The sequence below is a fragment of the Dermacentor albipictus genome, chromosome 4 (assembly GCF_038994185.2).
Source record: "Dermacentor albipictus isolate Rhodes 1998 colony chromosome 4, USDA_Dalb.pri_finalv2, whole genome shotgun sequence".
Lineage (NCBI taxonomy): Eukaryota > Metazoa > Arthropoda > Arachnida > Ixodida > Ixodidae > Dermacentor > Dermacentor albipictus.
Genome location: NC_091824.1, coordinates 84134011 through 84390134, shown reverse-complemented (window position 1 = coordinate 84390134; position 256124 = coordinate 84134011). Strand labels below are relative to the sequence as shown.

At 45.1% G+C, this 256124-nt stretch overlaps 4 protein-coding genes across 10 annotated transcripts; 2 read left to right on the top strand and 2 right to left on the bottom strand.

The window, feature by feature from the left end:
* The first annotated feature begins 38899 nt into the window (after positions 1-38899).
* On the top strand, positions 38900-72602 carry LOC135901171 (fibrinogen- and Ig-binding protein-like). Its single transcript, XM_065430846.1, has 14 exons — positions 38900-38964; positions 40244-40575; positions 43479-43648; positions 45265-45411; positions 46590-46727; positions 48043-48162; positions 51522-51602; positions 53716-53769; positions 58136-58300; positions 61617-61656; positions 62877-62962; positions 63576-64071; positions 66604-66694; positions 69067-72602. Exons 2-14 carry the CDS (start codon positions 40266-40268, stop codon positions 69245-69247), a joined length of 2079 nt encoding a protein of 692 aa, XP_065286918.1. The 5' UTR covers positions 38900-38964; positions 40244-40265; the 3' UTR covers positions 69248-72602.
* A 2574-nt stretch (positions 72603-75176) lies between these two features.
* zetaCOP (COPI coat complex subunit zeta) lies at positions 75177-81700 on the bottom strand. Of its 2 annotated transcripts, none has more exons than XM_065430856.1 (7): positions 81616-81700; positions 81291-81359; positions 81104-81185; positions 80919-81010; positions 79077-79210; positions 77253-77343; positions 75177-75301 (listed from the first exon to the last, which is right to left on the bottom strand). In XM_065430856.1, the coding sequence occupies exons 1-7, from the start codon at positions 81631-81633 to the stop codon at positions 75254-75256; spliced, it is 534 nt and encodes a 177-aa protein (XP_065286928.1). In that variant the 5' UTR covers positions 81634-81700; the 3' UTR covers positions 75177-75253. The 2 variants fall into 2 exon arrangements, with proteins under 2 accessions (XP_065286928.1, XP_065286927.1); XM_065430855.1 differs by lacking the exon at positions 81616-81700 and adding an exon at positions 81443-81502.
* A 185-nt stretch (positions 81701-81885) lies between these two features.
* Positions 81886-155455, top strand: mor (SWI/SNF- related protein mor). Of its 5 annotated transcripts, none has more exons than XM_065430848.1 (25): positions 81886-82045; positions 82585-82704; positions 89413-89498; positions 90207-90330; positions 91511-91634; positions 97113-97182; positions 99159-99234; positions 103303-103386; positions 104223-104264; positions 109379-109473; positions 111703-111827; positions 114676-114767; positions 118261-118403; positions 119154-119225; positions 119470-119583; positions 120984-121140; positions 123248-123635; positions 126532-126654; positions 133007-133180; positions 134384-134481; positions 134954-135223; positions 136112-136246; positions 140368-140956; positions 152609-152752; positions 154884-155455. In XM_065430848.1, exons 1-25 carry the CDS (start codon positions 81929-81931, stop codon positions 154955-154957), a joined length of 3636 nt encoding a protein of 1211 aa, XP_065286920.1. In that variant the 5' UTR covers positions 81886-81928; the 3' UTR covers positions 154958-155455. The 5 variants fall into 5 exon arrangements, with proteins under 5 accessions (XP_065286920.1, XP_065286919.1, XP_065286922.1 ...); XM_065430847.1 differs by having other exon boundaries at positions 154854-155455; XM_065430850.1 differs by lacking the exon at positions 152609-152752.
* A 4654-nt stretch (positions 155456-160109) lies between these two features.
* On the bottom strand, positions 160110-171219 carry Ostgamma (oligosaccharide transferase gamma subunit). 2 transcript variants are annotated; one of them, XM_065430854.2, is made up of 11 exons: positions 170999-171219; positions 170214-170386; positions 170025-170142; positions 169641-169723; positions 169431-169488; positions 169078-169218; positions 167855-167938; positions 167656-167719; positions 166339-166413; positions 165395-165485; positions 160110-160250 (listed from the first exon to the last, which is right to left on the bottom strand). In XM_065430854.2, the coding sequence occupies exons 1-11, from the start codon at positions 171086-171088 to the stop codon at positions 160238-160240; spliced, it is 990 nt and encodes a 329-aa protein (XP_065286926.1). In that variant the 5' UTR covers positions 171089-171219; the 3' UTR covers positions 160110-160237. The 2 variants fall into 2 exon arrangements, with proteins under 2 accessions (XP_065286926.1, XP_065286925.1); XM_065430853.2 differs by lacking the exon at positions 160110-160250 and adding an exon at positions 163534-163776.
* Positions 171220-256124: the final 84905 nt, after the last annotated feature.

Here is a 256124-nt window from a genome sequence, read left to right as displayed (position 1 = left end):
TACCTCTCCTTTCTGCAGTGCCTTGGAGCCCGGAAAGTATGTGAATAAGTTAATAAACGAGTAAATGAACAAAAATATTTATTTATTTATTTATTTATTTATTTATTTATTTATTTATTTATTTAGTAAGTAAGTACAGTGTTCTGAGGTTGGTGTACTTTAAGGGCAAGCGTAAAAGCCAAGAATGAAAACAATATTGTGGCGGGGTGTCGAAGCAGGCAGACGGAAAACACAGGAAAGGCGATGCTTGCGTCGTGCCTTTTCTTTTCTTTCTTTTTTGTTAGTCTCGAGGCCTTTAGAAGGTGATTTAACCAATGGACGAAGTACACAGCGAGCGGTCACGCAAAGGAAAGAAAAAGAGACAGTGCATTTCTTTATCCTCTCTCTCTTTTAAGTCTTACTTTCCGCGTGCGCTGCAGCGCGTCTTTCCTCTCACGCTCGCGTCGCTGACTTCCTGCACCTGCTTCGACGGCCGCATGGAGGCTCCATCGCTACATCTGCACTTTGAGCAGCAATATCGCGCGTAGTGCGCATAGTAAGGTCAATATTGCCCCCCTTTAAAGCTATGCGGTCACGCAGTCGGACCAATTATTAAGCGCAATTCAACAATAGCTCTCTGAGTACCTCAGCACTATAACGAGCAGCCAAAGCTGTCAAAGTTCGTTCTTTGATCTTGTTTTGTCCTGCTTTGAGATAAAGTTTGAGGTATAGCTTGCAAATAAATGGAAATTCAAGACTGTCCTCAAACCACTGCTGTGCTGAAGGCATGGCCCATATCTTATGTACCCCATTTATGCGAAACTAGAGGTAAAATTAATAATAAATAAATAGTAATATGCTAATAGAAACCACGCAACGTGCAGGCCTGTGGGCGCGAGAGCCGAGGCGCTATATGTACTCTTTCACCCCTAGCTCCCAGTTGGGGGCTCGCCACTTCCGGCTATAGGGCTTGAAGAAGAAAGATGCTGCCTATGTACAAAACCGCGGAGGCGACATCCTGGAACTACAACCCCCGAGGTCGACGACCTTCTAGCCAAAGGGCTATAAACACTGAGGGCCCCACGTGCTGGTCACTAAGGTCAGAGCTGGACACGTAGTAACGGACGACATCTCTTCCTTGCGGACTACAGCGGCGACGACCACGCAGCGACCTTCGACGATCCGAATCTACAGCGCCGCGAGTGAGATGTTACGCGTGCTCCAACGAAGTGACCCCAAATTTCTGTAATTCTACCACCTCGCGTAGGCATGCGCGAGAGAGCAGATATTCCGCGATAAGCAGCGGACCAAGGCCGCGTGGGCACCGGCGTCCTTCTACGTGACCGGCGACGTCCACTGAATAACGCTATGAGGAAACACTCAACTCATTACACGAACTTAAAAATTCTAGGCTTTTACATGCCAAAACCACGATCTGATTATGAGGAACGCCATAGCGTGGGACTATATGTGGATGGATTTTTGGCCGCCTTGCGTTCTCTGTAACGTGCACCTAAGCCTAAGTGCGTAAGTGCTTTTGCATTTCACCCACTCGGAAAGCGGCCGCGACTGATGGGACCGAACCCGTGACCTCGAGCTCGACAGTGCAACGCCATAGCCACTGGACCATCGCGTCACGGACTTCGCACGTGAGGCTCTCATAGTGATCCTTATCCCCCTTTCTCGCTCCATTTCCCCAATGAAGCCGATGAGACATCTCTTTTCGATAATTCCTCTGATCTAATCACATGCTGTGGTACTGAGGCCGCATTCTCAGTCAGTCATCCTTGAGGATGCTGCTTTTAGGGCTCTCTGATGGGCAAGCGAGCGGATGTTATTAAAAAAGAATGTACGGAAAAAGAAGAAAAGAAGAACAGATATCAGCAACATTACTTTCGTGTCGCATGGTTCTCGAGCGCATTGAAAGCAAGCCCGTCGCACCGGTGTGACATTCCGATCGACGCTACGTCAAGCAAAGGAGAAAGTACCCACAAGAATGAGGGTCGTGCATCGCGGTCCCAAAATGTTGCAGTCATCGTGCAATGTTTGTATATCCCTCTGCAGGGGCACACAACCTCTATGGCCAATTTCTTATACGACGCGGTCGTTATGTTCTTTTTGTCTACGAAACCATACTCGACATTCTAGCGAGTGGAGTTCCGAGCTCAGTATCAACGGGACCCACGTACGAACCTTGCTAATAGGCCCCTTTATATACTTATTCATTCGCATCGATATTGCCGTTGTGGCGACAACGTTCTCGGCAACGCGTCTGAACACGTTGACAAATATGCAACTTACTCCGCTCCATGTTGCTATCGTCTACCTATAGTCGTCCTCGGGCCGTCATCGTCCTTCTCGTCGCTATTGCCGCCAGGCAAGCCATCGCTAAGTGCTACGCAATACTTTCGTTTAGTCGCCGTTCAAAACATATTTACTTCCTAATTAGCGGATACCCGAACGAACTAGTGCTTGTAACACAAGCGCCTTTATATTCAGAGATTTCAAAATTTTGCGATATAGGATCGCGAAAAGAAAGCCAGTTTGCTTGGAATGGTGGAGCTGAGCTGACATATCATACTCTAGTTCGTAACAGTGCGCAAGTCGTTGACGAGACAAGGACGGGGTCCACTCCGCCTCCACTAAGCTGCCTCGCTGTTTTGTTTTGTTCTTCTTTCTCCTTCGTCGTTCGGTGCTCGTCAACTGGGCAGCTTTGATCAAGGAACTCGCTTTCGTGATGAGCAATTACGAACGATATTCCGAGAGCAACCCCCCCCCTCCCCCCCCCCCCCCCTACGCCGCGTCCTTGCCACTCCACCTTCGCTGCGCGCGCGACGTTTGCGGTCGAGTCCTGGTTTAGAAGAAAAAATCGCTCGGCAACCTTGGACGGGGACCCGTCTGGCCGCCCAGCGCGCACATACCCCCCTTCTTGCTAGAACGATACACATTTATACAACGGCACTCACGCTCACCGCGGAGCGAGCGAGTTTTCGCGGCCAGCGGGCGGCGTATCTCGCGGTTTGATTGCCGAATTGCGTCGTGTATGCGTCCGCTCCGATCAGCTGCATACACGTTTAACCGCTGCCCGCCTGCCTGCTTGTACCGCATGCCTGCCTGCCTGACACCGAGAAGCTGTCTGCGAAGTGAAGACTTTCGGCTTAACACTTTGTCTCTTGTTTGTTTCTTCGGTGCTTTTAACTTTCCTGCTCCTTCTCTTCTTACGTGTTTCATCGACCAAGCGACCGGTTCCGTCGCACCGGGGGCCCTTATCTGACCCATTTCCAAGTTTGAACATTAATTGGACTCCTATCGAGTGTGTCGACTTTTGTGTGTGTGTGTACAATCTGTGTGAAGAACGAGGCCTAGATCTGCTGAGTCGCGTTTGACCTCAAGCTCACCGAAGCACACTTGACCTTCCTTCAACCTCCGGCGTTTTCCCGCATATACGGGCGGAGTGACGATAGGAAGCCGATGAAGGTGTACGGCTAAGTCCTGCCAGTGTGCCGCTCAACATTGATGAAGTCATTGACTACTTCGCAAACAAACGCAACTTCGCGCTGAGAGAATCGCGAGTGAATGAGCGAGGCGCTGTAGTTTTATAACACTGTGGTTATACAAAGAAACGCAAAATGGTGACGTAAGTAAGATTGGTAGAGAACACTCCTAGCAAATTCTCTCTAGTGCTAGCCTGAGTCCAGGCTGTATATCAGAAGCAGCGTAGAAGGTTGAACGGCTAGCGACGCCACCGTGAAATGCCGGAACAAGATTACCGTGACGTCATAGATTATAGCAGTACCTCACGCATCCCATAGTTATTTCGTTATTAATAAAGAAGGCTCGCGTTGCGTTCTAAATTAGACGAAGAACTGAAAAGGACAACCTTGATGCGGTTTTGTTGCACGAAAGGTAATCACATGAGCAAATTTCGTGCAGTGAAATCATGACTCGATAGTGCTATGGTTCGCGCGTGAGATTTAAAAAGTAAATTTTGATCTTTGATTTTTCCACTAATATTGTCGTTTTCTGCAGAAGAAACGTGGACAGGAGGAGGAGAAAGGAGACGTAGAAATAAGAAGAAAGGGAAAGAAATATAGCCACTTATATAGAGCCAGACGTTATATAGCCAGTGCATAGACCGGCTTAACCTAGTGCTGACGTTTAGAGAATAAATTGAATTAGTGATGACAGAAAGAATTATAGGCAAAGTTCTGAACACAATAATCTGGCAGTCCAGACTTACGAGGTATTTTGACCTCTACTTTTATTAAAGGAAGCAAATGAATCGCGTTGTATACATGTCAATATTATGTCTTCGTGAAAACTTTGTCTAATACAGTTGTGAATATACGCATCTAGAAAAAGTTATCCGGTAAAGCTAGTGCCATTTCCTGTAAGTGGATAAAAAAACTGGCGGTGAAACTTTGATTTGAGAACGGTCACTCAAAGCAAATAGTACACGTAGTAGTTCAACCACGTTAAGTGTAAAGGCAAAAGCCTTCATGTCATGTCGAGCGAAAAGAAGGAAAGAGACACGCAACTGAAGGAGCCACACAAACGAGGCTGGTTACTTTCCTTGCATGATTCCTTTCGGCATATTTTGTCTTTTCTCACCACATTCAAATCACGAACGTCAACCAACATTCGCTCATTCACTGATTAATCTATACTATGTACATGTAGCAATATATTGAGGCCTCCTTGCATTCCCCTTCAGTACCTGAATTCCACCAGTTTCACTACCCCCCACCTTAGCTCGATTTCCTACACATATCATCATCAGCAGCAGCAGCAGCAGGCGGCGGCGGCGGCGGCGGCGGCTTATTTTTTATGTCCACTGCAGGACGAAGGCCTAGCTCTCCCAGTGTTCTCCAATTACCACTAACTTGCGCCTGCAAATTTTCTCATTTCATACCCCTGCCTAATTTTCTGCCGTCCACGACTGCGCTTCCCTTCCCTTGGCAACCATTCTGTAATGGTCCACCGGTTATCTGCCCTACGCATTATACATTGTCTGCCCAGTTCCATTTTGATGCGAAAACGTCAAATGGCTCATTGAGCGTAAAACGCGGCGTGCCGCGTCTGTAGCAGTGAAACGGCACCTAAATTCCCATTGGCTGGGACGGAGTGGTGGTCGGAGTAGTGATCTAAAGAAGGAGATGCTCGATTCTGCAACCCCTGAGGGAGCACGGCGAAGCGCCGAAAAGGAGTAAAGAGGGTGAAAGGAAAGACCTGCTGCCGCAGTAGTAAGGTGTTGCGTCAGGGAAGAAAGCATCACCGCGACGCCACGTCACCCTCACTCTCGAAAGTTTGCGTTATCCGCGCGTTCTTTGTCCGCGCAAGCTCTCGTCTGCGTGGGGGCGCGAGCGTCGCTCCTGTCCGAGCATACGTGCCTTCGCATCGCTCCACAGGAAAGACCCGAATGCCAACTTATTCGACAAGGACCAGTCCTCAGACTCGGCTCGGCTCCTCTAGAACATCATCCGAACATTCTGGCCAACTTCTGCTGTGATCGGGCAAACGTACTGTGAGTTTCTGTGCTTTTGTCACGGACCTGGCAGGGCGCCCAGCTAGCCCTAACGGGTGGGAGAGTAGCCTACCGTCAAGTACGCCAAAGGCCCGCACTCCTGCAGCAGCAATGGCCCCGAAATTCGTCACCGACGCTGATGGATGGACCACCCGAGTATCAAAACATTCCCAAAGTACGCAGCACGTTGCAACGCTCATTTTGCGTCCGCCAACTGGCCTTTTCCTACCTCAGTGGAGCCCACGAACGCTCCACGACGCGCTAAGCGTCTCAGCAGCCCTGACTGCTGCAGAGGCTCGCGCCGCTACAGTAGACATCAAAAAAGAAAAGAACTTGGCCATCAGGCACGTACCCAGGGGGGGGCCCGGGGGGGCCCGGGCCCCCCCCCGAAATCATGTGGCATACCCCCCCCCCTCCCCACCCACGCCACCACTCCTCACACATTCCTGAAGCGCCGCCAGATCAATGTTGAGACTTGGCAGCTGTTCATCGGTCAGCATTATGCTGCCTTTTTCACTCCTTTTAGGTGGCGGTAGTTATCGGCATCTCTTCTAATGTGAAGGAAAGTTTTCTCATAGATTCCGCACCCACGCGATGAACTCGAGATGCGTTCACTTGTCACCATCTATTCAACCGTCACGCGCATAGCTGTTGCTTTTGTTAGTTCAACCTTCTTTGTTTAGGCTGATCCTGGGACCAGGAGAGGGATGCGACTGTTACTCAGCTGGCCTGTACTCTCATGGAACGAGTTGCGGCTGGAGAAAACGCCAATTGCGTTTAACTTTTGCCTTTGCTTCATTATTTCCTTGAATTACGGCTCGCCGCGACGCTGGCAGATGCCCGGAACCATATACACGTGATATGGGTTAGATAAGGTGGGAAATAAAATAATGTGAAAGAGCGTCCATCATGAAACCCTGCAATAACCCTTAAACCCATAAGCAAGATGACTGTCGCCCGTTACCTTGTCTGTTTTTCCCTAATTGTATAGCACTTTTTGTGAAAAATTGGCAACTGGAAACAAAAATCGCAAGGAGTTGAGAAATTAAGCGATCTACTAAGGGAGAGAACCAAGGCAACAACCAAACTGCAAGCAAAAGCGAATAATAAAAAAGTTAACCGTTGTTTATGAGAATATTTATGGATCAACATCTTTTTATTTAAAAAGTAAGTAGAGAAAACGCCGCCGGAAGTGGAGAGCAATTACTTGTTTTGAATGACGCTTCTACAGTTATCGGTCGAACCGCCTCACGTAGCCACTTCTCTGCTGTGCTTATGTGGGTGTTTTTATAACCTTCCGCGGTGAGCGCAGTACGTCCAGAATTGCAGAGTCCTGCGCTCCACGCAGTTGTATGGGACTGGCGGCCGCACAGCGTTACGCAATTCGCGGAACTGTCAAAACTGATCCACAAGGCGAAAATAACTGATATTCGAAACTATAACATGAGAAAGACTGAAGAAGCCGTAAAAAATGAACGCAGCCTGAAATCAGTAAATAAGAAGCCTGGCATAGGACAAACCATGATGTATTCACTAAAATATAACAAGGATAATATCATAAGCAATCTCGAAGATATAGTAAAAGCAGCGGAAAAATTCTAAGCTGACCTGTATACACTACCTGGAGGAGTCACGATACCTTACTTAGAAACAGTAATGAACAGGATACAGAAACTCTCCTATAACTAGCGATGAGGTCAGAAGGGCCCTGCAAGACATGAAACGATGAAGAGCGAGAGGAGAAGGTGGAATAACAGTCAGCGGCGTAGCTAGGTCGTCTGGCACCCGGGGCCCGTAAGTCTTCTGTCACCTCCCCCCCCCCCCCCCCGGGGTGTAGCCGGCAGTAAGAGGGGTGTCTTCAGACGTATATGACACCCGCCCCCTCCCCCCCCCTTTGGCCCCTTGCACCCGGGGCCCACGGCCCCCCTGCCCCCCCTGTTGCTACGCCACTGATAACAGTCGATTTAATCAAAGATGGAGGAGACATAATGCTTGGAAAACTGGCGGCTCTTTATACGAAATGTCTATCGACTGCAAGGGTCCCAGAAAACTGGAAGAATGCAGACATTATACTAATTCACAAAAAAGGAGACGTCAAAGAATTGAAAAATTATAGGACCATTAGCTTGCTCCCAGTATTATATAAAATATTTACCGAAATAATCTTCAATAAAATAAGGGCAGCACTGGATTTTGTCAACCAAGGGAACAGGCTGGCTTCAGGAAGAGATACCTTACAATGGATCACATCCATGTCATCAATCAGATTATTGCGAAATCTGCAGAGTACAATAAGCCTCTGTATGTGGCTTATATAGATTACGAAAATGCATTTGATTCAGTAGAGATACCAGTAGTCATAGAAGCACTACGTAATCAAGGACTACAAAACGCTTACGTAAAAAGCTTGAAAAATATTGCTACATGCGTGTGATATTTGTTTGTTTGAATGAATGAGGTACGTGGGCGCCATCACTCCAGAAAAGAGGAGGAAGAACGAACTGGGCTCGCGCTGTGAATCTAACCGGTCTGCGCTGCAACCGCTGTTGTAAATATAATCTGTATATAGTTTCTCGTCTTACTGACTCGTCCTTCGCGTAAGAATATCTACAGAGGTTCTACAGCTACCTTAATTCTACACAAGAAAAGCAGGGACATACCTATAGAGAAAGGGGTCAGATAGGAAGACACAATTTCTCCAAAGCTATTCACTGCGTGCTTAGAAGAATTCAAGCTATTAAACTGGGAAGGCTTAGGAGTAAAGATCGACGGCAAATATCTCAGCAACCTTCGGTTTGCCGATGACGTTGTTCCATTCAACAACAATGCAGACGAGTTACAACATATGATTGGAGACCTTAACAGAGGGAGTGTAAGAGTGGGGTTGAATATTAATATGCAGAAGATGAAGATAATGATAAATAGCAGGGAAAAGGAACAAGAGATCAGGATCGCCAGTCGGCCACTAGAGACTGTGAAGGAGTACGTTTACCTAGGTCTATTAATCACAGGGAACCCTGATCATGAGAAGGAAATTCACAGAAGAATAAAAATAGTTTGGATCGCATACGGCAGACATTGCCAGCTCCTGACTGGAAGCGTACCATTATTATTGAAAAGTAAGGTGTGCAATCAGTGCATTTTGCCAGTGCTGACGTATGGGGCAGAGACTTGAGAACAAGTTAAGGACCGCGCAAAGAGCGATCGAACGAAGATTGCTAGACATAACGTTAAGAGAGGGAAAGAAAGCGGTTTGGATCAGAGAGCGAACGGGTATAGACGATATTCTAATTGACATCAAGAGGAAAAAATGTAGCTGGGCAGGTCATGTAATGCGCCGGAGAAGGAAAGCGCAATCGAGGACGACAAAACACTAAGTGGACCAATGAAATCAGGAAATTCACGGGCGCTAGTTGGAATCGGTTGGCGCAGGACAGGGGTAAATGGAGATCGCAGGGAGAGGCCTTCGTCCTGCAGTGGACGTAAAACATGATGATGATGATGATGGAGGCGGTGGGCCCCCCCCGAAAAAATATCCTGGGTACGTGCCTGTTGGCCATAATAACCAGTGATGACTCCTCGGCGACAGAAAAGCTCCAACGCATTAACGAAACCACTCTTAATGGCAAAACTTACCCTGTCCACATCTATATCGCTTCGCCCCACAACTCGTGTAGAGGTGTGATCCACAACGTGGAATTGAACACCCCCACCGAAGAATTGATGCGTGAACTCAGAGCCCCAAATTATGAAATTATTGCGGCTCGTATGATGGGTAAAACAGCCACTGCCATCATAACTTTCAAGAGCTCGCATGTACCTCGCCAGGTCATCTTCGGCGGAGGTATATACCGCTGCGTCCCTCACCGACCCAAGGCGCAATTTTGCTCAACATGCTTTGCTATAGGACACCGATCAGATGTTTGTCGCGACAATGGAAAACAAAGGTGCAGAACATGTGGAAAGTCTGTCGGAGATCCTGTAGGGGATCATGACTGCAAACCAGGCTGTCCTAATTGTGGCAAGGACCACAAGGCCGATGACCCGACTTGTGAAGTGAGACGAGCCGCTGATAAAGCGGTCAGAGAAGCGGCCTACCTGAAGCGTTTGAAACAACGAAAGGACAACAAGCAAATGAAAACAGTCACCATCGCAAGCCGAAGCCCAAGCCCAAAACGCAACTCCGACAACACATCGAGAGACAGAAGTAGCTCCAGAAGCCGTCAGCCGTCCAGGGGCCGCAGCCACTCCAGAGGCAGGAGCCGATCCAGGGGCCGCAGCCGATGACGCGGCCATTCCTGGGGCCGGGACCACTTCGGGGCCAAAGCCAGACCGGCAGCAGCGGCCGTTCCGGGAGCGGCGGCCAGTCCGGGGACTGCAACCGGCCCAGAGGTGGCAGCCCGTCTCCGGATCACAACCATTCCCGAGGTCAACAAGACGAGCAACCCGCCAACCAGCGAAACGTGAATCAGTCACCCGGCACCTCCCCTTTCCCCCCCGCGACCTATGCATATCAAGTTCAAACACGAGCTCAAAAAGTAGCCAAAGATTATAAGAACGCTTTACTTCAAACCCGCAGACCTAATCAAATGTCAATACTATCGTCACAATCACTAGAGCCTACCGAAGACATGGACATGCAAGCAGAGGCACACGCCCCTGAAGCTACACCATTGGGTGATATAGTGCAACCCTTAGTACAGGAAGTAGAACCAGCGTCATTGCAACCGGCAGTGAAAAAGGCAAGATACCACACAACAGCCTTACAACACCTTGAAGCAGATTTTAAACAACTAAGGGACGAAATGAAAGAAATGCAAACCAGTCTAGAGGCCAAGATAGCTCAACAGGTTGCTGCTCAAGTTGAGGAGGCGCTAAAAACATACACTCAACAAATAATGAGCCAAATGCGCTCCCTGTTCAACGAGCTCCTCAGCAGCCAGGCAGAGGCGATGGTCTCTACACAAGTGCAGGCTGCGATGGTCGCATTACCGCGCCAGGAAGAGTGCGAACGACCCAAAGCACGTCGATCTACCAGCGTAACGCGACCCACTCCTTACCCTACAGCGGGCACCCCGCAAAATCATCAGTAGAACAATGGCGACTAATCTGGTGGTGTGGCAGTGGAACTGTAGAGGGATTGCTCGAAAACGGGGCCTTCTCACGCAGTACATTGCCGCTCAAAATCGTCGACCCGACATCCTCCTACTCCAGGAAACTAACCAAACACCTCATCTTGCAGGCTATACGACGTATAGCCATAATTCGACACTGGCCATTCTCATTCGTAAAGATATAGCGGCAGATGTTGTCCACAGCACGGAACAGAGCCTCACTGTACGCGTCTTTCCAACTAAAATTGTCAAGAGCAAGGCACAGCCCCACTTATTCATCACGAATGTTTATAGCCCACCAAAACAGAAAGTAGACTTCTTCAAGGAGGTTGCGAATCTGCGGCCAACGAAGTATTTTGATCATCTAATAGCAGGCGACTTCAACGCGCCACACACTTCATGGGGATACACAAAAAACTCCTCCAAAGGATCCGCCCTACTATGCCATATGCAACAGGCCCAGCTAACTCTCCTTAACGAGGCCGACTCCCCGACGCGGCACGGAAACTCCGTCGAAAGGGATACCACGCCCGATCTCGCCTTCATTAAAGGACGACTGTCAGCGCAATGGGTTAACACGCACGATACTTTAACAAGTGACCACACTGTCATACAGATATTTCTGCAAATCAAAGGATTCCCAAAACGCCAGCGCAAGCATCGCCTCACGGATTGGATTGAGTTCCGCAAGACACATGTAGGAGACTTCCAAAACATGCACTTGAAAGATTGGGTAGAGATGGTCAGGCAACGAATCCAGTCACACACGAAGGAAATAATAGAGAAGTGGGAGCAACCAAGCACGGACAAGCATCTTCTTCATCTCTGGGAGGCACGACATGCCCTCATTAAGAGATGGAAAAGAAATAAGCTCAATCGAAAACTACGCTCACGCATCAACACGCTCAACGAGCAGATCATCCACTACACTGAACATCTCACTCGTGAGCAGTGGTACGATACGTGCAACAAGCTCAATGACACATTGAATATGAGCTCCACGTGGAATCTCATCCGATCACTCATTGACCCAATCCAGACAAAGACGGAAACGTCCCACAAGATGCGAAAGCTGCTCGAAACATTTGAGCACACCGACGACCTATTCAACGAGCTTATAACAACACACATGGCGGATCCAGCGCAACCACAGTATGCCGACTACACAAGCGCAGAGCCAGAAAATGACGGTCTCACCGGCCCAATCACATTAGCGGAACTACAGCGTGCCTTAGCAGAAGCAAAGCCGAATAAAGCGCCAGGACCAGACCAAATTACGACAACACAGCTCCGCAACCTTACAGAAGCCGATCATGCATTCTTACTTCAGCAAATTAACAATGTGTGGGACACGGGCAGCTTGCCAGAAGAGTGGAAGACAGCCAGCATAATTTTCATTACGAAGCCTGGCAAGCCCCAAGCCATATCCAATCTGCGTCCAATATCGCTAACATCATGCGTGGGTAAGCTAATGGAGCGCATCGTGCTTAACAGACTTCTTAGTCATCTGGAACAATCACAACACCTACCCCATAATTTGATTGGATACAGACATCACTTATCTACTCAAGACGTTCTGATGCAGCTACACGAAGAAATCACGAAGGAAACAAGCAGCGCTCAACTTAAAGCTATTCTTGCCATAGACCTCAAGAAAGCTTTTGACTATGTTGACCACGATGCTATGCTGCAAGAGCTCGAAGCTACTGGCTGCGGAACCAAGCTTTATAACTATATTAGGGACTTCTTACGGAGTCGCACGTACACGCTACGAGTAGGCGACATCATCTCACAACAGTATCCCCATCCGCAGAGAGGTATCCCGCAGGGTTCCGTGATCTCGCCCACTCTCTTTAATCTTGCCATGTGCGTAGTCCATAGAGCACTACGAGACATCCCTGACATCAAATATGCGATCTACGCAGATGACATCACCATCTGGATCAGCACGGGTTCGCCAGGGCATATCCAAGAAACTCTCCAACAGGCTATGAACAGGGTGCATGAGTCTGCTCAAACTATTGGCCTTAGATGTGCGCCGGAAAAATCTGAGTTGCTACTGGTCCATCACAAAAGATGGAGACCGCCCACCATACAAATTGTAAACGAAGGCGTGCCGATTTCCCAACCAAAATGTATTAAGATCCTCGGTCTCCATATCCAGAAAGATGGAGGTCCCGCTGCGACGGTGCATCACCTGCTCAGGCAAGGAGAACAGGTGCTGCACATGATGCGTAGGGTCTCCAACCGAGCAAATGGAGTTAAAGAGGCAGATATGCTTCAACTAAGAAACGCACTAATTATGTCGCGCCTGCGCTATCACCTGCCCTATACCAATCTCCGTCAGCAAGATATCAATCGCCTTGATGCGCTCATCCGCAAGGCGACAAAGCTGGCCATCGGCATCCCGTTTAATACCAGCACTAAGCTCCTCCTTGACATCGGTTGCCATAACACGGTGGCGGAACTAATCAGCATTCATCGTCGTCGCCAAGAACTGCGTTTGCAGCGCACGTGTCAAGGCACGCACATCCTCCATAGTATCGGTCATCATCCAGAAGCTGCGCCCCTTCTGAACACGCGCCCACTACCACCGAAACAACGCGAACTCCTAACCATAGCTCCACTGCCACGCCATATGAATCCAGAACGAGGCAAGGAGAGGCGACGACAGCGAGTTGCCTACTTCAAGAGGTACACGGCAAGACACCCTGACGGCATATACTTCTACACTGATGCTAGCGTTGGTGCACGGGGCTCCGCTATAGCAGTCGTGAATAACGACCTGCAAACTGTACATACTGAATTACTCCCAGAGACAGATCCGACCTTAGCGGAACTGACAGCCATCGCAACCGCGATCAAACACATGCCCCCTAGTAGCTCAGCCTACCCAAGAATCATATTTACCGACTCCATGGCGGCTTGCAGGAAATTGTTGCACAACGATCTCCCGGCCCACATTTCGACATTTATTCAAGAGCACCTTCAGGGTCCTCTGGAAATCATCTGGATACCTGGTCATGATGGACTGCCGGGAAATGAAAGAGCTAATCAGCTCGCCTGCGAAACTTTGAACCAGGCACCCTGCATTCCGCGACCAGCCCAGACGAAAAGGTGGGCTCCCCTGCTTCTGCGGCCATATCAAGAGGCAAGACGCAAGTTCCCCAAGCTCAGCAAAGTGCTCACCCGTGAACAGGGTGTACTGATTCGTCAGGCCCAGACAGAAACACTCCCTACACCAGCGCGAATGCACCTCCTCCGCGGCCTCTTACCTGAAGATCCCCCACCCTGCCGATATTGTGGAGAACACCCGAAACACATCCCATATCCTCTGGTCCTGTGGACCACCCCCACCTCCCCTTCCTGCCCCCACAAATCTTTCCCCTAAACCCCATGCCGGGTGGCTGACAGAAGCAGCCAGCGCCGACGACCAACGGTACCTTGTGGCGTTTATCAGTGCTGCACTGAAGAATGCCGCAAGCGAGGCTCTTGACTGAGGGCCTTTCCACCATACCAACCAACATGAAAACAAAGTTTTTTTTCTCTCTCTCTCGTCTGCGTTCTAATTGCGCCTCGGTAAGGCCAAATCAAAACGCGCCAAGCGTCTCAACGCGCTCGCTTGGCCCGCGAGTTCATAACTCGAAAGACCGCTCAACGGAGTTCAATTAGATCTTGATGCTTTCGCATTTACACCTCACAAGAAGGGCTCAGGCCTCCTAGGATATTTTTACCGCGACAGCTCTTCTAATCCGGGTAAAGACCCAGAAAACGCCCGGTACCACAAATCTGACCTTCAAGCTCAGCCAAGGTCAAATTGGAACGCGCCGACAGCGCCGACCAGCGTGTGTTCTCTGTTAATCCCACCTCTTGCGCCATCGAGAGGCGACACCTGCAACGCCATTGGCACGCTCATCACGCCAGCCTCCTGAAGCGCCTTCGGTGCAACGCTAAACCATGCTGTCACTTTCAATGCTTCGCCTTCGGCTAAAACTGGCAATTGTTACTCTTCAACTAGATTTATATGGTCCACTAGAATCTCGGCTATCCCTGTTTGCTATCTGATCCGCACCGCTATCTTCCTGTCTCTTAACGTTACATCTATCATTTCTCGCTCCTTCGCGCTTTGCGTGATGCTAAGCTTGTTCTCAGGCTTCTTCGTTAATCTCCAAGTCTCTGCTCCGTATGTTATAGCACTGGTGGAATGCACTAATTGTACACTTTTCAACGACAGCGGTAAGGTAGATTTTATACCGGCTCCTTATTGAGCTATGGCTATTTGTATTTCTCACTTCGTTCCGTAGTGATACCGCGCGAACTATAACATAGGCGACGCCTTTTCTAAGCGAGCGAACCACTTCGTACTTGGCCGAACGCGTGTTCGTGACCGATGTCATCGCAGCATTCGTAAATATATCGCGGCTATAAAACGCTCTGATTATTTGAGAATTGAGAGAATTCATTTGCGGGCTTAGGTTTACGAGTACTGTCTCATCCTCGAAACCGTCGATGGATGCCGTTTCGCCAATTCCCCTTCTGGCTAAAATAAATGTTTGCTCCCACCGGCGCGCCAGCCCAACTCACTTCGCTCTTATCGGATCCTGCATGAAGGAGCTTCTGCACATTCAAAGATACCGCGCTAGCTATTTCTCTCGATGCTAATTCTACTCGAGTAGCTTTTCGCATTAATATGAGAAACCGACGCTTTTATTTTACCTCCAGCTGACACATCCTTATCTGCTCTCCTCTTGTTCCCTCGCGGAAGGCATTGTCGCAATGCATACCGAAGGAAAAGTCAACGCACGTTTCCGTATCTCGCGTATGCCCTTGTTTCGCCCCGACATGTGTGCCAATGTTTCACTGCGCGCGTGCCATATCGAAAGGGACGTCTTCGGCTATCTCCTTTCCACCAACCAACAATGGAACCGCGCGGCCGCTGCAGGTTTACGTGCCTTCTCGAGCAGATTGTCGGTGCGCGTTTACCGCATAGCGTACTTCCGACGCGCTGATAACCGTCTCTCACCTTGGCTTCATGCCGCCACTCGCACACAGAACGCGCGGCGCGCATTAAGAGGGAAGTAGAGGATGAAGCGAAGATTCGGCGTCGCGTCCCATAAAACGCGGCAGCGCAGACAGACGGCTGGCGAAACGAGGTAAAGTGGCTACGAAGGACAACACACATTGCACAGGGAGAAAGCGCCCGGAGATGCATTGTATATCGGGAGGCCGGAACTGGTTGCTTGCCTTCGCACGGCGGCGGCGAGGAGAACGATGCGCTCTTCTCGCGGCCGATGTCTTCGCAAATGTCGTCTTGATGACGCGATTTCTCGGCTCGCAGTCCTCCCACCTGGTGCGGTTGATTATCTTCAGTTTGTTCGTGAGACGTCGCCAATGTGTACTTGTGTGTGCATTGGCTTTTATTTTTTTCCACAGTCACTGATGTATTGCACTAACCTGCTGCCGACCCTCTTTTTTTCTCTCTTATCTTTCATTTCTTCCTTAGCTCCTAGGTCATATTCCTGAAAGTAATTTCCAGGCTTTGTATTCGGGTTTACTTATTTTGCGATCAGCGCGAGAGCGTTCGAGCTCGGTCGAACTGGTAATTCGTGTGCACAGTAAGAAGAGAACGCAAGACGACCATAATAGAAGGAGCCACAAGTCTCAGCATGGTGAATGTTGAAGTGCGCCTTTGTGCATGACCTCATCAAAATGAGAAATTGACTATTCTTTTAAGTCTTGACGTGGTGCTGGCAAGAACATACACGCTTGAAAGCGAAATCGATTGCCAGATCCAAGTGCTGAATTCATTTTCTTTTCTTTTCTTTTTTTTTTCTCGCGCAAGCGTACATGCTCCGTTTGGGAAATCGGCGAGATTATGTGTGTCGCCGCGAGGGAAGTGAGCGCCGGAGGAAGAGAGAGATAGTGATCTAAGGGAAGGAAGGACGCTTGGTTCTGCAACCGGAGGAAGAATAAGGCACCTGGAGGTGGAGAAGAAAATCGCGCGCCGGGAAAGGTACGGAAGAGCGCGCTGAGGATAGATGGATGGACGGATGGATGCTATGAGCGTCCCCGTTGAAACGGGGCGGTGGTTGGTGCCACAGAGCTCTCGTTATTTTGCCTAATGTCCTACCTATATTTTTGAGAATACACACACGCAATGAACTCCCAGCATCAAACGTTTTGATTCATCACTGGGGACTTCTATTTTTGTACGCTTCTGTTGTTTGTGGTCTACCTATTTTTCTGCCACCAAGCCTCCAATCGCCTCTTACTAATCTCTTTTACGGACATCATTACTTTATCCCTGCTATACTATAACCCGAGGGCTTGAAGGATGCCAGAGGAGCCTAAACCGGCAACTGGGTCGATATCTTCACACTCTAATAAAATGTGTTCCACCGTTTCCCTAAATTTACCGTAGCAAGCACATGTTTATTCATCTTTGGTGCACCTCCATTTATAACTACGCGTTCTAAAGGCATATTGGGTGTCCTGTAAGAGTCCACCTAGTGGAGTGTCCATTTCGGCTGCGGCTGATGTGCTGATTGGAAGGAGCTGTGCGAGCGACGAGGAGAGGAGTGGCCCCAGCCAATCAGCGGGGGTTGAAATGGACCGTCCACTAAGTGGACTCTCACAGAATACCCCCCCCCCCCCCCGATCTCATTTCGGAAAGTATGAAGCTTCCCTCACGCGGCAAAGCAACGCCACCTAGAGGAAAGTCTAGGTGGCGTTGAGCACAGCGGGGAAGAAGAAAGGAGGCGAAGCGTCGCGGAGGAGGAGGGTAGACGGAGGTGCGCTGGGTTGACTTCCTCTGGCAGTTGCTACGGGTTCTGTATGCGCTAGGGACGTACCAGCTTCTTCTCGCGATCGTGAGGTCGAGTGCCGAGTGAGAAGGATAGAACAACGGCGCAAGCGGTGGTAGGCCGAGCGTGATTGGACCAACCCCGAAATCGTCGCCAAGCACCGGGCACTATCTGAACAAGACTGGCAAAAGGCGCGGGCTTGTCGTGCCCAGGAGACTCCAGAATAGGAAGAAGGAGAAGTAGAGGGAAGTGAACAGTGTGAATAGTACATTCCTAAATTATTTCAAATAATTTTATAGTAAATAATAAAGGCTGCACATTTCCTTACAGTACGTGTCTGGCCATCTTTCCTAATGGCACTTTACACATTATAAAAAACGAAAAACGGACATAAAACATACAAAATAAAAAATAAGCCTTGGAATATCCTGCACACATACACACAATCAAAGCATTTTTATAACATGCTAGTGCAGTGCACAAAAAGGGAATAGCACCCATACTCTTGCGCGTAACCCGCGTTCACGAAGTAAAACGTCGCTGTAACTTTTTCTATTATTACGGCGTGTATATTCGCGTTAACGTCGATCAATATAGTTGGAGTTACTGCAGCGCTGTTTTTGTGCTCCTTCTTCTCCCCCTAACCTCGCGCGCTGTTCTTAACAATTACGATCGATCAGTTTTTTAAAAATCAGCTATGACACGGCAATCGAGCATTTGCAACATTCCTGCTCCTTCCTTTGTGTGTGTGCGCGCTTTCAGTGAAATAAAGGGACGTGCGGCCTTACTGACGAATGCAAACTCCCCGATCTCACTCGCTAAACACATGGAAGAATACCGATGTTTTTATGTGGGCACACCATGCCAAACAAAACTAATGAAGTATGTCGTATAGGGGAACTGGAACGCCAATGCATTTCTACGCAAAGTTCGAGAATTGATATCTCGAAACAGTGTCATCCTGAGAATTCGTTCCCTTGCGAACTCCGAGGCTAGAATTTGTAAATTTCAAATGGGGCATAAGAAAATTAGCTAAAGACCTAATTAGATATTTTTGTTAATTAGTTGACTGCGCATTTCATTTTTTTTTATCCAAGTAATGTCCGCCTCTTCAAGTAGACCGGCTCATGCACTAAAACTGTGCTATCTTCCACAGGCAATCTTTAAAAAAGTTTGAAAGCGTTCGCTGAAGCACCCTGTATAATGTACTTGGGGTAATTGGCTGGTTTGCACAGAGCATATCGTCGACATCACCAAATATTTTGACGCTTACTATATGCAAGAACTCAAGTTTTCTTGAAATCATCGCCATTGCTAGGTTATATATACCGAGTGTGCTCTCATGTTCACGCCTCGCAGTGAACTGCCGCTGGCATCCATCGCGATTGAGACATCGGTATGCAATTCGCTCTAAGTATGCGGGAAAACAATCCAGCCCTTAGTTCTCTCGACAACCTGACTGCCAGTAACGGAAAAATATTGGCAGACGTCTTCACTGTTCTTGGGTATGCTACTTCCTAATAGGCTTCTTAATGCTAATATACTCCTTGATGTAATTCCCACTCGATTTAGTTTTCTCTCTTTATCACTCTCTCTTGATGCATCACGCAAGCGGGCCATTTTTTCAGAGGCTCCGACCGAAAAGTAGATCGCCGACCTTCCAACTCCTACTGACGTCTCCAAGGGCACACTTGGAATTCAAGGGACTATAGTGCCAGTCCCCACGAGAAGGCCGTGGGGCTACCTGTACTACGGACTCAGTAATTAATATGTTGCGAAAATCTGGCATGCGGCATCGGAGGAAAGTGCAGTGACCCTTCCCAGCTCCCGAAATACACCGCCATTTGTTCTGAGTCACTTAGATACCGACATTTTTAGCTGGAATATGGTCGGGATAGATGGATGCGCGTACGTACATACACACATTCATACATACATACATACATACATACATACATACATACATACATACATACATACATACATACATACATACATACATACATACATACATACATACATACATACATACATACATACATACATACATACATACATACATACATACATACATACATACATACATACATACATACATACATACATACATACATACATACATACATACATACATACTGTCAGGATTGGGGGCTCAATCCCATGGTCCGTGGTCCTTTGCCAAGATTGGAGTACGGCATGAATTCGAAGGTAGCTGGCCCATGCCGTCGTCCAACTTAATTACGCTGAGATCGTTGAAGAAGTGAAGAACTGCTTCTCATCGAGAACGGGGAAAAGGGTTTATTTACAGAAGTTAACTCAGTCTAACATGACTGCTTGAGAAAAAGAGTATTTAGTCCAACAGGACTGCATGAGAGGAGTGAACCAGTCTAACATGACTGCTCAAGAGAAGTGTGTCCAACAATCGCACAACCACAGTTTTTATACACTCGATCCGCTGGTCCTACGACGCGGCGGCTGTTCGTTTACACATCACCAACTCGCAGCTGCTCTGAAGACCAGTTTACAGACACAAAGGCACACACATTCCGAAGCCCAAGCGACGGCGTTGAAGGTGGTGCCGTTCCGGAAAATCGACGCCGCTCGAGGGACGCTCGTTGTTTTGCAACATGCGGAACCGTGAGAGCGCAAAAATAAGACGTTCCCGCGGTAGCTTCTTCAGGCGTGTCAGATCAGCGCCGCGTTGAGGAACTCTGGAATCATTGTCCACACACCAAACTCGTCTTGTCACAATGTCGAAGCGGGCTGGAGGAAGGCGGCGGATTCCAGCGCAAAGGTCGCTTCTTTGAACGCCTCGCAGCTGCAGCGGCGGAGAGCGGGAGGTGCTCGTCTTGCACCCCTTGTCGTAATCGGGTGGCAAGGTGACAATCTTGTTGTGCAACCCGCCGTTCTTTACAATACATACATACATACATACATACATACATACATACATACATACATACATACATACATACATACATACATACATACATACATACATACATACATACATACATACATACATGCATGCATGCATGCATACATACATACATACATACATACATACATACATACATACATACATACATACATACATACATACATACATACATACATACATACATACATACATACATACATACATACATACATACATACATACATACATACATACAATTCTCAATCTGCCGAGACGAGTTGAACGTTTTGACAGTGGAGTGCTCAACAGACAATAATGAAGGGACAATAACAAAACTCTGAAAAACAAGAAGGGAATAACCGATAATCAAAGAGCACACAGAAGGAGTCCTTAAAATTCGGGTGAGACCGAACCCTGCGATGAACCATTGAGAGCCCCGCTGTCAGGCTGGGCTGTCTCAGCAATACCTCTGGTTCGACCCGCTCGACCCAACTTTATGCAAACGAAGCTAATCATGATCGAAAGCGTCAGGGACAAAGAAAGTGTAGCATCGGCCAAAGTAATCTCTCGGTGCACATAAAGAAAACGCTAGCAGTTGTTTACGCTCCAACCTTTTACTAGGAGATGAACTGCACGGCGTCCTTTTTGCCTGTAACTCAGTGCCAGCGGTGCGGCGAAAAGCCGCGTGTCCTCCACGAAGAATTCTGGCACACACACACACACTCGGAACGCCTCTGCGGATTACGCCTCGCTCTCTGTCAACGCGCGGCGCCGTGCCAGGCTGCCGATGAAATAGATGGACGATGGCACGCACTGTTCGCCCGAAGCGTCCATCGCCTATCTCGCAGCCGCGCCGCTGCCGCCGCAGGCCTTGAACCCAATTCGCGCATCCGCCCGGCGCGTCCGCGGGCAAACATTTCCGAAAGGAGGCCGGCCCACCGCTGGCCCCGTGTACACACGAGTCACGTAGGAAGGGACGCACGGAAAGCGCGCGAGATAGAGGCACACACACACCACGCCCAAATCTAAAGGATTCGCGCCTGCAGACACGAACTAATAGGAGGCGCCGAGCATGAAAGCAGCCGCCCCGTCATCCAAAGCGCACATGTGGGATACACGTTGTCTGCGTCGTCAGGAGTACGGACTCCCCAGAAGGCGTGAACTGTGACAACGGTGTAACCCATTTCTCGCACGCGCACATTACAATGGCGTAATGACAGGGGCCAGTTTCGCAACCCTCCTACTGCGCTGGCGTTCTCCTTACTAATCGGACACCGCTGAGCATCACAATCGCGTGCCCGCGTATGTGTGTGTCAGAGAGGGAGTGGGGTGGGGGGGGCGGGGGGAGGTTACGGGCGTGTATGCGTTTCCACAGCAAACATTCAATCGACCTGTATCAATTTGGCACAAAATACAGTTCGGCGCGCGTTGAAGATGGGCCCATCGTACACATTACCTCAATGCGATTAGGAGGTTGCGTAATTTTGTAACGGGCAAGTCTCAACCGGATGAAAGGCATGCCTAATTTTTTCAGGTACCCGTATCTCTCGTAATACGGCATCGTTATTTCCCCAACTCTGATTTTCCCATTGTCTCAGCGCATCATTGCTACAGATACACCTGTGAAAACTTAAATTTTCTGAGCACGTGCGCGTTTGATCTCATGCGGTATTTTAGCAACTACCTTGTTACCCACGATGTATTTGCATGTATACCCTACACGGCACACAGAAACCCCCGTTGTGTAAGTGGCTTTTGGAGAGAAAGCAAATGCATAGATTCCCGTCACCTATAAGCCGCCTGATACAATTCCTTGTAACCCTGTTCACTGGTGACTTAACCAAGTCGTTCTGTTATGCTATTTTTTTATTGTAAAGCAACTTGCTTCACGTTGCAACTTCGCTTTTACTTTGCACAATATAGTCAGTTCTTTTATTTTCACCTTTAAAGCTTGTTTATGAGGTTGCTTTAAGCAACGCTTGCATGCTACATAGCATGCAATGCTATGTATTATGCAGCACGATATGCATGCGCGTTCTGTAATTCACAGACAGTGTATATGAAAGTGCAGTTGCACTGTAATGCAGACGACGCTCAGCTGTATCAAGCCCATCATCGACGCTTCGCTACCGCCAAATTTCCCTTACTTTCCTCCTTTCTTTCTGTCTTGCCGCAGATTTTTCGTGGCGTGTGTACAAGCACGGCCAGAATTTTAAGGATGTGGAGAGAAAACTTACGGCAGAACTCATCTCACGTGACTGCCGATGGTAATGCGGTTAGCATTCAAGCAATGTAGCGACACGTACTATTTCTGAAGTCAAGTTTGTTTACCATCTGTAGTTATCACTCTGATACTTAGGTTGCTTCGGTTACATCAGAATGCTTCAAACAAACACGTACCCCACGCAGAACAGGCTACATCACTACATGCCTGACCTATAGAAAACATTATATTGCGAAAATTGCCATAGCACACTCGACGTACATCACTTGCTCTGGACGTGTGGTCGGACCCACGCAAACAAAGATCAAGACTCCGCCAGGCTACAAGACGCATTACGCAAACCGGACCTGGCGGAGCAGCTCTGGACCGTCCAGCAAGCCCACGATGCGTCCAGGCAGTTACAACTCCCGGTCCCAACGTGGGAGTAGCCCGCTCTATGGGACCTTGCGCCCCGTAGCTCGCAGGACCTTTCTATAAAGTTACTCCATCCATCCATGTGGCATAATCCGGTGTCCACCCATATTGCTATGGCATTCGCTTGCCATAGTAACGCTTGAGCATGGCTGAATGACGACGACTGTATAACGCCAAAGAACTAACAACTATGGAGTGACAAAGAAGGAATGACGTCGATGAAACGAAAAAGGCGGTATGACAAAGGCGGTTGGTGACGAATGCGTGATGACGCCGGCATGAGAGGACGATTGAATGACGCGACGAGTGCATGATGACGATGGCAGCGTAAAGACGACGGTATATGACAACGGACGCATGATAGCAACTGTCTGGAGACGACGCCATGAGGAAGGTGCTACGATAACGACGGCTTAATCACGATTGAATGACGACAGCACAATTACGATAGAATGACGTCGAAGGAACGACGAAGGCAGTATGACGACCACAGCAGGATGACAATGGGATGACGTCACGAAGTAAGAGCAAAACGACAGCGTGACGACGACAGCATGGCAAGAGTTGGGTGACGAAACTAGAATGACAATAACAGAACGACTGCGAAGGAACTACGACCACAGTATGACCGCGAATGCATGACGGTGGCTATATGACGTCGACACAATGACTACGATGGCATGACGACGGTATGATAACAATCGGATGACAGCGAGTGTATGCCGACAATGGGGGGCGCAACGACGACTGTATCACGAAGCCTGTATGACGACTATGGCGTCCCGTCGACGGGGTGAAGGCGACGCGGTATGACGAGATGCGATATTAACGAAGCTAGAATAAGGGTGTTCATACAAGCAGGACAGCATCACCACCACCAGCACATACCTAGTGTGTGTGAAAACATTTATTGTAATGAGGTCCGGAGGCTCGGCTTCTTAAGCCAAGGCGGGCCGCTCCCACGTTGGCACTGTCAGGCGAAGCCTTTCAGCGACATCATGGGCCCTCTGGACTGCCCTTAGTTGGTCCTGAAACAATGGGCTTTGAATCCTTTTCTCCCACTGTGTCCATTCTTCAACGAGGTTGGGGAGAGTCGCGGGACACCCCGCCAGCATGTACCTAGTGCTTGGGCCACATACCTAGTGGCCCAAGCTGTTAGACAACCTGCCCCACTGGGCTGGCGTAGAAGGTGCGACGACGACGACATGACGCGAGTCGGATGAATAAAGCTGGAATAACGACAATGGACCTCCTAGGAGTCTACGGCGCTAACTTTACAATGTTTTTATATCTGCGATGCAAGCAAACAGGATCAAAAGCTTGCACTACTTAAAGAATCGAATGTTCGGTGGAATTAACAGCATCAGTGTCACGATATGTGAACTCCGAGAGTATCGCAATTCACCACCACCACCACCACCACAGTTTCGCAACTCCGTGTGTTCTTTTCCTGACGTATAGTCAGGCAATAAACATTTGCAGGAGACATTGAAATTAAATTCTTGGATATTGGGTGCCATAACCACGATCTGATTATGAGGCACGCCGTAGGGGCGAAACTCCGGATTAATTTTGACCAACTGGGGTTCTTTAACGTGCACCCGATTCACGCTACACGATCCTTTTTATTTTTTTTTGGTATTCCGCCCCTATTGGAGTGTGACCGCCGCGGTGGGGATCGTACCCGCGACCTCGTGCTCGGAAGCGCAGCGTCATAGCCACTGGGGAAGGTTTGGGGGAAAAGATTCACGATCACACGTTGGCAATCGCAGTACTTCTATAAGCTCGGCATTTCTAAATGGTTTTAATATTCAACAAGGTTTTTTTTTTTGTAACTGCAATGCAGTTGTTTTCAATGCGGATCTTCGATCGGGCGTTTCGATAACAGATCTCTTCTTTTTTAGTTCTATATAACGCAGAAAAACGGCGTAGCAGCTGTCAAAGGAGAGCAGTCGCGCGTTCCCCGCGAATCAAGATACAGAAAAAAGAACGACGGGAGTTGTGTATACAGCGATGGAAATAAAGCCCGCACGCAAGCCCGATCGCGGCTTCCGCGCGCGATCCACGTCTCCTCGACCGATCGAGGCCGCGCCTTCAAGGATCATGGGATTTGTGGCGCTCGGCGAGCTGATGAGAAACGCCGCCATGTGCAGTTAGAATGTAACGACAGGAAGGCGCCAAGGCGCGTGTATGCGTGCCGAAGCGTGTCTGTGTAGGTATACGACGCCCGCCGTTTATTATAGGCGGGTGTGCGTGAGCGCGCGCGTTGAGCGAAGTCCTGTCGAAACGGGCCGTTCTAAAACTCATACCCGGAATCGTAGTTCGCCAAGATTGAAAAAAAAAAAAAAACGCCGCCCTTCTTTTCTTTTTTTTCTCTCCCTCCTCCTGGCTTTGGTGCGAAGGTTGCAGTGCAAGGAAACGTCTCGCCTTGAGATAACCGCGCTCAATACATAAACATTAACAATCAACAAACCGTTAATGGTGGGGCGGCTGGTTGTTTCCGGTGGGGGTTGGAGCCGCCCGCGCTTTTATAGGAATACAGGCACCTGTGCCAAATGACCCTTTCTTCTTTTTTGTCTATTTCTATTCTCGTCTCGAATGCGGGTGTAACGCTGGCGAGATTTAGAAATATTGCGCTAAGCGCGGAATATTAAATACCGTATGGCGTCTTCGGAACTGCGCGAAGAACGGGACTATAGACAATCGGAAAGCACGAACTCAGACTACAGACATGTATTTATTTGAAAGACACATAGATATTGCTACGGAACAGTATTTACAATGACGAAGATGTGAGCAGTGAGAAGACGACGACGACGATTGGAGGCTATAGCGCGTGCTGTTGCCTCTTGGCCAAGTGCCCTGTTTACACCCGGTTTTCATCTGATTATTTCCTTTTTTCTCCAAACACAAAACGTTTACTTTTAAACTCACACGCTCAAATTGTTAACTCCCTTGTTATCATTATTATTTTTATGCACCTAATTAAACCACCCGATTCTTATCCAATCCCCCACTGTGGGTATGTGCCACGGCCACTCAGGACAACAACAAGTGCGGCCTATTCCCTTGTAAATATACTTGTATATAGCTGTTCGTCTGGTACGTCTTTATGTTACGTATGTTACGTCTTTTCCACGTAACATATCTGGTGGAGGTGCACGTTCCTTGTACCTCGTCACGGAGCTTCGCAGTGGACGGTACGTCGAGCCTTCCTTCATGGTTCCCGGCGACAACTCGACTCCGCCGGCTCCGACTCCTGCTGCCACTTCGACGACCTACATCACTCTCCCCGCTCCCCGTGATCCTGGCGTATTCTCGGGCAAAGATGGGGAAGAAGTCGATGACTGGATCAGCCTGTACGAACACGTCAGCCGCAAAAACCAGTGGGATCCTACTATCATGCTCGCCAACGTAGTCTTTTACCTCGGTGGCACACCTCGAGTTTGGTTTCGGACGCACGAAGATGAGCTCATCAGTTGGGATTCGCTTAAGCAAAAGCTCCGAGACTTGTTCGGTAACCCATACGGTCACCAACTTGCCGCGCAGGAGGCGTTATCCGGCCGCGTGCAGACGTCAACGGAGCCCTACGTCACGTACATTCAGGACGTCTTGGCTCTGTGCCGCAAAGTTAACGCACACATGACTGAGTCCGACAAAGTCTCCCACATCCTCAAAGGCATTGCCGATGACGCCTTCCACTTGCTCGTTTGCAACAACGTAGCGACGGTGGATGCTGTTACCAAAGAGTGCCGCCGCCTGGAACTCGCTAAAAGCCGACGTCTTGACCAGCAGTTTGCCCGTCTATCCAACACCCCAGCGACATCTTCCTGTGCCGACGCTCCTCGTCCCACCAACACTGGCGATGTTACCCGGATTGTCCGGCGTGAGATCGAGGCCGCCTATCCGGCTGCCTTCGACTCCAGCTCCTCCAACGCACCTGCAGTCACGGTTTCCCTGATCGAGGCAGTTGTCCGCCAGGAATTCGCGAACATGGGTCGTCACACCATCTGCTAAACGAACAGTGTCGCACGAACGCTCGTGTTTGCACAGTCTGGTCCCGGTCTTCCTGCGGTCCCCAAGAAATCACGCAATATGCACCGACAAGCTCGGTTTTGAACCATTCTTCAGTATATATACTATGGGCTTGCATGTATGAAGTGTACTTCTAGGGTGCAGTTGCAATAATAGAGCCACACAATGCCCTGGCGGGCAGCTGTATCATTGTCTTCTTCTTATTCTTCTTTTCTTTTTTTGGTTGCTGCATCGAATCCCGGCCGCGGCGGCCATGTTTCGATGGGGGCAAAATGCAAAAACGCCCGCGTATCGTGTATTGGGTGCCCGTTAGAGAACCCCAGGTGGTCGAAATTGGGAGTCCCGAGTCCCCCAGTACGGCTTGCCACGTAATCAACTCGGGGTTTTGGTACGTCAAAACCCACAAACTAATCTAATCTAATCTACCATTGTCTTTTGTCTGTTGGACAGCACACCGAACGCGAATAGAAGTCGACGTGCTCGAAAGTTTGCGGCTGTGAGCTAACAAATATTTAGGAGCGTGCGAATATCCGAAACTTTGCAATAACGAATACAGCTCCGCTCAAATTTCTTATCAAGATCGTCGGATATTTTTTCCCCGTCGTTTTTTTACAATATAATATCTTTTATACTTTTTCATACATTTCAGTTAGAAGAACAGATACGTTTCTTTATGATTTCCTCGGTTTCATATTATCTGTCGGCCTAAGGTGGAATTGCGACAAAGACTCAAATCCCTCCGCGGTTCCCGCTTTCCTTTTTCGTTTTTGTTTTTTCCCCTCTTTCAAGTTTATTTCGACAAGTAAAGGATTTGTGCAATTTCTTTCCGTCGAAAGACAGAGCGCGAAACCTCGCTCGTCAAAGCTCTACAGATTGTGCCATGCAGAAAAGATACTGTTACGATAAAACACCCCGTGTATATCCTCGAAAGTTGGCCGTATGAATTGGACGCTTGATATATCTATAGTCACGGAGCGGGCCAGCTCTGTAGGACGCGGAGGAGGCGTGTTCGATGCCCCCACGCTGGATGATAAACACGACACTGCGCGCGGGCGTCCTGAATCCCAATGGCGATAAAGGGGCCCGGCCGCTCGCGATCGTGTGATGCCAAGCACGTTTCCAGGACGCCGTCCCTGTCGAAGTATCGTGCGCGCACGTCCGTGCATGGCGGATGCCCTGCACGAGCTTGCGTGTGTGTGTGTGTGTGTGTGTTTTTTGCGTTCGTAAACCCAGGATGCGTATATGCATTGCCTGCGTTTTCGGTAGTCGGAACGGCAAACGACGGGAAGGATCGAGAAGCAGCGAGACCGGGAAGGTTTTGCCACTTCACCGCGGAGTCGCCGAGATTCTACTTTGTCAGTCACGACACGTCTTGAACGGGACAGAAAGCAACGGTACTGGCTTGTTCTTGTTGCTTGGTTCACGGCGCGTGCGTCATATACTCAGTTCCCTTTGACTGTCGCCGTGTCAGTATGGTATACAGGTTTGTGAACAAAAAAAAGATGATTAACTGTGCTCCGTAAATGTTTAACTTCTATGTTCGCGTCGTTTTTCTCGCCTCGACATCACACGCGAGCACGCGCACTTGCGCACGCGCGAACATGCATCTCATTTCTCTGCGGAGTGAATAGGGCAACCTTCATTCGGTGAGCTGCGGTAACACGTGAGTTACGAGGTGGTGCCGGTCGAAGTGAAGACATGCGAGAGGCGGAGCTCGCCAGGTTCACAGCCCTTGCGACTTCTGACTGTCCTATAGCGTGGAAACGCGCCATACATGAGTAGGGTTGCCAATCGTGCCGAATTTAGTGAGGAACTCCCGAATTTCGAGCAAAAGTTCCAAGTTTCGACTTGACCCAGCCAGGATGGTCAAATGTACCAACTCTTGCTCGTTTGCAAGTGGATGGCAATTAATAAACCAGATTTCCTTTTGCTAACGCCGTACAATTTTAAAGTGCACGCGTTCTTGTCTTTTCGTATTCTGTTGTATCGTCATAAACATAAAGGTGGATTTTGTCGTGGTTGTAGTTATGTTGTGTATAGGGAACCATTTACAGTCTCGCCCCTTAATGTAAATCTCGACATGAACTTTCCGCGCCTTCCCTCCAACGCACGCGGAGAGTCCAGGCCGGCCGTGGCTGCACATAGACAAGCGGCTGCTGGCACTCACTGGCAGTGTTGCCATATTTTTTTGCCGCGCGTCGCTAAACTGAGACAGGAAAGTCAATAAATTTCGGCCAAAATTTACAGAAAGGTCGCAAAAATTATCACTAGAACTTTTGAAGAAACTTTAAATAACGAAAGTGTTTCGGAACACTATGTAACGTTAGCTAATGTGGCATAAATCGTCTACCGAAGTGTTTCCCGTTTTTCTATAGTCTCCGCACAGGAAGGAATAAACAGCCAATTTACCTGCAAACTGTAGAGGGCTTTTTTATTTACTAATATATTTACATAACAACGGAAGAAGGAAGCTGGACTGGCGCACGCTTACCTTCATATTGTAAGGTTATAAATAAACACGGGTAACATGTTTTAATTGCTTAAAACGAAAATTAAGGCACATGGATCATACTATTCCTGCAGATTTTGTTGTTCTTGATTCTCGGGATAAGCGAACGATACTATACGACACGCGCTTAGTCTATAGCAATGTGCTGTTAATGCAGCGATGACAATTTCGTGATCCTTATACGTAGGTCAAATACTATACGATTCTGCCCCACGATTCACATATGTTTGCCCGAAAGCTGTGAAAAACGAAAGCGGCGCGTTCAGATTTGCGTGGTCGAGCCCAGCAGCTCCGACATCGGCGTGTTTCTGCAATCTATCTGTGTGATTATGCACCTGCTGCGTTCTGATGTCACCACACACTTTCTCACAGTTATTTATGGTAAATTATTTACTGAAACGTACAGTTGAGAATGTTCTCCAACCAAGCGTATATACTGAAACGACGGTCTCTGCAGCGCTATAGGTTATTTCAAATTGGCGTTGCAAAAAAATAGAATAAGGAACGCGCATCTTGATAGCACAATGCGAAGCCTGTTAGGATCACCGTGCGGTGAAGCACAAGCACAAATCGAACACCTTCAGTCCGAAGACAAGCGTTGCTTCATCATGGTCACAGAGCCCATGCGCCGCACCATCAATTTGGGTCACTTACTTGTAGTTTCTTTAGTAATAAAGTGCGTCCTGAAAGCAGTTTCCGCAGCGACTTTTCTAACTTCGAAGTCGCTAAAATGTCGCCATTTATTCTGTCATGTCGCTAAAATAGTGTCGCCCGTCGGTAAATTGTAAAATTTGTCGCTAAACAGACCGGAAAGTCGCGAAAATATCTAGCGAAAATATCGCTAAAATGGCAATACTGCTGAGAGGATCGGCCGTTGCCAGGCACTTTTCATATGCAATTATCGTCGATGGTCTTGCAGAATTTCTTTTTTTCTCTGCAAAGTTGTCGCAACCTCCACGTCATGCATTTTAGGCATTTCTGTTTGGAATTCAATACCATCTGATATGAAGATATCTACATTATTATCATTCAAGCGTAGAACGACGGAGCATTTCATGAACACTTTATCTGACGCGTAGTATAATTTAACGAACATGGAATTAATTAGATTTTGTTCACTTTATCATTACGCAATGTACTGTTCAATTACCGAGTTACTGAATTTTGCCTATAATTGATACTTCTTGTTGTTAGCTTTAGGTGCCATTTATCCTCATTTGAATTGTTGCATGTTATTTTTAAGATTTCTTCAAATATTTTTCTTCTTTTAACTGTGTGAATATATTTGTGATATTTTTAATAGATTTCTTTCTCTCTTACCGTTTATTTCCGATGATGATGTAGAAATTGTATAATGTATGACATGACTCACTTTTTGCCACCATCCTACTATCCTTTGTTCATGTGTTGTTAGGAGGTCCCCCCGACAGTTGTTACTTCGGGACCTCCGAAGGTGTACTTATACCCATCATGTATTTGATTTCATCCAAAATAAAGATTGATCGATCGATCGATCGATCGATCGATCGATCGATCGATTGATTGATTGATTGATTGATTGATTGATTGATTGATTGATTGATTGATTGATTGATTGATTGATTGATTGCACCATTTCTTGTATCTCTTAGTAACCATCCTTAAGCATCGCAGTTCCATGGTGTGTATTGCCTAGTATTCGGAAATGTTTAATCAAAAGGTACAAAGGAAACTTTTAAAAAATGCTTCCTCTGGATGTTTCATTTTATTCCATGTATTTGCTCTCAAGGCCGGAGCATTACAGAAAGGAGTGCGGGTTACAAGAATACGTAAATATATATAAAAGAATGTCACAGGCTTGCTTGCCCGACACACGCAGCCCAGTCACAGCGTAAGCTGGGTGAGCGCCCCCATAGGAGCTCGTAATGCTAATTACGGGCTCTAATGCTAGGAGCCTGTATGCAGATATGCTGATGAAATCTGTGGACTATCCAGAACAAGCACTGAGGATTTTCATGTTTGGGTATATATGAGAAGCTGCTGCATACATTCGGCCTTACTGATAGTGGGTCTGCGTGTAGTATAGCCCATTTACCGTTGCGGCAACAAAGCCATGCTATGGAAACGAAAAGAAAGCGATGGATTCTTTCCGCGTTGCCTCAATCGCTCGCTCGCGAACTTAACTCCGGCGTTGCCCCTCGACATGCGGCTTCCGAGCAACGTCGTAGCCAATGAGGAAATATGAGAACAATGGATCGCTAAAAAGAATCGTTGCGGAGTACTGCCCCTGAATATTTACCATAAATAACAAACATGTTCACATACACTGTGACCCCCCCCCCCCCCCCTGTTTTTAATGGGAGAGCCTTATAGGCGGACATGCAACCACTTTGTGGGTATCCGCCTGACGAAAAACGTGGACCGATCCCGAAGGCATGCAGTGCGGTCTAACACAGCTTCTCAAAGTGCTAGCTGTCGCTATAGGGAACAATGCGAGAAACTGCTCGTGGCGCATGCACCAGATCGTTCCAAGGGCCACTTTGGCACGGCGGAAGCATGCGTGCGATCGGGACTTATAGGTCAGGGCAAGGGGCTGCTGTGCTGGAAGACACAGGATCAGAGCGCTGAAGGGCGCGAATAGCTTTATCAATCACTTTATCGTTTACAATTCACTCGGTAATGATGCTGCTCATTTTCAATGTGCCTTCACTGTAGATAACTGCTGAAGATCTGCTTACTGCAGTGATGCGCATCACTCTATTGAAGATATATTTGTCTCTGTGCAATGCGCTTTTAACATAACTTTGGACCTTGACACAAAAAGAGTTGCGGACCAGATGAGATTCTCAATAATTTTCTGCATCGTTACTCCCTTTGGTGCAGTCGCTATTTAACGCTTATACTCCAGAAATCCCTATCGACTTGTATGGTTGTCACGGAAAACAGCACCCGCCGTGGTTGCTCAGTGGCTATGGTGTTGGGCTGCTGAGCACGAGGTCGCGGGATCGAATCCCGACCACGGCGGCCGCATTTCGATGGGGGCGAAATTCGAAATACACCCGTGTGCTTAGATTTAGGTGCACGTTAAAGAACCCCAGGTGGTCGAATTTTCCGGAGTCCTCCACTATACGGCATGCCTCATGATCAGAAAGTGGTTTGGGCACGTAAAACCCCATAATTAAATTATTACGGAAAACAGCAACACGTAATTCCTTTATATAAGTATGGCGACAAACAAATAACCTCTAATAAATTATAGGCCAATCTCTCTAGCATCCTACTCTTGCAAAATTCTGGACGGCTTAATACACGCGCATATTACAGAGTACCTTGACAGTAATAATATTTGGTCAGAATCTCGACATTGTTTTATCGCGGTTATAGGACTGCCGATAAATAGTTGGAATTTAGTCACGACGTCATTTCTGCACTTGATTTAGGTTACCAAGTTGGTGACACCTTTGTCGACTTCTCCAAAGCATTCTACACAGTCCCTCGCTCTAAGCATTTATGCAAGCTTGACTCATTATTGAATAATAGTTCTCATGTTAATGGGATTGCATGCTTTCTTGCCAGCCTTTCACCGTGCGTAAACACTAACTCTCCTGCCGTTGACGTATATTCCCGCGCGCCGCAGGGATCCGTCCTGGGGTCATTACTCTTCTTGCTGTATATTAATTGCCTACATACTAACATACCTGTCAATATACGCTTATATATACGGACGATTGCACACTTTACCAAATGATAAACTCACAAAATGGTCAAGTTCTTCTTAATGATGCTTTCTGATAAATTTTTCTCAGTGGTGAGGAACCGGGCAAATGACCATGAATTTTTAACAAAACCATATACGTCATTCTCCAACGTTTGCTTCCATCCATGTTTCCTTGTGAATTTAACGGTTGCGCACTAGAAAATGGGCCCGGATATAAATACCTATAGATCTTTATCTTGCCAGCAATATGTCATGGCCTCGTCACATAAGTTGTATCTGCATCAAAGCACTGAGAAAGCTGGGTTACTAACTGCATACTCTGCGCTCAGCTCGACTCTAAATACTAAATTAGACACTTTCAAATCACTTATCCGGCCAATCCTGGAGTGTCCCTGTGTGTTATGGAATCCATGTTAAGAAGAAAAAAAGGCATTCAGAAGCTGGAAATTATTCAGAAAAAAGCTATCAGGTTCAGCTGTATACCGCTGTTATGATAACAACATTTTCCCTGTCTTCTAAACTTTCTGCGTTAAATCCAACTACTCTCAGCACCCGTCGCTACACATAATTCCTAAAGCTTTTGTACACCTTTGTTAGTTAGCCTAACTTCTCTTCTCCTATAGCTCTTAGCCCATACATAAAATTCGCGCTACCATCCTCATCTTGTACGCATCACCGTCTTAATATTGCACCCTATTCGTCACGAACTGACGCTTTTAAATCGAGTTTTTTTTTTTTTCCCTGTAACTTGGAAGTCACTACCTGGAGCAATTAATTCTCTTCCGTTGTGCAATTTATTGCTCAACTAGAGTCTTATTGATCCTTCTTGTTTATGGTTTGCTCTGTATAGTGCTTGTATATTCATACCGTTTGAGTGCTGCACAATTGTATATTTCCTCACTCCTGTCACAGCCCTAAAAGGGCTGCAGTATTGGAAAATAAATAAATAAAGATTATAAAAATACAAACCTCCGTCACCGTTTTATGCATTGAATCGCAAAAGTAACTAAAGTGCCCGCGCATTTTGTCGCACACTTTGGGTATGAGTGTGTCGAAAATGGTGAAATCCTAAAAATTCGTTCCAAATGGATGCGCCTAAACTTCGTAAATAACAATATGTCTCGTAAAGTAACTAATTAAAAAGATAATTTATGAATTATATTAATCGATCGATTATGCATTTCAATTTGTTGTGCAAGTAATGTCCGGCTCTGAGTAAGCCAGCCCAGTGATTACAATTAAGTTGTCCGCCACAGGATTTACAAACCCGCTTATAAACCATAGTCATGATGAAGAAATTGCGGTCACTAACCAAGTCAAGGTGAAAATAACACAGTGACCTCAGTGACCAATAACACAGTGACTGTGTTATTTTCACCTTGACTTGGTCAGTGACCGCAATTTCTTCATCATCGGGTTACCTGACCAGACGAACTTTCGTCGAACTCTTGACTATACACCATAGACCTTCCATGTTTTTGGAAAGACTATGGTATTACTCACAAGTGGATAGACCCACGTGAACCTTTAAGTCGCGTTCTCCTCGTTCCCTGCCCACAAACATGGCGGCGCCTTCGCATACTGCGCGGACTATGATCGTTTCCACCGAAGAGGTTCTTCACCCGCTGGCCCTGTTCCGTCGGCGGATCCTTGCTCGGACGCTTACGTCACGTCTGCTGCACAGCGGAACCACGCTTCGACGTGCGTGCCTTCCTGTTTCCACCCTCCACGCCCTCTGTTTCTGTTCGCTTTGCACTCCGGGCTCATTTAATTCGCAGTTGTGCTATTGCGCTTGTGTGTACGCGTGCGTGTTCAAGTGCCTATTTACGTATGTATGTATGTATGTATGTATGTATGTATGTATGTATGTATGTATGTATGTATGTATGTATGTATGTATGTATGTATGTATGTATGTATGTATGTATGTATGTATGTATGTATGTATGTATGTATGTATGTATGTATGTATGTATGTATGTATGTATGTATGTATGTATGTATGTATGTATGTATGTATGTATGTATGTATGTATGTATGTATGTATGTATGTATGTATGTATGTATGTATGTATGTATGTATGTATGTATGTATGTATGTATGGACGTACGTCTCTCAGTTTTTCTTTCTTTTTTGTTTTCAGTCGCCGCACGCGAGCTCCGTGCCCGCCACAGTGAGCTGTTCACTTGAGACGCGACTGAAAAATTGTGTAAGCACTTGTGAGGCTTTCATGAGTGCTAGGATCGTCAATGTGTTTGTCAATGTGGATTGTCAAGTCTGATATATATAATTCAAGGAAAAGTTCTGTAGGTCCGGTGCATAGGTAGTTGAAGAAAGGAAGGGGCACACTTAGGTAAATTGCATGTTTAATGGTATAACGTTCCGGCATTCTAAGTTTCTGACAAAGTCCGTGCCACGGCGGAAACGTTAAACCCTTGGACATGCAATTTTCGTAAGTGTGCCCCTTCGTTTCTTCAAATATATATATATATATATATATATATATATATATATATATATATATATATATATATATATATATATATATATATATATATATATATATATATATATATATATATATATATATATATGTATATAGACCCACCACTGATCCACAGTTGCTTAGTGGCTGTATGGCGTTGGGCTGCCAAGCACGAGGTGGGATCGAATTCCTTCCGGCCACGTCGGCCGCATTTCGAAGGGGTTGGAATGCGCAAACACCCGTGTGCTTAGATTTAGGTGCACGCTAAAGAACACCAGGTGGTCCAAATTATTCCGAGTCCCCCACTTAGACGTGCCTCATAATCAGATACTTGTTTTGGCACGTAAAACCCCATAGTTTAACTTTTTAGACCGACCTTCCTTGAGAGAGGTCGGTCTCAGGCCGGAACGTCAGCAATAAATGGTTGTTTTTCAAGAAGTTTATCAAATAATTTTTTTTCAATTATACCCTTGTGGCAAGCATAGATACTTCTACCTTAAGACACACACACACACACACACACACACACACACACACACACACACACACACACACACACACACACACACACACACACACACATATATATATATATATATATATATATATATATATATATATATATATATATATATATTGTATATATATATTGTATATATATGTATATATATATTACAGGGCGTGTGTCGACTGAGCTCCTGAACAACACTTCGCATTGTGGTGAACGCAGTATAAATCGCGGATCCGGCACATCGAACAGGTGGGATGCAATGCTCACGCATTTGTCTCGCATTTACAGCTAAATCACCACCGCATTTTTTTACTAATTGCTTAATTTGTTTTTCACTGATTTCGGTTCCTACTTTCATTTATTTTATTCCTATTAAGTCTTCTTGTTTTTACTTCTCTAAGAATCATGCAGAAATACGTTTGAGAGGGGAGGGGGGAGGGTTGCTTAGTATTTGTCAGTTTCAAGAGCAGTGTGAGGAGTGCAAGAGGAAACGGGGCACAAAGATGGGTAGTTTTTACGCAGCGTATCACGAAGGCACATATTACCTACGTCGGCACTGTACATGTTGCATTACACCACGTACATTACACACCACCATCCCCTGCAGGAAAAAAAGAACAATATCATCATAACCGTTGAGAAATATATATGGTGCCTCCAGTGGAACAGGCGGGGATACTGACCACTATGTACTTACGAGAAATGTATTACTTTAAAGAAATGTATATATTTGGCGTCCGTTGCAGCGACCCCGCTGCCGGAGTGATTATAAGCAGCGCACAAGCAGCGCACGACGGTTGTTTGACAGTGACAGTTTCCAACGGCCGTTCAATGACTCGAAATGACACACAGCGTTTACCGAAACCGTCCGGGCCAGCGCACAAATGAAATGGTGTCACGAGGCCTACGCAGTTGATCGCAAAGTCGTCACACTGTCATCATAAAGTCGTGGGAGGTTAACTACACACTCTGGATACAAATTCATGATATACCGTACGTAAAACCATATGCACAACTTATCGACGTAAACCTGCAGTCTTTCCTTAAGAGCGAAACTCGATAAGAAAAAAATAAAAGCTAGGCTGCCATACATTTAATTCCACAATATCAGCCACTCAGAAAAACGCAGTGTTTTAATACCGTTCGCTTGGCCCGATAGAGCGAGGGCGCGCGACAGGAGATTTGGCATGAGGGCTTCCTGTGTGTGCGGTGGCATGGGTGCGCGTCATGAACAGCACTAGAGCAACTCTAAAGAAAAAAGAAAAAAAAAACACATTTTCTGATAGTCTTCGCACTCTTTCAAGATGATCTGATTCAAGATGACCCCAGAAAAAAAATTCTGGCTGCGCCACTGTACAGGACACACAGTACACGTACAGAATCGATTTGCTGCCACAAAGGCGTAGGAAGCAGCTGTCATTGGCGTATGGTGGACTTATTATTTTTGTCCATTGTGACATAACAACGACAAAAAAAAAAACTTCTTTTTAAGGCGTTGTGGTTGAACGCGTGGTTTATTAAAGCGTGGTAGGACTGCCTTACCAGCAATGCTGTGGCCGTCGACGTCTCAGGTCTTCCGGTAATTAGTAAACTGTATATGTTTACGAGTAGGAAAAAGCTATAACTATAGCGGCTTGTTGAAAGCGCACTCTGGTAATGACTAATGCAGTGAATGCTGCAGCAAACTGCGTGGTTCAGGTATTCGTTGCCTGAAGGGATTTTCAAATATTTTCGCCTCCTGTTTAATTTTACAACACTTATTTCATGGAAGAGTAGCGTGGACAACTCAACAGCCCACCCGCCTCCTTAAATAAGCGTAACGCTAAACCCATACATACCATCGCCCAGAAACAAGATATTTGCGTCTGCAGGGGGTACATGTGCTCTACATCTGCGACCAGAAAGGACAAATAAACGATTAAAGAACTGCCTAGTCTAAGGTACATATATTTAGACGATGCTTTCCATTTTGCATTCTTTTTGACGTTCGGCATTAGTTTTGACAACCACTCCGCCGTTATGTTGACGACGAGGCGAATGATGTGGTATCAACCATCAATTCATACAAAATATTCATACAAATGTCCCCTTTGTAATGATTTATATCACACCACATGGGCGTGCCCCAACGTGAAAGCGGCCCCGCAAATACCCAACCCCACACCCGAGCAGTGGGAGGCCGTGCTGACTAGTTCGGACCCTCGTAACCAGCAGCAACTGGTGCGGCGGGCCCGGGAGACAGCAAGTGCCGCAGGAGCCCTGGACTAAGGGCACCTCCCGCACAAGCAAAAAGACACCTGCTTGTCCTTTTTTTTTTAAATAGATGTTTCTCCTCCTCCTCACCACACCAAATTTATACCTAACGTCCAGGCTCTTTCTGCAAGCTTGGCTGTGGTATTTCTTGTCGCCAGTTTGGGTTTCATACATTGGCTGGGCAGTTAAAAATATGTATATATTTTCGATTACATTGCGGCCATTCATTTCAAACCAATCCAAACTTCGCGCCTCACACGCATGCGTCACAAGGACGTCACCAGTAATGTTTAGCTCACGTAAGGGTAAATGAAATATTACAATTGGTAAAAAAGGTTGCAATGCAGGGCACAGTAATCTTTTATAGCTGTTTTTTAACGATCTGCATTATAAATAGTAAAATCTTAGAAAAAGAAATTGTCACGTGATGTTGTGACTGGTGGATTCGTCATTCCATTCCGTGCATCGCTGTTTCGTATCGTACCTTGCGTCTGGTAAGATGTTTTCGCTTTTTATCGCTTTTTCCTGCCAAACATTGCAACGATGACTCACCCTTAGTGACTAAGGATTTGCCGAGCTTTCTGTGGTTCTTTATTATTTAACAGGAAAGCGATAAGCACTGTCGCCCAACGTTGCATAGACATATTCCACTCTCACTGTTTGTAATCTACGTGACGTCGTTTGCTTCCACATTGAAAAATGAATTGCTTGAGAAACACAAATAATTACACGCGCTCTGCTTTGCGAATTGAATATTTGTTTACCTGAGCCAAAATGCGCTCGTGTCATGGAGGGCTTGTGATAACCTTGCCTACTTGCGCGCTGATGGTTGTGTTACCTGGAGCGAGGGGAGACCTCCGTGAGGACTCAATAAGCTGAAGTCGATAAGATAATTGCGTCTTGCGAGACGTCATTGGCAAATTGTATCTGCGCAGATGTCCGTCTGTTGGGGAGCTTACGATTTGGAGAACGACCCTTGACAAACGAGGCACGCTCAGTGCTGCTACAGGTGATCTTAGCAGCGCATTTTGCGTCGGGAACTAGGTCGTGGATTGGTAAACTTTCATTGTCTTTCATCTAAACAGCGTTGAGGTTATTTCTCAAGCTGAAAGACAGACAGTGCGTCTTGATTATTTTTACGCTTGTGCTTGCGCGTTCGCAAATAAGGGGCCAGAGAGGCGTCTTTATCAGATCTGTCATGCCTAGTCGCGCTGCGGTTTACTTCCTGTTGCACCTTTTTTGTCGGAGAACTTGCTCTCGCATGGTATGCGCTGCACACTTCGCCTACTGAGTGACGTTTATATAAACCCTTATCATGCGCGAGAGAGTGCGACGTGATAAGTTGGCTATGTCGGCTGTCGACAGCAGATCCCGTAGACACCTTGCGCTGAAGCTTACCGCAGTCAGATCGCCGGATTAATTTGCTTTATCGCGATAACTTTTTGCACAGTGTGCAACAGCGCCCGAGCAGGCGCCATAGCGAGCGGAGAAAGTAAAATTGGAAAGACGCAATGTCGATTTGCGATGACGCATCGGAAAGCTCGTCGCGACTCAAGGAACGCGCTCGAGCGCTAAGCACGACCATACCCTAGCTTGGGCTTTTTGACTGGGCGAAGCTCGGTCTGAAGCCGTCTGTTGACATAAATGAGAGTCGCAGCATCCTTAGGCCGGCGCATGGTGCCTGTTTGACGATCGAGTCACATGTTTACCTGAGCCCTTTCCTTTCACTTTGCCCGAGTTTACCCCTGTTTGCAAACGCAATATTTGTTTCAGTGTTTGCAGGCAATCCAAAGAAATGGAAACTCCGACCGCGGAGACCGCCGTCGACCAAAACAGCAGCAACCAGCAAACACAGAGCAGTTACGGTGGGACGGATGGATTTTCACTGGCAGACATCGGAGCTTACTTTAGCGCTCCTGCTAGACGTACCTTTGCCACCTGGGAGGAACTGGAGCTTGAATTGCACATCTCGGGTCCCTACGTACCAAGCAGCTGTTTCATCGAGGTTTGCACGGCAGAGTCAATGAAACAAGCCACACTGATCCCTTTTGACAAGTGGGTCCAGCAAGCTGTTCCTGACACCTTTAACATATTCATCTCTCAAGGTGAGATTCCTTTTAAACAAGGCTGCTACAGACACTACACTCAACATATTTACTTGATTGTAACCGGCACATTTTTGTGTTGAAATTTAAAATTACGTGCATGATAGAATCAAGTATGAAACAAAAAGTACTATAGTGACAACCTGTTATGATTTGCATTAAAAATTGCTGTGTAATCTAACACGCATGTCACTTAAGTTGGAACTGCGGAATTGTTTGTGTCCAGTTAGTAACTTGGTTAGGCTATATGATCCAGAACCCGTTTAAGAAATGCAATATCTGAGCTTCCACTTAGAGCACTGAAGATGAGGTGCTGTAACCTGTTGTGTCTCAGAAGCTATAAATGCACTTTTCCAATAGAGAATAAATCGCTATTTCTCTTACCATGGAAATCTGGTAACTGCACAATTAGATATTATTTTTCATTTTCCTAATTGTGAAAACTGACTGCATGTTACAATTCCTGACATTGCATTCTTCATTTGTGTCTGAGAAGTGTGCGTAAAAATTGACGGTGCCTTAGAATCGTGTAACTACAGTAAGTGCTGTAGCTGTGAAACTTGCTATCATATTATGGCTAGTGCGGCTTTGATACTGATAGTTTTAAACAGACAGGTACTCTGTTGCTCTGTCTTATACCACCACTACCTCTCGTTACACAAGGCCTGTGCACTTTGAGTGGTGATGTTACAAAGCAGGGCTGAAGACTCTTGAAAGCGATAATGTATAAGAGGGAAGGAAATTCTGGGGATACAGAAGTGGTGCCGAACTGCATTGTTCTGCTGTTTGTCAATGATGCACTTGCATTGCAAAATGTTGTACTGTGCGCATACATCCTTTATTACCTACAAGTGTGCTCTATTGCTCACTTTAACTTCACACACACACACACTGGAACGATTGAGAGAATGCGTGACATGTTTACTGCTTGGAAAAGACCAGGACAATGAATGAAGCATGAAGAATAACACGGGTAGTACACTCAACTATTTTATTCGTTTCAGGTGTGCAGCTATATATACACAAATATTTTATGCATGCAGAGTGCTACGATAAGTTGACATGTCTACGACGCCCAAAAGCTGTATTCACATGATGGAGTAAATCGCGATTTGAGCTCTCGGATTGCGTATCACATAATCATGCATCACCCATTCCTGTGGTGCTCCCTCAACGTGCTTGACGGCTTCACGATACTGCAGAAAGCCAAATCACTGTTGGCATTTTCGGCCATGTTGTGTTTGTGCTGTTGGTGCGAGAATAGAGCTGCTTGTACACACTGTGATTGTCTGTTGTGAGTGTTATTTGCAAAATGAACCGATGCACGTTGCATGACAAGTTACTGATTTATCCGCGATCACATCCGTTAGTGAGCTTAGCTTAATGTTGCAGCGACTTGTCAAAGAGTGCAGAGATGGAGAGAGAGTGCCGAGCAGTGTTTCGGTAGTCACGGTGCACGCATTGACAAAGCTTTTGAAGCACGTGCTGCATTCTGCGCACTTTTGCTAGACACTCTCTGGCATTCGAAAAATTTCTTGTGGCTTTAGGTCAAAATTAACTCTCTGATAAGCACAGCCAGCAACATTGTTCATTGCCTGCTAACATGGGATTTTATGGGTAATCTAATGACTTGGCTAAGCAGTTGTATGGGATTCTGCAAAGTGGAGGAACATTTATGAAAGAAAAAATTGTCATCCGCTCAAATGTAGCACGAAGCTGCAAAAAACCCATCCGGGTTTCTCTGAAAGAAAACTTTGCAGTTGAGGAACAATTCGTCGTGGGCTGGGATTAAAACCTAGGACAAATGCCTCTTCGGGGTAGTCGCTCTAGCACTAATGCAGATGATATTCATTGCCTGTGCAAAATAAATAAATAAAAAAGATCTTTTCTTGCCCTTTTGGTTTGAAGTGGGTGATTCCTATTGCCTCTTGTTTCTTCCAGTCATCTAGTTTTACTAATATCTTTATTGCTTGCATTCTATGAAACTTGTGCAGCTTGGCATCCACCAGCCATCTGGAAACATTTCTAGAGTGCAACATGTTTTTTTTTAAAGAAAATCGCTGTTCTAAAATACCTTCTGCTGTTTTTAGGGTTCACGTAGGCCCGCACACTATTTATTTCAGCAAAATTGTGCCTGTAAGACCGAGTAACTGGTCACCATGATAATTCTGGAGCTTGTGACATGTAGCGCTACATTGAGCACTACATTGTGTACAACCTGAATAAAGACAGCCTTGTCTTGAAGAGGCTGCCACAATAATTATTTAGGAAAGACTTGATGCTGCAAGAATGCCTTGCACAAAACAGGAGTGTGCAGTTGTGATGCAAGAAGATCTTATGCTGCAAGAATGTCTCCCAAAAGAATGGGAACATAATTGTACTGAATAAACTGGAAAGTTCAAAGGAAAACAAAATGCTTATGGCACTAGCTCTGGCAAGCTGCTCTCAGGTCCTCACCACATAATTTTCAGTCAATCAAGCTTTATTGTAAGTGCAACAGTAGTGATACATGGTAGAATATGCAGAAAGAGGTCCCTGGTATGCAAACTGCAGGCAAGACTTCCTATAGTAAGACAGTTAAAAATTAATATAAAGAACAAATAGCAAATACTAAAATCAAAATGTTGGCAATAAGAGCATAAGAGTATTTCAGTGGCTAGCTTTAGAATCAATGTGAAACACTCAGTGAAAATAATTTAATAGAATGCAGCAGTTAACTATATAATAAAAATAATTTTAGATTTTGCTTTAATACATGTACATGAATAGGCATTATTTCCTTCATTTGTGGTGTTAGTATGAAAATGAAGAAAAAAAGATGACACTATTTTTTCCATAATTCATATGTACTTTAGAAATTTGTTTGAGCAGTGGACAGTGATGCTCTCCCTTCGTTCCTGCAGATCACAGACTCAAGCCCGAGAGCGATTATGTGGCACGTTTTCTGCATGAAGGAATTGCTGTTGCTGTTAGTGAGAGCTTCTCTTTCACTGAATGTGACAATACTGACGAGCTGTTTGTGCTGAGCGTGAAAGAACTTCGTGATCTCACTGCCTACCGGAAGCACTTTCGGGTAAGTAATGATTCCACTGGTACTCCGTTTCATAGATAGCGGGCAATGTTACTAAGGCTAGAGAGACTTTTCTCACTGCTCTTGTTCCCTACAAAAGAGTAGTGCATTGCACATGAAAGAAAGACATAGGTATGCGTCACGTAATGTCATTTAACATAGAGTCTCATATTTTTGTCTCTCAAAATATGACCTAATTAACACATAGCCATGGCGCACCAATTGCACTCTTAAACACAAAGTATGTCGCATTATGGCTGGAGGACAAATATGTACAAATGTGGTTTGATCTAATCTTACGGCCACAAGTTGTAATTGCAATATGTGAAGCAGTTCCGTAAAAAGCTTTACGGGTCATAAACAGTTGCACTGCGAAATGCACCAAGGAGTAGCTTCTATAGTGCTGTGTGCTAATTATGAAATGGAGTATACATATACTTACAGTGCACTGCGACTTTGAGTGCATGCTTCGTCCCTGGACAGAGTATAAGGCTGCCACAGAAAACCCTCGATTAGTATTTCGAGCACTTATAGCACCTTAGATTTGAAGTGAAAGTCTGAGCGTCAACATTTTATTTATACATGTCCGTGTTAAGCATCATGTCAGCCATTTTTTCTCGTAGGGCTGAAGAAGTGCTGATATTGTACATTGTTAAGGGGGAGCTGGTTCTTAGAGCAATTTATGTTATGATGCTAAAAGTTCCAAATACTATATAAGGTTTTCTTTTCTATACGCCAATTGGTTCTAATTCTATGCAATTCCCTTATTGCATTTTACGGAGATATTTACAAAAAACATCACTTCCTCAGATTTTACTAAACAATTAATCCATGGCTTGTGCATGATTCAAAGAATCCAATAAGACCAGCCTCATTACTCTATCTACCCTTAGAACAGGAATTGTGAAACTTTGAAGTTGACATCCAGAAAAAGAGTCCTCCAAGGGTTTTTGAATTATGCAGGAGTCATTGATATTACTAAACAAAAAATCTGAGACACTGATTTTTTGCAGATTGCATCCTAAATTAAACTGAAGATGTTCACATAAATTTTCAGCCAATGGATAGCTTTAGAAAAGTCAGTGCCGACTGTGATGCCAAGGGCATTATGGGAATTTTGAGGGTCAATTCCGGTCTTGGAGGCCGTGCGCTGCGCAGCTAGATGCCGCAGCTGGCATGGGGTGCTGCGACAAGTCCGCTCGCCAAGCTCAGCATTGAAGCACTCGGAAAACTGTATGCTCTCCTTGGTGTCTGTGGGTGAGCATGGCGATGCAAGCCGGGCCAAGATCGCGCCGCTGGCACTTTGACGGGCACAAAATGTTTCTTGCTCTCTGTGGGATCAGAGCTGTTGCTTTTTTTTTGCAGGCTCTTCGGCTACACTTGCAGACATTTCTCTATGCACATCGCTTCCAAATCAGACAGTGGCAGCACAGAACATATTGGGCAGCAGTGGGTAGAGCCTTGGTTTTTCGGGGATGTTCACACTGTCGCAGTTGATGACCCGCAGATTCATTGTAAATTACAGCTCTGCAAAGCTTTTTTGACAATTTTTTTTAGCTTCATCCTTATCGGTCACCTGCTTCTGCCACTTAGAATGCAAATTTTGTGTTGGCTTCCAGGGATGCCAGGCCAAGCTGAGCCAAGCTGAGAAGCAACTCCGAGAAGAGAGGCGGGAGAGGGCTAAGGAACGCGAGGTCAACCAGCTAAATGAGGCTCTTGTCTGGGAGCTCAAGCAAGGCATAGCAGCCAAGAATGCAGAGTACATGGTAAGATGGTACCATTGCTGGATGAACTAACATTACCAATGCAGTTCTTGAAAGGTCCTCAAAGCACTGTCCTTTCCCTTTTAACTAGGGGTGTAGGAATATTAATGTTTGGGACAGGATTGAATAGGAACTGTTTTGTGCCAGCTGTAAATTGAATCGTATATCAGATAGTTTTCAAATAAAACACAGCCACATTCACCATTTATATAGGGTGCGATTCATATCCTATAAGTGTTATATCCACAATGTTCATAAATTTTGGTCATTACTGTGCATTAGTTTCTTTTTTTGGCAACATTTTCGAGATCCTGTTGGCTCGCCATTGTTAGTCATTGTGTATCTGTGAATGGAGCACTTCACAATTGCTCCAGTAAAAGTGATGGTATAAAAGGTGAAGCATAGTTACAGACAGCCACTCTGCTGCAGACCCTTTTTAAGTGTGGAAGTGAGCTTCTTCTTCTCTTCATTGCACTTTTGTCCAACTGGTGTCAGCTCTTGTGGTATTTTAAACCAAGAGTCCATGCAAAATGTTTGTTTTAGTAGTTTCACAGTCCCATGTGATATTGCCACTATTACCACATTAACATTTTTCACCTAAGGTAACTGTGGGCGTAACTGTTAAATTGAACATTGTCCAACTGCATTGTGGGAAAGATGGATGAACAGTAAGAAAGTCCTCTGCATAAAGAAAGAAAACTGCTAACACCCTCAGCAAAATCTACACCAAAAAGTGAATGTGTAAAGAAACTTGCTACTTAACAATGCTTAAACTGCTTAACAATTTGATTCGAACGAAAAATTTCTCCAGGTTGTGCAAGCGAGCTGTGAACAATTCTGCCATAGTCTTGGCCTCCTACATTGTGCAACTTTTTAAAAACTTGGCCCACTTAGCTGGGATACCCTGTCTATCTTTATCACATTCATTTTTCATCTTCAGAAGTGCTCAGGATAAACATGCAACGCCTTTCACAGGAGGTGGGTACATGCTGCATTTGGGCTTGTGTGAAAGCTGAATTCTATTTTCTGTGCCACTATCTCGCATCAGTGTCCAAAATTAAAATCGCTCATCAAAACGGAGGTGTAGGTGATTGACAAATTGGGATTCTTGCAGAAATGTTGAACACTCTGAATATTGAATGGGTGCATTCTCAGATTTACGCTTGTGTTGGTTCTTGCAGAGAGCTCTCAGTGAGGTGAAAGCAAAGCACAAGCAAGACATGGAAGTGAAAGAAACAGCACTGTCTTGTACGAGAAAGCTGTTGGACGCATCTGCCAAGAATCTGACTACCCTCAGAGCAGAGCATGAGGCACTTATGGTATGAGCTGCTAACTTCCTGCTTTCACAAATATGCCCCGGCGTCCTACCTACTTCTTGAATATGCCTAGTGAAGGATAGAGCTACTCCTTAATCGAGATAATGCTTCTACAAAACTTCTTTTTACAAAGGTCGAAATTCTTCCATTGTCCTGTTTATATAATTATAGGCTGATGTTGTGTTTTAAAGCTTTTGTAAAGTATGTTACCGATACCATAATTAATCTTGCTAAGTTAAAAGCAAATGCAAGGGTTCGTCCAACCAGGCACAAAGAAATGTGGACCGTACACACCCCTACAACTACTTATGATGAACAATCTTTGTCCTGCGAGCTACCTTCCCTTCTAAACTTATTAAACCATGAAGATCTTGATCCTTCGTGTAATGAACAAGCTAAATATTAATACACCTAACATAGATGGAGCCACCTGTCATTATTACCACGGGGTGACAGGCGCATAGGAACACAATTTTCTGATGCGCTCCATCCTGATTGGCTAAGCGGCCCCTACCTTTCACAATGCTGCAAACAGCTTGTCAAACGAAGTATAGCTGAGGCCGATGAAAGACATTATCTTTTTGGGCGAGAATGGAGTGCATGAACCGTATAATTCAAGGTCTGTTTCATTCAGCAATATTTTTTCGGGCGCAGCATGGCACTGCGAAGGCGAGTAGCAAGTGCGTGCTGTTCTCATTCCGTGCCGCTTCCCCGATCTACTGAAATTTCCTTGGTGCTAAGTCCTGAAGGTGGAGTGACCGTGCACAACACTGCCGCATTAGGGTAGTCTGTCTGACTTCTGTTGCCCTCCCCGCTTGTAACCTGATCAAGCACATGCTAGCAGGTGTAGGCAGAGAGAGGGGGGGAGGGAGTGCGCGATAACATGGTCTACGAAAGAAGCTGGAAACAGACATATCTGATATGGAAAATTGGCAGTAACTCGCCAAAGAAGACATTGTCTTCAAAATTAACGGGAGTGTTGCACAGATTTATTATGACTGTGCTAGCACCTGGCAGCTGCGGCAATTGCTGGAGCAGAGCAAGCCAGTGTATCATAATGTCGGGATCATTTACCTCCTTGGTACTGAAACTTAAACTGTTTCATAGAAACAAGTACTATAGTAAATTATCTAGGGCGCTCTGACAGTCGCCAGTATATTTTATAGTGCATGGAGAGCTTGAACTTTCATTGGCAGAAAAGAATTGATTGATATAAAAGTGAAACAAAATATTCTCTGAGTGCTTTCCTTGAAGCTTATTTTGCTTTTTAACAGATTGCTCTATGTAAAACATCACCATTGACTGTTGTCTTGCATAGGGTGACTACAAGCTGCAACAAGAGGCACTGGATAATGTTCAGGAACAGCTCTGTGCACAGGAAAGCACAAAAACCTTGCTTCGCAGTGAAATCAAGAGCTTGCAGGAAAGCAGAGCTAAGGTGAGACGAAGGGTGTACATGTACACTTGAATCTCTATGCAACAGAGTTGCAACCGAACCTGCTATGGTGATGTAGTGACTGTGGTGTTGTGTCGCTACGTCTGAGGGTGCGGGATCAAAATCCGACTGCAGTGGTCGCATTTCTATGGGGGCGAAATGCAAAAATGCCCGTGTGTCATGCAGTGGGTGCCTGTTAAAAGAACCTCAGATACCATCACCATCATCAGTCCCAATAAGTCTCTTAGCACAGTTGTGGTTCTTGCTGGTTTTCTAATGTCAGCTTCGCCGCTATACGGCTGTGTTATGTAGTAAAGCATGTGCAAATTATTGCAGTGAAGCATATGAAGAGTAGGAAGGAGTCACTGACGTGGAACATATACATAGTATGTGTTCCTTAATTATACATGTGTGTATGCGCCGGCTCCAGTCACAGTACAAGTGCCTATGTCTCGCATGAAAGCTGTACTGGCAGCCATTCAAAACTGTTTCTGACATTGCTGTGGTGATGTGCCTTCCGCGCTTTTACGCTGTTTTTCTGTGGTTTCTTCAAAAATGTATCAACGGGGTTCTGCTGTAATTAAAAATGTAGAATCCTAAACAAGGGAAGTGGTAGGAAGGAATTACAATGTAGAACACTTTGCAAGTAATTACTTCAGATCACACTCTTAGACCACTAATTATCCAGTCACCAGAGATGGTGTGGATGTCACAGCCCAAGCATAGAAGGAGAATTATGCTGATGTTGCATGTATTGACAAAAGCAGAAATGAAAGAATGCATTCTAGTCAGCCCCACCATTATTGTATTTTCATCGTCCGTGACGGTACCTGTGTGCAGGCATTCACTTTGTTTTTCAACATTGGTGTTATTCGGAGTTGCAGCTGAAATGCTTAAGGTATGGCATGTTTAACCACAGGCTATGCAGCTATGCTACAACCAAGCACAATGTTTTGCACAGAAGCAGTCACCACATTATTTCTTTCCCTTTTATTTGTCAATTTATGTCGATAGTTGTGATAATCACAATTAGAGGAACAACACAAAATGTCTTTGTGTAAAGTTCACTTTTGTGTTTTCCTGTTGTTTTGGATAGCAGTGCCTTATGAAGGGTTGATGAAGAGGCTGGTCTAGTCTTTCATATTCACTGATATGAGATGCAGGAGTGAGAACTTAATACAGTGGAACCCCGGTTATACGTCCCCTGGTTTTGCGACGACCCGGGTTTTACGACGGATTAGCGCAGCCCTGGCAAAGTCCTCATAGAAGCAATGCATTAAAAACCTCGGTTATCCGACGCAATTTTATGCCTGACCTGTGTTATATGACGACCCTCGTGACGACCTTTGCGAAGCGTGTTCGTTTCTGTCTCCCCCACCAGCAGCTGCCTGCGACGCTCGCTGTGCTGAAATAGCACCTTTTCTTCTCCACAATCACTTTCTCCCTATCTTGGCAGCGTCGCCTCTCGTCGCACTGGGGAAGCATTTCTCTCCTTCCAGTTTGCCAGCAGCAGATCGCCAACAAGGTAGCGTGGAGAGGTCTAGGTTTATTGCACGTGTTTGTCGTAATTCTAGCGAGCAGCGCTCAGCAGAAATTTTGAGTTGTGTGGAGCAACGCGACGCACAATGTCTCGAAAGCGGACAGTTCTGTCGCTCGTCAATAAGCTGAATATTATCGAGGAAGCGGGAAAGTGGCATGGAGCCACGAAGCCAGCATTGCCCGGGATCGTAAGATACCCAAATCTTCAGCATCATTAAGTGCGTCAAGCAAGGGTACTGGAAGCAGTTAGTGCAGCGTTGGCTGGCGACTATGGAGCACAGCGAGTCTGAAAAAAATATCACTGTGCTCGACACTATGCATTTTATTGCCAATTTGTGGAACGCAATGTCGCAAAGCACAATCCCTAACTCGTTCAAGCACTGTGGCTTTAAGCGAGAGACTGCCTCCTCTGCTGGGGACGCAACAACCTTGATGCTGCTCGAGGCCAATGCAGGCTTCAGCGACGATAATTTCAAGCGTTTAAACCTCACCACGCCCTTCACCGAGTACGTGGAGGCCGACGACAATGTTGCGATCTGCGGCGAGGTGAGCTGGATAACGCCATTGAGGAGGCTTTGCCTAGTGCCGATACCGCTGCAACATCGGACGTGGACAACGACGACGCCACAGATGCCGTGCCTGTGCCTACCAGGTTCGCTGAGGTGCTACGGCACGTAGACGGCATCCGGAACTTCATCTGTTCACGCGACGCTGTTCACGCGACACGTATTCCACTACAAAAAATTTAAGTGCAAGCACTACAGTTTGGCTTGCCAGGCTATGGCCATCGATGTTCCGGGCTGGCTTGCGTCGTTGTCAGACTTTGACTCTGAGACCGACGAAAAGGTAGCATCCTCAGGCTCGCTGCTGCTAGATCCATGCATACAGTCAGCCACAAATGCAGCGGAATTGCGAGATCTGCATTCTTTTGAAGCACACGCACCGCTCCCGGAAGTGGCCATTTTTGATTTCTGCTTTGACGATCGCCAAAGTTTGGAGTACATTCAAAAATTAACACCTGGTAGGGAAAAAGTGAACTGCTTAGAAAACAAAAGTATAGTTCTCCTCCTTCACATCCTATGGTGCAGAGTGCCCGTGAACAGCGCAGAAAGTCTCAAAAGCCGCGTTTGAGATCATCTATAGCTGGCGGCCATTTTTGCTTTCTACTTCAACGAGCGCGAAAACTTCGGAGTGCGATCAAAAATCACTGCCTGAGAGAAAAAGACGAACTGCTTAGGAAACAAAAAAATAGTTCTCCTTCTTCATGTCCGATAGCGCAGCGTGTCCGTGAGTGGCGCGGAAAATCTCGAAACCGGCGTTCCAAACCATAGTTAGCGGGCTAACGATGCCCTATGGGCACAGTACAGAAAGAGTTCCTTTCTTTGAAATTCAATTCGTGTTCCTTTGACATGAGAATTGTGTTCCTTTTATTAATAAAGGAAATCAAACACAAAGTTCTCTTTAATTTCCCTGCCAAGCTTTTGTGTCGGTGATGCCCGTGTGACGCCAGTGATCTTATAGTGCTTTAGCATTTTCTGGCCATTTTAGTGGAATGAGCGTTCCAAGAAATGCTCAGGTTAAGTTGTTGCTTTTGGATGCAATGTAATAGCACTTCATTGATTGACGATTAACTAGTCTGCGCAAAGTTCACTCAACTGATCTAGTTGGATATTCCTTACTATTGCCTCCTTGAAACAATGTGAAACAGAAACCCGTTTTTCACTGCTAAAAATGTGATTGAAAATTGATGTGCAGTGTGTAATGCCTGGGGGGTCTATGGTGAAATGTGCTGAAGGTGTTGTTTTATTTCTTCTCCCCCCTAGTTTGCCCTGAGGGTAGTGAATGTGATGACAGAAAATGATAGCCTGAAGGAGACCATCCAAAAGTTGTCCCAAAAGCCTGCTGTGAGTTCTCCTTTGTGTTCATTAATGGCCAATTAGTGTTTCCATGTTTTTAGTGGTTTATGCACCCATCATGGTGATACCAGTTATACCATGTGCCACTGACAAACATCTGGCCTTAGCTGGTATAGGTCTTGTAGATGTATGTTTGTCATTAATGATTAGTATACGGCAAGTTTCTTAAATGCTAAACTGTCGTCTGGGTGCACTATAATTGAAAGAGGGGATTCTATTCTTTGCTCAAAATATTTGGGGGCTTATATGTGAAGTTGTAAGCTATAGACATGATAAAACTTGCAGAAAAAATTTTGGTATTTACTGTTTTGCTGTCATTTTCCAATATGTTGATGACGTGAAGGCAAACTCAATGAAAATGGAGGGAGGAGCCTTTGGCAAATATCTGACAAAATTAATGTGACTATAAGTTTATAACAAACTAATGGGAATTGCAACTGTAACTGTGAGCTTAATGGGGCCTTTTAGCATAGTGCAATCTGCAATTATTACAATACACACCCAAGTGGAGCTAACACTGCTTGCAGTGAGGCCCTGATGCGCTTGCATTGTGTTAGCAGATTGCCTGCCATGCTATGCTAAAACATCCTAAAAGCATGCAGTGGGCTTCACTGAGGAGCAAGATGAACATGTAGCTCGGTTTGGGCTGTGAGGCTGCAGGAATGCACATTGCAGCAAAGGATTAGGCCATTAGCTCATAGATTACCATCATCATCGTATATTTAGTAGTTCTTGGTGTTGAGCTAGTTGGTGCATGTAGAACAGTAATCATTTTAGTGCCAAAAACACTTTAACAGAAAGAGGTAGTCCTTTCTTTGTGTTTTTGTTATTGTAGTTTTAGCCTTAATATCGTTACTGTTCACATATTTAGGCTCACTTTAGGACCAAGACCTCTTCTAGCAGTTTCTAGTTACAACCTTGTGCTGCTTCAATCAACTCAAGGGGCGGGTGGACAATCGGGAACGGTGGGTGATATTTTCCCCGCCGCTAACCATGGGGAGAACTCGCACATGGATTTGCCTTAACTTCATCTTTCTGGCTTCAAACGACTTTGTGACTTTGCAAATTGGTCATATTCAACAAAATATTGCGCCACAAGCTCAACAATTCACAATGACTATGTATGTGGACAGTCTTATTTGCCTTCATGAATTTAGGAAAATATGATTGTTTGGAAATAAATGCAAATAAAGGCAGGTAAAGGTAAAGGTAAAGGTAAAGTGTAACAAATAAAGCCGCAAGATGGTTTGGAGCCACAGGCATGAACAGACAAATTCATGTAACAAAACCAATCATTGCCAATGTATCTGAACGATCACAACGCCATGATTTCTTCTAGTAATTTGAGTAGGATGCTCTATGCCTACGACTAGTTGGCCTTGTTAAGCAGTTTCCTTCACTGCTGAAGTCTGATGACACACATTTTAGGTCATTTGGTGCAGATTGTGCGACGCAACAGCTCTTTGGCTGATCATCTTTATGTGTTACAGGATGTGTGCCTTGTAATTTTGTCAGTCAGTGGTGCGGTAATGATGGTTGCAGCTGCTTCCGTTTCACTTGTTAACCAAATCCTTATGCCTGTACAGGGCAACAGCTTCCTCATGCTAATAAGCACAGAAAAAAAAAAAAAGGATGAAACGTGGAAATGAACTGTCCAATTACATTGTCTGTGAGAACAAAGATCGCATGATGGGAATGGAAAAAGTTGAAATTGGGTAAAAATCTCATCTGTACTATAATGACGGTGATGAGGTCTCATTTTGTGCAAAGAATAGCACTTTAGTGTATTGATTGCCATAACCTGGGACCCATAGATTAACTGCGTATTATTGTACCAAACTGTGTTTTTGTCTTCTGTCCTGGCAGCCCAAATTTTTATTGCTACATTTTTGAAAAAAAGGAGAGAGGTCCCAAATGCATTCTTGTGTGTTTTTGTATCTAGCTTACAGCTTACTTATGTTGTGACCAAGATTTAGCACTTATCCTCCCCAAGGCACAATTCACTGTTGTAGTTTCAATCATAGTGTACTTGTGCCAGTAATGCTATGCTTGTTCTTTGATACTGTACGGCACTGAAGCCTTGCCTTGCAACACATTCCAGATGTCTGATAGTGGCATGAGCACTGAGGATGATGACGAGACACTTGACAATGAGGTGGGTTTCTGGTGCAAATGGTGCGGCTCAATATGCCATGTTCTTTTTGTAAATACTTGTACATGTGCACTTTACAGTTTTACTGCGCTAGCAATTATACTGATGCTTGAGGTGCATTCACACGGTTGGCACCACTGGTGTCTCTGTCGGACTTTTCGCTGATTGCAAATGCGTGGCTCGTGTGTGAAGGTTTAGAGCGGGGGTTCTCAAACTTTCTAGTATTGGAGAAAACCACCAGCTTTCCTAGAATGGTGCAGAACCCTTTCCAATTTCCCCCCGCAGTGCTTATACACGTACTCGTCATAAGGGCCCTTTAAAGCATAAAGAGAATGCAATAAGAGGGAGAGGATGGGGGGAAGGAGAGCAAGGCCCAATTTTCTCTGGATCACCTAACCAAAGTAGCACGGCCACCATGTCTGATTGTGGTCTCTGTTATATTTTGGCTTTGCATGTATCCTTTAATCTTGAAGGCCATCACTTCTCATGAGGCGCTCGTGACATGTACAAGCGATATCTTTATGCGCTGCTTCCCGCATTGTAAGGCATTCAAGACATTAACAGGCCCCTCACCAGTCCACTTAGCAAATTTTGGTTATATGGTGGAAGTTGTTACGTGCCCTCTACCAAGGGATCATTCTACCGAAATAATTTTTCAAATTGGTTCAATAATAGCCAAGATAGAAATATTTCAGTGACATAGTTTCACTCTCTGCGCATGCAGCTGCGTGACATGGGAACAAGCAGACGAAATGGGAGTACATCTCTCTTGCTATGGTACGAAGTAATACAAAGACCCTCATACATTCAGTTTGCAGGTTTTATTATTTTCCTGAACTTTAATTCTTCTGTTGAAGCAATGGATTAAACAAATAACTGATGTTGCCTGGAATGCTTCTTGAAGCCACATGTCACATGGCGTACGGTTTGAAATTTAAGCTCTTTTCACGGCGCGTACAGATGTAATGCTTAGCAGGCACAATTGTTAGCATGTATTGTATGCACTGTACTTGTCGGCTCAATGTGGCCAGAGCTGTTGAGGGGCCTTTCAAGTTGGGCGAGTTGGTTACTACTGTTATGAATCGTGGTTCACGGCATAATTCTAGACAGGACACAGCGAGATACACAGGACAAAGGTCGAACTTCAACTGATCTTTACTGCACAATGATGCAGAAGCAGCAATTGTTGCACAAGGGTGAACGGAAAACATTGCCACTGCACTCATTGTCTAACACATTCTCACACTTTGCACATACACAGTTCACGTTTGGTGTTTGTCCTGTGTATCTCACTGTGTCCTGCATAAGATTGCGCCGCAAACATGTTTAATAAAGTTTTTGCAGCATGTCACACTCTTGTAACATGTGAAGGCGAAAGCCTGCTGCACACGGGATAATACATTCAGTTATACGATCGGAGGGGTCAGACTTATTGCGAGACATAACGAGCCGTGGTGTGAAGTGAATGTATGGCGCTGTAGGTTGGCCTTTTCAACGACGCATGTGAGCACCTAATGCGCTACCTAAAGATTCTTTCGTTCTCACTTTCTTGCTGTCTTTCTTTCTTTGGTTCTTTATTTTTTCTTTCTTTGTAGCTTTTCCTTCTTTTTTCTTCGTTCTTTCATTCTTTCTTTCCTAACTTCTTTCTTTCGTTTCTTCGTTGATATTCAACTATTGCATGTTTGCTTACTTAGGGGGTATGAGCTATTCCTGATGATATTCCTGATGACTCGTTAAATTGTAGTTTGCCGGCACTTTATTAAAGTTATCCCTATCCTATCCTATCCTTTGCATCACTGTACTAGACGCCCCTTTTTTGGGTATGAGCGATTGCAACGAGCCACTTAAGGCTTTCACCTTAATAATTTTAATGCAGCGTGCAGCCACCATACAATTACTGCTGAAGGCACTGTGCATCTGTAAACAGTTTCTTCACTCCAACAAAGTGTCAGACACACAAAAGTTTATTTTATTGTTCTTAAACGAATGCCACATGTCACCCGTGCAGCCTGGAATGGTCTTATATAAACCAATCTCAACGCTAAGCCTAAATTCCCACATCGCTCGGCATGCCCCTTTCGCACACTGGATTGGTTGTCGTGTGTTTTATTGCAATTGCAAATATACGGAAACTGCAGGCAAACTTTCGCCATCGCCATAATGTCCCAAATATACACTAAACCCTCTTTCATGTTATGGTTAGGGGTGTGTGAATGTTTGAAAAGTTCAGATATTATTAAATATTATGTTTTAGTATCCATATTCGATTCAGAAAATAGGTATCTGAAATTTTCGAATATACAAATCGAATTGTATATATTGCTGGCTGTGTGGGAGCAAACACGGCTCTTAGCATTTGTTTCTGTGTAATCTAACAATATTGGGGTCATCTTGGGCTGAATTTTGTGATTTCGTGCTGCTAGTAAAATTTTGCCTGTAAAGCACACTTTGCCACTAATTGTGCTCACCCGTAATTCCGTACGTGTAATTTGTGTGGGAAAGCCCACCTCTCAGTAGCGAGGGGCACAGGTTTGCGGATATCAAGGGTGGACTTTTCTTTTTAAGCATCAAATGCTTTTAGCTGCCGTTGTCAGCGACCTTCAAGTGTCCTTGAGTCAAAAGCCAGAGTCGTTATCTGGGCAAGTTGCGAGAACGAAACGAGATCATCCGGGAAATCAATCAAGGCTACATTACATAGGCTAGTTACATCCCTACGGAGTTTTTCCAAATGTTGTTTACAATATCACTCAAGCTGTATGTCCAGTATGCTGAAGTTTCATTTGTCATTTCCAATAGGGCAACGTTCAAAAGGCAGATATAGTGTACTATACACTTGATTGACATCTTTTGGCACTGAAACACAGTTGCCTGTGCTCTTTTAATGCCAGCAGTCCGTCAGGCCCGCGGCGCGTCTGGCGCGCAAGCAGTGCTGCTGGTAGCATCCGGGAGCGTCCAGGCAGGTAGCCTCTGGCCACTATGTTCGTCCGGCGTACTGCAGATGGCTGTTTGACCGAGGCGAGACTTGCAATGAGGTTCTGTCTGTGGCTGGAAACTATTGCGTCGATATGTACCAGTGCACAGTATGGCACGGTGTGGTGTGGTGTGGTGTGGTGGGGTGGGGTGGGGTGTGCTGTTGCAATCATGCACTACGCCCACTTTTAGATTGTGGCTACTATCATCTCCTACCAATCTGCTTTGCCGGTAGCCATTTTATGCCTAGATATACTCTTGATTATGGGAGAGCCAGCATTCTCTTTTTTTTTTCGGCCCCCAATACTTCCCCAATTCTGAGCTTATTTCTTGACAGCAAGTGCGATGAGTGATGTCTGGCGCAGGGTCAAATGTCTCCGATTTTATGGGCATTTGATGTGGTATAACAGTGCACAGAGTGGTGAGGACAGCTAGTGAGAATGACTGAATTCTCCAAGTTAACATGAGCCAAATACACAGTGCTTTAGTGTAATGACCTACTAGTCTAGTTTTTTAGCATTATGTAATTGCAATGTTGCAAAATAACAAATTAACATAACTTGCTAATAAATGCATTTGCATATGATGATTTACTATTCGGTTTGATATTCAAAGTTAAGTATTCGTATTCGATTCGTATTCAATAATTTTGATAGTTGCACACCCCTAGTTATGAAAAAAAGGCATACGGACTGGGAACACGTACGGTCCAAATTTACAAAAAAAAAAAGAGTTACATGAAGCATTGCATGAATCGCTGCAGTATGAGACGCCGACACACTGGTGGAGCTCGAGTGGCCCCAGAACCACTTAGTTGTTATTGCCACTTGGTCATATTCGTTATCGCAGTTTGGTGATGCACTGAATGTTGGTGCCAAAAAATCACGTTTTCTGGGCACATATTAACTGGGAAAAAAGAAGCCCAATTTTTCGTTAATTTCTTGTGTTCGAACTTGGCACTTGGAAATCGTATGAAATTAGATTGTACCAACGAGGTTCTACTTACTTACTATGAGTTTTTACTTACTACTTAATATACTAAATTAGAACTTGAACTAGTGTCTGATTATTGCTCAGTTTTGACACTGAGGCTTTGGCAATAATTTCTTAGTCACCAAAGGTCTACTTAACGAATTACACGAAACAATTTTTTTATTGGGAAATTTATGATTCATTGAGGTTATCTTGAATAATACTAATTAGATGTTTCCTTTAAGAGTAGACCGTACCACATTCATGTGTGAGTGCACATTGAATATTCAAGGAAGTTAGAATTGCTTTGTGCTTCGGCCACGGCACTCATTTAGCCGGGGGTGCTGCTGCGGGAAGTTAAACGTTGTCATTTAATCACTGTAGCGGTGATTACTATTCACTTGTTATTTATTCTCCCACTTGTCAGGTGAACAACAACGTCATCCTCACTTCGTCAGCTGCAAAGGAGCTTGAAGACAAAGTCAGGGAGATGATGGCTCGGCTCAATGCTGCTGCTGACGAATACGCCAAGCTGTACCGAAAGTTTAAGAAGCAAGAGATGCTGCTGGCATACTGCCGTTGTGCGACAACAGTGAGGCACCTGTCTCTTTTCTCTCACTTCTATATCACCCATTGCCCTCTATAGGCAAAGTGGTTGGCATGTCATTCGTGTCGCAGCAGCTAGACGTGGAAGAAATCTTGGATAACCTCCAACTTTGCTTAATTTGGTTAACCTCAATCTGTTGCTATTTTGTTAGTGGTTTTGTCATCCCGAGGAAGTGCCCACGCATTTTTGGGTGAGGTAAAGCTTGTAACAACAGAGTTCCTTGACACTGAACCCTGTGAAAGTAAACCTTTTTTTTGATGGGGGGGAGGTAGGGCGCTTCAGTGCACTGAGCTTCAGGTAAGACAAACATTCAGTAAAGCGAGTTCTTGGGCGAGTTGGTCGCTTATTGAAGGCTTAACAGCAGTGCCAAAAAACACACACGAAAGAAACACTGACTGACACGGACAAACATGTTTCCTTTATCTGTTATTTGCACCCAAGTTTCTTGACTTTTACACGTGTGCTAAACACAACATATTAAATTAGGCTTGATAAGTAGATCACTCACCTTTAGTGCCAAATCGGTCAATCTCACCGTGAGTGGAGGCTTATTAAGCTACGCTGATCACTTGAGATTCTTGCGCCAGCTCTACATTGTGTCATGGAGTTGACAGTACCCACTTGCTGCTCCATAATTGCTTATTGGTGAAGTAAGGTTAGATTGCATTCAGAAGTTAACAAAGAGTCCACCTGTTGCCTTTTAGGAACATCTACTGCTCAAAGGTGAACTAAACAGGTGAAGATACAGTGAAATTTGAGATATATCTTGCTTGTGTCAACACCACTGGAGAAGTTCAAACACAAAATTCAGAAAAGGAGAGCTTTGTCATCATCTAAGCAAATAGAGTTATAAAAGGCTACTGTACTGAGTGAAAACTGGTTTAGTGTTGGCCTTTAGTGTCCCTTCAGGCAATACACGTGGTGCTGTAGCCATGAGCATGTTGCACAAACAATACCTTCGCGCTGCCTGCTTTGTCTCTTTTACACTTGTTTTATTGCGATAGCAATTGTAGGGACAGTCCAGGGGAAATATTGCCATCATTGTAAATGTTCACCAGAAAGTCTAACTGTGATAAGATTCTATTGCTCACCAAGCGCTCTATGCTGTGGCTGCGATGGTGAACTGAGGATGGTGGCTTGACGCACGCCGTTCTTCTGCCTGCCTGGTGTTATAGGCCATGTGATCGAATGTACACAAGGGGGGTGCACGCTTTCACTCCCATCTAAGGCATACAATGCATTAGGGGCAATGGCATCTTATTGCACTTGGATTTAATGCGGAACATAGCGCTGCTCCGCTTCGGTGGCTCTGGTCATGCGGCATGTGATTTGAGAGGTGCGTTCGCAATCAGCCGCTTGTAATTCTACCATTTGACCATCTGCATTGATGGAAGTTGCCAATTTATTGCCTCGGTATTCTTTTGCAGTGGCTATTAAACTTTGTTGTCCAGTTGAACCTCGCAATAATGAAATCGGTGGGAAACGCAAATAAATTCACTTTTGCAAGAATTTCGTTGTTACGAAATGAGACAGCACAGATAGTGATGCATCGCAGAACGAGACTTTACTGTCAAAATTTCATTAGCCTACTTGGCAAGCTTGCTCGAGGATATAGAACCGCATTACCGGCAGAACAAAGCGCAACCTCATGCGTCGATCAGAAGTGGCAGCACTGCCGTGGAGCAGTATTCTCGGTCAATTGCGTTCGGAAATGCAATCACTTTTGCGAGATTTTGTGTAATTCGGCACCAGACGCAGAGCAACAGCGCTCCACGCATGCAGCAACATTTCTCCAGCGCATGCTGTCACCAGTAGGTTACGCGTCTGGTGCCGAGTGCGAAAGTATCTTGTATACCCAAAGGAAGTCGATTGAGATTACGGTTTCTTCTTGCAAATCTATGTCCAGCGCCGAATCCGCACGTGATGCCTGTCAGGTGGAACCAAAATCAGCGTTCTTGAAGCGAGGAGTGCGTATTCCCAGGCAATCGCTTTATCACAGCCTAATGCGTGGCACTCCATGCTGCGACCACTGTCTCAAGCGCCATAAACGATTCCACTTAGGTGGGTCGTGCATTTTCTTGTTTTTGCGGTATTTTTCTCACTGAGATGCACATTATGCACTGCACTAGGTGTGCGAAAACCATTGTCCCATGTCGGTAGCAACATCTGTGCCGCTTCAAATGGACGTTTCAACAAACAAGATGGTGGCCACAACCTGTTTCTGGCACGATTGCTTCCGGCACTTGGTTGTTTTTGTAAACAAAGATCGTGGCACCCACGCAAGTGTAGTGTGGTGGTATTTTACACAATTTTAGTTCAAAGCAATCTCATTTGAGCACATTTTTGAGCCTGCTAGCCTTGCGCGAGTAGGTAATTCGCGGGGGTAATGTTCCGGTGATTTTTTTTTTCGCAGTACAGTGACATTTCGTTGTCAAGACGTATGCATTGAATCCTATGGACATTTGCCAGGAATACGACAATATTTTATTGTCACAAGAATTTCGTAGTCATGGGATTTTGTTATTGCTGGTTTCAACTGTATTGAAATTATGTATAAGCAGACTTATTTATATTAAGGTTCTAAATACATGGTGTTCTATCGACAAGAAGTTATAAATAGTTAGGTACTTCGTTATATTGAAGTTTCTTTTATCAAAGCTTACTCGTACTGGAAAAATAATATCAGAGCTTCTTAATCTTGCAAGTACACATACTGTTCTTATTTTCGAGTGTGAATGCTCACCATTATCAAGAATTGCCTAAAGGTGCTTGTTGACTAGCATTTCAAACAATTGACTCAACTGAATGATTTGAGTGAATTCGACTTCTTTGAATCTTTAGCAAAGTTCAAAGTAAGAGAAGTTGAGTTTCAGCAATACTTTTATGTATATTGCCAATTTCTTTTGCTGCGTAATTAATTTGTTTAGTGGTTATCGCTGTGTTTTCCAGATCGTGATTTACAGGGGAAGTTTCCTGAACTCTTTTACAAGAAATGCAGCATGAAGCAAATGACTGCTGGAACAAATGCTTCTGTGCCTGAAGTGTGATTTTCCTGCTTCACACTAAACTTAATGTAGGCAGCGCACCAGCCAGCCGAACTAGTTTTGCTCAAGGATATTTCTTGAACCCGTGTCTGACCGTACTTTGAGTTGTAAAGTTCAGTGTGGCTGCTACATGCTAGCATTCTTCTAGATGATTGTTATTTGTTCCCTCTCCCGTGTTGAGCCTCAACCTTGTGCTGTTTACTTGACGGTAGTTTTGCTGTTTGATTGTAGTTTTGCTCTTTGGCCTGTCGTTTCAGAATGACCAGCACACTGCCCGATTCTCGGCATCTAACCCACGTATGCTGCTTTCCACTTCCTTACTGTGCGCATTATACTGCATTTACCCGATTGTAATGTGCATCCAGTTTTTAAGTCCAGAAGTAAAAAATGCCTTTAACAATCACCCCGATGCTCTCACTTCAAGAAAAGAAATGTAATGTCCGTGACTGTTCTCTTACCACCATTTCATTCGAACAGTGAGATAGAGTAATGGCTTTTCATCTTTGCTGTTGTATACGTATATCATTTGAGATAGCACATTTCTAGATACCTTGCCGACCATGACAACCTAATGAACTTTAAGAACAGGCACAAACAATGTCACTCACAGCTGCAGCTGGCTTGTGAATTTCATTGCAGCAACTTTTACTGCCAATGATAATAGTTTGTTACTATTGTAGTTTTGGTTTTGTTCTAATACACACTTTTCTGTCAGCAAATATTTCTTGAACAATAAGTGCTGTTTAGAATCAAATAAATGCGATAATTTTCATTGTGTGAGTGCAAAACTTTGAGGAGCACAGGCACATTGCAGTTGACTACTGTCACACCGGTTACACAAACACTGATTCTATTAATCTTTTGTGCAGTCAGTGTAAAGGCCAACTGCAACAATATCTTATTTGGCTAAACTGGTTATAAATGAGTAGTATGTATTAGTGATACAATCTTGAGAAATCTGCAGGGCTGGTAATTGTCTCATTTTCTTATTAACAGCCTTTAAATGGGACCTAAGCATAGTGTGGACGCCTGGTTGTTAGAGGATATGATGCAAATCCCAGATTGCTTTCAAGGCTTTTAGCCCGCTGCGGGTGCCGCCTGATCTTAGAGCTTGTGGAGAGGCACTGCTGTGCTGGTTCTCAGCATGCCGTATTCTGCATAATTTTTGGTGAGCAGTAATGGCATGTTTTATTTTTGTTTGTGCCTTGTTTTTATTAAAGTTTTGCTTTAAATAGGTATTATTCTTGAAAATTTTTCACAACACATTTATACTTGTATTTCAAAAGGAAAACTGCATTGAGGCTACGTGATGTGTGCTATATACTGCGCGGAACCAGGCTTTTTACGGGATCCAAAATTTTGTTGCAGTTGGCCTTTAACACACTCTGCGCAGTGCAATTGCATCAATGCCGAGTGCTTTGCTCCTCATAGTTTTTCCTTGCATCTATGTGTTGTGTGCACCTTTGTCTCTACTGCATGCAAGGTGGTGTTGATGTAATCCCTTCGCTGCATTTCAGAGATCACATCTTGCAGAGCAGCCGCAGCTGCGTCTAAGGAACTTGCGACAAAGAAGGTTTCAGTCAGTGTGCCAGCCATTGCTGAGGTAATAACTGTTATATATAATATTTTTCAAAACTACATCAGTAAATGTTCTAGAGCTCTCCTCCACTTTAGGCATATTGGCTATCATATTTACAAGTGTGGGACCTCTGCTTTTTACTTCTTTTATGCCTACATGCTGACACATCATACTGCTCTGCAATTACTCCGCAGGCTGTGAAACCACTGACAACTTGACATACCTTTATTCAATGTTCAATTTTTATTGTTGCTGAAATTTGCTTCTGATGCAGGTGTCAATGCTAATGCCTTTTGGTGGAACTTTTTTTTTCTAATTTTTTTTTATTGAATGAGGTCCAAAGGGGGCTGTGGGCGTTACACGAGAGCAGGCTTTGCTTGAAGAAGAATCATAAGCAGCAGCTAAGGTCAAGTGTTCCTGTACAAATTGAAATCTGGGTTCATGTCGAGTTGAAATATGAGCATGTTCTTGCTTTTACATATAATGAGTTTGAATTGACACACTTTATAACTGTACACCCATTTTATTGCTTGCAAATAAGCTGTATTCGTGTAAAAATTTTATGTCTGCCTGTGTGGTGGTAATTGTAGGTGAACGTCTGCTGTATTATACACATATATATATATTTTTTTTTCAGTTGAAAGAGGTTGATATGGCACGTTTTCCAACCCTGGTGGACCTGTCCTGCAGCCTTCCTGGCACTTCAAATCTGACCTGCCAGGAGTGCCCTCCCACAATGGGAGTCGCTGCCACCAAGACCTCTAGCGTTGCAATGGCAGACTCATCTTTTCACATTGGTGCTCGGCCCAAGACAACAAACCTTTCCGTGATCTTCGACAGCCAGCATGGTGACGTCACTCCGGCATGTACCAAGTCACGCAAGGTCACTGCGCCGGCTTGGAGGAGGACTCCTCGAGCATCACCGCTGTCCAGGAGTAGCCGACTGGCCACGCAAAGTAGCAGGCATGGCTGGAACTTGCCGTGCGGATTGCCACCTTACGGATTTGGTGGGCCGACAACATCCCACAGAGACCTGTGCCTGCAAGACGCAGCCGCGCAGACGGATGGGACCACAACTACAGACAGTGCAGCACAAGTTGGAGCCTCTGTGCAACCAATTCCTGGAACATCTGGTATGGTGCTGGTTGATGGTAGCTATATTGGTCATTTTCTGGAATGCAGAAGTACCTCGCCGCTTAAGCTATACACAAAATATGGCAAGCAGTCAAAATCTGTCGAGAGTGACTTAGTACGGAGTCTGTTGTAGCCCTGCTGTTACTGTACTCCCATACATAGCAGGCAAAGCTGTGAAGGCTAGAGGGACTTCTCTTGCCGTCTGTGTTCACAACCAAAAACATAGTACGTTACGTATTAAAGAAATATATAAAGTACGCGCCATGTAATAGACGATGTGTAAAACCTGCGAGTGTGCTTCTCCACATGCCTTCATTGATGTAACCTAGATGGCGGACCTCGGGCTAGAATCGCGAACATGCAGGTCATTGTCATCATTCCTGCCACCGTTCGTTCTCCAAGCCGTCTGTTTCAAAATGTGTCTCAGCTTTAATAGTGCTTATAGCAGGAATGTGGCCATCTTGGTTAGGGAAAGTTAGCTATGTGGGAAAGCTGTTTAAGAACTTCTACATATTGTCTCTTGGATGTAAAGTTAAGTGTTGTATTTTTACATAGCAGAATATGACGTGCAGCTCAGACCACTTATAATTTAACCGCTTATAGTGCAGGACTGGATATAATGCGGTCTTTACTGGCTCCCGTTTATCTTCCCGTAAAACTTGGTATGTACGCATACCGCTTATAGTGCAGTGGTGCAATACAAAATACAGTCGCTGACTGATTTTTCGGACTTGATGGATATTTGGGACTTCTTAAATACACTGTCAGGGTTCTCGTAGAGCTAATGCATTCTTGTGACCGATTTGTCGGACAAACTTAGGCCCCAACGTTATAATTATCAGGCTACATTGCTGATTCCGAGCTACACTTCGCGAATCTTAGGTGCCGGCATGTTGGATTTTCCTCTGGCTTGGCTTCTAGTGGCCCGCTCTATATCCTTCAAGATTGGGAGGTGCACGCTTTCAATAGAGAGTGGACGACATAGAGTTTCTCACTGTAATACCTGGAAGGAAATCTGGCGCCACCATTGATGGGAGTTTCCTAAGGGGCACTGTGCCGTCATGGGAATGAAGGTATATGTGTATGCGAGGCTTTTGTTGGCTGGTATTGTAAGAGGCCTCGTCTAAAACGTGGATATGGCTACACAAATAATGCGTTCTTAAAGTAAAATCTTCATAAAATATTTCCATTCACGAATATTACATCTCCCAGTAAAGTTTACTCTCCTATAACGCATAACCAAGCAAAGAAAAGCAAAAACAGATGACAAACTGTTCCAAAGCAAGCGCAAATCTTGTCGTCTGTTCTGAAATTTTAGTGGCCTGCTGATACTGCTTATGTTTCATATAATTGTGCATGCAAATAACAAGTTCTCATAGTTAAACAAAACATGTTTTTCTGTAATAATAAAGTTAAAACTACTTCTTACATCCTGTTTTAGTAGAGAATGAATTATTGTGACAGACAGAATGGTGCTTGCCAGGCACGTCTTCAAGGTGTCCTTGCTCTCCGAGAACGATGCCAATCCGAAGTCATAATATACCGGCATTCCCATGCATACCACAGTGCAGCAGCGCCAGATTTCCCTCTAGGTAATATAGTGAGAAACTATGGTGGGCGACATCCTCCCATCTCGGAGTCCGTGCCCACTGTTCCTTGGCTCACAAAAATGTTCCAGGAGATGCCACTTTCTCTTTTTTCGGTCAGCACTATCGTCATAATCACTCGCTGCATGCGCAGAATGTCCGCACCGTTTGCCGACCCCGAGCCAAAGAGGAAGTGCCTTCTCCTTTTTGCGCCCAAGTAACCCCGCCGTCAGGTGGCGTTAGCACAGCAACACTCGCGCCATCTCTCATACTACCCTGGAAGCATACCGACCACCGCAGTAAAGCCATGCAGCGAAGCCAGATTGCAGGAGATGGGAGCTATGCGAGAAAACAACGTATCAGGGGATGCGTGAGAGTCGCGCATCCCCACAACTAGGAAGATTCAAGATCACTTCCTCTGCTAAAGTGGCCCATGTGCACGTGAATAGTACTTCTAAATATATATGATGTCACACTGATGCACGAGCACTGCAGTTTGAGCGTAAGATTTCAAAGAGTAGAAGTTTGGCATTAGCTTCCTAACGCTATGAATATACAGTTTTGAAAGAATACTTGGTTCCTTAATAGAATGAATGAATGGATAAATGAACCAGTCAGGCAATCTCTTGTACCAGCATTTTGTGCTTAAAGTCTTAATGTCTACTAGTGAGTCCAGATAAGCCACAGATTAAAGTTTAGCCCAACATTCACCATCAGAGTTAGTGCGTCAGCTGAGCTGCCAAAGGCTGAGCTGCCTAAGCCAAGAACTGTCTCAGGCAGCATGTGATGCCTCATGTCTATTACATTGTAGCTTTGAAAGGTAATTGTTTGCAAACTGTAGAATTTGTGTTTATTTGAAATGGTCTGTGGAAAGGCACTGCTATGTTCAGCAATTTTCCTTTTTTGATTTTCTTTTGTGCCATCTCCATTTTCTTTATATGCTAGAAGAGGAAGCAGCTGCAGATCTTGACAGTACGTATGTGGCAATTGAGATGCCTGATGCAAACAGTGAGTCTACCCAGACAACCAGTACAGAGTAAGTATTTTTCACTTGCCTGCACAATTAATACAGTCGATTGCCTGAAAAACTTCAGTGATGCAGTGTTATAGGCATGAAAATTTGTGCGCTCAGAAAATGTGATGAAGCTTATTGGCATTGATCTTTTCGCTGTGCTTAATGCTGAGAAACCATGATTAACAATTTAATTTTATATACAATTTTTTGCACAACTATAATAAAAGGCCTGCAGCACCTCATTGTATAGTGCTTTGAACCATTAGCTCCAAATAAAATGATATTGCCTCTGCACACAACCACATTTGCAAAAATGTGCCAAGCTCAGCCACTAGACACTGCATCATTGTGGCAAAGCCATGCTCTTTTCTCGGCTTGATGCTGTAAAATGGAAATGGGCAGTGGCACAAAAATGTCTAAACAAAGTTTATTTGTAAGGGAATAATTTCTGTAGAAATCCACAAGGTGGAGGAGGCTTAATGATAAGGAAAATAATCATCCACCCAAAATGTAGGTTTTGTAAAGTTCCTTGCTTGTCTGAGGACTCGAGGTGTGTTCACTGACTACTGACAGAGGGCCACAAATAACGACCAGGGGAGGTATTCTGTAAGAGTCCACCTAGTGGACTTGTCCATTTTGTCTGCTGTTGAAGTTCTGATTGGCTGGGCTGGGCTGCGCATCCGCAGACGTGAGGTGCCACAGCTAATCAGCACTTCAACAGCAGACAAAATGGACAGTCCACTAGGTGGACTGTTGCAGAATACCTCCCCAGGGAGTGAGTGACTCATGAGTGCAGATAGATGTTCGCACCAGCAAGTGTTGTGACCTGTTAGTTGCCAGCTTGAAATCTCTTGTGCTGTTTGCATGCACTTCACACCTGATTTCGCATAGAAAGAGTTCTGATTGTTCTAATTATTCAAAGGAAAGCACACAAGGCAGGGACCTGTCTGCTTGTTGCCTGCTTAGCTCAATAAATTTAAAACGTTGGGTTTAGTAAATTCTTGGAGACATCAGTAACTTTGTAATTAGCTCACCCGGGTTCTGTGGGAACCTTTAGCATCCAACTAAGATTTCAGTTACATTTCACATGCACGGTAAATTTTCTTGTGCAACATTTAATGAAAATGCTCTTTTTTCCACCTAAGCTTTTGCTATAATTACACTTTGCGTTTTCTGTTTTCTAACGCTTCTTTTTATCAAAAGCCTATAGCATGCAAGTGTAATGTACTTTTGCCATTTCTTTTTGCCACGCTTGTATCAAGCTGTACAATTCCAGATATGCAGTAGAGCCTCGTTCGTACATGTTGGGAAAAAAAATGAGAAAAAGCTTACTAACCGGGAGAACATACAATCTAGTCACAGAAAAACTTGGCATACTCAATTATAGTTGGCATCTTAATGCAAAGTGTTGCATGAAATGTTGAGGCAGGAGACATGAGTTGGCCTTCTTTTTGTGCGGCTTCGGCAAGCCTACATTAGTGCTCCTCAAATTTGACCTGGGTCAGCAGCTTCTCCGAGTGGGGCATTTTGCCGGAAAGTTTCACACGACCACTTGGAGTGAATTGTTGCGCCGCAATGATCGGCGCGAGACGCTAATGCACGTCGTGCAAGTGGGGACCGACTAGCCCGAGATGTATGTCATCATTCTACTATTGTGTAGTGCTCAAACTCGCTGATGGGCAACTAAAATGAAATCTGCTGGGTGATGCTGGAATAGGGTGCCACCAGAGTGAAACATGATGTTCACATCGTGTCGCCTGTAGCTGGGAACAGTGGCTCGTTTGAGTTGTTGCCTCTAAAAGCGTGCAGCATGCTTCCACTAGCACTACGCCACGCACGCAGAGACACAGATAGGCAAAGCTGCTTATCTCAATATGGTTGGTGACGACAGTTGTGAACGCGGTGTGCGACGACCGGCGAGGAGATATGCTGGTGTTGGAATAGGAAACTGAGTGTGCACCGGCATTTTCATGTGATACAGGTAGGCGGGTACTTCGGTGAAGCTGCTGCAGCAGGCAGCTGCTGTCCTTGATCGCACGTGCCTCACACTTCTTTCATGTGTTCGTGGGATCTAGCAGCTGGAAAACGTGTCATACGATTGCCGTTTGGTTTATTGCTGAACATTGCTGCCGAAAGATTTTTGGGAATGTATCAACTTGTACTAAAGAAGTACAACTGTGTTGGGTCATTTTCTTGTGTTTTCGATTGCTAACGTTGGTGTCGAGAAATCGTACGAAATGGGATCATATCATATCATAGCAAGAACATTGCATGGTTTCACATGGAAGCTAATGACAACAGGAATGGATTAGCAATACAGTCAAACCTGGATGCGACTTTGTGTTGATCCGACTACAAGTCAGACCCCATATTGTGTTTTGTTTTCTCTCAAGGCCTGCAATGGAGATTTGCGTCCTTTGTACCGAAGAGGTGTGGGACCTAGAGAACCACATGAGGGATGTTCATAAGCAACAGCCCTGCCCGGTCTGCAGTTGCCTGTTTGACATCACACTGCCCACCACCTATCTCGAGAATCACATTGATGAACATTTCACTCCCATGTCATTTCACTAGAGCCAGCATTGGTCACTCAGCATGCGTTGATCACACTGGTGGTGGCGACAAGATGTCAAAGCAAAATCTTATCAGTGCAGTTCAGGCATCCTTCAGTATTGGTGGTGTGCCATTCAAATTGTTTTGCATTCATTGTCATTTTTAGCCGTTGCAAAATACGGCGTAAGTAATATTGCGCATACTAAATTGCTGAAAAACGATTCTCGTTCTTAACTAGATGGTGATAAGAAGCTAATGCAGAAGTGATCCCGGATTTGGTCAGGTTACTGTTACGACATTTGATAACTTGGAGCTGGCAGTAGTTACCTGCGCTGCGACATGTCAGACAGCATTATGTGCCCTGTTTATTTACGAATTGAAATACTGCATAGCATGTGGTTAATTTCACCACTGTACTTATCAGTTTACTGCATAAATAAAAGCCTGTTTGGACTTTTTATTATGCATATTAGCATTGTCTTCCCATGGATGTTGTGATTTGCACTTGTCTATCTGTCAAAATTCTCTCTAAAAATATCAGTGCACAGACTTTTGTGGAACTTTGTGGTGACTTGTGTGTACATGTGTTTGCTTAGTAAGTACTGCATCGTTTATTATGCACATGCCTCTTTTTACTATTTTGTACTTGGCAATCACATATGTATGCCTTTTATCTCAATATTCACTGTTTTTCTTTATTTACAAGCTGTTGTGGCTCTTCACCTTTGGGGGAAACTTGTCTTTCCACATTTTTACTCTAAAAGTATGTCTGCATTAGTTCTGTGCTATGTTGAAGCCGTTGTATTTGACAGTCAATGTTATGTGAAGCCATAGATGTCTATCTTGCTACAAAGAAAATATGAAAGCATTTCGTACGAACATCAACACTTGTGTGTTGCTTTGTTTGGCATGGCCTTCACTGTGCAACAAGTATTTTCAACATTGAACACTACCAGGTATTCTCTGGAAGGCCTTAACCTTCAATAAGCTACATGTAGATGACTGGTTGAGAGTGTACAGCTGGCTACAAGTTTGTTGGGACACAGGTTACATAACAAATGTGAACCAAAACTTTGAATTAAAGGCTGCGCGCCAGGGGCGGTATTCTCAGGCGATCCACTTTCGGAGATACTTTTAGTCTCGAGATTTCATGTGGCTAGCGTCGCATGTGTTTGCTGATTACAGCCAACCGTGCTGAGACTAGAGTGCCTTGCATTGTGCCAGTAACACTGTCGCTTGTAGATGCCGATATGTCTGGCACCAGTGACCTGAAGTCTCATGGAAGTGAAAGTATCTAGGAAAATGATTGGCCAAGAATACGACCCCAGGCTTTGCAGAAATTCAGCTTTTTCTTTCAACATGTGTGTCCTGTAAACTTTTGTGGCCACAACTGTATGTCTCGTCGCTGGGCTGTCTTCCTCCCTCGTGACAACTGCATTTATGTGCACAGTTTTGGTAACAAATAATTTTTTATGCTTACAGAGCCAAGCTCAAGTTACTATTGAGCATGTTTAGTTATTTGGAAAGTCACCGGCTGGTAATATGGTTACGGAGAATGGCATGTGGTTTTTAAGTTTCGAGACTGTTGTATGGCACCCATGATTCTGTCACAATATTTTTGAGCACCTGCTTATTTAATCAGTTAACCAGCTTGTTCCTAGTCTGAGCTATTGAAACTAGAGACCATGAACCGTACACCTTTCATTCCATTTTGTACACTAATATCCCTGTGCTTCTGCAGCCTCGCTTGGTAGCCCTTACTTCTGACGCTCTTGCAAAATATCTGTAGCTAATGTGTTAGACCCGACATGGTTTGCAATAAGCTGTCGAATAGACACTTGAAACAAATGCCAAGCCAAGCTAGAGATGTAGACAGATTACTGTGTTTGCAAGAATATGAGAGCTCCGCAATTCAAAGCCTTGTGCTGCTGTTTAGAATTGTGCTAAATATATAATGTGTGTGTAATTTAACAGTTGGCCGTTGCCTAGCCGTAGTCAATAGGCGCTCCGTTTGCGGCCAACTGATTGATTTTTCAACTTTTCGTCGTTTTCTTGTATGCAAAACATATTCTTGGCAAAGATGACTTATTTGTTATTACTGATATTGATGCATGTAATCTACCAAACTGGCTTAATTTGATATTTATCCATGGTGTCCTTTTAAGGGTGGTAGCTTACTCCCCCAGAGCTTTGCTCCGTGTTTCATTCCGCAGCCGACTTTCTTACGCTAGTTCTTTGTTGTACCCAGAACATTAGCGTGTATGTGTTGGAACATGGTTAGCTTTATGACTAGCTTGTGTTGTAGACCGATCACTTCCTATGTGCTTTACTATTTGGTTGGAGTGGTGGAACTGGATTTGGCAAATTAAAATTTCGTGGCCACACTTGTAATCTTAAGCTAGGAAACATACCGTAGTGAACTAAAAGATATATTTTTGCTGTGTTAAGAATGCGTGCAATGAAGTGCGTTGCACTATAAACGGTGATTTCAGTGAATGCTGTTTCCACTGCGTCGCGATATCTTGACAGACATTGAGTCATCGAAAACTGCAAGCCAAGCAGGAAGTTGTCGTTGTGAATGCTAATCTTAGCACCCCAAGTTTACAATTTCTGTTATTCTTTGACAAAAATGTAGCACTGGAATGGAAGCTATAGCAGTATGGTAACGTGAATGCACGTGGTCCCTACGCTGTGTGCCCCTTAACGTTAGTGCATCAGATGCCGTCTTGAGAATAAGGGCACGTCTTGTAGCATCACCTTCCGTACAACATTTACGAAAAGTGGAATATAGACTCCTTATGAAATACTGATAATATGTTGCGGTGTTGTATCTAGAACACCTATTTGCACAGTGAAGTTTTCTTGCTGAATTGTTGCTGTTGCTTTGGTCATTATTTTGGCGATTCCACGGTCAGGAAATAAGCAGGATTGAGTTATTTGGAGAACACACTGCTAGTACAAAAATTGTTCTTGTTTCATTTTTAGAGGTTTGAGAAAGTGGAGTGCAAGCTCTCGCTACAAAGCTTCAGTAACGCAAGTCCTACCCATGTGTAGCAGCTACACATGTAGTGTGCAGTTACAAAAGATTTGTGAAGTTTTGATAGGTTTGGGGCACAATGACTGTGCAGAGTGTTCCCACTGAAATGTGCTTCCAATCAGGCTCCAGCAGAGTGCACGTTCGTAAAAACATTGAAATTCAGGGGAGATGTCTTAAATGTGCAGTCTTGAAGATTTCATCACTCATTACTTACATGTGTGTGCAATAAACAGTCAAGGAAGTAGCAGTGCTAAAAGTGAATTGTAGTGCATAACAATGGGCCTTTTATTATTGTTGTAGGCCATTTTCCCAGAAAAATAAAATAAAATGTCACCACTACTCAACTGTCTTGATGCTTTTTGATGCTGAGTTGGCTGTTTCTGACTTTATGGCCACAAATGATTTAGTTTGGCAAGTAGCAGTGTACATTTTGTCACTGCGGTTGACTTAAGTGTTTAAAATTTTTTTCTAGCTGTAATTGGACACAAATTTCATGCCACAACGTGTACTCAGCTCATGCAAATTTGGCGACAAGTCGCGCAGGACTAATCGGGTGCTGAAGTGGGAGCATCCATCAATTTTCGCGACCTCATACCACCTTAGACATTGTAATCTGCTAAGCAGGGCATGTGGAATGCTGACAGTCAGTAGACAAGAATCGCCTACTGCCATTCTTTAAATGCTTGGAATGTGCAGAAAGTTTTACTGTGACCCATAAATTCGTTCCCCCTTGCTCACTGTAGCTTTCAGTGGGTCCTCTTCACTGATACGTTTCAAGCTTTAAACTACCGTGTTTATTCAAATATAGGTAGACTTCTTTTTTGTTTTATGTGTTACCTTAAATGAGCTTTGGCACTATATTCATGACCAAGGAATCTCGGCCTATATTGTGAAAAGAAGCTAGCGAAAGTACCGAGCAAGCTGCGTTCCTCCGTCGCGCCCGTTGTAAAGCCAGTCTGGAGATTACCTCGATTCTTTAAAAAAATGCATATCTAACGCACTAGACCTCAAGGACAATGACTTCTCTGGAAGTTTCGACAGGGATGCAGCTTGTGGCATCGACTAGCGAGATTCAATAGCCGAGTTACTACCATACCATTCGACCAATATTCTAATTGTAATTCTTTTAATTTCTTGGCAGGTTCAATATATAGGAATTGACCTATATTCAGGTTTAACCTATTTTCGAGTAAATACGGTAGTTTTCGCATAAAAGCATTGTTTCTTAAGGTCATTCATAATGACCAACACATACTTAAGCAGAGCTTTACAAAAATTAAATGTATAGGAAAATTCAGCTACCCATGCCAGAATATGCAGAGTAACTTGCAATGAAGGTATTTTTCTGTCATGTGCAACTACATTGTGAGATTTGAATGCACTTAATGAAAGTGGGGTGGGGGGAGGGGGGCGGCATATAGTGGCTCAGCTGTGAACCGCTCGAGAGGCGTCATTTTTGACATGTAATTTGACACCTCGAATCACTGAATTAAGCGTAGGAAAGTTAATGCAAAGCTCATATTAGCATTCTTTATATGCTGGATCAAGTTTTCAGTTGTACATAGTTAAGGAAACCAAAATACTAAGCAACTAATCATCATTATGCACCTTAAGATTTACTAAAAATACATTTTTTTTTTGTAGGAACGTAGAGTGCTCAGTGATTAAAACGTGATACTCTCAGCATACGGCAGCCGGCGCTTTTTGTGCTGCCGGTGAACGCTGTGCAATACTGAGGGTGCCAAATACTACAGACAAAATGCATCACAAAGGCTCTCGCTTTTATCATGTACCGCAATGCGTCGTATTGTTGTCCCCAGAGCAAGCCGGTGGCACAAAAAGTGCTGGCAGCCATGCACTCTGAGTACAGCATTTGAATCGCTGAGCACTGTACCTTCTATGACCAGAAGTAAGCGTAAACAAGTTCTATTTTTTTTTCATAGCAAAGCTGTTTATGGCTAGGGTTCCGCGGATTGTTTTTTGTTTGTCAACAAATCTACATGTGCAAAACCTCAGCAGCTCCAGAATTTGGTGCAGAATTGCTGCATTCTGTGCAAAAGCTTGTACGTCTCATCACTTGGATATGCATTTTCAGTAGATTAGTTATCAATAGGCACCATTTTCAAGATAAGTAGATTCTGTTACATAATCAGATCATTCTTTTTGCTTGCTTACGGGGGTGAGCCATTGCTTAAGGGGGTACGAGCCATTCATTGCCTTATGTGACGGACAAATTTCTCGTTGGGCGGGCACAGAAATGCTTACGCATTTAATAACAGAGGTGATACGAGAACGTGTGTGCATACCTATCATCACAATGACCACCGATCAGGACAATAAATGTGTCTGTACTTTCACTCAAAATTCTGTGTCGCCTATGAGTCGTGTGCTAAATGGGGGGCTTTCCGCGATACTATCGCCTCGGCCACGCCTTCGCCATCGGCACGTGCCGATTCCCTGATTGAGCACTACGTCATCAGATTTTGCTCAAACAGTCAATCGGCACGTGCTGGATGGCGATAGTATTGTCGAAATGAATCGTTTCAGAATACGTCCCCAGCTTCGCTGGTCATCCAACTTCACAGATTGCAGTGGCTCACGATTCTTTTCATGTGCGATGGTATTTGGCCTTTCTCGCGTTAAGCAGAGCAGCTTGTCTACAAAAGATTTTGGCATGTGTCCTATTTTAATGTTGAAGTTCAGCATCCATCAACGCTGCACTGTGGGCTGAGGGGCTCTTGGTGTTATTTTTGTGCCTTAATCCAAGTACGTAGTACGAATGTCTTGACGTTCATCCCTCTGGAGTAAGCACTGCAACCGTGGCTAAGGCTCAATTGTATGGCTTCGTAGCACATTGCCACAACTGCTGCCCAGATATGGAGCCACTAATGCATCCATTAAAAGGACTTCACATTCTTTCCATGAAAAAATTTATTATACACGCAGCTTCTGTTTATAAATGTACAGTGTGAAAAGAAAACGAGACAAATCTACTTCAGTAGTGACCACTTCAGTTGCTCCTTGGCAGATTGGAACACCTGAAAACCAAGACAAAATATTGAGTCGGTACATGTTCATCACCACTGTACAATTGATAGCCAAGGACTCTTGCTTGTGCCTCAAATTGGCCTTGTCCATTACTTGCTCTCAAAGAAACTTGTGTTCAATCATGTAATTTTCTGCCTTGTACAGAATGATCCAATGTTAAGAGAACACAAAGTTGGTAATCTGCCATCGCTTATCACTGAGATATGGCATCAAGGCCCACTAAATTTTAATGTATAAATGCATGCCCAATTGATTATATCCAGGCACTTTGTTCTTATAAAAGCAAAACTGTTTTCCAGGTATATTTGTCTTATTACTGCTTAGGTGTTTGTTTCAACAGTTAATTGTTCTGTACATTAAATTCACTTTACCTATAACCTATAAATTCACTTTTCTAATATATTGTTCCATTGATATATATATATGTATATATCAATTAGGCGAATTAGATGGTTTATAAACTTGGTTTATAAAAATGGTTTATAACCTATAATCACTGAGGCCAAGGAAGATTTTCACATTTGTTTGACCAGGCCAAAAATTACTGATGATCCACCTCCAAACCATTACAATGCGACTGTGATATTTGCAAGGGTGGGAATGCCCAAAGTCATTTTGTAGTAATTTTTGGAGCAAAGAATATTTCATTCTAGAGCAGATTAGAGCAGACAAATTGTGATTTTGCAGCAGTCTGGGGCAGCGGCCCTTCCATTGATGACCGGCCCAGACTGACGCACAGGCGGGCCATTGTATTGTAAAAGCAATCTTACGAACACTCAAGGCGTTTTTCTGTCGGCATGAGGTTCTGTTGAATATTCAAGTGCCACAAGACTGCGCCTCACACGCCGTTTGCTGTGGGTGCCAGGGAAAGCATGCAAGGATGAGCAGAGAACGGTGGCAATTTTTGGAGCAGATAAAATTTCATTCTGGAGCAGATCAGAGCAAGCAAAGATTTTGGAGGGATCTGGGGCATGTGCATTTTAGTTTAGCGCATTGTTATATTTAAGTTTGGTAATACAATTCACAAAACCTTGCATTCTGCAGCATTAAAGTGTTGAAGAGCTGCCCAAAGGCATTTTTCACACTAGCTTGTATTAAGTGCTGGTGAAGTGACTGGAGGTGTTCTTCCAAAATAATTTGTGCAGAAGCTAGGATCAAAGCACACTGCAGTGTTTGTTTTGTTTCACATAAGTGATGTGACAGTACAAACTCAAACCAAGATTTTGCTTTGCCACTTACTACACTCACACTAGAAGCAGCTAAACATGTTAAGTTTACATTGCGCAATTGGGTGTAAGCCGCCTGAATGAGCTAGAGTTTCTTGGCCTCTCCTTTTTTTGAGTCCGCTTGCCATCTCAGTTTGCAATTTTTGATCAGGGCGATGCTGCTGCACAGTAATGCGATGCAACTGTTGTGACATTGGTGCGAGTAAAAAAAAAAAAAAAAAAAAAAAAAAAAGAAAGTCGCTACGCTTTCGTGGGAAGGGCGCCGGCACAACAACGTGACTCGGCTCCAACAAAAGTGATATGCGAATCAGCCCAAGTCCTCCTGGCCTGCCCTTGCTCGCGGCTCGGGTGGCAAGATGAAAGAATATTGATGCCTTTAGGTTTATTCAGGGGCCTTAATTGGGTACGGCTGTACGTATCCACTGGAAAACAGAATACGAAAGTTATCTTTGCATGCACTCTGAGACCAATGACACAACGCACTGCACAGTGCTGGTGCTTGCCAAAGCCAAAGCCAAAGCTGGCAATCTGGCACAGCATGGTGCAATTTCGGTCGTTTTTCCACTTTCGGCACAATTTGACACATCAATATGCGGGAGCATCAGAATGGCCTAATTGGCACAGAATTTCCACCCCTGCATGTGCACATATCTTTTCTTAATTAGAATTTCACATTGCTTTCAATTCCTAATGCAAATAATGAGTACCTACTAACCTGTGCAACAGTTTGTTCCCCGAGTGGAATGTCATCAGTTCTCAATGCGACCTTCTGAAGAATTGAGGTGGGGTCTGCTTCCAGAATGATGCTAAAAGTAACAACATTTTTTTCTCTTAGTGTATATGGTTAATGAAAACTGCAAGAATAAACAAACTTGACTGGTGCACGCAGATTAAAGAACAAGCACGCACAAAACCATAGTTAAATGACAAAAGTAAACATGAACTTTCAGATACATTTAATCTAGGTGGCTCATGCCAAAGAGTTCAACAAGGCATGCACAGGAACTGATAAAATGGTTACGAATTATGTTCCATTATTACGAGCACACATTTTTTAAAACAGCTTACACAACCTGCAATTTATATGCCAGAGGCTACGCTACTAGCAGTATTAACTCACAGCAGGGTTATTTTGTAACCGACAAATAAATGTAGTTATTACTGAACTTTAAAGGCCTTGGTAGGCTAGTTTGTACTTCCTGAAAGACATAATTGCTGCCACAAGCCACCCGTCTCATCGTCAGTTATTAGTAAAGGTAATGTTTCAGAAGGAACCGGAAAGGCCCTCAGCATCATATGAAGCATTCGTTGGCATAAAGCAAGCATTTCCCAAAAACTTGAAAGCATATTCCAGTACTTATTTGATGGACTCAAAATTCAGTAACACTTACAGTGGCAAAATTGTGCCACGTACGCTACATATGCAAGAATACAGTGGGGCCAAAAACATAATGCAAGGAAATAATGAATCGTACAAATTTTTATAATTCTAGTAGTGACTAATAGAGTAGAAAGAAACAGTAGTCACTGGTTTAACATGAAACGCTGTAGTGTGCCGTGATGTCTGCCTATGAGAGATCTGCCTATGAAGAAATTATGGGGCTTTACGTGCCAAGACCACTTTCTGATTATGAGGGACTCTGTAGTGGAGGACTCAAGAAATTTCGAACACCTGGGGTTCTTTAACATGCACTTAAATCTAAGTACATGGGTGTTTTAGCATTTTTCCCCCATCAAAATGTGGCCGCCATGGCCGGGATTCGATCACATGACCCCGTGCTCAGCAGCCCAACACCATAGCCACTAAGCAACCACGGCGGGCGATACAACGAAGGAAAGTGCAGATTTTACGGACTTCGTTATATCGAGGTTACACTGTATTATGTTCGCAGCATTGCTCTGAAAACAGCACGGGGTCTCTTCTCAAGTCAGTACTGACACACAGGAGTTCGCGTCATCATCATCATCATCATCAGCCTGGTTACGCCCACTGCAGGGCAAAGGCTTCTCCCATACTTCTCCAACAACCCCGGTCATGTACTAATTGTGGCCATGCCGTGCCTGCAAACTTCTTAATCTCATCCGCCCACCTAACCTTCTGCCGCCCCCTGCTACGCTTCCCTTCCCTTGGGATCCAGTCCGTAACCCTTAATGACCATTGGTTATCTTCCCTCCTCATTACATGTCCTGCCCATGCCCATTTCTTTTTCTTGATTTCAACTAAGATGTCATTAACTCGCGTTTGTTCCCTCACCCAATCTGCTCTTTTCTTATCCCTTAACGTTACACCTATCATTCTTCTTTCCATAGCTCGTTGCGTCGTCCTCGTTGCGTCGTTCGCGTCATATTCCTTCAAATAGCGGCTGCCACTTAAAAGGACCGTTCTCGCGCTTGAATGAGTATGGACTGCAACATTAAATACAGGAAAGACAATTAGTTTCTCGTCTTTCTTTGCGATTACTTATGTGCTGCTTTACATGTTCTTAAGTATGAATTCAATTTGTAGCAGTATGAAGCTAGAATTAGTGTTGCAACTTACCCGCCATCACAGATCTCATCAACAGCAAGCATGATGATGTCAAGGTTGTCGAGAAGAACTTTCTTTTCCACGTTTTTTCTCAAAATCTGGTTGATGGAGTCGTACAAGCAGTTCAAAGCACTGCACAGGATCAGCTGTTGGAGGGGAAAAACAACACTGATTATTGTGAAGATTTCAAAGCCATCTAGTTACAGCCGTGCTTGTTTGTTAGGCACACATGTAGACAGCCAGAGAGGGAAAGAGAGAAAGGAAAAGGCAGGCAAATGCCAATGGAAGGGGCACAATGTCTGTCCACACATTAGAAGGAAGGAATAGAAAGACTGGTTGAAGAGAGGAGAGAAGACAAGAAAAGACATGTCACAGTGGCAAAAGCAAATAAAGATCAAAGGACACAATGCAACAGGAACAAAGACTGGCTGGGGCAATGTAACAATTCTATTCGAATGCTATTCTTTTTCACACTTTGCCAATGGTTTGGGGCAGCATCTTGCTCATGTCATCACCAGGATCAGCTGACCATGAACATTGGAATAGAATTGAGCGCAAGGAGTCCTTAAATTATACTGGCCATAGTGGTGGCATGAGACAGGTTAATTCAAAGCAGAACATGGTATAAAATTAACAAGGTAGTCCAACGTCTATTTATACGGCACACAAATGGTACACATATGGAAACGTGAATTCCCAAAGCAGCAAGTGCAGGAAAGGTACAGAATTTGTTCCTTTGGAAAAAAATTTTAATAACAGCAGACATTGGTAAGTGTGGCTTAATCATGGTTAGCTAGTTAGTATTTAATGCCTATTAATCAACATTACAGACAATGAATGTACCACATATATGAGAATTGCAAAACTGAAGCCAGCCAATGCTCAAGCCACATCCCCTTAGTTTGAGTTCTTAGGATTAAATTGTGAAATAGGATGTAGGTGGCTGGTGAAAGAGAAGAATAAATGGATATCACTGGGAGATGCCCGTGTCCTGCAATGGACATAAATTAGGCTGATCATGAAATGCACTTGAGTTCCACATAGCCTTTAAGGTACAGGAAACTTTCTAGGAATATGATATGCAGAACACCAGTGCCTTCTCTTTCAGCAAGTTTGGCAAAGGATATCTCGGAATCGTTACCAATCCCAAGCTTCCTACTAAACGAACATGCTTTGAGTGTCTAACATCTTCACCTTTCATAGAGGCAAATTTTATGCAAATTTTCAGAGCAAACTGGTCAGGTGCACACAATCAAACCTAAACCAGCAGACACACAATACGGCCCATGTTATTACTGCCATTTTAAACTTCAGTATTAGAAGACGGCAAATGCACAGAGGCTATCATTAATACAGAGAATGACCTTACTGGAGGACAGCAATGTCTTCTTTTCTCAACTTCACATTGCTTCGAAAAACATGTGCAACAACAAGCTGAGCTATGCACTATACTGCTCCAATATACATAAGTACTACTTCACACTTAAGTTGTCGACGCAATAAAACAGAAAAAAAATGTGTTCTTAGCGCAATAGTTTGCTTGCTTGCTGGTTCCTTCACTTGTAGCACTTAATCAGCATGGGGAAGAGGCCAAGAAGCCAGTGGTTAAACGTAAAAGGTAGGGGTAGACAGCAAAACTTGAACGAAAAAGGTAAGTCAGGGTGAGGTAGGACTTCTATGATAATTCGGAAACAGATTTACTTGGCAGATACAGAAATAAAATTAACTGTAATTATACATAAACAGCAAATTTGTGTTATTTTTGGTGGTAGTACGCGTCGCGCTACTTTTGTCTGAAATTTCTAACGAAATACAAGCAAAATATCAAAAGAAAGCCGATAACGTAAAACACACCTCATTCTCATGACTGCTTCCCATTACGTAGAAGAACAGGTCCACGTTACTCCGGTAGACGCACGTCAGTCCATCTAGCATTATGATTTCAGCTGAAACAAGCACCATTCGAAATTATTAAATTTTGAAGGTAAAAAGTAATAACCAAGAGCTAAACAAACTGTCACGTTTCCTTCCTGTCTTACCGTTTGCCCGATGTGTCTTGTTGAAGAGGTTCTTCTCAAATGCTTTTTGCTCTTTGGCTGACGGAAAGGTATTGTCATAGTACTGAAATAAACAGAGCACACACGCATGATCATTTCTTTAAAAAAACGAAACGAAGTGCTGCAGATTATAAAAACACTAAGCACGTCCCGCAGTTGACCACCGTACCTTGGCCAAAATTCTGTTTCCATCGTTGTCAAGGATGGCGATTGCTTTCACCGTGTACAGTGTAGGTTCCTGGAAGACAAAAGCACATCTTCTGTGACTAATAGACATGAAACAAAACACGAAAGAGCTTTTGCGGCCACGAAACAGGATACCGGCTGGGAAAGCAAGACGAACTTTTGCCTGCCACAGGCTACCATGAGTTAACGATTGCAGTAGACTACTTTTCAAAAGATAGCTATAGACTTAGTTCACCAAAGAAAATGTTTACACAGCGTTCACGACTCGGAAATAATCAGATTTACTTTCGGCATTGAATTTGACTTACCAGCAACATAGACTCCATTTTGAGTGACGTGTAGTGAAACAGTCTTGTCTTGACGCGGCCGAATAAGTGATGATCAAGCCAACTTGTGATTAAAGCAATAGATGTAGAGTTTAATATTACCAAATTATCTAATATTTTTTAAGTATTTAAATTTTCTCCCTCTTTTAACTAAGATTAGTTTTATTATGCCGTTATTTCTCTGTCACAGCGTCCGTACGCATATTGCGGCATCACGGCTTCCTTGGGAAACGTACCAGCCGCGGCTGAAGTACGACTCAAGCCTGAAATCGCCGATCGAGCATTATTGTTAAATATGGCGGTCGTTCAAAGAAAAAGGGACGGTGGGCCAAACTTAAAATTTTATGAATCCTCGGAAACGATCGCGCTGTTTGACGCTGTTAGGCAATGGCTCCACAAAAACTGCAAAAAGGTACGATGCTCATATCTTTCTATGCCCTGTGTATTGTCGGAACGAGTTTATTTTGACAAGAATAGGGGAACCGGTGTTTGAGTCGAGATCACCACCGCGTCCCCGCGTTCTGACAAGTGGGGTAGCGTGCGCACTGTGCGCGCCGGCTCGGAAGTGATCCATGAAGCGTAGTCTACGCTGGCACACAAGGAGGGCCACGAAAATAAATAGATTTCGCTGCCTGCATCTGTTAAGAGTTTGTTGTTTTATTAGGCCTAAGTGTGGGAGCTACTGCAAACTTGGCAAACAGAGAAGTGCAGCTGCCCGATAGGCGAACGAAGCCTCCACACCTATCAGTAAATTGTTAATAGTAAGGCTACGATTTGAGTGGTGTGCGATATTGTTTCTAACACTATTTGGCTTTATATATAAAGGTTTACGTTGTGCTTGAATGCTTTCACCTTCGTAGGGCCAGGAGCGCTCCATCGTGAACAGCAGAAAAAAAAAGTCAAATAACACTAGGCCCGTGCAAATGTTTGTCTTTCTTTTTCTGGGTGCAGTACACGCAAGCCGAACCACCTACGAACAAGGGGTTGTCAAGCTTGGTCATTCAGCTGATTCAGTTTCAAGAAGACGCGTTCGGGAGAAGTGTGAGCAAACCGCCGCTGACACGGCTCCCGGTGAGTAATCCCACCAATGTCGCCCCGTGCGCGTCGGTGTGCGTTTTCATTCAAAGTGATCGCTGACACAGTCAAAACGTATAAAAGGAAGATAGTTCAGCACAATGCGTTGGCGGGCTAGTTGGTGCGAATCCATGAATACTTTGTTTAGCGCAAAACGACAGAGACAAGAAAGACGACAGGAGTAGCGCCTTGTCCTGTCGTCTTTCTTGTCTCTGTCGTTTTGCGCTAAACAAAGTATTCATGTATAAAAGGAACGCGATCTAGTTTCGCAAGCGAAAGTGACTGTCTCATGAGCACCTTCACAAATGATTGTTACGCACATAAAGCGTAATCTTTATCGCAATTCTATTCTAATAGCTGCGGAAGCCTTATAAGCGCCTTTAAATAGCTGCGGATGCCTTATAAGCGCCTTTAAGGTTTAACTACATCGAACTCCAGCATAAAACCAGACAGATGTGCAACACGAAACTAAATGCACACTTGGCCCGTGCCTCATTCTGCATTTCTTGGTTTTTCAGTTTGTGTTTGTAGTAGCTGTAGTTGCAATGTGCCAACGCACTGAGCTCACAGAACAGAGCTCGCTGGTTTACCTTATGTTTACCATATGTTATATTTTATGGCATTAGTTACCATCGGATGTCGTCGTTTTTTTGTTTTGCATGGAAATTAAAATATGGATAGGCAGATTCAGTAGTGCTCTTAAAAAGACCCTGAAATGATTTTGAAGATTTTGTACAAATGTGCTGAATCATTAGGGTAGGACCTTCTGATCATAAAGTGATGCATTTAAGCACTCTGCATAAAGCATTTTAAGTTATTATAAGGTTTTAAAAACGTGCTTTGCTATCAATCGCAGTGGCACCGCTCCCGTTTTCAACCACCGCCTGCCAATTGACGTCAGTTTGGCGAGTTATTCGATTGGCTACCCAGGATGCGTTATCGATGATTTTTCCAACTTTATGACATATGTTTGTTACAGTTGGAATGTTGTTCAATTTGTCTCTATAAAAAAAGCAACAGAAAGAGGATGCATGACGACAATTTACCACTACACTCAAGCTCTTCCTGCACACGGCAACTGTCGTCTGCTTGTGTTACAAGATTCTCCGTGTTGACACAAGCTACGCGGTCAGTGCTGGTTTCGAGCTTTCTCTTCGTGAGCACCATGGATCACCCTTGTTACGTTGTAGGCTACAAATCTAGCAATCGGCAACATGTCAAGCTGCAATGTTGTGTCCCTCTGCAAGGCAACATGCGAGCGGTATAGCTGCAGCGCATCAGGCTGCCTATGTCCGATCAGCGGCAGCATCTATGCGTTTGTGGCTATCACTTCACGCGGGAGGATTACTACCACAAGAGAGAGGTTTAGTGTGTGTGGTATTCGGGTAAATGCGAGTGCAAGTGGACTGGGCCTGGGCGTTTTACTGAATGAGCAGAGGCGATGTATTCCTGCCAAAAATGTCAGCAGCAAAGTAGGCTACACTTCGTTACTGCTATATTAGTTCTGTATTTGGTTGAGCTCTGTGCTTGGTTGAACTCTGCCACCAGGTGGCTCCACCATGCAGACCATTCACATATATGCCTCTGTTCATCCTGTGAAACAGCCAGTCCCAGTCCGCTTGTGCTCGTGTTTACCCGAATGCCAGACACGCGAAGCACTATTGTGGTAGCAATCCTCCATCATAAAGTGATGGCTGCAAACACACAAATCCTGGTGCCGATTATATACCAACAGTCCGATGCAGTGCAGCCACTCCGCTCGTCTGCTGCCTTGCAGAAGGACACGATGTCGCAGGTTGATATACCGTCAGTTGGAATGTTTGCAGTCCACAACAAGGGTGAACCATGGTGTTCGCGAAAAGAAAGTTTGAGACCTACACCGACCGCAGAGCTCTCGTCAACACGGAGCATGTTGTAGCACAAGCAGACGACACTTACTGCGTGCCGGAAGCCTTGAGTGTAGTGATAAATTGTCCTTGTGCATTCTCTTTCAGTTACTTTCTTTTTTGTAGAAGCAAAGTAACTAACGTTCCAACTATTACGAACAACATTTGTTTCAGGGTATCGAACCTGAATCAAACTGAAAACCGGAACCGAACCGAACCTGTATCTTGTCCGCCATATTGGAACTGAACCAGAACAAATCGAAGGAATCTTTCCGAACTGGTTCCGAGAGCAGAGACTTTAAACAGGGCTGTCTGGTAAAGAGAGAACTTGCTTAAATCATTGTTGAGAAAAACGGGAGCTGCTGCCGAGAGATAATGCGGCAACGTTGTCCATCCACGCTCTGCACATCCTAATAGAACCATAAGTCGTAATAAACAAGTTGATTTTGATCAAGTTATCAGCTTCTTATGGTCACTGTTGTCATAAGAAATCTGTGCACATATGAAAAAGCCTATGTGGCTCGAATAAACACCCTGGCGTGTGCCGTAGAAGGCTCCAGAACGGTGGAGAGAAATTGACTCGCAGCCTGTGGAGAGCCTATAGCCTTTTAAACAGTGTTAAATAGACCCATCTCCATTCTTCCTCGTGGGCGGTGGCGCTGCAGGAGAGAGAACCGACTCGAATGTTCTGGAGCTTGATTACGTGCCTGACCAATAGCGATGCTTACCCCGGTGGGAGAGTGAGAACGCTGTATCTTGTACTCATCCAAGGGTTTTCAAAGCAAGTACTAATAGGAGGTAAGACTGTAGGAAGCAACTGAAAGAAAAAAATGAGGGGCAATGAACTGGTTTGATGCAAAGGAAATGCAATAGCATTCTCCAATACCTTCTCTTCCTTTGTGCTACTGTTCTGCTGCCTTCGAGTACCAGCGACCATTGCCACTGCTTGTGACTTCACTAAGCTACTATCTTTACTAGAACCTAATCGCTCTTACCTGTTGCTGAAGTGGCATTAGCAAGTTGCTATCGCTAGTTCTCCCTGTAGTCAGTGAGTTATTATAGCCATTACTTCCTTCTAGCCGGTCTGTTTGCAGGTGGAAACCCGTCCGAACGCCACCTCTTGACAGGTGGAGGCTGATGCCAACACCGAACAGTTTTCGACTTCTAACACTGCTAGTGCTCTCGCTTTAAAGCTAAAATGCCACTGAAACTATAGGTACATGAAAAGCATATCAGACCAATCAAAATTTTTTTTTCAATGTGAAATCATTACTTGCCACATTGAGCAAAAATGTGTGTGCGTGTGTGTGGGGGAGGGGGGCAGCATTTGATAGTACCAAGAAAGACGGCGGATGGGCAGGTTCTCTGCTGCCCAGAGAAGTTGCCTGCCCACCAAAGAGGTTGCTCGGTTGCCAGTGGGCTGCTTGCCTGCCATCCAGAAGATTCAGACGAGGATGCATGATTTCGAGAATGGCCGTTTGCTGGTTGGGCAGAGGGGGGGGGGGGGAAGGGTCGTTGTGGTCGGTGGAACTGGGGCACTACCTACTGGCCAGGAGGCTAAATGCCTACCTGGCAGAAGATTGCGGTGAGGATGCATTATTTGGAGACGAGGTGCGGGCCTGTCACTGGTCGGCGAGGGGACTGGAGCACAAGGCCGCACCGCAGCGGCTACGTAGAGCCGGTGTTGTTGTTTTCCTCAAGAACACAACTGCGGGGTATGAAACTACGGGTTTATGAACAAAGAATAAAATTTAATTTAATTTTAATAATGAACTAAAATAAATTAATAAAAATGTGCTTGCGGCTATAAAGAGTAATGCTTTCACATTCACACACGTAAGCAGCCTTAAGTGTCCCTGCGAACCTTTTATTTTGCTTCAGTTGTGTTGTAATCGTTGGCCTACCATGGAAAACATTATGCAGTTTATTGTACAGTTAAGTTGGCCAAGTCTCATCATTTACAAAAACAAACCTACATTATGAATTCGTTTTTATACCGATGTGACAGGGAAATGAAAATGCAGCACTCAAAGAGTAAAACAAAGAAGGAAAAAAAACACTTTTCTTAAGAACCGGTTCGAACCGAAACGGAATGGTGCTCAGGAACCGAACCCGAAAAGCTTGAACCCCAACCCGAACTGAACCAGAAAAAAAATCCGGTTCAACACCCTGCTTTGCCATAAAGTTTGAAAAATTATAGATGATGTGCCCTGGGCAACCAATCAAATAGCTCGCCCTACTGGTGTCATACGGTCACCTCACGTCACCTGCTCAGGGGTGGCTGAAAACTCAGCCAAGTGGCATTTATTTATTTGCAGCATACTGCAGACCCTAAATGGGTCCTAGCAGGAGGGGCAAAACAAAAAGACAACGACAATAACAACTGCAAAAAGCACAGCAAATTACATTGCAGTAAAGAGAATATATAAACAATGACACATAGCAGGAACAGAAAACAATAACTCTGCAACTGTCAATAAGTAATTTTGTCAAAGGCATCAATACTGGTTAGTGGATCAGTCGGGAGTCAATTCCATTAAGTTATTGTGTGCCGAAAGAAAGAGTATTTAAAAACATTGACTCTAGCATTGTACGGTGTTAGGGGTTTCGCATGATGATTTCTTGTTAGGCGTGTTGTGGTGGATTTAATAAATGGACAAGGACTCATGGAGAGCTTGTTATTTTTGATTAAGAAAAGTAAAGTGCTTGCTGCAATCGGTAGCGATGCACTGTTTTGAAAACCTTATAATAAATTACGCACTTTACATGGAGCACGTAGATGTGTCAACTAATGATTAGAAGGATTTACCCTAACGACCGAGTACATTTGTACAAAATTGTTTCAGGGTCCCTTTCACAACTTTTAGAAGATGGGAGCTGAGGTCACTCACCAGCTGTAATTGTAGCTTGAACACTGGTTAAGTGTTTTCTACGTCGGTGGAGGTCACAGGATCAATCTCGGCCTTGGCAGCTTCATTCCTCTGGCAGTGTAATGCAATAATGCTCATGTGCCAATGAAATGGTGCACTTTAAAGAACCAAAGGTGTTGAAAACTGTTCGATGGTGTTAGCCCTATGACGTTAGCCCTGTATGGGCTGCAGTATATAAAACTGACCTTTTGCAGCCATGGGGTTGGTTTTGAACATTAAGCCCTTTCATTCAATCTTTCGTATTGGATCATCTTGGAAGTTCATATTAGTTTGACTGTGAGAAATTGCCGTTGGCCATATGTGTCACTGGTGTATGGTTGTCTGCATGACGGTTTCTAAGGAACAGTGCAGAGTGATGAATTAGCCTTGTACAGTAGCTGCTGCTTTTCAACATGTTTCGCATCCTAAGCTCATATACCATGTGATGCCAGCAGTTTAAGGTATATTCCACATCTGCTGCCCTGGCTCTCAGTGGCTGTGGCTAACACTCCCAGCCCCAATCTTGTATGCATATGAAATCGCACCAGAAAGTAGACAGGGGGTTGGCGGCCACAGTAGGTTTTCACACATTCACTGCGACATGGATTGCGGGCAGTTGTTTCCCCTGTGCCGCTGTGCAGGGTTTTCGTGTAGTGTGCAAGTTATGTTTTTGCTAAAAAGCAATAAAAAACAAAAATTATTGTTGCTTCTGATTTGATGTGCCATGGCGTCTTCTCCCTGCACCTTGACGAAGTTTTAAAGGAGACCCATCGGTAGGTCATCGTGCACTGGAACCTGGATTGGTAAAGCACTGCATGTGTGTAATTCGGAAGATGTTGGTTGAGCTATGATCTGCGACAAGTTGTCTTTCATTTCCCTTTACTTTATTATTTCTAGATGTCAAACATAATTGATTTCCCATATGCATTTTCTGGCTGCACTGTATGTTTCTTCGTGTGGTTGTCGAGCCCCTCAGGTCCCTTTATTCATTTCTCCCATCCGCTAAGCCTTACTTAGGGATTGGGATAGTCACTGGACTATCTATCTGCCTGCCTTGCTTATTTTGAAAGGTAGACATCGTAGACATTCGCTTGTACTATTGGCTTTATCATGCTTACAGCTTATCAGTTTTAAAAATGCATTATCAAAAGCATATAAAGACACATCGAAATAGAGTGATCAAGGGAGGTTTGCACTTGTGACCCAGTAGAAGGGACAACTTTGTGCAGAAGGCAGTTTCTCAGTACTACTCGCACGTGCGTCCTGTGTATGGTCAAAATATGGAACAAATAAAGGTAGTCAATTTGTCTACTTGTCTTATGCAGTTTACACATGGGATAGTAATTTCTATATACATACATGGCAATTGTGGGCCTTCTGGAGTCACGTTATAGTACCAAGAACGGTGTTTAGCTGTTTTTGCAAAGCACCCAGAACTGATGGTAGTGTCAGCATTCTGCAAAACTATGTGCTGACGTCCAAGTGCTGAAGCAATTTTGTATAAAGGACATCTAGAAGGAATTGTTTCTCTTATTTAGCTGAAAAAGAATCTTAATTTTAATATCCGTAAGGATGGATTTATGTTGAAAAAAAAAAAAAAGCTGTACTTGTGACACCGAAAGCCACTCCTGCTCTGCTTGGGTTGCTTTCAGACTGCTCTAGAAATGCACGTTGCACTTGGTCTGCCTTAGAAACCTGTGAATTTCAAGAGATGCTCATTGTGGTCTGTGCTGATTGACGAGTGTGTTGGCACTCATTCAGTGTACGGTTTCATTTTCATCCCAAAATAATGCTATTCACATTACCTGGATAATCACTGCAGATGAGCTTTGGTACCATAGCACAAAGTAGTAGCATGCTTGTGCTGACCACCTCTTGACTGTACTAATGCTGAATGTAATCTCTTTCAGATGAAATGCTTTATGGACTTTAAGCCTGGAGGTGCACTTTGCCACATCTTCGCTGCTGTCTACAAATTCAAGAGCGAGCAGGGATGGTGAGTTGACATAGAGGTAGTCTTGTTATGGCAAAAGAGCACATGGCAAACAAGCAAGATGGCAGACTGCACTTGTCTTCTTTTACTCCAAATGGTGAGATGCACCATGCATTTGCAGCAAATACAGGGCAATATATACTGAAATAAATTCAGATGTTCCGTGCCATTGTGTAGTATTTTACAGTACTGGGTCATGCATGCGTTCCTATTTTACGTGAGCGGGCACATTCTTGTGATTACTGCCCTTTGGTCTTCAGTCATTAAGATTTATTTAGTCTAGACTTAACAGTTCTTGAAACCTGGTTGTGCGCAAAGACCTCGCAAATGTTGCATTTATATACAGAGGCATTTATATATTCTGTAATGAACATAAATAGGCTGATGCCTATTTATGCAATATGTGCACATCAATATGCTCACTGGGATGATGTTGTTTTAGCGTCAGTTATACAAGAATGGAGTAGGTTCGTTCACAACACCAACGTAGTTGTGCATGCTGGTATCTAAAGAACACTTGACTAGATACACTGTGTGGAAGATTTCTATGCATGTACAGCATTCTCGGTTTTGAAACTGAGCAGCACAGCACAAGTGAACAGGGTTGAGTACTTGCTTTTGCCACCTTAGGTCCTGAAGGTATCAGATGCCCATGTTCAGAAAGCGGTAAGCATTCGTTTTTTTCCCCACTGCTTGGTTTTGTTGTTCCAGGCGCAGGTTTGACTTCCAGTCCCCGTCACGCATGGACCGCAATGTGGAGATGTTCATGACAGTGGAGAAGACCCTGGTGCAGAACAAGTGCTTGTCTCTGCCTCACATTTACATATCCTCCGAGGTAAATCCTTTTGTGCCCTCTCAGAAGCTTTTAGCACACACGCACAAAAAAAGGGGGGCTTGGTTTATATAGTAGAACCTCAATGATAAGATGCCATTTCATACGATTTCCCCGTGCCAACTTTTGTGATTGAAAACCAAAATATAACCCAACACAATTGCAGCTTCCCCACAGTAATTGTCTGCTCATGTCATGTGAATCAGTATGCACTCAGTTTCCTCTTCAAGTATTAGCAAATCTCCTCACACGTCATCACATTCACAGCTATTGCTGCCAACCCTATTACAATAAGCATCCTTGCCTATCTGTTTCGCAGTGCATTTGGCATAGTTCTGTTGGAAGCATACTGCACGCTTCTAATAGGCGATAACCCAAACATGCCATCGTTCCCTGCAGCAACCAGTGCGGTGTGAACACCACAATGTGAATGGCGTGATGTGAATAAAGCATCTCTCGGGCCACTGGAGCCCCACCAGCTCGATGCGCATTGGTGCCTCATGCCGTAACAACTCTTGCTTAGTGGACACATCAAAACTTTCTGCCAAAACCCCCCGCCTGAGCAAGCTGCTGACTGAGGCCGAATTTGAGGAGTGGAAATGTAAGCTTGCGAAGGGCAGAAAAATGATAATGCACCTCTCTGGTCGCGTGGGCCCCGCCAGCTCACAGTGCTTTGCATTGTGTTCACATCAATTAGGTCTGCCAAATTGACAAGGTGACTTTGGATAGTATGTTTTACCAGTTAATACATCTTATATTGCTTTTTTCCCCAAAAACCTATCAATTAGGTTTTGTGGTAAATGAAATGAAGTAGTCTGTGTTTAGTATGTTTTCTAGTGCCATCTGGGGGTACTGTTGGTATCAAACTGTTTCGCCATTGAGAATATGTGAAAAGGATGAATTTCCACATATGCTGGGCACCTAGCCATAATTTCAGAGTTGCAGCATATTGCACTATGTGCAATGAACCCAGTTGTCCATTTGTTTAGACACTTCACGCTCAAAATAGGCAGAAATTGGGCATTTCTACAGAACCTTTGCCGATGTTCCTGTCTTAACAACATGCATGTTGTTCTCAGCCTTCTATTCTAAGCAAGGCAAATTTGTGTCGCTTCAACCTTCATTGTGCCACTTTGAAATATGTACAGAACACATGGACTAATTGCTGGCTTGGTTGATGCAGGTGGAGAAGCAGTTGGTGCCGCGCCTGAAGGACATCATCAAAAGGCACCAGGGCACTATTGCCGAGTCTCCAGATGATGCCACCCATATAGTCTACCCACCCGTGCCCACGACGGATACCTCTGGTATGTGATGCTGAACTTCATTTACCGAGCATTGGACACTAAGTGCACGAAGCTTCTTGGAATGTACAGAGGGGGTCCCCTGTTAAAGGGAACGCCCGAGTGCAGAGAATCTCCAGATTTTCATTTTCTGTGAAAGTACAATTGCCCAGATTTGCAGCAGATAACCTGTGGTTGGAAGCTGACTCTTCGACACATGTGTGCAGTGCATTGGCGTTGATTCCTGTAGCCACTCGCAGCTTGGGTGCCAGCAAAGCAGGAGGCGTGCATTTGAGTGGACTGCACTGTACATCATGCACAGTGGCTAGGTAGGCTGTAAGGTATATTGATATGATAACGTGGCACTGATGGTTCTTTGAAACTGTCAATAAGCAATTTTACTACTTGGTTGGCTGAGTGAGTAGCAGAATTGACCGATTTCCTTGTAGAATGCCGGCAGCCATAAACCTTAATGGGCTGATGGGCAGCTAGCTGTGGCAAGAAGTATGTTCTTGCTTGCTGAAAAACCCAGCACTGGAGGCAGGGAGAGGAGAATAAAAAAGGTTTTACTATAGAAGTGGGTTGAGGAGATGAATTTCCCCCTGGAATACCACTTTTCCACTGAAATGTCAACAATGGCATTCTGTTTGGTATTACCCTCATTGTTGCCTTGAACCCAAGTGCAGCGGTAAAGCGTTGCGAGTGCTACCATAATCGGGGTGTGCTGGCAGGGTTCCGGTTTTGATGAAATTTAATACCCATGTTAAGGAAGAACGCAGCTTTCGAATCTTGAAAAATGGCCAAAATATCGAATTTTTGAAAATCACATTTTCGATTTCTATTACTCATTTTCTATCTGATTACGAAATATCACTGCAAACCATGAAGAAGTCCTCTAAAGTTTTATTTAATCAGCCAAGGTGACGAAAAATTTCGCGGAAATCAAGAAAGAACAGCATTTTTGAAGCCACATCTCCGGAACAGCGCAACCGAGTGCCGCCATCTTGATCTCGTTGCAAAGCACATTTCTCCGTCTTCAAATTTGCTGCTTCTGCTATCTCCTCCATACAAAAACAAGCGCACAAAAAGCAAATGATTGAAGGTCGTGCCGGAGTCTGTGATTGGCCGTGCCCGCCACGACTCCAGCGCGGTTCGCCATTGGTCCGGCGCTCGTGTCGTCCGCTCGGCTCTTTGGACCTCGCGAGTCTGGAAGTCTCCACTGGCCGTAATCTCGATGTGTCAAAACGGGCACTAAGCGGACATCGCAGTAGCGTGGCCAACCCCTGCATTTGTGGACGTCCCAGACCTGCAGCTAAGCATACCGAGCATCGGCGACGTGGACTTCGCTACCAAAATGTGTGCACGAAATCCAGACACGTGGCTAAGCCTTTCAGCACTCGGTGTTTTGGACCAAGCACATTGCGCTCGCAATCCTCGGACCCGCCGCTAAGCACTTCACGCATAGGAGTCTCCAACTCGGCGATCCAGCACATCGCGCGCGGATATCTCAGACCCTCATTTAAGCTCAAGAAATAGGCATCGGCGCCTCCGACTGCGCGACTACGTAGTACATCGAGCGTTAATTCTTCGAGCCTGCATCTAATCATTTCGCGCGTCGGCACCTCGAACTGCGCAACTAAACACATCAAGTGTCAACTCCTCGCGCCTGTGGCTAGGTACTTCGCAGTTTGGCACCTCTGACTGATCCACTAAGCACATCCGAGTGTCGACTCTTCGAGCCCGCGACTGGGCATTTCGCACATCGGCACCTCGGACTGCGTGGCTAGGTACTCTGCGTGTCGGTACCTCGAACTGAACGACTTAGCACGTCAAGTGTCGACTCCTCGATCCTGCGGCTAGGCATTTCGTGCATCGGCACCTCGGACTACACGGCTAGGTACTTCGCGCGTCGGTACACCGATCTGCGCGAATCAAAGGGCAGAGACCCAAAAAGTCACCTGTAAGCAACGAGAGAGAGAGAGAACAACTTTAGTGAAAATGCCTGCAGAGTCGGTTAGGCTCCCTCCACGCAGGGAGGACAAGCTTCTACCGCGACGCGGCCACTACGTCAGTCTCGTGCATTGTGCTCTTCGAGCTCTTGGTTCCTCGCTACTTCCGCGGGTCCGAGAGGGCCGTCACCCTCTTCCTAGGGGTGCTGCCCCCCTTCTCCTCGGTTTCGCGCGGTCACTGCCTCTCTAGAGCTGCCAAGACCTGCTGGACAGCCTTGAGTTGTGTCTCTTTGTCATAACTCCTCGTTGCAGCCTCTAGCTGCGGCGGGATCGTCGTCTTCTCGCTGGCTTCTCGCGGATTTATGCTACAGTCCCAAAGGATGTGAGCCGCGGTGGCTCTCTCCTTCGCGCATAGTCTACACATGTCACTCGTGCACATGCTCGGACACACGTGCTTAGCTAGCACTGGGGTGAGCAGGGACCCCGTCTGTAATTGCCTGCATAACACTGCCTCCTTCCATGTAAGCCCCGGGTGAGGTGGCGGCATAGTCTGTCTGTTAAGTCTGCACCACTTAACTATTTCATTGAAGGTGGTCATCTAGTCCTTGGCACTGCACCGCGACCACGGAGTAAGACATATAGGAGGTGAAACTCCTGTCAGCACGAGCGAGCGCGGGCGACCAGATAAAGTCACAATTGTTGCATGCGCCGACGCTACCCTATGCAGTGGCGGCACCATGCGGCACGTCGTAGAAGCAGCAGCGGAAAAAAAAAAAAGCAGCGCCCGGCGCTCACTCCGGCGGCACCCGCTCAAAGCAGACGACAAGCAGACGACACGGGTGTTTGCTTCAGCGGGCACGCCGTAACCGAACTGCGTAGGTGCGCGCACTCAAGAAAACTGTTTTGTTGTGTGCCCATCAAAAAAAGCAACACGTGTGGCAAACTTCCGCTAATCTTCCTCTTATCGCCAAGCAGCTAGGGCAACTAGTTTTCGCGAGTCTTATAAAAAAGAAAAGAAACGGAAACACATGCACGGCGGCAGCCTTCCTAAGCGCACCCCTGTGAGCACTAGAGCGAGAAAGAAGCGGTCGCCCTTTGAGCGATTAGGAACGAGATAGCCATCAGTTTCGCAAGCGCAAAAAGCCGAAAACCGCCCGCCACGGAGCAAGATAGCCCTGGCTACAACCAGAAGCTACGTATCATCTTATAGCTGTCATGGAAAACGCGTTTTATTTTTTACTGTGCTCAAATGGCTGAAGCGTAGCAGCAGTTGCTTTTCGGGCTACAAGCGGTAAAGAAGCGCGCGAGAGTGCCCTCAGTAGAAGTCAGGCGCGCGCGGCCGAACGGGAGCAACACTCGACCGGTTGCCCTGGCAACCGAAACAGCGGTAATTTCTTCCCATGCCGCCAGGTGCCGCCAGCATGAAAATATATCCGCGGGCTTGTGACCTTTTCTGGTCGCCGCAAACAGCGGAGTTTCCACTCCTGTATTTCTTGCTCCGTGACCGCGACCAACACTCCGAGTCGGCCGTGCTTGCAGCTGTGCAGTTGGTTAGTCCTCGCGCGGCCGAGTTGGCCGTCTCGTTGCGGTTCACGTTCCCGCGTTCCGACGCGTCGCTGCCCATGTGCGCTGGAAACCACTTGATCACCACAGCAAAGACAGCAAAAACTACAATACTTTAGCATTTTGAGAGATGTGAACTGCTCCGAAAACTTTGAGGGATGTTTTCTCAAAACTGTGTCTTGGGCACTCTGCATTGTCTGTGGAACGGGTAGCATGGGAATGCCTGGACCAATTTTGATTCTGTTTGTTTTTACGTGTTCCCCGAAGTGTGCTTGAGAATATGACAGTCTTCAATATCTTGCCGAGGGCTTAGTTTTTATTCTGCATGCTAATTTGTGAATGACAAGTTCTGGTACAATTAGAAAAGGTGAACATGATGTTCTGTGTAAAAAAAATATAGCAGTTAAAAAAATTTTGGAACTGTTCAACCCTGTAGTGCTCTTTTGAGCAAAGATTAAATCCACAGGCAGCTCCCTGGCATGTTTTGTGGCAGTGCCAGGTTTTCCACAAGCAAAACACGCGTAACATTCTGTAACTTGAAAACTAGTCAAGATATCATAATGAAACTGCATATTTCTTTATTTCAGGCACTTTTGAGTGTGGCTGCCAAATTTCGTTGCGCTAGGTCAAAGAACAAAAAAAGTTAGCTCTGATCGCCACCTCTCCCCTTAACGAAAAGGTGTGTGAAAAACACAGACGAGAAGGAGAGAAATGTCTTTTTCACGCACTTTTTTGTTAAGATGGAAACACACCAACGTGCCCAGCTCTCAGGTTTGATAAATTTAATACCCTTCAAGGGCTGTACATTTCACACATTTTTACGCACTTTGTGTGGGAGGTTACAGATTACAAGGCTTTAAATTGAAATGATATTTATTGGTGACAACGCTGCAGAACATTTTACAAAGTTTTTAAATCTGGATATTCAAATAAAAATTAAGACATGCTAATTAATGATGTTCTTTAAGGGGGCACCTGGGCCTCGAGCAATACCATTATTGATATTGCTGCTAGAGGAATGAAATTTGTAGGTAATATGTAATTTAATGTGCTTGAGGTAAATATGTAATTAGATTTTCTCTATATAATGAGAAAAATATTTTAGAAATTTTTTCCCGTTCCATGTTCGGGATGACTGGCAGAAAATGGTGGCAGATATGAACTCGCGTAGGGGAACATCACCCCATTTCAGCAACGTTTGTTTCAGGGAAACCAAGCAACACAAATGGCAGGATTATTCTGCATGGCAAATGCTGTCCCAACGGCAAAATTTTGGTCGTTATATCCTATATGCGGTGAATAATATCGTTATATATGGTTTTTTCCTCCGTAGACCTAATGCATAAAGTGACACTGTGACCTTGACCCATAGTTATAACCGATATATTGCTATGTGTGGTATCGCTATAAGTGGACTGCACTGTATATACGTGCCTTTTACACATATTTCAGTCACGCTTCACACTTGGAGGCGGGCCCTGTAGAGGTGCAGGTAGTGTGAGAAATGAACACACTGGCACTTACAACCTGAGCGGCCACAGTAGCTGCCGCCCCGATATCCCACAGCACCCTGACTGGCTGGCCTAAATAAACCATGGCCATGGCGGTTGCAGCTCTTTATGCCGCCTCTCACAAATGTTTTTAAATATGAGTTTACCTTGATTGGCATTCGTTGCATTCTGCTTTTGGATCATCCATACCAGTCTTCATGCGAAAACTGCAGGTAACGAAAACCTGGATATAAGGTAAAATTTGTAAACTTGCTTCAATTTCGTTTTATCCATATTTAACTGTATTGCAATGAATAGTGTAAATTTGGCTGCTGTTTGTGTCTTGATATTGCATCTCAAGGATATGAAAGAGTGTGCAAGCAGTTTGTCTTTTGTTCTATCTACTATTAACATTTCATTGTACTGCCTTATTGTTTGGCTTAAAGTACAGGGTGTATAGGATGCCCTTCATTGCTGCTCCTCTCCCTTTCGTTATGCAGAAGAATACGTGCGCTTGGTGATGAAGCGGGATCGGAGTGCTCTTATCCACTGGTGGTATTTTCCCGACAGGTGGGTGGACATTATGCAAAACAGTTGTGAGGTAATAGACAGTTTTAGAATAGCGTTTACAACGAAATGTAAAGGCATGCAAGCAAGCATGCATGAGTGCAAATTCAAAACCAAACAGCACGTGTAGTGCACCAACTGCGCCTTGAAAAGGTGAAAGTGCGAGGCAGGTGGAAACGTGTCATGTTGCTGGAAGGCATAGCAGGCGTGAACTCCTGTGCACCATCTCCCAGGCTGGAGTGCATAGAGCGCGCTCTCTTATCGTGCACCGTAAGTCGCTCTGCGAAGTTACTTATGTTGAATTCCAATGGCAGAGTCTGAGCAAGTTTTTCTGCTCGTTTCTGAGCAAGTTTGTTCCAATGACAGAGTGAGGGCGGGAGTAAGGTGTTCCAATGAGAGAGTCAGAGGGGATTCAGAGCGGGAGTCACTCCGTGGAGCAGAAAAAGATGCTCCACCAAAATCGGCGGAGTGGACCGGAACTCTGCGTGACATATTTCCTTTACTATGTTTGTCTGCTGGGAGGCGCCACCGGTCACGACTCGCGAGGAAGCAAAAGCTGCTGCATGCTTGGCGAGATATCCATTCCGCACTTAAAAAAAAATATAACAGGTGAACGGCGGTAAAGAGACAAGTGACCGGTGCAGCGGTGCTGGGAGCAAACAGGGGAAGAAAATGACTACACGCAAGGCATCCTGGGTAACTCGGAGACAGAAGTTCCGCTTCCGCCTTTCTCCGGCGGCGCAGGTTGTGTTCCGCTCGCGGATTTGGAGGCGTTGCTCTATGCCAGAGTCGAGTGCTCGCTCGCGGAGTCCGTCAGCTGCTCCGACTCCGCCATTGGAATTCAACATTAGAGCGCGCTCAAACTCTTGACTCAACGAGCACAAAGTCTTGAAGGTAGTAGACTCAGTGTAATGTCCCGCAAAGGTGCTTGTGTCTACTGTACATAAGGCAACAAGCGCTATTCTAAAACTGCCTGTTAAAGGAACACTGAAGGAAAAAAGGCTGTAATAATAATTAACCCTTCTACAAGCCCCCCCCTAAAAATATAGTCTTGCCCTGAAAAGAGGCCAATGGAAAGACACCAATAAAAGACTGGTGTCAACACCCCCTTGAAGTTCCTGCGCTAGCTCGCTGTGATATTATGGATTTTGACGGTGTCTGCACTGGCCAGTAACGACGGACTACATGGCACTCTTAATACTACAACCAAAGGCTGAACTTTGCAAGTTTCACAAACTTTTACTTAGCCTCAGTAGCTCAAATATGAAAGAAATGCTTTGAAATTTGTGCCATCACGCTGTTGTACCCGGTGATGTGGTTTTTGCACTAAATGTAAACAATGAAACTGCAACATTCATTTTCTCGTATAATAATCGACCTATTACTGTGAAATTAATGACAGCAATTTTGACAGAGTACGTTATCAAAGTCCAGACTGCTTTTAGCATTTCGCTTTAGCGTCCCAGCAACTCTGCTTTTCCTGCAGCAGAACCATTTGGAACCGTCCATACTTGCATCAGTCTTTCTCCCTGTAGACTGAAAGAGCTGCTGTCCCTTATAGTATTCGAATGGAACAAACATTCGACAACTTCAAATAGTGATTTCTCGAATTGAATAGCAAAGACTCTTTGATTCATATTTAAAACTTCAAATAATCACACACCCCTAAAATTTAGTTACCCTAACTGAAATCTAGAAATAATAAAAAGAGAAATGAAATTGGATGAAAGGACAACTTACCGCAGGTAGGAGTCAAACGTGCACCTTCCACATTACACGTGCAATGCTCTGATTTAGCTGCCATGGCAGCTATCGTCATGTACACTTTTTGGGGCATTTGTGTAGGTGTACGGCGTACAAGATTGGCTCTGGGAGTGCTACCCAGCACCATTCGTGGCACTGGCTGTGTTGTTTAGCATACCTTATCCTGCAGTTCTGGGATTCGACCCTTTGATGTGCTTTGGTCTTTCTGTCTGCAGCTTTGACACCTGGGTGTCTGGCCTGGACATTGACATGGAACCTGACTCACCTCAGACCCACACTGGACCATACGAGGTGGGTGCTGTCATTGATTCATGCACTCAAGAAGATACCGTATTTACTCGCGTAATGATCGCACCCATGAATTTTGTCTTCGAAATTCAATTTCTTTTCTTTCCCGTGTAATGATCGCACCCTTAACTTGTCGCAGCGATATGTAGTGTGCCAAGTCTAGCCAGCGATGATCGCGCTTACCATCTGTCGAATGCTACGCGAACGACTCTTGAATACCAAGCTCTCTGCATGCACCCCACATTCTTAAACAGATGCCCCATTTCATTCCTTTCGTCACTTTCCGCACTTCCATGGAAAAAAAAAAAAAGAAAGGTACAACCAAACTTGCCTCGGCTTTATTATTTGTAGGCTTCATAATGGTTTTGGTCAACAACAACGTGCCTCTTGATTCTTCTCGTCTGCACTCGTGGACACACAACAAATCGCGAGCGGAAATGATAGTGGCCACATTTACACTGATACGTTACACGTGTACCCTATTCATACGCCAACGCTTGTAATGCAGCTAAGATATTCGCCCACCCTTAGCGGAAACGTGCCATATTAGGATAGCAGTGCAGACAAATGCCGCAGTTTCCGCAGCATGCCCACCATGTGTTTCTATGTCACCGGCAGCTAAGCGCACCCATCTCTGTTTCTGTCCCCTCAAAGTGGACATGGCTTTGTTATTGTCGCAAACTTGCCAATATGAACAATATTAACCATTACTGATACTGAATGAACTGTTTCAATGTGTGTAATGTACTCACGAGAAGAAAAATAACCAATCGGCGCGTTCAGCTTGCTCCCCCGGCCGCCATTTTTGTTTTGGTGTCTCGCACTGACAGCGGCAGCCGCTTGCATTTGGTGCGGGATGAAAAATGAAAATGTTTCTTTTCGTGGGAAATTTACCCCCATGTAATGATCGTACCCCTGAATTTGTGTCAAGTTTTTTGACAAAAAAGTAGGGGTGTGCGAATATCAAAATTTTCGAATACGAATCGAATACGAATAAGGCGAAAAACTGTCTTCGAATATCGAATCGAATATCGAATATATGTGTAGTATTTAAAAATTCCAAAACGAGGTAACAATAGCTTTATTACCCTTTTAAAAATAATATTGCATTTTAATAGGCTGCTTCAAATTGAAGAGGCACTCATTATAGGTAATGCACTCGGGTAATGTCAGGCAATGCTCTGTCAGGTAAACGCTTGTTACAGATTACCGCGAAAGAAAATTGACTGCTCAACATATTCAGAAAGTAAGGGCTCTCTATGCACTGTGACAACATTTGTTCAGGTAACACTTTCTAGGTGCATATTTTATTGCACATACTTACAGAGCCCGAAAGTACATCATATATTGTTGTGAAAGAGCCCTGGAATAAAGCTTGGTAAAAAAATCGAAACTGATCATGTCTCACGGGCCTGATGCAGATAGACTGGAACAGAGCGTACACATTCATAGTAAGGTTCGTTACAGCACTTAAGATCACAGTGCTGTGACGCTGTGTCGTCGTTTTGTACCTTCTTTTGTCCTTGTTTTGTGTTGCGCTGTAACGAACCTTACTATGAATCCCAACCAACTGGCCCAACTTGCCGTCTTGATGCAGAGCATAAAGATATTGAGTGGATTGAGTGGATCATGCGAAGCTCTCAGTGAATAGACATGTTCTTAGGAGAATGTGGAGCAAGCATATAATGCGTTAATTGCTAAATTATTCACAGTCTGTCCGAATATTCACCGTTTCGACCATTATTCGGCCGTCCTCGAATATTCGGGAATTTCCGAATATGCATTTCTCGAATCGAATACTCTTCGAATAAGGAAAATATTCGATTCGTATTCGAAATTTTGAATATTCGCACACCCCTACAAAAAAGTGCAATCATTATGCGAGTAAATACGGTATTGTGATAGGCTGGCCTATCTAAAAGGGCATTTTCTTTCTTTCTTCCCTTTCTTTTTTTTGTCTGTTTAAGGCAGAGACGGATGAAAGTACAAAAAAGCTGCCCAATAATGTAATGCAGCGATATGTGCAACAAAACGTTGCACTGTTTTCTGCGGTATCAGTTGGAGTAAACATGCACAGTTGTGATTGAGCAGTCTCTTTTTGAGAAGGAAAAGAATATCGTAAAAACCTGCGTATAATACGAACCCGCATGTTGTACGAGATGAAATTTCTGGGACGTGAAATGGAAAAAAAAAAAAAGGTTTTATCCATGTATAATTCGAGTTAGGAAAACTCTAGGAAAGCATTTATTTAAATTGCAATCCGCACTTCAATCAAGTCTTCCTCAGCTGTGCTCTCTTCGGATAGTTCTTCGTCGGACATATCTTTCCAGAGGTACTCATCCGATGTACAATCGAGCGCGTTCGAGATGCGGCATTTCTTGAATGCCTCTTGAAGGTCCTCTTGTATGCTGGCCCATGCGTCCACAATCCACTTGCATAGCGCGGCTGACAAAGCTCGCTTCAGCCGCCCAGTCGGCAAGCTCATTAGCTTGCCTGCATAAGCTCCACGCTCACAGCTAGATGTGCGGCTCGCTGTTGGCGTACAAACTCTATCAGGGCAAGTTTGATTTCCAGGAATGTCCCACTCTTCGGGCTGCGAAAGCTTCTTCGCGTTCCGCAGCACGCAAAAAGGGCTTCCTTCTGTCAACACCATTCGTGAATGCTTCCCTCGTTGACGCCAAACTGCCTCCCGGCCTCACTGTTGCCGATGTCTGGTGCAGTTTAAATAACGTTTCCCTTGAAAGCAGCCGAGTACTGTTTTCGTGGTCCGGACATCTTGACCCATCAATGCGGAATAAAAAAGATGCACTTTGCGAAGCGTGGTTTGCGCGTGTGCTGCCAAAGTATGCACTCAAGAATAAACAAATGATGCTGTAGTCACGCAGCAGTAACGAAACCAAGCCGTAGCCATGCAGCAAAAACGAAGTCAAGCCATAGCCGTGCAGCAATAATGAAACCAAAACTTCTAGCCCAAATTTCGGACCGAAATTTTCGTGCGTATCTGCATATAGTACGAGGTGAAAATTTTGGACGCTAATAATAGGAAAAAAAAACGTGATCTACGCGGGTTTTTACGTTATGTTATTCAATGATGACCCTAGTTAGCGTCGTCTTCAATTGTGAAGGTGGTGTTCCCTAGTGGTAAAATTGAGAGGCACTCTTCCTTGTCTTTCCTATCCTGCTGTTCACTTGCCGCTGGCTCGTAAGTGCTTTCACCTCAATGCTGGATTATCAATCAATCAATCAATCAATCTTTATTTCCAACGACAGTTGGGGGTCCCTTAGGCGAAAAGCGGTAGTAACACCACTTGAAAATACCTAAGGGCCCACGTACATGACAGCGGTATTACGATTCATACGTACAAAACAAATTTACAGAAATCAAGTAAAAATCCAGTAAAAAAGAAATTAGGAAGAGGTTGTGCAAATGCAACAAAGGAACAATAGAACAAAGAAAGTCAGTATATAAGTACACTCCAGAACATTTGTACATTATAGTTGAAATATTCAATGTTCACATGAACACACATTATAAAATGACGAAAATAAACGTGTTACAAGCAATAATGAAACATACTTGATCATGTTCGGGCAGTACAAAAGACATTAGACTAGAGTTAGAAAAAATTCACGCATTTCTTTTTTTGTGAATTTTTTCTAACTCTAGTCTAATGTCTTTTGTACTGCCCGAACATGATCAAGGTTAATTAGCCTAATGGGGCCTCAATCAATCATTGCATTTGGCTGTCCAATGGCAGTCGCCAGATGCAGCATTCTTTTGTAGTGTAGCATTGGGTGTGCCTGGGAGGCAGAATTTTCAACTCAATTTGTGGGTTTGGAGTCAAATCCTTGCGGGACACTTTGACATCTTTATAAACTTTCTGTTCAGGGTTGACGTTTATGAATCGCTTAACAAAAGGTGCCCTTTCTGTTTGTTCCATCTTGCACAATTGTTGATTTGCTTGCTGCGAAAGTAATTCATTCTGCAATTGATTTCCATGTGGCAACCACTGTTATGCATCTACATTCAGACATTGGAAGATTCTCACTTGAATGAACTTTCTTACTCAGGTCAATGCCAAATGGCTCGTCGATTTGGATGAGTACAACGAATGGATGAATGAGGAAGATTATGAGGTCGAGACAGATGCTATGGTGAGTGTGACCATCCCTTGTAATTGTCTGTGCCTTCTAGTTCTGTTGCTCTTAGACTGTTACAAGTGCATAGGTTTTTAAAAAGAATGTGCTCGCACGTCTCCGCATGTGAAAGGCAACTTACAGCACAATTATGTCGCTTTTGCCTCAAACTAATTTCAATGTTGGTGATATCCAAAGTGTTTAATGGTCAAATGAAGTGAAACAATATTGGAGTTTCCACACTTTTTCTGTTTTTTTTGTTTTTTTTACTGGAAGTCGGTACATGTTAACTTAAGTGGAAGAAAAGTTGTGGTCAGCTAGATAAATTATTGCTGTCTCCACAACCATATGAAGCCAGAAAAATATAAGAAAAATGTGCTTTCCTTTTTTAAATGTGTAACGTTAATTGTAAATAAGGGCTAAATTAGCAGCAGTTTTTATATTCTTGCTAAAGGAAAATTTTTTGCTGCTGGTAGACTAACCAACAACCTCTGCATGATGCTTGTAGTGGCATAGTGGCAAGTGTCTATTTGTCCAATGGTGCTCAAGACCATGGCGGCAAATGTGGAGCATCTTGAATTTCAACTGCAGGTGCCATGTAGTGTGGGATCTTGGGAGCAGGCAACCAGCCAACAAACCCCCATATGCTATAGGTCAAAACACAAAGGCTGCCATAGTTGAGGCCCTTCTTTGCATTGAGCGAGAACCAGGGGGTTCCGATTTTTCTCGTGAACCTGCTTGTACTGCATTTGGCCATGTTGTATCAGATATCAGTACGAGTCCAGCTTGCCTAATGTCTCGTGTTTAGTTAGTCGTTTCTTGGGCCTTGATGGTCTTTCTTTTTTTGCTTCCAGGGCCGCAGGCGGTCTCCCAGGGGAAAGTACACTTTGGATGAGGTGAGCTTGGTGTTGAAACACGGTGAAGTGATATACTTGGAACACATAGTCTAAATTGAACACAAAGAAGAGAGAGAGAGAAAAAAAAAAGAAAAAAAGAAAACAAATATGTGAAGGAGCGACCAGGAATAAAAGAATAACAGCTATGAGGCCTGTGCCACATGTATGAGAGCGCACTTGCCCTTGGGATTTATTAGGAGCACTGTACGCTTAAAATATTATAGGTGCTTGGCGTCGCGGGCCATTTTGTGTGAGCATGCTATCTGTTAGTGAAGTTGCAATTTTGCCTTCACTAACAGATCCTTAGGTTGTTTACCTTGGAATATTCTGTCTTACCGTATTTACTCGAATCTAGGCCAGGCCTGATTCTAAGCCAACCCTCAAAAGTTTGAAGTCAGAAAAAGAAAAACAGCTTACCTCGAATGTAGGCCAAACAAAAAAGCGAGGACAGCGTTCACAAATTGAAAACACATTTATTGAATGATGAACATGCTGAGCTCCTTTTGCATTATCATCGCTGCTAGCCTCGTCGCTATCTTCCTTATCACTGTCATCTTTAAACAGTGCACTATCTTCAGACAGTAAATGCCATCCTCCAGAAGAACTTCACTTTGGCCTAGTTGGTATTTACTGCATATCATATTGACCGCAAATAAAGACGGGGACAGAGGGAGAGAACACAAAAACACACATTATGTTTATGTGTTCTCTCCCTCTGTCCCCGTCTTTATTTGCGGTTAATATGATATGCAATGCCATTCTTGTTGCGGTGCACCAAAGAAACATCTCGCATTGCCCCCTCCAGCGATGGACATTTTTCTCATTGATGCCGATGTCCCACCTGGCTTGAACGTTTGGCTTGAACGTTTGGAGTGTTGATGTGTTTGGCAGCGTAATTGTAACTAGGCCACAAGAACATGAAAACTGTTTTATGCTGTACAGTGCATTACGAATTTTTTATTTTGCGCATATGTGGACCAGCTAAAAATTATTACTGGCGCTTGTTTCACGGGGAAGTCGAAAAGGAAAGCCGTGCTGAATGAGTAAGGTCGTACAGACTGCTCAGTGTGTAGCTCGTCAGTTTCAGCATTTGATATTGCGCCCTATTGGTGCGTTTTTGTCGATTAATGGGCGAATGCTGTGCGTGTGACGTCCTAAATCTATTTTGCACATGTACCATGTCCGTTTACTGGGATGATAGTGAGGCACGTTGACAAATTATTTGCTTGCTTTCACCTTGGTCACAAATATCCAATGGCAACTGCAATCGTCACTCAGATTTGCACTCAGGCTACACTATTTTCTGTGCGGCCACGCCACACAAAATCAGGCTCTTGCCACCGCAGAATGTAAGCCAAGGATTTAATGTTTCATACAGTCGAACCCCGCTACAACGAACGGCGCTTCAACGAAATGTCTGGTTCAACGAATAATTCTCAGTTCCCCGTCAGCTGCCCATAGGAGTCAATGCGTAAATATCCTCACCACAACGAACACTTTTTCTTATGCCGTTCCGCTTTAACGAAATCTGACGAAGTAATTCCAGGCTCGAAACTTAATTTGCCGCGCAGGAAACGCAATTTCGAACATTTTGCACATAAAAAAGCATCTGCAAAGTTATCATCGCGTGTTGGCACCACAAGAAACTGCCGTTGATGACCGAGCATGGGGGCCGCCATTGCTCGATGGCGACGGCGATGAGACTTGCCTACCTTTGGGATTGGCTTGAAACTTTTTAGCCGCAGACAATCCAAAGCCGACGCTCAGTCGTCTCGTCAGTCCATGCTGCATCTCGGCACCTTTGGTGTGTAATTATAGTGCAAGTGCAATTGGCAGTTCGTGTTGTGCACGTGTTGCGGTGTTCGATTTGATCAGAGAAGCCGTTCTGTTTTAGCGTGCTTTCCGACATGGCGCCACCATGTCGAAAGTTTTTATCCCTGGAGGATGAAGCTCGGATCCTGGCTGAAGTCGCAAGCGGAGAAAAGAAAGGCGACGTTGCGAAGAAGTTCGGGATTTCTCCCAGTTCGCTGTCCACCATCTTGAAGTCAAAAGAAGCAATAGCGCAAGCTCTTGCTTCGGGCACATCAGCCAAGCGGAAGAAGCTGACGCCGTCGGCGCACGAAGACCTCGACAAGGCCATGTACACGTGGTTTGTCGAGATGAGGGCGAAAAACATACCCATCAGTGGAAACGCCGTGCAGCAGAAGGCCCTGAATTACGCTTGCCTGCTGGGAATTGACGATTTCAAAGCGAGCTCAGGCTGGCTCAGCAGATTCAAGGCCCGCCATGACATTGTCGGCAAGACGCTCTCTGGCGAGTCGGCATCGGCAGACACAGGCAGCGCATCCGCCTGGATCTCTACAAACGTTTCGGCGTTGTTGAAAGACTATGCCAAGTGTGACATATACAACGCTGACGAGACAGGCCTGTTTTACGAGATGCTGCCGTCAAAAACCCTCGAAATGAAAGGTCAGCGTTGCCACGGTGGGAAACACAGTAAGAAGCGCGTGACCGTGCTGCAGTGCGCCAACGCGGACGGATCCGACAAGCGCCTACCGCTAGTCATTGGGAAGAGTGCGAGGCCCCGTTGCTTTAAAGGTAACAGAAGCCTTCCCGTAAAATATGTCGCCAACAGCCGCTCCTGGATGACGCAGGCCATTTTCTCCGAGTGGGTTGCGTCATTTGACTGCGACATGAGGAGGCAGGGCCGGCGGGTGTGCTTATTGCTGGACAATTGCTCCGCCCATCATATTCTGGATGTGGAGCTCACAAATGTGGAGCTGAAGTACTTTCCGCCGAACTGCACTTCGATCATACAGCCACTTGACCAAGGTGTCATTAGAAGTCTGAGGTGCGCCTACCGCCAGCGAGTGATGCAGCGTCTCCTATTGAACGTGGAGACCGGTCGCGACACGAAGTACCGTATTTACTCGCATAATGATCGCACTCGCGTAATGATCGCACCCCTAAATTTTGTCGTCAAAATTCGATTTTTTTTATTCCCCGCGTAATGATCGCACCCCAAACTTGCCGCAGCGATATGTCGTGTGCTAAGTCTAGCTAATAATGATCGCGCTTACCATCTGTCGAATGCTACGCGAACGACTCTTCAAGACAAGCCAAGCGGCCTGCACGCACCAAACATTCTTAAGTAGATGCCTCATTTCATTACTTTCGTCACTTTCCGCACATCTATGACAAAATGAGGTACAACCAAACTTGCCTTTATTATGGGTTGGCTTTATAATGGTTGATCTCAACAAAAACAATAAAGGCGCATTTCGACTCTTTTCATCTGCTTTTGTACTCGTGAGCACGCAACAAATCGCGCGCGGCAATGATAGTAGCCACGTTTACTCTGATACGATAAAAGTGCACCCTATTCATACGCCGACGCTTGTAACACAGCTAAGATATTCGCCCACCCTTAGCGGAAACGTGCCGTATTAGGATAGTAGTGAAGACAGATGTCGCAGTTTCCGCAGCACGTCACCCATGCATTTCTATGTCACTGGCAGCTAAGCGCGCCCACCTGTTTCTGTCCCCTCAAAGTGGACATGGCTACGTTACTGCCGCAAACTTGCCGATATTAACGATATTATTCATCACTGATACCGAAGAAACTGTTTCAATACACGTAATGTACTCACGAGAAGAAAAAAAAAATCGCGTTCGGCGCGCTCGGCTTGCTCCGCCGGCCGCCATTTTTGTTTTGGTGTCCCGCACCCGCAATCTCGCATCCCGCAGCAAACGCGGGGCGAAAAAAAAAAAAAAAATTTTCGCGGTAAATTTAACCCGCGTAATGATCGCACCCCTGAATTTGCGTCAATTTTTCTGACAAAAAAAGTGCGATCATTATGCAAGTAAATACAGTAAGACCTGTACATGGCGCTGCAAACGATGGCTGCTGCGTGGGCTGCAACTGGACGGCCAGTTATCGCGAAACTGCTTCACGCACACTTGCTTCAAGCGCGGAGACCCAGACATCGTCTCCGCTGAGGATGCTGCTGACTGCAACGGAGCAGTGCAACCGCCAGCAGACGTAATTGCGTCCTGGGCGGCCCTTCAAGGTGCCGGAAGTGTGCCATCCAGTGTCGAGCTGGACGACTTCATCGACGCTGACGTCAATGTGATCGCCCGTGAAGAATTGAGCGATGAGGACATCTTAAAAAGTGTCAGCTACGAAGGGGGGCAGTCGGATGACGACGAAGTGCCAGACCTGCATCCACCGGCCACATCTCGCGTACTGGATGCGTTCGCATACTGGATGCTTTTGGCACACTGCACGGAGAGAGAGAAATGAATGCATAGCCTGATGATGACGCTAGAGATTGTGCCGGGAATATCTGAAAAGGCCACGCCTAGCGTGTCGCACAGTAGAAATAAATGCACTATTCTTTTGCACGTGCAGCAGCGAGAAAGGCCAGCGTTGCTCGATGGTGTATTCCACGTGGGAGTTTCAAACTGCCGCGGCGAATGAGTGCCGAACTGGGCGGAAAGCGCTTGTCCTGTGTCCTTCCAGTCCGTCCTCGTCTTGTTCGCGCTGTTGCTATTATGAATGTATACCAACTCACCCAACTTTCCACTTTAATAAAGGAAAGTGGTGTACTCTGTGCACAACCATCTGGTATTTTTCGGTTTCAGAGATGTATCTAGTTATATGCATTGGCAGGGCAGTTTCCCTACGTTAAAACAAGGTTTTAAAAACATGGATCTCTATGAGGATTTCAAAGGGAATTTCATCTACTTCGTTATGTCCTCTATTTTTTTATATACCATCTCATTATAACGAGGTTTGAGTGTACTAGTATATTTTGTGGTGCTATTATCATTTGGAATTACATGGTGGATATTTGTTTTGAAGATCATTGACAGGTAGCAGCACTCTAAGGCATTCGGTGATTGCAAGTTCTTCTAGCTAGATAGTAAATCAAATTCCATTAACTGAAGAACAGCCCTTTGCCTGTTCATTATTTTCACCCACGATGCTCTTGAAAACAATTTTTTTTTTCTGGTGGCAGTCAAGTGTGTGACTTTAATTGACCCATGCCTAGCTAGTGTGTTGTGAGTGTACCTGCTGCAACATGGGTTGTTGCTTTGTTTTCCAATCATAGCTGCTCTCAGGAGAAGGAGAGAAACGCGACCGAAAAGGCATCAAGAAACGAAAGAGGTCTCCGTCCCCTCCCCTGGACAAGCGGAAGCGCAAGGGGTGAGTTCCTGCTCTCTGAATGGATGGGCATTGGGGGCAAAGTTAGGGTTGCCGGCCGTCCTGAATTTAACGGGGCAGTCCCGAATTTCGAATAAATGCCCATTGTCCCGACTTGACGCAGTCGGGATGGCCAGTTGCCCCAACTTTAGCTTTTTTTTTCCCTTTGTCTCTAGTTGCATTGTAATAAAGTAGGTTTGGTTTTCTTCATGGTTCTAGTGCTGATGTGAGCCCTAACCCTTCGCAGCACCTCTATGTACACCGGTAGCTGCGTTAGCCAGGTAGCCACTGCAGCCTTCTTAATGTAAATTGAGGCATGGTAGGACAAAGTAAATTTGTGCTTCATTGTTGCATGTACGGACTGGCAACTCCTGGCACTGACCAAGTCTGTTATCACCACTGCACCCTGAACCCCCCCCTCCCCCTATCCCTTCCACCTCCTCCCGAAAGACTAAAAGCTAAAAGACTGGAGCTACTAAAAGATGTACCCAGTGAGGACCAAGATTGTAGCTGGCATCTATAGGACCGTTACCTTGTTTTCAAATGTCCATTGACGGAGAGGTGGACCTGTGCATATGCTCATCCAGGTGACAATTTTTTAAAAATAAAGTACAGCATAAGGTGACAGATGGGGAAGCCTTTAAAGGGACCCTGAAACGATTTTGACGATTTTCTACAAACGTACTGAGTCGTTAGAGTAGGTCCTTCTGATCATTAATTGACACATCTAAGTGCTATGCGTAAAGCGTGTAATTTATTATAAGGTTTTAAAAATGCACTTCGCTGCCGATCGCAGCACGCTGCTCGGAGGAATTTTAAGCCGCCCCTACCCATATGACGGAAATCACCCATATGACGTCAGTGGGGTGAGCTATCCGATTGGCTGACCAGGCCGCGTGATTCATAATTTTTCCAACTTTATGGAGAACAAATAATCTTCGTAATAGTTGGAATGTTAGTTCATTTGTTTTTATAAAAAGAAAGTAACATAAAGAGAATGCACAAGAACAATTTTTCAGTACACTTCAGCACTTCTGGCACACAGCAAGTGTCGTCTGCTTGTGTTACAACGTACTCCATTTTGACGAGAGCTCCGCGGTCAGAGTCGGTCTCAGTCTTTTCGCGAGCACCATGTTTCGACTTTGATGCCTTGTGGACTGCAAACCTAGCGACTGGCAATATGTCAAGCTGCGACATCGTGTCCCTCCGCAAGGCAGTATACAAGCGAACTGGCTGCTGCGCATCGGACTGCCGGTATCCGATCGGCGCCAGGATTTGCGCGTTTGTGGCCGTCACTTTACACCGGAAGATTACTAACACAATAGCGTTTCGCTAGTCCGGTATTAGGGCAAACGCAAGCGCAAGGGGACAGGGTCTGGCCGCTTAACTGTGCCGGGATGAGCCACGAGATGAGCAGAAGGGCAAATGTGAATGGTCTGCACGGTGCAGCCACCTGGTGGCACAGAGCCCAACCATACACAGTAGCAGCAACGAAGTGTATTCTTCTTTGCTGCTGGTGTGCATTTTTCGCAGGAGTGCAATCATCAACACGTTGTTTTTATAAATGTTTAAAATGTTTTACACTTGGTTAGAGCAATATTAGCGCTTTGTTTGACTGGTTAAGTGCTGTGCCAGCAAGTGTCTGGACCGTGCAGACCGATCAGGCTGCTCACGTACGTCTACGCTAAAGTTCCTTCATCAGCTTGAGTTTATGCCTCCCGTCATTTGCCGAAATGACCAGCTTGCCTGTGGTTATCGGAATACCGGACATGTTCGGCGCTACGACAGAATGCTCGCAATGCACGCTGCTTCGATAGCTCTCGGTCGACGGCCAAGCGGCTAGCGGAGAGGTCTCGCGCGGGAGGGGGCGTGCTCCAAAACAACCGGAAGTGAACGATGTGACGTCGCATCGTGATGCTGAACCAGTGAAGGCGGAGCTTAGCGCCGCTCGCTTGGCGAGCCAGTTGAGGAGGAAAAGCATAGCTAGGGAGGAGGGTAACTTCTAATCGCTTGCAGCTCCATTAATACGTAACGCTTCTCTTAAATTGTGGTGCGAATGTTCTACTTAAGCTGTACCCTGCACGCCTACAAAATTTGTCCGAACCGTTTCAGGGGCCCTTTAAAAACAGTTCCTTATTAACAACAAAAAACATGGCTGCTCTTTTTCTGTTGGCCTGCTGGGCTTTTCTTTGTACGTTCTTAAGTATGGCGTTAACCATTCTGCTTGTGCAGAGGGCGCAGCCCGGCCATGGGTAAAAAACGCTCATTCCGCGACGACGAATCTGACGACCTGACTAAAGACATGGAGGAGCCCTCCCCCGAGCCCAGTCTTCAGGAGGTCTCCATTCCCCGAAGCAGTGAGTCCATTTTGAATCATAACATACAGATTGATAAAACGTTTTTTAAGTGAAAAGCCTATCTTCATTCTCAAGGGAAAATGTGTACTTGCCTAATTTAAGAAGAGAAAAATTTTTGGCAATGCCTTTTACGACTCGTACTTTCGAGCTTTATAAAAAACTTCACATGTTCCTAGCACTGCTGAAAACATTTTTTCGCAGTGGTGTTTTACAGAAAGACTTTTTGCTTTAAATAGATAGTCCTCAATTTTTTTCAAAGAAATCACTGATGGTCGAGCACCAAGGTAGGGACAATTGGCGTGGGATGACCCACATATATACCCACACGAAATATTTTTTTCTCACTTTACGGTCACCCTAGAAAAATTATGGTAAATTTTTTTCAAAATAAGTCCCTAAGAAGAATTCGAATCTGCAATAAAAAAAACCTACCCTGGGCGGTTGCATATGGTGAAAAAAATCGACCCTCAAAGGGTTGAAAGTCAGCATTGACGCAGTAGAGGTGTGTTATAAAATCAGGCATATGCAGTGTATTGCAGTGAAGCATACCATGACTGGAAAGGGGCCACTGTCACGGGATGCAGTATGTATTCTTTAATTACTCACGTGTGCATTTGCCGCCTCCTGTCACAGTATGGGCACCAATACTCCTAATAAGGGTACTTGCAGGCATTTAGAGCTATCTCGGACGTGCCTGTGACCATTTGAACCCCTGGGGGCAGTAAAAAGCATGCATTCATTTTTTCTGATGTTTTCGCGGCAGCTGGCAATCTCGAAAAATTAGATGTTGATTGTATTCAGCGATGGCCAATTTCAGGATTGAAGCAACAAATGTTTAGTCCCCTAGAAATGTATGGGCGCTAGCCGGGGCCCTTCGGTCGGGATCACATTAACCGGAATATCAAATTAACCAGGGTCGAATGAATGGAAGCCTACAGAACTGAAGTTTGAATCAAAACGAATACCAAATAGCATAATTGCAATTGACTGTATTAATGTCTCAAATATTTACACAAGCCTAGTTTGTACTCTAGCTGCGCTGGCAATGTTCTAATGTGGCAGAATGGAAAACACTCATGTGCTCTACTTTGGGGTTGGCCTTTAAAGAACCCCATGGGGTCAGAACTAATCTGGAGCTTTCCACTGTTGCAAAGGTGCTCTTGAGTTCCTGGGTGTAGTACTGGCTCAGCAGTCGAATGTTTGACCAGCAGCTCAGAGGGCCCAGGAAGAGATGAAGTAATGTAACGAACAACAAATGTTTAATTGCATTGCAACATTAAGAGTGGTGAGCTTGAAAAGCCACTCGATGAAAAGAGAAAGTGAAGGCTCAAAGCTCTGTGCCTAATTCTGGATGATGCTGGCTCAAGATCAGCTCCGTCCTCTTATAACTTTTTGGTTCTTATAACGTCTTATAACCCTCGTCTAGAAGAGGGAGGAAATGGACTTCATCAGTACATGGTCGACTTGTACGGACTTGTTGCCGTCGGCCTGGCACCATTAGTTGAGGTATAGAGAAAGAGAGTGCTTCGCTTCCAGTACAGTCGCATACACAGATTCCAACGCTCGCAGGTGCAGTCGTTCATATGTTACGCTTGTTAGGGTTCTTGTCATCTTCAACATCCGTACTGTTGCCGTTGTTTTGGGTGCATATCACAGAATGTTCGTCACAGAGGCAAGCTGTAGCACACCACTAAGGTGGTGTTTGGTTACCGATAATCACAAGCAAGATGTTAAGCTCAATGGACGCAGCTCAATGAAGCTCAATGGAAGCTCATTGAACGCAGAAGCAGCTCATGGGACTGCATGCAACAACACCAAGCGCCTGTCCGTCTCAACTGTCCCACACTTGATCACGCATGAGACGCGGATGTCCAGTATTTCGGCCCCACAAAAGACAAGACAAGCAGTGATATGTGACTTCCCATTCATACCATGTCCAATAGGAACCATGGCTTTGTCCATGTCTCCTACCCTGACATCTCATAGCCGATGGATTCCTTTGGTATGTTAAACACCATGAATCAATTGATCAATATTGTAGACCCTGATATGCAGAAAAGAAAATGTACTGCGAACCTCAAAGCACCACACTGATCTTAATAACTCGGCTGTCAGGGCAGTTCGTAGAGAACGACGAATGAAATTGCTGGCCAGGAGCACAATATTTGACAGCATGCTTTTGTCACTTCTGAAGTAAGTATATTTTTGTTGTTTGATGTTCTCCTGCTGAATGATACTTTTTCTTGCTTGTCTTGGGCACAGCAACTGTTATGTCCATCTTAACAAAAAAAACCAGTGCAAAAAAGACGTAGACCAGCAAAGAAACGACAAACACTAGGGCTAGTCAAAACTGAAAGCTGGGTGAGTTGGTGTGGTTTCATCTTAACAAAACACCAGCGTGGAACAGATGCAGGTGAGCAAAGAACGCCCATGTTTGTAATTTTTTTGCTTGTGTACGTCATTATTGCACTGGTTTTTTGTCGAGACGGACCCACACAAACTCACCCAGATTTCAGTTTTGGTGAACTGTTATGTGTTGTTGCAACTGCACCTTAAGCAGCAAATGTTGCGATAATCATGCTCTTCGTACACCTATCCTGAGCAATGTGTTTCATCTGTTGAGCCGTTGACGTATTTATTGCATGGTTTTTTGTAGCTGTGACACAGAAATATTTTCTTGCCGAGTGGTTGTCATAGCACCAGTAAAACTTGTCTGTTCGTAAGACTGTTTAGAGCCTACCACATATTTGGTTGTGAGTTAGGTCTTTTAGTTTCCAAAAGTTGTGTTGTGTTGCACATCCTTCAGCTGCCTTTCCCTCCCCTCTTCCATCCGTGCTCTTTCCTGCAGACCCAAATCAACGTAGCAGCAAGGACAGTGAGCTGCAGCCAGTCAAAGGAGGTACCCTCATAGACCTGGATGGGGCTGATATGGATGACAAGGTGCGAATACTCGATGTCGGAACCTTGGCTGGGAGGCTAAAAGGATGTTTGTTAGCCACCCTCCTGCCTTTCCTTTTTTCATTTGTCTTTTGCTTGAGCTCACATAAGATCTCGTGTCACCTAGAACATCATTTTGATGCTCAATTTTAGTTAAGGCGATATTAGACAAAAAAAAAGCTGCACGCCTGTGCGGCACACGCAGCACAGTCACAGTGTAAGATGATGGAGCAGCTCCATAGCAGCTCCATTTTCAGCAGCACGCACTAGAAGGTCTTCACAGCCAAGTCTCTTTGTGTCGTTTTCATGAAAACAAACTCAACTGTCCACCGGGTGTCAACGGCGAGCTGTGGCTTGTGCTGCTTTCTGCACACTGGTCTGCTTGAGCCTGACATTCCCTGGTTGCAGCCGCACACGCAGCTCTACGTTACACTTCTTCAGCAGTGGTTCGTACCTTGCGAGGAAGTGCCATAACATGTACCGAAGAGTAAACACGGGTGTCGAGTCTACGTAGCACACATGTCACATTCTTTGATGCTTGGCTTGATACAGTGCAACTGCCCTGCAAAGTTTGCATGCATGCGGCGTGCATCTCGCATTGCGTGACAGTAGGCACAATACGATGCTGCTGCTGCTAATGATAATTTATTTGGCACCACCCTTTGACACAGGGTGGTGTCAAATAGACACCTAGCCTGCTTGACTTAATCAGGTACGCATACATGTTTTTTATTCTGGTATTTTGGTGTACATCTCCTTCCTGTCTGCAGGAAAATAGGCTGTTTTTGGGTTGTCTAGTAAATGATTTTTTTACTGCTACCACAAATACTTTATATTAGAATGTATAGTATCAATTTGTTGAAGAAGGAATGTGCCTTCTAATGATATTATTTTCAAGCAAACATTTGTTAACAGCTCTTAGAAAAAATAATTTAATAAAAGAATTTGTTAGAAAACAAGGAAACTCCATAAAAACATTGGTCCATATTTGCACCAAGAGAACATAAAAAGAATTTCAAGATATGCGTTTTGAACAGCAAGGCTATATGCAACATTCCTGCAAATGTAAGCTTTCTATCTGTATAAGTTCTTTATATACCAAGGAAAACGTTAGCCCTAGTGGCTATCGTGCTTGTGCGGTGGCTCATAACAAATTGCCGCACAAGCATAGCAGCTTGGGCTTGTTGGTTATCCATCCTGCTAGTAACAGCGCAAAATATAGACAAGGGACGAGACAAGAAGACACCACAGCGCTGTTTTTTTTTTTTTTTTTTGTCTTCTTGTCTCGTCCCTTGTCTATATTTTGCGCTGTTACTAGCAGGACGCACAAGCATGCTGATGCAGACTCATCAGAATCCATTGAAATTCGCTGTTTGATAAAACCTCCCACGGTGAAAAAAAAAAAGAAACATGAAACCAAAACTAGAAAAAATAGTTCCTCTTTTATGCACTGGAATGGCACTAGCTGTCCAAAAGCACCCCGAGCATGGCAAAATTTGAACTTGGAACCATTGATAACGGGCTATCAATAGGAATAGGTGCGGACAGGAAAGTGTTAATCTTCTTTTTCTTCCTCAAAGCTTCTCTACCTACCTTGTACCTATCTGCCTTCTCAATCTACTTATGCAACTGCAGTGCAAAGTGTGCACGTATTGATGCCATGCGGCGTGCATCTCGCTTCACATGACTCCTCGTGCTTGTATATGGCATGTTTCCACAGCAGCCAGCAACCGGTGGCATAGTGCAGTCGTAAAGTAGCTGACTCCTGTGCAGAGGTCCCGGGTTCGATTCCAGTGGGAACAGTTTTTTTTTTCTTTTTCTCATTTCTGGAGATAGCTGTGACGAACACTGGTGGCGGACAACGTGGCCAACCAAAATGGCTATTGAAATGAGCCCATAACAGCTTACACTGTAAAAGATTGTTTATGTGATGAACAATGTGGGAATCCAGTGCCAGGTCAAACTCTGTATCATCATGATGAACAAAGCTATTGCATGTATCTGCATCTGCAACACAACACCTGTCAGTACTTTGTGAATGGCAGGAGAGCTTGCCTTTGTCATGGGTTGTCTTGGTGCCACATTGATGCTCATGTTGCGAGGTGGTTCAGTCTCAAGTGAACAATCCATGTGATCTTCGAGATCAGTTTCAAGCTTGCGCTGTTTGTCGACTGAAATACATTGTTAAAGCTTTGTTTCTGGAGTGCCTTTCTTCATCAACTTTGCTCAATGGTGTTGGTGTATCTGATGCCATGTTTTGGCATCATTATTGCTCTAGTAGCTCCTTTCCTGGAACTGATTTGCATATATGAATGAATGCACTATTGGTTCTCCATTTACGTGGCCCGCAGCTCACTGGTTCACCCTCACTTGTATGCTGTCTAGAGAGCACTTGTTTAGGGGCTGTATCCTGAAAGATCACTTTTGCACACACCTTGGTGTTGTTGTGCTTCTACCAGATGTATTCTCTGAAGCTCCCTTAAAGTCAGCATGCATGGCATGCTCACTTAAGCATGCAAAATGCCAAATGCTGAGGTGGAAATTCAAAGTGCTATCTGAGCAATTCACTGGGCATGCTGAACAAGCATCAACAGTAGTGCTTGTCTCGTTTACCTAGCCTGCTGTTGGTCCTGTTTATTGCACTTCACCATAGTCAAGCATCAGTAGCAATTAAAGCTCTCCTCTTCGCTCCCATTTAGAAACTGCCATCAGAGTACCATATGTACTCGAGGTTGATGCACTCTCAATTGTGACACCTACAGAATTTTTCATGGCCGTAATGGAAAATGCATTGCCCTTAATTTTGCTCATCCCCCAACGTTCCTACTTTAAAAAATTCAGAATGCACACCATTTTTTGTTCCCTCACCAGATTTTTAAGGTAAAAGAGAGAAATAAGGATTCGTTCTTGCATTAAAAATAAAAATTAATTGCATCCGAGCCACAGTAGACCGTATGTCACTCGTTGGGTGCCAGCTGTAGGGCCTGTCAAATGACAAACTTGAGGTGCTTGCAGGAACTTCCTGCACCCACAGTGCGACAAAGCACGGCCACCAAGATTGGGAGGAGGGATTTGAGTTGGGCGATGGGATTTGAAGGCACAACCTATTGCACCTTTGGTTATTTACAGAATTCTGATGCGAATGTCATGTTTCAGTGAATTTTTCCAGAAAAAATAAGGTGTACTTTAGATTAGCGTAAATATGATGTTTGTGCTTTACAAAAATGGAGGCATGACCTGCCATCCCAGAAACAGAAATCAAATAAAAGGGGTTGGGGCAGGGGTGCAAGACTTTTTTGTTAATCTCTGCTAGTGTCCTTGCACAGCAGTTGATTTGTTGGATCATCTGATTGATGTTTTAAAGGCAATGTTCTGTCAATGAAACTCGCCCAGATCTGCTTCTGCTGTTTCTGCCTTCTCAGAACACAGTCTCAGGCCCTTGACGGTTTACTTAAGTTGCATGGTTTCTAAAAGAAGTTGTTTACTCTTGTTCCAGGGTGACAGAGACAAGGGCTCCCGACCAGGCAGCCCGAATGGTGTGGGCAAGAGTGAGAAAGCTGAAGCTCACGATGACAACGTCACCGAGCAGGCAAATCACATCATCATCCCCAGCTATGCAGCCTGGTTTGACTACAACAGGTGAGTGCTGTTGGGCTTTGGGTTCTAGGGGGAAGTCCTGAATGTTGTGCTAATAGAGATGGAGGTATGAGCAGGGTTGTGAAAAAGCAACCTTAGTTCTTGGTCAGTGACTGTAAACATTGCATACCTCAAGGTGTCAGTCAAACAGGAAAGTGGCATTTGACACTCACAGAGCATCAAATTTACTTTACAACTAGGGCGATAGAGCTGGATTCATCTGGCATGCGCAGTTTTCCAACTCCACTTGCACGATTCATGTGCAAGTCGAGCTGGAAAACTGCACCTTAAATGCTGTGGGGAATGGAGAAGTCTTTGTTTCTTGTTTATGATGGGCTTGGCAGTGGTCGGTTTGGACAGGAAAGCCATCTTACAAAGCATATGGTGATGCACGAAGTTCATTCTGTTGAATGTCAGTATGTTTTCTGTATATGTTATGCTGTGTGTTCTCCCTGCAGCCTCAGTGTTCAATAATTGCTGTATGTAAGAGATGATTTGATATTACCAGGATCAATATTATCGGTATGACAACTGTCAACTGGAATATTTACTAAGCTCGATGCTAAGGTACCAAGCCAGTACTATCTTCATGGCTGCTCATATAGGGGATAACATAAATGACTTGGGGTCTAAACAGTTCTCTTGTTGTAAAACCTCTGTTTTGTATTCTTATGCCTTATGTTAGTGCTGGCAGTCTGAAATGCTTTTCTTTTCCCTAATGCCTGTGGGTTCTCTTACATTTTGTATTTTCAGTATTCATGCAATTGAAAGGCGTGCCCTACCAGAGTTTTTCAATGCCAAGAACAAGTCCAAGACTCCTGAAGTGTATGTCTCTTGCACAATATTGTGTTGGGTGTACTCCACGCCTCCTTTGATTTTGTTTACATTCTTTGCATGAATAAAGCCATTGTCGGCTATGTGAACCTACGAAATAAAAGATGTATTTGTGAATGCCCTTCTGCAAAGCAGATCAGAAGCACAAAATACTAATAAAGTCCTTGGAAGCATTGTTTTAGCTAACTGAAAATTTTATCAGGACATTTTTAATCTATGTGTAATTGTTTTGCAGCTACATTGCGTACCGCAACTTCATGATTGACACATACCGGCTCAACCCAACGGAGTACCTGACGGTCACTGCATGCCGGAGGAACCTGGCGGGAGATGTTTGTGCCATCATGAGGTGAGTGGCTCAGGAAAACATGCTCATAAAGTGCACTTAACAGTGGAAGGTTCTTTTCTTAAAGGTTTCATTTCGGAGGTAGATGTTCTCATTTATGAGTGATTAATTTGTTAATTTGCTCGGCTGCTGCATTTAGTCCCTCATGCATTACCACGAATTCTTGTAGAAACACCAAAGAACAATGCGTCACTTGTCAGGATAAGGAGGGGGAATGTCAATGGCACTGTGCCTCGGCATACACTCAGAAAGCATATGTTATGATTGCAACTAACACTTCGAGCAGACCAGCTAGCTATAGTTGACATCACTGAGGGTACCCTCAAAGGGAATAATATGCTAGGTAAATAAGGGCTTCCAACTTATCAGCTGGGGATACAGGCGGCCGCGGCGATTGCCATGAAAAAAGAGGGTTGGCTAACCACATGGGCAAAACAGGAGCGGCGGCGAGGACTTCCAGACTCGCTGCTTGCTGGTGACCAAAGAGAGACTGGCCGTGTCCGAGGGATCTCACGTTACACACCCGGTGGTGCTGATAGCGCTTGCGATTCCCATGCGCTGCCCGTGAAGGGAAGGTTTCCTCTTTCCCCAATGTGCTTGGCGCATGTGCGCCTGACACAATGTTTGCTGCCCGTGCAACGGTCATTGGACCCGAGGATTCCCACACACTATAGATTGATAAAGTATCCCTTCAAAACTTGTTTTTCATTCATTTACTGGAAAGAGGTTTACTGCTGAAGTAAATGAATGCCAGCCTTGCCTTCTTTGAATTTTGGGCCAAGAACCTATGCGACAGTACATTGAGGTGAGGTCGTAGATTCCAAAGTAACATGTCATAGTGCGCCTGTTCTGGTGCTAGAAAAATCTTGCTAGGTTGAGTCTTTGGCTAATTTGGAATGCAGTGCAGTTATTTACAGATGGAACAGTTGAGCAGACCCAAATTTTATGACACTTCAATGAGCTGGTGCTGCAATTTCAGGATCTCATCGCCGCCCGTATTTTGTTTTTTGCATTTCTTTCACGTTAACGAACATCATCTCACAGCAAGAGTGGTCATTTCATTATTGCAGAAGTGTGAATTATAAAACAGTTTAACTCTCCTGGTTAGGGTAGGGGGACTGTGGAAAAAGTTCCAGACTACAAAACAATTTTATCGCTGTGTATTGGGTGCCTTATACAGCACGACCACTGCTAACGCTTTACTATTTACACTTTCCTTTGCAGATGCAAGTGAAGCACTCCCATTGCAACAGTTTACTGTGACAGTGTCTGCTGTACTAGTGACAGGAACGACGCAATGTCTGTGGTAGCTGTCGGGGAATTGAATAATTTTGTTAAAAAGAGGGTTTTAGAGGTTTATGTGCTCGTGAATGAAGGCATTGTTGTTTCTCTTTGCATGGCAGGGTTCATGCATTCCTGGAGCAGTGGGGTCTGGTGAACTACCAGGTGGATGCAGAGAGCCGCCCAAGCCCCATGGGTCCCCCATCAACATCGCACTTCCACGTGCTGGCTGACACCCCCTCGGGACTGCAGCCACTCAACCCTCCCAGGACTCAGCAGGTGAGGAAGGCCTTGTTTTGTGTTGCTTATTGATGTTTGCACCTGTTTGCTTAAGGATGTCTGTCTGTGTTACAAATACTCTGTCAAAAGTATTGCATTGTAATGTCTCGGAGTAGGCACTGCAAAGGAAAAAAAAAATAGAGGTAGCAATATTAAGCAACACGTAGTAGACTTGAGAAAATGTTTGCCTACATTGAAATGCACCTGCTACGGCTGGGAATATAACAAGCTAACTAATGCTTGCAAACTGTTTGAAGGCCTTGTGAATTGTGTATTGTGGGAAAAGATGCATAAAAGATGGTGTGGTATCAGGTTTTAAGCAAACGAAGGCTATCTAGAGCAGATTGAAGGGAAAGAAATGTAGTGAAATTCCATGCAAAAATAAGTGACGGATGATTCGTGCACTCATGTTTGCAAGAATGCACAGGTTCTTGTTCAGGAATATGCCAGTGCTATGGTGTTTCCCAGAAAATTTGAGAAAACATCTGAGGCAAACTTTAGAGCTTGTTTTACTGCTTGAAGAAGGGGCGCAAAGTGCCATTGCATCAATGTATTCTGTAGAAACGAGCACAATTTCCAGCGGTTTTCGTAGGCTGGCTAACCATTCTTTCTCAGATTATGAGCAACTATAAACCACTACATATAACTCAAAACTTATAGAATGCATATAACTCAAAACTTATAGATAAGGTTATGTTAATACAGCAAACAATTATCAGTTTTTATTCTTTTAGTCTGTGAGTTGACATTTAAATAATTTGGAGAATGTTCTCAATACAGTAAAACCTTGTTAAACCGTACCCGCTTAAACAGTAGTTTCGGTTTAAAAGTAGTAAATTTAATTCCCCGACTCAGCGGTCATTGAACATAATGTATTTTGTATCCGCATAAACCGTACCAGCTTATTGCGTACGCATCGGTTAAAACGTAGCGTTTCCACTTTTCGTCGCGCAAACACGGCGGTGCGTCGTCTCCATCGGGCGGCCGGGCAGAACAACAAGCCTCAGAGATCGGTACAACGGCCTCCAAGCGTCCTGTGCGTTCGCACGTGAAGCCGCATCAACATCAACATCATTTCGACGCCGCATGGACGCCGTGCCAGAGAGCGTTGTGGCGTCTTGCAAGCGAGGACTCGTGTCATGCCGAAGCTAGGATAAAAAAGACGCCGGGTGCTCAGCATAGAAGAAAAATTAGACATCGTCCGTGCTACCGAACGTGACACGAAGAAGTCGGCGCTGGCCCACGACATGGATCTGCTGTTGACTACAGTGTGTGGCATTTGGAATGCGAAGTTGCTCGGCAGCGCTGCTGCGACCGCGAAGAGATGTCGGCTACGAGGTTCGACTTTTCACCATCGTTGCTGCTGTTGTTGACGAAGTGTCAACTAGCGACAGTGATGAGGACGACACGGAAAGCGACAGCACGGGCTATTCAGACCCGACGGGGGCAGAAGCTGCGCGTTACGTCAGCCTCATGAATGCGATCGTCGCATGGAGAACAGGGGCGCGATATCGTAACTATTCCAAACAAAAAGTTTCCCGAACTCCGGCACCCGGCAATGAAAAAGACGCCCCGGGACTTATGCAGCACTACTGCGCACCTGCACGGAGAATACGTAACGCCAACGAGGAATCTGCCGTGCGAGTGTTTGCCGAGAGGAGGGGGGCTGGCAGAGAAGCTGGCACGCAGCTTCAGTAAGTTTGAGGCCGCTGTCGTCGTGCTAGGCCGCCGCGACATCAAACGAAAATAACACTTACGTCCCGCGAAGTGAATAAATACTGCATGTTTCTTCCCCTTTCATCGCACTCTCTCTGAGTTCCGTTTTCGACAGGTAAGTAGGCGATCTCATGCTATTTCGCTTAAACAGTACTACCGTTTAGTACGTACTTTTTCCGAGCTCCGGCCGACTACGGTTTAACGAGGTTTCACTGTACATGAAAGTTTGAAATAATTAACTTTACTGTATAGAGTGGATAACCCATTTGCAGACCAGGTATTGTTTGGGAGTGTGTAAAAAGGTTGTCATTGGGCTGGCTTTAATGGTGTTTGCCAATTGTCTTGAGCTACTGGCTGAGCTGGCATGGTATGTTCACATGGGTGGCTCCAGCCTTCAGCAGCGCAGCAGATGCTGAACCTGGATAAGGCCAAGGAGGAGGGTGGCCCCGGCAAGGACGATGGAGGGGGCATCCCCGCCCGTGGAGGCTCTGCGAATGCCACAACGACCATCGGTGGTGACGCTCTGGGCCTCAAGATGGACCAGTATGCCAAGAAGCAGGCGTACCTCCGCCACAAAGCGGCCGCAACAGTGTCGCGTGAGTGGACCGAACAGGAGACCCTGCTGCTATTGGAAGCCCTGGAGATGTATCGCGAGGACTGGAACAAGGTGTGCGAGCATGTGGGCAGTCGTACCCAGGACGAGTGCATCCTGCACTTCCTCAGGCTGCCCATTGAGGACCCCTACCTGGACGACCCCGCCGCAGGAGGAGGTGCCCTGGGTGCGTCCCTCCTATCTATACCATCTTTCCGGGAAGGCTGTCACTGCTGAATGATGTGCAGTACAGTTCACTTGTTAACTCTCTGTGCTTATGCCAGTGTAGTTGTCGCTAAGAAACATATCTCCAAGTGTGAATCGATGATGAATATATCCATCAGCTTGCTCCTAGTTGCAGTTTTCGACACTAGGTAATGATGCTTGTCAGAGTTACAGGCATAGGTAGTCGTGCAAGGCAGATAAAGAAGTTTTGAGGGAGGCAAAAAAGATTAATGAGGTGTGTACAAAATGCTGAGATGAAAAGCATGTAAGAAATTTAATTTGATTAAATCCAGCAGGCTAGGTGACTATTTATCTATCTCAAAGGGGATGCCAATAAAGCATCATCATCATCAGTATATTGTGTATAGCTTTTCTGTTAATTATGGGCTACACGAGTACTGCACTGAAAACATGGCTGCCTGGGCACCGCATTTTTAGAAAGTGCTTGGGATATTTGGTGCACTTTTTTTTAACTTTCTGGAGAACGAAAGGGGTTGGGAACACCTAAACAGCAATAAAGAAAGCATAACAGCAGCACTTTATCAACTTATCAGACAAATGTGTGATGAATCAGGCAGACATTTATGTGTACGAGTATGGAATGCAAGCTTTCACATTATATGAGAACTCTAATCAATGACTAAGCATGGACTAGGCGTTCCCTTTAAGAGTGAATGATGCAGTACTATGGAACCCCAATTGCCTATCTCTCACTTATGCAATGAGCCATGCATTAAATGCAGCATGCCTACCCATGATTAGCAGAAACAGAAAAACAGATTTCTGCAGGCAAGTCAAAGGCTGCATGTTAAATTCAAAGGACCCACATTTTAGAGCACAGCTCTTAGGCGCCGTTCCTGCATTGAGTGTCAGCATCCTCGGTGTACTTTGGCATAACCGAGCGAACAAGAAGCGAAGGATGAAATAACGAGCTCAGGAGTGTAGCGGGTGATGAAAGACAGCAACAGCGAAGAGAGCGCAAGTAGGAGGGTTATGATGAAAGCATGAGAAGAAAAGCGTAGTGCCACGCAAGACGTGTCCTGCAGCGACAATCGCTATGAGGTGGCACCAGAGTAGTGTGCGTCATTGGTGAACAGATTGGTAAGGCATGCGGTGAGCGCGTCCACCAATACCATATGTGGAAACAAAGCGCTGCATAAGTGAGGGCCTGTCTGCGGCGGCTGCTGTGAATTGCGTCCACGCGTCACCCACGCGCTACCTCTCGCAATCTCCCGTTTGGCAAGGCAGTCTCACCGCACCTCGCTCTGTCTTGCAATGGTGCCGCACAAGGAAGATTGTCCATGCCAGCCAATATATCGCAAAATTAAAGCACATATATAGCTGCGCTCAAATTTCGCCTTAGGGAATGTCATAATCATTTGCAAATTTTTTAGAGTGCCGCTCTTGGGCACCTGTTCCTACGGTGAGTGGTGGCGGCGGCGTAATCCAGTGAATGAGCACAACGAAAGATGAAAGCGAATGCGGAGCGCAGTGGGTGGATGAAAGACGTAAGGAGGGTGCAGCGGAACCATGAGGTGGAAAGCGGAGGAGGGTATGGCGAAAGCATGGGAAGAAAAGCATAGCACAGTGACAACGGCTACAAAATGACACCAGAGTAGTGCGCATCGTCTGGGAAGTCCGTTAATGGCAGTTGCTGTGAATCATGCCCATGCGTCACCCACGCGCTGGCTCTTGCGATCTCCAAATTAGCGAGGCAGTTGCGCCGTACTTAGCTCCATTTGCAATATGCCACACGAGGCAGATTGTCCACACCAGCCGAAATATAATGAAATGAAAAACACATGCAAAGCTGTGCTCAACTTTCGCATTAGGAAGTATCGTAATCGTCGGTGAATTTTTTGTCTGTTAAACTGTGGAATTTGCATGCATAATACATACCATTGCGGGTACATTAGAATCGCTTTACAATTGTGGCTATGCATCTTGAATTTTTGTAGTTTGTGTAGCAAGGCAAGGATACCCTTGATGTATGCAAGTACCCTTGATGTTTTGGTTTTGTTGCAGTTATAGAAAATTCTAACAGATAAGTAGTGGTCTTGTTTCGCTTTTAGAGCAGCACATTTTAATTAATGAAATTGTCATTGTGTCAAGCTGTTTTGCTTCTTGTTCTGCTTTGATATGCTTACTCAGGCTTGACTGTGCTAATTGATGCAAGATTTGTCTAGCCTCAAATGGGGCAGTCTCGTGTTTTGCATCTATAACTAAGGAATAAAAATGAAAGCAACTTGTCAGGTTCTTATGCTTTTTTTTGGGCTGTGTACTTCAGCCAGCATTGAAAGCCTGAAGCTTACACTTTTATAAACCTGTCTTCCTTGCTGACTAGAAAATTGATTGGGGAGCCTTTTTTTAATACTGTGATTTTGCCCTGTAAGAGCATGTGCAACTCCTCCATAAAGCCAGATTGCTACATAAAGTTGTGATATTAACGGCAGATCTTATACTGGTGCCACACGGGCACATTTGTTAATGATTGAATCTGATAGGGATTGAATTTTCAATCATGATTGGCACCCTCCTGCGAGCATTAGCAAAGGAGCCAAACATGGTTGAAACATTATTCACGCTCAGTCGTGATCGAAAGTGCCAGAGTGACACTGATATGAGTGGGTAAGCTGCTTGGGGCTTTTAATAGGATAGGATAGGAATAAACCTTATTTGTCCAACGGTTATTGTAATGGTGTGGCATGTTTTAGTCATACTTGAGAAACATATAATGAAAGAAATGGTTGCAGAAAAGGACCTACACTGTCTGTCTTTGTCCTTTTTCTGCATGCATGCAGGCTTCCCAAAATACGACAAAAGCAATGCAAAAACATTGATTGTACATTCCACTGCAGGACCCTTGGCTTTCCAGCCGATTCCTTTCTCCAAGGCGGGCAACCCCATCATGTCCACTGTGGCCTTCCTGGCTTCAGTGGTTGACCCTCGGGTGGCCTCTTCGGCAGCCAAGGCAGCGATGGGTGCGTTCATTTCTGACATTAGTAGAGTTGCAGCTGAGCCTTGGAAGTTGTGCAGTTAATGATAAAGTTCTGTGCATCGTACCAGTTCCAAAACTATGCCTCCAATTCCTGTATTCATCATAAATCAAGGGTAGGGAGAGGGACAAAAATGGTTGCTTATTGTGACTAGCCCTGACCGGTGTTTTAAGGACAGCCAAAGTACTGGTAGCATGTTTTGTAGTGAAGAAGATGTCATTGTCATGTAGCAATATTTCTCGAAGTCAAGGGTAGTACAGTCTATGCTCGTTACAGTGGACCTGCGCACAACAGACATTCAGATATAACGGACCATATTTCAACCTTAGTTTGGTCTGCCTATTTTATTAATATAACGAAGTTCGCTTTTAAAACGGACCATGCTACAACAACCTAACGGCTACAGTGGACGAAATTAATGGCAATTTTTGTCAAAATCGGGTGTATAAAACAAACTTTTGCTGTGTCGACACGGGCTGGCAGCTGACTTGCGAGGGTCAGCCGATGCTCGCGGCTCAATGTCTTGCGCACGAGGGAGGGGAGGGAGGAAAGAAAGCGGGGCGGCACGGAAAGAAAGCGCGCGAGGCACGGGGGGTGGGGTCGCGAAGGTGAATGAAAGAGGGGGAATATACTCCGGTGGCTGCTGCCAACGGCACATTGAAATCTTGAAATCTTGAAATTATCTTGAAAGTGATCTGCGATGTGAACATAGTGCGCCCAGTGCCGGCAGCTTCGTATTGCTGTGCTTTCTATGTTTAATTCGCGTTGAAGCGAGAGACAGCACGAAGGTCAATTCGCTTGCTGCTGCTGTCGCGCTTATCTTGCTTAATTTGCTATTGCAATCAATGCTTTGCCTATCGGGCGAAACTGCAACTTTTACGGCAAAAGCTGTATATCACTAACTTTCCGTGGTTCTTTCGGCGTCCGTCAACAGAAAAAATCATCATGTGGGCTGATTCTGGTGATAGTGCAGAAACGGTCCAAGCTTAATGGCACGTACCCCTGTGGGCTTGGGAACCTGTAACGCACCCTTGAATTTCATACGTGGGCAGATCCCGAAGATAGTACAATATCAGGCCAACCCATGGCAGAGGTGAAGCAGGCGTTAAAGGCTAACTGCAACAAAATTTCACTTGGGTTAAATTGACTATAAATGCCTATTGTATACTCTCAAGGTAACCTTGGCAAAGTCACAGGGCTGGTAATCGCCTAGTTTGGTTATTAGCAGCTATTAAGGGGAGATGCGGGTCGAAAATCGCGGTTTTTTTCGAAAATTATCTATTTTTTGTTTTTACTTGTTTTGTCAAGTTTAGTACCTCTACTTTTATGAAAATAAATATCAAAGCTGAATTTAAATGGGAAATAGATTAAAAATGCATTGAAAGAGCACAAGGTGGCTATTAAAAAACCGAAAGTACGCTGTCTTCGAGCGTCTCGCCGCCGCCATGGCGCGGTTCCTCGCTGTTGCGGATCGCGTGAGGAGATCAGCCAAGCCTCATTCTCTGAATCGCCACGGTTGCCTGGGCGTCTACAGCGCTAGAAATAATAAAAAAAAGCATGTTATTGCCGCGCTTTCCGAGCGCTGCGACTGGTTTTTAAATCACGTGGTACGAATCGGGAAACGCCATTGGCCATCATGCGCGTACATGTGGCGAAGCCTACTTGCTGGGTCCATGTTTCGTCAAGGTGCGCTTCAGGGTGACGATCGTTCGGCAACTATATCTTCGTCAGGGACGAAGCGAGACCAAGCAAGCGCAGTCATCATGGAGTGAAACACCGTGCGGTGCACAAATATCGAGGTCGCCGGCGGAAATCTAAGGCATAGGCTCGTCCAGCGACAACTCGATCCACGGCCGCTACGGCGGTTAGGCCTAGCGCAAGCGGCGCCGATCCCACCCGTGTTACGGATGCCTCCGGCGAGTTTGAAGCGGCCTTAGAATACGCGAGTGCGTCGGAAAAGAAGATTGGACATTTCTAAGTTGAGCAAAGAGCGCGTGATGGGGTGTCATCATTCATTACTGATTTGACAGCGCTCGACATTCTTGTGAGCGGCGCGATTTGCCCAACATGCCAGCGCTCAGAACTTCGTGTCCGGGAACCGGCCAAGCGCAAAGGACTCGTTTCGTTCCTGGAGCTACACTGCGAGAACTGTGCGTGCCCCAAAAGTGTTCTTTCCGCAACTTATTCATCGCGGCGAGTTGCGGCGTGCAGGGACACCAGCAAAGGTGCGCGCCGAGACTATGACAGCGGGAGCTCGCGTGAAAGCTTCGCCGTCAACGTCAAAGCTGCTGTGGCGGCCCGTTCGATGTATGAGCAGCTAGTGCGGTTTTCATCAGTGATTGGACTCGCAAGGGCCGTGAGGGAGAGACATACGCGACAGGAAGTTTCTAGTGGCAGTCATGAACAATTTTCTTCTTTTATGTCAAAATTTGATTGGAATTCAAGCCCTCTTTTGTAAATAAACATGCAATTATAACTTCAAATGCGTTTTTCTCAAAATGAAATTTTGGGTAATTTTTTGGGTTTGCCCCTCATGTTTTTGGCACTTCTGGTGCTTGGATTTGAATGAAATTTTGCACACATTTTCTCTGAAGTGTGAGGAGTGCCATTATCTCTCTGAAACATAAATATTGGTCAAATATTTACAAAAAAAATTAAAATTTCCACATGGTGGTGTCATGAAAATGTAGACTTGCCAGGTTCAAATTTTTCACGTCATTAGCATATTTTGTATGCACATTATAATGAGTTTTTGGCACTCTACAGTTTATATGGATCAAAATGAGCCATCAGTGATCTGTGATTATGGAAGTTAAGTGTGACAAAAAGGGGGGCTAAAAAGGTGCAATTTTGTACATTGGCATCGAATAGAACAAAAACTATGCAACTTACAGTGAAACTAATTGCAGGTTTGAAATCAGCATAAGAAACTAAATTAATAGGTGGAGTTTCATAGCTCTAAGTCAAAAATTAAAGAAAAAGTGTCTTCGAGTAGCATCTCCCCTTAAATAGCGCATATGCAGGCGACGCGTGCACCTGGCGACAAAGTTGTCGCGATGCGGATATGGCGCATAGTGAAGAATCGTACACAACTGTTGATCTCTCAGTTGTGCCTTGTTGTGCCTTGGCAGCCAGGCGCATTGCTCGCTTGCCATTTGCAAGTTGACGGGCGTTTTTCTCGGGTGTGTTCTCCCTGTTGCGCTCATGATTTGAGCTGTTGCAAGAACGCCGATGCATTGCGTGGCCATCGGGTGCTTGAATACGTACTCAAGCACAAGCAATGGCTGTGCAATACACAACGCTGAGTAAAGGAAGGCCGAACATATCTTTCCTGTCCCAGCTTTCCGAGCGCAAGCGTGCACCACGGCGCGGGCCAGACAACGTGCTCAAAGCGTGTAAACTGCAGTCGATGAAGCTGCACTTCAACAGCACAGTCACTTACCCATCAAGGTCTGCTTGGAAAACGCTTTCTCTGACCCGCCGTCGTTGCTCAGTGGCTATGGTGTTGGGCTGCTGAGCACGAGGTTGCGGGATCGAATCCCGGCCACAGCGGCTGCATTTTGATGGGGGCGAAATGCGAAAACACCTGTGTACTTAGATTTAGGTGCGCGTGAAAGAACCCCAGGGGGTCAAAATTTCCGGAGTCCCGTGCCTCATAATCAGAAAGGGGTTTTGGCACGTAAAACCCCATAATTTAGTTAATTTTTAAAACGCTTTCTCGACTTGACTATAAGTAATATATGCCACGATGGTTCACAAAAACCAAAGGTAACATTCAAAGGTAAGTTGTATTCAAGGGTGGTATTCTCGAGCTATCAATTCCGGTTGTGCATCACCTTGAACATGTTTGGCGCCTCTCCACATTGAATGCGTCGAAGTATACGAAGGAAATCCTTTCTCACACAGCGCCAGAAACAAGCAGGAACCGCATGCTGCATTTGTCATGAGGGAGAACGCGACGAGGCGGTCATGGTGTAGATACGGCGGCAAGCCATGCAGGAATGCAATACCGCCGCAGCGAAATGGGCATTATTTATCACGGCCACATTCCGGCCTGTCTGGCCATGAGTTCATGCAGACTTAGCACTGAGACCCTCTAGCCCGCTGGTGCCAAACCTCAGCTAATTATCACCCTTCACTACAGACGGTGGTAGTTGTCTGGTCGGTCAGGTCGGTCTGATCGGGCGGCGAAGCCGGCGATTCCAGCATGCCAGGCAGCTGCCGGTGAAGTCGGATATGTTATGCTGGAGACATTACCTGCAGCAGCGCGGTGTTGCCGCAGCGCTAGCGGACAAGTGTGCAGTGAGCGAGCACTTATTTGTTTGTCGAAGGCGCAAACTCAACACGATCGCTTCAGTGAATCCGAACAGCATGCTGCTGGTCAACTAAGCTAGTGCGCGATGCACCCTGTTCCAGCAGCTCCGGCGTGCAATAGAGCATGTTCTATTCCCTTACCAGCCACACAAGACTGTAGAGCATCCAATATTTTCCGATTTAGCGTAACTGCACCATGCATGGATTGCGTCTGAGTTAAGCCGGATTATACCACACTTTTAGCTTGGCCACCCCAATACGCTCTTTGAGCGGAGGCAGAACGCATCGGAGGTCCTGCTGTTGAACACAGACAGCCAGATAGAGAAAACTTGCTGGACTCGGAGAATACTTCGAATTAAAAGAACATCGCGGATGTGCAACAGCCTTGTCAAGGTGCATGAAGCAGCTAAGAAAATATACTAACTCTTTGACTAGCAGGCCTGCAGGACCTGTTCACTGATACACCGGAATAGAATACAAGCAAGGAAAGCAGACAACACAGGCGCTGGTTCTCCACACTCTTCAGTGTACATCTCTTCAGCTGGGCGATAATGGCATCGTTTTATTCCAGTTTTTGCATGAAAAACACAGATTTTCGCTAGCTCTTTGTGACAGATTGAACTGCATTTCAAGCATTAGATTTTGCGCAGAGGCTACTGCATGTCTAAACTATCCGAAACTAGGCGTTTTACGCAGTCAAAAATTTCGTTGCAGTTGTCCTTTAAGCATTCTCCATACGTGGGTCGATCATGAAGACAGTGCAATGCCAGGCCGACCTGCGGCAAAAGTGAAGCAGGCGTTAAGCACTCCCCATACGTGGGCCGATCCCAAAGATAGTGCAATGCTGGGCCCACCCGTGGTGCAGGTGGAGCAGGCATTAAGCACTCCCTATATGTGGGCCGATCCAGAAGATAGTGCAATATCGGGCCTACCCGTGGCAGAGATAAAGCAGGTGTTAAGTGCTCCCCATACATGGGTCCATCCCGAGAGTAAATCAATGCCAGGCCCACCCGTTTTGTTTGAGCTTTGACTCTCATCAGCTTTTGCTGCCATTCCATCTTCACAGAGTGAAATGGTTGTTATATATATATATATATTTTTACTTTGGTCATTCATCGCTCACTCTTTGCAATAAAGTTGCTAGACATCGTGACAAAACTTTCTGAAGTGAGGCATCTCCACTATTACAGACTTTGGATAAAACGGACGTTTTTTGTCGGATTGTCAGGGTCTGTTGTAATGAAAGTTGACTGTATACAATTCCTTTCAAAATTGTGTCTAATTTAGCGTGTTCAACTTGTTAATCACTTTAAAAGTAAATTGGCAATTGGTTTTCCACACGTAATACACTAAGTGTATGGTTAAAATCGATCAAAAACAAACGTAATGAATTGAAAATATTGTATTTGTTATTAACATTTGTTTCCTGGCAAGAAATAAGTGGCTTAGTTACGTATGGACACACACGTGCGTACAGAAGAGTCAAATTATTCATCTGCAATACAAATTGCCCATAATAACTGGGATATCTAAGTTTCACAAGCGATCTTAGAGGCAATGCGCTACCAGGCTCTACTTGTTGCTTTGACTCTGAGGTCTACACAAAAAGGGCATCTCACTTCCTCGTAGCACGAACAGAGCTGCGTGAAAAGGTACGATGAGCAAGTTTTGTGTTAAAACTGGTCAAACTGCCTATCTCTCTCTCTCTCTCTTTCAATTTGAAATGCACATGAATCAGATTATTAGCATTTTGCTACAATGTACCAGATTTAAATAAGGTGTCAAATCATAGTAGTTCGTAACATATTTGCACCGTGGAGGCACCAGTGTTGTCCCATGTTTACAAAACTTCAGATCTTGGTAAGTCAGTTGAAAGAAGTAACCACTTACTTTTTACCTTTTCTGTGCCTGAATGCTGGATGATGTTTGCATTACGTAGTTTAATATTACTTTGATTGTTGAATGGTTTGTTCTAACTGAAGTATTGATGGGTCTGCGCTCTTTCTCCCCTGACAAACTGCAGAGGAATTTGCCAAGATCAAGGACGAGGTTCCCTCGGCTCTTCTGGATGCACACATCAAGAATGTCGAGACTGCAGCAGCAGAGGGCAATCTCAACCCTAAGGCAGGCCTGGGCATGACAGGCATCGCAGGCACGGGTGACAAGGAGCCACAGGACAGCACGGCCGAGCAGTCTAGTGAGTAGCCTAATGAGCAGTTCGGCTGACTCAGCAGCCTGGCCACTTAGTAGCTCTAATTCCTCCTTACCTGTTTGTGCTGCTGCTTGCTGCACTGTATGAGTGAATGTTGTGGGAGGCCTCTGGAATGCAAGGGCATGTACAGCAGTGGCATGTCAGTTGGAATTTGTTGGTTTTCAATATCCAGGTAAACGGCTTTCAATATCCAGGTAAACCTCAATATAACAGACTTCAGTATAATGAAGTGCATTACTTTTTCTAACTTATTGTCAGTAGAATAAATACCATGTATTTCGAACCTCAATATAACAGTGTTTCTATGCACGATTTCAATACAGTCAAGTCTCGATATAACGAAGTTGGTAAAATTGGCAATTTGCCTTGTTATATCGAAATTGCGTTCTATTGAAATTAGACCGTTTATGCAAGTAAGTACAGTTGCCGGTCGATTTTTCTTGCACAGAAAGGCGCTGGAGAATTATCCAAATTATCTGGCAATCGAGAACAGCAAATCTGCAAGAGAAAGCAATTCATTTTGATGAATTTGGGAGTCGGCGACGAATAATATGGTTTCATGCCACGTCAACGATATCTTGCGAATTAAAGTATGAATTATGCCAGCACTACGAATTCAAGCCAGCCACGCTTTCGCATGTACTTTTCCCCTGTGGCTTACAGCGTCGTCCCCACTGGGACGATGCTATCATGAAAAGCACTAGCAGCAGGGAGCGAATGCTTCGTCTGCGTCTCGCTCTAACAAATAACCAAAACTCGCAACCTCCAATACTAAATGCGCGGGAAGACATCTTACACGATGCCACACCGTCTTCACACCACTGTTTACACACATGGCAGATGACCTCTAAAGCAGGGTGCATGGCTGTGCGTGCGTTCAGCCACGCGTACAGCCATCCACAGTGACAGCCGAGACGGGCGGCAACTTGCCCCCACTCCGCCCTTTCACACACGCTTTATTTGTGTGTTGTCAATGAACATGCAGCTGTGCAGTTGTATTTTGGGGCTGATTCATTCTTGTACACTAAGTAACGCCTGTATGGTGTGAGGCTACATGGATAGCTGTTCATTTTCGCGTCACAATATCGCCCGTGCATTCTGCTTGCTTTGTCATTGCTTGATGTTGGGCTGACTTCTGTTGCCTTTCTGACAATCCATTTTTCTTCTTTTTTTCGGTATGGCTTTCAGCTGGAGAGGAGTCGGAAAAGGCAGAAGAAGGCAAGGAAGGAACAGAGCCTTCGCTCTCTGCAGCTGAGGTCAAGCTGGAAAAGCCCAGCAGCTCTGAGGTAAGGCTTTAGAATCATTTGTGCTCTGCTAGGTCAAATACCCTATTTGCATGAGCATGGTGTTAATTCTTTTTGTGTGCTTAATTGCCAGCTTTAGAAAGCACCTCATGTTTTGTTTGGAGCTGTGCTCCAAGTGAAACACCCAATCCAAAATGAATCCAGAGCCATCTGCTACCACTACAGTACCTTTGTCGTATCAGCACTGCTTTGAGGCACCCCTCATCGTAGCCCAGGGCTATGGCATTGAACTGCTTAGCTTGAGGTCACAGGTTCAATCCCGGCTGTGGTGGCTTCAAACCGATCGGGGCAGGATGCAAAAACATTCGTGTGCCGTGCATGGGTGCAGGTTAAAAACCCCAGGTGGCTAAATAATTCCGAACTTCTCCACTACAGCGTGTCTCATAATCGTATCGTGGTTCTTGCACATAAAACCCCAGTGTTTGATTGAACTTTAATTAACCTGTTGTCTCAGGAAAACTCCTCTGCCTCGGCCGAAGGTGCCCCGACTGCCGCCAGCAGCACTGGTGCTGCGGCCACGCCCGCTGGAGGAGGGGAACCCGAGGACAAAGCGAAAGCAGCCAAGCTTGGTGAGGAGCCTTCCAAGGAGAGTCCCGATGCACCGGACCAGGAGTCCACGGAAGAGCCCAAAGCGCCCGAGACGGACCGCGACCGGCTTGTCAAAGATGCACAACTTTCCACGGCAGCTGCAGCGGCTCTGGGTGCAGCGGCTGTCAAGGCAAAGGTGTGGGGCAGTGCTGCTTGTCATTCTGGTTTGAAAGCATGCATGTACCATATTTACCCAATTCTGAGGTGCACCTTTTTTCCCCCAAGAGAATACTTTTGAAAACTGCTTGCCCTCTACGGCCAGATAAAAAAAAAAAGAAGAAGAAAAAACACCTGAAACCATGTTTACGACACTGCCAACAGCCTGATATGAGTGTCAGCGTCATTGTCATTGTCATCACGAGATGGTGACAGAACTCATGTGGGTTGGTGACAATCACACTGATTTCATCAGAAGCTCCTTCAAAATGTTGCAATTTTACATGCTGAGCTAGCAACAACAGAGCCATGTCTCTCCTGTGCTTTGCAGGACGAACTGGTGAATTACTTAGCCGTGGACCAGCATCCTGTTCAATATTATTGCAAACTAATTCAAGAAATGCTGAATATCAACTGCAATGAACCGTGCCAATGACTTTAATGAAAAAATACATTCTGCAGTGGTAAATGCTGCAGGTTTCATCTGATACTGATTACGACAATCAGGGATGTAGTTAGATTTAAACGCACATAATTTTCCTTGGAGCACACAAATCTGGGGATACATAAAATTTAAGGCCGCATTAGAATTGGGTAAATATTGGTGTGTGTGTCCCACCTCCCTGGTCTTTTGACAATGCATAGTCTTTAGCAAGCTCCCTTGAGCAGCAAGTTTTTCAGCTTTCATGTGTCGCACATTATGCCTCAGACTGAAGATAAACTGAGTAAGGAGTACAAGATGTTTGCTTTGCAGCAACTTCTTCTGCATAGAGCAGTCAAGTACGCAGTGCTGTTGTGCTTAGCATGCAAATTCATCTGTTGCTTGTGACTAGGTCTGTGAATTGTATCTTGTGGTTGTCACTTTTAGCACCTGGCAGCTGTGGAAGAGCGCAAAATCAAGTCCCTTGTGGCGCTTCTGGTTGAAACGCAAATGAAGAAGCTGGAGATTAAGCTGCGACACTTCGAGGAACTGGAAGCTATTATGGATCGTGAGAGGGAAACGGTTGGTGGATCACTTTATTGTGTGTTTTTAATGTTTGAAAATGTATTTTGCACTGTACAGTCAAACCCCGTTACAACGAACACCACATTAACGAACATTTCAGATTAACGAACTTTTAGGAAATCCCGTGCCGACTGCTTATAGTTTCAATGTAAAAATATTTCACTACTACGAACTTCAGAATAACGAACATTTCAGAATAACGATCGTTATTTAATTTCTGTGTCATCTTAACAACACCTCAGTACTACGAACTCATATCCCGAAATGCGAGGATTCTTAGATTTCAGTGTATCCGTCACGGCAGTCGGAGCTCTAAGCTAGCAGACGACGCAGCGTGAAAAGCGGGCGCCTTGCAACTTGCTTCCCGCAAAAACCTGAGATGGCGCGGAAGGAGAAAGATGCGGGCGGAGACTTTTTTTTTTCCTTCTCCGTTGTGGAGGCAACGACGCACCAGGTTTTGTGAGTGGAGAGGCGGGGAGCATGGGCTCGTAAAACCTGAGACGGCGCGGCAGAAGGAAAAAAAAAAGTAGTAATTAACGCTGAAGTGGGCCTTTTCTTTTTTTTTCCTGTTGCGGAGGTGACGACGCATCACGTTTTTTCTTGCTTGTTTTCTCAGTTGTTCGCGTGCTGTCACCCATATCAGGCGTGTCCATCTTGTTTTTCTTCTGGTTATATTATTGTGTTAGAAGTGCGTGCCGGCGTTCGCGTTGCCATGAGCTCAACGACTCTAACCACGGCGAAGAAGCGAAAGCAGTTTTCTTTAAGCGAGAGAGTAGAGATTCTTCGCGAGATAGGAGACGGGAAGCAACAATCCGTCATGGCTAAAGAACGTGGAGTGGCGCGGTCGACGATCGCGACGATTCTCAAAGATAAGGAGAACATCTTTAAGCACCAGCAAGAATCTTGCTGCACGTTACGGCAGCACTCGAAGACCGCGACGAGTTAGTGTCGGCCACAGATGCGTTGGACTGCTTGCGAAAACTCCGCATATTTATAGCCAAAAGCGGCACAGCGACCGAAGGCGTGCATAAGAATGTGGACGGTCTGGAATCGTTCGTGCTGCTGAGTCTGTGCTGCACCCGTCAGAAGACGATCACGGACTATTTCAAATAAATGTGCCTTGTCTGACGGTCACGTGTGCATTGTGTGAGAAACGTGTTCAAGGAGGTACCGTTGCAAAGGTAGGACGTTTGCGTTACTGAAATGCTATTGTTATGGCTAATTTTTGGGCTTTCACTTTAACGACCTTTCAGAATAACGAACATTTTCCCGCGGTCCCCTGAAGTTCGTTGTACCGAGATTTCACTGTAAATCAAATGTTTGACAGGTCATTCGGTAGTTGTATGCATTTGAAAAGGTGTTGCAGCCTTTGACAAGGGTATACAGAAGTCCTTAAAAAACTTTCAGATGTGGAATTTGAGGCAATCTTATCAGAGGCTCCAAAGTTCTGTAATTTCTTGCGCTTCCTGAGAACTTTAATTTCTTGAGAATGGCAATTCATCATATGCTACTCTTCAGCACTACATGTCACAGCAAAGAAAAGCAACCATCAGTTCACTAACTTTTGAAATGCTTATGATGCTCATTGTAATCACCAGCCTTCTCACTGCTATCAAACTTCTTACCGTATTTATTCGCATAATGATTGCACTTTTTTTGTTAAAAAAAATTGAAGCAAATTCAGGGGTGCGATCAGATCGCATTTCCCGAAAAAAAATTTTTTTTTTTTTCATCCCGCATTTGCTGTGGGATGACAACAGGTCAAAAAGTAGGCGACTGCCATTGTATGTAGTGCAGGACACCAAAGCAAAAATGGCGGCCTGCGGAGCAAGCCGAACTTGCCGAACTCTATTTTTTTTTCTTCTCATGAGTACATTACGTACATTGAAATAGTTTCTTCCGTATCAGTAATGAATAATATCGTTAATATGAGCAAGTTTACGGAAATAACGTAGCCATGCCCACTTTAAAGGTACAGAAACAGATGGGCACTCTTAGCTGCCAGTGACATAGAAACTCATGGCGGGAATGCTGCGAAAACTGTGGCATTTGTCTTCACTACTATCCTAATACTGCACGTTTCCGCTAAGGTTGGGCGAATATCTTTGGAATTTCTTTCTACACGCAGACATGATAGTGGGAAAAGTAGCCCATAACAGCTTCGCTGTGTGACAATTTTGTTGACTACAAAGCATAACTTTCTTGTACTTTATTTGCTGTGAAATAAACTTTTTTTTTGTCCTCCTAGTTGGTGAAAAAGATTGCATATTTGCAAAACCTATAGTATTCGTAATTGAAAAATATTTCGTTTGTACTTCATTTTTATTATCCCAATTAGCTTCAAAATAGAAAGTTTGATAGTCATAACCCTAGTTTAAAGTTTGTCCTATATGACTGAAGTGTTGGCAAGCCAAAATAGATGCAGAAACAAGAGGCTAGTGATTTCCGCTGATGACTGTGGCGATGTGAACTCCGCCACTTTGTTTCAGTAGGACGCTAGCACCGCTCTTGCCCTTTTCTGACGCACATGTGTTGTGCTCAGCACGCTCCAAAGGTCGTTACAATTTCCATTGTGCAACCAAGTACCAGATACAGTCGAACCCAACTATATCGAACTCGCAAAAAAACGCCTATCAGTTCAATATAGAGCATAATTCGATATTAGCCTGCTAAATAATTGGGTGTCATAAAAGCACATACCACTTGTAAAATCACTTTATTGATGAAACTAGCTTAGTTTCGCATTAAATAGTCCTGTATTTTCTTCTGCTTGGGCAATTTCGCTGCCTGCGACGCACGCAATTCTCCATTGTCTAAGGATTTGGAACAGCTGAGGCCGCAACCTTCCGCATTTGCGCAAAAGAACCGGACTAGTGCGAACGCACCAATCACTTCGGAGGATGTGGGCCAAGGACCATAGTTGCTTTCCTCATTGTGCCCACTTTCACTTGTGCTCGGTACGATGTCGGCAATGTAGTCTTCATTTTTGGGCTCTCCCGTGGTCGTAACACCATCATCTGCGCTCACAAACTCATCCACCGTTCATTTGTCAACAGCATCTGGAAATTCTGACAGCTCACTAAAAAATTTGGCAACACCGGCAACGGCTTCGTCGCATCCATCAGAATTTACAGCCATCACCGAGCACGCGGAGCTGGTGCGGTTGCAGCAATTTCGGATGAACCACTTGTACATGGCCGTGCGTACGTATCAGGCTCACAAGCACCGGGTCGCGAGTTTGGCAGCTTTAGACCTAATCTCCCCCTTATTTAAGATCGTGCTGAGAGTGCTCCTCGGAATCTTGCATGCTGTGGGGACATCTGACTTCTCACCGCATTTGACACGATTTATGATTTCGAGCTTCACGACGAAAGGAGAATTCTGCCACTTCATCATGGCAACACTGCGGGAGGAGGCCCACAAGGCCCACACACAATGAACCAGAAAAGCAGTGAGGTAACTCATACTTTCGCCATTTTGCACGACGAGGGCACAAGAGCTTCCGATTGGCTGTCTGAGCAAGCGCTGCGGGCGGGCCAGGATCATTTCTTGCAAGGGGGTGTCGACGGCTTGTCCAAGGCAGCGCGGTCACGGTAAGGAGAGCACTTGGATGGAGGTGCACCGCCGGGTTTCCCCACCACCGCGAGGGAAAGCCAACTTCTGGGGGCACTTTTCTGCCGCTTGACGTTCAATATATCGGGAGTCGCTGCTATTTTTGTTCGATGTAAGTGTAATTTTTGCTATATATACCCATTGTAACTATAACGTGTCCAGAAATTGTTCGATATATAGAATAATTCGGTGTAAACGGGTTCGATATAGTCAAGTTCGACTGTACCTCCGAAATAAGGAGAGTTTGATACGACTAAATAATGCGTATGCCTGCCAGAACCCTAGGGGGAGTCCAAATAGTAGATTTTTATGAGGTAATTGGACAAGGCAACTTCATTTCTGCATTGGTGTTGCACCAACTCAAACACATGCATCACCTTTCGACGGCTTTGCATGAATATGATTGCAAGCTTGTGCTTTGTGCAGACAGCTTCATGCAAGCCCTGCTTGTGCAGGAAACACACAAGTAATAAACCCGTTTCTTTCTCCTCATTGCTTGGGAACAGCTGGAGTACCAGCGGCAGCAGCTGATCCAGGAGCGGCAGCAGTTCCACCTTGAGCAGCTGCGAGCAGCTGAGTTCCGGGCTCGACAGCAGGCACACGCCATGATGATGGCTCAGCAGGGTGGTGCTGCAACGCAGCCCACGGCAACCCCTGCAACCCCGGGGGCTCCACCCGCAGCTCCACCACCTACAGCAGCAGGTGGAGGGGGCCCCACGCCAGACGGAGGAGGAGACCCAGGTCAGCACCCACCGCGAACTGGCAGTGGCCCTCCCCTACCTTCCCCACACCCACAGCAGCAGCCGCAGCAGCAGCAGTTACCGCCACAGCAGCAGCGTAGCCCTTACTACCCAGGCTACGGGTCTACTCCACCCCCAGTGGGCGGGCCCCGACCATACCCGCCCACTGGGGGTGGGCCCCCGGCTGGTTACGGGGCTGCTCCTTACCCACAGCCCGGTGGTGAGCAGGCATTCCGAGTACCCCTTGGCGGCAGCCCCCAGCCAGGGGGAGCGAGTGGGGTGCGAAGTCCCGGCTTGATGCACCCGTCTGCAGCACCTCCTCCCACCTCTCCCATGGGGCAGCAGCTCCCCTCAGGTGAGCAGCGCTAGGCACTTCTATGTCAGCACAGCAGTAATGTGACGTCGCTCACAGTTGTGTTGGTGTGTGTACAGCCTTTGTAAAAACAAAATGAAACCTCTGTGTGCCTGAGTGCAGTCTTTCCAAGACCTTATACTCGGCCTCCTGTTGTGTTTACACTGTGCAAAAGCTGCGAAGGTGCAGGTGAACGTTCATTCCTTGCCCCTAAGCTCTCAGCATTTTATAATACCCAGAGTTTCACGAGCCACAATTCACCAGTACTCATGCTCCTAATAGTTTCATTTATTTTGGCAAGGGCTGTACCACTGCTGTCACTTCAGTTCTTTCTCCACACAAGCAGGTCCATTCACATTTGTGCGTTGTGTATTCTTTTCGATTAGCTTACCCAATTCCATCACAGTGAACTGTGAATTGCACCTCTATTATTTTTTGCCTCAATGAAATCTGAGATACCAAGGCAACAGCTTGACAGAGCCTATGGCAGGGATGCATTTTATTTGGAAAGCCAGCCATTGCATGCCCTATGAGATGTAGACATTTCCATTTTGGAAATTTCACTATAAGTAGCTGTAACCCATATTTTGCCCCCACTGGGCAACCTATAGCTCAGCTAGATGAAAATCAAAGCCAAGAAGAGGGCATGTGCAGGCTGGCTGGTTCATGGCTGGAGCTAAAACGGTGCATAAAAAAGAGGAAAAAGCAGCACCGACATAAGAACTGTTGTCTTTTGCTCTTGTCATCTCATCCTCTGCTCTGTTTTGTTCTCCCAGACAGAACCAACACTGCTTACACATGAGACATTATATGCAGATGATACCATAAGACCACCAACTGTGTCACATTGTTTGTTCTGGTACACTTTCCTGCAGCATTGGCAGCACTGTTGCAATCAGTGCAAGTGGCCCCTTGATTCCTGTCACTCATCGGCACATATAAGAGCCTACCTACCTGAATACTCTACCTGAATAGAATGCAGGTGTGCCTGTGGTGTCGAATGTGGCAGAAATGTGTACTATTGTTTGTGTGTCTTACATAAAAGCTGGATAGGAGCATGTTTCGTTACATCATCTGGCTTGCCTTTTGCCATACTCATGCAAGCTGGAGGAATTAAAGCCTGACGGGTCGGAGTGCACAAATATTAGAAACTACCAAATGTGAGGCAAGTACAGGATGGGGGCAATATTCTCGATTTATTAATTTGTTTGTTTGTTTGTTTGTTTGTTTATTGTACCCTCAGGGCCAATGGTGTTACACAGGGAGTGGGTTAGGAAAAATAATAACAAAGAAAAACAATAAAGTGATTGTTCACTTTCAGGGATACAATCACTTTCACGAAATTTCTTGTGACCAGCACCGGATGTATCAGTGCCTATGGGCAGCAGTGTTCCTGTTACTGCGCGAAACGCAATGTCACCCGTAGACGCAAATGAGTTCAGTGCTAATCGCTCGAAAATGTTGCTAAAATGTTTGTTCCCAGAACTGAATGACCAAGAATTGAGTCCCAGAAAAACTTGCAGTCGTAGTGTTCGAGCTGTTCAATTAGAAGCATTACCATTGGGAGCATGGGAGCCATCATTCTATTGCAGTTTTGTACTTGTTATTCAGTAGCCGATAAAGATCTAGTCGTACAGTTGAACCCTCTTATAACAATATACAAGTGCCAACAAAAGCTTGAAGGCAAAAGTGGCATAGCTGCAGTTACATGGACAGCAGATAAATGAAGAATGTGTGTGTATTGAGAGGGGGGGGGGGGGGGATAGTTGTGTGAACTTGCTGTGATCCTACAGATTTCAGAATCTTTGACAAGTTGCAAAACACGCTGAACTTAACAATTAAACGGCATGGACGGCACCTACTCTTTACCATTGGCACCGGCTAGGCACGAAGCGGTGATAAGTTATGTGATGTGCGGTCCTTTTGTCTGTTGCGAAAATTGGCCTTATGATAACCCACCTGCCTTAAAGTTGCGAAAGCCCTTCTGTATTTTGGAGAACAGTAAAGAAAATCTATGCAAGAAAATAAAAGATTGCTGCAAAACACAGGTCCACTTTTAACTGAGAGTCTTATTCGTATTTAACGCAACAGAATATAACTAATTCTTTAGTTTCAGGGAAAAAAAGCACTTGATTTTATTCAAGAGAAATTCTGGCTAAAAGAATTATTTGCCAGGCTTTCATATACTATAACTGAGCTGTAATCAGTGCTGGTATACTAATTTGCTGTTCTTTTAAAGTTAGACCGTACTTTGTATCTTCATTTCGACGTACCTAAGTTACTGATGCAGTAGACTACCCTAAAACAAACCTTGAAGGGGCCAAGAAAATTTGTTTGTCTTATCAGAAGAATAATTGACAGCATGACCAGGTGCATCCAAATATTTTACATCAATATGGTAAAGGAAGCAGACTTACAATGGGGGGAAAATGACATAAAAAGCATTTCTTTAGCTGAACTCAATACAAAACTGTCTTAAAGTGGTACTCTTGCTTGGTTTCATCCAGCCTGTGATCTATGTTTGTCACTTCTGTTCAAATCGGCGAGCAGCCACAAATGACGTCATGTCACCTAATGACCTTAAAAATCCTTCTGTGCCTTCGTGCTGCTGGAAGAAGTTCACTAGGGGAAGTTCACTAGGGCACTAGGGAACTTAAGCAGGCATCTGTCGCCTCAGAGGTCATTGGTGCAGGCTCCTAGCTAGCGAAAGTACGAAGGAGCGCGCTGAGCGTGTGTCAAAGCAATGCCACCTAGAGGAAAGGCCAGGTGACGTTGAGCGAAGTGGGGAAGGAGATACAAGGCGAAGTGTCGTGCAAGAGGAAGGTAGGTGGAGGCGCGCTGGGTTGACCTCCTCTAGCAGTTGCTACAGGTTTTGTTTGCAATACGGACGTACATGGTTCGTCTCATGATAACACTGTCCTCGGGCACCGTACGCTGTGTGTGCGAGTGAAAGCGCGTGACGCTGAACCGACGATGGTGGGTCAATCTTGCATGCGCAAGTGGACGAAAGCAGGGAGGACGCGCACTGTCTTTCGTTGCATTGGCGTTATCTTGAAAGTGATCTGCATTGGGGGCACAGTCTAGAGTGTCCAATGGCTCGTATCTTTGTGTGCGCTGTTCTCACTGCTCAGTTTGCATTGAAGCTATAGACAGCACGAAGGTCACTTCGCCCGCTGCTGCTGCCACGATTCCTCACACCAGCGTTTTAACGAGTGTCCGAGCTCATCGAGTGTGCGCGGTCATTGAGTGTGATGTGTTCATGTTTGCCTGTGTGCACTGACACCATGCTTGTTAATCTAGTTAGTAAGAGAATGTTTACAAGGCGGCGTTCTACTCCAGCGGTTACTGCATATGGCGTAGCCGCACTAGCTCTGTCTTTAATACAATTTGCGATGCGGACAGTGTAGGCATCTAGGCTTAGCAAGGGCCGATAGCTTTGTGTGTGCTATAGCTCCTGTATGCTTGTGCGTCATCTGCATTCACAAAGTGAAACGTCACTAACTTTTTTCGTTTCCTATCGTTTTTGCCTCTGTCCACGGACGATGTGTGCCGCAGGCCTTCAGTAGGGTGCCTCGATGAGCGTGCTCTCAGATCGATAGTGGTGGTGGTCACTCTGAATGTTCATTTTAACTGAAGAGTACAGTATTTTCTCGCATAATGATCGCACTCACGTAATGATCACACCCCTGAATTTTGCCGTCCAAATTCGATTTTTTTTGTTTCCCGTGTAATGATCGCGCCCTGAACTTGCCACAGCGATATGTCGTGTGCCAAGTCTAGATAATATTGGTCGCGCTTACCATCTCTCGAATGCTACGCGAACGACTCTTCAAGACAAACCAAGCGGTCTGCACGTACCACACATTCCCTTAAGTAGATGTCTCATTTCATTACTTTCATCACTTTCCACACTTCCATGACTAAAAAAAAAGCTGCAACCAAACTTGCCTTTATGATGTGTAGACTTTATAATGGTTGTGGTCAACAACAACAACAAAAAGGCGCCTTTCGATTCTTCTCATCTGCACTCGTGGCTACGCAACAAACCGCGAGCGGCAAGGATAGTAGCCACATTTACTTTGATACGTTAGAAGTGTGCCCTATTCATACGCCGACGCTTGTAACACAGCTAAGATATTCACCCACCCTTAGCAGAAACATGCCGTATTAGTAGTGAAGACAGATGCCACAGTTTCTGCAGCATGCCGGCCATGTGTTTCTATGTCACTGGCAGCTAAGCGTGCCCATCTGTTTTTTATGCGAAGCATATTACGAGAGCTCAACCCAGCTCCTCAGGCGCGGCGGTGTCGCCTTCAATACCACGTGACACCGTGACGTCACGACAGAGGAGAAACAGGACTCCAACTCGCGCCGTCACTCGCAGCGTCGCGGCGGTATATAAGCAGCTGCGCTTGCCTCTGCTAGACACTCACGAGGTGAGATGCCTCCTGGAGAGAGAGCTGCTCGTTGGAATGAGAAGCGAAGGTTGCGGCGTGCTACAGAGACTGTTTCTAGGTGGCTTTGCTACGGCGCAGCGACTACGCGCCCCGCATCGGACGCGGTGAGCGTCGAGCAACGCAGCGTTCGGCGCGACAACGAAATGTGCGCCTGAGCAAGCGCCACACGCCTGAGCCGACGCCGACGACACCGGCTTTTCTGCGACACGAGCTCCTTAACGCTGTCGCGTTAAAATAAAGGCTAGTATGCTTCTCATCCTGGGCTTAACCTTAGCTAAGCCACAGCCATTTTTTCCCCTCAAAGTGAACATGGCTACGTTATTGCCTCAAACTTGCCGATATTAACGATATTATTCCTTACTGATACGGAAGAAACTGTTTCACTGCACGTAATGTACTCACGAGAAGAAAAAGAAATTGCGTTCGGTGCGTTCGGCTTGCTCTGTCGGCTGCCATTTTTGTATCTGTGTCCCGCAAGCAAACGCTGGACGAAAAAAAAATTTTCTTCTTTTCGCGGGAAATTTGACTCGCGTATGATCGCACCCCTGATTTTGCGTCAATTTTTCTGACAAGAAAGTGCGATCATTATGCGAGTAAATACGGTACGTCTGAGGCAGTTCATCTTAAGCAGATTTTTTTGCATTGAGTCTATAGGAAACCAAACAAATGTCCCATGCTGTTCGTTATATGTGAGAATTCGGCTTAACGGAGTTCATCTTAAAGGGATTCTGAACCATTTTTTGTCGAAGCGGAGAAAGGCATTTGAAGTGAAAATAGTGTATTTCAGAAATAATTTGCCACAAAAAGTACTTCAGTGCATTCAGCAGAAGAGGAGTTAATGGCAATCAAACATGGCCTCCACTGTGCTCCCATTCCTTCTTCAATGCCTTGCACTGCGAAGGCCATAACACAGTGGGGCGTGCCCACAATGCTCCGCCTTCTATATGTTACCGTGGCCTGCTGTTCAAATTTAGTTTTGGATGTTAACATAGGTGCCACGACATCCATCTTTGGTGCCTACAATGCGTTAAACATAAGCCAAACGCGATTGTTCAGCGAGCCGCAGTGCACTTAGCCAGTAGACTTGTGGTGGCACCCGTGGCGGCCACGATATCTACACCGTGTAGCCAACTGCAGCTTGATGTCAGCTCTCGGCCAATAGCCATCTAAGGGAATGACAAAGTAGTGTGTCTGATGACGAAGTACAGCGTCTAGAAGAGAGTGAGGACAGGGCTTTCTGTTGAAAAGAGAGCATTTAAAAGAAAGGCGACTTTGCGATCCTTTTTGTGAGCTCCACTCCACGCACCGCGTACAACAGCAAAACTGGGCTGAGATGTTCACAGCAGCATATGCTACCCGAGGGGTGGTTTAGGGTAACGAGAGTTCATTGTAGCTTCTTACATTCTTGTGATGCAATGCTAGGAGATTCTTGAGCATATGCAGCACTGTATTGCCCAAAATTTGTAAGCATTAAATTTAGGAAAAATTTTCTTATGTTCGATATTCTATTCGATATTTGGCTTTCTTTTTAACAATTTGATTTGAAATCTACCATTCGGTATTGTTAAACTCCTGTAATTAGAGATCAGTGGGGGAGGCCTTCGTACTGCAATGGGCATAAGATAGGCTGCGGCTTCTGCTGCTGATGGTGAGGCTTATCAGGGGAGGTATTCTGTAACCTGGTGGAGACCTCTGTTTCATCAGCTGTTGAAGTTCTGGTTGGTTGGGCTGGGCTGCACGTCCGCAGCAACCGTGCACCATAGCCAATCGGCACTTCAGCAGCAGACGAAATAGACGTGTCCACTAGGTGCACTTTTACGGAATACCTACCCAGCTTTCTGAGGGTTGATTTGTATTCACCATGTTGAAATATTTGTGCACTCCAGCTAACAAGTCACAGTGGCTGTGACATGCCTTGTTTTCAGCCCTGATGCTTCATGCTGACATAGATTGCCTAAGCTGCATGGTGCGCACTGCTAACATTTCTCCAGCCTAAATATGCATTGAGCTGGTGGCACTTCTATCTAGCTCTACCACGACACACTCTGCACTTGTATCTGCACTCCCTGAGCTCCTGTGCAAATGAGAACCTTGAACTTTCACTGACAAAATAACTCCAATGTGTGTGTGTGCATGTATGCAAGTGTTGCATTGGTTAGCTCATGTTGCCATTTATTTTGAGGACAACATGTTTGCAATGGTGCTTCGTAAATTTTACAAAGTGCTAGTTTCATTATAAAACTAAGGAATCTATTCTGACATTGAGTCCTGTGAAGACTGTCCTTGAACATGGGATAAAAGATTTGTTGAGAAGTGGTAAATCAGCAAGGTCAAGAAGAAAGTATTGGAAAGTTGAGTGAGTTGTATAGGTTCATTGTCAATATGGATGGCGTTCACAAAAGATGAACACGCGGAAATACGAACGGGGTGAAGAAAAGCAATGCAGCCAAGAATTTTATGGGTTTTTTTTTTCCTTTGCTTGTATGTACATAATGTCACACCATCCTGGGATTGTTAGTTTGCAGTTTCTCTGTATACATGTAGAGAGTAGATGGGCATCCTGTATCAGCAGTCTGTTTACTCATTAGACGTATTTCAAAAGGGTGAAACCAGAAGTGTCATAAACAATGAAAGGGTCAGTACCCTTCGCTGCCCTAACCTGCTTCGAGATAGAGCAGTAAATCTTAGATGCTATGCCTCTGCACTGGCCATGATACAGAATCACTGTGGTTGTGTAAGATGCACATACACAAAAAGCGCACTGAAACTACGTGTTTCTGAGACATATTTTAATTACTACTCTGCCCTGAATGCAGATCTTCACTTCCAGATTGAGAGAGAGAGATGTTGGGAAGCTTATACCTTTTGTAATAACAAAATCATACTTGCCACATTCATTTCTTCAGCGACTGTGTAGGCGCTCAGGCATGGGACAGTTTTCACAGGATTCGAAATCTGAGCACAGCAACTGCTTTGACCTTACATAATGCACTTAATTGCGCTTGGTGTTCATTTCTCTGGCAGGCACCTATCGGCAACATTCCTCCACCATTCTCACGGGGCATCCGTTCTAAACGCACCCATGACACAGCAAACAGAGTGTACATTGTCAAAGAAGTGAAGCTGCGCTTCCCAAGTTTACCGTCCCTCTTTGGGACGAACTGGGTGCGATGCCATATTGCGCTTTTCTGGGACACTACCAGTGCAACTCAAGCAGCTGTAGATATTCACAAAATGCGTCAGGTGAAGACATGGGCATGCCCAATGGAGCATTTTGTATGGCAGCTTGCATTACACTGGCCTGAAACAGAAGTCTGTGTTTATCAAGATTGGCTACAGTAAGCATCCTGCTAAACTCTTCTGTAATGCCCAAGAAGACATTCTGCACTAATCTTATATTTTATGCCTCTGGATTACATTTTGCTTTGTACTTAATTATGTAAATTATTACCCACAAATGTTCCCATGAACATTAGTGCCTATTTTTCATCCACAATGTTGTGCAAGCTTTTATTGTAATGCAACCTGTGCCACGGGTGCATGGCATAAAATTTTCTAGTCAAGCTTGTCAATGTAAATCATAAGGTACCGCACATACATTGAAGAATAAAGAACTGGCTTGTTTCTTCCTTCTTTATCTCTTGTGTCACTTTCAAAATGTATATATAGTCATAAAATTTGATGTAAATAATTGTCATTAAACATTTGTTACGCACACCCCTACAGCAATGTCAAGCGTAGAGGTGTCATAGAGATGACATCTCTGATTAACCTAAATTTTATTGGTGCATTCATGAACAAGTCAGTGACTTTTGCTGTAGACGTAAACGAAGCCAGCATTCATGCTGGGTGAAGGCATCCAAGTAGAATCTGGTTTATTGACTACAGTAGACTCTCTTTAAAGTACACATGGATAGACTTTGGAAGTCTGTTGATCAAACCACCATCCAAGTAGAATCTGGCTTATTGATTACAGTAGACTCTCTTTGGACTTTGGAAGTCTGTTGATCTAACCGCAAGTTGTTCATTACAAGAGTTCAATGAATCTGTCGGAGACTTAAGGTGCCCAGACCGTACGTTTTGCCAGAGGGCCTGCTTTACCAGTGTGTTTAAAGAGTGTACACTGTAGTGCGTGAATCTGTGGAGTTCTAATTGATGACATTTTTTTCCCTCCCTCTCCCTTTCTTTGCACTGCTGACTTGCAAGGTTTGAGGTGGCAGTAAGATGTGGACACCGTTTCAATACTCTGCTACTTGTAGCATTGCATGACTGCTTCTAGTGCACGACTTCTTCTGCATTTAATTTCCCCTGCCTCCCTTTTTCTTTTTCTTTTCTTTTTGTGTAGGTAGTGCTTGAACTCTTTTGTAGTTGCACTTACCTTGGCAGTGGAAGTAAACTTAATTAAATGTTTGTGCATTAATTTTATACTAAGTACTACGTTGTGTTCATTTTCCGTTAAGCTAGGCTGTTAGCACGTATTAGCTTTCAGTGTTTGTCATGCCATGTTATGTATGCCCAGCATGAATCTGCACATTGAGCGTTACAAGCAATGAAGTGATTTGAAAGGTTTGTGCTCGAAGTTCAATCATGTTGAAACTTATGATTAGAATTTCTGTGCCCCTGAGCTTGCAACTTCATTGAGAAATAAGTGTTAACTTTAAAAGTGTTTCTTCAACATGGTTTTCATTTCATACTTATAGCTTGGTAGCCTGAACTGCATCATACTATGCCTGGGCTATCCAAACAATATATTAATCCTGTTGCTTAAGTTTGCTTGTGCTTTCTGTTTGGAACATTACTTGCTTGGGGTCACTTTAGGGTGCAGGCAACAGTGATTTTGCATTCTCAGCACATTATGTGGTAAGCAACCATGTGCTTTCCCACTTCCAGCATTGCCAGAGTATATAGTACCTTCTTGAAGGACATTGCCTTCTGTGTGACTGATTAGAGTTTATTTATTTACACCAGGTTACTGGACTGTGCTGCAGCTTCTAGTATTTAGTGTGTGCATTAGCACATGTACGTGTGTGTGTGTGTGCATGTGTGTGTGTGTGTGTGCGTGCTTGCGCGAGCGCACAGCGAAAGAGAGAGTCCATGCATATGTGTTGTTGGTTTTGAGCATCCCTGCTACAAGGGCTGTTGCCCAAATAATGCATAGGCATTTTACTCCATAATGGTTAAAGCTTTGTCGGTGCCTTCAGTGTGTTGTCACAGGGGCAACATTTTGACCAGCATTGCCTGCAAACCCGTTGTCGGTGAGCATGCAACACCAAAGTAAAACAATTGTTGAATATGACAGCGCTGCTGAGAATATCTTAACGGGCACTGTTGGCCAACATGCTGGCCAATGTGACAACACTGCTGGTTGCCGTTATGTTTCTTCTGATCTGTCTATGTTTTCTTTGTACTGTCTTTTCGTAAGACATACTGTATTTGCATTAATATAATGTGATAGGGGACATTTGACAAAAATAACAAAAGCAAATGAATGCAGCTTAATGAAGAAGTCGTCGCAGAGACATGTGCGCCTGTGTGGGCGCACATCAACGTAATGAACTTGAACCATATGCTATGCTGGAGTGTTCCAGCAGGACAGCATTGTTTTGATTAGAGGCACCAAAAGTGTGCACACTGCAGCAACTGCATTCATGCATACAAGGTCTCACGAATGCACATCGTAGTTCAGATCACCTTATTGGACTGCTCAGTGTTGTTGCCTCTGTGCTGTCGCTTCACAGCAGATACACTGCCCATTTAGTACATGCAACGTCTGTATGATCCCTAGGACATGCAGAGGTTGTCTTTCCTGCAATACTCACTTGCCTGGAAGTGGAGGAGCATAGTGGATTTTGAAAGCACCGAATTGATTGGAGGCGTGGAAAATCATGCATTATATTTGTGCAGATACTTCTGAATGTATTAGACTATGCAGACCGTTTTATTCTTTCTCTCTTCCTTCCCCTCCCTCTCTCCTCCTCTCTATATAATTATCAAATTAGGGAAGATGCTTAGGTGCAAGCATTGGTGTACATATTTTTAAATTCTCGTCTGCCCTGAAAACAGTGAAGCATGCTTATTATATTTATGTGCATGATCAAACTTAATATAATGAAGTCAGAAATGTGGTCAATTCACGAAGTAGGATGTCAACTGCCGTGTGTTTAAAGGTCTACCAGAGAAGCTCCTACCAGAGAAGCTCCTTATCTGCACTATTGTGGTTAGTATGCACTCTGACGTTGAATGCTTACTTGCTGAGGCTCTACTGAAATTTCTATTCACAATAAGTTTACACATTTTCAGCAGCCATGCTTCTCAAAAAATACTTCACAGTGGAGTTGCACTTCTATTCACACACGTGGCATTGTGTAGGCATAGACACATGCAGGTGTGAAGAACTTGCAGTGTGAAAGCTTTCTGAATTAAAAGAAAAATAGAAAGATGTTGAATGGGTGCTGCTAGGCATTTCATTTACATGTGTGAAGTGATTACGATCTTGCCTGATTATTGTCAGCCATTTAGTCACCCGTTGCAAATTAAAAATAATAATAATAATTATTATTATGCATTTACACAAGCCAAACACCAGAACTGTGTTTCTTCCTTTCTTGCACACAATATGAATTTCTTCATAACATGAATCTAACTAGATGGCGTACAGACCAGGGGTGTGTGAAGGAAATACTTTGCTTGTGGGTTGAAGAGATTTGGGACAGACGGTAGCTCAACAATTCTTATTGTCACGTTGACCAGAACGGAAGTTTTTGGAGAGTAAAAGGCTGTTGAAGTGCCCTGGCAGTTCAGTGTGAAATAAAATATGGCTATTAGTTTGTCTGGAAGAGTTGGCCATTAGAAGTTTGTGCCCTGCACCATAGGGCATCCATTGCAACTAGTTTCAGTGCGAATCATCTTTTGTTGCAAACATGCTCTGTTGTTTGGTCATATGTTGTCTCACCGAGGGTGCCTTTACGGTTCTTCTCCTGTCCTTGTTTTCGGTGTCTCGTCTCTTTCCGTTTGTTGCGTTGCGTGTGTGAACCTTTGTGGCCACGTGTAACACTGTTTTGTCTTTGCCTTCCTTCCCCACGTCCCCACCTCTCTTTTCTCTGCTCCCTTTCTCTGCCACACCCCTTTATATTCACTCTGTGCAAATCAATCTTCCTCCGACGACTGTGGCTTCCCCCTTCCCCCCTGGCTATGGCAGCTGGAGCACCACCCATGCCTTCCATGAATGGGGGCCCAGTGGTTCCCCCCGGCACTCCGTCCCCCATGGAGCAAGGGACCCCTCCACAGCAGCCACAGCCACCACCGCACAGCCAGTGTCCACCTGGCGCGGCTTCGAGCCCAGGTTGCTAGCCCCCTCCCCTACCTTTGTTGTCTTTGTCTGGTGTAGAACTGCAAAGCATTGATTAGAGGGAAGTGTGGCACCAGATCCTGTGAGAGACTTTATTAGAGGCCTGCTACATGCAGCATGGTAATAATGGGAAAGTATGAGCACTGGCTTGTCTTAGCGAATGGCTTAAGCATTAGTGCAACTGAAGCAACGATGTCTTTCGCAGAACGTTCCAGTCAGAATTGTGTAGCGGCTCATTTTATGGAACACTGACGTCTTCAACAGGCTACTGCACCATCGCAGAGCTGCACGATTAATGTGCCCGCTCTAGAACTTCCATCTGCTTACCCAGTTGGGTTGCTGCAGCTTTAGCAGTGCAGTGATGCCGTCATGAGGTTGTGGTATGAAATGACAAACAAAATTGGAAAGTTTGCACAATTCTGCGTGACAGCATAGTAACAGCATATGAGTACATTGCTAGAGCTGATTGAAAAGCAGAGTGGTCCCCCAGCACTGCACTAAATCTGCAGAGCTGCCAAGTAGAATTCGTAGCACAGTTCACAAATCAACAAAGATGTCAATCTGAAGCCTGTATACTTCCAGAATTCCAGTGGTCAGTGAACAGCTTCTGTCCCAAATTTCCCTCTAGCAAGCATTTGTGAAACTACACTGTCTTGTTTTCTGCATGTTTGCTTGGCACAACGCTTCGAGGCTTTACGATTCAATACGATCGAGAGTTAAAGGACATTATAAAGACTAAGTCTAAAGCAAGATAGAGCAATAGATTGCATTCTGTCTTTTTTTTTTTTTTTTTTTCAAGCTCGTCCAGCATTTGTTTGGAGGGAGGCTGACCTAAGTGTCAGTGTATTCCGGTGTTGTCAGCATCTGTTGAACAATAAGAAGAGCTGCATAGTACCTGTCAGCACCTGATAAGATGAGCTTTATGCCAATTTATTGCCATGATATTGGTCAGTTCTTTTATAGGCACTCTTTGGAACCTCGGTTCGATTAGCACGGTTTGCGGCCTCATGGCACATAACCATTGTCATCTTTTTGCATAAAGCTGCATTTAGCCAATCGTACAGTGACAAAACTATTGCAGTTATAGAGTATTTCAACAGCATTTTAAATACAGCGTTAATAATTATAGTTGCGTCGCAGACGTGGCATTTGTACAAAAATTGTTGACGTTATGCTCTTGAAAGCATGGTACGGTGATTGCTTCTAGTGCACCAAAACAAAAGAAGGAACACAATGAGTGTTGCTAATAGCCATATCTGGGAAGCTTATAGGGCTTCAGCAGATCACTGGAGGGATCTTAAGAGTAGTGCTGAGCTTTGTGTGAAAGGGTGCAGAATGCTTAGCTTTGAGGCCAAAATTGTTAATACACATTTGAAGCTCCAGGTCCCCCAGGATGTTGCATTTCAACTCTTGAAGCTAGTACAACATCCCTTGGTTAACATGTCTTTGCCAGCTGGTTGTTATTAAGGAGCAAACAAAATTCATGTTTATTTTGTCACTGCTTGTCTTAAAGGGATTGGCAAGCGTCCTCTTCATTTTGGGATTTTATTATGAACAAGGCAAAAGCAGAGGAGTTTAAACATTTTATTTAATCAAGCTTCCTTTGGTCAGCATTTCACACAACAACTTGATGCTAAATGCACAGGTTTTATACATGTTCTATGCTTAAGTATTTGGAAGGGTATAAACTTCTTTAAAAGTAGCTAATCGCAGCAGAAGGATGCATGATTCATCCAGATCCCTCAAATGTTAAGCTTTTACCACAGATATAGTGGTGTGCTGCAGTTTGCTTCTTATGGATTTTTGCCAAGTGCCTTTAAAATGATGCAGCCCTTCCAGAAATTGGTAAAATTGCTGAGGACATGAGAAGACTTCAACCTCTCAATGCTACATCAGGAAGTTTTACCCGTCGCAGTAGTTGCACTGGAAGCAAGGATATGTTAATTAGTGTTGTCTAAATGAGGCTCATATTGTTGTTAAATAACTTGTGTTTACATGGCATCTGCTGTTGGATTATTATAGTTGTTTTTAGATGGTTAGGTGGCTTTTTTGTCTTTCAAACTGCCCCTTGTTCAAGATGATACTGATTGGTCAGGTTCTGGAAACGTGCCTGTTCCTCCCTCAGCCGAATGCGAGCCCCCAGCTGCGAGTGGAGACCCAGGAGCTGGCTCGAGTGCTCCAACTCCCCCTGGACTGTGAATTTCTCCACACGACAAGAACCTCTGCAGCTCATCTGCTACAGTCACAAGACCTTCCCAATGGCTGTTCATTCAGATTGTGTCATCCTCATCGCCTGTACATTACTTGGACATTGTCTCTTGCTTACTCATGGCCCCATTAACTATTGGCATCTCTGCTTCTGTTCTGTTCAGAGTATGACTCTTTTTTTTTCTTTTTTTCTTCACTGGTGTGTTAGCATTCATAATTTCTGCTGCTTGCCCGATGGCAGTGTGAAAATTTGCTCATCACATCGCCACGGTCCCAGCTCGGTGCTCGCTTCCGAGAGCGGTTGTCTGCGACGCTCTTGTGCGAGGTTATTGGGAGCATAGTCTTGAGTTCTTTTCCACTCAGATTCCTGAAGGAATAGCTCAAAGTTGCATCGAGGAGAGATGCCGTAATTTTTTTTTTAGAGGGAAGTCATCCTGCACCTGCACTCTCATACACCATCCCATCAAATAAAGAATTTGTCCCATTGTCTTTGCTGCCATGACCTCTAACTGCAATAGCATTTATTGCAGCTGTTCTACAATTCTCGTGTCTGGAAGTTAACTGTGCAGAACCAAGAACTTCTTGAGGCCTTGATGAGAAAGCATTGTAGTGTTGCTTGCATACATCCTTTTATGAGCACATTGGGTACTACAGAGGGAAGGGTTACCCTTCTCACAATAGCCAAGAATTCCTTTATTATCCTGTAGCCTTTTGTCAAATCATTATAGAGTGTAAGCATTGTAGTCGGTGTTTCTTTATACGTTTTCATTAGTAAGGCACATGTGCATCTAAAACCTTCCTTCTCACCGAAGTAATGTAAAGGCTCTCTTTAAAGGAATTAATACAACACTCTGGTGTTTCACATTTTCATGCCCAGCGGCAGAAAAACTGGAATGCTATAGGAACTGTAGGGAACCAGTGCTGTCTGGAAGGTGCTATGGTGTGTTCAGATGAGTATGGCAGTGCATCTCCGGTGATTATTTTTAGTTTTCGATCACAAGAAAATATTTCATTGCCCGAGTGCCAAGGAAAATGAAATCAACCTTAGTTTTGCTAGAAAAATGTCAGTCTTTATGAAAAGAATATGAAAGTGCTTCATCAGTCTAAAGCGCTTTTTGTTAATTTTGCTGACTTCACAGTTTGTTTAGCTCCAAAAAAAGTGTTCTGGTTATAGCTTTAAAAATATTTAATGATAGAGTATGGTTCATTGTCAATTCTCATTAATTATTACAGAGCATCACCAATATAATTGGGAGAGAAAAGCATGAAAACAACATTGCAGAATATTGGTCAAAGTCCAGATTTTTTTCTTCATATTTGTGAAGAGCATGGTGTTCAAGTTATGTCAGCTTGCCATGGGAGTTGTTGAAATTTGAGGCAAATATCTGCCCTAGGCAGCACTAAAAGTTCACAAGAAGCACTCAAGTTTAGGTGCATTGTTAAGTTACCGTTACTAAAAAAGAATCTTGATAAGGAAGGAACAGTGTAATATATGTCGCATCACTTTTTTGTTTTGCAATTGCAAAGCGAGAAATGTGACAGAGTAAATGGTACCCTTGTGGCGACATATGGCGTCTGCACATTCTCGTGGTTGCAGGTTCCTTTTCTTTCTCCCCCCCTCCACCCTTTCTTTTTTTCTGAAATGCTCCAGGATGGTCTGGAAAGTGAGGATTGAGGGAAGAGAAGTTTGGGGCGAAAACACTTGGCGCATTCTTCAACTAGAATTGCAACATCTGGCATAGGCTCGGTGGCAGAATGGCAGAGCGTTGTCACATTGTTTGGAGCGATTGATATCGGGCCTTTAAATGCATGTCCTGCCTGTAGTTCATTGGAAACAGTGGAGAAGATGCAAGAAGAATATTCTTAGCTGAACACAAGTTCGTAACTTGATCAACGAGGGAGTGCGCACTGGAACTTGCAGTGAGCAAACACCATATTAGGCGTGCATCACGAACAACAACTGTAATAAGGAACAGGCTACGCACTGTTGTTCATTGTCTCAGTGGTTACTAAAAAGTGCCAATACCAGCTGTTGCAGCAACGACTAAAATGGCACGATACAGTCGAGCTTCCACATAGCAAACGTTCTAGCATGTAAAATCCCAGAATTTCGTTTTAATGTATACAGCGAATGCAAATGTAGCAAACTAAGCATAAAGTGTGTCTTGCCAATTGGGCATGTAATGAATATATGCTTATATATATATATATATATATGGGTGTGCAAATATTCTAAACTTTCAAATAGCGTATCGAATATGCGGCCTTATTCAATTCTTCTCGAATTGCATAGTCCTTAATCAAAAACCTGAGTAATTTTCTAGTACTTCATGTCTTTAAATGTACACGATCAAACGTGAAGCGAAAATGCGATAGCTTTCATCCCATCCACAGTGGACATTGCAAAATATTGGTCAAAGTCCAGATTTTTTCTTCATATTTGGGAAAAGCATGGTTTTCAAGTTATGTCAGCTTGCCATGGAAGTTGAAATTTTAGGCAAATATCTGCCCTAGGCAGCACTAAAAGTTCACAAGAAGCATTCAAGTTTAGGTGCATCGTTAAGTTGCCGTTACTAAAACGTACTAGGGAGGGAGCAGGTTGGCGCACATCTCCTTTTCTAGTTTTCGCCATGGCTGTGGATGGCTGAGGGCACACGCAGCCTGTGCCACCTGTTTTAGAGGTAATCTGCTGCATGTGCGAAGCGTGGGCGTTCTGAGTAGCTTGGCATAACGTGCGCCGTCTTCCTGCGCATTAAGTACTGGAGGTTGTGTTTCGAGTTTTGGAGACGCGTTGAAGCGAGAGGTAGATGAAGCATTTACTCTGCCCTGCTGCCGGTGCTCTTCATGATGCCATTGTCCCACTGCGAGCGACACTGTAAGCTGCAGAGGCGAAGTGGACATGAAAGCGTGGATCGCTTTGCTTCGTATTGCCGATTTTCGGCAAGGCTTGAAACTATCTTTCGTCACAGACTCTCAAATTCAACAAAATTTTTTTTTTCTCATTCAGGTTTGCTTTTTTTCGATTGCTTGGCAATTCAGAAAATTTTGCAGCCCGTTGCATCTAAGAAAATTAATCAGTGACTATGTTGCATAAAAGGTCAAATTTCACTGTAATGTAATTTCAACATGAAGCTAATTGCCAATTTTACCCACTTCGTTATATCGAGGTTTAGCTGTATTTATAGATTTAGTACTTGTGTCCTCTGGTTGCATTAAATATGAATGTGTTTTATTGCAACCTACTTGACACTAAAGTAGCACCATCTGCTGCGACCATTTGAAATCTGCTATTGCCGCAGATGGAATGCATTTCTGATTTGGTCACTAAGGTATGCACAGATATTTGGCCTACAAGGCTGCATTTCTAAATCTTATATGCTAATACATGACTGCATATGCTCTGAAGCGCCCAGAGTTTGCGAACAAACTGCTTAGTTGTTCATTATCCCATTGTGCAATAAAGCTGCTTTATAATGTGCACTCTAATGACAAACTTTCTAATGTTGTGAATAGTACCAGGATGTGGAAATGTACGTTATTCGCAAACTATTAAGAAAATCTTATATTTGCTTCTGGCGCTATTAAATTTATACTCGACATTGTCTCTAAAACTGCTATTTGCACAACCCTACTTGCTACGCATATCAGATATAGCGAAGGTATTCTCCAGTTAGGTGCGACTTTGTTGTGGTGACATTTGACTACTGTTCTAAATGCTAGACTCTGTCCAGGACTGTGCTGGAGCAGCAAGTTAATGCATTCCTGCTTTAGGGCGAGCTAGTTACAACTATGTTCAAGCATGCTTGTTGTGTCCTCACTTTGGCAGAACCTAGACAGCTTCAAAATTGGCTAAAGATGTTATCCTTGTGAATTTGTAACAAGTCCTAGTATAAAAAGTACTCCCTCTGCTTCTTAGCCTGCCTGTTGCAATACTATGATTGTCTTGCAGTTCCAGCACACCGAGCTGACAGGCGGTTGTAGCTGCTTATAGGTCAGCCTTCATGTGAGGCACAGTAGTGAGCCATGCTCCTTGCTTGCAATTGTTCCTTGTGCTAAAGCTGTGTTCTTGCTGCAAGGGCACACCTATCTGGAACTTGTTCCACGTATACAATCATCTTGCCTCTGAAGCCAGCTGCAGTGTGGTGGGGCATACAGCAAGAGACTGATGGCTTGTCTAGTGGGTTTTGTATAGTCTTGAGTAAATATTTCTGGCTACACATTTAAAGTGTGTGTCAGCACCATACATTCAATGCATCTCTGCATACATGGCTTTATAGTGGCTTTATAACGAAGCTCTATACATAAATAAACTATCAAATTGAGACTGCACACACTTTCAGCATACAAAATCAACATGTCGAAAGGCTATGTGACAGCAGCATTCTTCTGCAATGTTCAGCTAAAGCCACAGGCTTAGCTGAACATCCAAAGACTGGTTCACTGGCTCCATGCTGTTTTATTAGAGCGGGAGTGGAAGCTACTACTGGTTTGAGCCAACCAAAAGTGCAAACATGTAAATTCACATGTCCCTGCACAGCGCATTTCTCTCTCTATTGGGGCTTCGTCTGGTCTATCGGCAAGAAAATATAGTGTTGGCGGGCAAAATGCTGACTGACCAGACGAAGCCCCAATGCAGAGAGATGTTCAGCTAAGCATGTGGCTTTAGCTATAGTTCACTGCTAAAATTACTAGGTTACTAAATTAGATTACTAGGTTACTAAATTAAATTATGAAATTACGCTTTAGTTTCCTACTAAAATTACCAGAGGGAACTCGAACTGTGATCATTCAATGACTGGTAGTGCATTGATTTGTCTGACTTTCATGCTTGTGGCTTCTTTATTAGACTTCATCTACCTTTATTTGGCTAAATTTCAAAGCACTGATTTTTCTAAATGCATGAAGGCAATAATACTTCATGCATGCATAATTGTTGCAAATTATGAGGTTTTATTGAACATAATTTGTTTGCAGTCACAAAGTGGTTTGAAGCCACGAAACCAATTTAGGCAGCCAGCATTCCTGCGCTTGCTGAATCAACATGCTTGCAAGCCCCAAAGATGCTACCACCAAATTTTGCTTGTAAGTTTTATAGAAATCTCTTGTGAATAGGTGACCCGATTCATGGTGACTCTACAGCCAGTAGTGTATAGTTCTTGTTTATTGACAACACACAGCAAAAAAGGTGAAAACAGGTCAGCAGGAGGACTTCCAATTATGTTGAAGGTTGCAGCCGTTGGACCGGCCCTGGCTGGTGTAACGGGCACTCTTCTAGTCGTCATCGCTGAAATGTAAGAACTCAATTCCAGAATGTGACGAAGGTGTGCAGCTTGCTTGTGTGAGTAGCTGCTGTCGGCAGCCTCATTACATGAGAACAAACGGGACACTAAAGGTAAATGAACTACATTGGCAAGTTGACACCTGTGTTTGCAAGCATGTGACCTCTGCTTAAAGAGGAGGCCTGGTTTATCATACAATGAGGCTGGTGATGCAGCCACTCCAGAAGTCATAAAGCTATTCCTTGAAACATAGCATCGACAGTCACAACTAGTTTGTAGTTTCAAAACCCCCAACTACAAATAAGGACTTCGTTTGCCAACCCTTTTTGTAAAATTTTCATGCATGTAAAGAATCTAAAATCGATTAAAGCAGACCAACTGGAGAGCATGTCGCATAGATGTGGTATTGACGCTGGTGCATTTTATAGAGGCAGTAAAAAATTTATTGACTGCACTGGGCTTTAGATGCACCGTCAAACACTGCCAACTCTATACCTCATGTATTATGCCTGCCCAATGAAAAATGAGGTGGCCAATCTATACATTCAGGGAGGCTCAAGTAGAAATATGAGCCGCAGTGTACCGTCTACGTGCCAAAAAACCAGAATGCCGCTGCTTTAAAAAACCCAAACTGCTTCTATACCAGTCCGCCTTCACTCTATCTAAATGGTGGCGCTCTTTGGCCTTGGATGCCCTTGCGCCAATAAACTTTAATCATCATCTATCTAAATGTAAAAAAAAACCAGAAGCTCTGCCACTATTCTCAAAACCCCAAACTGCCTCTATACCAGTTAACCTTTGCCAGTAGCCCAAGTCAAAAGAAAAACTGCAACACCTATTGCTTATTTGTTAAACCATTAATATAAAAAAAAAATCTATCAGTTACGTTTTGATTTTTCGTGTCCGACAACCTTTTCACACTGTAAATACATTGTGAAAGTTTTATGAAGGGTGCTGTATTCTTTTAAACGCTATGGTAGTGTACTTCATAAAGTACGCCGGGCCTTTATGGGAGCAAAACTTAAGTCACGAAATGTATATGCTATATCTTCCAAATACGAAAAGGCTTGCAGCGAAGAGTCTCAACGAAATTTTGCACAAGCCCGCTAACCTGGTAGCAAAATGAGCACTTTCATGGGAATTATTTTGTTATGGACGTGTTTTTACTTATCAAGTGTGTAACATGACTTAATCAAGTAACAAGGAAGGGCTTTGCTGTTGCTTTCAGAGGCGCACGCAACGCAAATATATAATTGATGCAGATCTAGATGCAACAATTGGCAATGAATACAGGCATTCAAAACTAAAGAATTGATCGTTTGATTCAGTGGTAATTGAAACATTCCAAGAGACTGGCAACATCTCCTCCAATGACAGTCGGTGTTTGCATTACAATCACGTATGATTGCCAAGTGTCATTTTCGTTAGAATTTTCTGTCATTTCAAGAGGTGGAGTCTACGTCTGGTTCACCAATCTGGGTTGCCCTACTTTTATTGCATAACTCATCTTGATTTACATAAGAATATACATAGTCTTTGTTCTTGATTGTTCCCTCCCACTCATTTTCCAATTTGTAATAAAGTATGCTTGAATCATCTTTCTTTTTAAATATTCTTCATGATATCTAAATGGTTTCTACTTATCTAAATCTACTCTAACACTGCTCGCTATTTTATTAACTGAGAAGACAAGAGCATCGTCACCTTTGTCGGTAGCAAGAAAGGAACCAGGAGGAATAATGGCAATGTTGATGCAATTTGAAATACATTTCTTTCCTGCAATAGTCCCTGAAGTTTTTGTAGCCAGCAACAAATATTTTGACGGAATGCAAGTAAACCATCTTCTGTGCTTCGAGATCGAGCACACCCCTCTAGCATACACATAGGCCCAGTGCAATTTAAATGAATACACCTGCACTCATTTTCTTGCGACGGAATAAATATGTATTGTATATGAAACATCATGCATTCATCATTTACATCCTTCTTTTCTAAAACTTACCCAGAAACTTCAGCTTCAAGAAGCATATATGCTTCACAAAAAAATAAAGAAGCTGCATGTAGAGCAGCATCTGCAATGTTCAACACTTTTCCAAGCTTGGCGATGAATATATCAAACGCACTATGCTACATTTACATTACAGCAATGCCTGTTTATCTGATTCTGAAGTATAATCAATAAGTTCAGTCAGACTTAAGCAATTTCAGTCAGCAATATTTTCTGTAGTAAAGGCCAACTGTAAAAGAAGTCTGTAGATAAAGAGGTGTCGGTGCAAAATTTCATGTTTTAAATATGAGTGGCAGTGTTGTGAAAAGCTAGAAAAAAATTGCAGTTTTTGATACAGAAACTGGAAAAAAAAAAAAAACGCTACCACCATTTGCCGAAAGTGATCCATGACCTCCGAGATAAGCCCTGACCACACGTACGCTTGCTATTTGATAGTGCTATAAAATGTGCAATCTGGATCTTGCTTGATACTATCCGTGGGACAAGTTGGTAGTAAGGCCAGACTAGAGCGCACGCTTACTCCAGCAGTTGCACATAGATGCATCTGCATGCATGTGCTGCATGGCGTAGATACCGCAGCCGCCACAGGGTGCCACAACTAGCCCGCTTGCCATCCACACACTTGGACAACCGCATTCTCCGACTGCTCTCTGTGGGTGACGTAGCTTGAGGGGCATAACTAAGCAGGCTAGTCCGAGCACCTAGCACCCACAACTGCCAGCAACATGTTAAAATATCTCAGAGGCGTTGTGTTGAGATTTGTGTCATAGCGACAACCACCAGGTGCGTGCACCTGGTGGTTGTTGTCTGCTTTGTCTTCTGCTTATCGTCTGCTTAGGTGCTGTTTAAAGGCTGCTAACAAGAACATTACACAATTACTAGCCCTGGAGCTTAGCCAAGAGTGGTTCAGTGGTATACACTACCCTTCGTAACAAATTTAGTCCGAGAGTGAAATACCATTGCAGTTGCCCACACTAAAACAGTTGTGTAAATAAATGTATAGCAACAACCATGTGGGCTCTGGAGGAGTTTAAGGGGCATTTTAAGACTCCCAATTTAAGAGTCTTGACAGTGTACCACTCTAGAGGTTACCATGTGATCCAAGGTATTATACCAGTGTACCGTACCACACATGACGTTTATAAATGGAAGTGTATGTAACAGTATCTTTTAACGGAAATGCCAGCATGTGCAAAGTTCTTGCTCAAGACAGACGAGAAAAGCTGCAGAAAAACTACCAACAGCTCCAACTTCAATATGACCACAAGATTGCCACAGGGTCACATCCGCACCATTTTATTGAGAAAAAAAAAAAAACCTAAAAACACCATCCAGCACACGACATCCTTTATAGCTGAAACGAAATGTGAATAACTTGGAAGTACTTATGTACAAGAGAGCTCGAACAATGGTGAGCCGAGGTGCAGAGTGAACACAATCCATCTGATGCAGCTCGAAAACTTGAAGGGATGTGTTGAGACGACCTACTACAGCCTTGGAACTGTGCTCACTTGAAGAGGAAACTGAAAGGAAGAACAGCAAAAAACGGGGGCGATGGGGCAGGCTGGTAACACCTATTGAACAGTACGGCAGTGGTCAAGTCTGGTTTTACTGGAAGCAACGGCAGTGGAGAGGAGAAGTTGAAAGCGTAAGCACAGGAAGGGAGCCTGCTGGAGTTGGTGCACATGCCAGAGTGACAACAGGTGGAAGGAAAGGACAATTTGTGCAACAGCAACTCGTGAGGAAAGGCAAAGGTCGGAGATGGGACACGAAGCGAGCAAGAAGCATGCAGAAGCAGACAACCACTGCTGTGAAGGATGGGAAGTGCCATGCACAAGAGGAGGTGCTAGAGAAAGTACCGTACCACAGGTGTGGGGACCAGAGGTAGCTGGCATGCAATACTGAAGCACACACAAAAATGCAGCCTACAGAACAAATTCAGCCATGCAAGTGCCGCTACTTGCTAGAGAACAATCGTACTGCACAAAAAAACAATAAATGACACTATTTAGCCATATCTAGCCCTTGCACCAAAAGAAACGTCGCATCATCAAAAACTAGTAAGGCTGCTGAGGCTCGTTTTGTCCATAAAAAGCACTGCAATGTCATTTGCTATGCAATACCTTCATTTTGTGTTTAGTTCTCCACTCACATGTGGAACCAGCCCCATGTTATTTCTGTACGCCATGCACCACTTCACTAAACAAGTGAAACGGTACAAAAGCTGGAACTGCATGTTCAATTAAAAATATGTCTCTGCCCCACTCTGCCACCAATTTCAGTGAACTGCTGTAACTTTAGAGCCTTTGTGAAATATATTTACTTGAAATACTTAACTGCAAATGCAACTCTTAATGAAATACCTGCTCTACAGTTGTAGAGCTGTGCGCACTGGAACGGAGACAAAAGCTTAGCAGCATGCACTGTGCAGTGGTTTAGTAACATAGCCAGGGATCCCTGGTTCCCGACTTTTTTCGTTTTCTCTTATTGACTAAAATAGTGTCCTCAGCTAAATGCACCATTCCCCGATTATTATTTTGTTTTGCTGCACTCGTAGAAAGCTGTTCACACTCGCTTCCTACAAGAGTGAATTGTGCAAGTTATGTTGCAGAAGTATTTGCGTGCTTTTAACACAATGCCAACGAAAAGAGCATTGCAAGCCTTTTTCAAAATGTGGTACTGTATTACAACAAGCAGCAGCAGGGTACCTTTAGTTGCTTTGACTTCTGCAGTGCTGCACAGAATTAACTACATGCACGAGCCTATAGTGGCAAGTGGAGACTAACTCTCGTAGTCTTATGCCAGCTGCTTAAGCCTTGACGTAAAGGCTGCAAGTGTGTAAATAACAAAAAGAGGGAGTATTGTACTGCTTGCATTTACTTAGTGAAACATACTTTGCCCAGCTCATGGTCAAACAATCGAGGCACATGCTTATTATGAAGGTTGTGAAAGATATGAAGGATGGTACTAGTATTATGAAAATGCAATGAGTAATAATAATACTTTTTCTGCTTGCTAGGTTGTGTTTTACAATGCTACCATCAATGTACAGGTCCTCCCAGTGTTGACTTGCTTTCCTAAGTACTTGGCAACACACTCGAACCAGTTCAATTTTTCAAATGCCGGCTGAGGTGATCTCACCTGTAAGGATAGCCATGAGCTTTGGACCGGAAGATTGAGAGCAGAAAGCTGAAGAAGACTGCAACCAGCAGGAGCCCAACAATGGCCATGACTGCAAACGGTAAAGGTGCCAAAGGCTGAGCACATGTCCTAGCTGTCCCGATCATAGAATCATAGCTGGCAGTTACATACTATCTAACTACAATTTAGAATAATACTGGTGTCACATGGGGCACTTTTGATTGCAATTGAGCCCAATTATGATCGAGTTTCTCTATCACAATTGGCTCCTTTGCACAGGCTTGGGAAGAGACCCAATTGCCATTGAGAAATTCGATCCAGATTGTGTATGGCCGCAATCGAAAGTAGCCCATGTGACACCAATACTACGATCGCCTTATCATCACACAAAGGAAGTGCAACCAAAGGTAAATGTGAACAACTTTTACCATAGAAAAGTCCTCAATTAATGTAAACAGAAAATGCCTGGCAACACATAACTAGGCTACATGTATCTTTAATAAGGGTTATCCACAGCTTTCTGTGGTCCAATAAAAACTTTGCACAAGAACCTATTTGCAATTTCAACACTGTATGTGTCCCTCCTTATTGATCAAGCTTTTTGCACTAGTTTTTGCACAAGTCAACATTATTGCACAATTCCAGTAAAGGTACAGACGAACTAAAGGACGTTTATGGCAGCCTTCGAAATACTCTTAATACTGGCAATGCTCCATCAAAAACAGTGAGGCATGCTGTAGTTCTGTTAGGCACTTTGAAATGATAGAAACAGAAAATGTTACATCATAACATTACTCCAGAAATGCGAGCACAAGTAGCTCATGGCCAAAAAACACAGCTCCAAACTCGAATGCATAAGGAAACGATAACGAAGTTGTACATATGTCTGGAAATGCCAATATATCACCAAAAAATTAAATGCAGCTTTTCCCCAGATCACTTACTTTTGCGCTTCTTGGGATCTCCTTTTGACTCTGCAGCGTCATTCATGAGAATCATGCCAAACACGATGGCAGCATCTGGTGCAGTTGTTAAGGCGAGTTCAACAAAGTTCTAACTTAGTCTCAGTGAAATCTATTTGAGCTTACCACAATGAGCGACAAATTTTAACTGGAAGACTGAGGTATTTGTACAGGTGCAGCAATATACTCACTCCAATTTCTAATGCCCTTCGCTTTACTCGTTGAAACTGCCCCTTCACACTTGCTATGAAGAAAAGAATCTAAGCAGAGCTGTGAAACAAAGAAAATGTGGCGACCAAAGGTAACTGTTCTGCTGTTCTCATTTTGGAATTTAATCGAATGGCACACACTTATGACATCTCAGAGTACTTCTCTAATACATGTGTAGGGAAGGAGCTCCAAAATGCATCAATGGAAAGCTGTCTGAGTGTCAGAAGTGGTGACTAATGAGGTCTACTTCACTGTGATTATAAAGTGTTATGAGCCAGCATACCAGGCCATGTTGCAAGGAATTAGTATTAGAACCTAAGAAATCAGGAATGAATGAGGACAGTTGCATTGTCAAACAGTAACGATTTCTGCCAGGTATTAGTCCTGTCACCCTTGTTTGCCTTAATAGACACATTGTGAAAGCTGCAATAGAAATTTGAAGACAAATGCATGTTGGCTGTAGCAAAACTAAAAATTCCACGCTTGCCCTCCTTCCACCACAATAATACCGCCTCCCTTTTAAAGGTAGCATACACATAGTAACTTCATGCGTAGCAAGCAACAGCTTGTAAGCTGGAGATAGATTACTCTCAATGCTCGAACAAAAAAATTGTGTCGCATATTAGAAAGACACAGCCACGCTTAACGTAATTAAATGTAACAATGCATCGCATACCTTTACATAGGCAAAGTGGCATGCTTCTGCGACCAACAGCCATAGCGCATAGCTTGCGGTCGCAACCAAAACAGAGAATTCCGCATACCAGAAGTACAGAGGTGCACAAATAATATGCGACTTGACATAACTTTACGTCCACAAGTTGCAATTGTAATACATGAGGTAGTTATTCTGTAGAAAGCGTCGCAGATCAAAAGCAATTGCGGTGCTATACTCACGGAGCCGTACTAGTTGCATAACTTCTGCAATGTTGTCCGATAAGTATGAAACAAAGTACCTAAATACTTTACGTTAAAATTGCAATGAAATGTAGAAAGGAGGTACAATAATCAAACCCTAGCACCAATTTCTTCCAAGGATTATATGGCAATAAAGAGAATTTAAAGTGATGCTGTTTGACAAAAGGATACTCAGGAAGATGACAATGTAGGTCTCCACAATGAGCTGGCCACCACTGCTGCTGTGAATGTAGGCCTACAGAAAGCAATTGTGTCAACATCGCTTAGCTCTTCACCAAGCATCAGCAATACAGTCAACAAAAAAGATTATAAGAATAGCATCAGCTTTTTGAACGCTCGACCGATGTTAACAGAAAACGTGATGACTCACCACACCGCGCTGTGTTTTGTGCATAAACGGAGGTCCACGGATGTGGTTCCACATTTGCCCAGATGTCATAGCAAAGACAATGCACTGCAAAGAGCACCATTTACGCCACACGATTAGGATATAAATCCACACCTGCTTACCTTCCATCAGCAAAAAAATAAAAATAAAATAAAAAATAATAATAATAGTAATGTTCGATGGTTCAACTTGTGCTTCAGTGAGTGTGCATTTGTTTTGATTCATACAACATTTTGCAAATATTTTTTTTTTTCAAACACATGATGTATGATGATAAAAAATTAGTGTAAGCAGAGAAAATGTGGCCAGTAAGAAGACTTACAGGCAGGTATATTATCTCAAACCTAGGAGCAATAAACAGTAATGTCACTGAACCAATTACAGCTGTTAACGAAAGATGCCGAAGTGCGCATCCAGAATCCTGACCTTATGACTGCCTCCTGATAAGCATTCTCTTTTTTTACATGGAAGCGCAGAATTCACAAGTGTGCAACATTTCCTAACAGAGTTGACTGGGAGATGCCTCACAGAGCGTCTAGTTACAGCGTTACAGAGCTCTTCAAGCCAAGTTACCATGCCTTCAGAAAGTTTCATATTCTTTACATGAAGGGGCAATTCGTTTTTTGTCTAAAAAAACATGCTATATTCAGTTTGTTAGCAATAATAGTTTATCAAAGTGCCATGCAAGGCAGCTTCCCTCATGCCTGCTCCCAGAAAGAAAGTAGTTATACATATGCAAAAAGCACCTACACTTTCTCATCTCCGAACATGATACACAATGCATCATAAAATTACCTAGTTCTAATTTCTTCACAGGAGAGTTTAAACTTCAGCAGAACTACTTCAGTGATCAAGAGGTCGCAGAGGCCATCTTTGAGCAGTTAGGTGCAGACAATGTTAGTTCTCTTGTCAGACGATTTGCTCAACAGAATTGTAGCATGAAGGATTAGAGTAGCTTTTCCTCTTTTTTTTTTTGTAATTTAAAACAAAGTGATAGTGTCTACAACACTGAGCTCAGCATGACACTTGGATTTCACAGGGCGCCATAAATTTCTAATACTCGTAACAGCTCAGTGCACATGGCAGGCCCTAGAAGCCTTCAAATAATGCCTGTGATTGTCTAATTGGCTACAGCTTTCATCTTAATTTTGTATGACGTAAGAGTGCCTCTTGAAGGAAGTTCTCGAGTCCAAAGTGTCACGCACCAAAGCTGCAATGCCCCAGGAAGTCTTGTTGTAGAGAAAGTCAAGGTTGTTTCGTCGCATGTAAAGCAGAGCTCCGATAAGAGCCACCAAGATGACAAGTGCAATGGTGCCTGAGTAGTTTGGTGGCCTGAACACACGGATCTGCAGTAAAAATAAATCAACATAAATGCAACATTTAAGCTTTGATCGAACTGATAATGGGTCAGTTACCACATTATAAAGAAAGCAATTGTCAAAGTACATTGGCAGCTTTACATAGCTTGAGTAATAATTAAAGGCAGATCATTAAAAAGGCTCCAACCAGGTAAACAAGCTGCCAACTTTTAATAACTACGTAGGCACTTAAACCTTACGTGAACATCTGTGCGTTCAGCAATCCACCTAGCCAGTCCTTCAGCTCCAAATCCTAGCCTAAGGAAAAAGAAGATGAATTCATTTTAAGAATCTGTTTTCAGGAAACTGTCTGCTTTCGAAATTTGTGCATAGTGCGAATTGTGCAGGTCTTTCCAGCTCAAGCATCCGAAATAGTGTTTGTGTCTCGCAAAATTTCAAAGGAAACATGCCTTTGAATATCATGGTGGTCAGCCCTCTTCATTTTGCCTTTCTCTGGAAAATGTAGGAACACCGGTGCCGAGTTTTGCTGGAGCTGAAATCAGAACATACAACAGCACGATTAGCAAATCAAATTTCTATGCTTGCACAACTTGGCCATAAATAGCTATGATTAATGGAGCTATATGAAGGGCCAATAACAGGCCTTGCAGTAAGGTATTTAAAAGCTACACAAGCATTAAAATTGGAATCCATGCAGGCAATGAAGTCATACGTGGCGATCGCAAAACTAATATGTGCAGCTAAGTCATCTTGAAAGGGGGAAAAAAATGCAGCAACCATTATGTTCAATTCAAGAAGACTGTGATTCGCAAGACTCATAAATAGCAACCTACCATGTTAAACACGTCTGACCCTTCGTCGAAGTCAACGAGGCCAAAGAAAATGCGATTGCTGTAGGCTGAAGAGTAGCGCCATGAGTTTGCCAAAATCTGGAACTCTTCATTTGCTTGCCTGCGAACAAATTAATTAGTGATAAAAAACGCTGAAATGCTTACTGGGCCGCTCGGCACAGCGGGTCTCACCTGCAAATGGAGCACTGCCGCTGGGGTGACAATGCAGTCAGCATCACGATGAAAGAGTAATTTCTTGGTGCCGTCTTGATGAAGTGCCTGAACTTTTCCCCATTCAGTCGGATTACTGGTCGTTTTAGGCTAAGTTCTGTCAACTGCTGAACTCGTTCACCCAGCGTTTGTGCCTACGAGGACGAAATTCTCATAGTTGACATGTTCTATCAGTTACCGTCGTTTTGTATTTCAACTGCGACATCCTTGCACTAATTATGCCGCAGCAAGCACAGTGAAGTTGACGAAATACACAAAAGAAGCACCACCTCCGGGATGTACCGCATATAAAGACGAGCAGCTTAAGTTTACCTCTTTTCTGAACCTAAAGTGGGCTCTGTTCTATTAGAGAAAAAAACAAAAAACAAACAATCGGTGTTTTACTGGATGTATGTTATGCAGCAGATTACAAAACAACTTTCCAAATGATACCGAAACTTGCGCAGGTGCAGGAAGCTCACCATAATATAACAGATAAGTGGTTAACAAAACCGCCAAATGGTGCGTTGGCATAAACGCAACGGCAAATATAAGGGATTCTCAGCAAGCATGCGTGTCGGATTAAATGCATAATTAGATGCACAAATTATATCGCGCTTGCTTGGTGTTGTCGGATCACGAATGTAAACTCGTGATCACGGTAACGTAAAACAACTTCCGTACATACTGCATGTGTTTATTGCATGTGTCGAGATGCGATACGTGGCAACCGGCATTAGCGCAAATAGATGCAGAGGGCTACTCACATCTTTTCTTCGGTAATTGCCAAAACTGGACTCGATACTAAGTAGTGCGACTAACACGAACAGAAACAAGTTAACACAGGACTTTAACATCCTGCTATATTGTGTGTAGGTGGCTCGGAAATTGTACTCGTCGGTGTCGAACGCCTCCGCGCGAAAGCGAAAGGATTTTAGAAGGTATGTTTAACATGTGGCTGGCTTTCGTCAACCAGTCATCGGACGGCTCATGTGTAGCCACGTAAACGTCCTCATCATACCATACAAAATAAAAGGTCACCTAAATGTTACATGAATAATTAGTAATAACGACATATTTTCTAAATTTAAATCTTGACACGTCCATTTTCAACTTAAATCATCAATTTTAGTTTCTATATATTTTACTTCTCATGTCACGCTGGGTTTGCAAGGTGTGCACGCTTGTTTTGCGTAACAAAGTCTCGGAAGCTATGTATAAGTGTTTCTTTGTTCTGTTTTAAATTTCTAGGTGGCGCAGCAGTACTGACATGGCTTTTGGTTGTTTCGATTTTGGGCACGGACACAATCATATTGTTAGTTTACGCGTGTTAGCTTGGTATGCATTAGACATTGAGCCACACATTTAGTAAAATGATCGTGTCTTTTTGTTATTATTCACACCTGAAAGAAGTACATGTGCCATGCACATCGCCTCCACATGATAGCTTCTTCTGCTAAAGTAACACCGATCTCGAAGGCTATGCTTTTGCGTACTGTAGGCGCCAAAAACGATGTCATGGTCGCCATATTTTGAGAAATGCTGTTGATTGCGGAGGCTGGCAGGCCGACACCAAAAGTTTGCTTCCTTTGGTAGTTATTTTATCCCCAAACACGATAATTATCATCATTCTTCTTGGGTGCCCTTTCTTTGTTTAACGCTGCGCACCTACCCGGCACTTTCAGGTCGCATCAGGACACACCGTCCTTGACAAGGAAGTAACTAGCGCATAGTGCTTAAAAGAGAGAGAGAGAGAGAGAGAGAGAGAGAGAGAAATCCACGCAAAGCCTCAAATGGTGTCAAACTCTGCAGTTTTACGTGCCACAACCACAATCTGATTATAAGGCATGCCGTAAAGGGGGACTTCTAGTAATTTTGACCACCTGGGGTCCTTTAACTTGCACGTAAATCTACAACGAACGTTCCTTCATTTCACCCCCATCGAAATGCGACCGGAATCGAACCTGCGACGTCGAGCGCAACACCGTAGCCACTAAGCAACCGTGGCGGGTAGCCCCAAAGGGTGGGAACACTTCTTACAGTTTGGGTGCAAGAAATTGAGAAGAAGACATCAACGACTTGCTTGAGGACCTGAACGGCTGAACCAGCAAAATGTAAGGGCAGGTTTGAAGATTAACAGTGCACTGCATCTCAGGACGTCTCTGGGATGCAGTGAACAGCACTTCTGATGGTGAATTAATAAAAATGATCGGCAGCATGATGACCACAGACAGGCCTTTCGATGCACTCATGGTAACTAAATCCCGCTCTGTGAAAAGCTGGACAAATCCGACAACATTTTGATGGTGTAGTAGTAGTAGTAGTAGTAGTAGTAGTAGTAGTAGTAGTAGTAGTAGTAGTAGTAGTAGTAGTAGTATGATATAGTGTTTTCGTAACAAACGTGTTGTCTAATAACATTCTCTCTGGTATCCTCTCCTATGACATCAGTGATAATTTGCCTATATTTTCTTCCCGCCTGGCGTGATATCAACGTCCCACGGTTCTACACAGTAATTAACGCTAACACAATGTATACGTTCAAAACATTAGTGGAAAGTACACATTGGATAAACAAGTGACGTAAACGAAGCATATTCTGCATTTATTAAAATAACAGTATCTTGGGTGCTACAATAATGCCTTTCCTCTAAAGTAAATTAAAACTGGCAAAAAGTTTAGCCTTTGATCAATCGGGAATTGTAAAAAAGAACAAAGAAGAAAAATGCTATGCAACGCAAGTTTATCAAGAGCCGCAATGCTGATCTCCTCACTGAATATAAAGAATACAGACATAAACTAAACCACGACATACAAGTAGCTAAATCTACTACTACATTGATCGGTTCAGAAAAATACAACCCAATTATAGAAAAGTGTGGCGTGCAATTCGTTCTTTAGCTATATAATAAACATAATTCAAGCTCGCCTCTTGCTATTGTAGCAGTCAGTGGTGAACTTATAAGCTCTGATCTCGCAACTACTTTCATTTAGTTTTTCATTAGTGAGAAAACCAGCGAAAAAATTGAGACGCAAACACAACTGAAAGAAGAGACACCACAACGCTGGACTAGCAGCTGACATATATTTGAAAAAACGGATCAACCCTCGAACACCAAACTGCCGACGCCTGCGCAATGCTCTTAGCAAGGTACAAAATTCTTCACATGGATGAAAACGCCATTTTACCTTATCTATTTCTACTTTCTACTTCCTTATCTTTAAAGCTCAACCGTTTAGGAAAGCTATCTATCGCTCAGAGAGGTAGAAGGAATAAATGGATTTTCCTTCCTCTTGTACACTGATATAAAACGCCTCAAGTATTTCTCTTTCAGTTTTCGTCCTGCCTTTGGCAAGAATCGTCACATTTTCAAAAAGTGGTACACGATCACACTGATCATTTATTTTCTCAAGTCTCAGTATAAACCAATTGGCCCAGCAAGCAGTACTTCTGTAAGTACGTAGGTAGCCACACCAGTGCCGGACACAACGCTTTCTAGCCTAATCACTCCTTTACAAAATTAGATTGCGCTTATGCTAACTATAACTCACGAAATATCTTAATTAATTCATAAGGTAAAAAATAATGTTTCACTTGGGCTTGATGGCATACAAGCAATTTCTTTGGAACACGTATCTTCTTTAATATGTGTCATCTTATGTTACATCGCAAATCGTATCTTAGAAAGTGGAGTGTACCCAGATCAGCTGAAGATAGCACGTGTATGTCAGTTTGTAAAAGTGGAGGAAATAATGGAGTGGAGGAAATGGACTGCGGTTTATCAACACCGTTTTTTGCCACTTCACCTCTGCTGGATGCTCCGCCACTTCTGGACGCCGCAGATTTTTCCGTCTGGCAACGTGGGACTGAGTCAGCTGAGCGGGCAGTACAAAAGTACGCGCATTCCAACGCCGCCCTGGGCCACGGCACTGGCACTGCGATCCTGCGCTCACCGCTGATGTTTGTACAGGTTAGCTACTATGACGCTTATTCCTATCGTGACGATGATGTCTGTCTTTTAGCAGTGTCGTGGCCACCCCATGTTTTGAAAAGTGTTCGCGCTTGTGCATCGTATCTGTTGTGCCTGCTTGTTCTGGATGGTGATGTCGAGCTAAACCCTGGACCCATGACCAAGGCTCAAGAGGAAAAGCTAGACCTTGTGGCTGGCTCTATCTTGCGTGTTGAAGCTAGTAATTCTGCGCTGCAAGAATCTGTTAACAAGGTGCTTCATATGCACGTTGAGTTAAAGAATGATTTAGAAAAACTGACAAAGCGTGTCCTTGATCTAGAGCAGAAAGTTGCAGCGGCCCCATGTGCGCAGTCCATCACGAGCAGTGACAACGGTCTCGTAGGCGTACAGGAAAAAATTGACGACCTCGAAAATCGCTCTAGGCGGTCTAACGTTCTCTTTTATGGATTAACAGATTCGGCGAGGTCTGAAACTTGGGAAGAGTCAGAACGACTCGTAAGTAATTTCTGTACCCAAAAACTTGGGCTTACCGTGACGTCGATTTCGAGAGCACATCGTGTGGGCCGCTTTTCGTCTGAGAAGAAGCGGCCGATCATAGCCAAATTTTTCAATGAAAAAGAAGTTGAATTGGTTCTGAGCCGCGGCCATAAGTTGAAGAACACTAACTTCAGCATCTCGCGAGATTACTCGGAAGCAGTTCGCGAAAAGCGACGGAAACTTCTCCAGTTCTCGAGAACTATGAAGAAAGACGGAGACCGTGTGCGTCTGGTTTTCAACAAACTGCACTTAAACAACGAAGTTTACGAGTGGAACACCAATGAAGGCCAGGCTGTTCTTGTTTCTCGGCGCAGGGATCAATGATGTTCCTCCTCCTTTGTTTCATTAAGCTCAGTTTCATCTACTGGATCACCCGTAAAATTGCACTCTAGCACTGATAACAAATTTCTCTTTTTATACACCAACGCTAGAAGTGTTATCGCTAATGGTATTGCACTCTCATCGCTCATCGATTCATTCCAGGCTTCTTTAGTGTTACTTACCGAGACCTGGCTTAACAACACCATACACGATAACAACATCTTTACGAGTGAATCCACTTTCAAGTTTTTTCGATGTGATAGGCAACAGCGTAGAGGGGGCGGTGTGCTCATCGCGATAAAGGAAGAATTCATCGCCGCACCCATCATTATCGATTCTTTTCTGGAATGTATTTGGATTTCCCTGAAGGGTGCTGCATTTGGTGTGATAATTGGCGTTTTTTATCGCCCACCCGACATGTCTGGCGCGTTTTCCGAAGAGTATCATCGAGTGTTGAGCGAGGTGTGCGCGCATTTTCCGAGGTCCGTGATTATCATATTTGGCGATTTCAATTTTCCTAATATAGATTGGTCGACGCTCTCCGTACCGGCCACGGATGCGGCCGCGCATACCTTGCTCGGCACTTGTCTTGACTTTTCATTAACCCAACTTATTAGTCAACCAACACGATCCACTGAAACTTCTGCCAATATACTAGACTTAATCTTAACTAATAATCCGGATATATTATCTGACATAACTCATGAAGCAGGCATCGCTGACCATGATGTCATAACTGGATGCATTAACTTTTGCGTGAGCAAAAGAATAATTACCAAAAAGAAAATAAGGTGTTACGGTAAAGCCAATTTCGACGCAATTAACAATGAATTAACCACATTTTCAGGTCAATTTCTGCATGATTTTCATTCCCGTTCCATTGAACAGAACTGGGTCCTGTTTAAGGCCACCCTCAGTTCACTCATTGACACCTACATTCCTGTGTTATCCATTTCCTACAAAAGCAGTTCTCCATGGTTTACTAACAAGCTTCGGCGGCTTAATAACAAAAAGAAAAGACTTTACAGGCAGGCTAAGCTGACTGGTGTAGCGAGTGCTCATGATAAACACAAAGCATGTGAAAAGGCTTATAAGGCATTACTAAAATCCACTCGCAAAAACTTTTTTTCTCATGATTTACCATCCATGCTAAAAACTAATACTCGTCACTTTTGGCGTGTGGTGAACCCTGCAATTCGCACTGACATCATTCTTACTGATTCTTTTGGTGTTCCCATCAGCGATTCAGATTGCGCTCAACTTCTAAATGATACGTTTGTAACAATTTTCACTCATGAAAACATTAACTCATTGCCAACTTTAAAGACATTAGTGGGAATCACAATGCATGAGGTAGACATCAGTGAGGCTGGTGTTTTATCTCTACTAACCAATCTTAAAATGTCATCTAGTGCCGACCATCTAGGTTTCAACAATAAAATTTTAAAGAATACATCGCATAGTATTTGTCCTCTGTTAACAGCTCTATTTTCCCAGTCACTATCAACTGGTGGTATTCCTAATGACTGGCGCATTGCTAAAATAATACCCATTTTCAAATCAGGTGATCGCGCTTCTCCCCTTAATTATCGTCCCATCTCCTTAACCAGCACTATTTGTAAATTACTCGAACATATCATACACAGTCAAGTAATTAACTTCCTTGAAGACCATAACATTATTTTTAAGCATCAGCACGGTTTTCGCAAGGGCTACTCATGTGACACACAACTTGCCGGATTTATTAACGACATACACGCACTAATAGACGCCGGGTTCCAAGTTGACGCAATATTTTTAGATTTTTCTAAGGCATTTGACCGTGTTCCACACCATAGGTTGGTACTTAAACTTTCACAGCTTAACATTCACCCTACTATAATTGCATGGATCACCGATTTTCTCTCATCTAGAATTCAGTTTACATCAGTTAACAATTCTAACTCATGTTATGCTGATGTTACGTCTGGAGTTCCACAAGGCAGCGTACTTGGTCCTTTACTCTTTCTAATTTATATTAATGATTTACCCAGTTGCGTTTCATCTAAAATCAGACTATTTGCAGACGATTGTGTAGTTTACCGATGTGTAACAAGTAACACCGATAGCCACTTACTACAAACTGACCTGGACGCAATAAGTGCATGGTGTTCTAATTGGTTAATGCCATTAAATATTTCCAAAACTAAACTCATGTCTTTCACCAATAGGCCACGAATTCTAACCACCTACTCCCTTGATAACAACCCTGTGGAACTCGCAACTACTTACAAGTACCTTGGCATCAATCTTCAATCAAACTTATCATGGAATAATCATATTAACCTTACCCTTGCCTCTTCAAATCGTACTCTCGGACTTATTAAACATAACTTAAAAGAAGCCCCAATGCATGTTAAAAAACTAGCATACACAACATTAATCCGTCCTAAACTAGAATACGCGTCTGCCATCTGGGATCCCGAACAAACGTATATCATAAGTAACATCGAAGCCTTGCAGAACCGTGCTGCGCGATTTATATTTTCAGATTATTCACGTTACACCAGCGTCACCGCGTTAAAGAATAAAGCTGACTTGGACAACTTAGCACTTCGCCGTAAAATTTCTCGCCTAACACTTTTCCATAAGCTTTATCACCATCCATCACTTCACGATGATTTCTTTCAGTCACCAACAGTTATTTTTCCACGCCGTGACCATCCATACAAAGTCAAACGCATTAACTGCCAGTCATCCCATTATGCATCTTCGTTCTTACCACGCACAATAACTGAATGGAACGCCTTACCATCAGTCATTGCCACGGAACCAGACTTGACTAAGTTTCAACATTTAATTCGCTCACGACTTGTCGACTAATCGTATTATTATTCTTTTTTGGGACTTTTACAGTGTTTTTCGATATTTGTTGGTGTTTTTAGTGCAGTTGCCTTATGTTCTCCTAATATGTACTAATGTTTTCTCTGTAATAATTGTGACCTAATTATCTTGTATGTTAACTATGTTTCACTGTATTATTACTTCTGTTAACCTCTCTTGTTTTTAGTATGTACAAACTACAACCAGTGCTTGTGATTGACCCCCCCCCCCCCCATGTAATACCCTCGTAATGAGGGCCTTTGGGGGTATTTTGAATAAATAAATAAATAAATAAATAATGAAATATTTAATTATAGACCAATTCCTGTTCTACCCGTTTTGTCAAAAGTATTTGAAGGAGTCATCAGTACTCATCTCGACCTTTCTTCACATAAGTACAACGTGCTAATTCTTTGCAGTATGGATTCCTTAAAAACAAATCACCCCAGGAGGCACTGCGAACAGTAAAAGACAAAATTATGGACAACATAGAAATGAAAAAGTACACTCTTGGCCTTTTCATAGATTTCCGAAATGCATTCGATTGCGTTCATCGCAAGACCCTCCTACGTGAGCTTAACAGTTATGGCAGACGTGGTATTGTCTCTGACCTGCCTAAAAACTATTTCAACACCAGAATGCAGTATGTTCAGGTCAACGGCGTGCGTCCTCAGAAAAATTGGTGATTCAGCACCGTGTTCCACAAGGATCAATATTGAGACCATCATTGCTTTTAGTTTACATAAATGGGGATATCGCTAACATACCAAAATTGCCTAATGTGGTCATGCACGCTGACGCCACGAATCTCGTTCCTTGTCCTAAGTGGGGCCTAGGGTTAATGCCTAGTTAAGAAAACTACATATCTGTCTAATGACTAACAAGCCAAGTATTATGTCATCGACGGCTGCGGAACTTGCAGGTCTTCGCGCTGCGCTTCGTCTCGTCAGCCAAGAAAAACCTCGAAGATGGTCAATATTCAGTGACTCGAGGGCAGCACTGCAGTCTTTGTTATCAGCCCTGCGGCGCGAACCACACGAACGACTGGTATTCGAGAACTATTCCATACCTTGGCTAAGAAAGAACACCACGTGACATTTCAGTGGCTTCCAAGTCACTGCGGCATCATAAGTAAAGAACACGCCGATGACGCTGCTCGGCCGGCTCTTCAAGTCGGTAAAGAGGAGTCCATACCGTTGTCAAGGACAGATGCTGCTAGAAAAGTTCGAATGCTCGCACGGGATATCACGTTCTTAATGCGAAACACTCGAAGCTTTCAATGCAACCGGCTGCACTACCTAGAAGAGTCATCTCCGCCTTCGCACCCCAGCTAGACTCTGCCGGCGCGAGGCTACCCTGCTTTATCGAATATGGCTAGAAGTGGCCTTTACGAAGTTTCTTACTTTCAGAATTGGATGTTCCGACGACGCCTCGTGTAATGACTGGGGTAGAGAGGAGTCTCTTCAACACATTATCTCTGACTGTATTCGCTGCAATTTACAGAGACGATCGCTTGCAATCGCGATAGCGCACTTTGATGAAAGGCCTTTAACAGAGGAACTCATTTCAGATTGCCGATATCACAAGCCATCGCAGCGGAATGCGACAAGGGCAGTGTAGCAGTTTTTAAGGACAACAGACTTGTACAAGCGGCTGTAACCTGAACTGATGTTTATAGTGCTACAAGTGCTACTGTGCTGTGAGGTGATAGTATGCGGGGATAGCGACCGACTGTAAATGCCGTATCTGTGCTTCCTTTGTTTTTCACTCTCTAAGTTTCTATCACTTCACCTCCCCTTCTCTTCCCTCTCCAGCGTAGGGTAGCAAACTAGATCTTCCCCTCTGGTTAACCTCCCAGCCTTTCCCCTTTCTTTTTCTTCTTCTCTCTCTCCCTTTATCTCTTTGTCGAGTGAAGAATGACGACAACAAGTGTGTGCGCAGAGAAGCTCCATATCTTTTGTGCCACAGTGGCACATATCCATTCTGGAGAGAAAGCGAGAAGGACAGAGAAAGCAAGGAGCAGAAAGGTATGAAATTTCAACCAAACGAGCGTCGAATTTGCTACCCTACACTTGAGGTAAGGGAAAGGGGAAATGATTGGTCAAGAATTGGTGCACACCCAGTGACACATACCGAATGACTAAATAAAAGAAAATCAAGTAAATCAAACGATCCGTCGAATATGAAGCGCTACTCCACTAAGAGGTCGGTGTGATTTAGAGATACCTGTGAGCCGACATTATATATCTTCAGGTTAAATGTAAGAATATATATTTTTTTCTATTGCGCCGAACAGAGGTGCGCTTACTGGCATTACTTTGTCGGTCAGCATAGAAGGGTTATAGTATAAGCCCGCTTGCTATTGCTTGCATTCGGCGCACATATAATCTTCGAGATATCGATCAACCGACCCAGTAGTATAGGACGCAGCAGCACACCAAACCCGGGCAGGTAGGCAGAGAAAGCTTCCCTGGAATAATTTACTGAAAAAGAAAGAGTACAGCCTGAATTTAGCAATGAAATCGCTTGAAATCTCAAATAAATTCCCGTAAGACTGAGAAAGCTTTTCTGTCACCGTGTTGAAGACTCGAAGCGCGCAGTTAAGGATATCAAAACGGGATCGGTTAATTGAAGTCCAAGATAACGAAGCGGTAAATCACCGATAACAGAGCAGAAAAGAATCTATGGTCTAATGCTCATCACAAACAGAGCAATACGGTCATTGGTATGGTATGGTATAGTGAACTTTATTAATGTCCTGAAGACCCTTTCTCGCCAACTCCTAAAGAGTGGAAAGAGAAAAGGCCGGCCTGTACTTGGGTCCACAGGCGTTCAAGTTGCTGCCCTTTTCCTTCGGAGGTCTACGACTGCACGCACTGTAAAATTTACACCATTAGAAGCGAACAAGCAAACACGCCGTGTTTCCCACTGAAGCGCGGCCCATGTGACTATATACTACAGACGAGTTGGTTATCGACTCTCACGGATTTTCAGCTGCACGGCCCTGCTTTAAATCAATCAATCAATCAATCAATCAATCAATCAATCAATCAATCAATCAATCAATCAATCAATCAATCAATCAATCAATCAATCAATCAATCAACCAATCAATCAATCAATCAATCAATAAATTTTTGTACGCGGCCACTGAGCGAAACCCGTAAGGAAAATTTCGCCTCTCCGCGGCGCACCCTCGGGTGTCCACGCTCCCCTCAGCGCGCGTTACATCTCGCATGCGCGCAGCGAAGACGCCCGTGGCCGATGCGGCGGTGCAGTGCACGGCAGGCGCGCGTGGCCTGCCGTGCGCGTGTGTCCCACTTATCGGAAGCGATCTCGCACGAGTGGTCAGGGACGCCCTTGGCGCTCGTCCCGGCGCCGCCGTGGCGCCGCTCCACCACGCGTCCGTATGGCTGGCCACGCCGCCACTCGTCGTCGCCTCCTTTCATCCGAACGGGCGATATCAGCTGCAGGCGTGCGGGGTCCAGTATGCCCGTGGCAGTAGGGCGAAGCCACGGCAGCGCTTCTCCGGCCCGCATGCCCACGCTATCTGCGACCCGCTGTTGCACGCACTACATACGTGTAGGGCGGTGGCGAAGCCGCAGCATCCCCGCATTGAGTCGGTGACCGATGTGGGCGGGCGACAGCCGCTCGCGAAGCGAGAGACGGCGCGCGATGACCACGCCGTGTACAGGACTGTCGCGGGACTGACGCTATCGTGGCAGCGGGAGACTGAAACACAAGAAACCGAGGGGGAAACGATTAGTCAGGTAGCCATGAGCTTACAAGTGCTACTGTTCAAGATATCTAAAGCAAACTTACAGAATACATCACGAACCTGCAGGACGTCGGCGTTTCAGAGGCGTCATTGAAAGACAAATAAAAAAGTAGTTACAGTTTTGATTTTTGTTTAAATTGTTCCTTGTAATAGTTGCCGTTGAGCTGCACCCTTCCATGCGGCTTCTGTATATATATCGTTGATTGTAGCATTAATAATATTTATCCGGTTGTTATATGTTTTGTTTAGATTTTTTGTTGCGAGTTGCCCGTCCTACCTAATTAGCATGTCCTACATGCTCGTCTTGCGCTAAGCCCGTCCAGCACAAGCGGTGTGTAGGCAGGGCATATTTCATTTCTACTTGCCGAGACACCTCGAGAGGACTAATCCAGAAAGGCTGATGTATACAGCGGGGAGCCTAGCCAGAGAGAGTGCCCGGTTGGCTACCCTGTACTGTGGGAAAGGGAACAAAACACAAGAAATGAAAGGAAGATTCTAAGGAAGCAATTGCGCACTAATTTAAAGCTGGTTTAAGCGTCGTGATGGGCACAACAGCGGAAATAAGGGGAAGAGGAGAATACAACTATCCTCGACCATGTTGAGACGCACTTCATTCGTTCCTTTGGTTGCGAACTTTGTACCCTCCCTCCCCCTCCTTGTCTCGCGTGTGACTTCAATTTTGCGACCCAATCTTAGCACGTGCTTCATCTTCACTTTTCATCATTCACGATGAGCTGCAGCTTGCGAGGGTTTATCGCAATCAAATAACCACAAGCGCTAAACAATCCTACGCAAAATCGAGGAAAGGACTTGATGAAGAACGAAGACACAAAACGCGCAAGGAGCGCGGACTGATAACAGCTGCTGTGATAAAGGCGAAAAAAGAAGCAATAGCGATAACAAACACATGCATCGAATCCCACGCGTCAACGTAGGTTGTGCGTCCGGCTCCTACCGCTGTCTTTCCATCCACTTCAGTTGCATTTTGATTATTATTTCATCGTTTAAATTAAAACGTGGTTAATTACCCCAGTTATTCGCATCACTGTATTTTAGATTCGAGATATCGTTCCTAAGTCGAGCTGCTCGATTTCCCTGATTCTTCTCGCTCATGTAAGACATACGATTCCTGACAAGATCAAGATTGCAAGCATGAGCGGCTTTAAGTTCCTTTTTTTATAGTCAGTCGACCAATTTATTTGCCACTGAATGCTGCAAGCGCTGAAGGGACGTCACGCTGTACAATGACGACGCTGTTCTCCAACTGCACGCTCAGCTTACAGTGAGCATTAGGCGGCCGCCGGAAACGAAGTCAACAGAACGCTGCGTCATGGCGTATTCCGGCTTTATCGCATGTCACAAGTATGCAGCTCGCCGGGCTTATGACTTCAAAGTCTTGTTCTTGATCTTGCATTGCGGTGCAGAGACACAAATGCCTCCCATGTCTAAGAATCGAATGATCCACTACAAGCGGTGACAGCGAGTGGCCCTTTGGTGTTAGCGTAAAGAATGGAACACCGACACGGTGAGTTCTGTAAAATTCACTATTGTCTCCTCACCCTTAGAGAATTATTGAAAATATACAGCTATCATACAGCTTTCATTTACTGACTCTCACCCGCTGTGGTGGCTTAGCGGCTATGCTGTTGCGCTACTAAGCGCTTCCCGGCCATGGCTTCGTCTTGATGGGGACTAAATGCAAAAACGCCAATGTACCGTGCATTGCGGCCAGGTTAAAGTTCATCAGGTGGTCAAAAAGAATCCGGAGTCCCGCAATACGGCGTGCCTCATAATCAGATGGCTGGTCTGGCACGTAAAATCCCAGGACTTTTTTAAAAATTATTCTTCTATCTGTTACCAACTAAGCCCCCTCAGCAGCGCAAGAAACCAAAATCAATATCAACATCCCCAATGTCAAACTCAACAAGCGTCTGTCGATCAGGTGTCACCGTCCCCTAGTTTTTGCGCGAAAGCCTGGCATCATGAAACAAAGCCACTCAGTCTAGATTGTGGTCTTGTATTCTGCGTGATGACAATCATTACGTACAAGTTCCTTTACGGCGATGACTTTAGATTTATGTGCTGCTTTCCTGGATGTTTAGCTGTATGCATGCAATAGAAACGACAAGTGCTATTCACAACGTTCTACATTTCGCATCTATGCTCGCTGATTTATTTCGTAACCTGGACATGACGGCTAAAAAATGCGTGCCGCATTTCAGAATGGTATGTACGAGGCCTGTGCGTGCATATTTAGTGAAGACAGTGTCTTTTTTAATCTGCATTCTAAAACACGTGCGTGTTGCGTGAGGGAAGTTCATGCATACTCTATTTCCTGCGTAAATTACAAAACATATATAAAGAATGACATAACTGCACAGCACAGATGCGGTACGAATGGTGTCATTGTCGCACTTGCCGTAACCTTAATATTAATCTTAATATTAACATTAAAGTATTTAATATTAATATTAATCCTCTAAACACATGTACTTATCAGAAAACGAGAAATAGTAGCAGGCTAGCAGTAGTATCTTAAAAGGAGATAGAAGGAAAAAAGGAAAGGGGAAGTAGATAAAGAAATGAAAAAGAAGTGAAAGCCGCCCCACCCCACAACATATCACATCACATACATAGCACGGGCGTTAGATCTAGTCCCGTGGTTGACAATATTTTCTGTACAACTTTGCGAGCTTCATATCGAGCTGAAGCACGACTTTTCCGAAGAAAAAGAAGTCATTAAGTGCTTTTCGAGCAAAATTAAATTCTTGAGAGAGAGAGAGAGAGAGAGAGAGAGAGAGAGAGAGAGAGAGAGAGAGAGTTTATTTAAAAAAAGGCAGAGAGGTCAGCCTGAGCTAACGCGCTCTAACCTGCTACTCTGCACAGGGGGAGGGTGAACAGGTACTTAAAGGTGTGATGAGGGATGATGATGACATAGAAAGAGGGATGCATGACAATGAAAGCGAGTTCAGCATTCTTGTGACAAACATTCACAAATCTCATCCATGAAGCCAATATCGGGTTCCGTATCTTGTCTGTAGTCACTAGTTCAAGTGAACGTAGAGATAAAGGCGCTATGACGTAGCTGGTGTGTGGGCCTCCCCTGCGTGAGCAGCACAGGCGCCAAGCGAAAGCTTTACCGCATGCAAAGAGCTGCGATAAGCGGCTCCAGTGCGGCGAGCACCTGCAAGGCACCTTTAGCAGCCGGATTCTGGACACCACAGATAATCACGCGCATTGACTCTACCAGGTGCTTCAGCATTTTCTGAACGCTGTCCCTCTCACTGTGTCCATCTCCTTGCTTGCCCGTAACTTCCTCGAACGTGCTCAGCAGCACACAGCGGAGAGACATTTCATACGCGAACGCTTTCTCCTAAATTCTGCGCGATTTCTCAGGGCCCTGACGTCGCGGAAATTTCGCAGAGGTGTCAAAGAAATATCACCGGCTTATCGCGTGCCACTTCAGACGAAACCTGATAGCGTCACGTTTTGATGACGGTGAATAACGGCGCACTGTGAAAACTGTGAGTTACAAATGTAACTCTTTATTGGGCGAGTTTGTGCCCAGCAAAGGCAAGTAACAAGCACGACAGCTGCGAGAAAAGTCGGTGATCATGGAAAATATGATCAGCGGGTCAAGCGCGTCGGCTTTCGTACGTGACTCGTCAAAGGTTCCACCGTAATCGTTGCTGCTCGCGTGCCTACCAGAAAGTTAATACCACGGTACTACACAGTTCGCGTCGCGCATGCAATCAGGTTTGATAGAAAATGTATAGAACCATCGATATTTCCGATACATGCAGGGGCGTCTTGCGCCTGGCGATAACGTTTGTTAGCCGGCGAAAAGCGGTCACCAGAGAAAGATAAATGTCGTGTTAATATATAGGAAACTCGTCCAACACCACGTTAACACATGACTTGTACACGTTGCAGAAAAAAAAAGTAACCGATTACAATTACAGCTACCAGTTACTGTTCCACGCTAGTGATTGGGCCATTAATAATAAAAATGTAATCGATTACTTTAACGTCACGTTCCTACGTACTTTCATTTAGCAACAGAAAGCTGTATCGGGAGTTTTTCATGTCGCTCTACAATTTTCTCATTGGCACTTTTCATCTGATTACTATATTTGAGAAGTTAATGAAATAATTAAGACTAATTGTTTAATTAGGCGGAATCAAGAAAATACTTTGAGTATCTCCAAGCGACGGCAAAAAAACATTACATTTGTTCTGTCCAGATGCGTGGCGTTTACATATTTTTTAAAGTTTGGCTAAAGTTACGTGGCACACCTTGCATATACGCACCCTCCAGGTGCATTCGCATTAGCTTTCTCGCTTAACAGCTGTATGCATGTATGCCAGCATCTACTGGTCTGAGTGAAACGGGTGGTAAACGCCAGCCTGAATAATTCTTAATTTCGGTGGCTCGTTACCATCACAACAAGAAAACGTGTTTTTGATGGTCACTCTTAACAATGCACGCTTTGAAAAGCCCCTGCGTCAAAGGTGCGTGGTCCCCAAATTGTTTTAATTACACAGTCAGCGGCACAAAACGTGACGCAAAGCCTCTTCTGCTTATTGGACTCGTGGTTGAGCTTCTCGCACTTCTTTCTGTCATCTTTTTTTTTATTTGCTGTGCTGCTGATAAGCCACAATCAGCCGCGACGCGTCGGAATATGGCGCCACTCGCCGGCGGTGACCTCCGTATATGTGATTCGAAGAAACCGGTGCGTTCACCACTCTACCACGTCGCCAGTGATGCTTAGATACGCAAGTAGTAGGTCTCCGTGTGTAATTGTACAGCACAACTTACTGTTAAAAAAAACGCATACCACTTACAAAATTGTTGTTGTCATACTGAGGCGTTCCCATGTAGAGTTCTTACAGCCTTCAATAAACTCTCTATGAATTTCAGTAAAAAATTTGAAAGGAGATAATCATGCTCCAGGAGCAATTACAGTTCAGGGTTGTTACAAAGTCCTGGAGAACTTCTTTTTAAATGTGGATTTCTACCTAACGATTTACATTAGTGCCTTCTGTTCATTTCCAACCCTGTTCCTCTCTCTTTCGGTTCATTTTATTATTAATTCGTATGCACACCCAACGCGCAACATCATGCGGTCACGTATCTTCAGTTTAGTAGAAGAAATATACACGCTACGTTCTGTCAGCCTCCAAATATTTTCGAGGACAGTCGTTAAATTTCATCATTTGAAATCTGGCACTTAAATCTCTCCGAATGCCTTAGAAAATCAGATATCAACATTTTGTAAACTGAACCTTCTATAGGTCGTCTCAAACGAACAACATTGACGTGCCGCACGTACGGGACTCTATAGAAAACACCACCTTTCTGTGAATGTGTCAGTTGTAAAATTTGCGTAACCGAGATAAAGATATTACAGGAACTTCACTCAACGCGCTCATTTTCTCTGCTTTAGGTTTCTCGACCAATGCAGTTTACCGAATTGGCGGTATATATTTTGTGTTTGCAGAGTTCCTGGCAAGTTGATATTAGATTTTCATAAGTTGCTCAATTTTTTAGTCGTTTTACAAAAATAACTTGTGGTCACGAATTAAAATTTTACTTGCACCATTCATTAAAATTCAAATTTCTTTTGTCTTCCAAGCTTCATTTTTTGTCTTCCAAACTTCATTTATATTATTTCGGCGCTTCTGCGACATAAGCATTTCTGTGTTTATATAACCTGTGTCTGTATTTTGAAATCGGTCTATAGTTTCCAAAAACGGAGCACACCTCATGTCGCGGTCCTAAGCTAAACCGTGCTGCTTTCTGGAGCGAACGCTCTCCGGGGTGGCTTAGCGTTTATAACATTGCGCTTCTAAGCACGAGGTTCCGGGTTCGATTCCCAGCCTCCGGGGCCGTATTTAAATGGGGGCGGAGTGTAAGAACGCCCCTGTGCCATGCATTGGGCGCGCAGTAAAGAACCCCAGGCGGTGGAAATTAGTCCGGGAACCTCCGCTGCGGTGCACCCCATAATTATAACTTAAGATCCTTGAATTGCATGCTTTCGGGAATAATTTTTTGTACACTAATATTTTCGTTTCCTGCAAACGGCGAGCGCGAGATGACCGAGGGAAATACATATCAGTATGCAAGTTTGTCTTTCAACGTAGCTTGTTGCGCTAATGTATGAAGGGGCCGTGCCTCATTTATCTGTGGAGCTAAACTATCTTATGCTGTCGTCCGTACGGGTTCTGTTTTTTTTTTTGTACATTTCCAATTTGGCACAAGCAGTGGCGTCATTTGAACCGTTCTTCTGATCTACACGTTGCAAACGCCCACACCCGATACTAACATTTAGGTTTTACGGTGCAGGTCCACATAGGTCTTATACGTTGTAACCTGCATTTGCTTACTATGCAGCCGACGGATGCAGGTTCTGCCGCCTACTGCATGTCATTTTTTTTTTTTTCGGTGTGGTGCTGCCTTAGTGAATCTCGCTATATTACGTAGTGCATATTCACTATATAAAGAATATACAAAACAAAATAAGAAGAAATTAAATATTGAAAGTGATGTAAGATGCCTTCATTTTCCTTAGTTGATCCAGACAGGCAAATCACTTCTTTTCGTCGTGCCACCGCTTCGATCACATTCTGAAAAAAAAAAAACTTTAATAATCCCTTTTGCAAACCTGGCTCGATATGACAGTTCCAACCATCTCATTTGGAGTTTTGACACTCGTTTACATTCACACGTACAGTCGCGGACAGAATAAAATGGACCACGGTATCTCCGAAAACGTTCAAATCCCGAGCAGCCTGTAGCAGTAACCAGTAAAACTGCCCACGACAACGTTGTTAGCATATTCTAGTCGCGGTCCAAAATGCAAATACCAGATTGCGTTGTGAGGTTGCGGAGATATTCAGCTTTTTGTTAGATTTCATGGTCCATAATATTCTGTCCGCGACTGTACGTTTTCGCCTAAGTCCAGGATTTAAAAAAAGTTTCCCAAGGTGATATCACGCTGCGTGGTTAATTTATTTCATCTACAAAGCTTAATTTATCCTTTCGCGCAAATTTGCAATCGAGACTTGATTTTCCTGGTTATTAGCTTTACCCAGCCGATTCTTGGTCGATCCCTGTCACGTGGTAGTGACGGTAAAGAGAGAACACAGTAGCAGTACTGTGAAAGACAGAACTAGCTTTTATTGGGCGAACCTGTGCCCACAAAAGAGGCTACACTTAAAGCACAACGATAGCGGCGAACACAGTCGGCGATCGTCGAAAATCTCATCAGCGGGTCAAGCGCGTCGGCTTTTATACAGCAATCATCGAATGTTCCAGATTAAACGTTGGGACCCGCATGCCTTCTAAAATGTTCTACACCATTCGTGTCAAGCGATGAAATCAGATAACACAACGTTCGGCGACAACAGACAGCGGATAGAAGCATCGATAACTTTCCAGAAACTTCGGACACATGCAGGCGCGTCCCGCGCTGTGCGATAACATTTGTTTAGGCGACAATACTTGTTGCCCGATAAAGACAAGTACACGTGTCAATACCCCCCTCTTAAAAAGCATCGACCCGATGCTGCAAACAAACGAAAGTAATAAGTAAGCACTCATAGCAAAGAAAAAAACAAAATAAGGAAAGTTCGTTAGCGTCCGTAAAATGGTTTAAGACGCACCACGTGGACCACTTCAGGTCGTGCGCGACGTCGCTGTGAATGCGAAATGCCGTCTGGCACGACCTCATAGTCCAGAGCGCCAATACGTCGGATGACCTTGTAGGGTCCGAAATAGCGTCGGAGTAGTTTCTCACTGAGTCCTCGTCGGCGTATCGGTGTCCAAACCCAAACACGGTCGCCGGGCTGGTACTCAACAAAGCGTCGTCGGAGGTTGTAGTGTCGGCTGTCGGTCCTCTGTTGGTTCTTGATCCGTAGGCGGGCGAGCTGTCGGGCTTCTTCGGCGCGCTGGAGATAGCTAGCGACGTCAACATTCTCTTCGTCAGTGACGTGGGGCAGCATGGCGTCGAGCGTCGTCGTCGGGTTCCTGCCGTAAACCAGCTTAAACGGCGTGATCTGTGTTGTTTCTTGCACCGCCGTGTTGTAAGCGAATGTTACGTACAGCAGGACGGCATCCCAGGTCTTGTGTTCGACGTCGACGTACATCGCTAGCATGTCGGCGAGGGTCTTATTCAGCCGCTCCGTAAGACCATTCGTCTGCGGGTGGTAGGCCGTGGTCCTCCTGTGCCTTGTCTGACTGTATTTCAGAATGGCTTGGGTGAGCTCTGCTCTAAAGGCCGTTCCTCTGTCGGTGATGAGGACTTCTGGGGCGCCGTGTCGAAGCAGGATGTTTTCGACAAAGAATTTTGCCACTTCGGCTGCGCTACCTTTCGGCAGTGCTTTAGTTTCAGCGAAGCGGGTAAGGTAGTCTGTCGCCACGACGATCCACTTATTTCCGGTTGTTGATGTCGGAAAGGGTCCCAGCAAGTCCATCCCGATCTGCTGGAATGGTCGGCAAGGAGGCTCGATTGGCTGTAGTAATCCGGCTGGCCTTGTTGGCGGTGTCTTGCGTCGCTGACAGTCTCGGCATGTTCTGACATAACGGGCGACGTCGGCGGTCAGGCGCGGCCAATAATACTTTTCTTGTATCCTCGATAGTGTCCGGGAAAAACCGAGGTGTCCAGCGGTCGGATCGTCATGTAGGGCGTGCAATACTTCTGGACGAAGTCCTGACGGGACAACAAGAAGGTAGTTGGCGCGGACTGGTGAAAAGTTCTTCTTCACGAGGAGATTGTTTTGAAGCGTGAAGGAAGATAATCCGCGCTTGAATGCCCTGGGGACAACGTCGGTGTGCCCTTCCAAATATTCCACCAGGCCTTTTAGCTCCGGGTCTGCCCGTTGCTGTTCAGCGAAGTCTTCCGCGCTTATCATGCCAAGGAAGGCGTCGTCATCTTCGTCATCTTGCGGCGGCGGGTCAATGGGGGCGCGTGATAGGCAATCGGCATCGGAGTGTTTTCGTCCGGACTTGTAGGTTACAGTGATGTCGTATTCTTGTAGTCTGAGGCTCCACCGCGCCAGTCGTCCTGAAGGATCCTTTATACTCGCTAGCCAACACAACGCGTGATGGTCACTGACGACTTTGAATGGCCTGCCATAAAGATAAGGGCGAAATTTAGCTTTAGCCCAAACGATGGCGAGGCATTCCTTTTCGGTCGTAGAATAGTTGCCTTCCGCTTTTGACAGTGAGCGGCTAGCGTAAGCTATCACCTGTTCGACCCCGTTTCTCCTCTGGACTAGAACGGCACCGAGGCCTAGGCTACTGGCGTCAGTATGGATTTCTGTATCGGCGTACTCGTCGAAGTGCGCAAGTACAGGCGGCGACTGCATGCGTCGTTTGAGTTCTTCAAATGCGTCGGCCTGCGGCGTTTCCCACTTGAACTCAACATCACATTTAGTTAGACGTGTCAACGGCTCGGCGATGCGTGAAAAGTCCTTGACAAAGCGCCTGTAGTAGGCACACATGCCAAGGAATCTACGCACTGCCTTCTTGTCGGTGGGCTGCGGGAACTTTGCGATGGCAGCTGTTTTCTGGGGGTCGGGGCGTACTCCGGATTTACTAATGACGTGGCCTAGGAACAGAAGCTCGTCGTAAGCGAAGCGGCATTTTTCTGGCTTCAGAGTGAGCCCTGATGACTTGATGGCCTCTAGTACTGTCGTAAGCCGCCTAAGGTGATCGTCGAAATTTTCGGCGAAGACGACGACGTCATCCAAGTAAACAAGGCAGGTCTGCCACTTCAATCCTGCTAACACCGTGTCCATGACGCGCTGGAAAGTTGCAGGTGCCGAGCAGAGTCCGAATGGCATGACCTTGAACTCGTAGAGGCCGTCTGGCGTGATGAAGGCGGTCTTTTCGCGATCTCTCTCGTCGACTTCTATTTGCCAGTAGCCAGACTTGAGATCCATCGACGAGAAGTACTTAGCGTTGCAGAGCCGATCCAATGCGTCGTCTATCCGTGGAAGGGGGTATACGTCCTTCTTCGTGATCTTGTTCAGACGACGATAATCGACGCAGAAACGTAGGGTTCCGTCCTTTTTCTTCACCAGGACAACAGGGGATGCCCACGGGCTTTTCGACGGCTGGATGATGTCGTCGCGCAGCATTTCGTCGACTTGTTCTCTTATAGCTTCGCGTTCTCGCAGCGAAACTCGGTAAGGGCTTTGGCGGAGTGGTCGAGCGTACTCCTCGGTGATTATGCGATGCTTGGCGACTGGTGTTTGTCGAATCCTCGATGTCGTCGAAAAGCAGCCTTTGTATCGTCGGAGCAGACTTCTGAGCTGCTGTTGCTTAATCACTGGGAGACTTGGATTAATGTCGTAGTCTGGTTCGGGAACCATGGTCGTCGGAGTAGATGCGGCGGAATCCGAGAGGACAAACGCATTAGCGGTTTCCACAATTTCCTCGATGTACGCGATCGTCGTGCCCTTGCTGATGTGCTTGAACTCCTGGCTGAAGTTTGTCAGCAACACTTCAGTTTTCCCTCCATGCAGTCGAGCGATCCCTCTTGCGACGCAAATTTCACGGTCTAGCAGGAGACGTTGGTCGCCTTCTATGACACCTTCTACGTCAGCGGGTATTTCGGTGCCGACCGAAATAACAATGCTGGAGCGGGGCGGGATGCTCACTTGGTCTTCGAGCACACTCAAGGCATAGTGACTACGAGGGCTCTCCGGCGGTATCGCTTTATCTTCCGACAGCGTTATTGACTTCGACTTCAGGTCGATGACTGCGCCGTGTTGGTTCAGGAAGTCCATACCGAGAATGACGTCTCGTGAACACTGTTGGAGGATAACGAAGGTGGCAGGGTAAGTCCGGTCATGAACGGTAATTCTTGCCGTGCAGACTCCAGACGGCGTAATGAGGTGTCCTCCAGCGGTTCGAATTTGAGGGCCTTCCCACGTAGTCTTAACTTTCTTCAACTGGGCGGCGATGTGTCCACTCATGACGGAGTAATCAGCCCCTGTGTCGACTAAGGCAGTGACTGCGTGGCCGTCGAGAAGCACGTCGAGGTCGGTGGTTCTTTGTCTGGCGTTGCAGTTAGGTCGTGGCGTCGGATCACGGCTGCGTCGTGTTGAACTGAAGTTGGAACGTCGCGTCGTCAAGTCGTCGTTCGTCGGTGTAGTCTTGCCTTCCTGACTTCGTCGCGGCGGCGGCGTGTCGTTGTTATGTCGTCGAGATCGTTTCGTCGTCGTCTTCGTCGGCGGCGGAGGATCTTCGTCAGTTCGACGAACAGCAACCGCACCTCCATCGGTTGCTGCTTTTAGTTTTCCGGATATGGGCTCGCTGACCGGCCCCGGGCTGGGCCAGTGTATGGTCGGCGCTGCGGCGACAGGTAGCGTCCTGGTGACGGCGAACGGGATGGCCGTCGAGGGCTCCACTGAGTAGCGGCGAGGTAATCGGCGATGTCACGTGGGCGCTCTCCAAGCTGTGGACGCGGCGCGTTGACGGCGAAACCTCGCAGTCCCATCTCCCGGTACGGACATCGTCGGTAGACGTGACCCGCTTCTCCGCAGTGGTAGCAGAGCGGGCGGTGGTCAGGAGCACGCCAAATGTCCGTCTTCCTCGCGTAGGTGCGCTGGGCGACGGGTGGTCGTGCTGGCGGCGGCGGCGGCGGACGACGAAATTGCGGCGTTACAGGGCCCTGGCGCGGTCGCTGAGGAGGGCCTTGACGGCGTACGACGGCGGCGTAGGTCATCGCTTCGGGTTGGGGGTGCGGTAATTGAGGTTGCACCTCCGAGACTCCAAGCGACCGCTGAACCTCATTTTTGACGATGTCAGCGATCGAGGCCACTTGAGGCTGCGACGACGGGAAGATCTTCTGAAGCTCCTCTCGTACGACTGCCCTGATAGCCTCGCGCAGGTCTTCGGAGGCCAGTGATTGAACTCCGGGATAGTTTGTAGCGTTGGTGCGGCGGTCGAATTGCCGGTTTCGCATCTCGAGTGTCTTCTCGATGCTAGTGGCCTCGCGAAGAAACTCGTCGACAGTCTTCGGCGGGTTTCGTACCATACCGGCGAAAAGTTCCTCCTTAACACCACGCATTAGTAGCCGGACTTTCTTTTCCTCGGACATTTCCGGGTCGGCGTGGCGGAATAGGCGGCTCATTTCTTCTGTAAAAATCGCCGTGGTCTCGTTGGGCAGCTGCACTCGGGTTTCCAGTAGTGCTTGGGCTCGTTCTCGGCGAACGACGCTTGTGAATGTCTTCAGGAAGGCGCTTCGGAAAAGGTCCCAGGTCGTTAACGTGGCTTCTCTGTTCTCGAACCACGTCCTGGCAGCGTCTTCCAATGCGAAGAAGACATGTCGCAGTTTGTCGTCGCTGTTCCAGCTGTTAAATGCAGCGACCCTCTCGTACGTCTCGAGCCAGGTTTCCGGGTCCTCGAATGTTGAACCGCGGAACGTGGGGGGCTCCCTGGGCTGCTGCAGCACGACGGGGGATGCTGGGGCTGCCATTGGGGAGGACTTGGTGGCAATCTTCCTGCTCGTCTCAGGTAGGAGTCCGTGCTCTGGGGGCAGTCCTTGCAGCCGGCGGCTAGCTCGCTGGTCTTGGTTGGCTGATGGCTGGTCTTGGTCGACGTTGGTTTTGTCCTCGGGCTTCGGACTTGGATCGCGGCTTTGCGGGGGCGTTCGGTACATGAACGCACAAGCACCTCCACCAGATGTCACGTGGTAGTGACGGTAAAGAGAGAACACAGTAGCAGTACTGTGAAAGACAGAACTAGCTTTTATTGGGCGAACCTGTGCCCACAAAAGAGGCTACACTTAAAGCACAACGATAGCGGCGAACACAGTCGGCGATCGTCGAAAATCTCATCAGCGGGTCAAGCGCGTCGGCTTTTATACAGCAATCATCGAATGTTCCAGATTAAACGTTGGGACCCGCATGCCTTCTAAAATGTTCTACACCATTCGTGTCAAGCGATGAAATCAGATAACACAACGTTCGGCGACAACAGACAGCGGATAGAAGCATCGATAACTTTCCAGAAACTTCGGACACATGCAGGCGCGTCCCGCGCTGTGCGATAACATTTGTTTAGGCGACAATACTTGTTGCCCGATAAAGACAAGTACACGTGTCAATATGTGAGCAATGAATAAGAGGAAAACAGAACAGACGTTGGAGCTTGTCCGTTTCCATATTTAAAGAGGAAACAACCAGCTGCGCTTGTAACAGCAGATGTTTTGACAAAGCGTCTACGTGATCAGGTGCACTGTGACAGCTTGGTAACACATTCCTCTATGCAGCCCCGTTAGCCAGACGATGACAAACGTGGCGACATGGGCGTACGGTTTGCCCAGCGCTAGAATCCTTTCGAGTATAAAGTTTCCTACAATAATTACCAGAATGAACTCTTGCGCTGCTATCGTTCAGTTATCGTAGTAGTAATCTGTAGTGGATTTGTTTAAGCTTCGTCCTTCAGGATTCAGACGTTCTTATCGCGTTCTTAACGGGAAGCCTTATTTGCGTCATTCATGGCACTTTGCGGTAGGTATAGGTAGGTAGGTTCCTGTCTCACGTCGCTTTAATAAAAAGACAATAATGTGTGATCGATGGTGGAATCGAGCCTCTGCCGTCGAGCACAGCAGCGGAGTGAATGCTCTAACCATTAGACCACGATCGCACTATATTTTTTTTCTCCTTTATTACGTGAGAGCAGAACATCCAGAAAGACAATCGTATGTACTTCTGTTTTTTTTCCGAAGCCACCCAGCTCTTTGAATCCGTCAGTGCTTGCACCTCACGCGACTTCCTTGTCTTCTTTCCCTGTGACTGCTCGCGCTTTGAGGCGCCGTATCAGCTTGCACTATCTAAGGGGCCGGTGTAATTTTTGGAATGAGCCACATTTAAGAAACACGCGACTGTACTCACTTGATCCAACACTAAGTCTTCGAGCGCCATCACAGCTTCGCCGTAGAGACGCCACGCTTTTATGTCGACTTTGGTTGGGCGTTGCCTTTACTATACATTCCGCATAGGGATGACCGACAGCCCAACCTGTGACCACTGCGGCCATGAAGAATCAATTGGCCATATTTTGTGCGCCTGCCCGGAGTACAGTACACAGAGGGCATGCCTTCGCCACGAACTTGACCAACTGGACGACCAAGCGCTATCCGAAAAAAGAATTCTACAACATCGAAAGGACCTACCGTCACAGAAGAAGGCCGTGCAAGCGCTATTGCGCTTTTTGCGATCTCCTGGCCTGTGTGAACGACTTTAACTGGAACGCCTTTTGTGTGTGTGCCTCCATGTGTGCGTGTTTTTTTTTCCTTTTTTTAGCGTTTTCATCTCTGTCATCTTTCTAACCCCTATCCCCCATCCCCAGTGTAGGGTAGCAAACCGGAGACTCATATCTGGTTAACCTCCCTGCCTTTCCTCTTCATTCTCTCTCTCTCTCTCTCCAGTACTTTCGTCGTAGTAGCTTACGCTACGTAGAAACTGTGCCGTCGTACCGACTTCAAGATAGCCCAAGTTTATCCCGTTTTATGATTTCTTCAGAATACAAATTCCATCATCGTTCTAACATATACCACATAACATAGCCATATATATAGTTACTTACGACTGTATAGCACATATACGGCGCTGATGACGTCACAATCCGTGTTTCTCTGGATTAAGCTCGTCCATTACCTACGTAGAACCAGGTAGAACCCAACAATCCCGATGTCGTAAGCTCGCTTCGAACGGCCGGCGTATAGTAATCATGCCGCTGCCGCCAAACGATGGTTTTCAATTTGGTCCTCGTCGCGGTTTTGTCGTCACGCACACTAGTACTCAATTTACATAAGTACGTAGGTCCAGCTGGTATCGCTTTGCGAAACCCCGAACAAAGTTTTTTAGCCAGGCATATGCAAAATGCTTCGCACGACATCGATTCTCACAGTGCGTGGGATCTGCACAATCCTTTATTACGAATTTTGTTAATGCGAAGCATTCTTGTCGAGTTCAACATATTTTTTTGTAACAGGTATCTAGCCAGTATACGCCTGTTCTCGTGGGCCGATCTCGACGACAGTGCAGTGTAAAAATGTGGCCCGATGTGCCACTGGAGCTACTGTAGTTATATTTATGTGCCGATGGGGCTACTAGTTATGTGTCATTGGGTATGTGCCGCTCTTCAATAAACCTCTTTGACGCCCACTTTGGTCATTGGGTACCACAACAACAAACACAACCTACTTAGCCTATAGCTTCGTAACGCAGCTTCACATTACGTAGATGTCAAATGTAGTTGACTTGCGATCTGCTTAGATTTTCTTTTTTTACTTTCAAATCAATGATATTTTCTAAATGCATGAAGGCCAAAAGACTTGTACATATCAATGTTCCTTTCTAATTTTGGCAATTATAACAGAGTGCCTGCTTTTGAACACGGCCAGTTTGAAGCCGAAAAGACGAACCTTATGCAAATCCATGTGCTTCCCATCATCCACATAGTGGGTCAACTTACACCTATCACAGACACTAGCAACTTTCCTCTAGTAAAATTTGTACAAAACACCATATTGTCGACTACTACAAGCAGTGATGGCTCCACAAATGTATATCGGCTTCCAAGAATTGCGCAAAGTATCGCGTCAGAAACTTTCTCCAGGGGAATTATCATGATGTAAAGCATTATGTAGTGGCTTCTTATTTGAGCGCTTAAGAACTAAATGTTCTTCCATTGGATTAGGGTAGCGCTGCCTATTCCTGGCTGTTCTGGTTCACGGCGCAGAAGCAACGCTCGCCTTCTTTGGTCGAGGCATGTTTGCAGTCCGAGAGCAGTAGCAGCCGCGAAGAGTGGCTAACGGCGCCCGGGGTCCCACCATTGCGCCAATAGAGAGATTTAGATTAGGGGACGCAAGCCGCTTGCCTACGCAAGAACTAGGGGCCACAATACCGCGCATGCGTAGAGCTCTACTCGGTCTGCGTATGCGCAATATCGTCGCCCCTAGTTCTTGCGTACGCAAGCAGCTTGCGTCCCCTAACCTAAAACTCTCCAATATGAGCGTGCGCCTCCGCACCAGGTAGCGTGCCAGTTGCGTGGTAGCTGTGCCTCCAGCGCGTGAAGGCTTCGGATTTTGTTTGCGGGTGATGTGGCCTTCGTGCCCAGAAGAACCAGGACCCCCAAATTATTGTTCCCGCTGCTCTTCGCCCTTTACCTGAAACCGCTATGCTTGAGCGTAATTCAGTCGAGTTGCATCCATGGCTTCAACATACCGGGTAATAAGGTGCATCCGTGCACCTTATTACCCTTATCCACTTACCTCATTACACTTATCCGTGCATCTGCGTATACGCTAATACCTTTGTATTAGCGTATATGCAGATGCACGGATAAGCCCAGTGGTGAAAAGGTCGTATCTACAGTGAAGAAATTCGACAGCGTATTAGGAGCATGGATGAACTTCTCGAAAAGTTTAGGCTTATAGTTTGGCTCATGGTACTATCTATAAACCGGAGCAGTTTGACGCATATAAATCAAGCGCGCACTATTGGAAAGAAAAAGTTTTGGTTTTGCAAAGTAGCGCTCAGCTGTTCGTTCCACACCGATTTTCTGTTTTCCGGAGAGCTGAGGCCCGCAGTGAGTTTTTGGTAACAAAAATGTACTACTTTTTGCAAGTTATTCATTGCGCCTGGCTTTATATCCAGAGTTTTCGCCGAATTGTTGTAACTTTCGTATGATGACAATATCTTTAGCGCAGTTAGCGCGGCCGGGCTGGGCTTAGTGTATTTTTAGCTATGGCAAACAGTGTATCGTTTCTTCCGTTTCTTCCGCGATACCCGGTCATTCATCCAGTCATTCATGCAGGTTAATGCCTCACCGGATTTAGTTGTTGCTTTTTGTTTCAGAATTTTATTCGCGTTTACGCTTGCGGGGTTTAATGCATGAGGTTTGTTTCGCGGTTCGTTTCCTGACAGCTCATTTTCCCACTGAGTATGCTTGTACTTTGTGTACTCTGTGTCACGTACAATGTTATACAAAGATTTACTGTCCCCGCTATTTCCGCCTACATTTTGCCGATCTTTACATTGACTGGCTAGGCCCCGATGTACTAAAGCGAGTTCGTAAAATGTATATATCCCCGTATATATCCCCTTGCTGCAAAACACTCTCATAAATTTCATAGTGCAACCTTACTGGCAAAAACATGGCCACAGAAAAAAGAGTATCTTTGTGTCTTCTGTTAACCGTCGTCTTTGTGATGTGCCAGAGATAATTAACGGACTCTAAAGAAAGACTTCAAAATGATGATGATTATGATGATGATGATAATGATGATGATGATGATTTTGGATTTTACTGGCGCAGTCGCGATGCAGGCTATAATGCGCCAAACACAGCTTCGAAATCAACCCTCATACTGCGCAATACCGGTTGCCGACCTCTGATGATAACGTGCCTTTCGAGATTTTTTATCATGAGAACGCACATATTGTGGAAATCGCGAATGGTGGATCGCAAGGCCGAACCGATCGCACCTACGAGGTTGCATTTCGTACCGATGGCTTTGCACATGAAACATTTTTACGATGAATGGGATACTCAGCCGGTCTGGAGCACCATTTTGGTTATGTGCTCATCTTTGCCACCCTTCTACAGCGGAACCTGCATCTCCACCTAAAGTATAAACAGTGCTTGTGACTGTGCCCCCGTCTGTGCGTGACAGTCATTGTGCCCACCAATCTGTGACTGTCAATTGGTGAATGTTTTATGGTGTTACATGTTAGTGTTTTAAATGCTATGAAAAGAAAGCGAAAGAAATGCGATTGTGGCCTAATAATCGATCGGGCTGCTGCGTTGGTGGATCGAGGTTCGAATCCTGGCGCCGCGGATGTGTTTATTTATTAAGTTGAATCCACTCGGCGAGAACACGACCAACAGACAGACAGACCGACCCAGGCCAAACCATGGGATGGTAGGCAAAGAAAGCTTCGCTTTTATAATTTACGCGCCGTTAGCTCGCGCCGAAAACTCCCTCCTCATTGCGCTGTTTTCCTCCTCCGCTGTCCATGCGGCCAACTCCGCGCTGTGATTGGCCGATGACCACGCTACTCTTCACCCGTATCTCATCTCGCCAGAAGCATGCAGTGCAGCTAAAGTCACGCGTCGCGTCAGCCAACTGGAGTAGAGAGTCAGTAGGAGGGCTCCTCCGTTATCTTCTTTTGATCCCCTTCCTAGCGAGCCGACTGTATGGAGACTTCATGTGAGGAGCAGTCACGCACAAAAGGCTAGCCATCCTCCTCTCCTGGAACATGCCGCCAGCTCATCTTCATGATTGGCAGGCGGCACCCCTACAACCTTTTGCTGCACTGTACGGCGTTGGTCATACGGCAGGCATTACCAAATCATGACTGGGAACTTACCACTGTCGTTGAAAAATAGTTGTTGAACCACTGTTTAGCCTGGTGAACTGCTGTTGCTTGGCTATATTTGGTTCGGCTAGACGAAGAAACAACTCATGCAGGCGAGCGCACGAGCTGAGACCCGGCTATGTAGCTACGCGGCCGCAAGCGAGCGCACGAGTTGAGCCTCCGGTTTTGCAGCTGTTATGACGTCATATGGTAGCTACGCGGCCGCGCGCGGCGCAGCAAGGAAGAGCGTGGTTGTGCGGCTAGTATGCTTCGCATAAAAGAAACTGTTCCACCAGGGGTGCACAACACAATGGAAGAAATCGCGGAGGCTCAACAGCTAGCGCAACACGAAAGATTGACAAAATCACGAGCTGGCAGGAACATATTACAGGCAATAGGTGCAGAACTGAATACATCAAGGAGCCCAATAGAGGCTGAAGTAGAATTAAGGACTGACGTTAGGAACAAGATCAGAACCAACCCTCTCCCCAGAAACATGCATTCAGAATATAATGTCGAAAGGAGAAAGGCAAGAGCTAAAGCACTTTTACAGGAAATAGAACCGCAGAACCAATTGGCAGCTGTAGTTGATGCAGCCTGGGTGAAAGGTAGAGAAGCATATACGGCCATTGTCTCAAATTATCAAGGGAAGGTGCAAGATGCTATCACTATTTTTACCAAGGACCCCATGGTGGCGGAACAAGTGGCAATTGCTCTAGCCATCAGTAGTAATAAGTGGGCCTGCATTTACAGTGATTCGAAATCCGCTATAAAGTGTTTTGATAAAGGCTACGTAGCTGGTGTTGCAGCGAAACTTTTTGAAAACATTGGGATTACGAGAACTGAAATTAGATGGTTTCCTGCGCATATGGGAAAAGTGGACGAGACTCGGATAAACCTCAATGAGGTTGCTCATGACTTGGCACGAGGACTTGCTAACCGTGACAGTCACAACCGAGCCGTTCACCATCAAGCCAGGGAATCTAGAGATCATTTAATAACATACAATGACATTACCGAACGCTACTATTTAGGACGCAGGCAATTCCCATTACCACATTCAAAACTGAACAGGGCTCAGGCAGTCTCACTGCGCTTATTGCAAACAAGTACATATCCCACACCGTACACCATTAATAAAATATATCCAGAGAGGGAGATTAGGATGGACTGCAACGATTGTAATGGCATCATTGGAATCAGACATATGCTGGCGGGGTGCCCCGCGACTCTCCCCAACCTCGTTGAAGAATGGACACAGTGGGAGAAAAGGATTCAAAGCCCATTGTTTCAGGACCAACTAAGGGCCGTCCAGAGGGCCCATGATGCCGCTGAAAGGCTTGGCCTGTCAGTGCCAACGTGGGAGCGGCCCGCCTTGACTTAAGAAGTCGAGCCTCCGGACCTCATTCCAATAACTGTTTTCACACACACACACGCACACACCATTGCATTCTACTGGTACTAACACATGGGGGACAAACTTGGAAGTTAATAAAGAAGCTCCAGAACAAGCTAACGACTGCACAAAGAACGATGAAACGAAAACCGTTGGGCTTAACGTTGTAAGATACGGGAAGAGAGCGGTGGGCATCAGAGAGCAATCTGGGATATCCAGTATTCTGATTGACATAGAGAGAAAAAATGTGTGAGGATCCCTGATCGTACTTATTATTAGTTGCGAATGCTAAAGCATTTATGTCCAACTGAACGCCGCTGAGCGGTCCTCGGAGTTTTGCTTTGCGAGTAATATGTTTACGAGTTTTGCATGTTTCGAGTTTTGCGATGAAATTAATGCGGAGTTATTATCTTTTGTGTGCAATTTCTACGCTAGCATGTCGGCTGTAGACCAGAATCATTTGGGCGATATCGCTGAGAAATCAGGGACGCCCCATGCAACCGACGTCATGCGCAACGAGAGACACGGGACGCAGCAGCGGCCACGAACGGAGCGTCCATGCGACGCCCACCCCGCGACATCGCATCGCCGTTATCTGCTCCGTCCGTCGAGGCATGGTGGTGAAGTGGCGCCGTGGCAATGCCCTCTCCCCTCACACAACACCTGACGCGCTATGGAAGCAGCAGGTGTTCCGTTTCCAACGATCTGCTCCGTCGAGGCTCGAGCCAGCAAGCGGGAGCCAGCGTCATATCGCTGCAACAGACGCCGACGACTTTTTCGTTCAATGGGCACTCGACGCTTTCGCATAAAACAATGAAGCTGGGCAGACCATGTAATGCATGGGGGAGATAATCGGTGGACCATTAGAGTTGCAAAATGAGTGCCAAGGTAGGGGAAGCGCAGTCGAGGACCGCAGAAAATTAGGTGGGGTGTTGAAATCAGGAAATTTGCAGGTGCAAGTTGGAATCGGGACGGCGTAAGGCAGGGGTAATAGGAGATCACTGGGAGAGGCCTCTGTCCTGCAGCTGACAAAAAAAAAAAAGGTGATGATAATGGTGGTGATGAGACGGAGCATAGTTCCTCTTCGTTAACCTGGGCGGCGCTGGCGTCGGCGGTACCGCGCCAACGCCATGCAGGGATGCAGGGTAGATTATGACTCAGGAATATCGGTGGCATGAAGATAGGAAAGATAGATAATAAAAGTAGACTACCATTTAGGGCAATAATTTCTTTAACGTTTGATGGATTTTAATAAACGTAGTCGAAAGGTAAAAATAACGTGCTTGGCTGCACCAACCACTACCCCGTTTCAAAGGGGACGATCATAAGTTCCATCCATCCATCCATCCATTCATCCATCCGTCCGTCCGTCCGTCCATCCATCCATCCATCCATCCATCCATCCATCCATCCATCCATCCATCCATCCATCCATCCATCCATCCATCCATCCATCCATCCATCCATCCATCCATCCAGAAAAAAAAGGACTACGTTAGAGGTATCGTAAAGAAAACAACTCGATCGGTGGTTTCCGAAGGTGCTCTACAAATCTGCGTGTCGTACTTGGGGTCCTCAGCCAATAATGAAAAAGTTGGGTAGTTAAACTTGATTAATTCGTGGGTTATGGGGTAAACAAAAAAATTGTCTGAGTTACTATAGGCTATTGCGAATAGTATGTGTGCGGTTCAATTCGCTTCCGACGCGCCTTTCATCTTTAAATTCTTGACTCAAGTTATGTGGAACACCCTTGTATATGCACCGAATGTGTGTTCTGCTGTCTGTAACAGGGAGCCAAGGCCCAGTCAGGCCTACCGCCTTTTGCCTTGGCTTTCTCTTTCGTTTGAAATAAATGATCATGAAATCAAATCAAATAAAAAAAGACAGCTAACAATCAGGAACAAAGAATCAATTCTTTGTTCAGAACAAGATAGCTAATTGTCAATAAAAAGACTGCACGAATAGCCTATCCACATATTTAGAGCCTGGTTGCAAACAAGCTTCCAAGAATGAATGGCTGTATGTAAAAAAAAAAAAGAAAAAAAAGTTAAATAAATTATTTCCGAAACAAGATCTGAAGTTGCGGAAAAAGAAATAAGGAAGTTGCTGAAGGACTTGTGTGCCGTAGACTTATGTGAATATACCTGTTGCGAGAAAAACATCACTGATTGTAACGTCGAAAACAAAAGTGCTATATGGCTAGACTTCTAAAAAACACTAGAAGATTTACTACGAAAAAAATCGCGGCTGTCATGTAGGATTCCGCCGCGAAGCTTAAAACAAAGCTTGCGTTCACTTTGTGTCGGCATTACTTCGAATACTTTTGCCGTTGATTTAATTCTGACAATTTGAGATACTTTGTTTAGCAGACAGAGAACAATAGCAAGACTGTAAGGGTAAGTCGTTGAGAAATACGAGCACTTGGTTAGTTTCGAGTATTCGAAAACACCGAATAGTTCCTTTTCGAATACGAATACGAATAGTGAGTGCGTAATGTTCGATTCGCATAAGAAACTTTGAATATACGCCTACCCCTAGAACTTATTACGCGACAATGAAAACTAACCGCATCTAATCGTTGTGATTCAAACTACTGATAGTACTGGTGTTAAGCGGCCAGCAAGAATGCTCAGTTACGATTCATCCAATAATTGACAAGGCTGAGCAGTACAAGCAGGTCAGATGGGTAGAGGGGTACGCCGAGAGAGAGAAAAGAAAACCACTTGCTTCATCAGAGTAGCTTGCGCGTAGCTACAAATGCGCGTATGTCGACACCGTGGAGACGGCCTTTATGGAAATCCGTCTAAGAGTTAATCGATGAAACTGGAAGTCACAGTATTGGTTTACATGGAAATCCGTCTAAGAGTTCATCGACGAAACTGGCAGTCACAGGTTTGGAAGAAGACGCGGATAGCGGCGCGGGTACATTGGAGGTGGGACACTATCGCAGGAGCAAGGCCAGCGCTCTAGGATTAGCGTTTGAAAAACCTCAGCAGTCATAACCAGTTGCAAAATATATATTATGTAAACGAACATCTATTTTCACCTGCCTGTTGTCGCTCTGTGAAGCAGAGAGGTTGTTACATCGGTCGTCGGATAGATCTGTTCGCTGCCCTCGATGTCAGGCAACGAACCGTCATCGAGGTCTCCGCCATTCTTGCTTTTCGTTGCTGTTGTCGCCATATGCTGATAACTAGAACCTAGAGTTGGCTGGTGGGATGGGGGAGTTGGACTGATTTCATTGGTGTTAAACAACGCGACAGACGACAGACGGAGAACAAAGAATTTTGTATATATCTTACCAATCTCTGTACTGCTGCTATGGTGGTGTTTGTATTGTTCTGTGAACTTGCGACGATGACCACTACACTGGTGTCATTTGCCACAGCGCAGGTTTTGATGCACGTCAAGCTAAGAAAATGTGCCCTATCATCGTTACCTGCCAGTTTCGACACTCGATTATTGTCGCTTTCGGGCGAAAAAAAAAAAAAACGACCAGCTGCAGCAACCACCGTTTTCGAAAACGCGAATATTGCATTCGTTCGAGACTAGTAAAAGGTCATTATTTTCACGCACTAACACTGCTTTAGCGAGTTGGTAAGCATTCATGATGTGTTCTTGTGGAGCGCTCACAAATCGACAAAGGACGAAGCAGAAACACGCGGGTCCCTCACACAGCGCCTGTCCCGTGTGTTTTCTACTTCGTCCTTCGTCGATTTGAGAGCGTTGCACAAAAGATACACCATGACTGCTTTACGTCCCCCGTAGAGGCTGGCTTGCAATGAGAAGAGAAATGCGGCGTCGGATCTCTCGAGTGGGTCGAGCGGCCAAGTAGGATTCCACCGGTGCACCCGCTGGCGCTATCAGCGCAGTGGGGGGCATTGGCGCGGGCTTTCGAGGCGCGAGACCGCATAGCGCACCTTATCTTACGCACGAAGTGGTCGTGACGACAAACCTTGCGATGGGAAAATGCCTATATGCATACACCATGGTCAGCACGGCGCTGCCTGATAAAGGTTCTCGCGTTCGAGGTGACGCTGGGTGCGGGAAACCCGATAACGGGGCGTTGCTGATAGTGGTGGACCTGCTTTTCTGTGCGGATCAATTACATTTAATTACGACGACAATGCTCGCGGCTCAAGTTGGTAGAGATAGGCAATTTGCGGGCCTGGATCATAACATCGCGTGCATCTGCTGACGGAACATTATAGCTGGTTTTTTCACCAATCTATCCATATATGAACATCCCACATGAGTATCCCACGCAACGCTTGTAACACTTTTGCGCTGCATCCACCGTCGGTTCGTGGCATACTTTCTTTTTAGAACTTCCTCCGGAACATTACAAAGACACTGAAGTTACACTCTGCCACCTGGGCAGACTCTCGTTCTTGCCAAAACCGACAAAACTGCGCAGAAGCAAGATGTATGTGACAGACCGACACCTTTTATTTCAGTCGAAAATGCCGTAGGCAGCGCAAAGGTCACAAGCCTTGCAATTCATAAAGGAAATTAACGTCACGCATCGGTAGACACTGTATAGAGTACCTTTAGTTCCAGCTTTGCATCTCATGCCAATCTTTAATAACTCCTTAAAAGAATTGGACAACTGTCTCGTGTTAAAGGGCATCGATGTATGAATCCTTTACAATGACAATAACAAAATAACTTAGCGCGTCTTATTCAGCAAAGATAACAGCAGTCATGGAGTCATTGCGTGATCAAGGAGAATATAGCAAGCATAAACTAATATCTACAAAGATGCCACAGCTACTTTGCTTCTCCACAAGAAAAGTAGGAAATTACCTGTCAAGAAAGGAGCCAGGAAAGGAAACGCAATCTCTACAACGCTATTCACTGCATGCTTAGCAGAAGTATTCAAATTATTAGACTGGGAAGGTTTACGAGTGGGGATCAACGGCGATTATCTCAACAACCTTCAGTTTGCAGATGACATTGTCCTGTTCAGCAACACTGGGTATGAACTTTAACAAATTATTGAGGACAGTAGGGCTGGAGATTAATATGCGCAAGACAGAGCAAATGATAAATGAAAGGTATAAAGGTTAACCAGGACTGAGCCCAGTTGGCTACCCTACACTGGGGAAGGGGAAAAGGGGACTGAAAGATTAAAAGAAGAAGAGAAAGTCCACTGGGGATATCGTTCGGTCACTCAGTCCGGATCACAGACGCTGATTCAATCAGAAGACGAAGATAATGTTGAATAGCCTGGCGAGGGAAGAATTCAGGATCGCCAGTCAGCCTCCAGAGTCTGCGCAGCAGTACCATTATCTAGGTCAATTGCTCACAGGGGACACTGATCGTGCGAAGGAAATTTACAGAAGAATAAAAACACGTTGGAGTGCATACGGCAGGAATTACCAAATGCTGAGTGGGAGCTTACCATTGTCGTTGAAAATAAAAGTGTACAATTACTGCATTCTACCTGCTCTAACAAATGGGGCAGAAACTTGGAGGGGTCAACAAAGAAGCTTCAGAACAACTTAAGGACCCTGCAAAAAGCGATGTAACGAAAGTTGTATGGCAGAACAACTGATAACCGTGCACCTGTATAAGCATAATACAAAATATTGACACGCGAAATGAAAAGACATGTAGAGCTGCACTCGAATTTCGCATTAGGGAGTATCGTAATTCTCGGGAATTTTTTTTAGTTTGCTCTTCACAACATATTGTCTTTTAATGTAAACTAATTGATTCCGAATCAGTATGGATTTCTCACCGGCCGTTACACTATCACAAGTCTCGCAAGTTTCATGACACAGATCCTCAAAGGGGGCAAGTTGACACCATTAGCTGTGGCTTCAGCAAAGCTTTTGATGTAGTCAGCCACTCATTGCTTCTCATAAAGCTTACGCCCTTTGGTGTTTACTCGTCAATGGTCCATCTCTTGTGCAATTATCTTCTTGACAGATGATGTTATGTTAACGCCAATCGCCAAACGCCTTCTTTTTACATGGCAACTAGCGTGTTCCTTCAAGGATCAGTATTTGGACCACTCCTTTTAAAAAAATTTATTAATGACGTTATTTCCGCTATTGGGGATTCTTCACTTTTCTATATTCCGATGAAATCAAGATATTTAAGGAAATTCATACTGTTGATGACTATCGCATCCTACAGTCTGACCTGTTTTCTTTTTCTAAATTGTGCAAGGATAATATCCTCACCTTGGATGCCGCTAAGGCCAAAGTCATGACTTTCACACGCAAAATAGCAAGCAATCATATTTCTTTTTTTATTATTGAAATGAATATTAGGAGAGGTTGGCGCCTTTATGGTGGCACCGGCTACTCCTTGTCACTCAGCAAAGAAAACAAATTTGCGTAAAAAGGGAGAATAGCGACACGAAATATGGCACTCAGTAGAACACTGGATGAATAAAAAATATACAGTCCGACAGTACATGAGTCGCAAAGTTATGGGCATTAGTTCAGTCCACATACGCTTATATAAAGTCAGATGTTTTGAACAGCCAAAACACACAACACATGTAATGCACTGCAAGTACAGAATAGAATTATACATATTGCGCAAAAGTTGCGATCACCACATAAACCAATTATGAACCACGAACAACGTTTGTGTTACTCATTTAGCGCATTCGCAGCTGCGTCCGCTGCAGTATTACCAGAAATATTGCAGTGCCCAGGTATCCATTGGAATGCAATTACGTGGTTCATTGAGCTTGCTTTTGTAAGTTTTTTGAGTGTCTCAAACAATAGCAAAGTGTTCAAAGAATTTTTCTTATTGCTCTGTAGTAATGTGAGAGCGGCTTGCGAAACGCTAAAGATAACCCATTTTTGCGAATGTTTTTCTGATGTTATGAAACGCAAAGCACACAGGATTGCAAACAGTTCTGCCACGGTGGAAGATGTCTTTCGGGATAATTTAGAAGGTTTGCTCTAGCGCCAAATGTGGAATGACGAATGCTGAAGTCGAGGAATTTTTATGACACGAACCATCTGTATAAACGTGGATGTACTGGGGATATAAGGAGTAAATTTGGAAGAGTGCCAGTTGTTGTGCGGCTACTATGAATATGTATCTCTTAGACATAACCCCGTCAACCGATATTTCTATTTTAGGACATGTTAACATCCAGGGAGGGTAACAAACATCCACTTTGCATAATTCATATCTTGGTAATAATGTTTTATGTTCTCGAACAACATCGTGAATTTTGCTTTTGTTTCTTTCGGTAAGCGCCAGGTTTAATGGATGCTTCTCCTGTTGGGTTAAGATGCGATAAATATGTCGGCATGTTTCAACCGTTCGTATGACTGGAAATGGTGGGTGACGAGCTCCTGCAATTACTAAAGAACTCGAGGTAGCCTGCGGAACCCCAAGACACACTCGCAGCCCTCTTGCCAGTAAACGTTGAAGACGTTCCTCAAAAGCTTGCGATAAACCATGGAGAATAGGTCCCGAGTAAGCAATTCTTTGTTTTATGAGTGCGTTATGAACCTGTAGCAGTGAAGAGACTGATCCCCCCCACGTTGTGCCAGCGGGTCGCCGAAGTATGTTTATTACTGCATTGGTCTGTTTTTTCAATAGCGCGGATGTGTGAAGCCCATGTTAGCTGGCGGTCAAAAATAACTCCAAGAAATTTACGCTCTTTCACAAACATCAAAGTTTGCCCATTAAGCGTAAGTTGGAAATTATTCAGCTGTCGTCTAGTGAAGGGAAGTACGGCTGTCTTTGCCTATGAAAAACTCATGCCTCTCTCTTTTAAAAATGTGTCGATACTATGAAGTCCCTCTTGCAGCGTTCTTTGAATGTCTTGTATTTGAGATCCAGAGGCCCATATGCAGATGTCATCTGCGTACAGCGAATACTGTAGACCAGACGGGAGTTTTAGTGGCAAGGCTGCCATGACACAGTTGAATAAAAACGGACTGAGAAAACTGCCCTGCGGAACGCCCTGCGTGATGCTGTGATAATTACTCTCTCCTTCGATTGTTTCCATAAATGTTTTTCTGTCTTTCAAGAAATTTGATACCCATCGCAGTGCTCGGCCGTGTAGGCCAAGCTCTAACATGCCAGCAAGGATGTGTATGTGACTTACAGTGTCGAATGCTCTTTGAATGTCTAAAAATACTGCTACTGTCACATTTCCGCAACTACGTACGTTCATGTTCGACACGTGTGGCAATGTCTAATACTGAATCCATTGTACACCTATTTTGTCGGAAACCGGTCATGTAATTGGAAAACACATTTGTGTGTTCACACCACCACTGCAGTCGGTGGTCTATCATCTTCTCCATTAGTTTGGAAAAAAAATTGGCTGAGGCTTAGCTTGGTTAAGCCTAGTCAGATGCGAAGCATATTGGTGGCTAAACTTGGTAAGTAACTTGTCGCCGAGCCGCATACTGAGCACGTTGCTTGGCCAGACGTTATTCCCGCTCTTCATCAGTCTCTGTAGCACGCCGCAACCTTCGCTTCTCATTCCATCGAGCAGCTCTGTCTCCAGGAGGCATCTCACCTCGTGAGTGTCTAGCAGAGGCAAGCGCAGCTGCTTATATACCGCCGCGACGCCGCGAGCGACGGCGCGAGTTGGAGCCCCGTTTCTCCTCTGTCATGACGTCATGGTGTCACGTGGTCAGACTTGAAGGCGACGCCGTGAGCGACGGCGCGAGTTGGAGCCCCGTTTCTCCTCTGTCGTGACGTCACGGTGTCACGTGGTATGGCATGAGTACTCAAGGTCATTGAAGGCGACACCGCCGCGCCTGAGGAGCTGGGTTGACCTCTAGTAATATGCTTCGCATAAAACAGCTTGTGAGACTGACCGGTCGGTAGGAGTCAACACAAAGGGGAGTCTTTCCTGGTTTTAGTACTGGAATTACCCGGGCTAATTTCCATGAATCTGGAAGAGCCTCTCTTATCCAGATATCATTAAATATCTCCAAAAGAGCCATTCTTCCTACTGCACCTAGGTTCTTTAACATCACATACGTGACACCACCTGGGCCTGCGGTTGTCTTTGTACGGCATGACGAAAGAGCACATTTCAATTCATTTAGACTAAACTCACAGTCAAGTTGAGGATGTTGTGACTTAAAGCACGCACGAACTTTATGTTCGGCTAGTGTTGTCGAACTTGTAAATTGTAGGCAAGTAAACGGAATTCCTGGTCTGGATATAAGTTGGCAGAATTCGTCAGCAACAGATGTTTCCGGAGTGCTTCGAGCTGCGGCAAGGGCTCGGAAGGGATGGCTCTGGGTAACTGGACCACTAAAAGATCGGACAACCGATCATATTCTGGGAACTGGAGTAAACGGAGACAACGACGCGCAGTATTCGCGCCACCTTCTCGTACCTAATTTTTGTAAGCGTCTGCGCGAAGTTGACCGAACTTTCTGTGCCATCTTGTAGTCATCCAGCTTTCCACTGCGGTGGTAAGCCCGTTTTGCGCGTCTTCTAATTGCTCTTAGACATTCATATTCGCCGTCGACTGCAGCGTATTCATTTGGAACAATGACTTGCTTTGTGCAAATCTCGTAAGACTCACACAATACCTTTGCAAAACTTTGAAAGCTCGGATTTTCGCCCAATGAGTTACTTAAATGGTGACGAAAACTTTGCCAATGAGTATATTTTGAGTAGCGCCGGGTCCCCTCACTCCGTATGAGGCGATGTTTTACTCTGTAAGGTCTGTGAGATCAATGATTTCGATCACGTTTTGGATACAACCTTACGCTTTTCAGCTCACACTAAACGCGTTGCAATGCGGGGTATGCGCTCTCATGGCCCTGATTGCAAACTGTCGAGATGATTCAATTCTCCTGCACCGTTTCGCAAGCTGTATACACAACAATATATCTTCCTCCCTGCTTTTGCCATCCCGTTTATCCCCCCCTCTGTCTACCTCAACTCGAATACGAGTCGGTCGTCTGGAACGTCTTTTCCAGATCCAACAGTGACATTATAGGTTGGGTCCAGAAGAAGATTCTAAGCATATTGACACGTGTACTTATCTTTATCGCGCAACCACGTTTCGCCGCTTAACAACTGTAATCGCAGAGCGAGGGACGCGCCTGCATGTATCCGACGTTTCTGGAAAGTTATCGACGCTTCTATCCGCGTGTCTGTTGTCGCCGAACCTTGTGTTATCAGATTTCATCGCGTGACACGAATGGTGTAGAACTTTGTGGAAGACACGCGGGTCCCATCAGTTAATCTGGAACATTCGACGGCTGATCTATAAAAGCCGACGCGCTTGACCCGCTGATCAGTTTTTCCGACGATCGCCGACCGTGTTCGCCGCTATCGTTGTGCTATAAGTGTAGCCTGTTTTTGTGGGCACAGGTTCGCCCAATAAAAGTTAGTTTTCTCGTTCACAGTATTGCTACTGTGTTATTGCTTCTTTCTTCACCGTCACTACCACGTGACAATATATCATCCCCGCTTTGCTAACACGGACACTGGACCTTGTTCTATCACTGTTGGACTATCGTGTTTGCCCTTACTCCGCTGCTGTCGTAATCGCGCTGGCCTTCTGTTCCTTTTCAAACTCATTCACGGTATCCTCACCGGCTCCGAACTGCTAACTTATATCATGTTTCGTATTCCATGCAATATCACCAGAGAACATAGACCTTTCCATGTTCCTGCCAGTCGCTGTTGTGTGAACATTTCTTCTTGTCCTTTTTCTTTTGTGACTTGTTTTTTCCCTTCTACTATGTACCAACTGGCCCGGATGTCAACACTTCTTCCTGCCTTCCATCGCCAACACTCAACCGTCCACAGAATACTGAGTCTTTATAGGGCTAGTTTCATGATTTTGACTTTTTTCATAACGCGCTGTCATTGTTCTTTTCCTAGCTTTGCGTTGTTATGTCATAGTTTCGCAAATTGTTCAATCGCCCTTTTCCTGCTTTTTCTTCTGTATTCCCCTTGCGCCTTGTTGTATGTACACTCTTCTTTTCAAGATTTTTCTTTTTTATTCACAGTTGTTTTCACTTATATTTCCCTGCCGTCTACCTGCTTTTCTTTTTTATTTAAATATATGTGTGCGCCAGCGCTCAGATCTCATGAAATCTGTTCGCTGCATGGTGAGCTAAATTCAAGACTCCCTAAGCGACAGACAAATCGCCGGGACAGTCAGCCATCAGTACCATTCCCTCTGCGACGCGGCAGACCGCAGGGAATTCTATCCCCAGCCTGTTTAACCTCTCCATGAAAGACCTCCCGGTCAATATGAACACCATTCCTTGCCTGCGGCATGCAATATATGCTGACGATACTGCACTGTTCAGACTGAGCAATAAAAGAGTTATGGTATGGTAAATGCAGCACCTATTGAAAAAAAAGTTTTTACTATTTCCGATTTTTTTATTGTAAAACTTTATTTGTCCAACAGATGTAGGGAAGGCTTTAAGCCTTCCCACTAGACGACGGCCAGGAGTCCTTGGACCCTAGCGGCGGTTTCGGCCAGTCGGACGGTCTTCAGTTGAATCTCCGGATCGGAGCTGAGTAATAAGGTCTCCCATTGTTCTAAAGACTTTATTCTTCCCCCAGAGGGAGCCTGTGGGCATTGCCACAGAATGTGAATAAGATCAGCCCTGGCTTTACATAGCTTACACTGGCTGGAGTACTGACCCGGGTAGTAGAGGCTGCACGACACCGGGCTTGGAAACGAGTTGCTTTGCACGCGACGCCAAGTGGAAGCCTGGCTCTTGTTTAAGGATATATCGGCCGGAGAATTTTTTTTTGATGGTGGAGTAAGAGATAACAGAGTATTTGCTGTAACTGCGCTGCGGTACGCACAAATACACTCACATCTCAACGTCTCAACTCAATGATCCTATAGCCAAGGTAACATTGCTCTGCAGTGAAATGACCGTAAAAGTTTGTTGGTTGCTATTTTTGCCCACTTGGGTAAAGGAAACTGTTCCTTTATTTTATGTGCTTGGGAAAGAGAGAAATCGTCAAAAAGAAAAAGAAAAACTGTCGTCAGGAACTTTTTTTGAAGATTGACGGCAGATAAAAAACGCGTCGCGCTCGGTTACCACGAATGACGCTGATACTGTGGTAAAAAATGCACACTGGAATGTCAAACTTTGCTCACCACTTCGCTCTATATAACTGACCAACTGCGTACACATCACTGGAAAGCACCCGTACGTACGGTCATCGTGAAAAAATTCTGCAGATCCAGCGCACATGTTGGAATCTTGGTTGGAATCTATGCGAAGCGAAGTTTTCTTGAAGTAGGTAATTAAGTTCTACAAATTTTACCATTTCGTTCCTTCGTCTTTGGCGTAAAAGAAACAGGTGCGTGCGTGCGTTTTCGCTCACCCACGCTACACAATGTGGCAAATATTTTAATTGCCTGTATTTCTTCGTTTCTTATTTACTTTAAATGAACCGGCCGCTTCTTGGCCTATGGGCCGTTGTGGGTATGTGCCATAGTATGAGAATCACAATCATCATCAACAGGTGGCGACCGTCAGAAAAAAAAAGCTAGTTGGTGTTGGCATAAGAGAAGTATGCGTGCGTTTGAAGCCTAATAATTCGAGCATCGCGCTGCCGTGCTGCCTACCCGAGGTTCGAGTCCCGCCGCCGGACGTCACTGAGTATGCGCCACTGAGTGTCCTACAAGAGAGGGAACAATTACGGCGTTCGCAGGTGCCGGCAGGCCACGCTTCTGGTCTCGGAGGCCATGCGCGGACTTCTCGGCAGAGCCGTTAGATGGCGCAGCGTGTCCAGAAAGAAGCGCTAGAGAGGATCTTGGTTGCCACATGACGCATTTTTCAGCGTTCGTAAGCACCGTTGCGGCAAGCATTTCGGACGCCACCCCAGGCTTCGCGGCGGCGGCGCTAGAAGTCGCCGAGTGTTCTTGGGGAAGCGCGAAAGTGGAGGAGCTCCGCTACAACACACGCAACATGCATAACTCGTTTCGACGGTGGCAATACGTTGTGTCGCCATATTGATTCAGTGCTAATGCACCGCGTGAGCTTGAATCTACTCGGCGAGAACTTGGCCACCGATCGACCGACCCACGTGAAACTATGGGATGGTAGGCAAAGAAAGCTTCACTTTAAATGTAGAGAAGCGATGGAGCCGGGGTTGTTACAGGCGTAGATAGACTTACAATATTGAGAAAGAGGTTTTAACAAAGGATATCTAGTAGAGATAGATCAAATGCTACACTCCAATAGATCTTGTAAAATCTGATTAACTCAAGCTGGTTGGGCGATTACCTGCCACCGCCCATTTAGAAGGGGCTAGCATTAGAGAATGTTTTTATATCTACATTACTCTTTAAAATTCTGTGGTGTTGTGCGCCAAAACCACGACCTGATTGTAAGGCACGTTGTAGTGGGGGAATACGGATTAATTTTGTGCGTTCTTTAACGTGAACCTAAATCTAAGTACATGGCCGTTTCTGCATCGAAATTTTGCATCTCCCCATGGAAATGCGGCCACCACGGCTGGGATCGAACTCCCGACCCCGAGTTCAGAAACGCAACGCTATGGCCACATGCCCTACCGCAGTGGGTCCTATACATTAGTTTTAGGAAATTTTTTTAATTAGTTATTGTTAAGAGTGCCAAAGAGGAAAAAGTTGATGCGTGAAGTGTGGGAAGCCGGTCACGCGGTAGAGATAGAGAGGGCATGGGAGAGCTTAGAAGAGCATGTATGTATGTATATGTATGCGTGTATACGTATAAACGGGTGTTTTAAAGGGCCCCTCACCAGGCCTCATAGCAAATTTTGGTTATACGCTGAAAGTTGTTGCGTGTCCTCTAGGGAGCCTTTTGCCTCAAAAAGTTTTCAAATCGGCTCATAAATAGCCGAGATAGAAATATTTTAGTGCCGCCAACCCATATTATTTCAGGAGGCGAGTCCCACGGCATAGCGAGGCACTCTCTCCACTCGCCCCGTCTAACCTCCGCACACGGAATTCCTTCCCTGCGTTCTCCCAAAGCGGACCTCGAAGCGGACCTTCATATTTTTTTCCTCGCCTTTCTCTTCTTTTTTTTTTTTTGTGGCGCTGTGCACAAGCTGTTGTGCTAGTCTGGTTTCGCGCAGCACACCATATTGCGCGCTATGCACAAGAACACATGACTAGTGGTATAATTCAGTGCTACACGAATACAGAGGCAGAACAAGCGGATCGCAGAGCATGATCACGCGCTGGAACACGGTAGAAAACGGCATAGTTTCAGTATCTGCGCACGTGACCGCATGACCGTGCGAACAAGCATACGAAGCGGAAGTACATCTCTCTTGCTTCGGTGCGAAGTAAAAAAAAACAAAAAACGCAGACATTTCGTTTGTGTGTTTTATTATTTCTTTAAACTTCCATTCTTCAGTTCAAGCAGCAGATAACACAAATAACAGATGGCGCCTTGAATAATTCTCGAAGACACGTGCCACCACGAGCAACGTCACACTGCGGACCCAAGTACGTAGGCGCAGGGACGCGAGTACGTCACTGTCCAGCTTGGAGCGCGGCGGTCGTGAGGAGAAGGGAAAACGGCGTTCGGATTGAAATTTGAGATCTTTCCGCGGCGCGTAGCGATGTGACACTTTGCAGACACGATCATTATAGCGCAAGTATGCTCTGCGCTTGTCAGCTCAAAATGGTCGGATCTGGTGAGGAGCTCGTTAATTAGAAGGTATAAAATTAAAAAAAATTACCCGTGGCAGCTAGCACAATTCTAACCCTTGATCTAAATTACTCTATGAGGCGGCCATTAGTTCTACGAGAATTGAACATGCTCACTAAATAATTAACATATTTACGCGAATTCACTTTTTAATGAATTACATTACGGCACTTATTTAGATCTGCGAAATATAGTCGGTGAGTTCGCAAGGCGTATCCACTTCGGACAAATTCATTTGACTGCACCAGTTTCGATATATTAATTTTCAAGGTGTCCTACGAACTGCATTGACGTTCCAGTTACTTCTGTTAAGAAGCGCTGTTTTAGGCATTGAAGCAAAAAAGTAACTGGAACACCATGCATTTCATAGGACACTTTGAAAATCAATAACTCTAAACTGGTGCAGTCCAGAGAATTCGTTCTAAGTGAATACGCCTTGCGAACTCACTAGCTACAATTCGTAGATTAAAATATGGGCCATAAGATAATTAAATAAAATGATAGTTAGGGTAATTATGGTAATTACTAGATTAGGAATTTCGATTTCTCGTAGAGGTAATGACCGCTTCATCGAATAATTTAGATCAAGGATAAGCGTTGGGCTATCTGACACAGGCGATGTTTAAAAATATTTGGCCTTTAAATAAGTATACCCGGTATAAATATGTAAATATATATGCAGTGTTTTTCTCCGGATCACCGTCACTTGTACTTAGCTCCTCGGTGAGGCAGGGCGTGTGTCGAGTGAGCTCTCCTTGACGACACGCTGCAAATGTGGTGAACGCGGTTTAAACCATGGGTGCGGGACCTCAAGTAGATCCAGCGTAACACTTTCTACCTCTAAATCGCCACTAATATTTCCTCTTTTTTTTTCTTACGTAGTGTGACCAAAGGGAATACATTCTCAAAGGGAATAAATATAGCCCAGCAGCTATTCGCTCGAAAGGACCGTCAGCCAGCACCCCGCGCCTCGGCTGCAAGCGGTCCCGTGTTTGTTGCGGGGTGGGCGGGTCCGCGCGCAGCTGCATCTGGCGCAGCGCCACACCGCCTGCAAAGCGGCGGGGAACACCTGGGGCCCCGCACGAGCTCGCCTCGTCGGCGGCGGCCGTAATTCACCGCGCTCGGGGGGGACAGCCGCGCGCCTGTGCGCGAGTAGCGGGGCGAAGGCGAAGACGCGACGCGGGTCCCGCCGCACGCGAGTCCGAGGAACTCGCGGTCGTCTTCCGATTCGCGTTGCTGCGTGCGGCCGCGTACGAAAGCTCTCGCGTGGTCTTCGTGGCTTCTGTCGTGACTGTAGATGCCTCTCTTATTAGATAGATAGATAGATAGATAGATAGATAGATAGATAGATAGATAGATAGATAGATAGATAGATAGATAGATAGATAGATAGATAGATAGATAGATAGATAGATAGATAGATAGATAGATAGATAGATAGATAGATAGATAGATAGATAGATAGATAGATAGATAGATAGATAGATAGATAGATAGATAGATAGATAGATAGATAGATAGATAGATAGATAGATAGATAGATAGATAGATAGATAGATAGATAGATAGATAGATAGATAGATAGATAGATAGATAGATAGATAGATAGATAGATAGATAGATAGATAGATAGATAGTACTTTTATTCATGTCAATTCTCGTACACCAAAATCAGGCCTACCAAAGCCTCACCAAGGGCTTGAGTGGCAGCGCCTGGCAGACAGCGAACATTAGCAAAACGAAGGAAAATAGAGATGTCCACACGGGCGCTATAGACGCACGCGGGCGCTATAGACGCACACGGGCGCTATAGAAATAGCGCCCGTGTGCGTCTACACTATCGGGACACGCACGCCTCGCGCACGCGATTTAATTGCTTGCGTAACGCGCTGGCGTGAAGTAGAGCGACGTTATAGCGAAGCGTTATACGCGTCCCGACTTGACCAACGTGCGCGACCGCTTTGGGGTTTTCGGAGAAAGCTGCGAGGGGCCTGCAGACGGACGCTGCTTTTGTTGTTTAATGCTAGCGAAAGTGCACGAGGCTACTCGCGTCTTATTGCTTGTAATAGGTAGCACCAACTGTAGCTTTCAATGGTTCACACTTCGGGTGGAGTTTTTTTTTTCTTCATTTTCTTTTTTTTCAAGCTAAGCTACATGCTGACGCCCGTCCTGAAGGACCAGAATAATGTTGTACCATACCAATCTGCGCTTGAGCTAACAATGCGAACTGCCATCTAGAAAAAACGAAAAAGACTTATGGCACAGTTTGTATACAATGACTTCAGTGAAACGTTTCACTTATTCTTCGCGCGGCCTTCTTTTCGTTGGTATTTCTTATCTGCTTATCATTTTACCGTTATCATGACGACGATAACTTGTTGGCGCTGACACGAGCCAGACGGATCCATAAGAGGTACGGTACCAAAATGAAGATCAGCAGACTCCAGCGGTTTCTCCTGTGCTTAACGCACTTACTGCGATGGCGGAAGTCTCTCGAAGCTGACACTGTGATCTTCTGAAGAACAACTTTTTTGCGATACGCGCAAAGCCGTCCTCGTTCGTTGTGTATGGCTGTCAAGATCTTCTATGCTGTTGTCACATTTTGTGACATACACCGATGGTAATCAAACGGGACGCTTAAGCGAGGTAGGCCTAGGTTCTTACGTCGTGGGTAAATTTGTGGACAGCTTTCTGTGGCAATGAAGATAAAGCTACAGGGGCGGAGCTTCTTCTGCACCTGCGTCACTGCGCCAAGCTGTCCGGCAGGGTTCAACAGCTTTTTCGGCCTTTTCTTTTTTCTTTTTAGAATAATAATTTTATTAGTTAAGGATTATCAATACATGATACGCAGAAGGAGGTCTCGTATTCATTGACTGTATTGGGACCTCAGTTCAACGAATACCGAGACAGCGTTTCCTCGTGCGACGATTTCGCATTTAGCCAAACGCGGAAGAAACAAGCAGAAAAATAAGTAAAATTTAACTCTCAGTGGTGTACTTTGTCTTATCTTGCTGCAGTAACTAATATGTGTATGCTTCCTCTTACCCAGATTAAACTAATGAGAATGAGAACGTTAGCCATTTTTTTTTCAAAAATGCTCTTATACTTGCCCGTGATTGGCCTCCGTAGTCTTTTATTCATTACCACAGAAGATGGCCCACGGGTATGTAACAATTCAACGAGAATATGTCCGTGAGTCATCATATCTGTCTCGGAAAATGATGCTCTGCGCATGTTTCCAAAGAGCGTTAACACTGAAAGAAACTCAAGCGGCTGCATCCATTCAGGTGCACAAATTGCAGTCATTATATATATCTCTCCAATAGTCACTATTCTACAGGCTGCCATGGAATGCCAGATGGTTCATCTATCAAGTCGAGCTTGTGCAGTGTGAAAGCATGCTAATATGAAACCATTCTGTCTTGTTAGACGCCTGCTTCAGTTGCTCTTAACGAGCACACAAATTTCACTCAGGAGTAGCAGCTGGCGTGACATTAATTTCGGGCTTTCTAACCTCGCTTAGAAGTATTGTTCTAAATGAAATTCAAATATCGTTTTTTGTGACAAAAAGAAAAATGAGGTTAGAAGACGCTAAGTTCTGCTGCTGTTGTTACTACTACTACTACTACTACTACTACTACTGCTGCTGCTGCTGCTGCTGCTGCTGCTGCTGCTAGTAGTACTACTACTATAGACGTAATCATAGAGTCGGGATAGGGTGCAACGCCTTGCGAAAATTCTGAAATGCTGATGTTGCGTCATAGCGCCGCGAATGTAGCGCAGTGCTACACTCTGAACACTATTTTCCACGTCACAACGCCATGGTATCTTCTTACACTCTTTTTTCTTGTTTTTTTTCGGCAAATGTTGTTTTGGTATTTTAACTGCCTTGACTATGTCTGGAGTAGCGGTTCGTTATGACACCTTCCACACTAAAACTGTATAGTTTAGGAAACCACACCTTAATACGCTTATATATGTACCCATAGACGTCCGCACGCCAAGTTTCATCCTAGACGCCAGCGCTCGTTTCTCCCCTGGCGGAACAATTTCAGCTCCCACAGGTGTACGTTGCTTCCGCCACTTCCCTTCAAGGTCGTGCCCGCGCTTAGCTCGCGCTGCGCGCGAAGCGTCTCTTGTTTGCGACGGCGCCCCTTCGGATGACTGGAAATTATTATTGTATTGTTAACTGCCACGACAGCAATGTAAACATGAAAGGGTTGATGCCACTAGTGAAATTGTGCCGATTCACACGAAAATCGTAGAAAAAAAGGCAGACGACAGACATGGATTACTGCGGTGCGCCGAACGAAGTAAACAACTGGCAAACGTAGCGACGTTGTTCATTGATCACTAGTGAGTGTATGGCGGTTTTTACACGCAATCCATGCGAATTTCGTGATTACTGGGTATATAATCATTTTATACAAATAAACATTTTCTGTTGTCAGACCATGACTTGTTCTGTCTTCTTTCTCGTGTTTCGTTTGTGTGTGTGCTGCCAAAGAATAGAAACCATTTCTGTTGCATGCGCTCGCAGTGGCCGGAATTCACGCGTGCCGAGAAATCGAATATGTGCACGATGCATTGAACATGACCGGAGTTCATTCCTGCATCACCACTGCACCGATCGATCGAGTTACTGGACGATACACGCCCGCGCCTTGGACGCGCCTACATCGCTGCACCAGAAATGATTACTAATACTTTCAACTTCCGTCTCTTCATCACTGTTAAAAAATTGCCAAGCTATTTACGCTGCTGCCTTTGTTCTATATTGTACTAGTTAAAGTTGTGTGCGGATGTCGTATTGTAGCTATGCGGCGATATATTTTGTTTATTTCCACACAGTGTCGATGGAAGTCTGTTGCCGCCAACAGAGACAACACGAATTTGTAGCAAACATTTTGTCATCATCATCATCATGGTTACGCCCACTGCAGGGCAAAGGCCTCTCCCGTACTTCTCCAACTACCCCGGTCAAATAATTGTGGCCGTGTTGTCCCTGCAAACTTAATCTCATCCGCCCACCTAACTTTCTGCCGCCCCCTGCTGCGCTTCCATTCCCTTGAAATCCAGTCCGTAACCCTTAATGACCATCGGTTATCTTCCCTACTCATTACATGTCCTGCCCATGCCCATTTCTTTTTCTTGATTTCAACTAAGATGTCATTAACTTGCGTTTGTTCCCTCGCTTAATCTGCTCTTTTCTTATCCCTTAACGTTACACCCATCATTTTTCTTCCCATAACTCATTGCGTCGTCCTCAATTTAAGTAGAACCATTTTCGTAAGCCTCCGCGTTTCTGGCTCGTACGTGACTACTGGTAAGAAACAGCAGTTATAAACTTTTCTCTTGGGGGATAATGGCAACCTGCTGTTCATGATCCAAGATTGCCTGCCAAACGCACTCCAGCCCATTCTTATTCTTCTGATTATTTCAGTCTCATGATCCGGATCTGCGGTCACAACCTGTCCTAAGTAGATGTATTCCCTCATCACTTCCAGTGCCTCGCTACCTATCGTGAACTGCTGTTCCCTTCCCGAGACAGTTAAACATTACTTTAGTTTTCTGCAGATTAATTTTTAGACCCACTCTTCTGCTTTGCCTCTCCAGGACAGTGAGCATGCATTGCAATTGGTCTCCTGAGTTACTAAGCAAGGCAATATCATCAGCAAATCGCAAGTTACTAAGGTATTCTCCATTAACTCTTATCCCCAATTCTTCCCAATCCAGGTCTCTGAATACCTCCTGCAAAAACGCTGTGAATAGCATTGCAGAGATCGTATCTCCCTGCCTGACGCCTTTCTTTATTGGGATTTTGTTGCTTTCTTTATGGAGGACTATGGTGGCTGTGGAGCCGCAATAGATATGTTTCAGTATTTTTACATACGGCTCGTCTACACCCTGATTCCGTAATGCCTCCATGACTGCTGAGGTTTCGACTGAATCAAACACCTTCTCGTAATCTATGAAAGCTATTGATGAAACTTTTGTGGGATTAAACATATGAAACAGATGAAACATTTGGTGGGAAACTGCAAAGTGACATGCGCTAACACGCATCGTATGTGCAGACGAATAAAACGTCCACACACACACACACACACACACACACACACACACACACACACACACACACACACACACACACACACACACACACACACACACAAACACACACACACACACACGCACACACGCACACACACACACACACACACACACGCACGCACACACACACACGCAGGCGCACACACGCAGGCGCACACGCACACATGCACACAAACGCACGCAGGCACACACACACGCACAGCGCGTGCAGTACGAAACGTGCCCAAACACGCGCAGTGCAACAGGCAAGCAGGGCGGTGTTAACGGGAGATGAGATAGGTGTACACCCGCTAGTTGAATTTTACCCCGCACGCGGCGCTCTCACGCTGGCGTGAGAGTAAGAGGCGATTGGAGGATTGGTGGTAGAAAAGTAGGGAAACGATAGGGAAACGAAAAAAAAAACTGAGATGTACAAAAACACAGTTTGCCATATGGGGGATCACAAAATTTGGTTGTGGGAGTTCATCGTGTTTTATTTTTCTTGGTAAATTGGTTAACCTAGGTAGGACATTAGGCAGTATTATAGCAGAGCTTGGTGGCGCAACCCACCGCCCCGTTCCAAAGGGGACGCTCATAATATCCATTCATCCATCCATCCGTCCGAGAGCGTCGCTCGGCGATGCCGTGCGACGCTCTCGGACGGCGCGCATGCGCAAGCGCGCATAGACTGATACACCACGCAACCCTCAGAGTCGGTGCGCTGGGTAGTTTAAAAAAAATTATTTAGAGTCAGTTTTAGAACATATTAAAGCAACTTGACGTCTTTAATTTATAAAGCAATGTTAAGTTGTCTCTAAAGGAAGACTTCGACATCAGTCCTCATACTCGTACTATGCGATACCTCCTACGAACTCTTGATGATAATGTACCGTCCAACATGCCCTTTTCATTTCTTGTGAGAACGTACACTTTTTGAAAAGCGCGCATGATGGACTGGAATGCCGAACCGATTGTTCCTTCAAAGTTGCATTTCACTCAGATGGCTGTACATATAAAACATACTTATGAAGAAGGACACTTTCTACCGAGCTTATATTCCAACTTGGTGGAGTGCTTATGCTTACCATCCTTCAAAAGCACGATCTGTGTTTTAATTAGTTCACTTGCACTGGAGTTAATGAGCATGTGTAAGCAATGGTACCTCTTGTTTGTGTGTGTGACTGTCACCGTTCTTGCCATTCCGAACTATGCACATCTGGTGAGTTTCTTATTGTGCTTCTGTGTCCGCCATTGGGGCCACCTTTTTGTTTGCTAATCAGATGCTGTTGCTTTTGAATGCAACCGTAATTAATACCATTAAATAAAAAGAGAACGTGTGCTGGTTAGCTCAGATGATAGAGTGACCGCCTCGCGTAGGTGTTGGTCCCGGGTTCGTTCCGAGGACCGAGCTGAATTTTTTCGTCGGCTGCGAAGCTGTCTTTCTGAGAAGTCTGTTCGGGTTTTCTTCGTATCTTCGTGCTATTTTATGGTGGATGACAATTTTTTTTCCTTAATGGAACTTCCTCTAGGGTGAGGATTTCCGCGGAACTGATTTACCATATTCAATGCATCGTCACGTATGCTTTATAGGTCGTTACAATTAACTGACCCAATGTCACTTCGTGCGCTATGCGTGTTATTGAGCTAATGCGCGGGAATTACATGCAAGCGCAGAGTAACCGACAAGCGTTCGCAAGTACAAAAGTCTTGTCGGCGTGAAATATTACCCCTATTACCAGGCGTCGCAAAATGTGCTTGCTACTCTTGCCCCTGGAGGGCGCTTGACGTCAATGCAACAAAGGGCTGGAAGATTAGTGGTGTAAAGGTGGCAAAGCAAACGAAAGGAGCGTTATTTTTTTACATAACAATAGATGATATTATTGGATGTTTTGTTATTACGGGCCACTAATAGAGCTACTCATCCATCCACCCATCTGTCTATTCACACACACACACACACACACACACACACACACACACACACACACACGCACGCGCGCACACACACACACACACACACAAACACACACGCACACACTCACGCATACATACATACATACATACATACATACATACATACATACATACATACATACATACATACATACATACATACATACATACATACATACATACATACATACATACATACATACATACATACATACATACATACATACATACATACATACATACATACATACATACATACATACATACATACATAAGGGGCCTTCAGCTACATATGTGAATTTCCCGTGAAATTTGCACAGGACTCCGGAGTTTTCCTAGTGCCCCCCCCCCCTCCCCTATTTTTTGGAAACACGGGGTTTACATTTTTTATTCTGGCGGTGCAGTTAAGGAATGATATCTGATAATATTGTAATTGAGGTCATAGCACTGTTAATAGTGCTCTGACAATATTTCTCAGCTTTCGGTTTTCGTTTCTTCAAGATTTGACGCTTTAGTTGTGGGAGAGCAAAAAAAATGAAAAAAAAGTACCAAGGCCAAAACAACGAGAATACTAAGGATAAAATAAACGAGAGAAGACAAGGCAAGAAGCACGCAACGAAGCAGGGAAAGGAACACACAATGCGAACAAAAGAGGGAAGAACGAAGCAAGCAATGTAAATTGCTACATATAAAGAAAGAAACAGGACAGAAGAAAAGTGAACAGAAAGGATGAAAAGAAAGGCGGGGATAACTTCAACAATACGCGCTCGGGTACACTACGACACGCTTTTACGCAGTCTTTTCCCCAGAAGCTCCGGGTGGTACCAGGCAGGGGGGCGCGCCTAATTGGCTCATTAGCAGGCCCGGTGTGCCAGCGTGCCCGATGCGGTGCGCGCGCTGACGGAGTGGCCCTCGTAAAGAAGACGACCCGCGGCGGGGTCGCGGTGGCGACACGCGACCGCCGCGAGGGACGCACGCCACGCCTGGCCTTCGCTTCCTTCCACGCTGGGCGACGACGACAAGGCGCGCAGGCGGGCCGCGCTGGGAAGCCGCTCATCGCACGCGGCCTGTACGCGCAACCACGACTCTGCGGCGCCTCCAAACTGCGCATGCCGTTGGCGAATCGGCGTAGAGGTTTTTTTTTTTGGTGGTGGTGGTTGGGGGAGGGGGGGGGGGGTGAGGTGGACTTGTTCGCTAATTGCATTCGTTATGTTTTAACCATCCCATTGTTGTACATGTCGAACTTACCTCACGAATTTGTTGTATGGTAACTCTTCGTTTTCGTAACTTTCAGCTTACTTTTATTGTGTTTTCTGTTATAAGATGGCGAAATGTGATTTTTCGTCCGTACACCTTCTCCCTCGTTTTACTTGCATTCCAGTGTAGTTTTCTTACACCGATTCTTACTCACTGTAACCGTGAGCCAGTATTCAGGTGATGGTGTTGTTTCTGGGCATATTAAACACAATTGATGAACTTATTGGTCGATTGATTGATTGATTGATTGATTGATTATGGAAACACGTCAGCACACAGAGAGAAAGAGAAGCAAGATGGCGATTGTTTGCTGAAAGCAATACCACGCCCACCCTCGTGAAGAAGAGAGAGAGAATAAAAGAAACGAAAAGGAACAGGTTAAGTGAAAAGGAGATGCACGAGAGGCACTGCAGTATAAGCACTACAGACGAGATTCAAGCCTCGCGGTTGACAACAATTGTTGCACGACTTCATTGGCTTCGTATCGCACCCCAAGGCCAACCTCCACAAATACTTTATCATGTCCCGTGAGCTTCCTTCTGCACATGTTTCGCATCGGGTGCGTTTTTCTGAGCCGTCAAAGAAGAACGCTGAGCCTTTCGGGTCCGGCTTGTGGATGCTACAGTGAAACACTTGAGTACTTGCTTTTAGAATGCTCAAACTTCGATAGTCATCGCTCTGTTTTACGCTGAGCAAATTCTGGCAGCTTGATCTTTCACTAATTACATTGACTGATTTCTTGTTTCCGGATTACTGTGATCCGTGAGGAGAGAGAGAGAAATATAATTCGTTATATTTCATCATATTCATAATTCATCATATCAGCAACTGTCGATTTCCTAAAAATATTCCGGGAAGTTTAAATATAACCACTCCGTATCCCTGCCTTCCTTATAGCCCTATTTCTTTCTCTCTCTCTCTTGACAAAGCCGCAGGGATGGTAATTGCATAGTTGTCTGGTTACCAGCCTTTAAACAGCGCTCAAGCAGACGACGCTTGCACCTGGTGGTTGTCACCAAGGTGTAAGTCCCAGCCTTATCTCGGAGGCAATGCCGAGGAGCCGCGTGCTCTGTAGGTTAGCGTCAATTCCGGCGAGCTGTAATGACCGTGTTTTTGTTCTTCAGCTTCAGTATCAAAAACGCATATTTTTTCGAGCTTTTCGGGGCGTTGCCACTCGTATTTCGAACATCAAATTCCGTACGGAGGCTTCCTTATTTCTACATTATATTAAAGTAGGCTTTCTACATGTTCTAAAACATTATTGCAGTTGGCCTTTGGAGAGATACGGTACATGCCACCATAAAAATTCATTATGCTACTGTATAAATTGTGTGTGTATGTTCACCTATGAAGTTTACACTCCGCCTAAATGCAATTGTTATAAATAGTCTGCAATGCGTAAGATATATCCGTAACAGTGGCGTAGCCAGAAATTTCGTTCGAGGAGGGCTCACGCTGCAGCTCGGCCTCCTCCTTATAGAACTTGTCGAGGGATCAAATGCACGAATAATAACTGCATTGCCATCACCAAAGATGCTGCAAACGAATTCTTGAACGCTACGCACTGTCAAGACAAGTAAAGTATGCATTTCTTTTCTTTAAAGAATATATTCGTATGTCCCAAAAATTGTGCCAGGAATAACTGATACCAATGCTTTTATGTTTTTTGCCTATTTAATAAGTAAAGAAAATATCACACGAAATTCAGAACTATATCGCTTGTAAACCGGCAAAGCAGTGCATGCCGCTGATATGAAAAACGTAAAGGTCATGAAATGAACAAGTTTAGGATAAGTATTTTAAGGAAACTTCCTCATTCAAGAACCTTGTTTACATGTTTGTACAAACGCAACGGCCAAAGAAAAATATCAATGACTATGTCCTTCATTCCAATGTATTGCCCAGGAGCAGCTGTCACCAGTCGTGTATTGTAAGTGCACCGAAATTATAGTTGCAACAGAGAGCAGATATAAAAATCAGCAGTTGTACAAAATTTATATTAGAATTGCGAAGATAGAGTGGAATATACAAATGTGAAGACACAGCTTGATAAGGAGCAAGAAAGTGTCACTGGAAACGAAGTTCACCGCATGTATACACAAAACCTCACCACAATACATTTAAATATACGTACAAGTCTCCAATAATTCTACGTATCTAAGTAAAAGTGACTGTCAAAGCGTCAAACAAGGCAAATGAACATGCTGGGCAATCACAAATATTCGCAGGTCACAGAATCCTAAGGCTCGCCACCCCTCTCTCCACTCCCCCCGATGCATCGCGCTCGACGGAAGACGGCGCGCTTCCTCCTCGATTTTCCCTCTCGCGCGCACAAGACTGAGCCACCATCGACGGCTTGGTCCACAGAGAACCATACGCATACTGCTCGGTGTCCTACACCGGCGAGACAAAACACTTTCTGGAGAGGTTGCGAGAACATGGAAGTGAATTAAGCGGATGCCCTCAAGCGAACGCGTTGCAATTCGTCGAATCTCCACAGTGATGGAGGCTAGCGACCATTGTTTCTTTTTCTCGTCTGCTAACCAGAAAGCGTCCGAAACTCTGCCAGGCCAAAATCCACTTGGCCAGGGACAAACGAACGCGCACCGAAGCGGGCCGCGTGGTGGTCGGGCCAACGCGAGGAAGGAGGAGGGAAGAGAAAAGTAGAAGGCAGGGAGGTTAGCCAGAATAACGTCCGGTTGGCTACCCTACACCGGGGGAATGGGAAAGGGGAAAACAAAGCTCACAGGGAGAGAGAGGAGGGAAAGAAAGAAGGAAGTTGCGGCGAGTTCGCTGACGCGTGTGGTCTTACAGAAATCGCATTAAAAGTCACAGATGGTCGCACAAACCCGTCGTCCTTAAGAAACACAACAGCGCCTTCACCGCTTTATGGGCCGACGGGCGATGGGGGCGGTGTTCCAGCAGCACTTTCACAGAAAGTGGCCGACTGTCCAGTTTTTGGAAAGCTTTGACAAGTTCTTGTCTGTCTGGGCCATATCTTGGACAGTGGCAAAGCAGGTGGTCGATGTTTGCTTCGGTGCCACAGACCTCCCGCGAGAAAAACGCATGGACTCTGACTGCAGCTTTGGCAGCCCGCGGGCAGCGAGAACAAGAGATTTGAAGAGGTTCACTGTGTCCTCACGAATAAAAGTCAAAGTAGAAAAAATAAGAACGCAGTTACCTTTGCTCCCAGCGTCAATCACAAATACTCGTTACCAGCGTCTTGACATAGATGCTTTGGCGCAGGTGAAAAAAATGTTGATCTTCTTTTGTTTGACGTGACAGCAGAAATGAACTACGACGCTTCGTCTCATCGGGCCTCGCTGCGTGCTTTGCCAACTTGTCTGATAGTGTGTTGATTTGGCTTGTCTCGCGGTACGATGCACGAATTTACAAAAGTCAGCGCCCCTTTGGCGTGCAATGTTTGTAAGAACTTTAAACCCACAAACTTCCGGAAATGTCAATGCACCTTTCGCATCAAAAGTTTATGAAAGCTTTATAGCCAAAAAGTTTCGAAATTGAAACTCATGTGCTGCGTAGATTCTGCAGCCCCCGCGAGATGCCTCGACGAGCCCGCTCGCCATCAAAACATCCTTGAAATTTTGTACTCGGATGGGACTCCTTGCGCTATGTGACTCCAGGTGCATGGGCGTTGCCACGAAATCCAGTCCGAGTTCGCAATGTTCGCGGCGAAATGTCTTTATGAGCGTGAAAGACATAAAACCCAGAATGATTTCCAGCGTCGGGGGTTGCTTTGGTCGGCGGTGCATCACAGCACGAAAACATTTCGGGGGCGGGGACTGAAGCCCCAAAAGCCCCCCCCCCCATCGCCCGGCTACTCCCCTGGCTATCCCCTGGCTACGCACCTGATCCGTAGGCAGCTGATTGACTGTGAACAGTCAGTGTGCGCCAGAAGTTGGTGTGCAGCCACTTCTTGAGGTACACTGGCATGTGCGAACGCGAATAATTAGAACGCCTTCGTGTTACCTTTTATTTATTCTCTCTGTCTCTCTCACTCTCTCTCTGTCCTCTTTCCGATCCCTACTTCCCGCACCGCAGTGCGGGGTAAATAAATTGGACACAGGACACTCGCATCTGGTTAACCTCCCTGTCTTTCCTCTCTCTCTCTGTTAGCTGGATCGCTCATTCTCTAGCGCCGGCGTAACTTGGCGGAGGGTGCACTAAACGTGTACATTGGCGTGCGAAAGGATTAGACCCTCCGCGGGTTGTTTACGTATCTTCCCATTCGGCAACAACAAACTAAGCCCAACCGGGATGTCGTCGAAGGGAACCTGTCTCTAGTGGTTGAAAAGCGATTAAACTGAGGCTTTCAGCGAACATGCGCGCACCTAAGCACAAGCCACTGGGCTATGGTAGAACGAAAGATGAAGGAGCAGGAACGGATTTATGTAAGTAGAGGTGAAAAAAAAAATGAGCCTTCCTTCCCTTGTGTAATGTACGGCATCGCGGTCTAAAGCATAGGTAAGAAACAGAAGGTTTCAAAATTTGGCCAGGCAGAGGAGGGAACTAGTGGTTTGTGATTCGCGAGTAGCAGGAAGAACGAAATTAAGTCTGGAAATCATTGGCATCTCGGAACGTTGGTCTTCCCGGTTTTCTGTTGCTACCCTTTAGCAGCATTCGCATGCAGAGAGTTCCCTACATACGTAGTAGGCCAGCACCCTGGTTGCAAGATTCAACAAAAATTATTGCTTTTAACCACTCTCAGTAAAATATAAATTATAGCTTAGGTATATTAGAAAACATGCAGATCTACAGAGAATCGTTTTAGATTATTACATACAGAAGTGCCTGGCATAACGCCATGTTGCAGCTTGCTTACTGAACATCGTTGACACAGAACAAAGGTGAAACTATTATTTGATTATTGTCGATCGAAAAATTGAACCATTTATTGTTAAAAGCAAAGAAAAAGTATACGTCACGTATTCATTTAGATAGCGTTTTCCAGCGCCAGACAACATTGGCATCCAAAGTACGGCAGTTTACCAGTTAGCAAGTCTTTTGCAACCTGCTACTTTTCACCGAGACACTTACATACATTGTTAACTTCATACTAGCATTGTATTTTGCACCGGGTGCGTGCATACGTGCGTGAACGTGTGCTTTTCTGCGTGTGTGCCTATGTCCGCGTATTCGTGTGTTTGGGGGCGTGTTTTTCAGAGAGAGAAATAAGGTTTGTACTAGCGAGTTGTCGAATTCGGTCGCCTCGCAAAAAAGTAAAGGGAACGCTGCTTAATGCTGGCGCTTATTTTGATGGATAGAACAGGGACAGTGAATAACCGCTCCACGGTAACGGACAAATTTCATGTTTGTTTTGTTTCATCGAACATCGGACCCTTCTTGGCCACCCTGTGCGTGGTATACATACGGGTTAGGCAAAGTGAGCGAGTGCCCGATGAGAGCCCTTCATACACCGCTTTGCATTATAGGCCGCTTCCTAAGAAACTACAAGTCATGGTTCGATCCCCAGCGCAGCACCGCTCTACGCGCGCCTTGCCTGACGACCCCGCGCGCTTCGAGTGTGTGCACACGGCGGCGTTCTGACGCACTGCGCGACCTCAAGACAGCAGCGCGTGACCTTCTCAGCACGCCGCGCGTTCGTGAGCCGAAACGGACATGCGCGCTCGCGCCGACGTCGATCGGGAAACGCGACCTCTGATTGCATGGGCTATCGTGCGCCAGCATGCAGTGTACGCACACTTGGTGCCCGCGCCGTTGTGTGAACTCGTTGCGTGCACCCATAGGCACGCCAGTGCAGCACCTGCACTGGTCGTCGTCGTCGTCTCTGCCGACAGACTGCCGAACACGGCGCACGTAGGCGCGGTGTACTACTGCCTGTCGCGTCCGGCCGCGCACGAGCGACATGCACGCGGTGTCAATGCGTTCTCGCGGGTGCTGCGTGCCAAGAGGCCTCCGTGGAAAGGGTTGGGGCCGAGGAAGGGTTGCCGTCACGCCGGCCCTGTATAGCGGAGCGGCGACGAGTAGCGCACCAGCAGCCCTCCGCTGGCGTCTGCCCATATATACCTGCTCGCTGGGCGCCATACGTCACTGCCATGCGGCCGCGCCGTCGGTCAGCGTTCCCGGCCCCGTGGGCGCATAATGATGAAGCACGCGTACACGCGTCGTCCAAGCCGGGGGCTGCTGGCACGGATGCTGGCGCGACCGGCTGGCTCGCCGCGGCGCCAGCGCCGCTGAGTGACAAGGAAGAGCCGCCGCAGACAATGGGGCGCCGCTGCGTTGACTGACAGACGACCCGGCGTGGCGCTCGGCGGAGGCCGCCCGCTGGCGGCCCCGAATGCCACGTCTTTCTTATGCCCGCGCGTCTCGGGCGAGGCAGAGTTGCGTGCAGCGGTGAGCGCGTGCCAACGCACCCTGAATAACGTGCGCCAGCAAAAAGTGCCAATAAACGTGTCTGCACTCATCTTCTCTCAAGCGCACGTACGGCTCAGCAGGTCATTGAATGTTGAGCCACCTTTACGCACGGTATACTTAAGCTGTTGGGCGGTACGGAGCATTGTGTACAGCATTGCAGGTATCCTGGCAACGTAAACAAATGTGGGCTAGTGAGTGAACTAACAGGCGTTGTCTCAGCTCATGCATGCACATACCTGTGTATACTTCCCACGTACGCGCATACCTACGTTTACTGCTCAACGAGTGAACAAATAATGTACGTCTTTGGGTAGCCCATAGTGTAGTATGACATGGGCCAGTCACGCTGATTACGTTCACTCGTTGAACAATCATGTTCAACGAGTGAACATAGAATGTACATTTTTCGCTTGTAGCAAATTCACGCCTGTGAGCTGTATCGAGGCATCCATTCAGAATTACCGAGCGCGAACGACAGAGTCCTAAAGGAGGCCAAACTTCGTCACCGACACTGCACTGCGTGAACTTCGGGCCGAATGATGCGTTTCGTGCCTCTGTGTGCGGGACTACCCCGCCTACGTGTAGAACAGTTAGTCTTCCCGTAAAGATCGCGGATAGTGCGCAAGGAAGTGTCACGCGTTCTCTTCATATTTTTCTGAGAGACTGGACTGATCGATTCATTGTAACACATTGAAAACGCGGAAAGAGTCGCTCAGGCGGAACAATGGCCGGACAAGTCTGCGCCGGGCTAACCGTGCCTGTAACAGCATCACTGGCAACCATCTATCACGTGCACTTCCTCTCTACACCTCCCATAAAGCTGTGAGGCGTCACATACATTAGTAGGCACATTTATTTAATTTATTATTCTTGCTTGTTTTACAACAAGACACGTAAAAGGTTGGCTGGTTGTGAAAGAGCGGTGATAGATTCGTCTTGCAAATGTCCCACTGTTAAGAGAATCTGAATGTTTCGTTCGTGCAAATGGGCGACCACACAACGGTAGCGTTTCATATTTTGCAGTTTTGGGTAATAAACAGATATACCTACAGCATGACAATAGATGTATTTTACGTGTAAACAAGTCACTAGGCTTTTAAAAACGGATATAAGTACCTATAGCAGCTGTCCTGTACAGCATTTGTGTACCAATCTTGCAGATCATTACTTAGACCGGAGAGTCAACAAAATGTTTACTCGAAATTCTTATCTGTCGTACAAGTTACGTTGTTCTTGTTACCGAAATGGTTTTGTTATTTCAGTACGAGGCGAGCGGAAGAGGGGATTCGGAACTTTGATGCCTGCAAAAATATTACAATGTGACCTAATTCATTGTCGCAGCCTGCTGGAGTTGATAATATGAAGGTAGTTTTTTAAAGCGGATTCTCAAAGACACCCAGACACCGTGCAACTATGTCCACCATGTCTAGAAGAAATCATAGCGGAATCTGCAGCACTTACTGCGCTGTATATATCCGCAAACTGACAGACGAAAAGAAGAATAAATGCTTAGTTTGAAGAGGCCTCTAAGCCAGAAATCCAACCCACCATAATCGATGGCTCAAGTCTACAACTTCTGCATGTTGTAATCAAGCCATTCTACCTCTTGTTGTCATTGAAATCAACAAGGAAGCTAAAGGAGAAATAAATATATAAAAGAGCACTGTGCACAACTCCGGTAGTTCACGTATAGTTACGGGTAAATTTATTTCTCATTTTTCTGCATCAAATTCTAGCTTCGACAATTCATCGACTTCTGCCATGTGTCGCTTGGTACAACTGTGAAGGGCCATGATAATTCATAGTCTACTACGGCAATCACTTTCACTCTATCGCATTGGCCGTTAAGTATTCACTGACATAAAGACCCTCTTTCTTCGCCAAACCATAATAAATAACCGAAATGGGCACTTGAGCTGCAATTCTGGAACAAATATTCCCTTCAATTGTCGTAGAGACGCGTGTTTCGGTCGAATTGTAGACGGACCGCGAGAGGAGCTACTCGCTGTAAGTCATAGCTTGACTTGGCAAAAAGACATTTGTAGGGCAACACAGCTGATATCTAGGGTAACCGGTGCCAATGACTTAAAATAGATAAAGCTCGGGGCTAACTTTGAATTTCCCATTCAATACATGTATAACGCAGTAATGCTTTTATGAGACAACCGCCGGACTGATTTGAATGACGTTTGTTGTATTTGAGAAAGAAAGGGAAATTCTTGCGATTCCAGGTAGCAGGATATTCATTTAAAAGATTTAATGTTTTTCAAAATACTACCGAAAATCGGTTAGCACAAAAGATATAGAAGCACGATGTTTACAAATTCGTAAATCTGCGCCAAAAAGAAACATCGCAGTTTTTGTAAACTGCATCTGCTAGAACATGCCTTGGTGTAAACTCCCTCCTTTCGGACGTCTCCCTTGCGAACTCTACTTTGGCAGCTGTGACGAAGGTGAATAAATGATGTGGCTGGTATCGTGAAAGCATGTGGCTCGAAGTTTATGACTGAGGGATACAAAATATCTTAACATCGAGGACGTATCCAGGATTCTTCGAGAACACATTAGCAGTGCGCATCTTGCTAAATACGACACAACTTGCTCGTGTGAGCCTTGCTTTCGGAAGGCAATATTCTGCACAAGAATCATTATCAAACAGCTTCAGAGGACCGTTCGAAGCACTCTGTATGTGAAATAAGAAAGAACTTGTGTATTTTAGTGAAAACCCTATTTGTATTATTCCGGAGAGGCATTCATCCTTGATGTTTACGCTCGCAGAAGCTGTAGGTGTTAATTGTAGGTGTATCGCACCTGCATGAAGAAAATGGAAAGTTTCGTTGTCTCCTTGACTCGACTCTCGCTTATAGTGCTCTTCATCAGTCGCTGTGTGATGCGATGCGATGAGATGTGTTGCGTTGAACTTTCCTTTCTCCTTTTTACTTTGCGCCTTTCCTCCTAGCTTTTCAATTAAGCGGCTTGGCATGGTGTCCTTTCCAGGCAATTGCTAGCCAGTTGCTCGTTCTCATTTGTGTGGTGCTTATGTGTTTCTAATTTTTAATAATAAAAACACAACCATTAATAAATCAGTAGCTGGTATAGCTTATTGAGTTTGTGATTTGTATCAGTACGCGCCACACCGAAACACGCGGGCTTGTACACGCTGGCAAGCATCGAAAGGTAGCCGTTGTCGGATGGTTCTATTTTGGCCGCCGAACACGTGACTGCACAGCAACAACAACAGCTGCAAGCGCTGTTATGGACTAGTATATACAAATCACCGGAAGAGACTCGAGGTTTTAATGAAACCATTATTTTGCCTAGTTATTGTATATACGCATTCCTTCAGCCTGACCTCACCATCGCATTTCATTGCTCGTCTTTGTTCCCTTTCCTCTTCCCTGTGCAGAGTAGCAGGGAAGAGTATACTAACTCAGGCATACCACTCTGTCTTTCCCACAGTAAGTTTTCCGCTTCGCCCTGTGATCTGTGCTCACGCATGTCTCCACCACGCAGTCGCGAAGAATGTGTGACGAACGCGTTCAGCAGCGCTCGGAGCGAACATTTTGTCGTCGCGCGCGCCGGGGTCCTGCCCGCATCCCTCGCAGCGCTGCTCGCAAGTTCACGCGGGTCGCGCACGCATACGTGAAGGCGGCGGTCGGTCGGCCGGGCGGACGGGCGGGCGGAGGTCCACCTCCAGGAGGTCCCCGCGCGTGGCATGGTTTTTTCGCGCGGCCCCCGTCGTGGTGCGCACCTCGCGGGCGCGTCTCCCTCCTTGACGGGCCGACCTCGTCGAGCGACGAAGCTTCGCCCGCTGACCCTCGCTGGTCTCGTCACGCGCGAGGGGGGGGGGGGGGGGGGCACTTGCGAAAGCACCATTCGCGATGGGAAACGCCTGTCAGGGAGCCGCGCAGCTACGCGGCTGACGTCAGCGCGAGCGCGGAAACCGTCCAGACACAAACGCACGAGCGATGGGGACGCGGCGTCTTTCTTTCTTTTTTGTTTAGTCTTCTGTTTCTTTTTCCTTTTTCTTTTTTTTTTCACTCGGGAATAGCGTGGGCGCTTGCGAGAGGCACGTTCGTGATGGTTGCGCTAGCCTAATGCGCGGACCTCATCACAGCGGTCCAGTGTACGCGTGTGGCTCGCACGTTTCTAGTAACAGTAAATACGCGGTATACAGTTAGCGAGGTGGGGAAGCGCGCGAGCATGATGGCTCAGAGCTGACTCTAGCAGCGCAGGCACGTTATTGTCGATAGCTACGGTGGGCTACCACTACGTACGTGGTATCCTGAAATACCGGAAGGTTGAGGCAGATGTACCCTATATCAGGTTATTACAAAATGGGCGGCACATGTGAATACGTCTGCATGTACCACGCCACAAGCCTACTTAATATGATTTTAGTTAAAAGAAAAACAAGCGGGCACCGACCACATACATAACTGACACAAACGAGACTTGTCAGCTTCCGTGTAGTCCCGTTTAGTCCCGTGTGACCCCGTATAGTCCAATTTTTCTTTCGACTGTTATTAGTCCCGACCAGACGAGTTTTTGTCATACACTTGCCTTCATTAATAAAATGGTATACGAACGCTTCACGTGGCAAAAAAAGAAAATTGATTTTTAATAAATGCAAATGCTGCCAATGCGGAAGTGTATTGAGAAAGTTTTCGCACCTTTTTTAAAATTTATTGAGATAAACATAAGCACATGTTGCCGTTGTTTTCTGGCAACGGCTGCCATTCTTCGCTTGAATGATAATAGAGGATTAGGAAAAAAAAGTAAGCTTTGCCACATTATTTGTGTTGCTACTTTTTGAACCGCGAACGAATCGTATACCCCATAGAAAATGCACCAAATTCTACTGCACTCTCATTTAGCGTACAGGAGGGAGGGTACAAAGAGGTCAACCAAGGACCGTGTAAAAAAATAAAACGCTTCGTTTTTAAGGCTCAGAGTGTAGGCCTCACTACATGTCGCTCAATTTGTAACAAAGCTCGCGGCAGGTAGTACACCTTCTTCACGGTTGCCTAGAAACTAGTAAGGAACAATATAACCAGCGTTCGTAGTACACCTCCTCTGCTGTAAACACAAACTATTGCTCTCATCTTCCGGAGCGTATTGCTAATTTGACAGAAAGATATTTACATGCGAAGTTAAGCTACTATTTTTTATTAAGTCGTAGGCTAAATACGTTCGAGCTGATAGAGCGACAATGCACCTTAACTCATTAACTCCCACGTTCTATCTTAAGGAAGCGCACAAAACTTACCAATACTTATTCCCACCAAATTATTACACATTACATCCACACTCAAAAATATATTAGCACTTGAGTTTGGTTTATCTTTTATATTCACCAGAAGTACTTATGAAAGGCATCTGCTATGAAAAAGCAACCTTCCTTCAGCCCACATGTCAAGTTGGAGCGTAATTAAATGAACAGAGAATAACGAAATGAGTCGAAAACATCGAAGAATGTGTTCAGATCCTCGAACGTCAAGTCTATGACGCGAACTGAGTTGACGAGAACCACTTCTACTCTGCAAGCAAAGCAGGAGAAGCCGTGGCCAGGACAAGTACGGTTCATCTTTGACGACAACGGTAAGAACAGATGGGATAGTGCAGCCTACGCTTACTAGGTAAATGGTTAATAGCACAGCATTGCAAACAGAATACTCGAACAAACGGGTAGTCTGGCACGGGATACCGGAAGCAGGAACTCAAAAGTGACGGCACAAATGACTTCATGACACTCCGTATCGCCCCTGAGATCGAGTGGCTATAAAATGACTGTTGTGACGGCAAATTGTGATTTACCTAGAAAACTATCGTTTTTCTCGCGTTGAAATTAGAAAACGAGAAATTTATCGACAGCACGCAATATGCGATTATGGGAGCACGAGTAAGCAGGTGACGGTACCAGAGAAGAATGGCTGACATTATTTCCTCATTGCATATTTTCGTGAGTGCCTCTGATAGTAAAATAACGCTTAAAGTGGCACCCTTGATGTAGGATTGCAAGGAAGCAATTACACCTGACGATCAATTCAAATGAATACCATTCGAAGCGCCGAACAACAGCGATTAAATCTAGAAAAGCGTAAGAGGGGAAACAGTGACAATAGATATAGTTAACACGAAGGAAAATTGGAACGGCAGTAACTGTGCACGAGGAAAATCGCTAATCATACTTCGTACTTATTCTTACGTCAACTTCGCAAGGCATAACATTCGCAGCAAGACACGGTACGCAATGAGCGTGGGAAACGAAATGCAATCACCGGCACGGTATTGTGTATATCTGTATCACCGCATGACAATGACGCTCTTCCACAACAATTTCTTCCCAAGCTGACTTACCTTCGACACCAACAGAACTGTGATGCTACCGAGTGCCGACCGCGGGCCTTAGTCCTTCACCACATCTACGATGCCACGCGGCGAAGCTTTGCACACAGGGTGACTATAGCTTATACTTACAAGCAGGCGAAGCTTTGCATTCAGGGAGACTATAGCTTATATATACAAACAGGCGAAGCTTTGCATTCAGTGAGACTATAGCTTATAATTACAAACAGGCGAAGCTTTGCACTCAGGGTGACTATAGCTTATGTATACAAACAGGCGAAGCTTTGCATTCAGGGAGACTATAGCTTATAATTACGAACAGGCGAAGCTTTGCACTCAGGCTGACTATAGCTTATACTTACAAACAGGTGAAGCTTTGCACTCAGGGTGCCTCTAACTTATACTTACAAACAGGCGAAGCTTTGCATTCAGGGAGACTATAGCTCATATATACAAACAGGCGAAGCTTTGCACTCACGGAGACTATAGCTTATAATTACAAACAGGCAAAGCTTTGCACTCAGGGTGACTATAGCTTATACTTACAAACAGGCGAAGCTTTGCACTCAGGCTGACTATAGCTTATACTTACAAACAGGTGAAGCTTTGCACTCAGGGTGCCTCTAACTTATACTTACAAACAGGCGAAGCTTTGCACTCAGGCTGACTATAGCTTATACTTACAAACAGGTGAAGCTTTGCACTCACGGAGACTATAGCTTATACTTACAAACAAGTTTGTTAAAGAAAGCAGGGTATTGCACTGCAGCGGCCCACTTTTCAACCCTTGGAACGGGTTTTAAATATAGTTTGCCGGAGGTATACTCTGCCCAAACAAATAAATCCACGAAGTTATATTACATCGTGGCTAACGCTCTAGGCAAGTATTGTAGCTATATCCACTTCGCGGAGCGTACCTACAATGCTGCTCAGAGGGGATATAGCTTTAATTGAGGTCATATCGCTGAACTGACACGGACAAGAGTAGGCGACAGGACGTGCACTTTCATTTTTTTGTCCTTTTTTGTCCGTGTCAATTCAGCGCTATGACCTCAATTACTGCAACGAACCAACTAGCCCAAAATATCTGTACTCCTGGACATAGATTGCTCTTTTCGGTGGTCGTTTGATGTTCCCTCCATTCTGCGTGTCACCGGTTGACGTGAACCTGTAACGAATGAACATTGAACGTGTGCCTTCAAATTCACGAAATAAAGGTTGCTGTCGAAAAGGCCTTTAGCAGATGCAGACAAGTGCATCTGGTGAAATGAGTGGCCACCGCGCGACCAGCTCAGTCGTTCGTTTTTCGCACCACTCAATTTGCTGTTGCTGGTTTAGGCGTTCGAGCTTAAGCAAACAGTTTACGGTCATGCTTGCTTACGATAAGGCTACCAATGCGGTAGGCATAGTCGCTGGCCACTTATTCGCCTAGATTAAGACAAAATACCGCGCGTCATGGAACAGTGTAGAAAACGCTATGACATGCGCTGGAGTTTCTCAAAGTACTCAGGCACTTTTCATGCCGGGGGTAATCAAGCTTATTCTTCAACAAGTATCTGCCTAGCTCTAAATCTTACAGCGGGAGAGTTTGCAGATAAAATGGCAGCAATTTTTTTTCACCGAATCGCAAGCGGCTGTCGGCTACACCTCCATCGAATGACGTAGCGAATACATTGGGCATCACCGAACCATTGACAGTAACGTCTCCTACGACTAGTTTAAGAACTTGGAAAGGGATGTCATTGAAGATCTGCTGCTCATGCTACGAATGCAGAGTGAGCTGAGGGAGTCATTCCAGCCGAACGGGAACATTCAACAGTGGCGCTCATTCAGAATTAAGCCAAGCAAATCACTAAGGCTTAGCTTTTCACACCCTTTGTCTCATTTCTCTGACACCGACAATTTGCAAGCTTTTCGAGCGCATCTTCTTTAGAACCCTTCGCAGAAAATTTCCGTGAGAGGTGATAAGAAAAGCGGGGAGCCTTTTGCGAGCTGACTTCAAACGCTGTGAATTGACTGCAAGACGCCACAGAAACTAAACTATATACCACGGTGCCTGCGTTTCGCCGCAACGTGATTCGAACCAGATGGAAATATTTTTTCTCGCACCGACACTGCATGAAACAAGCTGAAGTGCGGCCACATGGTTTGGCGTGCACCGCAGACATGTCAACAAGATCACGCGTTACACCTGTTCGTTAATGGGAAAAAAAAGGCATCCACTTTTGTGACGGTGGACGGCTGCATGTTTGGTTCCGCTAGTATACCGCATCGTCCACGCTCAATGAACAAAAAAAAAAGAAAGCTCGAACAATGGGGAAACAGCCGGCGAAATTTCCTCTCCGCGCGATGCCCACGTCGTTCACAATTGACGCACCCCGCTTTCGCTGCATTTTAACTTACACGCGCACTTTATACCATTCTTTTTTAACCCGAAGCATGACGTCTTCCACTATAGATTCCCATTTGAAGGAGCACAGCCATCGATTCATCGAGGTGTGAGAAGGTGAAATTTTTCATGCCACTTTCCTTGTGTGCTTGGGACGACTCTACTAATTGCTTTCTTTTTGTTCCTTCCTGAGGCACCGATGCTTCAAGGCACGCCAACATAGACGCATACTTGTACACATGCGCTCAAGGACGCACGCACATGCACGTAAAGCCTTCAACGAATGTAACACGATGCTTTGGACGTTCGATACCGGGTACACACTCTGATTCCGAGAGGCGGACGTGCCTGAGACGTAAGAAAAGAAACAAAACAGCAAGAAAAGAAATAAATAGAGACACGCGAGTAGCCTAACAGCCCTAATAAGCATACTCGGTTTACTTCTAATCTTTGATTATCCATTTATTTTCCGTTTTCATTATTTGTTTATTTAGTGAGTAATTTATTTCACTTCTCAATCATATCACCATCCGGTTCGGGGCCTGTCGCCAAGAGTGGGTTTGTGCCATTAATTGAGGCATTATCATCACCACCACCACCACCACCACCACCACCACCACCACCACCACCACCACCACCACCACCACCACCACCACCACCATCATCATCATCATCATCATCATCGTCGTCATCATCCTTTAAACCGCCTGCTTCTGGGCAATCCGCCGTAGTGGCTATGAGCCAGGACAGTTCGAGCAATTTTCGCTTAATCCAGGCACCAATGAAAACATTCCCGGTAAATCAAGATGGGGCGCATGATTTGTCCAAGATGCGCTCACGTAGTTTCACATTTCGTGCGCTCACAATTGTTATGCAGGCACGCACACACAAGCACAAAAAAAGACCCGCGAACAAACGCAGCTCTAAGCGCATACCAATTCGATAACCGTGACGCGGGTATGTTGCACGCTACTTGCATTTACCGGGTCGGATGTTTACATTCGGGCGGAACTGCCGCCTCGTGCTTGCATTGGAAGCGGCAATGTGAATAACTTTTTTTCGCGCGGTACAAGTGGGTCTGCCAGATCCATTTGTCGTGAATCTCTGTGTTTGTGCAGTGCATCTTTCTCGGTGCCTTGTGTGTCGTGCTATTATTTTGTTATTACGGAAGGCTAACTTTCTCAGCATACCGTCCATCAAAGACCTGCTGCCTGGTGTTCCGCCCGACTAATCGTTTCGCTCGCCTTTGCCGCCCAGTGTAAAAGCGCTTCATCTGTGTAGGACATGTCTTTAGCGATTGCTGAAACACTGCGCCGTTTCTCAGAGGGAGGAGGCGCGGTGGGTACACCGCAAAATCAGAGCATGTGAAAGAAGCTATACGCACGACAATTTGAAATATTCTTGAATTAAATTACAATGGCCAGCTCAATTTTTTGAAAACGTGACACCGTATAAACGGAAACATTTGCGCGGGGAACACTTAGTCGATCACATCGGCACACAAGATGCTGAAAGCGTCTAAAAGCGATGAGAGAATGCATACGTACGTCTTGTGTCGTAAGTCACTCAGTTTATGTTTATGTTTTAGTGTGAAGCTACAGCAAACATTTCTCGATTTTGTTTGTTTTATAGGTTAACCGTAAAGAGAAAGACCATACCTTCGGTGCTGCGAGGAGGACTGAATTCTTAGTTGGGAAGCCCATGGTGCACCCTAAAATTTATAAAATGGGGATTGGATTGGATCGGATAAACTTTATTAAAGGTCCTACAGGACCAAACGTTATGATGGCTATAACAATACCTAACTGCACCATAAGATAAGTCGGTCTGCAGTCTGTCGTGTGAAACGTAAAAGACAAAACCAGGAAGGTAAACAAGTGGAAACCACAGGTTTTGTAAAACCTTGTGCGGCGTCTGCGAAAGGAACACCATGAAGCGAGTATTGAAATAAATGGCCCTGTGGGTGAGTATAGTGTCAATCTGCTAAGATGAAGAAACTAAACAAAACTTCCTGAAAAACATAGTCTATGATCTGAGCACAAAGCAGCGTCTAAAGCAATACGATGTCAATCAACTATGGTCGACCGTTGCATGTCTTGGGCTGCAGGCAGCGTTTCGACAATACGACACGGATAGCAACTCGTTCGTAATTGCCGCGACAACTTGCGGGCGCATTGCTTAGCACGGAACACCTTTGGGCACATGATCCTAAGGCGGCACCGCGGACAGAAGAAAAGGCACAAACAACGTAATAACGAAAGGCATATCGCAGCACGTGCGATTGAGCGACTTCCATTTTGGTGAGTCATTACTTTCGTTGGCACCACCGGTTCGCGACCATTGATCGCCTCGAGGGGCAAGCAAATGCGTAGCTAAAACCGAGAAAAAGGAAGAACCGAAACCGACTCTGCCACATCGAGGCAGCGAGAGCGCAATCAGCGCAGAAGCACCACCACCGAACGCGCGAAAAATCAGGTCAGCAAAAAAAAAAGAAAACGAAAGCGTGGCAAAGGAGACAATTTCAGCAGCAGCGCTCCCGCGAGGTCTCCCGGTGCAGTCCTGGCGGGTTGTCAGGACCAGGGGGGAGAGGGAGGGGTTGTAGCTGGTATAGGCTATATGGGAGGCCGTCAACTACGCGGCACTGCATGCATGCATGCAACCGACCAGATATGGGCCGAGCGCCAACCTTGAGACCGCAAGGCCGCCGTTTCTTGCCCGGCGCTGCGATTGCCCACCACACGCACCACAGGGCGACCCCGATGTGCTGTTTTTTTTTCTTTTTCTTTTATTTTTCACCCCGCACCTTGTGCGCCACGAGAGAGAATATCGCGGTGCCAGGCCAGAAAGGGCCACTGGCGGGGTGCGAGTGGTGGACCCCGTAGAAGGACGCCGGCCGCCGTGCTCGACCTCGACGCAGTGCAGCTACATAGCCTTTGCAATGTTTCGCGACGCCTCGACCCTCCCACTTCGCACACCTTCTTGTTTTTTGTGCCTCCGAGTCCTTCCGAAATTGCCTACATGCTAAGCGCGCGCACGGAGACGAGTTGGCGAACAGGTCGACGCCAGAACTGCCCCGGGACATGGATGCCGCCCGCTCGCGAGGCTGGCCGATCGCGATCGTGCCCGGCTTGTGCTACGCAAAAACAGCGACGATATTCACGTTCTGTGCCACGTTCCGTGGACTTGTATAGAGTGCTAACCATTTCTTGTCCTGCTATGTTTTTTAAACGTTTTATCGTGCTTTTCTGCCTATATCTCTGGAAAGTGAACGCCGAGATTTCCTTTCTCGCTCTTTTGTTTTTTTTCTTTATTTCTAGTTTCTTTTATCAATTCAAGAGACATCACAAAATGTGAACGTGCGTAGGAACGGCGCATTTTCGTGTCGGGCGACGAACGACTTCATTCTAAGGCATTTTTTTTTTAGTCATCGCAAAGTGGACCCCAGTTGTAACTATTTATTACGTCGTCCGCTCTCTCTTCGGATATAGGTGGAACCTTCCTATACGTCTATCGTATCCTCTGCTGTCGCATGGTAAGATGGTAGACAATGTCGCGTATATATATATATATATATATATATATATATATATATATATATATATATATATATATATATATATATATATATATATATATATATATATATATATATATATATATATGCGGCTTTCAAAGGACCGTGGCCTCAACCTTTGTATCATTTTCCCCTCTTCCCTGATTTATATTGTCCACGCAGGGCTTCGCAATTCTCTGACGCCTCTATCTCTTCGGAAGCAGCGTCCATATCTTTACGACACGTTTAAGCAATGCACATTTCCGCGCTCTTTCTCTCTTACTAGCGCTTTAGAGTGAGTACAGACTAATGTCTGTGCTCACTCTGTCTCTGTCTCGTCTGTACTACTCAGTCTGTTATCACTGTATCGAAGTCGTATAGCTCTGGAATAGCCGAGGAGCGCCGAAGATCGTTGTTCATGTGCGGCAGTTAATTACTCAGGGTATACTTGAGGCATTGCGTTTCTGTGAACACCTAATTTCTCTTCCACCTTTCTTCGCATTTGTCGAGACCAGGACGAAAAAAGGAAACCCTGAATAGCGATTTTATACGATTGAGTTATTTCACTCTCTTCGCTACTTTTTGTTTCTTGTAAACAAGTTAGCGATGGGCCTCTCATTCCCGCAGGTTCGTCTTCAGCACCGAATCTGGAGCGGGCGCTTGCTTGTTTAATGTTTCTGAAGCTAGAATTGTTTAATGTAGATGAACTGACCTGTTTCCTAGTGCCACGATTATAGGACGCGAGTTGCAATAACAGAAGCAAGTTTTGAGCGCACAACGCGGAAGCAGGAAACCTAGTGCTTTCACTGACATCAACAAGTTGAAGCAACATATATATGTATATATAATAAAACATGAACTATATGATTATGCCCAGTGTTGCAATGTTTAGAACGCGTCGGAAAGTATCGCCCATAATCTCGCAGAGGTATTTTTTTAAGAGAAAAGAAGAAGTTGCCGTGTTTGGCGCGGCCTCTATTTTTTTTTTTGTCCTTCTGGTCACACATGCATGTCCTTTGCTTTAGAAAAGAATTACGCAGTTCCGATGCAAGTGTAAGAGTCTATGTTAAGTGACTAAATTAAAAGTAAATGCTACGTAACCTAATTAAATGCGCATACTTTCTTTATTCTAACGCAATATTCTTAATTCCGTTTAACGCTGCTGCTCAGGTAGTATAATGTAGTGAAATGTGTAATACCCACAGAAAGAGCACATTTTGAGAGCATGGATCAGAAGGTAAGAAAAAAAGTTAGAAGGAGATTCAACCTCAAGTTAACATCGACTAAAGACAATGACTTCTTGTACTCGCGGACTATATTCCTTGGCAATGAAGGGAAGGCTACGGCATTGGAACTTCTGCACATGTACTGCTACGCGAAGTAGTCCGGTTTGGCGCGCATTTCGATTTTAGTTTCGATTTGTCAGCCTTCCATAGCTCTTGTGGATGTTTTAAAGCAGACGAAGACACTTTAGTAAGGATTTATCATAGCGAATCGACGATGTTGGGCTTCTCAGTTCTTTCCACCACAGGTAAATAAATTAACTTATGAGGGAAGTTTCAGCGCAAGGAATAGCCATGTTGTAGTGATGTTCAGGATTATGTAGAACGCGCCACAGCTTTATATTTTGCTTTGTTTCAGTAAGAATATGCCAATTTGTCAGTGATGCAGCTTATATGGTGGCGTGGTAGTGACGGTGAAGAAGGCCACGAAACTGTGAGTGACAAAACTAGCGTTTTATTGGGCGAACCTGTGCCCTCAACAATAGCCTACATTCAAGGAGCAATGACAGCGGCTAACACAGTCGGCCATCGTCGAAAATCTCATCTGCCGGTCAAGCGCGTCGGCTTTTATGCACGAGTCATCGAAGGTTCCAGAATAATCGGTGGCGCCCGCCTGTCTTCCAGAAAGGTCTACACAATTCGCGTCGCTCATGCAACCAGATTACATAATCTTCGATGACCAGAGAGCCCCCGATAACATTCGAGAAACTTCCGATACATGCTGGCGCGTTCCGCGATGAGTGATAATATTTGTTAGACGGTGAAAAGCACTCACCCGAAAAAGATCCACGTGTCCATGTACTCACGCTATTTGAATTAGTGGCCTGAAGGTACAATGAACTGATGGCAAAATGAAGAGTTTATCAGTGGAACAATCTTTGAGAACTTCAGTGCACATTTTTAAAAAAGTTTCTTGACGCCTCCAGTCACAGTATTTTTACGAGACACAAACGACAACATCCGTATGAACTATAACACAAAGTTCGACAAGATAACAAATACCAACAAAAGTGAGAGCACGAAGAGAACTGTCGTGAAAATAATAAAAAAGTTTAGTTCGTAAGCACTATTTGCCAAATAGAACCCAAAAAAGGGAAGCAAAACACTCCGGGTATTTCTTCCCTGGCACTTGTCTCACTTTCAGTACCTTCGTAGCTTGTGCTTGAGTCTGAGTCAAGCTCGATTGTCATGCTCTGAATATTGTCTTCCGTTTCGCCATCCCTGTCCCATGAATAATTTTCGATTCTTTTTACATGAGCGCCGTTCCACCACCAGTTTGCCTCCTTTACTAAGTCAATTCCTGCACGCAAAAGTTCTTCTACGTCGTTAAGCATAAATGTTGCGTTATTTTCGGCCACCTATACACTTTCACTTTGCTTCAAACTAGACCTGTTGGATTAAATTCGCAGTGATACATCAGCAACAACTTTAAAACATCATGACCGAAAGCATAGACTATTAAGAGAAGAAGGGGTACATTTATCATCTTCGCAAATGCCTCCGCCCCGTTTTCAGACTAAACGCCGCACGCAACAGCCGTGTCACATCAGGGAGGAGATTTGCGCCGATCCTAACTTTTTTGCATGCGTAATCATGCGAACGACAATTAAAATTTGGAGTCAGATATCTCCCAGCAAAGACGCACCAGAATAATTGTTCTAACTGATACTGTGCAAAAACACGACTGCTTCTAACTTTTCAATACAATCTGCAGTTACTGCAGTCAACACTTACGACAGTCAACAAAAAGTCAACTATTCAATTTTAGGTAATTGGGCTGCTGACAGCGATAATTATCATCTCACTTTGAGTCCCCTTGACCACATAAATTATTTGCACAGGCGGTCTACGCGTGCCTCCCTGAGCCCAATTTTAAGAAAACCGTAAAGCTTAATTTCGAGCACCCTGTATCTCTACGGAGACATGAGTGACGTGGTTAATTGAATGCTGTGCAACTGAATGTGGTGCGTACAGTTGTGTTTCTCTTCATCGTCTGGCAACGTGTAAGCTAATGTAATAGTCATCCACTACACCGTTCGCCAGTTATGCCGAAATGCAAACATCAAATTAGAGGGACGCATAACGTGAGACGGCGACGCAGCAATGTCACGAGGAGGAAGAGGATGATTGATGCTTGTCGAGGGAAGATTGGTTAAGAGAGAGAAAAAAAACAATAATTAGCAGAGACCATTGATGATGATTGTCATTGCAAGCGAACTCGCCAGTACGAACGAGCCAACCAGCGAGCGAGCGAGAGTGCGAGCGGACGAATGAACGAATGCTTTCCTTGCCAAGTCCGACCACCGACCAACAACTAAAACGGCTGAAAGAGGTAAACAAAGCTATTCTCTTTAAAAGGTGAAAGGCAGATAGGTTAACCATGTTAATGTGTTAACCATGTTAAATGTCGTCCGGTTGGCTCTATTTCATTGGGAGAGGGGTAAAAGAAAAGTTGAGGAGTAAAGAAAAGAAGTTATAAAGAAAGAACATCTATCCGCTCAAACAACAATGAAAGTAAATGAAAACGACGATATGTTTTTCAATCAATCCCGTATCTTGAAGAAATACAAAGAAAACGTGCTTGCGCTTTTAGAGCAACTCTGGCTGACATCTGCTGTGAGCAAAGTCCAAGAATTCTTTCTTTTTTTTTTCGTACGGAGACCCGTACGGAAAAGGGAATTCTTGGACTTGTCAAGCGGGGTGCACAGTGATTTTCTCTGTCACGAAAACACCGACAATCACACAGATGGTGTGTAATCGCGTCTTTTCACACACAATCTTTCTATTCTGTACTTCTAGCCATTCTGACGAGTGAGGAGTAGGCGTTCACTTCCGATGCGGTAGGGACTGCGACTCTAAGCATTGGACAAAAAATGAAGGTTACCTCCCGTCTTGGTAAGTCATGTGGAAGGCAGAGCTTTATATGGGGATCCAAGGAACAATTCTATTAGATTACACTGGGACAATCTAAGCCCGCGTCCGAGCACGCGGATATTTCCCATGCCATTCGCGCTTGAAATTGGTGTACAGCAAGGAAGAGGAAAGAAAGCGAGAAGGCAGTGATGTTAACCAGAAACACGTCTGGCTGACTGCCCTACCCTGGGTGAATAGAAAGGAGAATAGAAAGCTAAGACAGAGCGAAGAAGGAATAATGCATTGTCATGGGTAGATTGAGTGGCTGCACCTGCTTAGTCATTTACGGCAACACCACATATACTTGCCAACCATTAAAATAGGATGTCATATCCTCTTAGAACTGCTCGATGGTAAATTTCTACATTAATTTCGACATTTCTATTAACAGACGTGAAGGTCATGCAGAACCTACTCGATCGCACCAGCAGCTGTCTGCTGTCAGCGCCCACCAGGATTATCATCAGCCTATTTTTATGTTCTTTCTATCTCCAATTACCCCGGTCTTTCGCTAGCTGCTTCGCACTTGCACCTGAAAATTTCCTCATTTCATCACCCCACCAAAGTTTCTGTCGTCATCGAATGCGCTTCTCTTTTCTTCGCAGCCCTTCTGTAACTATAATGGTCCACCGGTTATATACCCTGCGCGTTACATGACCTGCTCAGCTCTATTTATTTCTCCTAATGTGCAGGGTAGCTTACCGGGCTCAGCCTGCTTAACCTCCCTGCCTTTCCCTTGTCAATTATCTCTCTCTATTAATGTCAACTATAATATCGGCTATCCACCTTTGTATTCTGATCCACACCGCTTTCTTCCTGTCTCTTGACTTTACGCCTAACATTTTTCACTCCATCGCTCTTTGCGCAGTCCTTTAACTTTTTCTGGAGCTTTCTTGTTAACCTCCAAGTTTCTGCCACATGTGTTAGCACTGGTAGAATGCAATGATTGTAGACTTTTATTTTCAACGACAGTGGCATTCTCCCAGTCAGGATTTGACAATGCCTGCCGTATGCACTCCAGCTCAACTTTACTATTCTATAAATTTCCTTCTCATGATCAGGGTCCCCTGTGAGTAATTGACATAGGTAAGTGTACTCCTACACAGACTCTAAAGGCTCACTGGCAATCCTGAATTCTTGTTCCCTCGCCGTTACCTTTGTTTTCTGCATATTAATCTTCAGCCCTACTCTTGCACTTTCTCGATTAAGGATATGAAACGACAACTACTAGGATATGAAACGATAAAAAAAAAATTACCTCGCCATCCCGGTCCTGCGAAAGTGGATGTCAAGGGAAGCTGTTGAACACCACCACTGCAACTACTGAGGGGGGTAAGCGATGCTTTATTGCTATAGAGTAATGGTAGTAATGGTAATTTATAGTAGTGGGAGCAATGACAACACCGCACCGCCCATAACGGTGCTGCAACAACATTGAAATCACTTGCTAGGACGGTTCTTTTATATACTAACGGCTAAGGATATCACTCCTTACGTCGCAAGCAGCCGTCGCCGCGGCAGCCCGCATTGTTATCAGGAGCGCCTTATCATCTAGAATTTGGCTCGGATGCTTGTTCTATGCTGGTTATTTATTGAAATGCAGGCTGTTCTGTATGTTGTATGCGTGATTCCAAAGAACTTATGCACTGTTCGCTTCATTTTGCTGAGAGCTTGAAGCCTCTGCCTTACGGAGGTATTCCTGGCCTGCTTTGCTGCCGGGATTCGCCAACAATTTTTGCTTACGAACGCGGACACGAAAAATGTCGACCACCGAGAGGCTAACAACTTCGCTTTAAAAAATCTTCAGCTTTGTCGCTTCCAAAGTTCTGCGGATTGAGCCATGAACTTATCAGCACTAGGTGCCAAGCTAAGAAGCCTTTCGGCCGTTAGATATCTTGGTTATAAGAGGGCCGTCTTCACTAATAATTATATCTTCGCTCTCGGTAAGTTCCTGTAACTATATTTACCGTTACACGTGCTGGTTTCGTTATCTTAGCGCATGCCAATGACGGAACAAGAGCACGCACTAGTTGCTACAGTTTCACGAAGCGCGCGCGCGATTTGCATCGCTGGAATATACGTGGCAACGTAAAAGAATGGAGAGTAACTTAAACGTTGTTACATTCAAAGCTTAGCGAACACGAACGCTTTAAACTTAGTTCCTTGTACCCTTGTCCTCTTCGCTGTCGCGCAGAACACCTGGGGAAGGCCACATTAAACAGGCTGGTTGCTTTGCCGGTGGTCACAGCGTCACTCATTTTCTCCCCTCGACAACAGAACCAGGAAGAGGAACCGCCTAGCGCCCGTCAAATCGCTCAAAGGCTCGGCAGGGCGCTTTCCGACTACTACAGCTTCGGCCATAGGCGCAGTAGCGGGACAGCGCCGCTCTATGTATTCCTGTGTTTCCGAGAACTGATTTCGCGAGAGAGGCCAGCTTCCCTGCTGGAACAGTTCCTGGAGGCAAGTCGATGGTGAAGGTGCGTTGTGGGGAACTAAAAATTTCCCCTTGGCGTAAAACCCATCGAGTCCGTAAGACCGCCCCTTTTGTCTTCGTCCACCTGTCTTCGTTTACCTTCGCCGGCAGCTCACGGAGTATAACGTTGTGTGTGTGCGTCGCGCATGAAGGTACCGTGTGCGCGTCTGACGCCGCGTTCGAGCTGTAAAGGAAGGGCCTCGGACGCGTGGCGTGGCTTCGGAATCAATGCGTCCTCACAGGCGCGTTGACAAGCCACGAAGCGCTCCAATGTGCGGGCGCGTTGAGCGGACGCGATGTCTGGAGTGGTCGAGCCAGTTGTCAACTGTCCCGGCGCGCGAGCTCTCGGCTGACCGCGAAGCGGATCGCGCGTGCTCGCTCTTCGAGGAAGCGGATCACCGTGCGTCTCGTCGGCAGCCTATGCATGGTCGTCGGCTTGCACCGGACGGAGGCCCTCTCCGTTACGTCTCCAACTACCCGTATATACAAGCGAAGTACACCTCGCGCCGTCGTCCGGTCCGGCAGACGCGCTTGAGTGACACGTTTTCCCCGGAAACGTGCGTGGCGAGTATTGTAACACAGAAGCAACTAAGAGCTCGAGTGATCGACGGCTCGCGACAAGCACGCACGGACGTCGCGACTTTATTTTTTACGGCGTTCCTGTTTCGCGCTGCAAGTAACGGCCTTGTATACAACCAGCTACGTCTTGTCGCACCAGCGTTTCGATGCGGAGCTTGCGCAATTAGCGCGCGCTTCGGGTAAAAACACTGGCCAGCTTCCAGCGGCTTCCATTGACGCTGCAGGAAGTGTGGACTGGTAGCTGCTCCCGAAGAGTCACCACACGTCGTAAGCGCTTGCACAAAGTTTTAATATACTGAGAAATGTATATGATGTCGATATACAATGGGTTTTTATTGATATGCTTTCTGTGAAGCCTGTGACGCTGCTGCTGCAGCCCAACTCCACTTGCTAACAACCAACGTATTGACGTCAAACAATAAAACCATCTCTCCTATGCAGTGCCAGAATGTCGTGAGATACGCGGGAAACACCCTGATTTCGTGCCTTGGTAGTAACACCCCCACGCGCCACGGTGCCCTAGCTGCTATGGTGTTGCTCTGCCAATCACGAGGTTGCGAGATAAAATCCGGGCCATGGCGGCCACATTTCGATGGCAGGGAAATGCAAAAATTCCCGTGTGCCGTGCATTGGGGAAACGTTAAAGATACCCTGGTGGCCAAAATTAATCCGGAGTGCCCCACTACTGCGTGCCTCATAAAGAAATCCTGGTTTGGCACCTAAAACTCCAGAGTTGATTGACTGATTGATTGATTGATTGATTGATTGCTTGATTGCTTGATTGATTGATTGATTGATTGATTGATTGATTGATTGATTGATTGATTGATTGATTGATTGATTGATTGATGCGAAAGAAACAAACGTATGGGCTCGCTTCATTACAACATAAGTCGGCCAATAGAGTAGTAGTAGTAGTAGGCAAGTACTAGGCGGATATTATCGGTCATCGTTATTGTTCGCCCGCAGTTTCTTTCCTCTTGAATCATCATTTCGCACCCCCGCTTGCGCGCTGACATGACTATAGGCCCAGTTCATAATTGGCTGTTCAGTGGCGGCGCTACATTAGAATAGGATATGTGAAAATCTCCCAGCGGTCAAGCAACACATTCTCGGTCCCAGGTCGCTTTCAGGCCTTACAGATTTCTTGGCCGGAACGCGACCGCGGTGGCTCTGATTTCCAGCTGTGCAGCACATGGCGGCATACTTAATTTATCTCTGTTGTGGCGGCATATTGCATCGGGTGTTCATTAAAAAGATAAATTATGGGATTTTACGTGCCAAAACCACTTTCTGATTATGAGGCACGCCGTAGTGGAGCACTCCGGAAATTCTGACCACCTGAGGTTCTTTAACGTGCACCTAAATCTAAGTACACGGGTGTTTTCGCATTTCGCCTCCATCGAAATGCAGCCGCCGTGGCCGGGATTCGATCCCACCACCTCGTGCGCAGCAGCCCAACACTATAGCCACTGAGCAACCACGGCGGGTATTTGCTTGGGGTGTTAAGTAAAGTATAATCGTCCACCGTGTTTTGGAGGCACATAGAACCCTAAGTCTTCCATATTAACCTGAAGCCCTTCACTATGGGGTCTGTCATAGCCCCTGTATTGTTATGAGAGGTGAAATAATCTATCTATCTATCTATCTATCTATCTATCTATCTATCTATCTATCTATCTATCTATCTATCTATCTATCTATCTATCTATCTATCTATCTATCTATCTATCTATCTATCTATCTATCTATCTATCTATCTATCTATCTATCTATCTATCTATCTATCTATCTATCTATCTATCTATCTATCTATCTATCTATCTATCTATCTATCTATCTATCTATCTATCTATCTATCTATCTATCTATCTATCTATCTATCTATCTATCTATCTATCTATCTATCTATCTATCTATCTATCTATCTATCTATCTATCTATCTATCTATCTATCTATCTATCTATCTATCTATCTATCTATCTATCTATCTATCTATCTATCTATCTATCTATCTATCTATCTATCTATCTATCTATCTATCTAATCTGAGCACGAGCTGGTGGGCGACTTGGTCATACATGATTACAACGGAGGCGCCAAATAAAACAACGGACGAAGGAAGGAGACTCGGGGCAACCACGTAGGTGCACTAAAACTGAGTGTTTTATTTCTTGACGCAGGAATAAATAGCTGCTTCCAAGGATCAAAACAACAAGAAGAAACAGGGCCGTCATTTGCATCGCACAACGAAAACACGATACAGAACAACTTCTAAGTGCCGCTCCCAAGATACGCCAGTGCCTTTGTCGATAGAGAAACTGAGGCTTCACTGACACAATCATCACCACGCTTCTTGATCTCAAGCGCTTCCAATGTCTCCCTTGTCAGTTGATCATCAGCTCTGTTCAAAACACAGGTTCTATTAAAATCTGGAATGCACTTGTGTGCCTTACAAGTCTCACAAGTGCCTACGTGGTTGTCCCGTGTTTCCTTCCTTCGTCCGTTGTTTTATTTGGCGCCTTCGTTGTAATAACTAACTAACTAACTAACTAACTAACTAACTAACTAACTAACTAACTAACTAACTAACTAACTAACTAACTAACTAACTAACTAACTAACTAACTAACTAACTAACTAACTAACTAACTAACTAACTAACTAACTAACTAACTAACTAACTAACTAACTAACTCACTAACTAACTAACTAATGAACTGACTAACTAGTGTCATGCGCGCAAGAAGCGGGTGGAGAGGCGATGCAGAGGACAACAGTGTTTGTTCCCTCCTCAGCTAGTGGCCCTGCAATCACAACTCTCATAACCTCCCTTGTTGACGTCGCTCACCACTGGTCTTGCATCACCTTTCGTCCGAAGCTGCGCGACCACGTGAATAAGACCTCAGCCGAATGGGAGAGGCTAAATTTAGCTCCGATTGCGTCATGCGTGGCGCGACAACGGCAGCATCTATGCACGCGACCCATGCATGATCGAGTCATGTCTTCTTACCCCTACACACCGATACCAATGTATAGGCGCGTGGATATAGCAGGGTTGTAAATATGTAAGCGATAATACTATTGTGTTTTCGTAACATGTGGTGGTTTTAGCAAGTGAGTATGAGTATGCAGACCGAACTGAAAGACTTTTCCCGTCAAAACCCAACTCAAAGGTCGCTGTTCTCACACGATTTCTGAAATCAAGCATGAATAGCAGAAGGTGCTTGACCCGTTACAGAAAGATTTCCAGGACATAAGTAACAGTAGCGGGGAGAGCATGGCATTATTGAGCAATAGAACTATTTTATGCGAAGCATATTACTAGAGTTCAACCCAGCTCCTCAGGCGCGGCGGTGTCGCCTTTAATACCACGTGACACCGTGACGTCACGACAGAGGAGAAACGGGGCTCCAACTCGCGCCGTCGCTCGCGGCGTCGCCCCCCGCATCGGACGCGGTGAGCGTCGAGCAACGCAGCGTTCGGCGCGACAACGAAATGCGCGCCTGAGCAAGCGCCGCACGCCTGAGCCGACGCCGACGACACCGGCTTTTCTGCGACACGAGCTCCTTAACGCTGTCGCGTTAAAATAAAGGCTAGTATGCTTCGCATCCTAGGCTTAACCTTAGCTAAGCCACAGCCATTTTTTTAATGTGACAGCCGCTCGAATGCCCATAAATTTCTTTAAAACAGAGCCAGTCGCGAAACTTCGGGATACCAACTCGTACAGCTTCACTGTCTTTGATGTATGATCTGCTCAGATTGGCCTACGTCTGGGAAGGCTTCTAAAGATGAAATGTGTCTTTTTTCAAGGTGTCTTTCTAAGTGCGTTCCTACCTCTTCTCGGCATCGGGTACGTTATAGCCTCTTTCTTGGGCCGATGCCAGAAATAGTGCAGCCTAAAAATGTGGGCTGATATCTGCTACTGGGTATGTGCCCTGGAACCACTGGTCCCCGCAACGTCCCGCATACTTATATATCTGTTTATATCAATGTCTAAATAAACAAACAAATAAATATATAAATATGTCCGCCGGGAAGTTTCGATCACGGTACCTCCAGCACAAAAGCCCGCCGTCCTAATATTACGTCGCACGGTCATGTTTGAACATCTAGAATGGAACATATTTATGAAATTTCCGCATGCAAGCCAGCGCGTGGAGATGCTTAGGCGTTTTCCCGAACGCTGGCAGTGCTCCGTCGGTCTCTCCTCATGCACACCATCGATGTGCGACGGGCGCGACACCGGTGGCGGCGTTCTCCGTCACGCTAGCGTTGTCAGGTGTTTCGTATAGCCGACAGGGCGCTGTTGCCTCTATTCATCAGGAGCCGCCTTAAAGAGTGCCGCGTCGCGCCAAATGTCGCACCCGCGTATACCTTTTAACACCGTCCGAGGATTCCAAGCACTATATACACAGAAGCCCGACACTGTAACCATTACGCCATTGCCGCTTCCCCACCCCGTTTCTCCCGCGGCGTGCAGTATAATCAAATCTTAGTTAGCGTATGTAAAACAAAGGAAATTACTTAAACTTAATTAGCTCGTCATTCTACATCAAAATGTGGGCCAATCCCGAATGTATTGCAGTAAGAAATCACGCGAATCATACGCACTGTGGGAATCGACGTAAGCGAAGCTTTCTGAGCTATTTGCTTGGATGGACCGTAATTAGCGTTGATGTTGACGGCGAATGTTTAATTTCTTCAGCGTTAAGTCCAATACAAAAGCGGTGAGTCCATGTTAAACGTTTCCTTGCGTGCGCACTGCTGTTT

Excerpts from the sequence above, each read along its gene's own strand:
- LOC135901171 (XM_065430846.1), top strand. The coding sequence starts at position 40,266 with ATGGAAACTCCGACCGCGGAGACCGCCGTCGACCAAAACAGCAGCAAC. Across the intron at positions 46,728-48,042 it reads CAGAGCATGAGGCACTTATG|GGTGACTACAAGCTGCAACA; the intron begins GTATGAGCTGCT and ends TGTCTTGCATAG. Across the intron at positions 66,695-69,066 it reads ACCCAGACAACCAGTACAGA|GCCTGCAATGGAGATTTGCG; the intron begins GTAAGTATTTTT and ends TTTTCTCTCAAG.
- zetaCOP (XM_065430855.1), bottom strand. The coding sequence starts at position 81,487 with ATGGTAGCCTGTGGCAGGCAAAAGTTCGTCTTGCTTTCCCAGCCG. Across the intron at positions 81,011-81,103 it reads CAAGACACATCGGGCAAACG|CTGAAATCATAATGCTAGAT; the intron begins GTAAGACAGGAA and ends TGCTTGTTTCAG. Across the intron at positions 79,211-80,918 it reads GAAGCAGTCATGAGAATGAG|CTGATCCTGTGCAGTGCTTT; the intron begins GTGTGTTTTACG and ends CCCCTCCAACAG.
- mor (XM_065430847.1), top strand. The coding sequence starts at position 81,929 with ATGGCGGTCGTTCAAAGAAAAAGGGACGGTGGGCCAAACTTAAAATTT. Across the intron at positions 135,224-136,111 it reads CAGCGGCTGTCAAGGCAAAG|CACCTGGCAGCTGTGGAAGA; the intron begins GTGTGGGGCAGT and ends TGTCACTTTTAG. Across the intron at positions 136,247-140,367 it reads TGGATCGTGAGAGGGAAACG|CTGGAGTACCAGCGGCAGCA; the intron begins GTTGGTGGATCA and ends GCTTGGGAACAG.
- Ostgamma (XM_065430853.2), bottom strand. The coding sequence starts at position 171,088 with ATGTTAAAGTCCTGTGTTAACTTGTTTCTGTTCGTGTTAGTCGCACTA. Across the intron at positions 169,219-169,430 it reads CTGAACGCACAGATGTTCAC|ATCCGTGTGTTCAGGCCACC; the intron begins GTAAGGTTTAAG and ends TTTTTACTGCAG. Across the intron at positions 165,486-166,338 it reads AGATCCCAAGAAGCGCAAAA|TCATGGCCATTGTTGGGCTC; the intron begins GTAAGTGATCTG and ends TACCGTTTGCAG.